Source organism: Haliotis cracherodii, unplaced genomic scaffold (assembly GCF_022045235.1).
Source record: "Haliotis cracherodii isolate W230 unplaced genomic scaffold, xgHalCrac1.p SCAF_13, whole genome shotgun sequence".
NCBI lineage: Eukaryota > Metazoa > Mollusca > Gastropoda > Lepetellida > Haliotidae > Haliotis > Haliotis cracherodii.
In genome coordinates, this window is record NW_027266268.1 from 24,498,271 (window position 1) to 24,786,628 (window position 288,358).

Sequence of the window (288,358 nt, forward strand, 5' to 3'; positions counted from 1 at the left end):
GAATAGAACTGGGACAATTAGATCAGGTATTCTTATGGGTACTCATGATACAATCTGGTTGTTTATCATTGTTGAGTCCCTTTCCTAATGGACAATATTAACATACCATCCGGGTAACCATTATACAACCCTTATACTTAAGTCAGTGTCGAGATAGTGTTTCATTTGACAATATTAACATACCATCCGGGTATGCATTATACAACCCTTATACTTAGGTCAATGTCAAAGTAGTTTTTCATTTGACAATATTAACATACCATCCGGGTAACCATTATACAACCTGGATGCTTAGGTCAATGTCAAAATAGTTTTTCATTTGACAATATTAACATACCATCCAGGTATGCATTATACAACCCTTATACTTAGGTCAATGTCAAAGTAGTTTTTCATTTGACAATATTAACATACCATCCGGGTACCCATTATACAACCTGGATGCTTAGGTCAATGTCAAAATAGTTTTTCATTTGACAATATTAACATACCATCTGGGTACCCATTAAACAACCCTTATACTTAAGTCAGTGTCGAGATAGTGTTTCATTTGACAATATTAACAATCTTGCAGATATTCATAAGATTAGAGTGGGTTTTGATAGTAAAAAATATGGTTGGTAGGTGTAAAAATGATAATTCATAAAATGAACTGTACAGGATTTTAACAATAATATAAAACTTGGATCGGTAGGTGAAAAATTAAACATCTTGGCCTGGTTTGGGTCCTCAATAATTTTACAAATCTAGAATGCGACAGCAGTATAATTCATTGTCATTTTGAATGTAAAAAAAATCTTTACTATTTGCAGTACACAAAAAAGCCTTGTCAATCTAATTATATCTTTTTTTCTGAATTTGTAATATGTAATGTTGGCAGAATCGTATATCTGTAAGGCATTATACAACTTGATGTTTACGATGTTAAAACAGAGAGATACCACTGGGACTGTATAGTTGATATTTATTGACATATTTCCCCATAAAACTGGAGGCAAAATGTATCGATTCCAGAACATTTCTCAAGAAACAGAATAAATTGTTCTCTAAAAATCAATAGATTGCATAAATACAACCGTCATGTTTCCAAACATATATTACATGCATAAATATGTATATCTCATTTTGTTCAAATCATGAGCATTCAATTATGTCAGATCTCAATCTATTTGTCCAAAATTTAATAATTATCACTTTGTATCCCCATAAAATTATCATTAAACCATACAACAGAGCAATTTTCAATTCCTCAAAGTAAATTAGTTTATTTTGAAGTTTCAAAATCTGTGAATACAGAATACTTGGATTCTTTTTGTTAAAAATCATCAAATTTCAGAATCAAGGTTGTAACCAATTGAAATTGAATCATATCCGGAAGCTGGTATCTGATTTGCTAAAAAAACCAAGGCTTCTGTAAATTAGTCAAAGTTTGCGGAGTGTTCGTCTGACACGGTGAGGTCATGCATGTGTCAAGACCTATCTTAATGAGATGAGGTTATTCCTCCAGGGGAAACGGGCGAATGTTTTATAGATGTCAGAATTCTCATTCAAAGGCTCGAGAAACAAGAACCAAAGCAAAATACTTTCCGCTCTTTTTTTGAGACGAAGAATATTTCTCTCGGTCTCATGTCCAGTAGGGTGGCAGTCGGATGGGTCAAGAATTTGCCTGTCACACCAGAGACTTGGTTTGGTCCCCTCATGGGTAAAATGACCATTGGTATCCATGTTCTGATGCTGCTGGAAAAGTGCTAAAAATGACTTACCGTAAATCCATCAAGAAATGCCTGGCCATCTTTTATATCAGAGACATCTTACACCTGGTGTCTATTCAAGGGAGGTGTCTGTTTTTGTATTACGATAAAAACTTAATATCTCCATGAACAAGGGACAAGCAATTTAAAATAAATGTTTGGTTTGCATTGTAATATCACTTTATTGAGTACCTAAAGGACAATCAATATTTATAGCTTTTGACCCTGCATCTATTCAAAACCAACACTTAATCATTTTGCGAGTCAGTCATACCCTGCATGTATTCAAGGTAGGCTTCTATTCAAGGATTTACGGTATAAACCTATACTCACACTGATACTGGCCAGTGACGTTTTTGAAACATTTTGAACACTGAGGCTGAATCTAAAACATCATTAGGATACATGGGCGGATACAGCTTTATTTAAAAAGGGGAGAGGGGGGTGTGCACAATTTAGATCTATTTATTGTCTTTGGTGGTAATTTATACAGAAATAAAGATTTTTTTCGAAATAAAAAGGGTAGGTGCGCAACCCCGCACCCCCCCTCTGTATCCACCCATGGGATATGGCCCACTTGTATACATAGCAACAAAGCTCATCAGCTATGTACAAGAGAAACAGATGCGTCAAAATATATTTACAAGTGTGTACACAGAGTATGAACAGCAAAATTGCAATGGCGGAAACCTGTTGACACAGGAGCAGTATAAACCAAAGGCAGACATGTTTTGTTTTGAGAAATGGTCCAAGCATACCATGGTTGATGGAAATGTTTACAGCATCTATACTCATATAGTCCTTCAAAAACAATACAATTAAAACATCAACAAATCTGGCCACAATTTCCCATATTTGGAAACTGGAATCTGATAATATATATACAAACGCATTCACATTTTCCATATTTCTTTTCACTTTGACAGTGAAATGGTACAACATCTTAATCGTCAGTCCTTGACTTGATAACAGCATCATACAGAATCCGACCAACACATTCTGCTCAACAGCAGTTAAAGAACACCTGATTCTTTCATATTAACAAGAAAGAATTGGGGGTTCTTTGGAGGGAGTATATTATTTTCTTTTAACTCATCACTTAAAATCTAAAAGTGTGCGAAACAAATAGAAAAATTTTTATTTGAAATTGTGAGGTGAAAATTGTTTTGTTTGTTCAAACCTTAATTAAGGATTTTTTGGATTTTTAACACCAGCCAACTCTGAAGAAGCTAAACTTATGTCAATCTCATTAAAATCAGATCTTAGTTCTCGCTATCGTTAAACAAAGATCTGAGGACATCCCATTACGGGTCACGTCAGTCCGACCTTGCGCAAACTTTGACTGACCAATGGAATGACCAATCAGAAGGCAGCTTTCTCGTCCTTTACGGCACAAATTTCAAATTGGCGACTACGCTTCGAAACATATTTTGACAAATTCTCGATTACAAATTTGAAACCTGAACAAAAAACATTCTGGAATGGCAAATCGATGGTCTAGATTGTAAGGATTCAGTCGTTAAACCCGTAACTATCATTCGGAATACCCCATGTTAAGGTTTTTGAGATTGCATGATTAGAAATCACATTCCGACTGTCACTTTCATAATCTGGTAAGCGACACACTGATTGGTCGGATGAAAGGTTGTTCTGACCTGACCCTTAATGGGATGTCTTCAGATCTTTGTTTAGCGGTAGCGAGAACTAAGGTCTGATTTTAATGAGATTGAACTTATGTAGTCTGTTTCATGCTTACTGACCAAGAATAAAATACGAAATTAGTCTGGTATGCTGTATGAAAACATGTTCTGTATTGTTTGTATTCCAGTCAAGACACTGTGGACATTCCAAAAATTATAACAGTTCCAAATATGAAGAAATTGTGCCCAACAGGATGAAGGGCTTGATATCAGATGACAGCAGCCTGTAGCCCTTGCAGCATCATTTGGCTATAAAGTTCTTGAGCAGATCCATCGGCAGGGGGAAAATGATGGTCGAGTTCTTCTCTGCCGAGATGGAGCTGAGGGTTTGGAGGTACCGGAGCTGGAGAGCTGCTGGCGAGTCCACCATGATGTCTGCCGCTTCCTTCAGAGCCCGGGATGCCTTATGTTCTCCCTCGGCTGCAATCACCTGACAACAGCGAGAACAAACATCAGTGTCAGGCTACCATCAACTCAAGGTCAAGGCTAGCATAAGTATCACCAATATCAATGGCAGTAAGGTCAATAACACAGTCAAGTAAGGGTTTGCGGTACTATCCGTATATCGGTAAATTGAGGTTCATTCTTTCATTTCTATCACAATATACTTTTTTCATTCTCGATATATCGGGTGATTTCAAATCATGATTTCAAGTGTAATGTTATTCACTTTCCAAATGCCTTCGCTGCCCTGGACAGCTTACTTATAATATTAAGGTCAAGGTCAGCAAAAATATCAAATTCATTTTAGGGATGATTCTTCAGTTACATACATGTTTATGTTAAAAGGCAGTAGAGACAGAATTTATTTTACTTTTACTTTTTACTTTTTGAAAATTTGCATTTTTTTTTCATAAATGGAGCACACACAATGATGAGCATGAAAGACAACTTCATCTCCCACTCTGAAGTATCAAACCTTGGCACGAGCATCTCGAGCAGCTTCGGCTTCGGCTGCCATGGCTCTCTGGAGCTGGACTGGCAGTCTGACGTCCTTACTGGAAAGTCAAGAACTATGGTGAATCAAACATACCTATTGTTTCATCATCATAAAAATATATTTTCATACAACACATCAACTCTAAAAGATAACTGCCCGAGGCTCAGTGGTTGGGAAGGCTGGTATTTCCAATGCTGCAATAGCCATGTGTAACCAAGGTGATATTGCCAGTAGTCATGTGGTACTATGATGATATTGGTCATAGCCATGTGTAACCAAGGTGATATTGCCAGTAGTCATGTGGTACTAAGGTGATATTGATCACAGCAATGTGTAACCAAGGTGATATTGCCAGTAGTCATGTGGTACTAAGATGATATTGGTCACAGCCATGTGTAACCAAGGTGATATTGCCAGTAGTCATGTGGTACTAAGATGATATTGGTCACAGCAATGTGTAACCAAGGTGATATTGCCAGTAGTCATGTGGTACTAAGATGATATTGGTCACAGCAATGTGTAACCAAGGTGATATTGCCAGTAGTCATGTGGTACTAAGATGATATTGGTCACAGCAATGTGTAACCAAGGTGATATTGCCAGTAGTCATGTGGTACTAAGATGATATTGGTCACAGCAATGTGTAACCAAGGTGATATTGCCAGTAGTCATGTGTAACTAAGATGATATTGGTCACAGCCATGTGTAACCAAGGTGATATTGCCAGTAGTCATGTGGTACTAAGGTGATATTGGTCATAGCAATGTGTAACCAAGGTGATATTGCCAGTAGTCATGTGTAACTAAGATGATATTGGTCACAGCCATGTGTAACCAAGGTGATATTGCCAGTAGTCATGTGGTACTAAGGTGATATTGGTCATAGCAATGTGTAACCAAGGTGATATTGCCAGTAGTCATGTGTAACTAAGATGATATTGGTCACAGCCATGTGTAACCAAGGTGATATTGCCAGTAGTCATGTGGTACTAAGGTGATATTAGTCATAGCAATGTGTAACCAAGGTGATATTGCCAGTAGTCATGTGTAACTAAGATGATATTGGTCACAGCCATGTGTAACCAAGGTGATATTGCCAGTAGTCATGTGGTACTAAGGTGATATTGGTCATAGCAATGTGTAACCAAGGTGATATTGCCAGTAGTCATGTGGTACTAAGATGATATTGGTCACAGCAATGTGTAACCAAGGTGATATTGCCAGTAGTCATGTGTAACTAAGATGATATTGGTCACAGCAATGTGTAACCAAGGTGATATTGCCAGTAATCATGTGGTACTAAGATGATATTGGTCATAGCCATGTGTAACCAAGGAGATATTGCCAGTAGTCATGTGTAACTGTCATGTTATACCAAGTTGTTTTGAAATTAATGACACCTAATTATAACATGACATTGATAAATATATAGCTATGATATTTTCAGCTCACAACATGTAACAAGCAATCCGAGATAAACCGAATCTACTAGGTAACCATGGTAACTCACATTTCCACTCTCTCCACCTTGATCCCCCATTTGTCAGTGGCCTCATCCAACATGGACTGTCAGAAGAAACAACATGTCACTAATAATGAACATGTGAACAGTACACAATTAGAAATCAAGAAAACAATTCAGTATTTTTATTGGTAGGATTACAGATTAATTCTCAAAACCTGAAGCCGGTGGTCAAAATTAAACAAGACTCATCAGAAGATGACAAATTCCCCCGGCCCCCACAAATTCAAAAGAACAAATCATCTGACTGTTACTTTAAGTCCTACTTGATGAAAGAATTTCTATCTTATCTGTCTGTCCACATACAAGAGTAGTTACTGAGCTATCAAATCAATACTATGAATTGGGATTCGGAACTTTGTATTTCTATGTCAGGTACACACCACTATGAACAGAGTCAAAATCAAACTTGTTGCCATGGAAACAGAACAAATATAAATTCTTAAGATCCCTAAATAAGAAAAGGCACCAGTTGACAACCAGGTCTTTGTGTGTGCAAAGTGTCATGAAAGAATACCTATTACTTTTGGAAATATGGTCCTGACAAACACACCACTATGAACAGAATCAAAATCAAATTTATAATACATGAATCAAGTTTGGATGAAAAATGTTGAATACTTTTTTAGTTCTGCTCCAGAAAGGACACCTACCTCCGCTTCAGCTAGATCTAACCTGTTTCCATGGAAACAGGGAAATATGAAATTTTGAAAAGTTCCTAAATAGCAAAAGGCACCACTTCAGCCATTAATTAATACATGTACTAGGTTTGGATGAAATTGTTTTCATAGTTTTCAAGTTGTGCTCAGGAAATAACACCTTTGAGACTAAGTCCAAATTGTTTCCATGGAAATCGAGAAAAAAAAAATGCAAAAGATCTTTAAATAGCAAAAGGCACCACTTCAGGACATGTTTGATATATCTGCCAATTTTTGTTAAAAAATATTGAACAGTTTTCGAGTTACGGTTTTCTGCAAACGAAATGGTTGTGGACGGACAGTCAGATGAGGCGTCGACTATATATATATAAGGGATAAAAGAAACCTTGTGGCTGGTTGGTATTGAAAAAATATCTTTTGTACCAAAGCTATGACAAAAAATACTCCTTATAGTTTTGCCTATACTGCTGAGTGTATGGTATGTCAGTGCAGCTATTAATAGAATTTGCCATGGCTACATTGGTCCACCACCTGTCGTAAAACATGTGTCAGTTTTGTGGGTCGTGGAGAGTTTATCAAAGGGATGTCATTATGTGCACCAGATTGCGGCAACATAGACGACTGGGCCACCATTCTCCCCCAAAATACCAAAAAATCTGATGATTGATACTGTGAACAATGATCCACGCCGATGATGAAATCAACTAAGTCACCAATCCTGACCCCCTGATCCATTTGTTGGCTCCTATAACCAATTACTTAATGATATACCAAGATCAAGGGGTTTGAGTCATGGTTTCAGTCTTTGTTTTTTTAGGTGCGGTCGGGTAGCCTCGGGGTCAAAGAGTTCGCTCGTCACACTGAAGATCCGGGTTTGATTCTTGACATGGGTACAATGTGTGAAGCCCATTTCTGGTGTACCCGGCTGTGATATTGCTGGAACATTGCTAAAAGCGGTGTAAAATCAAACTCACTCACTCACTTACTCTGGTTTTTTTTGTCTTGTTTCAGAACCTACCTGCATACTGTGGCTGATGAGTTCACGCTCAGCTAGAATCTCAGACAAGTTTTTCGTGCCGAGAACATTACGAAGGGTTGTCTGAGCCAGGAGCTGTGTGGAGTTTGGTGCATTCTCCACATTGGCTACTGACACGGTTGGGTTGTAGATTCTGTAGTACACAACAGCATCCACTGACACCGTCACGCTGTCTCGCGTCAGCACCTGAAACAACCACACACATTAGATACTGGCACGGTTGGGTTGTAGATTCTGTAGTACACAACAGCATCCACTGACACCGTCACGCTGTCTCGTGTCAGCACCTGAAACAACCACACACGTTAGATACTGACACGGTTGGGTTGTAGATTCTGTAGTACACAACAGCATCCACTGACACTGTCACGCTGTCTCGTGTCAGCACCTGAAACAACCACACATGTTAGATACCGGCACAGTTGGGTTGCAGATTCTGTAGTACACAACAGCATTCACTGACACTGTCACGCTGTCTCGCGTCAGCACCTGAAACAACCACATACACATTAGATACTGGCACGGTTGGGTTGTAGATTCTGTAGTAGACATCAGTGTCTACTAAACACAAGCACACACACAAACCCCACACAAAGTTATAAATAAAATGTTTTTCTATGTACTACAAATACCTAAAATTACCTGACAGTATTTAATATTCAACCCAGGCGCATTGTGTAGGAGAATCCTGCAATTTGACGAAATCTCCCACTCTCCCTCATGAGAGACTGTTTCTCCCGCAAAAGTGTGTTTTTCATCATTTCAAAATTCGCCTCCCTTGTCCCGCAAAAAATAACAATGAACAGGAAGTTTACAATTACGAAAATCTACTAGTAAGTTTTAGGATTAAATCTGTATACCTCCCGATCTGTCTGGTAGGCTCCTGATTTAGCAACCCAGACGGGGGCCTGTTTGCTCAAGATGGGTCTAATCCATATGGTGAATGATTTAACAATTTAAACTGTAAAAAACCTTGGATAGTCCTAACAATCATCTGAGTACTTATCACAAACAAAAATGAACTGTTCTCTTCATGTTTTTAGCGTTTTTATTCCTCCATAATTTAATAAAGTAGATATGTGCGGCCCAATTATACATGACTTTTTTTGGTTATCAGATTTATCAGAAACTATGTCAAAACGTAATATACCTCAAACTTACACTATTAAACTCTTGGATCTGAAAACAAAATATGACCAGCAAGTGTTATCTCCGGAAACAATACTAAATAACAAGTTACACAATCAGGGTTCGTCATGTCAAAGTTTAAGTGAAACTTAATGTTAATCAGCCTTTTTTGCTGATATCGTGACTTCTCCACAGAAATATCAATACACTGAACCTTATCAAATTCACGAGAAAGTCTCATGTGATTATTTTACCCAAATTGGTTGGCTAATAATTTACTAGCGTCCCAGATGCTAGTGTTCTAATGGATATGAAGCTAGTTTTATGCATAAAACCATTATTATTTTTTGTGTTAAAATATATTGTTTTCTCAAAAAATGAAAAAAATAACAGTTGTAAATTGTCTCCTTATCTTAAATATCTCCCCTTTGGAGGCAAATCTCCCCCATTGGAGGCAAATCTCCCCCATTTTAAAGTCAAACCTCCCCCACTATCATGCTGTGGGGTTGACAGGTCTGTTATATATCCCCCCACTGATGACTTCCCAACATTAACACACTTAAACTGTTTTAGCAAACAGAGTATTTGAGTAAAACAGGACTTGCCCTGAGGTAATTTCTAATCCCTGGATATTTATATGTGATCGCAAACTGGAGATATGGGCCTTTTTCTTCCAGGTGGGATTATATAGGTGCTGTTTCACTTATGATAAGAAATTCCTTGATGGACTTCAAACTCAAGTTATTAACATGTCCTGGTATTATGAACAATATTCTGAAAAACCCTGGATCAAAACAATGATATAAAAGATCCAATTCTCCATGGTTGAGACAATAAAAATATACACATGCAGTTTCCACAACCATAATTATCCTCAAAAGAGGAACAGGTGCTTTTTATGCCCCCAGTAACATAATTACATATACACTTACCGTATTTTCTAGAGTATAGTGCACACCCAAGTATAATACGCAACCCCCTCTAGCGGATTCAGTATTTTGGAAAGCTTTTTTTCGAGTATCATGCGCAGAAAAAAATGACTGCATATCCCTTCAGCGAATTCCAGTAAATGAATGGGTGATAAGAAACACGGTCAGTAATTGAAATTTGCCATGAAAAAATCACCAGTTGATTTACCTTTTAAATTGTATTTTTTGTTCTGATAGGCATTGTTTTTTGTCCAGGGATTAAGATTACCTTGTGTATTATGCTCAAGAAAATACGGTACTAGGAAGCAAAGCAAGACATAAAATGGCTTGTAGCCATTAAATGAGCCATCACAGACTAATCCCGACTGCCTGGCTTGGTTTTACTGCTGTTTCATGGCTGTGGTGCTTGCCTGTGTTCTGTAATTACTTACAGTTGTACAGGAAATAGTCTATTGCTCCTGGAGATTGCTTAAAGAATGGTTTTAGTGCATTTTGACAAACTCAAACATTCATCAACTGAAGTGTAAAACTCCATTTCATTTACAGCAAACATAAAGAGTATGTATATATACATGTACATATATATATAATTATTAGTAGTGGGACAATACGGCGATGCATCGGTGGATCGCGATTTTTTACTTCTCGAAACAAGTATCGATCACAATCGCACACTAGTGAAAAGTTTTGATTCTTACCTTAAATGTATTCTTTAATAAATGTTACACCAAACACTAATTACTCGAGAAAATGAGCAGTGAAAACAGAAAATATTTTCCTCCATCGTGCGATACTTGACGCTGCCAACTGTAAAACGTTAGTGTGCCACGTATTTGGCCATCGTGTCTTTGAAAAAAGATGCCTAACACACCAAAGATAAAAGCACATGCAAGTATCGTGATACATATCGGATCATGAGCAAGGTATCGTGATATGTATCTGATTGCAAAGTTGGTGTATCGTCCCAGCCCTAATATATAAATAAGCACCTCTGATCTCATCCCTCAACCTTGAACAACCAACACCTTTAAGTCCAGCAAGTGCATGAATGTTATAGTTACAGCGAAAATGTCATGGTGTTTCTGTCTCGGAAGCCTCATGACCAAAACTGTCGGAATATTGACAGATACACTGAGGAATTGTGGGTATAACTGCATTACACCACAATTTCGGTTGAGTTAATCACAATGAATTGATTTGGGTCACTACATGTTCAGACCATGTGAGACTTGCGTCTTTGTTTTCAATGTTCCATTATGCAGCGTGTAACCTTGCCATGTTGCACATGCTCTACACATTGCACATGCTCGTTTATCAGTGACTCACCTACACTTTTTACCCGACGACAGGTGTATCAGTCTAAACACCTACAATTTTTACAAAGGAAACCATGGCAACGATATTGGAAGCGAGGTATAAGGACGTAAACACCACTAATATAGACTCAGACTCGTAATCGTGAAAGGAAAAGCAGAAACATGATTCAGTTGAAGAAGACATCCAGATGTCCAGTCCTTTACTGTCAGCCATTACAGCTTATCCACAGTACAGGTGAGGTGAAATTGGGTTTCATGTCGCGTCCAAGATTGTTGCACTTATATAGCGACGTGCATGCACGTGTGTGTGTGTGGCTGCTTGTACTAGTCTGGACTGATGCCAATTAATAGTGCTAGCACACTGAGATACCATGCCGCAGTTTAACATGAATACCCCACTCAGACTCAGTATACTGACTCCGAGCTGACCAGTCCTTGTTTTAGCCCCTTAATGCCGAGCGCCAGACAGGCTAACAACAAATACCATCTTTTAACATTTTTTGGTATGACGCGGCCGGGGATCGAACCCCGGACCTTCCGCTCTCTGGGCGGACGCTCTACCACTAGACCACAGAGGTGGTTCCACAGTACAGTCTTCATGATATATACTTTCAGTCAAGAGATGCTGGTATTCTGCCTCAAGGGCAAAGCAAATCTCCCAAAATGGAATTAAGAATTTCTGAATTCAGATTATAATTAATAGTAGCCCCTGGGTATTTGGTTTCCGAAGCTGACTTGTATTTCACTGATAACAGTAGCAAGAGGTAAAGGCTTGAAATACATAGTTCACATAATTGTACCAAATACAGTGATAAATATTTCTAAATTTCAGAAAAAATGTATTTATATAAACAAAAGAGTTTTGTATGAATTAAACTTTTCAACTAATACGCCTGACACACTTTTAGCTGGAAATACCAAGTGAATCCCTTTATACTCACTGCTTAAATCTTAAAGGGGAGGTAAAGTCTATATAGCAACTTTGCAGATTTTAATACTTTTGGGGATACAAAAATCACAAAAGATTTTCAGAATTTAAATTTGAAAAAGGGAAATACTGTAAAATTTACAAAAAATGACAGGCAAAAATTGACCCCCCTCCCACTTCGAAAAACTCGGAAATTCTGCCAGGACGGGGAATCCCCTTACTGGGGTTAAAACCAGTGTTTGAAGTGCTGTACAATTTCACTGATCTGCCCAGTCTGCCTGGTGGTTTAATGAGGGTCTTCCTACTTGTCCAGCACCTATTGGTATAAATACAAATACACCCATGCTTGGTGATTTGTAAGGCATTAGGGTATTCAAAGGGGGGCACATGATACAACTAATTGGTGAATCATATTCACATACACTGTACTGAGTAAAATATTTAAATATATATCAATGAGTGAGCAAACATTGGTACACATAATATTCATGGGGCACCGAATACATTGAACACGGCAATATGTTGAACATGGTACATGTAATATTCACAGGGTCACCCAGTATGTTGAACATGGTACATGTAATATTCACAGGGTCACCCAATATGTTGAACATGGTACATGCAATATTCACAGGGTCACCCAATATGTTGAACATGGTACATGTAATATTCACAGGGTCACCCAATATGTTGAACATGGTACATGTAATATTCACAGGGTCACCCAATATGTTGAACATGGTACATGTAATATTCACAGGGTCACCCAATATGTTGAACATGGTACATGTAATATTCACAGGGTCACCCAGTATGTTGAACATGGTACATGTAATATTCACAGGGTCACCCAATATGTTGAACATGGTACATGTAATATTCACAGGGTCACCCAGTATGTTGAACATGGTACATGAAATATTCACAGGGTCACCGAATATGTTGAACATGGTACATGTAATATTCACAGGGTCACCCAGTATGTTGAACATGGTACATGTAATATTCACAGGGTCACCCAATATGTTGAACATGGTACATGTAATATTCACAGGGTCACCTAATATGTTGAACATGGTACATGTAATATTCACAGCGTCACCTAATATGTTGAACATGGTACATGTAATATTCACAGGGTCACCCAGTATGTTGAACATGGTACATGTAATATTCACAGGGTCATCCAATATGTTGAACATGGTACATGTAATATTCAGTGGACACTGGATATGTTGCATATGGTACATGTAATATTCATGGGGCACCAAATATGTTGAATATGGTACAATATGGAATATTCACAGTCAAAGTCAAATATATCAATTGCATTTAAGGCCTCCGGCCCATATTGAAAGGAGTTACATATAAGTAGTTTTACATATTCGGATATATACAAATGTTTAACAATTCATGTCTAAGAGAAATAGGATTTTTAACATTTATAGCCAGTTTTGACATAACAGCATCATCTTTTGAAGAAGGAAGAGAAATAAAAGCAGGTACATTATTATTTGACAGATAGTGTTCAGGTATAATCTCGTTTCTTAGATCATAATAACAATGACATACAAAAGTAAAATGAATTTGATTTTCTGTAGCTGAATGATATAATGGGCATAACCTCTTCGATTTTTCAGTGAACATTTATCTTCTTTCATTTATCATGAGATCTAACAATCCAAGCCTAAATTGAATGAATGGACGTCGAAGGGTTCTTGATGTTAATATAGATAAGAATTTCTCTGGTTGAATAAGACTCTTAAAAGTTCTATAAAAGTAATACAATGAACTGTTTTCTAGAGTGGAATGCCATTCTTGGTAAAATATATTTATAGATTGTTCAAAAAATTGTTTTGAAAAGAGTTTAAAACCACCAACTGTTTGGTTTCACCATACAAAACCACAGCCATGAGAAAACAAAACGTATCTAATATGAGATGTCCAAAGAGGCACCAAACATGTTGAGTATGGTACATGTAATATTCACTGGGGCACCATACATGTTAAATATGGTACATGTAATATTCACTGGGGCACCAAACATGTTGAGTATGGTACATGTAATATTCACTGGGGCACCAAACATGTTGAGTATGGTACATGTAATATTCACTGGGGCACCATACATGTTGAATATGGTACATGTAATATTCACTGGGGCACCATACATGTTGAATATGGTACATGTAATATTCACTGGGGCACCATACATGTTAAATATGGTACATGTAATATTCACTGGGGCACCAAACATGTTGAGCATGGTACATGTAATATTCACTGGGGCACCATACATGTTGAATATGGTACATGTAATATTCACTGGGGCACCATACATGTTAAATATGGTACATGTAATATTCACTGGGGCACCAAACATGTTGAGTATGGTACATGTAATATTCACAGGGGCACCAAACATGTTGAATATGCAATGTGTAATATTCACAGGGGCACCAAACATGTTAAATATGGTACATGTAATATTCACTGGGGCACCAAACATGTTGAGTATGGTACATGTAATATTCACAGGGGCACCAAACATGTTGAATATGCAATGTGATATATTCACTGGAGCACCAACCATGTTGAGTATGGCACATGTAAATATGTTGTATATCAACCCTGATCTTTTTCTTCAGGAACATTCAGGCCACTGTGCTTCTTCATATTCCACTGATTACATGATTACAATGCTATAGAGTGTAGACACATAGGCTTTATAAGTGGTCCACTATTATGTCATGATAATTATGTAATAAGATAACTTGTGACAATACTTTAAAAGGACATAAATTATACAATAGAGAACCAAGTTCTGCGCGAAGCCAAGTTCTGTGTTCTCGCAACTGTTCTTTCATGTCTTGATAAGTAATGTCACTAGTCCCGTATCAGTCCTAGAGAACATCCAAATACTCGAGTCCCTTAATGACACGTGCAGTTCTTGCAAACACCACTTTTCACTTCCACAACATAGATCAATGTGTAAATGTCCAACTTTGTGGAGGCACATGACCTCAACCAACGCTGTTGATCAGGGTATATTATCAGAAATGATTGTAAGTGTGACCCAAATGACAAGTATCCAAATACTTCTAATGACGACCAATCTTAATTTGCATTATACACACCATCTATCCCATTGATAATGGAGTTTGTTTGTCTATTTGTTGCTTAATGCTGCACTCAGCAATATTCTAGCTATATGATGGCAGTCAGTCAATAATTGAGTAATTGACATCATGACCATCAACCTATGCTATTAGGACACAATGACATGTATCAACTTACTCAGCAGCCTGACCAACCAATCCTGTTAGTCACCTTTAATGATGAGCATGGGTTGCCGAAGACCAGTTCTAACTCAAATCTTCACGGGGGAGACAAGCATGGTTGCTAAAGACCAATTCTAACTCAGATCTTCATGGGGGATCGACATGAAACCAATTCTAACCCAAACCTCTCTATGGGGAGAAAATCATGGGTTGCTGACAAGCAATTCTAACGCAGACCTCTATGGGGGAGACAAGCATGGGTTGCTGACAAGCAATTCTAACCCAGACCTCTATGGGGGAGACAATCATGGGTTTCTGACAACCAATTCTAACGCAGACCTCTATGAGGGAGACAAGCATGGGTTGCTGACAACCAGTTCTAACGCAGACCTCTATGGGGGAGACAAGCATGGGTTGCTGAAAACCAGTTCTTTTTTTTTATTTTAAACATTTTATTTCACCTTTTCCCCGTTACATGAGGAGGATGGCCATCCAGGGCAATGGTCACCTCACGTTCTAAAGACAATGTATGTATACATTTGGGGAAATTAAATACAAGTATTGGAAATGGTGCCAAGGTGATTTTTAAGAAATATAACAAAACATACACACAGTCAAGCATTCAAAATATTATTCAAACACTCATCCTGGCAAGAAACAAATGTGAAAACCAGTTCTAACGCAGACCTCTATGGGGGAGACAAGCATGGGTTGCTGACAAGCAATTCTAAGGCAGACCTCTATGGGGGAGACAAGCATGGGTCGCTGACAACCAATTCTAACGAAGACCTCTATGGGGGAGACAAGCATGGGTTGCTGACAAGCAATTCTAAAGCAGACCTCTATGGGGGAGACAAGCATGGGTTGCTGACAAGCAATTCTAACAAAGACCTCTATGGGGGAGACAAGCATGGGTTGCTGACAACCAGTTCTAACGCAGACCTCTATGGGGGAGACAAGCATGGGTTGCTGACAAGCAATTCTAACGAAGACCTCTATGGGGGAGACAAGCATGGGTTGCTGAAGACCAATTCTAACCCACACCCCTATGGGGTAGACAAGCATAGGTTGCTGACAACCAGTTCTAACGCAAACCCCTATGGGGGAGACAAGCATAGGTTGCTGACAACCAGTTCTAACAAAGACCTCTATGGGGGAGACAAGCATGGGTTGCTGACAAGCAATTCTAAAGCAGACCTCTATGGGGGAGACAAGCATGGGTTGCTGACAAGCAATTCTAACAAAGACCTCTATGGGGGAGACAAGCATGGGTTGCTGACAACCAGTTCTAAAGCAGACCTCTATGAGGAAGACAAGCATGGGTTGCTGAAGACCAATTCTAACCCACACCTCTATGGGGGAGACAAGCATGGGTTGCTGAAGACCAGTTCTAACGCAAACCCCTATGGGGGAGACAAGCATAGGTTGCTGACGACCAGTTCTAACGCAAACCCCTATGGGGGAGACAAGCATTGGTTGCTGACAACCAGTTCTAATGCAGACCTCTACGGGGGAGACAAGCATGGGTTGCTGACAAGCAATTCTAAAGCAGACCTCTATGGGGGAGACAAGCATGGGTTGCTGACAACCAATTCTAACGAAGACCTCTATGGGGGAGACAAGCATGGGTTGCTGACAACCAGTTCTAAAGCAGACCTCTATGAGGAAGACAAGCATGGGTTGCTGAAGACCGATTCTAACCCAAACCTCTATGGGGGAGACAAGCATGGGTTGCTGAAGACCAATTCTAACCCACACCTCTATGGGGGAGACAAGCATGGGTTGCTGAAAACCAGTTCTAACGCAGGCCTCAATGGGGTAGACAAGCATGGGTTGCTGACGACCAGTTCTAATGCAGACCTCTATGGGGGAGACAAGCATGGGTTGCTGACGACCAGTTCTAACGCAAACCCCTATGGGGGAGACAAGCATGGGTTGCTGAAAACCAGTTCTAACGCAGACCCCTATGGGGGAGACAAGCATGGGTTGCTGACAACAAATTCTAACGCAGACCTCTATGGGGGAGACAAGCATGGGTTGCTGACAACCAATTCTAACGCAGACCTCTATGGGGGAGACAAGCATGGGTTGCTGACAACCAATTCTAACGCAGACCTCTATGGGGGAGACAATCATGGGTTGCTGAAGACCAATTCTAACCCAGACCTCTATGGGGGAGACAAGCATGGGTTGCTGAAGACCAATTCTAATGCATATCTCTATTGGGGAGACAAGCATGGGTTGCTGAAGACCAATACTAACTTGGATCAATAATGGAGAACAGCTTGACAGTTACTACTTTGGTGAAACCAACGAGAATGTTGATGTCAGACCAGTTATAATCATTGGGGAAAGTAACTTGCCATTCATAAATAATACTGACATTACGACAGATAACTTTGAACAGTCTCAGCCTGCAGATAGGACAGCAGACCACTTACAGTTGGGTTTATTCTGCAATTATTGTTACACATGTCCCACAATGCAACGTTCTTGGATGCTGCATCCTGTCTCAGGGGAGCCTTCAACAAAATATACTCTCAAGGGGAGACAATTATTGACCAAATTCTAGGATTCTTGGTTTCATTTTTTCCCCAGGTAAATTATAAACAGTTAAATATGGTTAATTTTTTTAGTAATTTCCATTAACAAAAAATCTTGAATCAATAACACAATAATACAAACTTGACTATTTTCAAACTAAGCACTGTTCCAAAACACATGTAAGTTTTTCTTTCATTTTTTGTGCGCAGCCTAATAACAAAATAGGGCTGGGGCCTGACCCCCCTACTACCCGACCCTTCCCAGGTACCCGCTGTAGGTCTCGAAGTTTCGTACAAAATTTCTGCCTGGGGATAGTTTTACCGGAGCCCTGGGTAAAAATTATTCAGATACATGTATAAAATGATCTGGTCATGCATACAATGAAGTTGACTGAAGCTTTATCTTTATTCAAACATATAGAAATCAGAAGGAATGCAAGCATAGTAAAAAAAATGCTAACATTAGTGAATTTTTGTCATTAAACAATATATCACGTGACAAACCACAGGTCCAGGTAGTCTTGTGGGTACCCAGGTCATAATCAGTACCCACCCAACCCAAGTACATGAGTTACCTGTCCCAGCCCTATAAAAAATGACATCAAAAATATTTATTCCATTTGCCTTTCAAGTTTGACTGTTCATTAAAAATCATCCCTCCAGACACCATATCCCAAGTTCAATGCAAGTCACTGTAACTGATTATTCTTAATTTATTTATTCGGTTGAAATGGACACAATTTCCAAACGTCACTGTCCCGGAGTTCTGATAAATGATGAATCGGGAACTAATACATCGGAAGCTCATCTTCTTGATGAAGAGGAAGATGTCAGGCATGATGCATGGGGTTGGTTTACATGCTGACAAGGGGTCTCCTGCATCAGAACCATCAACTAGCTAAGGTCAGGAGCCATCTAGGGAGAGGATGACACAATACCCAAAACTAGAAACTGCTCAGGGAATATTTATTACACATTGTTGTGTAGTATCATAGTTATACCCTGCTTTGAGTCTTGTTGCCATGGTTTCCTTTGTTATCGAAAATAGGCGTATTGACCGATACATATTTCATTTTCACTAAAATGTTAGAAGTGTATGGTTCATGATGGAGCAGCTATTTTGCATAACCCCTTTCTCACAATTTGAGATGTGAATAAAAATCAGAGTCAGGAAAATGCAAATATTTTCCCACCAGGGACATGAACTTGGGGCCTTCTGACAGTCAAGTCACAACCATTGCTGCTCCTCCTCTAGGGAACAACTCAAAGGTTTAATGTCGGATAATGTCCTTACTCATTTCGTTTGGAGGTAGTGGGTGTCACCAGGCATGTCTGTTTTCCATGCAACAAAATCAACTTTTCAGGGCATTTACAATAAACAACAGCTCTTAATTGTTCTTATGTTTTATCCTAACAATAAACAGCTCAACTGTAAGAAAATAATAAACTGCATGCAATTGAATTAAACTTGACATGTTATTAATAAAAAGCATTGCCACACCAAAAGTCTATTAAATTTGCCGTGGTTGATAATACTTTCTATATTTTTTAAGCAGGGCCACATCGCAATTATTTAGTTTTTTAACATGATCTGTGCATGTTGCACTGATGCCAAAACAGCCGCCATTTTCAATGAGCCATACTTTCAAATGTAGATAATTCGGTATCATTGTAATGCATGTGATTCTGTCAATCGGAATATTACATTTGTTTTGACTTCTGATCCCAAAGTAATTGACATGTCCCTGACAAAAAGGTACATGCAATTTTCCAGTCTCCTGCATGAAAATTGACCCAACATGCACTGCTGTACTCCATAGATCTGCCCCAACTATTGTCGCGACACACAGTCTAACTCAACTCATCAATCTGCAAGTCAATTTTGTTTAGACTACCATGGACAATGAGAGTGTCTCTAGAAGTCTGAACTGTGAAGCCAGGGGAAATCTTTCAAACTTTATTACTTCGCTTTCCTTGAGTTTGTATCTACAAACAATTCAACTTATTTTTTCCCATGGAAATTGTCTGTAAAAATATCTTGTCTGTGGATTGAAAATTTAACATCTACAGGAGCAATGACTTTGGCAACATTGGATTTCAGATTTCACAGCTTCTGACTTTTCCAACACTGACTGCCAACGAGAGAGACAGAGGGGGAGAGAGGGAGAGAGAGAGAGGGTGGGTCAATGAGAGAGAAAGAGAGAGAGAGAGAGAGAGAAAGAGAGGAGAGAGAGAAAGAGCTGGTCAATGAGAGAGAGAGAGGGAGAGAGAGAGAGAGAGGGCTGGTCAATGAGAGGGAGAAAGAGAGAGAGAAAAAGAGATAGAGAGGGAGAGAGAGAGAGGTGGAGAGGGAGAGAGAGGGTGGGTCAATGAGAGGGAGAAAGAGAGAGAGAGGGAGAGAGAGAGAGGGTGGGTCAATGAGAGAGAAAGAGAGAAAGAGAGAGAGGAGAGAGAGAGAGAAGGAGAGGCAAAGGCAAAGGTGGCGCAGAGCTTGCCACATCATTGTTTAACCCTGATGCCATTGATTACAAACCTCATCGTGTGATGCCACAGCACTTATAAATATACATGTCCAAGTTTGTGTCCATCTTCTCCATTTCACATTACATGTGGAAGTTATTTTACTATAGAGGAACATTCTATCCATATGTGATTAGATAAGTTAAATATCTTCTAATTATATTTTTCATGCAAAACTGGTGACATGATAAATTTTCCACTATCCCTCCACGGCAAAATATGGACTTAGCGCTGTAGTCAATGAGTATGTCAAGTGCAATAAATGATCCCTTCTGATCTCATCAGTGGAGATAAAATCATCTAGATTCAAAGACTTCTGAACCAGATACCCTTAATGGAAACAACTGGATATTCTTTTCGAAAGTCAAACCAAGAATTAAGTGTTGTTCCTTAAACTGACCACTTGCTCTTGCACAGCAATGAATGTGATGAACATTTTAATTTTATGAGGTAATTAATTGAATTAAAACAGAACTCATTACATCTTCAGTCATCTCCATGGACTTGTTTGAACCTGAAAGCTGAAAAAGACACGCAAAAATGATATGCCCCAAAACCCTTGTCAGAACCTGGGGCAAGGACAAATTTATTCAACTCTTTTGGCACAATATTTTCTAACGGAACTGAACTTACTGGTAATCAATTTTTGCCGATATGTGTCAAAAATGCCCTGATCCCTTAAAAATAGAGCTGAATAATCCATCGAAGTATCCATTTCAATGTAAAGTAGCATATACGGCTAATTTCCGAACTGGTTGATGTAGCAATTTCTGCCTCTCAGACGTGATATACGTGATATACGCCCCTTCTGCCCTGTTTCTCTTGCATCTATAGACTGCACCATTATCTCCAGACATGTGTATGATATCGAGTGATATCGGGTGATATGGCCACTTCCTGGACCATTTCCTTCCCTAAATGTACTATTTCCCTTCAGTTGTGATGTCAACCTCAATATCAACACAAATTTCAATCAAGACTTTCTCAATCCTTTTCCATTTTACCAAAAACAAGCGTCTGTTAACTTACACATTATTATAACTATATTATGGGATGTGAGAGCAAACTGAATTTACAACTGCCTTGTAACTAAATTCACTTGCCCATTCACAGCCTATATTCAGTGGGCAGCAGGTAGGATAGTGGGAAAAGTGTTGGCTAATTATTTTAGGAACTTGGGTTTGATTCCCAGTAATTCCCATAATAACAAAAAAAGTAACTGTTGTTCAGTATGAAGTGGTGTAAACTTCATGTCATTGAAACTACAACATTATATTTGGTTATTCTGATCAAAGTTTTGTCATAACAGATTCACTGCCAAAAAACCTACTGGTAACTGGCAGAGTGACACACCCTGAAAACGGTAATGTAATCGATATATGCCACACTATGCAATATTCACTGGAGGTCTTGAAATAATCGAGTCTGGACCAGACAATCCAGTGATTGGCATCATGAGCATTGATCCACGCAATTGGGATACAATGACATGCATCAAACAAGTTAACGAGCCTGACCACCCAATCCCGTTAGTCGCCTCTTACGACAAGCAAGGGTTGCTCAGAAGATCAATTCCAACACGGATCTTCACGGGTCCATTTCTTAACTGAACTGTTAAGAAATAACTGATGCCTCAACACTATACAACTAATTCACTTGAAAAACATCAATTCCTGCAAACTGAACAAGTATTTCAGTGTTATATTTCACTGATTGCTCTGCCTAGCTCCGACATTATATCCCTCACTTTCATAATCAATATGTCTCTGCAAGTTCCCCCAGCTTCTCTGGGTTCAAGTTCCGCACACAGAAGATCACTCCTGGCACGGCATCAGTTCCATGCAGGCTGATCCATCAACGGTAATTCAGTCTTCGTCTGTCTGTGTCTTCATCACACCGTGATTATCAACCAGTCAGTTACAATTGTGTTTAGCCAGGCATGGTAGTGTAACTGATCATAGCTTAAACACTGGGAATTATCTACCTGGCAGCTAGTGTGAGCTTAGTGTAAGTTGCCAGAAGCATAGTAGGCTGGTTGATGGAAGAATTGGTTGGTTGGTTGGTTGGTTGGTTGTTTAACGCCGCACTCAGCAATATTCCAGCTATATGATGGCGGTCCATAAATAATCGAGTCTGGACCAGACAATCCAGTGATTACTATCATGAGCATCGATCCACACAATTGGGATCGATGACATGCATCAACCAAGTCAGCGAGCCTGACCACCCAATCCCGTTAGACTTTTACGACAAGTATAGTCACCTTTTACGGCAAGCATGGGTTGCTGAAGAGCTATTCTACCCCGGAATCTTCACGGGTCTGATGGAAGAAACCAATTCTGCTGTTTAGCACAAATCAACTTTAAAAAGTCAAATTTTTATTATAAAAGATTAACATTAAATGTCATAAAAAATTGCTTAGCTTTAATTAAAACTTTACTGTTTATAATTGTGCCAAAAATCATATTTAACTAGATCTAAAGACACAAAAACCAGTCATTGTTTGGTATTTGCAAAACATGAATTGCAGTAATGCAATGAAAGCAGAATCAACTGTCCCCATGTTTCCCTACAGACTGATTATCCGCATTTATGCCAAGACAATTTTGCATTTGACAGCTTGTCCGCTAATCGTGTGAATTTTCTACTAAGCCAAAAACATAATGATTCCTACTAAAGGCCCCAAATTTTACTGACTAATGACTTGTGATCTCAACCATCAGGACCCTTATTACTGACAAATTACTTGTGACCTCCCCCTTCTGGACCCTCATTACTGACTAATGATGTGTGACCTCCCCATTCTGGACCCTCATTACTGACAAATGACTTGTGATCTACTCCTTTCGGACCCTCATTACTGACGAATGACTTGTGACCTCCCCCTTCTGGACCCTCATTACTGATGAATGACTTGTGACCTCCCCCTTCTGGACCCTCATTACTGATGAATGACTTGTGACCTCCCCCTTCTGCATCCTCATTACTGATGAATGACTTGTGACCTCCCCCTTCTGGACCCTCATTACTGATGAATGACTTGTGACCTCCCCCTTCTGGACCCTCATTACTGACTAATGACTTGTGACCTCCCCCTTCTGGACCCTCATTACTGATGAATGACTTGTGACCTCCCCCTTCTGCATCCTCATTACTGATGAATGACTTGTGACCTCCCCCTTCTGGACCCTCATTACTGATGAATGACTTGTGACCTCCCCCTTCTGCATCCTCATTACTGATGAATGATGTGTGACCTCCCCCTTCTGGACCCTCATTACTGATGAATGACGTGTGACCTCCCCCTTCTGGACCCTCATTACTGACTAATGACTTCTGACCTCCCCTTCTGGACCCTCATTACTGATGAATGATTTGTGACCTCCCCCTTCTGCATCCTCATTACTGATGAATGACTTGTGACCTCCCCCTTCTGGACCCTCATTACTGATGAATGACGTGTGACCTCCTCCTTCTGGACCCTCATTACTGATGAATGACTTGTGACCTCCCCCTTCTGCATCCTCATTACTGACTAATGACGTGTGACCTCCCCATTCTGGACCCTCATTACTGACGAATGATGTGTTACCTCCCCCTTCTGGACCCTCATTACTGATGAATGACTTGTGACCTCTCCCTTCTGGACCCTCATTACTGATGAATGACTTGTGACCTCTCCCTTCAGGACCCTCTTGATAACAGACCCTGCCCATGCTGCTGGCATGTTTCCTTGAGGTTCAAGCCTTTCACCCATAGCTTAACTGTCAAATTTAATTTTGTTTTCTATTATTCAAGAGATAAAATCCAAAGGAATGTTGTTCACAGATAATTAAAGCACTTATCCCACTCAGCCCCTTCCTATAACCCATTCCTGAACCAACATTTGGATATATTTCTCTTGTTGATCAGCCGAACCAACGTTCAGCAACAGACAAAACAAAAAGCTGTCTCTGACATACTTTTTCAAACCAGGTATCGATTAAATTTTAAAACACTATTTCGGAGGAAATTAAATTTTTGATTAAGGCTAGACCAAGTTTTGGTTATTATATTATGGACCCGCCAAAAGAATTAAAAAAAATGATGATAATGTTTAATAATTCACCAACAACACTAAAATATTGATTCATTTCTCAATGAAAGGGAAGCAACTCTTCCACAATTGGCACTTGGCATCAGCAGAAGTGTAAATAATTTCATACTGGATGAGTGCTGCATTTCTTAAATCAAATCACTGTTTGCTTACTTCTGTCGTATGACCATTTTTCATAAATGAAAATGGCGCCAACCGTGGCCAGTGGTAGTTTGTGAAGTAGAAATTGTTGGCATTTCTCCTACAATTTAGGACAATGTCAACAAAGAGTTTACTTTGCTCACAAAACAAAACAGCTTTCTAATTATGAAAAATATTGCACTGAAGACCATGTGTGCCCCCCTTTTTAAAAATCTTGGACTTCTGAGCTGAAACTTAATTGTGCATATTTATAACACAAAACTACATTTTCACCCCCGGTCAATGGATCAGTGTGCATCTGAATTTCTTTCTCAGCTCCCTGGGGAGAATACAACCCAAGGTGCCTGTGAGGCACTAGAAGGTTAACAGTCACATTACCATCTCATCCTACCAGGTACCCATTCACTGCTGGGTGAACAGAGGCACATTTCAAACAAAGTGACTTGCCTAAGGATAGACCAGATGTGCTACATGACCCTCATTTATGAGCTTCAGTCCGGGGCAGGACTTAAGCCCAAGAATGAATGATGCAGCTTCCACAAGCCCTGCCAAGTCTGACTTACGGCTTCAAGATTTTTGTTTGTTTGTTTGTTTGTTGTTTAACGCCACACTCAGCAATATTCCAGCTATATGACGGTGGTCTGTAAATAATCGAGTCTGGACCAGACAATCCAGTGATTGACATCATAAGCATCGATAAGGGATATGATGACATGCATCAACTAAGTCAGCGAGCCTGACCACCTGATCCTGTTAGTCGCCTCTTATGACCACCATCGTCGCCTTTTAAGGAAAGCATGGGTTGCTGAAACCCGGGTCTTTAAGGGTAGTATATGATTGGGACCCTAATGCAACTAACCAGATTGATAGTGAAAGAACCAATTCATTCATTCACTATAGGGTCCATATAACTGACAGGATGATACCAGACAGAGCGACAAGTCATCATTCAGAGACATCGTATTCCTTGTCAAGCCCTGTCCACACTTTCTATAAACTAAGAGAGGATCTAGAGGCTGTTTGGAAATGAGAACAGAACAATTGACGTTATTGTTTGACTAAAGAAACACATCTTAAGATAAACTAATAATCTTCTTCATAATCAAAAGAGAATGAGTTTTGATCCCAGCTTATAAAATAAGTTTATACCCCTGACACAAACCACACCAAGTGTTTGCCAGCTTCCCTACTGAAGCAGTTGCCAGTGGATGACGTGACTGACTGACTGACTGACTAGGTTCCCCACAAGTCTCTTCGTATTGATTGCTGGATGGCCTTCACAAAATAGTATAACCCTTGTATCCCATGCAGTACTTGTCACACCATTGAGTTCCTCACACTGCCGTGCAACAAGTTCTATGTTCACTCTTCCTCGAAATATCTTTTCAAACAGGTAGTAACATTCATATAAAACTCCTTCTGTAAGTATCTTCCCAAACATGTTATAACATTCATACTTTACCCCTTCTGGAAATATCTGCTCAAACATGTTATAACATTCATATGTAAGCCACTCGGGAAATATCTTCCTAAACATGTTATAACATTCACATTCAACCCCTTCTGGAAATATCTTCCCAAACATGTTATAACATTCATACTTAACCCCTTTTGTAAATATCTTCCAAAACATGTTATGACACTCATATTTAACCCCTTTTGGAAATATCTTCCCAAACATGTTATAACATTCATATTTAACCCCTTCTGGAAGTATCTTTCCAAACACAGGTAATACCCCTCATAAACCATAGCTACAGAATTGTGTTGATCACATGGTGCCATGGTATAAGTTATATTTAACCCCTTCCCCAGAGACTACACTCTCCAATGTTTCTGCAAAGCGTGTAATTGGTTTGAGCTATGCCCTCCCGAAATACAACTTTGTAATCTTTTTTTTCTGTCAAGAAGTATCCTTCAATTCATATCAGGCAGGTGAAGGTCACGTGAGAGAGATATTGAAGTAGTCATTGCCAGATGATGAGAAGAAAGGTTAATACTTTGTTTTTTAATGCAGCTGCAAACAATATGATGGCGTACTTACATGACAATCACTGTATACACTGTTTGTTTATTTTCTAAATAGGTCTTATTCATGTTTCAAGAATTAGTTATTTCCATAACTTTATGATCACAACCTGTGCAAAAAATAAGCCCAAACTTGTCTTTTGACACCAATTTCAGTTGATTTTTATGTTAACAAAGACTTGTGGGCTGTGTTTTACATGTTCAGCACAAATTACCCTGGGTAGGAGTGAGTGAGTGAGTGAGTGTGTTGGGTTGTACACAGATTTTAGTATTATTGCAGTGATATCGATATGGGCTTCACTCATTGTACCCGTGTGGGGAATCAAACCCAAGCCTTTGTCCTGATGAGCAAATGCTTCAACCACTAGTCTATCCCACCTCCCCTGCACAAACAAGGAAAATGGCGCCTTCTGTGACATCACTAGGAACCAGAGTTGATCAAGCATAATACTAAAAGTAGCAAACAGCGCCACAGGGAACTCACTGGAACAAGACGATTCTCCAGACAGCAATGAAAGTCAACAATTTTTTTACACTTCTAATCTCACATATTTTACCTTTTTCTGCTGATGTAACTAACATAATTAAATATTTCATATTTTCCAAAAGCTTATCAACATTCCTAATGGAAGTTGTGAAGAATGGTAGATAAGAATTCTTTATCATGCAACTGAAGAATGGTAGATAAAAATTACACTACCGGAAGATTGTACACATGAATTCTTTATTGCGCTACATAAGGATAATAGATATGAATTCTATGTTACCGAAACACGGTAGATATGCATTCTATATTACACAGCCAAAGAATGGTAGATGTGAATTCTATGTTACCGAAACATGGTAGATATGCATTCTATATTACACAGCCAAAGAATGGTAGATGTGAATTCTATGTTACCGAAACAAGGTAGATATGCATTCTATATTACACAGCCAAAGAATGGTAGATATGAATTCTATGTTACCGAAACATGGTAGATATGCATTCTATATTACACAGCCAAAGAATGGTAGATATGAATTCTATGTTACCGAAACATAGTAGATATGCATTCTATATTACACATCCAAAGAATGGTAGATATGAATTCTATGTTACCGAAACATGGTAGATATGCATTCTATATTACACAGCCAAAGAATGGTAGATATGAATTCTCTATTATGCATTTGAAGAAAGGTACATATGAATTCTATAAAATGCTTCTGAAGAATGATAGATATGAATTTTATATTATGTTACCAAAAAATGGTAGATATGAATTCTATAAACTGCTACTGAAGAACATCTCAGCTGTGAATTCTATATTATGCTACAGTAAAGTGGTAGATATGAATTCAATATTCTGCTGCTGTGGTCTTCCGGAGAATGACCTGGAGGAAGCAGGTGCCCCTTGAGGACAACATCAGGTGGCTGACCACAGGTCACTCAAGGCACTGAACTAACACAATTAAGGCCCAGACCTACTTTCAAGGCCCTCCTTTATCATTATCAGAATTGTTGTAAGAACTATCCTGTTTGAAGCTACCAAGCGCAAAAGAATAGTTTAAATGCGATATAAATGCAGAAACTTAAATTATCATCACAGCAGCGGTTTGCATTGGAATCACTGCACATTCGGCCATATCTGTTAAAACATGGCTGACAGTGCGGGAAGTGTTTTAATCAATGCTTGTTTTCAGTGAATGTAATTCTTATTAAGAAGTTTATGCGCATTGAACATATTCCCCTTTGATACAGATTATTCAATTTATTTTATTTTGCATGCATTATTGATGTATTTTGATGGGAGTCAAATGGAAACATATACCATTACCAGATCCTGATGTGTCTGTTTTGGCTGCAACACAGTTGCCAAGATGGCTGGGATCTGGTGGACATCTTCAGCGTGTTCGGACACTATACCTGACTACTGTCCATTTATTTGCAATAACTGATACAAGACACGTCTCCCACATCAGATAACAAATTCGGATGCATATGAATACTGGTTGCTCCATGCCATGCATTTTATGCTTTATAAGAAAAGATTTCGAGTCAGACTAAACAAAGGAAAATTTTTTTGCTTGTCACTTATTTATTTATCGCTGTCATTTCTTGTACAGTTTTCCCAGAAAAGGTGTTGTCAATTAGCTACAATCGGCTTTTGACAGACACAGCCAAACCTATTCCACTCCGTTTGACCAAGTTTCCCATAGTTGCAGTACACGAATACCTTTACCAACCGCTGTCAAAACCGATAGTGTTTCCTTTTGTTCGCATATTAAATGCATTTGGTTCCAGAAGCTATGCTACCAATACACTTCCATTATAAACCTATTCAACACTTCTTATTCAAATAGATAGGAGGGCCTGACCTTAGTCCAACCCATAATGGTCAGTACCTTTCTGAATAAAGTAAAGAGTGAGTGAGTGAGTTGGGTTTAACGCCGCTTTTAACAGTTATATTAATAAGTTATATCATGGCTTGTCAGCTAAATGTACATGTAGGAGGAAAGCCCGAAGTGATGCAAGTCTCAGACGTTTACCACTTCGGTGAAACCCACGAGCACAGGTATGGTGCTGACAAACCTAGAAACATAATCAGGGTGAACCAGAATTCGAACCCACAATCATAGGTTTCTGGCGTGCCCAAGGGATGCATCTCTGCACAGCGAATCGCGGAGCCTTAGATGACTGGGCCACCCGTGCCCCCAATACAGTAATGAAGCCATGCATGGTCTCATGTTTGATGAAACACTTCTGTGTTGACGAACAAATATATAGATGAGTCCTTTAAATTATATGTACAAATAAGTAAGTTTCCGAGTAAAATACACAAAATGCATTATGGAAATCAGTATATTCAAAGCAGAATCATGAATATAATGTAACTGTAATTTCATAAATTTGTTTCACTAGCATGAAACTTTACAGCATGAAATCCCCTGTACCACTTGACCCAAGACACAAATCTTGTTTATCACTGGGTATTTAAGTCTTTTATATATATAGATGATTTATGTTCCAATTCAGTTTTGTAACCCAAGCCTATGTAAATATAAAACATCGTAGCTACAGAATAACCAGTCTTGATTTCCCAAGAAACAGATTCCAGTGAAAAATATACGAATGGATCACTGAAAATCAGAGATGACACCAGGCATTTACACAAACCTAAAAACCATTGCACTAATGTACAAATGACTATGAACAAGCAGCAGCCATTGTGTTGGCGCTGCTCTTCTGCAGTTTCTGTGATTTAACACCCATCGAACAGTCAGCGATGCAGATGGCAGCAGATTGATGGTATTGACCAATGTGCTCATCTGAACACAAGATCAGACAAACCACATGATTCCAGACATGTACAAGATCAGTTACAAGAATCTCAGAGTCAATATCTTCAGACTAAGACTACAAGAAAAGATGTCATTATTTACTGCTCAAAACAAGTACTGGAATAAGCCTTGCATCAACCATGTAATACAAGACTGCATAATTCTTGTTTGAAGTGCCAAGTCATTGATTGGCTAATGAACCAATAGAGTATAAAAGGCCAGGTCAGGGAGAAGCACTTCCAGGAACTAAACCATTATGGCACCAATGTCCTGCCGAGTGATGTGGTAACAGGAATCTTTGGCCTGATAATGTTGGAAGATGATGGGTAACTGGTGATAACGATGAATCAATGAGTAAAGAAGTCATCCCCTGTCAGCACTGATGCTTTATCATTGCCAAATCATTGATGTTTCGCTTTATCATTCCCTACCATCAACTACAATTACCAAGCCAATACACAACAAGAGCAAGACAACTGAACATGATGAGGAAGGCTTACTGGTAAAGGGGCCACCTGGTCGGTATTGACTTAAGAGTGGTAACATAATAGAAATTATAGCGGGATCACGAGGGGTATAAGACCTAACGCGGGATGCATAAAACCCCATGTAGCCCTCATGATCCTGTTACAATGAATTTATCTTACCGACATGTTTTAATGTCACATTGTAAATAAATTAACACAAATTCAGAATTGATAGAGAACAGCTGTTCGATATAGCCGAGGAAAAGCGTGCAGCTTTTCACATTGAAGCAGGGTATAAGGGATTTATTCTGCCTCTCAGAAATCCACGTGCAGACTGCATTGCTCGTGGTGGGGTGTAAGAGATTTATTGCCCCGCTGAGAAATTTATTACCTTCCGAGGCAGGTTACACAGTATTTTATCAAGATCACCTGGACCAATCAGATCTCATCTCAGACATGGAGGTATGATAATCTACAATGTCATCCCTCCAATATAACAAAAAAAATGAACGGAATCAAGCTTTAAAATAGACAATGTCAAGAAATTGTTTTCCCTCATGTAGTACACAAAAATTAATCATTCAATTAAAGAATCTCCAAAACGGTGTTCGACCATGTGGTCCCTTTGCTGGTAGCCTTCGCTGTATTATCGTCATGTTGCGACATACATGTTTCTACTCTATCTTGAAGCTGAAAACATGGAGCAGTGAAAATGGTTTGAAAGTCTTGTCGAGCCTCCTGCCACTGTAGTGTCAGCAAGCTCTCTCCAACAAACCACCAAGGGTTTTTACTGTGCCATATATTCCAAAAACAAACATGCAATGTCAAATGTGCAAACTGTGAAGGCTCAAAGAAACTACAAAAAGTTAGGCAATGATTTCCCAGAAGAAAACATATGACATGTATGCAAACAAGGGTCAATGGTCAATGGTTGAGTGAGTGAGTGAGTGAGAAGGTGGGTGGACATTTGAGTGAGTGAGTGAGTGAGTGAGTGAGTGAGTGAGTGAGAAGGTGGGTGGGCATTTCAGTGAATGATTGAGTGTGTGGTCGTTTGAGTGAGTGGTGAGTGAGTGAGTGAGGTCAGGTCACTACACTGAGCACTGTAATGGGTGAGTGAGTGAATGGGTGTTTGAGTGAGTGAGTGAGCGAGTGAGTGAGTGAGGTCTGGTCACTACAATGAGCACTGAAATGGACAATTTATCGGCATAATCCTAAATTTCATTCCATCAACATTTGACATTTTTCTATCGGGCTCCTCTCATCTAACTATAATATTTCCCCTCTCACCTCTCAATACCTTACAACAACAAGGTTCAGCATCTTCAGTACTTGCAACCTTCAACATTGACACAAATCCCTGACAACTGGAATCTGTCAGTTTATTGTTTAAAGGACACTCTAGAGATTCCACAGATTCACAAATTTGTTAAATGTCACCTCTAAGTGGAACTGAATATTTTCTCCTTCAAAATGCCAAAAGTAAAACAGTTCTCAAAGACATATCAACCAACATGATTCATGCAGGCAACTGGTATTATTTGATAAGTAAAATATCCCTTGAGAAATAAAACATGAACAGAAGGCATGAATTTTTGCTTACCTCTTGAGGGGGGACGTCAAATGATATTGTTCTTAAATCCACTTTGGTGTACTGTTCTATGCATGGCAGTACAAAAAATATTCCTGCAAGCGAAAAATAAACATATTGTTAAATATAATTATGTCTGATTTTTTAACTTAAAAAGCTGATTTTCATTTTAGCTGACATTGAGTGCCATAACAGTGTGTTTGCAAATGACACTTTCAGTGGTATTTCATTTCTATCAGGTGTAAGCTTCAGTTAGACAAGCCAAAAGTGAAGTACCGGGTAGGTAATTTGTACACATCTAACACTAAGGTGAAACCGACATTATTGGTAAGACCTTGATAGACGGAGAATTAGAGTGAGTGAGTATGGTTTTATGCTGTATTTGCAATATTCAAGTAATATCACGGTGGGGGACACCAGAAATGGGCTTTACACATTGTACCCATGTGGGCAAATCGAACCCAGGCCTCTGGCGTGACGCGTAAGCACCTTAACCACTGTGCTACCTTACAGCCCCTGAAGAATTAGAAGCAAGGCAAATCTTTGATTTCAACCTATGACCAGAGCATCCTTGCACTGAAAAGGCATATAACTCTGCATAGCCAATCAAGCAATTAATGAATGTTCTAATAGTTTCATGATTAATATTGTCAATGTTATTTGCAGTAATTATGATTTTAAAAAAATCCAAAATCAAAAGAAAGAAATGAATTTAACTCACAAGATTACTATTTTCACAGGTTTGTTTTTTCCCATTTTCACACTTAATGGCCTTCTAACATGTCAAGTGTTGTGTTTTGTATTCCATCCCACTTATGACCCAAGGAAATTCAAGCATATTTGTTTTTCAATGATTTGTTTTAAACCTTTGATACAAGTCCCTTAACCCGAGGGCTAAATGAAACATAAAATAATTTTCCCTAATAATAAAAACAAACATTGTCCTATCATCCAAAACCTGTCCTGCAGGAACACACTTGAAAACATTTCATTCTGATTGAAGGCAAAATGAGTGTCTGATCCTGATCCTGGGATGATGCCACTTGACCCTAAATAACTGTCCATTGCCAGCAGCAATTACTCAAAACATTTTCGCTCCAACTAATATTTGTAATTTTTTCACGAAGGAGGGTGTTTTCTCAAGATCAATTTAACACATCATTTTGATACATTTTAAATATTGTATATTTTTACCATTCCAAAAACAATCAATTTCAATTTGACACAGATGTCAGTCAGGCTTGACAGTTCCCATCCACATACCAAAGTTTCTTCTAATAATGTCCAATTCTAAAGTCAAGACATTTATTTTTATAAAAGATCACTCACTCATTAACTACACACTCAGGTATATAGCCACTCACCCACCCAACCAAACTCATCCATCCATCCATCCACTCACTCACTCACTAACTACACACACGCGTATACAGCCACCCCACCCACCCAACCAAACTCATCCACTCATCTGCTCACTCACTCACTCACTCACTCACTAACTACACACTCAGGTATACAGCCACTCACCCATCCAACCAAACTCATCCACTCATCTGCTCACTCACTCACTCACTCACTAACTACACACTCAGGTATACAGCCACTCACCCACCCAACTTAACTCATCCATCCATCCACTCACTCACTCACTAACTACACATCACGTATACAGCCAGCCACCCACCCACCCACCCAACCAAACTCATCCACACATCCACTCACTCACTAACTACACACTCAGGTATACAGCCACACACCCACCCACCCACCCACCCACCCAACCAAACTCATCCACCCATCTGCTCACTCACTCACTAACTAGGGGACTGCCTCTGTGGTCTAGTGGTAGAGCATCTACCTGGAGAGAGAGAGCGGAAGGTCGGTGGTTTAAACCCTGGCCGCAGCTTACCCAAAGACGCTAAAAGATGGTACTTGTTGCTACCCTGTCTGGCGCTTGGCATAAAGGGGATGAAACAAGGACTGGGTCTTCCATGTAACAAGCGAATGTTTAAGCCACAAGGCCATGCCACCACCACCGCCCATCAGTTCATAGGGAGAAGCGTCAAGCAAGGACAAATGATAATTTTCATCCACTTTTGATAAAATGGAGGCAGGGATTCTAACTGTGATTTGGATACTTCTGTTATTCTTGTTGACCCCTGGCCGAGGCAAATAACTGTATGTCTTGAAATAATTACAAAAAAAGATCTGGCTTAAAGATATTGTCATTTACCTGGCCCCTTTGCCCCTCCAGACAACAGACGACCCAGTCGGAAAATCACAGCTCTTTCATACTCTTGGACAACCTGAAAGACATAAACCGATTATCAAAAACATATCAGGGACCTGGTACATTGTGAGAGAATACCTACATGTATACATATATTGGTTGATGTCCTGTCATCGTACCTAAACAGTGGGGATCAGAGCTCATTTCATAGCTGAATGGATAGAATTATCATTAAACCTCCTGCATGTTATCAGAAATGAGCGGGCCACTGTGATTTGATACTGCCCTCATATTGCTTGATGATATTGCCAATATCACACCCGTTGTTAGGTGACGTCATATTGATGTACAATGGCATTTCTATATTTGCAAACGTGGGTCAGTGACATTTGTTATGTATTGATTGCCGTTAATGTTTAAAAACCTATATTGTTGTTTATTTTTATTTGATAACTAATTCTATCCATTTTTATAAGCTATAATAACAGCAATGCTGCTTTTCGGGGCATTATCATTTGCAGAAGCCCTCAGTCTTTTCAACTTCGACGGGCAGTTAATGGAAGACCTCAGGCTTCTGTAAATGATAATGCTCTTAAAAGTAACTTTACCCTTATAAAATCAATCACTGGATTGTCTTGTCCAGACTCATGTAGCTGGAATATTGCACATATAACTGTTCAAGTGACATGTTCAAATCAGGATATGGCCAAAATAATGAAATAGTGAGTCCTGATTTTAACTTTTTACCTAACTCATGAATTGCAGAGAAATTTTTACAGGCTGCTATGATATATCTGGAATAGTGCTGCATAAAACAATATTCACTCATTCATGTAATATCAATAACGTTAGATCGAACACTATTTCATTCCACTTTATCTCCGTATCTCTGCGTCAGTTTATTTGTCAAGGTCATTGAGTTCGGTATCTGTAGCCCACACTGACATTCAAGCATTGTAAATACCACGACGCAATGGTCTATAATAGGATTACACTTGCATCAATGTCATACTAAAATGGATTTGATTCATATTGTGGAAGTAATATGTCTTGGTAATATTACTGGCGTCACATTTGCTGACATTTATGGAATTGAAGTCCCAGTATGTATACACGACATAAATGCACTGGAAATGTGATTGAAAGAGAAACTACACTAGTATCACACCAATCTCATTTAGATGATCTTTTACACCGATACACTATATATAATGCCTCTGAAGAACATTCTAAAATCAGCCAATCTGCAGCAAGGCTTCCAAATTCTTGATACAAGAGGGCGAAGCATTTAGACAAGCGTGGTGTTTTTTGTACCTTGAAAACAAATTGTTTGATAGGCATTCCTTAGAAGTTGGCAGATGACAAAGAAGACACAATTCATGGACAACAACTTCTTTATTTTACTGTAATGGAAAGTTCCATGCTATCATATTGGTTTGGGTATTTTATACATCTTGTCATTTCTGAGTGCCATGGTATCTACACCCATGTGTGTACTGTCAAGGGCATATTTGTTTTCTGTGTGGAATTTCTTTGCCAAGATCATCATTTCCGAATCGGTGTGGTAAAGATATGAAACTGTAGGTTTTAGAAAGCTGACATCTGATTGGCCCAAGAACCCACACATCCTTTATTTAGAATGGGCGGTTACATTCATTCAGGATTCATCTGAAGCAACCTACTGTGGAGGTGTCCTTCATGCAGACTGGTACCAGAGTATATGATCTGATTTAAATGAGATTGAAACACAAGCACGGTGAAAGTCAGTGTCAGTCAGATGATTTGAAAAAGAGGTTGTGCACTCTTGCCAAGTCACGATTGAACAAAAGCCACATTGTACTGACAGTTTGACAAGTGCGTCTAGAAAACCTCTGGATCCAATGTCAGTCAATTATCATACACACCTTTATTTATTTCTTGCTGGGATTAATCTGTTATTTGACTGTTACCTAAGGCATAGTAGACTACTGAAGCAATAAAATGGTGTGACGTCCATAATGGACTTCTCACACTGACCCATGTCATCAGCTCACACACGAATAAAAGCAACAAATATTCCATAATCATGAGTGAGTGAGTTGGGTTTAACGCCGCTTTTAACAGTATTCCAGTCATATCGCGGCGTGTCAGCTTAATGTGGGAGGAAAGCCCAAAGTGATGCAGGTCTCAGACGTTTACCACTTCGATGAAACCCACGAGCACAGGTATGGTGCTGACAAACCTAGAAACATAATCGGGGCGAACCGGGATTCGAACCCACAATCATAGGTTTCTGGCATGCCCAAGGGATGCAACTCTGCACAGCGAATCGCAGCACCTTAGACTGGGCCACCCGTGCCCCCTCCATAATTATGAGAAGTCTCAACTAAAAGCAGAGTCGAATGTACAATTCTGACTACATCACGAGCATGTGTTTATGAATTGTTGTCAAATAGTGATGATACCAGGTGTTTGTCGAAAAGATAAGCGTATCCTGCCCCACCATTTTCCCCCATCACAAACACATGCAACAGCAAGTCTGAACCACGGTGCTCCTATGATGCAATACAATAAACGATATAGATCCTTTCTCTATTATCAGTGCCAAAATAAATGTTTCTTAAAAAACGCACAAAAGCAAAAATGAGTATTGCCAGTTTTTATTGCAAAAAAATATCCTGTGACATGAAGCAGCTGTATTTGTAGAATGTAATGGTACCATGTGTTAGTTGGCCACAAGCGGAAAAGAGGCGTAGTTTAGATTTTCGTTCCCACATTTTCCTGTATACCGTAAACCTTTTCTATTGCCTAAAGGAGGTATCTGTACACAATTTTCATTGGGTAGTAAGCTTGCAAGTGTGTGCGTGAATTTTCAGGGGGTCAAAATTGCATAATTTGAAGGAAAAATGCATAATTTGACAAAATTGGCTGTAACATTTTTATTAAGTCATTAAACTATCCAAATTATGTCTTTGATTACAGGTAATGTGTTTGGTTATCTGAATTTGGCAAACATTTCGTTTCATTTAACTGTTATTCTAATTATCAGTGGAAACATTGGTAAAAATCATGTTTTCTTACTTCATTTTCAAATCCTGTGATGTGGGTCACGTTTGTCCCTAATGTTGAAGTCTGTAGGCTATATGTATTTCTACATTCAACTGGAGTGATTGTGCAAGTGTGTTCGTTGTTTAACTCAGCAATATTCCATTCACAATGAAACCCTTTTGATCCAGACCATTATGTTCCCAGTGTAATTGTCCAGATAATAAAATTTCCAGATTAACAAATCTTGATATGGAGAAATATCACAATGTATACATATAAGCGTTCTCAGCATAGACTTTTACAAGTCTCTAAGGCAATAGTTCTTAGTTTAAATCATAATTTCTAGATTACCTAAATAATAATATAGTTGTCCCTATAAGAGACTGGCGACTGTCCGCTTATCTAGACTTGCCCATTATAGGGAGAGAATTACTATACACCAATGGACTGATCATTCAGTACAGCCTTGAAGCAAGGCTGCTTTTAGCAGTACTTGTCCGTAACGTTGGGTTTTCAGAAGAACAGAGTCCGGACTAACAAGGTTTCACTGTACATGACAGCAGCCTGTAAATAATCTAGTCTGGGCCAAATAATTCAGCGATTTATATTCTGAGCTGATGGGTTGCAAAGACAGGCAATCAAACAAGTTGGTTTGTTTGTTGTTTAACCCCGCACTCAGCAATATTCCAGCTATATGAAGGCGGTCTGTAAATAATCGAGTCTGGACCAGACAATTCAGTGATTGACATCATGAGCATTGATCCACGCAATTGAGATCGATGACATGTATCAACCAAGTCAGCGAGTCTGACCCCGTGATCCCGTTAGTCGCCTTTTACGACAAGCATAGTCGCCTTTTACGGCAAGTATGGGTTGCTGAAGACCTATTCTACCCAAGAATCTTCAAGGGTCCAATCAAACAAGTAACTGAGCCCAAATATTCGATGAGAAACCGGGTTGGTGTGATGGGAAAACTTTACATTATAACTGTTGCTCCTCACTGTGTTCCCTTCAATATTGCAAAGGTATCTAACAAAACAAAACGTAAAAGCTATTAACAATAAGGGTGTTTTATTTAATTAGGACTTATTTTTAGTTCATATTTTTGTGAAACAAATACTTCCAGAGTGTAAATTTTAGGAAATATCATTTTTCATTTTTTATATTTTTGCTCTTCCTCTTGGCATTATGATAAATGAAATTTGTAACACGAGAAATTCAATTGGTCTGGTCTTAAAAATTATGTAAAATTTACCCCAAATAGAGTAACCTTATGTACATTGTTTAGTGAACAACTTTGAGTTAGAAACATTCAGTACCCAGCACAGCTGAACAGTGAGTGAGTATGGTTTTTATGCCGCTTTTAGCAATATTCCAGCAATATCACAGCGGGGTACACCAGAAATGGTCTTCACACACAGCTGAACAAAGTGGTCATACATTTACAACTGGTGGAACTCACACAGGAGATCATGTTCAGGTCCTTCTTAACTCATAGAGTGAATGATACCCGATACCGGACTTTCTGTACTCAGAAGTCTTGGTGTTACGGGACAATTACCACGACACGTGAGTGCTTAATATCTGATTTCATTGCATGTTTATGTCTCCGGGCAAGATAATTGACCTTGAACTGAGCGTGTTCGTTCATGATATCATGGCTGGAAAAACCGATAGCCATTACTAATCTGAACCTTGATTGTTGCAAAATGGCAGATCTGGTTCTAAAAATTATTTAAAATGATAATCATACCGGGTGTAAAATAGTGATAAAGTTTAATGATATAATACACAGTGATAATATTGAGGATTGGTTTGTTTTGTTTGTTGTTTAATGCTGCACTCAGCAATATTCCAGCTATATGGCTGCAGTCTGTAAGTAACCGATCTGAGCCAGACAATCCAGTGATTGATATCATGAGCACCAATCCACACAGGTGCTTTTTACAGCAAGCATGGGTAGCTGAGGACCAGGGTGCGTTGTACAAAGCGACCTTAGCGCTAAGGTGATAATAACTCCCATACCTTTACATAGACTTACGACAGTCGTAGCACTAAGGATGTTTTGTTCAACGGCACCTAGATCTTCATGGGTCGATAATATTTAGGAAGTGAGTGTGTGGGTTGGGTTTTACAGGCTTTTAGCAATACTCAAGCAATATCCTGGTGGGGGGGACACCAGGAACCCAGGCCTTTATCATGATGAGCAAACACTTCTACTACTTGGTTCCCCTAAACAACTTTTAAAAAAATTGAAGCTAAAAATATTTCACTGTACACACCAAATGTTTGTTTGTTGTTTAACACCACACTCAGCAATATTCCAGCCATGTGACACTGGCATGTAGATAAGTGACTCAGGTCCAGACAATCCAGTGACACTGGAAACAATGAAATGCATCAACCAAGTCAGCGAGCCTGACCACCCGATCATGTTATTTGCCTCTTATGACAATCATGGGTTGCTGAAGACCAATTCTTACCTGGAGTGAGTGAGTGAGTATGGTTTTACGCCGCTTTTAGCAATATTCCAGCAATATCATGGCAGGGGACACCAGAAATGGGCTTCACACATTGTACCCATGTCAGGAATCGAACCCGGGTCCTCGCTTTAACCACACCAGAAATGGGCTTCACACATTGTACCCATGTCAGGATTCGAACCTGGGTCGTCAGCGTGACGAGCGAACGCTTTAACCACTAGGCCACCCAAACACCCCTTCTTACCTGGATCTTCACAGGGGTAACATATGGTTTTTGCACCTACCACACATCACATTTGACACGCCTGACTGGGGAGACCAACTCACGTTCGATGACCCAGATCTTCATGGGGCCCAACAAATGTAACATATGGTTTTGCACCTACTGCACATCACATTTCGATACCCCTGACTTGGTGTTGCCAACTCATGTTTCATGACTACAAACATGGTGAGGCTCTGAGTGAACAAGGTGTGGTCACAGACTCCACAACAAGACCTTAGCAGCACTGCACATTCAAGTACACAACATACATCATGGTCTTCATGTGGCTCACTCTATGTTTTTCAGCATTGAGTGAGTGAGTGAGTGAGTGAGTGAGTGAGTGAGTGAGTGAGTGAGTGAGTGAGTTGGGTTTAACGCCGCTTTTAACAGTATTCCAGTTATATCATGGCGTGTCAAATTAATGTGGGAGGAAAGCCCGAGTGAGTGAGTGAGTATGGTTTTACTCCGCTTTTAGCAATGTTCCAGCAATATCATGGCAGGGGACACCAGAAATGGGCTTCACACATTGTACCCATGTCAGGAATCGAACCCGGGTCCTCGCTTGAACCACTAGGCTACCCGACTGCCCCTTTTTCGGCATGGAGAAAGTGACCAAATATAGCATACAACTGTCAAATCAAAATGAATTGAACTGCTGCATCCTCACATGGCCAATTGTGTCACCTTAGATGACCAATGCACTGTACCATGCCTAGTGCCTACAGTATGCTCTTGTTTACGGCACATTCATGATTCAACACGTGCATTGCAAGAGAATATATATGCTTTGTCTGAAAAGGGATTATGAAAAATACATATAATTTTTAGAATATCTTACATCAATATACTTCATCTGCAAAAGTTATACTAAAATTAGCTCTATAAGTGGTAAGGTACCCTTCAGAAGTGAGTGAGTGAGTTGGGTTTTACTCCGCTATTAGAAATATTCCAGTAATATCACAGGGGGAACACCAGAAATACCTTCATGCCCAACTGGGGCGGTCGGGTAGCCTAGTGATTAAAGCATTTGCTCGTCATGCCGAAATCCCGGGTTCGATTCCCGACATGGGTACAATGTGTGAAGCCCATTTCTGGTGTCCCCCGCCGTGATATTGCTGTAATAGTGCTAAAAGCGGCGTAAAACCATACTCACTCACTCACTCAAGCCCAACTCTTCAGAAGATACAAATGCACTTGCCCCTTGTTACAGAAAGAATGGGCTAATACCATCGCTCAGAACATACCTTGGGTATCCACATACTCAAGGAAAATGTACAACCCAGTGACCCTACGAAGGGGAACACACATTCTCTCATCAGATTACACATCGTCCAAACATGAGGAGAGCTTACTACAAATCCCATTTTCTCCACACCTTGAGCAAAACTCCAATTATCTTTGGCCTCATAATGAGATTTTTTTCTCAATAGATTTTCAAACACTAAACGGATCATGCGTGCACGTCAGTGTCGCAACCTTGATTAGTAGGGTAACAGATTCTCTAGGGTTGCCGTTATTTATGGGAGTTGCCATGATGTTAGCAGAATGGTAATTAGTTGAGCTTCTTGTAATTTATTAACATGTGTTCCTAGAAGTCACAGGGGGTTAAAGAAACTTATAGCGCCACAACACAGTCACTAAGTGCCAAAAGAAAATCATACCACCACAAGACAATCATTACGCCACAAGACAATCATTATGCCACAAGACAAAAGTTGCACTACAAGACATTAATTGCTCCACAAAACAATCACAGCGCCAAGTGGCAATCATTGCACCGCTGGTCAATCATTGTACAAGACAATCATTTTTCCACATGACAATCATTGTGTAACAAGTCAATCATTATGTGATCAGTGATGACACTGGGTTTTCGCAAAATGAGTAAGCACCTCAAAGGTCACTTTAGATTTTTTGAAAACTGGTACCTAATGCTTTTATGATGACTTTTATTCTCAAAGTCTGTCCTATGACTTTAGCCAGTCTGGCACAACAGCACAACCACATAAGCTGCAGTGCTTCACAAAGACAGCTGTACTTCATTGTCCAGTGCCAATTTCCAGTCTCGATCTGGATGTTTTTATTAGTTATTAGTTATGATACCCGTTAACTCCAATACAGATGTACCTCTTAGATTTGAGGTAGATGACGATCAAATTGGTGATACACAACTTGATGTGCCAAATGACTTTCCCCAGCGGGAAGAAACTTATACACTTGATGGTCTGATGATAGAGTTCCTTACATGGATGCACAACCTTGATGGTGACCTTGACCTTGGTTTTTGACAAGAATTTAAAGAGGGCTGGACTCAAACCAACAGTGCAGTTCTTGCAACTTCAACAGGTTTGCGACTCAAACCAACAGTGCAGTTCTTGCAACTTCAGCAGGTTTGCGACTCAAACCAACAGTGCAGTTCTTGCAACTTCAACAGGTTTGCAACTCAAACCAACAGTGCAGTTCTTGCAACTTCAACAGGTTTGCGACTCAAACCAACAGTGCAGTTCTTGCAACTTCAACAGGTTTGCGACTCAAACCAACAGTGCAGTTCTTGCGCGACTCAAACCAACAGTGCAGTTCTTGCAACTTCAACAGGTTTGCAACTCAAACCAACAGTGCAGTTCTTGCAACTTCAACAGGTTTGCGACTCAAACCAACAGTGCAGTTCTTGCAACTTCAGCAGGTTTGCGACTCAAACCAACAGTGCAGTTCTTGCAACTTCAGCAGGTTTGCAACATGAACCAAATCTTGTAGACCTACAGTAAATGGTTTGGGAGTTTTGGGGTTAACAAGCATTATGTAAGGGTATATAACCTTGAGGATAATCTTAATAATTGAAAAGTAAGTAAAAATATTATTCCCAGGTCTTAAGTGGTAAAATACTAATCATGAAATGCCTCAACATCAAATGATTTAAAAAACAAACCACAGTTTGGCTGACTAATTGTAAAATACAGTTTTAATACAAAAATAATTATACTTCAATTTCAACAAACCCATGTTCAATGAAATTTTGGTCAACCACAGCTCCAAAGCAGTCTGACCTTGATGTTATTGTATTTTCCATCAGGAGTATATAACAGAAGCATAACTGCATAAATTTCATCATACTGAACATCCTAACTATGTCAAGCTGCATTTAACTGCTCGCCCAAATCACTATAAAAATACTTTATCAAACATATTTTTTACTTATTATATAAAATCGTTTTCAATATTCTCTGAAATGAAATCCTATTCATTTCTGCTGTTGATTAATCATTTCATAACAATATACATAGATTGAAGCTTCATACATTAACTAATTACTATCCAGCGATTCCATTAAACATGATGAAATGGAATTGATTTGAGATTTCCACTTGAATCGGTCACTAAAGTCAATATGTTCATTCTCTCATACACTAATGGCCGTTTTTACTCCCTCTCCTCAATAAGCCTTTGAAGGTGATGTAGCTGCACATACAAATTTAAAAACATCAGACATCTTGTCACTATGACCACATCGGACATCTTGTCACTATGACCTGATCTGTGTCTCACACTCTCCGGGATGTAGCTACACATCTGACATCTTGTCACTGTGACCAGATCTGTGTCTCACACTGTCAGGGATGTAGCTACACATCAGACATCTTGTCACTGTGACCAGATCTGTGTCTCACACTGTCAGGGATGTAGCTACACATCAGACATCTTGTCACTGTGACCAGATCTGTGTCTCACACTGTCAGGGATGTAGCTACACATCAGACATCTTGTCACTGTGACCAGATCTGTGTCTCACACTGTCAGGGATGTAGCTACACATCAGACATCTTGTCACTGTGACCAGATCTGTGTCTCACACTGTCAGGGATGTAGCTACACATCGGACATCTTGTCACTGTGACCAGATCTGTGTCTCACACTGTCAGGGATGTAGCTACACATCAGACATCTTGTCACTGTGACCAGATCTGTGTCTCACACTGTCAGGGATGTAGCTACACATCAGACATCTTGTCACTATGACCAGATCTGTGTCTCACACTGTCAGGGATGTAGCTACACATCAGACATCTTGTCACTGTGGCCAGATCTGTGTCTCACACTGTCAGGGATGTAGCTACACATCAGACATCTTGTCACTGTGACCAGATCTGTGTCTCACACTGTCAGGGATGTAGCTACACATCAGACATCTTGTCACTGTGACCAGATCTGTGTCTCACACTGTCAGGGATGTAGCTACACATCAGACATCTTGTCACTGTGACCAGATCTGTGTCTCACACTGTCAGGGATGTAGCTACACATCAGACATCTTGTCACTGTGACCAGATCTGTGTCTCACACTGTCAGGGATGTAGCTACACATCGGACATCTTGTCACTGTGACCACATCAGACATCCTGTCACTGTGACCAGATCTGTGTCTCACACTGTCAGGGATGTAGCTACACATCAGACATCTTGTCACTGTGACCACATCGGACATCTTGTCACTGTGACCAGATCCGTGTCTCACACTGTCAGGGATGTAGCTGCACATCGGACATCTTGTCACTGTGACCAGATCTGTGTCTCACACTGTCAGGGATGTAGCTGCACATCGGACATCTTGTCACTGTGACCAGATCTGTGTCTCACACTGTCAGGGATGTAGCTACACATCAGACATCTTGTCACTGTCACCAGATCTGTGTCTCACACTGTCAGGGATGTAGCTACACATCAGACATCTTGTCACTGTGACCAGATCTGTGTCTCACACTGTCAGAGATGTAGCTACACATCAGACATCTTGTCACTGTGACCACATCAGACATCTTGTCACTGTGACCAGATCTGTGTCTCACACTGTCAGGGATGTAGCTACACATCGGACATCTTGTCACTGTGACCACATCGGACATCTTGTCACTGTGACCACATCGGACATCTTGTCACTGTGACCACATCGGACATCTTGTCACTGTGACCACATCGGACATCTTGTCACTGTGACCACATCGGACATCTTGTCACTGTGACCAGATCTGTGTCTCACACTGTCAGGGATGTAGCTACACATCAGACATCTCGTCACTGTGACCTGATCTGTGTCTCACACTGACAGGGGTGTAGCTACACATCAGACATCTTGTCACTGTGACCTGATCTGTGTCTCACACTGACAGGGGTGTATCTGCACATCAGACATCTTGTCACTGTGACCAGATCTGTGTCTCACACTGTCAGGGGTGTAGCTACACATCAGACATCTTGTCACTGTGACCAGATCTGTGTCTCACACTGTCAGGAATGTATCTGCACATCGGACATCTTGTCACTGTGACCAGATCTGTGTCTCACACTGTCAGGGATGTAGCTACACATCAGACATCTTGTCACTGTGACCAGATCTGTGTCTCACACTGTCAGGGATGTAGCTACACATCAGACATCTTGTCACTATGACCAGATCTGTGTCTCACACTGTCAGGGATGTAGCTGCACATCGGACATCTTGTCACTGTGACCAGATCTGTGTCTCACACTGTCAGGGATGTAGCTGCACATCGGACATCTTGTCACTATGACCAGATCTGTGTCTCACACTGTCAGGGATGTAGCTGCACATCAGACATCTTGTCACTGTGACCAGATCTGTGTCTCACACTGTCAGGGATGTAGCTACACATCAGACATCTTGTCACTATGACCAGATCTGTGTCTCACACTGTCAGGGATGTAGCTGCACATCAGACATCTTGTCACTGTGACTAGATCTGTGTCTCACACTGTCAGGGATGTAGCTACACATCAGACATCTTGTCACTGTGACCACATCAGACATCTTGTCACTGTGACCAGACCAGTGTCTCACACTGTCAGAGATGTAGCTACACATAAGACATCTTGTCACTGTGACCACATCGGACATCTTGTCACTGTGACCAGATCTGTGTCTCACACTGTCAGGAATGTAGCTGCACATCGGACATCTTGTCACTGTGACCACATCAGACATCTTGTCACTGTGACCAGATCTGTGTCTCACACTGTCAGGGATGTAGCTACACATCGGACATCTTGTCACTGTGACCAGATCTGTGTCTCACACTGTCAGGGATGTAGCTGCACATCAGACATCTTGTCACTGTGACCACATCAGACATCTTGTCACTGTGACCAGATCTGTGTCTCACACTGTCAGGAATGTAGCTACACATCAGACATCTTGTCACTGTGACCAGATCTGTGTCTCACACTGTCAGGGATGTAGCTACACATCAGACATCTTGTCACTGTGACCAGATCTGTGTCTCACACTGTCAGGAATGTAGCTACACATCAGACATCTTGTTACTGTGACCAGATCTGTGTCTCACACTGTCAGGGATGTAGCTACACACTGGACATCTTGTCACTGTGACCACATCGGACATCTTGTTACTGTGACCAGATCTGTGTCTCACACTGTCAGGAATGAAGCTACACACTGGACATCTTGTCACTGTGACCACATCGGACATCTTGTTACTGTGACCAGATCTGTGTCTCACACTGTCAGGGATGTAGCTGCACATCAGACATCTTGTCACTGTGACCAGATCTGTGTCTCACACTGTCAGGGATGTAGCTGCACATCGGACATCTTGTCACTGTGACCACATTGGACATCTTGTTACTGTGACCAGATCTGTGTCCTACACTGTCATGGACGCACAGTTTGGACCACACCGGACATCTTGTCACTGAAATATTCGGGCTCAGTATGGTAACTCAAAATGTGAACAAGGTCAAATAATGACATGACAAGCAGTGTATATCATACAAAGCACCATGTCATGATGTCCATACAGACCGGCCAACAGACTTTCTTAACAATTGCTACCAGCCAATGAGATAGTATCCTGTTTATACTACACGTCATGAGTATCCTGTTTATACTACACGTCATGATAATATTAGTTATCACTATCACTAGCAGGAGGTATGGGGTTTTATGAGCAGAATTGGCTGGTACCCCACATGACCAAAGGTCCACATATTACAAGTCTTATTTACATTGACATTTTGTGTGTGACAAACAGATCTATCTTGTTTTTGATTAACATTACAAGATGGCAACTGGCAATCAAACAGCTTGAATCTTTAACTAATACGTTTTCATCAGATCGGTCAACTCGTCACCACGACCAGGTTCAGGTCCAACAATGTCAAGGATGATGGACCTTCTAAATCATCTGAGACAGAATACAGAATACACTCACTGAAATCAATGTTCCGCAATTATTTTGATAAGAACAATTTCCTAAGCTGTTAGCTTTGCAGTGTAGATTCTGTGTCTGGTTCTGATAAAACAATCCAACTGGTCTCCTACCCACAGTTGGGGTAAAACTGGGATAATATTAGTAGCTATTGATTTGGTGAGGGCAACTTTGCAGTCCCAGCAAGGTTCATTCAAGACATCAACACCTTGTTTGTACTGTAGCTAAGATCTTGTAATTTCATATCCATCTAGCAGTGAATGTTATTATGCAATGACAATATATCAGTGTCAAGCTGGACCGTTGTTTCAAGACCTTGGATAGGATACCTTCTGCTTAAGACCATGCTGCATTACTAAGTCGCTTGAGTGTGAGTGAGTGAGTGAGTGAGTGAGTGAGTGAGAGTGAATGAGTATGGTTTTACAACGCTTTCAACAATTATCACAGTTTGGGACATCAGAAATGAGCTTCACACATTGTGCCCATGTGGGGAGTCGAACCCAGGTCTTCGGCATGACAGGCAAACGCCTTAACCACAAGGCTCTCCCACCGCCCCCCACTTTGTAAAGACTCTGCTAAAGACCAGTACTACTTGTAACAGTCAGGTCAAATCTATAAATGCCAGTGGAGAGAACGTAATTTCAATGAACAGTTGCTTATCACATCATGACTCCAGTCTGATAGTTCCATGTGTATAGCCTACGGGCACTCAGAGAGTAGTATATCTCTTTGGTGGGTGAGTGAGTGGGTAAGTGAGTTTTGTTTGTGTCTTCTTTAATGCCACACTTAGCAATATTCCAGCTAAATGAGGTCTGTAAATAAGTCTGGACCAGACAATCCTGTGATTGACATCATGGGCATCGATCCACGCAATTGGGAAACAATGAAATGCATCAACCAAGTCAGTGAGTCTGACCACCCGATCCTGTTAGTCGGCTCTTACAACAAGCGTAGTCGCCGTTTATAGCAAGCATTGGTTGCTGAACATCTATTCTGACCCAGATCTTCACGAATGCAGGTAAGTGAGTAAGTGAGTGAGTGACTGAGTGAGTGAGTGACAGAGTGAGTGAGTGAGTGAGTGAGTGAGTGAGTGAGTGAGTGAGTGGGTGGGTTTGGGTGGGTGAGTGAGTGAGTGACTGAGTGAGTGAGTGACAGAGTGAGTGACTGTAACGTTGTGGACACAGGCTCTAGAAACTGCACCAAACATTGCATCATTAGAATAAATGAAGTTGAAATCCCTACCAGACCAGCTGTCTTTATTGATACTACAGTTTCTAAATGCCACTGAAAGATATGACCTATGTACCATCTGTAATATCCTATCTATTGAATAAAAGATAACAGTTGCTACTTTTCTACGTGTTTATAGATTTCATTTGCATATTGAAATGCACGGTGCCACTTGGCTAAATCCATGTTCAAATACTTTTTCAAAGTTTTGCTATAAAAACATCAATATTACTATTTTGGTTTGTATAATTTGTCCAGTAAATGCTTACTCAAGAAAATAATTAAAATAATGTTCCAAAGGGTTAAAAATCATTATTTACATTATTATACATGAATTAAATCATTATATATTTTGTAATAACGTATTACAAATTACTAGGATAAAAACATCATCCATGATATAAAGTTCATCATTGCAGAAACATCATGACATAACTGAAATACTGTTCAAAGGTTAACTATCCCTCACTCACTGACAGGGCAAAAGAATATTATAGTGATACTGGTGTTGGTATTCTGTAACACAGCCTTGTCCATCACACAGAAATAGACTGATAAAAAATATATAATTTATACTAATGAACAAGACCGAACGTTAGCGCCAATTTAAGTCAACCAATGATACACTAATAGTAGTTCCCCTGGCACCAGTAAGTGAGTTACATTCAGCGTATTTTACAGAACATGAAACCTCAGAGAAGCTAGAATGGTTTCTTGTCATTTTTCTGTTATTCATAGTTTATTGTTCATTAAATTTTATTAATGTTATTCATGTTTTACATTTTAAGTTAGTAAATAAAATCCACATTTTGGTTTTGGCAACTATGCCTCAACTGACAAATATAAAACACTCCACATAAACAACTCGCACACTAAAATACATATTTATCTTGTTATGAAGCTATCACCTAATGTTATAGGAACTTAATGGAGCTTTGCTCCATGGTGCCCATTTCCAGTTGCAGACATTGTAACTATTTCCATGTGTGAAATGGCAACTTTGTGTCTGTAGTGATTAGGCTTATCATTAACTGTGGGATTGATAACATCGTAAAATTGGAGTTCACAAATTGAACGACTTGAATCAATCTGTCAGCTCTGCCAAGTGTCTCCTGAGCTAGATTCCTTGCTGTAACAGTTTAGATTTGCAGTGTCCCATGGAAGAGTGATATAGACAGTGTGATATAAGTTTATTATATCAGGGATACCATTAAGCGATTGGTCTATACTCTGAGTGATATAGGCAGTGTGATATAAGTTTATTATATCAGGGCTGCCATCAAGTGATTGCTCCATAATCGCACACTACACATGGCAGAGTGATATAGACAGTGTGATATAAGTTTATTATATCAGGGCTGCCATCAAGTGATTGCTCCATACTTACACTCTACACATGGCAGAGTGATGTAGGCAGTGTGATATAAGTTTATTATATCAGGGCTGCCATCAAGTGATTGCTCCATACTCGCACTCTACACATGGCAGAGTGATATAGGCAGTGTGATATAAGTTTTTTATATCAGGGCTGCCATCAAGTGATTGCTCCATAATCGCACTCTACACATGGCAGAGTGATATAGACAGTGTGATATAGGTTTATCATATCAGGGCTGCCATCAAGTGATTGCTCCATACTCGCACTCTACACATGGCAGAGTGATATAGGCAGTGTGATATAAGTTTATTATATCAGGGCTGCCATCAAGTGATTGCTCCATACTCGCACTCTACACATGGCAGAGTGATATAGACAGTGTGATATAGGTTTATTATATCAGGGCTGCCATCAAGTGATTGCTCCATACTCGCACTCTACACATGGCAGAGTGATATAGGCAGTGTGATATAAGTTTATTATATCAGGGCTGCCATCAAGTGATTGCTCCATACTCGCACTCTACACATGGCAGAGTGATATAGGCAGTGTGATATAAGTTTATTATATCAGGGCTGCCATCAAGTGATTGCTCCATACTCGCACTCTACACATGGCAGAGTGATATAGGCAGTGTGATATAGGTTTATCATATCAGGGCTGCCATCAAGTGATTGCTCCATACTCGCACTCTACACATGGCAGAGTGATATAGGCAGTGTGATATAAGTTTATTATATCAGGGCTGCCATCAAGTGATTTCTCCATACTCGCACTCTACACATGGCAGAGTGATATAGGCAGTGTGATATAAGTTTATTATATCAGGGCTACCATCAAGTGATTGCTCCATACTCGCACTCTACACATGCTGCGACGATATTGATTTGAAAGCCATTTGTATAAATATGATATCCTCAAGTGCTCCTCCTGTACATATGATACCCCAGTCAAGCCTGGCTAATTTGTGTGGCTGTTTACCTGGTGCATCTGCAAAAATCTGGCAGAAGAACAATATCCAGTGACAGTGTTCTATTGAAAGCATGTTGGTATTCATTTATTTCCTTGCTTGTGGCAGGATCGGGGAGCCTAGTGCTGGTCATGCCTAAGACCCAGGTTTTACCATGCGGTATAATATGTGAAGCACATTCTGGTTGACTCCTACAGTTAGTGAAGTGAAATGTTTTGTTTGTTTTTGTTGTTTAACGCCGCACTGAGCAATATTCCAGCTATAAGACAGCGGTCTGTAAATAATTGAGTCGGGACCAGACAATCCAGTGATTGACATCATGAGCATCGATTCACACAATTGGGATACGTTGACATGCATCAAACAAGTCAGCGAGCCTGACCACCCAATCCCATTAGTTGCCTCACACGACAAAATAGTCGGCTTTTAGTCGCACACAGCTCACAAATCAGGCGAAGCTGAGCAACATCGGTGTTGGAGGGAAGATGGATGGGCATCTTCCCGAAGCAAGAGAGTTAACTATAAAAGTCCAGTTTCCACCCTTGCCAAACTAGGCTGGTATTATGGAGTTACATTTGGGCTGGACTAACGAGTCTATGCATAGTCCAATATAAATCTCACAACAAAATCGAAATCCGGTTCGTAAACTGGCGTGCTGATTTCGGTCCATTGCTGGATTTGCAGATATTTTCCAAACCATTTCATGTTTTTAATCAAGGTGCTCACTTGATTTGATGCACTCCGCAATGTAAGACCCGTTTAATCACAATATAGATCTTGATTATCGATCAGATCGTCTTGACTGTATGCCACCATTTGTTTGAAACAAATGCAAGTGATGGAATCGGATTGGTCAATAGGAGGGGAGAAGGGACATAACTCATAATAACCACTGATGGCGCTTTGATCGAGCCCAGGAATTCCAGCCTAGTTTGGCAAGGGTGGAAACTGGACTTGTAAAGTCAGTTAACTCTCTTGCCTCCGGAAGATGATGGATGGGTGACTGTGGTCCAGGGTTTCGGTCCTGCCACACACTTCAGCCCATGGTACACATGGTGTCTCCTTTACGGCATGTGACTTTATTTGAAACAGGCATCTGCTCACCCAGTAGTAAATGGGTACCAGGTAGGATTAAATGTTAATGTCACTGTAAAACCAGATCCACAGGCACCTTGGGTAGCAGCATACTCCCCAGGGAGCTGAGAATGAAATTAGGTGAACACTAATTGGGGTAATAGTGCATCATAAATATGCACAGTAGTAGTAGTAGTAGTAGTAGTAGTAGTAGTAGTAGTAGTAGTAGTTGTAGCAGCAGCAGTAGTGAAGAACCGGGGTAGAATATGTCTTCAGCAACGCATGCTTGCCATTAAAGGCTACAATGCTTGTCGTAACTGGCGACTAACGGGATCAGGTGGTCGGGCTCACTTGCATGTTATCGTATTATCCCAGTTGCATCTAGATTGATGCTCATGGTATCAATCATTGGATTGTCTGGTCCACACTCAATTATTTACAGACATCCCTCATATAGCTGGAATATTGCTGGAGTGCGGAATTTAACAACAAACAGACAAAGTAGTAGTGAGTATTTGCAGTAGAAGTATCACAAAAGCCCAAAAGCAACACAAACCCATGTTATAGGGTAATTAAATGCAGCCTTACAAGCAAAGGTGAATTTTCAAAACAGTACCCTTAGCCTTATTAATTCTTAATTTTACAATCAACCTTTTTCTTTCTTCTGACATTAATCAAAACCAAGAAAAAGAATTTCTGAATATTTTCCAAGAATCATATTGCATCATAATGTTAAGGTCTCAACACAAGAAGAAAACGTCTCCCTAAAAACTAGCACACAAAGTAATTATTTTGATAGAGTCTTGATCCATACAAACGCCACCCAATTAACACCTTGGCTAACGCCTTTGTAGCTTCTTGCTGTGTGTACATCACTTCCTGTCGACTGCTGATGAGATGGCTGTCACTTTGTGTTGGAAACTAGCAATTAATTACAAGGATGTATGGACATGAGACCCAACAAACAGCCTTCAGTGGGACATTCTTTGATCCTGTGGCTGTTGATACACAAATATTTTCAACCTTGGAACACTTGAATGAAAGCACAGTTAGACAGGATACATTTCAGACTGATAACAATGATAACGTGAAAAAGATGGATGATGTCTGTGAAAATACAGAATCATTGCAAGCATGGCGCTTACATGAAACATGAAAAGGGATGCATATTTGTGAAGTTGTTTTTATCCTATAATTATCTCCTACAGATGAAAAGAATACACTGTGGTGTGATGACCCAACTATCCCATCTCCCATGATTTCCCTCGATAAATATTGTTGGTACCTCATCTGTAATACAATTATCCTGCATTCATCATGCTATCTGACTGACAACTATTTCTAACAACTTTAGATATTTTAGATAGTTTTAGATATTTATATCAATCATGACAGAGGATTGAAGTAATTTGTTGAGAATTTTAACTGAATATTTTGTTGAAGATAAATGCATTCTTTTAGGGAATCACAAATAATTTGTCTTAAATAAACTGTCAAGAAATATACACATAGCAGCCATTGTATTTCTGACCGGGATCTGAACGATGGTCTTGCTACTCCTAACATGGGTATCTTGTCCACATGCTGTACACGCTGTGACACATAAATCCAGATGATCACACCCCCATTAGGAAAGGCAATTTATGGTTGGACTCCCACTAAAATGATGAACATTTTGTCTTTGTGTGTGCATGCATGCATGTTGCTTAATGTCACACTCAGCAATAGTCTAGCTATAAAACAGCGGTCTGTTAATAATCCAGTGATTGACGTAATAAGCATCGGTCCATGAAATTGGGAATGATGAGGTGCAACACATCAAGTCAATAAGCCTGACCACCCGTTTTAGTCGCCTATTTATTACAAGAAGCATATCGTGCTGGGGAACTAAATTTTTACCCAGAATCCTCCCAGGGTGTTTGGTTACTGATGCACATAGGAACACGATATCTCTGCACACAGAGAGTCAGTCATCCATTATGTGTCATTAACATTGAAAATGTGCCTCATCTGCCACACCAAGGCATGCTTATCTCCGGATTGAACCTGTGAAGATCCAGGTCAGAATAGGCCTTCAGCAACCCATGATTGTCTCCCCTAGTGAATATCCAGGTTAGAATAGGCCTTCAGCAACCCATGATTGTCTCCCCTAGTGAAGATCCAGGTTAGAATAGGTCTTCAGCAACCCATGATTGTCTCCCCTAGTGAAGATCCAGGTCAGAATAGGCCTTCAGCAACCCATGATTGTCTCCCCTAGTGAATATCCAAGTTAGAATAGGCCTTCAGCAACCCATGATTGTCTCCCCTAGTGAAGATCCAGGTTAGAATAGGTCTTCAGCAACCCATGATTGTCTCCCCTAGTGAAGATCCAGGTTAGAATAGGTCTTCAGCAACCCATGATTGTCTCCCCTAGTGAAGATCCAGGTTAGAATAGGTCTTCAGCAACCCATGATTGTCTCCCCTAGTGAAGATCCAGGTTAGAATAGGTCTTCAGCAACCCATGATTGTCTCCCCTAGTGAATATCCAGGTTAGAATAGGTCTTCAGCAACCCATGATTGTCTCCCCTAGTGAAGATCCAGGTTAGAATAGGCCTTCAGCAACCCATGATTGTCTCCCCTAGTGAAGATCCAGGTTAGAATTGGCCTTCAGCAACCCATGCTTGTCTCCCCTAGTGAAGATCCAGGTTAGAATAGGCCTTCAGCAAACCCATGCTTGTCTCCCCTAGTGAAGATCCAGGTTAGAATATGCCTTCAGCAACCCATGATTGTCTCCCTTAGTGAAGATCCAGGTTAGAATAGGCCTTCAGCAACCCATGATTGTCTCGCCTAGTGAAGATCCAGGTTAGAATAGGCCTTCAGCAACCCATGATTGTCTCCCCTAGTGAAGATCCAGGTTAGAATAGGCCTTCAGCAACCAATGCTTGTCTCCCCTAGTGAAGATCCAGGTTAGAATTGGTCTTCAGCAACCCATGATTGTCTCCCCTAGTGAAGATCCAGGTTAGAATAGGCCTTCAGCAACCCATGATTGTCTCCCCAAGTGAAGATCCAGGTCAGAATAGGCCTTCAGCAACCCATGATTGTCTCCCCTAGTGAAGATCCAGGTCAGAATAGGCCTTCAGCAACCCATGATTGTCTCCCCTAGTGAAAATCCAGGTCAGAATAGGCCTTCAGCAATCCATGATTGTCTCCCCTAGTGAAGATCCAGGTCAGAATAGGTCTTCATTCAGCAACCCATGATTGTCTCCCTAGTGAAGATCCAGGTCAGAATAGGTCTTCAGCAACCAATGCTTGTCTCCCCTAGTGAAGAGTCAAGGCCAGAATACGTCTTAAGCAACCCATGATTGTCTCCCCTAGTGAAGATCCAGGTTAGAATAGGCCTTCAGCAACCCACGATTGTCTAGAGATACCACTGTGGCACCCTCTTTGCTTACGTAAGCATCAAAATGCATTTCTGACTTTATCCATGATTTTTCTCCAGATTTCCAGGAATAAGTGCACCTATCACTAGATACTGAACTTGCCAAAACATTTCCACATCACCTACTCACACTTTATTGAATATTTCAGCAGACAGTGTGGCTGTGCCCAGCCTGGGTGATCAGTTATGTTGTGTTAAATTTGATACATGGGTGAATATTACTGACAAGCTTTTCACCTGAGGTCCACCTTTGCTGGTACCTTACTCTCCAACCCCTCCCCCTTTGTCTACCTTCCCCTCCCCTTCCTCCATCTCCCCTTCTCTCTCCCCTCCCCACACATTTTCCTCAATCTCTTATCCTTTCCTTCATTATCTACCCTCCCTCCATTTCCCCTCCCCCTTCCTCAATTTTCCCGTTCCCATATTTCTATCTTCCCCTTCCCCAATCTCCCTTCCCTTTCTTCAAATCTCCCTTCCCTTTCCTCCATCTTCCCTCCCTTTCCACCACCTTCATTTCCTCAAAGTTTCCTCAATCTCCCCTTCCTTTTCTTCCTCAATCTCCATCACCTTCCTCAATCTCCCCTTCCCTTCCTTCATCTTTCTCTTCCCCTTTTCCTCAATCTCTTCTTCCCTTCCTCCATCTCCACTCCCCTTCCTTCATCTCCCCTCCCCTTCCTTCATCTCCCCTCCCCTTCCTCAATCTCCCCTCCCCTTATCTCCCCTCCCCTTCCCCAATCTCTCCTTCCCTTCTTTAACCTCCCTTCCTCATCTCTCCTTTCTTGCCTTAACATCCCTTCCTCAATCTCCCCTCCCCTTCCTCAATCTCCCCTCCCCTTTCCCAATCTTCCCTTCCTCAACCTCCCCTCCCCTTCCCCAATCTTCCCTTCCTCAATCTCTTCTTCCCTTCCTTCATCTCCCCTTCCCTTCCTCAGTCTCCCCTCCCCTTCCCCAATCTCTCCTTCCCTTCCCCAATCTCCCCTTCCCTTCCTTCATCTCCCCTCCCCTTCCCCAATCTCCCCTTCCCTTCCTCAACCTCCCCTCCCCTTCCCCAATCTCTCCTTCCCTTCCTTAACCTCCCTTCCTCATCTCTCCTTTCCTTCCTTAACTTCCCTTCCTCAATCTCCCCTCCGCTTCCTCAATCTCCCCTCCCCTTCCCCAATATCCCCTTCCCTTCCTCAATCTCCCCTTCCTTTCCTCAATCTCCCCTCCCCTTCCCCAATCTCCCCTTCCTTTCCTCAGTGTTCATCTCTTCCCCATCTTCTCCCCCCATCTCCAATGTCATAATAACAAGTTCAAGGCAAAGACATTAAATCACAAAATATCCCAAATATCAGGACCCCAGAACTATTTTAACTGCAACTTGCTTCCAGAATGTCCAATAACAGAGATTGCCATCTATATAGGCTCTCTCTTCCTTGGCTGTGCCTGCTTATAGAACTATAGAATAGATTGCAGGGGATAAACCAAACACATTACAAAGTTTGCCAAGATCAATTTGGCAATGGAAGAAAGCTTTATTACCCATGAATAGGAATTTACAGTTATTTATAATAACTACCTCCAGAAGTCACCGCTCATTATTTGACATTTGCTTATCAATCTTACGCAATCTTATTTACTCCTGAATGACCAACTTTTGGTCTTTTTAAACAACACAAATATGCAAATTTGAAAAACAGCAATCAATTTTTCTGTACTGATCTCCAGTTCAATAAAAGTGGTTGAGTATGTTCTTTAACGGAACATGGATGTTTGTGTTGCTAGGCAAAATATATCAAATCAAAATTCATACATGCCATAGCACTGAAGCTCACATTGATATTTAGTCAAATGTCAACAAAGACAGCCACATAACAAACAATGATGTCAGCACTGACATTTCAATGGTATGTACATGAATGCTGAGCACTCGCGGTGTCATCATTGGTGGGAACAGTCTGTGAAAAATGTGTTTACAGAGCCTAGGCTGAATTTGTGAGAATTAAGAGCATGGTCCAAAGTTCAAAAGTCAAATCGGTATTGGTATGAAAAAAATTGAAAAACGGACCACATATGTTGAGTCTCACTACTAACTACACCAATACCAAATTCTATTTCATTATGAACAAGAATGGCTAAGAATTGGCCATGGCTTCTATATGATGCACATGACTTGATAATTTACAAACCCCATCATTGTTTTTTTGTTTGTTGATTAACTCTGCACTCAGCAATATTCAAGCTATATGACAGCGGTCTGTAAATAATCAAGTCTGGACCAGACAATTCAGTGACTGACATCATGAACATCAATCTACGCAATTGGGATACGATGACATGCATCAACCAAGTCAGAGAGCTTGGCCACCCGATCACATTTGTTGCCTCCTACGGCAAGCACAGTCCCCTTTTACGGCAAACATGGGTTGCTGAAGATGTAATTCCTCCCCACATCTTTATGGGTCGCATCTAGCAGGTATTAAACTGTAATAATATAAAACCATCCAGTGGTTGATAGCATGAGCACCCATCCACACAGTCAGGGTACAATGACAGCAATTCACCCTGTCTCATGTCGTAATCACCTGGGCCCTGTGTCACCAAGCAATCGTGGGCTAAGATGATCAAAACTCCCATACTGTAACATAGACTTACAAAGTCATAGCATTAAAATCGCTTGGAATGGGGTACAGGGGCCCGTTCCATAAAGCAATCTTAGCGCTACGACTATCGTTAGCCGATGTTTAAGTATGCGAGTTAAAAGTGTCTTAACACTACTAATGAACTACAAACACTACTTTGAACGGGGCCCAGTTCCAAGTTGTAACCGATATAGAGAACTTAGGCCTGCTTTACCGTCCCAGAATCTCCAGGTTGGAACTCAAAGAAGTGCAACAATGTTAAGACATGGCCTACCTTGATACAGACACACAGTGAGAGAGGCAACGTGATGAAGACGACAAAATATGATAACGCTGTCAGGAGGATTCCACACGGTCCTTGGCTTTCTTCACTGTCTTCCGCTGAAACAACAGACACAGAAATATTGCACCTCAAATATTTTATATTTGTGATAACACTTTCTTTGTAACATAGAAACACTAGTAGTCAAGTAGTATGGATAGTACAGGATTCAAACCCATACTCTCAGAGTAAGGCACCTTATCACCAGCACACACTGACCTAACCCACTCAGCCACCCAGATTTGACCACTTAGTACAAGGCATTGTCTATCACCCTAAATATGATTTACTTTAACACCTTGTTGGGCGGTGGGGAAGCCTAGTTAAAACGGTTAAAACGTTCGCTCGTCACGCCGAAGACCACTTAGTACAAGGCATTGTCTATCACCCTAAATGTGATCTACTTTAACACCTTGTTGGGCGGTCGGGTAGCCTAGTGGTTAAAACGTTCGCTGGTCACGCCGAAGACCACTTAGTACAAGGCATTGTCTATCACCCTAAATATGATTTACTTTAACACCTTGTTGGGCGGTGGGGAAGCCTAGTGGTTAAAACGTTCGCTGGTCACGCCGAAGACCACTTAGTACAAGGCATTGTCTATCACCCTAAATATGATCTACTTTAACACCTTGTTGGGCAGTGGGGAAGCCTAGTGGTTAAAACGTTCGCTCGTCACGCCGAAAGACCCGGGTTGGATTCCACACATGGGTACAATGTGTGAAGCCCATTTCTGGTGTCTCCTGGTTTGATGTTGCTGGAATATTGCTAAAAGTGGCGTAAAACCATACTCACTTACTATAACACCTTGTTAATGGATATTCATTTCGAAAAACAACACAGATGGTCAAATAGAAACCATCTTATAATGATAAAAGTTTTATAAAGGTGATGTCCTCAAGGGCTGGGACGGCTAACTCGGGTACTCGGGTCAGGTGGTTCCTCAGTAGGACCCGGGTAACCACAGTACTACCTGGCCCCGTGGTTAGTCACGTGATATATAGTTTAATAGCTAAGACTGCATTTCACAAACTGTAAGACGTAATATAACAAACTGTAACACTGCATTTGACAAACAGTAACCATAGTAACCCAGCATTTGACAAACTGTAACAGTGCTTTGGACAAACTGTAACACTGTATTTGACAAAATGTAACCAGATTGATACTGCATTGGACAAACTGTAACAATGTATTGGGCAAACTGTAACCATGGTGACACTGCATTTGACAAAGTGTAACACTGTATTTGACAAACTGTAACCATTGTGACACTGCATTGGACAAACTGTTACACTGTATTTGACAAACTGTAACCATGGTGACACTGCATTGGACAAACTGTAACACTATTAAAAAAAACTGTAATAATGTAACCATGTAACTCAACAAACTGTAATGCTACATGTGACATTGTAATACTGTATTGCACAAATTGTAACACCACATGTGACGACCACCAATACTGCATTTGACAAGCTATGTAACTGAATCTTCAGCTCTAGTCCATCTGTTGAACAGTGTGACAATGCATAGATTCATATCTACCGGGATGTAACTGCCATATACACAACCCCCGCCCAGCACTCCACTGCCACATGGCCCATAGCCCTACAGAAACACATCGCTCACCTCATGAATAGAAATTGGATTGGGGACATATATCACCTAAATCTGATCGCAGGAAATACACGAGGCAGATCATTAATCAAAACTAATACTGATGAGACTCAGGATGGGAGAAACTGCTAGATTTGAATAAATATTTGGTTTAAGGAGGTACAAATTGCAGTGAACTTTTCAAGTATGCTCATTGCATGAAATTGAACTTGGTATTAGAGTGCGCTCAACCACCACTCTGCCCTACGACAAGATGAGGTATCTCAGAAGTCCCTTCTATTACCTTGGAAGGGACCCGTGAAGATTCCGGGGTAGAATAGGTCTTCAGCAACCCATGCTTGCCGTAAAAGGCGACTATGATTGTCGTAAAAGGCGACTAATGGAATCGGGTGGTCAGGCTCGCTGACTTGGTTGAAGCATGTCATCGGTCCCAATTGCGTGGATCGATGTTCATGATGTCAATCACTGGATTGTCTGGTTCAGACTCGATTATTTACAGACCGCCGTCATATAGCTGTAATATTGCTGAGTGCGGCGTTAAACAACAAACAAACAAAAACTTTGGAAGGCAAAGTATCCAAAAACTAAGGGAGTGAATCTTGTTTAAAACCAATATTCCTGCTATATTTCAATGGCCTGTAAACATGGTAAATCGAGAAATGAGCAAAACTTCCAGAAAGTTCATGAGACAGAGGATATGAATTGCCACTGTTTTCTCACAGGTGACTTCAATTAGTGAACTAAAAATAAACGCCTGTTGCTTTACCCTTAAAACATGTTGAATGAATCTTGGACAATTATTTAATTCTCACAATCAATCATACTGATTAACACAAAATACACACTTTTGTATAAAATGGAAATGCTTGCATACTATATCTGCCATCGATGCCATTAAGCTGTGGCATGAGATTTCCATACTGACACCGAATCAGAGTACAATGTATCCATGATGGTATGTCAAGGGATGCACATTCAGGGTGGCATATATAGCTTCTCTACTCAGGAGATACCTAGGCACTGTTTTCTGCTAATGTGTTGCACAAGTTTCTTAATGCATATTTGCCTTACCCTGTCTGGGTTAACCATGTTAACCATATAACTGTCAAACCTTTTGGCACGAAAGTCCTAATTTTTCGATTGATGAGCCACAAATTTGAAATGAATTACATGCAAACTGGTTTTGCTTTCCTAGATGGACCAACAACTTACAGAACATTATTCAGTCCCCATCACAGTTAGCAGTAGCAAAATTTTAAAAAATATTTTTTTGTAATTAACTTAAGTTTTATCAATAAAATATTAAACACTGTTCTATTATGTATTCCTCTGTATACGTCTAAGGCAGATTTTCACAGTGCATGTGATATTTCCATCTAAAGTCTGAATTCCGTTTCTTTCCCAACTACAATAATTCCTGGTGAAAACTATCAGAAGTTTTAAAGCTTTTAGGGGGGCACGGGTGGCCCAGTCATCTAAGGCCCCGCGATTCGCTGTGCAGAGTTGCGTCCCTTGGGCACGCCAGAAACCTATGATTGTGGGTTCGAATCATGGTTCGCCCTGATTATGTTTCTAGGTTTGTCAGCACCATACCCGTGCTCATGGGTTTCACCAAAGTGGTAAACGTCTGAGACCTGCATCACTTCAGGCTTTCCTCCCACATTAAGCTGACACGCCGCGACATAACTAGAATACTGTTAAAAGCGGCGTTAAACCCAACTCACTCACTTTACAGCTTTTTGTCATCTTTCAACCACATGCCATTTTCAACATGCATAAAATAAACCATCCATTTCAACAGCCTTTTCTGTATTGCTAACAACAGCTTCATTGTGATGACTCAGCGCTCAACATCAGCTATGTATTTCCATAAAATACACAAAATGAATCACTATTACTCAATTAAATTTGAGTTGCATCCGTATACATAACACTCAAACTCATGAACTCTAATCTACTGCTGTGAATAAAGCACAAGCAAGGTGGTACACATATTACTAATCACGCTGTTGTGAGATGATGTGATGCTGTTTGACGCTTAGGCTGCACATGACCATGCAGATACAAATTAGAAGTCACCAAAAACAGCATTAAAGCAGAAATATTTTTAAAAAGTCAGCTCATTGGCGTAAAAATACCCAATATGGCTATGGGCCATGTGACTATCCAAGGGAATGAAGGTATATTGAATAAACAAAACCACATCAATACCCAATATGAGTCATCACTTGTGAGTAAGTATTCAATGGCTGAAATAGTTATCTGAGCCCTCATGACTGTAACCAATATGAACAAGACCATCCTTGGTCCAGGAACTGTGAATTTTAAGGCACAAAGAACCAGTTAATACAATATCCCCCTCGGAGATTCAAAGACCGAGACCATATTTCCCTCAGGTTTAGTTTCAGTTGTATCAAGATATATTATAGCTAAAATGGATAGAATTATCATTAAACCGCGCGCATGTTATCAGAAATGAGCGGGCCACTGTAACTTGATAATGCCCCATATTGCTTGACGACGGGCCATTATAAGGCCCGTTGTTAGGTGACGTATGGGGATAGGGAAAGGTGACGTAAGTTGAATAGTGACGTCATCAGGTTTGTTCTATGACGTTTCGATATTTGTAAAAGTAGGTCAGTGACATTCGTGTTGATTGCAGAAAATGTTTCAGAACCGAAATTGTTGTTTCTTTTTATTTGATAACAAATTCCATTCATTTTAGCTATAATAACGGTAACGCTATTTTTCAGGGCATTATCATTTGCAGAAGCCCTCGGTCTTTTCAACTGCCCTCCTTCATCGGGCAGTTAATGGAACACCTCGGGCTTCTGCAAATGATAATGCCCTGAAAAATAGCGTTACCCTTATAGTGACAGACCCATTAGCAGCATGTGAAAACAAGGATCAATCAGCCCAAATGGTTTCAAAAGCCATTACAAACTATCAAAGCAAAAACTAAAAAAATATGTTTTTGGACACTCAGATACAGATCAAATCCTACTTCCTGTGACTAGCATGTCCAAAGCCATGTTCCATGGCCTACAGACTTCTCTAACATTGTTTCAGCATAACCATGGCAACAAATGTATCCACGATGATCCATTATTTACAAATATGATGAAACAATCACTTATTCCCCACAACCCACGTATCATGCCTTGTGATAACTTAACATACAAAAACAAGGGTAGATTTTTTAGATTTATTTACCGGTACAGTAGAACATGGATATAATGAACTGGTGGGACGGGAGAAATCAATCCGTTTGTTCACTCTATCCGTGTTTGTTATAACCGTGTTCTACTGGATATGAAAATTCATGGTCGGAAGGTGGGAAAGATTTAAACACACACAAGAATATTTAATATTTAAATGTTGTCATGTGTGCAAGTTTCAGTCAAGGTTGCAGTCAAGAATATGTAAAATGTGTTCGTAGTGAAGACTTAAGTTTGCATTCCAGCATTTTTGTCAGAATAAAACAACACTATTTACTTTTTACTTCCTACTGTCTTAAGGGTCAGCAGTCCACAAACCAATTCTTAGAGTGAGTGAGTGAGTATGATTTTACGCCGCTTTTAGCAATATTTCAGCAAAAACACGGCCGGGGACACGAGAAATGGGCTTCACACATTTTACCAATATGGGGAATCGAACCCAGGTCTTCAGCGTGACGAGTGAACACTTTAACCACTAGGCTACCCCACCGCCCCCCAAATTCTTAAAATATGTCTGACCAAGTAGGTCAAGGTCCAGATACAACTACTTATACTTGTCCCTTAAACTGCACATATCTTAACATCTCGCCAATGGCTGTAACCTGCTGGCTAGATGTCCAACATCGAGTGAGATCAGCAGTATCTCGCTGAGATAGACATTACAATGTATTGTTGTATTTCAAAATGATGTCATTATGTCAAAGCTTGTCATCAAAGCGGCTTTAGAAAAAAAATAAATTCAAGACTTGTCGAGAGGCAGGGGTTTCAAACTTAGTTCCATTGGCAGGCAAATTGGGGAAGAAACGTTATTTTGTTCAAAAGTGGGAGTTTTTTTAAAGTTCTTTATTGTTCTGAGATTGTCAGAGATATGTTACCATTGAATTTTAACATTGCGTTCAATGCAGTAATGTTAAACTAATCAGTAAAGCATCTTCTTCCATATTGGTATGTTTATTATTGATATACAGTCACCTAAAAAAGGCGTAACATTATTATAACCATGAAAGCATGAATCAGGAAATATTTAATTCCATATTTGGGCGTTCTTACTGGCATTTGATGCAGACTTGGTGCAGAAACTGGCCTCTAAGCAGATCTAGATTAATCTAGATAAATCTAGATAAAGCATGATTTAGTAGTCTCAGGTTATCAGTATAGCAGATTAACAGGAATTTCGAAGGCTGTCAAGTGTAGATGCTAGCAATCTCCTTAAAATAACATCTCAGTTCTTGCTACCGCTAAACTAAGATCTGAGGACATCCCATTATGGGTCACGTCAGACTGACCTTGCGCAAACTTTGACGCAAACTAATGGAATGACTGACAAGAAGTCGAGATTAGCCAATCAGAAGGCAGCTTTCTTGTGCTTTACGGCATTAATTTCCAATTGGCGACTACGCTTCGAAACATATTTTGACAAATTCTCGATTAAAAATTTGAAACCTGAACAAAAGAACATTCTGGAATGGCTAATAGATGTTCTAGACTGTATGGATTCAGTCGTTAAGCCCGTAATTATCGTTCGGAATACCCCATGTTAAAGTTTTCGAGGTTGCATGATTAGAAATCCCACTGCGACTGTCACTTTCATGATCTGGTAAGCCATACTCTGATTGGTTGGATAAAAGGTCTTTCTGACATGACCAGTAATGGGATGTCCAGTGGTAAGTGTGGTAGTTCAACAAGAGGCACGTCTAAGTTTGATCCCACATTTAGATACAATCACTACCAATTATTGCTAAAAAACATGAAAAATCTTCATCTTTAAGACTTCTGTTAGTCTAATGAAGAAAACTTTGATGCTAAAAGGGAAATCTATCAAATCAAATTTAAGTATATTCCCCTTAATGTAAACCATACTGCCAATAGCTGATTATAGTAGATTGGGTGAGTGAGTGAGTTTTGTTTGACATCACTTTGGACAGTATTCCAGTTATATCACCGTTTGTCAGCTTGATGTGATGGAGAGCCTCAGATGTTTACCATTGGTGAAACCTATGAGCCCAGGCATAGTGAGCATGAGTGAGTTGGGTTTAAAGTTTCCTTAAACTCTGTTCCAGTTATATAATGATTGAGCCAGGAAAGCTCGAAGTGATGCAGGTCTCCGACGTTTACAAATTCAGTGAAACCCACAATCATAGGGTTCTGGCATGCCCAAGGGATGCAAATCTGCACAGCAAAATGTGGCACCATAGACAACTGGTCAACCCATTTCTCCAACAGGTATGGTGCTGACAAACCTAGAAACATAATGGGGGGCGAACCAGGATTTGAACCCACAATCACAGGTTTCTGGCCTGCCCAAGGAACGCAACTCTGCACAGAGGACTGGGCCTCCCATGTCCCCTACAGGTGTGGTGCTGACAGTGTAGAAGAGACACAGATGGAGCTGGACACACAATGTAGTGAGTCACTATTACTATTACAGTATTACTGTATTACATCCAACACACGCCAAACAGGCATCTGCCACCTGGTGGTGCTTAAGTCCACGGGTTTACTCCAGCGATCGGGCAACAGGTGGCACTTGTCACAAACACCGATCAATCAACCAGGAAATATATTTTTGCTGAATGCATGAAACAAACAGTTTCCGTCAGATTCTGCTATTCCTTTCAATATGCAACATGCTTCTCTCACAAATGATTCAGATATCTATGTTGGCTTGAAATGATGATATGAATTCATGATACAATATAGAATCAATAATTTTGTTCAGAATTAAGTACAGTCGAACCTTGTTGTGTCAAACTCGTGGGGACCTGCAACAAAGTTAGAGCTATCCGGGATTTGAGACAATCAACAAAGCGAATTTCTGGAAAAGAAACATCATTTTATGAGAGATTATTATATGTATCTAGTCTTTGGTTTCTTACTCCATTTCAGGGTGAAAAATTCTGACAATTTTGTGAAGTGGGTTGAAAGTTAGGCGAGTGTGGGTCTGTGAACATTATTTCTTATGTTGAACTGTTTAAGCATGTTAAGTCGTCAGGGGATTTTATTCATTTGGATACTTGGGACTCCCAAATAGTTTGCGACAACCTGAGGATTTTACCTTTTCCGAGGCAAGGGACTATAAAAAGCCCAGTTTCCACACTTGCCGAATTAGGCTGGAATTTGGAGACTCAATCGTAGTGCCAACAGTGGCTATTACAAGTTATGTCCCTTCCATGAACCTCCTACTGACCAATCAGATTCAATCATTCATATCACAAGCATTTGCATCAAACAAAATAGTGGCACCCAGTCAAAACGACCTGATCGATAATCAAGATCTATATTGTAACAAAACAGGTCTGACCCCGTGAAGTGCATCAAATCACTTGAGCACCCTTATAAAAGCATAAAAAGAAAAAGCATGTCGATGATCAGTTGGCGGTACACTTGCTTTGCAAATCCGTCAACCGAAATCTGCCCATTGAAATCCATGTTGTTTAGGAACCGGACGTCTAGTTTGTTACACGATTATGATTGGAATATGCATAGACTCGTTAGTCCAGCCAAAATGTAACTCCAGAATTCCAGCCTTGTTCAGCAAGAGAGGGAATTGGACTTTTCACAGTCAGTTAACGCCCTTGCCTCAGGAAGATGAGTGTTCCAAAACATCCAGTTCAAGAGATCCGAGTATAAACAATGATAAATATAGAAGTAAGTTGCAAGGACCGGAAGGAGAATTTGAGACAACCGGGAATTCAACACAATCAAGTTCGACACAAAGAGGTTTGACTGTATATGACAGCAGTAAACGAATGCTTCAGTAACCAAAAGTCAGTGTTTGATAACAAATCAGGAAGACCATGTCATGTTGGGAGATAACTTGAACATTCTCTAAACGTACAGAACCAGTACAATCCTTCTGTATAATAAGTTGTTCTTACATCAGGGGTTTATCTGGACCTGCTCAGAGGCCGAAACTTGGCGCCATGTTTGCAGTAAAACAGCAAACATTTCCAATTTGAATCTTGAAAACTTCTCAATTCTTCATCATTAAAAAAAATATGAACATTAAAAAAATCCCTTTCTTTACAATATCACAATTTTGTCAAAGTTTGCTTGTCAAAGGCACTTCATTTGAAATCCTAGATAAATCCTGTATATATGCATGGTTTTCACCAAAGTGGTAAACGTCTGACACCTGCATCACTTCGGGCTTTCCTCCCACATTAAGCTGACACGCCGCGATATAACTGGAATATTGTTAAAAGCGGCGTTAAACCCAACTCACTCACTCACTCACTCACCTGTATATATAATGTAAGTTTAATGCTTTCGAAACCAAAACTTAATGCCCCGATACACTTGAAACTTTGCATCTGCACCATGCAATTCCTCTGTGCATGTGGAGGTCCTTCTTGATTTTGACGCTTCAGTGAAAGGTCATAAAATTGCTCTGAGCCATTTGTAGTGTTGATTTTCATTATCTGCAGCAACACTTAAACTCTCTACACTTGCCTTAATATCGTATTTGTGATTAGATTAGGAATGCATCATCTACAACATGATGAATGCCTAAGGTCTTTTGGCATGCATCAAACTGGTCGAACAGTGCGAGTAGCTAGTATGTTCAATGTGTCTCAATCTATGATCTGCAGCCATCTGGAACAGATTTCTGTAGACACAAAATGTTAATGAACGGTTCCACACAGGGTGTAATAGGTCAACAACACAAGCCAAGTGTCAATTAATCAGAAACCATTAATCAGAAAATGAGCCCAAACAGCCAATCAAATGGCTGTTCACTTGCACCACACAACCAGAGATTAAGTTATTGACCATTTGATTAGAAACCTTCTGATTAGAGACCACGTGTTGAACCACTAACAAATAGACACATACCAGCCAGACACCAGTGTTGTTCAGAGTAGAGAAACTGGGGGAATCTCATGTAATGTTTCCAGAAGACTCCAGATTCAGTTTGGACTTTCAGGATAGGCATAGACTTGTCTGGTAGTGAGTGAGTGAGTATGGTTTTACGCCGCTTTTAGCAATATTGCAGCAATATCATGGCGGGGGACACCAGAAATGGGCTTCACACATTGTTCCCATGTTGAGAATCGAACCCGGGTCTTCGGCGTGACGAGCAAACTAAAACCACTGGACTACCCGACCGCTCCACTTGTCTGATAGGTCCTAACTAATGTCATGCCAACATCAAGGCAACATGACAGATCTGTCATGGGTTGTTTTGGGCCATATTCACTATGACTGCCACTGCATATTGTCCGTGGACAGTACTACCAAGACAAGACACTGGCGCCAATGGTTGTGCCGTTTGCGCTATGCTGGTCTACGTTTGTCTTTTAAGACGATAACACTCGTGCCCACTGTGATCGTATCACAACTGACAACCTCCAGCAGGAAACATCGCCATAATGTAATGGCCAGCCATGAGTCTTTACCTCCCCATTAGAGCACATCTGTGACATGAATCGGAAGACCTGTACACCAATGTCAAAGGCCACCTGACAGTTTACCCGAACTGGGCCAGGTGTTGCAAGAGGAGTGGACAAGTCTCCCTCATATTGTTATTGGGATATTGATCCCCATCATGACATGCATTATAATAAAATATGTGTCCAATTGTGGGGACATGACCTATTATTGATCACATCCTGTCAAAAGTTTAACTTTTTTACTACCCACCTGTCGTTTTTCATGGCTGCTTGCACGCTTACAATATACAGCCAACATGTTCTGTTGATTGTCATGTTGCACCAAGTCCTTCCTTTTTCTCATCAATCCATTACCATCATTCAATACCTTTTAGTTTTTTCTGTAATCATCTGTCATCTGAATATCCCTACTTTTTTTTTAGAAACACACACAAACACAGAACCGAAAATGTGACAAATACAAAACTGAATATTGATTTGATATGTAGCACACATAGAGGTTCATTTGTATTCTAGCTCATGTTTAGCTGATTTGTATTCTCGCTCATGTTTAGCTGATTTGTATTCTCGCTCATGTTTAGCTGATTTGTATTCTCTCTCATGTTTAGCTGATTTGAATTCTAGCCCATGTTCAGCTGATTTGTATTCTAGCTCATGTTTAGCTGCTTTGAATTCTAGCCCATGTTCAGATAACACAACGCATCATGGTTATACTTTGTTTATAAGGTATGGCCTCTATTCATAATTATTTGGTTTACAGATTCTTTTGCTAAAAAAATCATTAGGTCCATGGCCAAAACATAAAAGAAAGAGGAATTTCAAAGACATACTTCTTAAACATTTAACAAGTTCTGTTGCCCGGAAAAACATAAAACATGAAAAAAGTGTTTCTTCAGAATGACGCATCAAAGGGTCACTTTGCATCTTATTTGATCCTACTGATTTTTTTTAGAGAGACTAAAATTTGGTAACAATTACAACAGGAGAAAAGAATACTGTTTAATTTTTTTTCCACATTTGTAAAAATTCAGGTCATTATATATGTAAACCAAGCATATAAAAATCCTGGCCCAAATTGTGGAATTGTATCTTGTGTAATGTTGCACGCAGCCAGAATATCTTTACAGAATGTTCCGGGACTGATGAAGTTCTTTAGGAAACATCTGCTGCATCAATGTAGATTCTGAACATGATAGCATGATGGAGCAAACATTATGTCAAATAATTTGCGTGTTTCATTAATATGTAGTTTTCCTGATATGGACACAGCATGAAACTTCAAACCTTCCCAGTTCTAATTTGGCCCAGACACACTCAAAAATAATTGTCCAATTTTGGGGGTTCATTTTGTTCAATTAAGCGTGAAACAAAAAATATGAAAATTACCAAGACAATTGAAGGTTTGATGCAGATATCCAGATTCAATTTTTCTCCATTTTCTGTTTCTGTAAACTGTATATAACACATATCTGTAGTAATTTTCTGTGTATTTTTAGTCTTCAATGTCCTATATATTTTTGGGAGAGTAAACCACACTTGCATCAATAGCAGTTCAATGTTAAATTCATATTATCGCAAAAATAAGTATATTTTTTGTCATATATCAGTTTTTCATTTCTATGATAAATGAAAATTTTTATTTAACAAAAAGCAGTATTTCATAGTCATTTAACGTTAAATGTTAAAAATAAAATGGAGAGAAATGTTATGATTAAAAATTGATATTGTCAGGACTCTTGTTCAATTGAGCAACTGAAGCTAATCAGGGCTCCTATCCAAGTGATCATGGTTCTACAACTGTTGTATGTCTGTGTCCAAACACTACAATCAACACATTTACATTCACAAGACAGGGATTTTTCCAGGATTGCAAACCCCGGTACTATTTGCATGCATTGAATTGGGGGACAAATTAATTTTGTTGAAAATTGGGATTTTGTTAAGAATTATTTTCTTAATTTCAGAGAAATATTTTATATTTTACCAGTGTAATTTAACATTGAATTCAATACAAGAACGTGAACTTGCTTACTCTTCCTCTTCTTTAGGTCCTGCTATCAGTGGCATATACGTCATCTCGACCAAACCATAATATTAGTTATAACAATATTAACAGGAATTGGAAATTCTTAATTCTCATTTAGGCACTTTTTACTGACATTTGATGCAGAAATGAGGCTAAAAAGACTGCAGCTGGTAAAGTCCATTCTCTGTGCATGTGTAGATAAATCACTGGAAGTTCATTTTCTGTCAAAATTAAGGAGTATTAAGAGCGACAGAAAACAACTCATTCACTTACATCATAGAGACCAACAGTTCAACAGCCAGCCAGTTGTGAGTGGGTATGGTTTTACTTTGCTTTTAGCAATATTCCAGCAGGGCGGTCGGGTAGCCTAGTGGTTAAAGCGTTTACTCGTCACGCCGAAGACCCGGGTTCGATTCCCGACATGGGTACAATGTATGAAGCCCATTTCTGGTGTCCCCCGTCGTGATATTGCTGGAATATTGCTAAAAGCGGTGTAAAACCATACCATACAGCAATATCACAGAAGGGGACACCTGAAAGGGGTGACCCTTAAGGGCATCACACCTGTACCATCACCATGACAAGTGAATGCTTTAACAAATAGGCTACCCACCAAACCACCCCATTTGGCCTCTTTTTCGTGGATGTTTTTTTTTAGATATCTTTCTCAAAACACTGGTTGGTGGTTGAAATTGAAAGGAAAATATAATTAGATTCTTAATTTTTATATTATTGTTTTGGTTAGAATATAAGATTGGAAGAAGAAAAAAGGGAAAACTTCAAATTGTCTATTTTTTTAGGGGTTAGGAAAGTTGAATATTTTACAGCATTTTCATTGGAACAAGTCACACACTAGAATATTAGTATTTGAGCAAACAATTGAATCATCAAATGTGCATCACTTGTCTAAGTCAGGCAGGGAAAAGGTTAGTGATCTTATTCATTCATAAGTGTTATTATCAGGCTTGGCTTTTAATAAAATAAAATGCTTTTAAACTGGAATTATATTTTTCCTCATTTTAAGGGTTGACAAATCTGTAAGCCAAGTAAAAATAAAATGCCTTGTGATATTTGTCTTTGTTGTCTGGTCTTGCTTGCAGCAAAGCAGATAGAAGACTGCACCATTTAGTAACAAGTTTAAATATCAATGGGCTGTCCCTGTGCCTTGGAGCCTTCAAGGGTCATTGGATGCCTCGTTAACGTCTTCAAGACCAGCGCCAACTGACTCACTTCACTCAGAGCATAAATCCTAGCACATCAGCACAATTGGATTGTTTATCACTTGATCACTGTATGGTTATTCCAGCCACATTTTCATGGCGATAGATTCAATAGAATCAGTGATGTTAATGCACAGTGAGTGAGTGAGTGAGTGAGTGAGTGAGTGAGTGAGTGAGCGAACGAGCGAGGTTTAATACAGTATTAAATACTCCAGAGTTATATCACAGCAGGTCAGCTTAATGTGTCTCAAACCCAAAGCATAGGTATGGAGCTGATAAACCTAGAAACACAATCACTGTGAACCAGGATTGGAACCCACGATCATAGGTTCCTGAAGTGCCCATGGGACGCAACACTGCTCAGCGAATTGTGGCGCCTTAGACTGGGCCACTCATACCTCCTATAAAACAGATCGAGGGAGGGAGTGTCTAACATTACACTCAGCAATATTGCAGCTAAATCTCATCTTCCTGAAAACAATCATGTCTTGATAAGGCCAACCATTGGTTGACAGCATGAGCAATGCTTGAAAGTGTTGACATTGTCAGGGTACAATGACACAATAAACTTGCTCAGACATTCAGAGCTCCAGATAAGCTGCGTATCTGAGTAAAATACACATCAGAAATGCAGAAATACGCAGTAAAATAAAATCCAAGTGTATCAAATACGCAACGAACATTAAAGATACGCTACAACAATAAAACTTGTGCGTATCATCAAAATATTGTGAAGAAACCCTGCGTATTCGATTAGCAAATCAGCAACTTATTTTGAAATTATAAACGGGCATTCCGTCAACCTTGCCAAACTCCACGATGACAGTTACATCATGACCATTTGCCATCACACTTTCTTGTGGAAGTATTGTGGTATTTTTTAGTCCTATAAAGCTCTTGAACCCACACGACACCAGTTTGCAGGGACTAGATGAATAGTGTTTTTAAATATTTAACTTAAATACCCACATGTGTAAAAACTAGTGCGTAACAGAAATTTGAATACCAAGGTAGAATTACTGATACCCAATGATTTTAAAATGCATGGCTAAAATACCCACAACACCAAAAGCTTATCTGGAGCTCTGGACATTGTAACCCCATTGCATTGCACTTGGTTCAGTCTACAGGCCCAAGGTACTGGGCTCTTCTGCCAACTGCTTTGTTTGTTTGTTTGTTTGTTTGTTTGTTGTTTTTTTTGCCGCACTCAGCAATATTATATGACTGCGATCTGTAAATAACTGAGTCTGGGCCCGACAATCCAGTGATTGACATCATGAGCATCGATCTACGCAATTGGGATACGATGACATGCATCAACCAAGTCAGCAAGCCCGACAACCGTTAGTCGCCTCTTACAACAAGCATAGTCGCCTGGGCTGCTGAAGACCCAGATCTTCCTGGGTCTCTGCCATCTGCAATAATCTTGAACAAAATTTAGAGAGTAACCAATGAGCTACAAGGAGTGACAGATTATTATGAATGATGTATGGTGGAAGCCCAAGCCTTTAGTGAAGGACGTACAGCCTTCATTCACAGGTACAGATGATCTATGATCAGTTGCCTACTGATGTAACAAGAGATTCAAAACGTCACTCTCAGGGAATAATCAGTCTTGATTATCTGCCGAAACTGATTCCATTCAACATAAAAAGCAAAATAGTGATGTAAATTATATACCGTATTCGACGTAATAAGCGCCCAGGGCGCACTCAAAAGTAGTAATAGGGGGCTCTTATTATAATATTACTTTGGTGAAAAAAACAGAGTTGAAAGATAAATTTTGCGGTTTATGCTGACAGCCTGAAATGTTTATGTACGACAAATATATTTTTCCAGAATGTAATTGCCCATAATTAAGGGTGCATGTAACACATGAGTGTGTAGTTTATGCGAATTAATAAGTCTTATGTACATTGATCAATCGGAAGGGGTGCTAATTGGGATTGTTCACTAGCCAATATATAAGCAAATATCGCTGTGGGCGCTTAAAGATGGGCACTTATTACGTCGAATACGGTAAATGGAACACTGAAAATCTGTAATGACTCCAGGTAGTCATGTGTTACGCTCTACAAATAGCACACCTAGAACGAATTTCACACAATCACGAACGAACCCATGTGGAGAACCAAACCAGGTGTTTAGTGTGACGAGTGAACGCTTTACCCTCTAGGCTATCCCTGACCTTGGTCTGTTTCTTACACACACAGGGTTTGAAACATTGCTTTTCCGGCTAGAAACTCCAAAGATATACCAAGACAACTTTTAAGATGGATCGATTTCTTCAGCAAATACCTCTTGTCTAACGAATCTCATGTTCTCATGACCTACCTGATGTCTCTTATCACCCTGCCCTTACAGTTATCCAACTTTTGAAACAACTTAAAAGAACAGACAGAATCGATGTCTTAACATGGCAAAACTCAACACTCTTTGTCAAAATGGAGCTAAACATGCTTAAGTGAGGGCATGCCGTGTGTCTTTTGTTACAGCCAATCCATTGCCAACAAAGAATGAGAAACCTAAGTGATTTCAAATCTTATTTTTTCATGTGACTTATAATAAAAATGCCTTGGGCAGCTATTGAGCAACTATAGGAACAACAAGAAGAAAAAACCACATTCAAGTCAGGATTGAGTTGGTGAGTTGAAATTTAAGCTGTTTTTTAGCAATATTCCAGATAGGGAAACCAAGAGTGGGTGAACTTTTATGGGGCATCAAGGTTGAGCAACCATCATGACAAATAAATGATTTAATAGTTAGGCTACAACACTACCCACTGGGCCTCTCTTTAATTAAATGAATTTTAGGTATTGGTGCTTGAAATTTAAAGGAAAATAAGATTTAACTTTGTTGTTGTTGTTGTTTTTATTGTTCCCAGAGTTGTAGATTAATACAGTATTCCATCAAAGACATATTTTGGATTGCATAGAATGGCACAATACACTCTTCAAAAAATTAAAGGGTTGGAAACAAACATTGTTCTATTTCAAATCAAAACGGTTGCAACACACAATCAGACTCAAACATATCGTGTATCAACAGCGAGCTATGAATCAAATGCTGAGAATAAAGGTGACCATTTTTTGTTAAAGTTATTTTTGGCATCCTTTTTTTATAGCAATATATTTCTCGATTGAATATATGTTTTTAAATAGTTTCAAAAGTATATCTTTGTTGTTGTTGTTGTTGTTGTAGTTGTTGTTGTTGTTGTTGTTGTTGTAGTAGTTGTTGTTGTTGTTGTTGTTGTTGTTGTTGTTGTTGTTAGAATATAGGATTGATAAGATGAGAAAAAAAGAAAATTTCAACTTCAATATTACGACGGGACACAAGAATAAACCATTGAGGAGGCATTGAACATGATTAATGCTGGCATATCAAACATAGCAACATGTTTAATATGTTTAAGCCAGCCAGGTCAATTATATTTTCATTTTATGGATTTTCTCCATCAAACTGCCACGATGCAGTGGATAAAATGTGAATAGGGTTGAAAGAAGGTCAATAATTAAGTCTTGTCTGAAGCGTGCATACATCTTTTAGGAAAAAGAGCGGTAGTGAATTATGTAATTGTGTTGATAAGGCCTTGTAGTTTTTATTACTTGGTTTCCACAAATTTTGACCTTAACTTCAATGTAAGTGGTTGAATAAATAACAACAAAGAATAGCCAACTTCCAGATTAGTACTGATAATAAGGAAAAAAAAACAAACAAGTTTTAACATTGCAAGATAATAAACACGTTTTGTCAGTCAGTCTCGTAAACCAACTTAACCTATCAGGCCTCAGTTAGTTACAGTGTTGAAACATGTCTAATCTACCCAATCACCCACGAAGCCTTCTACAACTGGTGGGATGTTTCAGACAGAAGTTTATTCAATCAGCATCATACCCCAAAAAAATCTCAGAAAGGAGAAACCAATTATCTTGGGATCTCACATCACATGGAAAAAAGAATCCCTATGTTTCGGGAAAAAATACATATTCTATGGTTATATTTCTGAAACCTGACTAACCACCTGTGAAATGACTCAAAGTCACCTGACTCAATAGCATTCACTTTAGTCAGGTGATCTTGTATGTCCCAGCATGCATTGCAACACCGTCGGGTCAAAGGGGATTCCTTTTCAAGATCTGGATCTAATAATGAACAAAACTACCAACCCGTCAGGGATGGAAATTAACCTACCCTCATTTGAACATTTTGTAAAAATTTTCAATCTGCAAAATTAAGAGCCGACTCATTTGTAAAACACTGGTCTGCTTTCATTACTGAAATTCATTAATGGAACTGGGGGCACGGGTGGCCCAGTCGTCTAAGGTGCCACGATTCGCTGTGCAGAGTTGCGTCCCTTGGGCATGCCAGAAACCTATGATTGTGGCTTCGAATCATGGTTCGCCCCGATTATGTTTCTAGGTTTGTCAGCACCATACCCATGCTCGTGGGTTTCACCTAAGTGGTAAACGTCTGAGACCTGCATCACTTCAGGCTTTCCTCCCACATTAAGCTGACACGCCGCGATATAGCTGGAATACTGTTAAAAGCGGCGTTAAACCCAACTGTCACACACACACACATTAATGGAACTGGAAGAATTGTTTTAGCTTCTTTTACAGTTGGGAAACGTTTGCTCATACATCCATAATCTAAGTGATCAACAATGAAACTCCTTAATCATTCTTACTTGACTTGACTTTGCATGTGCTTATGATGAGTGACTTTGCATGTGTTTGTGATGGGTGCCACTGGTGTGTGTGTGAGGCTGCTTGTACTAACCATAGAGATACCTTGCCACAGCTTAACATCAATACCCTACTCAGACACATTATACTGACTCTGAGCAGACCAGTCCTTTTGTTAGCCTGGCAGGGTAACAACAACTACCATCTTTTAACGTCTTTTGGTGTGACACGGACAGGGATCAAACCCTCGACCTTCCGCTTTCTGGCAGGATGCTCTACCAATAGACCATGGAGGCAGTCATACCGTTGTTTGATAGTGATTCATTTTAACATGCTTATGATACAGTCAGTGTTGTACAGTCAACTCTGTTTTTGGCCAATTTGGAATTAATTTGGTCTCTTTTATTCTGTCAGAACTTTCCTTACAACCTACCAAGAAAATGCTGTTGGAATTGTTTAGAAAAAGGATATCAGTTTTTTGGAAGGTAAAAATACTCCACATACTACCAGCTACCGCCTGTGTTGCACGAGAGACAGTAAACTACAGTAGTAGTTACAATTCCAATCCCCACCCCAATAATCAGCCCCAGGAATGAGGGCTACAGAACTTGTGTCTACTGATAAGAATTGCCACAACTGTGCTTTAAATAGCCTATTTTCAAGCAATTTTCCTCTTTCATAGTCCACTTGAAGGAAATTGTATAAAGATGTTAAATTTCTTCATTTACTCATCTGAAGTTTTTTTTCCACTGGGTCATATTTCTTGAAAGAATAAAAAACAATTCAAACATCTCAGACTCTTGATTTCGGCAGAACAATCAAAGAAACTTATTCTGCTGATACTAAAATTTCATATTTGGGGATTATTGGACTTGTTGGATATTAAGGGTGAAATGCTGAAACAGTTCTGAGAAAGTGTGTCATTCTGCCAGAGTACTTACGAAAACCTTACCATCATGTCCACAAAACTAGATCCAGATTACATAAACAAGACATTGCAAGTCAATACTGCTTCAAAGAATACTACCCTTACCGGGCCTCCACTCTCTGGAACTACCGCGGCATGTGCACCAGGTTGTTTACCAAAGTCTCAACACTGGCACCAATGGTGCACCTTGTCTGAGCATCGCTTCCTGGACATGTCATGTCCTGATAGCAACGCGACCAGGTACTGTCAACTGCAAATACAGATCCTATCACGTAGATTGAATCATTAATTAGAGCCAGTCACGATCACGTAAGATTTTCTGATGAGAAAATATTACTTTACCTCCAAACACAACCTGCCTATCTTCGGATGGCCCGTGACTTGAATTAGGCTTGTTATCCGCCATTGGTTTGGGAACGGGAGAACCCCCAGCGTGTTACACCGCAAACTCGCAACACCTGCTATGTGGTGTCTGGCCAGTGTTTCGCAGGCAATATTTAGACTCTTTGAATATAATTTTTGTTATTCCCTTCGTGACATTATGAACTCTGGAACTGACCAATCAAGGTGCTCGGAGTTGAAGAGATGATGCTTTATCAACAACTACTGATAGCGCATTACGAAATGGAACAGGACCTGAGTTGAATACAAATAGACCTCGCTCTCAGTGGCCGCGGCGTTGGGAGGGATCGATATGTAAAACGGAACACTTGTAGATCGCGGTGAACGCCGGATTGATGCAAACCAACATGCGGTGATATGGCAATACAGCTAACAATGAGGCTTTAATAGTTGTACACAGGAAACGTTATCTAACATATTGCAGGCACATTATCCAAAGTTTGGAAGGGTTAATTCAATAAGTGAATCATATTTAAAAATGTCTTTCGGGATTATGCAATAGCTATTTGTCATTGCGACATTGTACTGATTTTACACGTATAACGGTTCGCTGAATCGGCGGAAACAACATAATGGTCCCGTCATGAGGAAGTGGAATACAAAGAATAATCCTTTCTAACGAAATTAACTGTTGTACAACATCCGAGAAACACAGAAGTTTTTGCTATTCATCAGTCATTAACGTATCAGGTTGATTTCTCTATAATCGTGTGTTTTGTTTGTTGTTTAACGCCGCACTCAGCAATATTCCAGCTATATGACGGCGGGCTGTAAATGATCGCGTATGGACCTGACAATACAGGGGTTGACATTACGAGAATCGATCCACGCAACTGGGATACGATGAGATACATCAACCAAAGTCAGCCAGCCTGACCACCCGATCCCGTTAGTCGCCCATTACGACAAGCATATGGGTTGCTGAAGACCATTTCTAACCCGGATCTTCGTGGTTGAATTCTTTATAAATAAGCTTGGCACGGATATGCGATGATATCCAAGACTGTGGTAAGTCAGTGTTGAAAAAGTAGCGCTAAGTTCGTTTTGCGCAAGAGGCCAATTACCAAGAATCTGAGAGATAATAGATTTAAAATATTCTCAAATCTACATGGTATCAATCATAACCCACGCCCACCCCAACCCAGTCCATGCCCATCCCAACCCAATCCATGCCCACTTCGATTCAACCAAACCCACCCCAACCCATACCTACCTCACCCCATGCAACCCAACCCAATCCATACCCACCACACCCCATACAACCCAACCCAATCCATGCCCACCCGCTTAGCGCTGAAAAAAAGGTCACCTGGAAATGTATTTATGTTTGGTGACATTCACCTGACAATTCTACTGTGCTAATAAAGTCAGTAAGCAAACACGGTGATGTGACGGAAATAGACAAATATACAACGCTAAGCGCTCAAAAAGGTCACCTGAAAAAAAGATTTCAATATTCAACGGATGTGCAAAGAACTCCACGATGGAATGGTAAACAATGGCTTGGCAACCGAGAAGATTGAAGGTGACTACATTTCAATATTTAAGTATTTCCATGGCAATGTCACAAACACAACAGTATTATATCCATGGCTACTGATGTATTGTGATTGCACAACATAAGCAGCGCATTGATCGTGTCAACTCGTGATATTACGGGTGGACGGTTGGGTGGATGGGTGGAAGGGTGGATGGATGAGTGATTAGGAAGGGGTGGCGGGTGGAAAATGGATAGAGGGGAGGACGTGTTGGACATTAGATGGATGGGTGGGTGGTCTAGTAGAGGGTGGACAAACGGTTGGATGTATTGGTCAGAGGACGGGTGGTCGGATGGTTTGGAGGATGGATGGACGGTCGGGTTGGTGAGGGGATACGTGAATCGTGGATCCGGGTGGATGAGAGAATCGATGGACGGTTTGTCGGGTGGGTGAGTGGATGGAAAGGCGGGTAGATAGGTTGTCAGGATGGATGGACGGGTGGTCGATTTTTTTCAGGGGATGGATTAACGAGCGGTCGTACCAAAGTTCACTGAGAGCACATAGGCGAGTTCGCAGAGTCGTTAATGATGATGTAAATATCTTGCTATAATTTCCAGTAATTTATCAAATGTTGAGGATGATATTATAGACATATTTTTCCACATTTTCGAATGATTGCTGCTGGCTACAATCTACGAAGTGATTTTTTCATGTTGCGTTCTGTTAAAGTTTTCAGTTAACGGACGTGGTACAGAGTTTGTTGTTAGGAATACGCCCGTAAGCATAGGCACAACCGGGAAATGAGAACACAATTACGAGTGCTTCGATTAGTTCTAACATGCGCACTCGAAGCATGTTGAGAGAGTGGATGTATCTTACTTCAGTCTGCTGGTTAGTTAACTTGTACGTTTGGAATCTGGGCGGGATGTCTCCTGTTACGATTGTCTACAGATAAATCACGTATTTAACGATCGTGGGCGGTCGGTAGCTGAATGGTTAAGCGTTCGCTTGTCACGCTGAAGACCCGGGTTTGATTCCCCACATCGATACAATGTGTGAAGTCCATTTCTGCAATCCCCAGCCGCTATATTTCTTCAAGTTCTTTAACATCTTTAATGATCGCGATGTATGTACACATAAGTAACTAATTGCACACAAATTATTCTAATAATAACAAAGTATAATTTTAACTTTACCAACTTGCAAAATGACAAATTGGGAACTAATTAACCTCAGCATCGATCATGAGTGAGGAAATACATTTTGTTTAAATCTGCATTATCAAGTTGGAATCTATGTTCCGCGGAATTGATCGCAAGACACATACAGAATACAGGCGGTAAGGTGATATCGCTACTACCAAGTCATTTAACAATATTCCATCAGTTGTATCTGTGGTTGCTACGGCTATAATCTGAACACATTAACAAGACAAACAAAGACTTGTCTGGCGCCTCTACCTGAACGTGGGTTTAAGTAAACAACTGTTGACGTGATATTTGTCACAAATATCAAGATTTAAGGTGTAATTGCATTATAAAGAATGCTATTCGCTTATTGGTTTATTTTTAGGTAGTTATCACGTGTGATTGTCTGGCACCAAGCGCGCATACCCCCGCGCTGCTTGAAAACCCATTACGTGGCCCACATTATCCGTTGTCTTCTGTGATGGGACGTGTCGATTATGTCCAGGATGTAGTCATACAAGTGCACCGTGTTTGAAGAGCAGACTCGAATATTAATGTGTTGATCACATGGCACGTTCACAAAAGGCGGTAGTTATGTACTTTGAACAGTTGTTCAGTTGTAAACAGCACAGAACTGCACACCAACTGCACACATATAAATATATAGAATACTAAACGAGCTCCGTGTAATACCAATTATTATATTATATATTTATTATTTGCCCGTGAAGGGATCACCCGTTTAATAAAAATACAGCTGTATTACACATTGTGTAATACCAAAACGCGTGCAACAAAATTCCAAAATATGACAAGTGCTACAATTCAAATAAAATCACATTTGGTTGGGTATACAGACACCATAGATTCGTTTGATCCCAATTCCAATGACACGACGATAAAAATAGCTGTCCAATCACATTTCACACATGAGCGAGAAAACATCGGTGCAAAATTTGTGATAGGAGAGATAGAGATGGAGGAGACTGGGTTCGGGGCACCTGAGAATACTACACTCATTCTCGTTAGATACCATTTTTACGAAACGAGTGAACTTTCAATGGTATCTGACCGAGCGAAATAAATATTACACCGCTCGTTAACATACCACCTGAAACCGGTTGCAAATCTGGTTACGTATGAATATTGATATAAGCCCAAATATGGGCATTGTCAACATTTTTATGAATACGCGTTAACGTGTTCCTGCTGGCAGCACCAACGCTCAAGCTCCCTTTTTTAGAATTTCTTCTCCTTATGGTAATTCAAGTTCATTATACACAGGACAACTGTAAGAAAACATAAAAAAGTCAATTAATGCCTTTGAATCTCGGACCAACAGTCACCCGCACCGACGGGATCCTGGCTGTGCAATCAAAATGGTTCGGTATTCTTGATCTATCAGCTCAATTTATATCCTGTCCGTACCATTTTGGAAGAGGGAAACCAGAGTGCTCACCAAAGACGTTTGTGTTTTCTGTACGACCCTATACTGAAGACGTGGAAATCAACAACCTCAATTCGAACTGGCTATTCATCAATATATACTACTCAAAAGAAGTTAAAGAACACCCGATTCTTTCATATTACTATAGTTAATATGTCTTGGCAGTGAGATTAACTATAGTAATATGAAAGAATTGGGTGTTCTTTAACTTCTTTTGAGTAGTATATAAATATGTGGTGATATTTAACATGCTGATCTTAAACACGAACTATTCAAACAATCTGGCAATCTTTGCGAACTGAAAGCCAGTTTAAAATAGAAATAATCGAATATGATATACCCTGTTTGTTTTACCCTGGTCGGGGGTTCGATCCCAGTCCGCGTCATACCAAAAGACGTTAAAATATTGTACTTGTTGTTACCCTGTCTGGCTTTCGGCATTAAAGGGCTAAGACAAGGACTGGTTGGCTCGGAGTAAGTATACTGTGTCTGAGTGGGGTATTGATGTTAAACTGCGGCATGGTATCTCCGTGAGTCACTATACAATCGTCATTAGTACAAGCACACCCACGTGCTACACGTCGCTATATAAGTGCAACAATTTTGAGCGGGACGTTCACGCCCATTTCACATCACCTCACTATGGCCTGACCTAAGTCACTTAACAATATTCCATCAGTAGGTGTATCTGTGGTTGCTACGGCTATTATCTAAACGCATTATCAAGACAAACACACTTGTCCAAAGCCTCTGTACCTGAACGTGCTACTGTTTAGGTAGTCATCACGTGTGGATGAGACAGTATGACCTTTCTAAATGTAGGCCAATATATACGACGGATGGCTGAAAAGATCTGAGCCTAACTACGACGGATGTAGAGTGAGTGAGTGAGTTGGGTTAAACGCCGCTTTGAACAGTATTCCAGTTATGTCAGCTTAATGTTGGAGGAAAGCCTGAATCGATGCAGGTCACAGACGTTTACCACGTTAGTTAAACCCACGAGCACGGGTATGGTGCTGACAAACCTTGAAACATAACTGCGGACTGGCGTGCCTTAGGAGCGCAGGTCTGCACAGCGAATTGCGGCGCCTCGAAGACTGGGTCATCCCATTCGTGACCAACTCGTGTTATTCCGGGACAAGCCGAATAGGTAACGGAAAGGGGCGAGTGGTGACAAATGTGGGTCATCCCTGCCCCCGAAGGATGTAGATTACTGCCTTAACACTTTGCGTGCATTACCTACAATACATTCCATGCTTACAGACTGCACTGGAACTGAATACACAACCAGGCAGCATTTTTCTGAAGGCCTCAAAGTGACTAGGTACCAATGCGCTCTCGTAAGAGTGAGTGAGTATAGGTTTACGCCGCTTTTAGCAATATTCCAGCAATATCACGGCAGGGGACACCACAAATAGGCTTCACACATTGTACCCATGTCAGGAATTGAACCCGGGTCTTTCGGCGTGACGAGCGAACGTTTCAACCACTAGGCTTCCCCACCGCCCAACAAGGTGTTAAAGTAGATCATATTTAGGGTGATAGACAATGCCTTGTACTAAGTGGTCACCAGCGAACGCTTTAAGCACTAGGCTTCCCCACCGCCCAACAAGGTGTTAAAGTAAATCATATTTAGGGTGATAGACAATGCCTTGTACTAAGTGGTCTCCAGCGAACGCTTTAACCACTAGGCTTCCCCACCGCCCAACAAGGTGTTAAAGTAAATCATATTTAGGGTGATAGACAATGCCTTGTACTAAGTGGTCTCCAGCGAACGCTTTAACCACTAGGCTTCCCCACCGCCCAACAAGGTGTTAAAGTAAATCATATTTAGGGTGATAGACAATGCCTTGTACTAAGTGGTCTCCAGCGAACGCTTTAACCACTAGGCTTCCCCACCGCCCAACAAGGTGTTAAAGTAGATCATATTTAGGGTGATAGACAATGCCTTGTACTAAGTGGTCTCCAGCGAACGCTTTAACCACTAGGCTTCCCCACCGCCCAACAAGGTGTTAAAGTAAATCATATTTAGGGTGATAGACAATGCCTTGTACTAAGTGGTCTCCAGCGAACGCTTTAACCACTAGGCTTCCCCACCGCCCAACAAGGTGTTAAAGTAAATCATATTTAGGGTGATAGACAATGCCTTGTACTAAGTGGTCTCCAGCGAACGCTTTAACCACTAGGCTTCCCCACCGCCCAACAAGGTGTTAAAGTAGATCATATTTAGGGTGATAGACAATGCCTTGTACTAAGTGGTCTCCAGCGAACGCTTTAACCACTAGGCTTCCCCACCGCCCAACAAGGTGTTAAAGTAAATCATATTTAGGGTGATAGACAATGCCTTGTACTAAGTGGTCTCCAGCGAACGCTTTAACCACTAGGCTTCCCCACCGCCCAACAAGGTGTTAAAGTAGATCATATTTAGGGTGATAGACAATGCCTTGTACTAAGTGGTCTCCAGCGAACGCTTTAACCACTAGGCTTCCCCACCGCCCAACAAGGTGTTAAAGTAAATCATATTTAGGGTGATAGACAATGCCTTGTACTAAGTGGTCTCCAGCGAACGCTTTAACCACTAGGCTTCCCCACCGCCCAACAAGGTGTTAAAGTAAATCATATTTAGGGTGATAGACAATGCCTTGTACTAAGTGGTCTCCAGCGAACGCTTTAACCACTAGGCTTCCCCACCGCCCAACAAGGTGTTAAAGTAAATCATATTTAGGGTGATAGACAATGCCTTGTTCTAAGTGGTCACCAGCGAACGTTTCAACCACTAGGCTTCCCCACCGCCCTCTCTCGTAGGAATTAAGGTCGGTTTGAGGCAGACCCAGCTGACTTTGTGGAACAATTTGTAACCATGGATGTGTCTTGGGTTCACCACTATCAGCCAGAGACTAAAAGCAGTAGAAATATCAAACGTCTCAATCAGCTGAAAAAGGCAACGTCTGTTCCATCAGCTGGAAAAGTGATGGCTTCAGCTTTCTGAAATTCCAAAGCAATCCCACTGGTGGAGAGACAAAATTATGCTGATATGCTTATAGGCAACCTCGTGAGAATATCATGGCTAAACGTCGTGGAGTGGTCACAAAAAGCGAGTTGTTCCACCGGGACAACCCCCCTGTGTACAAGTCTGTTGTCGCCATGGCTACAATGCAAGACTGTAGCTTTGAACTTATTGAACATCCTCCATATTTGGCACTGTCAGATTTTCACCTCTTCCCAGATTTGAAGAATGAACTATCCGGCAAGCATTCTATGCCAATGGGACCCGTCACATTTGCACTTCTTTTAAAAATTGAAGGTGAAGTGAAGATTATTGCACTTATATAGCGACGTGCATGCACGTGTGTGCGTGTGTGTGCATGCACGTGTGTGTGTGTGTGTGTGTGTGTGTGTGTGTGTGTGTGTGTGTGTGGCTGCTTGTACTAGTCCTAACCGATGCCGATTTATAGTGCTAGCTCACTGAGGTACCATGCCGCAGTTTAACATGAATACTCCACTCAGACACAGTATACTGACTCCGAGCCGACCAATCCTTGTTTTAGCCCCTTAATGCCGAGCGCCAGACAAGAACCATCTTTTGGTATGACGCGGCCGGGGATCAAACCCCGGACCTTCCGCTCTCCGGGCGGACACTTTTCCACAAGACCACGGAGGCGTTCTAAAAATTGAAGAATGAACTATATGGCAAACATCTGGCAAATGGTGATGGCGTCATGCAGGAAGAGGCCTTCACCAATGGGATTCAGGCACTATATCATTGTTGGCAAAAGTGTGTGAGCCTCAGAGGGGACTAAGATGTTGAAAATAATTCCATAAAACAGTCCATTATAGTTAGGCTCAGAACTTTTCAGCCACTCATCATAATACAACGGCCACATTAGTTGATGCAAAAAACATGTGTACCTAGTTCACCCAAACATAAATATTCTTCTCCCGACGCAAAGGTTATTTAAACATAAACTCTATTCAATGTTTTCTTCTCGAAACATAAATCCCAACATTTCAGATCTATAGAGCAGGTTTGGTTCAATAGTCGTGTAGCTGATATTCCAATCTTATTAACATCAGAGGTTAGAATAGGTCTTTAGCAGCCCTTGCTTGTCGTAACAGGCTACTATGCTTGTCGAAAGAGGCGACTAACGGGATCGGGTGGTTAGGCTCGCTGACTTGGCTGATGCATGTCATCGTATCCTAATTGCTTGGATGACAATAGCTGGATTGTCTGGTCCAGACTCGATTATTTACAGACCGCCTTCATAAAGCTGGATTATTGCTGAGTGCGTCGTTAAACAACAAGCAAACAAACATTAACATCAGATTTTAGTACCCGCTACCGGTTAACAAAGGTCTTTCCTGTCTGTCTGTCTGTCTGTGTGTATTCATGCGCCGTTTTTCTTGAATATAGGTATGTAAACATACGGACATAACCCCGTACCCATGATTGGTTAATCCATCTGTACCACTGTGAATTACACTGTATATACCATTCAGTAGGCCTATTGTTCTCTGATGCACCGAACTGATCGATGACAGTTTGGAAGTTGTTGGTCCAAAAGAACTTGTGGTCGTCACTAAAATAGATCTTGTGTTTTACATAGTACCCACAAGAGGAATCAAACCGGGTTTCGAATGTAACGAGAGCACGATGGGAACTGAACCGGGTATCGAATGTGACGAGCATGCGATGGAATTGAACCGGATCTTTGATGTGACGAGAGCATGCTGGGAATTGAACCGGATGTCGAATGTGACGAGAGCACGATGGGAATGAACCGGGTCTCGAATGTGACAAGAGTATAATCGGAATTGAACCAGTGTGATAAGTGCGCGATGGCATTGAACCGGGTCTTTGATGTGACGTGCGTACGATGGCATTGCACCGGGTCTCCGATGTGACGAGACCACAATGAGAATTGAACCGGGTCTCTGATGATACAAGAGAATGATGGGAATTGAACTGGGTCACAAACTTGACGAGATCACAATGCGAATTGAACCGGATCTCTGATTTGACGAGAGTCCGAGGGGAATTGAACCGTGTCTTGAAAGTGACGAACGTACGATGGAATTGAACCAGGTCTTTGATGAGACGAACGCACGACAGGCATTGAACCAGGTTTTTGAGGTAACGAGAGCATGCTGGGACTTGAACTGGGTCACTCACTTGACGAGACCACAATAAGAATTGATCTGGGTCTAGAATATGACGAGAGCATGTTGGGAATTGAACTGGGTCACTAACTTGACGAGACCACAATAAGAATTGATCTGGGTCTAGAATGTGACGAGAGCACGTTGGGAATTGAACTGGGTCACTAACTTGACGAGACCACAATAAGAATTGATCTGGGTCTAGAATGTGACAAATGCACGGTGGGAATTGAATCAGGTCTTTGATGTGACGAACGCACGGCAGGCATTGAACCGGGTTTTTGAGGTAACGAGAACACGTTGGGAATTGAACTGGGTCACTCACTTGACGAGACAACAATAAGAATTGATCTGGGTCTAGAATGTGACGAGAACATTCTGGGACTTGAACTGGGTCACTAACTTGACGAGACCACAATAAGAATTGATCTGGGTCTAGAATGTGACAAGTGCACGGTGGGAATTCAACCAGGTCTTTGATGTGACGGCAGCACGATGGTAATTGAACCGTGTCTCTGACATGACGTGAGAACAATGGCAATTGAACCGGTTCTGGAATGTGACGAACGAACGATGGGAATTAAACGTTCCTTGAATGTGACGAGCGGGCGACTGTAATTGAACCGTGTCTCTGATGTGATATGAAAACAATGGTTATTAAACTGGGTCTAGAATGTGACAACAACATGATGGGAATTTAACCATGTCTCAGATGTGACGGAAGAACAATGGTAATTGAACCGTGTTTCTGATGTGACAAGAGAAAAATGGCAATTGAACTGGGTTTCTGATGTGACGAGAGAACAATGGCAATTGAACTGGGTTTCTGATGTGACAAGAGAACAATGGTAATTGAACTGGGTTTCTGATGAGAGCATGATGGGAATTGAACCGGTTCTTGAATATGACGAGCGGACGATGAAATTTAACGGTCCTTGAATGTGACGAGCGCATGATGGGAATTGAACCTTGTCTCTGATGTTACGTGAAAACAATGGCTATTGAACTTGGTCTTTGATGTGACAACAGCACGATGGGAATTGAACCGGGTCTCTGACATGATGTGAGAACAATGGGAATTGAACCGGGTCTCTGACATGATGTGAGAACAATGGGAATTGAACCGGTTCTTGAATGTGACGAGCGGACGATGGGAATTGAACCGTGTCTAGAATGTGACAACATGATGGGAATTGAAACGGTCTCTGATGTGATGAGAGTACGATGAGAATTAAACTGGGTCTCTGATGTGACAAGAGCATGAAGGGAATTGAACTCGGTCTCTGGTGTGATGAGAGTACGATGAGAATTAAACTGGGTCTCTGATGTGACAAGAGCATGAAGGTAATTGAACCGGGTCTCTGATGTGATGAGAGTACGATGAGAATTAAACTGGGTCTCTGATGTGACAAGAGCATGAAGGGAATTGAACCGGGTCTCTGATGTGATGAGAGTACGATGAGAATTAAACTGGGTCTCTGATGTGACAAGAGCATAAAGAGAATTAAACTGGGTCTCTGATGTGACAAGAGCATGATGGGAGTTGAACCGGGTCCCTGATGTGACAAGAGCATGATGAGAATTAAACTGGGTCTCTGATGTGACAAGAGCATGATGGGAATTGAACTCGGTCTCTGATGTGACGAGAGCAAGATGGGAGTTGAACTGGGTCGCGATGTGACGAGAGCATGATGGGAGTTGAACTGGGTCGCGATGTGACGAGAGCATGATGGGAATTGAACTCGGTCTCTGATGTGACAACAGCATGAAGGGAATTGAACCGGGTCGCGATGTTACGAGAGCATGATGGGAATTGAACTCGGTCCCTGATGTGACGAGAGCATGATGGGAATTGAACCGGGTCTCGAATGTGACGAGAGCATGAAGGGAATTGAACCGGGTCTCTGATGTGACAAGAGCATAATGGGAATTGAACTCGGTCCCTGATGTGACGAGGGCATGAAGGGAATTAAACTGGGTCTCTGATGTGACAAGAGCCGACGATGGGATTTGAACTGGGTCTCTGATGTGACGAGAGCAAGATGAGAATTGAACCGGGTCTCTGATTTGACGAGAGCAAGATGAGAATTGAACCGGGTCTCTGATGTGACGACAGCACGATGGGAATTGAACCGGGTTTCTGATGTGACGACAGCGTGTTACGTTAGTTGGGGCTTCTATAGGAAACAGAATTTTTTCGCAAACAATATGTAAACCCTTTCTCTGCAAACAATTATTCTAATATCTTTAACCATGTGTTACGGTGTTTCCAAGATTTACGAACCCCCAGATAACGCTGGTGTACATGGATTATTGTAAAAACGAAAGGAACTGAACCCGACAGCTGTTTCGTTTGAAGCCAAACAGAAAGTTTATCGGTAGCTAAAGTTGTGGAAATGTCAAACTGTATAAAAAATTGTCGCCACGTCCCAACGGAGCATTTAAACAGAGGCTTCATTAGGCGATATTTGCAGAGCGTTCATGACGAAGCGGACAAGCACTATTCTATAACTTGTGACTAACGCATTCAGCCATGACAATAAATCGCTTCCATTGTCTGTAAAATGTAATTTGCCAAAACAAATACAAGGATTCTGAGATAAAATGGAGCCAAATTTATATAGCTTGGATTTGTAACATGCCATTAGTGTGATCAATAGTAATTTGTCAGTCTCCATAACACTCATTTCGTAAACACCGAGATCGATCTAAGTAGATGCGCATAGTATAAGGGACATAACTCTGAAATAGTGTACTGCAGGGGACGTCTCAAAATACCTTGCAATGAATATAACGGGGTTAGATATTTAACGGCACATCATTCGGTTATTAATCGTGTAAATGCGATTTATTTTTCGTCTTAATTAAGTGATTCAAACATACTTATATCAAAAATAATTATGAATCAGTATAACAAGCGAATACTGCTACATTAAGAAAATGTAATTAAGAGAAACATAAAATATCCAAAAAAAGACAGTGGGAAAACACCTGTAGATTATTGGGCAAGAAATTTGAAAGCTGCACAATAGATACATTTTACTTATTAAGCATTATACAATAATGTGTAGAATGGCGTAATTTTATTTGATTTCAAAATGAGTTTTAGAATTATTTTATTTTTGGCTTTCATTTTCACTTCGTGCTGTTATAAATCTATCTGCAAGTATAAAAGAACATTTCACTTCTGAGAAATAAAGGTATTACAGCTTGAACTCAGGAAGAAGTAGTGAAGCGGATGTATTTCCCCACAAGGAACAACTAGCGTTATCTGAAGTGTTTAGCGATCTGAATTCCCATACAAACTGAACCACCTATTCCTCAAGTTAAGTATAGAGATTGAACGGCTATTGTCTTAGGGCTTGCATACCACGTGGTAGTGTCATAAACTACCGGACAAACAAACTTATACACTTGGAAAACTGGATTATAAACGTTTTCAAAAAGTTACTAAGCTAAAAACAGTCGGCGAAACACGATGGACCGATGCTCATGATGTCAATAACAAGGTTGTCTGGTCCAGACTCGATTATTTACATCATATAGTTAGAGTCATATAGTCGTTTAAGCAACAAACAAACAAAACTATTGTTTACGGATCGGATCTGAAAACTATTTAATTTTTCAGTAAAATAAAAAATAATGTGAGATTAATAAATTCATAAATTCTAAAGGATATTTGAATCAGAAAAGGATAGATATAACTTACGTTATGTAATAGTTCTTATAATGAAGACGCATCGTAAAGATGATCGTAAGACAAAAGAAAACAGAATTCATGGCGATTTTTGCCGGATCAAGAATACATTTGTTGTAGTTATGAATATCAGGTTGGGGGGGGGGGGGGGGGGGGGGGGGGGTAGGTGCTTGTACTAGTCCTATAATGCCTATTTAATAGTGCTAGCCTCCTCAGATACCATGAGAACATCAATACCGCACATTGACACAGAATATTGACTCCGAGCCAACCAGTCCTTATTCTAGCCCCTTAACACAAGTACCATCTTTTAACGTATTTTGGTATGAGGCGGCCGGGGATCGAAACCCCGACCTTCCGCTCTACCACTAGGCCACGGAGACGGTCCTGTCGACAGATCGGGTATATAGTGAGGTTTAGGTGACGACGTATCCGGTATAGTAAGTTTTTAGATGTCGACGGATCGAGTATAGTACGTTTTAGGTGACGTAAACTTTAGTGTCAGGTTCATGAAATGGCAAATTTGCAAATGGAGTCCCTGCTGTCACTGAAATTAGAGTAGACTTGTGATAAACGCGGTCACCGCCACCTCAAGGTTACTGGACGTCAAGCTCGTGATTTAAGTGCCAGGGTGCCGTTGTACGAAACAACCTTAGCGCTACGACTGTCGTAAGTAAAGGAGTAACGATCACCATAGCGCTAAGATCGCTTTGTACAACGGCACCCAGGTCGGGGCACAATTACCAGAAACACAGGATCGTGTGTTCCAATTCCAATTCGCCACGATTATGTTTCTAGGTTTGTGAGCACAATACCCCTGTGCGTGTTTCACCAAAGTGGTGAATGTCAACGACCTACAACTGCAACACTTCGGGCTGTTCTCCAACGCCGTGATATAACTGAAATATTGTTCAATCAGTCCCCAGTTTTGACTAGAGGCGGCATGAATCCGTACGAGCTCACTTAACAATCCTTCTATCCCAATCGCTCACTGTTGATTCGTTTTACCAGACAACTCCCTCGTCAGAAAAGCTGTTCCATTCTGACAAATACATGCTAGGGTGATTCTGGATTTTTCAATCAACATTTTACGACCGTTTTTTTAACTGGACAAACATGTTCCTGAAGTGACATCAGCAAATTATTTTACTTTTGCGCTATACGAAAATCCGTTCTTGCATTACAAACACCTGAATTTCATATTTGGCAACCAGGTCTTGAATGGGACGAGTGCAAATCTGGTGCCGTTCCCGTCAGGCAAATTTTTGATGCGGTGCCGTTTTAGCGCGATCCCAAAAATAATTTGAAGGCTGTGTTCCTGGTATTGACCTGCCTGGGGCACGAGACGACGACATCGAGAAGTATTCCTTAGAGGTCCTGGGTTTAATTGTAATCGATCCTCCTGATTAGAGCTGTCAAAAACAATCGCCTGCAGGCGGCAACCCACTAAATGGAGGTCGATTCGAACTGTAGAAAACAGGCAAAACAGACACCACGGGGAGATTTGTTTTATTTTGTTCAACGCCAAATGCACATATATCTGATATAAATCACTTGACAGCTCAAGGTCACGGGTGCCAGGGACATATCACGTGACAGCAAGTTGCCGTTAATATGACCCCCTTCCTGGCACTAGATACTGTCCCTAAAGGGAGAAACCCATTTTTCATAAATAATTTATTTTAATGCATTCAATTTGTTGCTAGATTTTAAAATAGTTTGTAAATCGTTATATTCCTATATTTCTGTTTGAATGGAAAATAATGTTCTGCGTGTTGCACTGCATTGTGCATAAAATGTGCGGACAAGAAAATCTTGACAAATGAGAAGGGACTTCTCCTGATCGTTCATGCAAATGTTTTATGGGCATATAGAGGCTTTATCACGAGTGTCTATTAACATGGGAAATATCAACCAAGTCTTAGTTAATCGGTATATGCCGAGCCTTTGATGATATATGTGACATCAAAAGACGCGAGGGTGAGATTCTATTTATCATTCATAATATGTATTCTAGCTTTCGTCATTTTGTAAATAGAGAATCTCACCCGTGTGTCTATTGATATCAAATATATCAACACGAGTTGATAAAGCAATAACTCCTAGGATAAAGAGGATATTTACCCCGTCACTCAATTAGAGAATAGTGATATTTTACTCGACACATGGAATATCATATGTATTATATACTTTTGGTGTAGTTGTCTACCGGAAAATTAAATTATTTCATTTCAAATATATAACCTTGAAACATAAATTCTCCCTACTCATCTCACAGGGATGGTTCACCACCCCTTGAAATTGCGACTTAAAAAGTAGTTTCGTGTTTGCAAAATCTTAAAAAATATAAACAAAAGTATGGAAAAATTCTTTATCATACATTTAGATATGACAATATACAAAATCAACTTGAACAAAAAATATTCTTGAAAACTTGGAGACCGCTCTTGGAAGCGAAAGAATACTCGCTGGTCAAGTAACAAAAATGGAGCTTTGCGAAACGAACGGTCTCGATTGTCGAGTTAATTTACAAAACATTTTCGAGAGAATAACAAAAGCCAAGAAGCGATATTAACTCCGTAAATAGCCATCTGTCATTATAGTGTCAATGTGGATCTAACGAAAGGAGGACGTCAACAGGTGTGAACTGGCTAGACACTCACGATAAAGGGAGACATTATAAGGGCAGGTAACACTTGTATGACAATAGTTCCGTCCAAGTGTTATGTTCACTGCAATAAAAATGTCACTTTTCTCAACTTCAAAAAAAAATTCACACTGAAACATAAAATAAATCGAGGATATTTCAAGTGTCGAGTGAAATATCATGTTTCTCTCATCGAGTGACGGGGGTAATTTGTATTTGCGACTTAAAAAGTAGTTCTTTGTTTGCACAATCTTAAAAAGTGGTTACGTGTTTGCACAATCTTAAACAATATGATAAAAATTATCACAAGAAATTAGGCTCACGAAATTTAGATGAATTTAGATATAGTTATATACAAAATCAACTTTAACAAAAAAATATTCTTGAAAAATAGAAGACCGCTGTTGGAAGCGAAATAAAACACAATGGTCAAGGTACAAAAATGGAGCTATGGAAACAGTCTCGTTTGACGAGTTAAAAAAAGAAATTTACAGTTAATAACGAAGCATTTTCGAGAGAATAAAAAACGACAAGAAGTGATATTAACTCCATAAATAACCATCTGTCATTATTTTGCCTTGTCAATGTGGAACTAATGTGAAAAAAACGTCAACAGTTTGTGTACGGGTTTGACACTTACGATAAAGGGAGACATTTTAAGGGGAGGTAATTCTTGCATGGCAATAGTTCTGTCAGTGTCATGTTGACTGCAGTGACATATCAAGTGATAATTTTTTAATTTGACGTTTACACGATATACGGTTTTTCCATTGGACGAGAGGTCGGTCATGACTGCATGATTGTTCACGAATTTGCTCGCTACGGCCCATCCTAAAGAACAAACGAAAAAATGCACATCCAAACTATCGTCAGTATCGACTCGATCTGTGTCTAGGCTGACAGTGACCGTCTCCAGCAATCTACGAATTTACCTTGGTGTCTGTTTGGCGCATCTTTAATCACCTTTCAATGATCAATGATGACTAACACATGTAACCGCCACAGGTTCATTAACAACTTCGGAAATCCTCCCGTCACGTTTATCGTGTCGGTCATTGATGTAAATGTTTTACGACGCGCTATCATTGTGACTGTCTAAATGAGGTAGTTCTTTACAGAGCCTTCCCATCTAATGGTGATATTATTTGAACACATGTGTTGCGTACGATGTATCTGAAGATCAAGTTGTGCATCCATACGCTCATGTCACCACTATTTTATTCCGCGATACAGCTGGTTGATGTTTGGCTGTCAGTGTAAACATGAAGTCACACGTACTAAATAGAATTGTGTTTAGATCTTGGCCTACATCCTTAGAGGTAAGAAATTGTGATAAAAATTATAAGAATTAACTTTCACTTTGTGTGAGTTCATTGGAGTATGAACCTTCATAGAGTGAGGGCCAAACATTGCATGAACGTCGTCGCAAGCTCCGACGGTCATACAGTTTGGCCCTGACTCTATGAAGGTTCATACTGAAATGAACTCACACAAAGTGAAGGTCAATTCTTAGGTATCTATAAATAACTATCACTACAATGAAATTGCCTCTCAATGCTTTGCAGGCCACTGTGACGTAATCGGTTACCATGACGTCACAATCAAATGACATCACCAATCTATCTGTCATCAAAGCTGGTTGGGTGTACTTTTTACACTCAAGTCACTGATTATATTGTTGTTTACAAACTGAAAAAGTTGGAAGAATACGTTTGGATAATAATTAGAATCTCACCTCGTGTTTTTTAAAAAATATCAAATGTGTTAATATATCAAGACACGTCATTAAAAGTTTAAAACTCCTCGCCAAACCTTGGACTTTTAAACTTTAATTTGTTGTGTCTGCATCCAGGACATCATGTGGTCGATCCATAACAGACGGCAATACACACGGACACAATCACAGTATACAACAGACGACAGTTACCTCGGCGTTCTCGTGGCAAGTGTTAAGGGACCTATTCTGTGCCGGAATCTGCAAGGAAGATCGAACAAGCACCACGAGACAGTTGGTTCTGGAGACACCGCAAAGCGTCATTTCGATCAATTTTGAAAATCATTTCGTACGTATGTGGGCCATCCTTGAAGCGCTGAAGAATATTTCCCAATTTGAAAATTTTTTTATATTAGTCAAATTTTGCCTTGAGCTATCACATACTTTTTCAAACAATTTTCTGTGAAAAATTTCTGCACGATCATTTTATATGCGTCGATAACTACTGCCGTGTTCTACATTAGCAAGAGTACAATATACACCAGATCAGCGAGAACAGTGCTCATGATTGTATGTGACATGGCGAGAGTAACACCCTTTTGTCAACCATTCCTCCTGTGTTTGCTTTACACCCGTTCAATAACCGGCAGCACAGAGAACGCTCCCAAATGGTTCATGAAGCTTACAGTAACCATGGCAGCGACATCATCGACTACGCCCGTCGTGTACTGTATACACACCGTCAATGTGATTCGCACTAGTGAGAGCCATTAGATGTCCGCGCATGTTCCATCTAATGAATATTTATCAGTACTGTTGATTTCCGCAGTAATTATTGCATTATTGTGCAAATATATCCTTGTGGGAATCTGGGAAATCCAGGACGAATCCATTCTTAAAGGGGCGTGGAAAAAGGATAAAATGCTGAAAGTATCTGGTATAAGTATTGTAAATATAAAACGTCAACGCCAGAGAACAACCAGTCTCGATTATCCCATGAAACGGCTTCCATTACGCATAAGGCAAAATAGCGGTGAAAATTATGTGAATGAACGACGGAAAATCAATGAAGACACCAGGTGTTCACAAAAAGGGTAAGCACGTCCCGTCCTTCAGGTAGCACCGCCACTAAAAAGCGTTAAAAAGCGCGTGTTTGTTGCCCGACGCCACACAGCAGTACTCGGCGACCTGTAAAGTGTTTCGGACAACAACTGTGTGTGTGTGTAGCTGCTTGTACTAGTCCTGACTAATGCCGATTTAATTGTGATAGCCCACTGAGATACCTGCCGCATCAATACCCTACTCAGACACAGTATACTGACTCCGAGCCGAAACGCTCTACCATTAGACCACGGATGCGATAAGTGTGTGTGTGTGTGTGTGTGTGTGTGTGTGTGTGTGTGTGTGTGTGTGTGTGTGCGTGTGTGCGTAGGTGTATGCGTGGATGGGTGTCCCCCTGTGGTGTGTATGTGTCTGTGTGTATGCGGCTCTCTCTCTCTCTCTCTCTCTCTCTCTCTCTCTCTCTCTCTCTCTCTCTCTCTCTCTCTCTCTCTCTCTCTATGTGGTGCGTGCGTGATAATATTCATTGAAGACACTTCTTAGGATTATTGAAATGGTTTTCTCGCTTTTATTAATATTATACGTCCAGCGATATATATATATATATACATCACTCTTGAGTTTCTGAAATACAAATGGTGATGAAGGCTACAGCTATTCACAACATTATTAATTAGGTGAGTAAGTGAGTAAGGTTTAACGCCACTTTTAGCACTATTCCAGCAATATCACGGCGGGGGACACCAGAAGAAAGTGATTTTTGCGTGTACACTTCCCCTTTAAACGATCTGAATATATCGAATCAGCAACCTTTATTAAAAATAGTTCTATTCGTTTTTTATTTAAATAAGTAAAATGACAAGATGACTGCTATAGTGACAAAAAAATAAGTGAAAGTAGAAAGTGGCAGAATTTTCTGGTGTTGCTTAACTTTAACCGTCAGCATACATATATGGTACAGAGATGTATTCGTAAAGATTGTACCTCACACCCAAGTCTCTCCCAGGTCTCTGGCGATAACTGATAACGACTTATTCTAAGTTCAGTACACAATTAATAGCAAAGCGTCGACTGGAGTCCAGCGACAATGTTAATAGCCCATTGTGGACAATTTGTACTGAATATGGCGTTATTTCAATCCCGCGAGTGGGTGAGTGGAATTAATTAGTTCTAACGATTCTTAGGCTACCTGGAGGTTTATCTTGTGTTCCAGCATTAGAATCCACACAAAGTGTCTGACATGTGAAAACGGGGGTTGTGAAACACCATAGACAAACTTACCATCCACTTGGGGATGATGAATACAGCGCTTGGTTTTGAGAAACACCTACGGTTATCCAGGGTATCACATCTCCATTCCATTATTATGCAATCTCATTAAAAATCAGACCTTAGCTCTCGCTACCGCTAAACAAAGATCTGAAGCGATCCCATTAAGGGTTGGTTAGTTGGTTGGTTTAACGCCGCACTCAGCAATATTACAGCTATGTGACGGCGGTATGTAAATAATCGAGTCTGGACCAGACAATCCAGTGATTGACATCATGAGCATCGATCCACGCAATTGGGATCGATGACATGCATCAACCAAGTCAGCGAGCCTGACCACCCGATCCCGTTAGTCGCCTCTTACGACAAGCATAGTCGCCTTTTATGGCAAGCATGGGTTGCTGAAGATTTATTCTACCCCGGATCTTCACGGGTCTCCCATTAAGGGTCACGTCAGAACGACCTTTCATCCGACCAATCAAAGCGTCGCTTACCAGATTATGAAAGTGACAGTCGGAATGTGATTTCTAATCATGTAATCTCGAAAACTTTAACATGGGGTTTTCCGAACGATAGTTACGGGTTTAACGACTGAATCCTTACAATCTAGACCATCGATTAGCCATTCCGGAATGTTTTTTTTTGTTCAGGATTCAAATTTGTATTCGAGAATTTGTCAAAATATGTTTCGAAGCGTAGTCGCCAATTTGAAATTTCTGCCGTAATGCACGAGAAAGCTGCCTTCTGATTGGTCATTCCATTGGTCGATCAAAGTTCGCGCAAGGTCGGTCTGACGTGACCCGTAATGGGATGTCCTCAGATCTTTGTTTAGCGATAGCGAGAACTAAGATCTGATTTTAATGAGATTGATATCATGTGTACCCCGGCCATTTCACCTTTCGACACTTTCGTTTTCGGCCGGTTTGAATGACACGACGCTAAACATTACATATGACACTGTTCTTCTGTGATCTTAACAACCAGTGACATCACCAATATTCTTCTCAGTATTTGCGTGCCGTCACAAATACATCCGGAACGTCTCGCAGCATAAGGATTTACTGAGTACTCAAGCTAGCATCACTTCCAGTCAAAACATACCGTATTCGACGTAATAAGCGCCCCGCTCTAATAAGCGCCCAAGGCGATTTTTGCTAATATATTGGCTGGTGAACAATCCCAATTTGCACCCCTTCCGATTGATCAATGTACACAAGACTTTTTTATTCGTGTATATGCACCCTTAATTACTGGCAAATAAATTCTAGAAAAACATATCTGTCCAATCTCATTAAAATCAGATCTTAGTTCTCTCTACCGCAAAACAAAGATCGGAGGACATCCCATTACGGGTCACGTCAGAACGACCTTTCATCCAACCAATCAGAGCGTCGCTTACCAAATCATGAAAGTGAGAGTAGGAATGTGTTTTCTAATCATGCAACAGCGAAATATTTAACACGGGGTATTCCGAACGACAGTTACGGGTTTTATGATTATATCCATACAATCTAGGCCATCTATAAGCCATTCCAGAATGTTCTCCTTATCAGTTTTAATGTTTTTAATCGAGAATACGTCAAAAAATGTTTCGAATCGTCGTCGCCAGTTTGAAACTTGTGTCGTAAAGCTCGAGAAAGCTGCCTTCTGATTGGCTAATGTCGATTTCTTGTCAGTCATTTCATTGGTCGGTCAAAATTCGCGAAAGGTCCTTCTGACGTGACCCGTAATGGGATGTCCTCAGATCTTTGTTTAGCGGTAGCGAAAACTAAGATCTGATTTTAATGAGATTGATATCTGTCGTGTATAATACGCACAGACTTTTATTTTGTATCATTTCAGGCTGTCAGCATAAAACACGAAATTTACGATCTTTCAACTTTTTTTCTTACCAAAATTATATGCTAATAAGAGTCCCCTATTTCTAATTTTAAGAGAGCACCGGGCGTTTATTACGTCGAATACGGTAATTGTTTTTTCAGTCATGTGATTGGTTTAAACACATCGAGGGCGAGGCCGGTTGAGGTAGTGATTTTGAATTGTGATCTAAGCTGAACTCGCGTTTAGAAGAGGCATTTTGATTGGCTGTTCATTTCAAGTTCATGTGCGAGAGAAATTCTGGGAAAGGTTTGTGGCATTTGTGGTTATAAGGTAACGGACAAGTAGATGAGACTGGCTTGTGAGCTGTCGCGTGACGTCACTTTCAAACCGCTGCTAAGCTGTCACATGGACCCAGGGTATTGATGGTTATAGATTGAAGATATAATACACTCGATAACTAAGGATGCTGGTTGGTTTGTTGTTTTACGCCGCACTCAGCAATACTCCAGCTACATGACGGCGGCCTGTAAATAATCGAGTTTGGACCAGACAGTCCACTGATTGATATCATGAGCATCGATCCACGCAATCGGGATAGATGACATGCTTCAACCATAACTAAGGATGACACAAACATATTGTCTATGAAATATTTCATTACACCATAATTTTCTCGATTTAATTGTTTTCTAATGCTGATTTATATAGCTAGCTAGACTGGGTTTTCTGCACCATCTAGACCTCCGTGGTCAAATGGTAGAGCGTCCGCCCGGAGAGCGAGGGTGCGGGGTTCGATTCCCAGTCGCGTCATACCAAAAGACGTTAAAAGATGGTACTTGTTGTTACCCTGTCTGGCGCTCGGCATTAAGGGGCTAAAACAAGGACTGGTCGGCTCGGAGTCTGAGTGGGGTATTCATGTTAAACTGCGGCATGGTATCTCAGTGTGCTATCACTATAAATCGGCATCAGCCCTGACTAGTACAAGCAGCCACACACACACACACACACACACACACACACACACACACACACACACACACACACACATACCGCTATATAAGTGCAATAATCTTGGACGCGACGTTAAACCCCATTTCACCTCACCTTACCTCACCAGACTGGTTTGATTAAATATAATGCAGATATTCTGAAGTCATTGTGCATTTCGAGGTTACACGCAAGCGGGAACACCATACGATAGTTTAACATAGTTGACTCTAGGTATTTGTATGGTCTCTGATGTAACAGACAGAGTTCTTTACAAACATTGGAATAATCAATGGATGCAGCTTGTCAATAATGGAGCGATAACGAATTGTGATTGTAAAATATGAAGTTAAGCAAAGGTGGTACAGTGATGAGGTTTGACTGCGCACGCACTACATTGTTGGGACATAATGATGTGGGACTGCCATTAAACAGAATGTCAAACATTCGTCCAACAATGCCTGTGAGACTATTTAAACATTGTGTGATTGTGTTATAAGCTTAGATCAGCTAGGGCGTTATACTGGATTTAAAAATCTGTTATCTGCTAAATGTCTAGATCTACACTACATCTACATTTGTTTTCCATAACCCGTATATATACAAAATCAGGTTCCCGGGTGGCGGCCATCTTGTTTTCCTGTTCTGACACTGAAAGTCTTCTGACGCATATTATATATACGGGGATGCATCGTCATGCTCGACTACAGTACCAGAGAAATTATTTATCAGGGCAGTGGATTAGATCGATACAATACCACTGGGGATAAGCGCAGGTCATGAATATAAAATGGTGGAAACGGTCCCTTTTAATATTCATGTGTGTGTGTGTGTGTGTGTGTGTGTGTGTGTGTGTGTGTGTGTGTGTGTGTGTGTGTGTGTGTGTGTGTGTGTGTGTGTGTGTGTGTGATTCGCCGATAAAACTTTCATCGACTCGTGCTGATAGAATTGGTATCAAAAGACATTAGGGTGAGATTCTATTTTATGAAACGAGTGAATAGTCCTGGTATCTTTCGAGCGCACTATTCACGAGATCAATACAATGGGTCTTAAACGGGAGCGAGATTAGTATTTTATTTATTACTTGCCGTTTATAACTTTTTAAAACCTTATTTCATCGAACAATGGGAATTCCCATCCTAAACTAGGTCAAGCGTATGGATACAATATTTCGTTGTCGCGTGTACATAGGCAGACATATACGTGATTCACAACACAATCCATTCAACAGAAAAAAATACAAATTTAAACACATTTAAAGTTGACATGTATTAATTTAATACCATACTTGATGTCAACAATGGCCTGCAAAGTATTGGGGGTACGTGTATTGGAGGGAACCGCAGTTGTGCGCCCAAAATAGCTAACGTAGTTCGCCCGGTTACGATCCATGAGTTTTCAGCACCCGTTACCATGCATGGATTAAACCCAAGTACACAAACATCTACCACATTAAGCTGACACGCCGTAAATACCTGAAAACTGTTAACACCTGTATTACTCTCACTCACTCACTCACTCACTCACGTTCCCTTCCCGCCTGCGAAGGGTCTAAATATTTTCGACAGGTACGAACGAGGCAATCTCACCCTTATCACACTTCACAAACACAGACTGTTTGAGTGCAAGGCATGCAGTATCTATAACTCGTACTTTGGCACTGGATCAACATTGGTGGAAAGGAAAAAATAAAATTCCTTCAAAATTTTTAAATACAACCTGAAACCAAGCTATGACCTAGTTAAGGAGGGTTTCTTGTAAACCAGGTGAGAAATCTAGTGGTAGGTCTTTGCTCCCCATTAACCGACCTAAATGGATATCTGGGGGTGCGAGTTACGGACAAATCACCAAGACATGCATATATTGTATTTTGGGGTGTTTTGATCTTCTTGTTTGAAATTCATAGGCGCCAAACAATTCTATTTGAACCCACAACATAGTATTTCACAACATGCAGTATACGTTTGTGGCGGGGATTTCGAGAATGAACCAAGTCTAACCGAGCCTGTGGTGCAGAGCTTGTCAAAGGTCGGTTACAAATTAACAACTGAAGCTGTCTCAAAGGACGAGTACATCCCCTTACATGACTTCTTTATCAAATAAGACTTGGCATTTACGACCGGCTTCATGCACACCGACCACAGATCGAAGTAGGCGATGGTGGTAGCCCTCGTTCCCGCAGCGTGCATGGGAGATACGGCGTTCTTTCAAAGAAAGAGGATACGAAACGAACTTGGCGTTACTACTGAAGGCTAACATTAAGTCTGAAAAAATGTTATCTTATTTAAACATATATATCTACCAAATAATATGTAAAATCCAAATGCACCAAAACAGTGCTTAATTTCTGGTCTGAAGACGAGGCAATCAAGTCTTGAGTTGGATTTTTAAAAATAAATTCTCCCGGGTCCGGGAGACAGACTAAGATTGATGTTGTTTGTGATCTGGGTTTACGATAGGCCTCGAAATGTTGATGGACCTGATCTGGACTGTAATGAAAGTCTTACAAGGTAGACTGTTTCGTTGGCGCGAAACGAGTGTCCATTACGACAAACAAAGTACAATAGCGGGGTTTATGACAGTCTGAGCACTCGTGCTCCTCATTAAGCGCTGCGATTTGCGTCCCTAAAGGTGGTTTTGAATCCCAGATTGGCCCTGATTAGTTTCTAGTTTACAGGGGGCCACGGGTGGCCCAGTCGTCTAAGGCACCGCGATTCGCTGTGCAGAGTTGCGTCCCTTGGGCACGTCAGTAACCTATGATTGTGGGTTCGAATCCCGGTTCGCCCCGATTATGTTTCTAGGTTTGTCAGCACCATACCCGTGCTTGGTTTCACCAAGTGGTAAACGTCTGAGACCTGCATCACTTCGGGCCTTCCTCCCACATTAAGCTGACACGCCGTGATATAACTGGAATACCGTTTAAAGCGGCGTTAAACCCAAATCACTAACTCACTCACTCTAGTTTACAGCACAATACCATTGTCAGTCATACTGACCCTGAAAAAATATGTTCAAAATCATCCCATGTAAGTCTATAAAAGTTGGCAAGTACAGTAGTAGATAAAGGGAAGAATCTTCTACCTAACTTGTGAGGCATTTGGTCGGGTACCTTCGATGCCATCTGGTTTCGGGAACACATGTTCAGGGCAGGGCTATACTCTTTTACCTATTTGCTGCTGGGATCAGAATAGGTCCCCAGTACCCCATGCTTGTCGTAAGAACACCGTGTTGAGCCGCCCGGGTTAGAATTGGTCCCGTGCACTCGTACCCTGACGACGTAACGAACGTTGCGCATTATGTCACCAGTTGCTTTACCTGCCTGGTCTATCACGTCCGTGGTCTAATGGAAAGAGCGTCTGCCCGAACAGCGCAAGGTACGGGGTTCGATCCCCGGCCGTGACATTCTAAAAGACGTTAAAGATGGTTACCCTGCCTGGCGCTTGGCACTACGGGGATAAATGAAGGACAGGTTTGCTCGGAGTCAATATACTGTGTACACGCACGCACGCAAGCACACACGCATACATATATATTTTACCTACAGTCGATTATTACAGGTCGCGGTAATATATAGCTCGAGTATTGCAGACTGAAAGTTACAAATGTTAATAATTATGAGGGGTACATTTCACTTCTCGTCGCTTGTGTGTTCCGCTTGTATTAAAAACTTTTGGAAAATTAACTTTCGAGAGTGTGTTTCATAAAATGCTTTGTTGGTGCATACTGTTTGAGTCAGACATTAATTCATTTGAATAAAATAGAAACTGTTAGCGTCTCGTACACCCCGCGTGTATACGCCATCTGCGGCCAATTAATCTCTGGTTAGTTTCAATGAGTTGTTTATCAGATAACGCCTCAGTATTTAACGGAGCTTTTCTCAAATTAAGGCTCCCCAGAAGCTTATACGAACGTTCCAGGCCAAATTTGTGATTGTATCTTGGCTAAATTTCAACATAGTCAAGGCTTACACACATCATCTTCCCGAGGCAAGGGAGTAAACTGACTATAAAAGTCCAGTTTCCACCCTTGCCGAACTAGACTGGTATAACAGAGTTACATTTTGGCTGGACTAACGAGTCTATGCATAGTCCAATCAAAATCGCGCAACGAAATCGAAATCCGGATCGTAAACTGTCGTGCAGATTTCGGTCGATTGCAGGATTTGCAAATCATGTGCACCGAGAACTCGTTGTCAGCAGATATTTCCCAAATCTTTTCATGTTTTTAACCAAGGTGCTCACTTTCGCGATGGAAGACCCGTTTTATCACAATATAGATCTTGATTATTTATCAGATCGTCATGACTGGGCGCCGCCATTTTGTTTGAAGCAAATGCAAGTGATACGAGAGGTGGAATCTGATTGGTCAATAGGAGAGGCTTAGAAGGGACATAACTGGTACAAGCATGGGTCGCTGAAAACCAATTCTAACGCGAATTTCACGGGGGACTATGCAGTGATGACTCAAGTCTGCCGACTCAGACTTAAAGGTGTCTGTCGCCATGGTGACGTATGTGTGACTTTATTGGGCACAGTAATTCTATCATTGGATGGCAATGTAGAAATTGATTCCTGCAACCATAGTAATTGAGTTGGAGCTTAACGCTGCAAATAAAAGTAAACTGTTCAGTATATATTGCAGATATAAAAGTATCCAATATGGAGGAAAACCCAGGAGCACGGGTATGATGCTATTAAGGGTCATTATCGGGTGAATCTGGGATTGATCAAACCCGCGACTAGCGGATCCTGTTACACCTGGAACAAGTAAACCATATTGACCCATCGATTTACAATCGTATTAACGGAACAAGTAAACCATATTGACCCATCGATTTACATTCGTATTAACGGAGTTGAAACTTTTTAAAACTAATATTTATGAGTTGCATGTGTCAGTGACGGGGTATACGGGATTGTACGAGCTGAATAGTTTGTACACAACCAGCTCGTAATATCCCGTACATCCCGCATGAGTTAAAACGAGGCCGAATCAATCCACCTTGAAGTTATGTAATCAAACATTGATGTTCGTTAGATCAACATTCGTCATTACTCGCGATTTTCCGTAGCCTGCAAGAAGTTCCAGAATAACACGAGTTTGGTACGAATGGTTAAATCCAGCTTGGCTTCTTATCGGGGATTTACGGTATTTCGTGGCGCTGTGGTTGGGCGAAAGTAAAACAACTCATACAAACCCTAACCTTGACAAGCAGCAGATAGTTGTGATTCTTACACGTGATATAGTATCAGCAGTGTATTCCACTACCCGTTGCCATTAGCAACAGTAATGCAGAACTCGCGTGTCGGTGTTTACTGATCGTATCTAGGAAACACATTAGTATTATCATTAGTAGTAGAAGTAGTAGTAGTAGAAGTAGTAGTAGTAGTAGAAGTAGTAGTAGTAGTAGTAGTAGTAGTAGTAGTAGTAGTAGTAGTAGTAGTAGTAGTAGTATCAATATGTGTCGCGTTTTAGCTGTACCTGTTCTCTCAAGTGTGTATGTGTAATAAAATTATGTTATCTCGTCTCATCATATGGCTATGCATCAATATTATCTGACAGTCACACTGGCTACTTGTAAGACAACGACAACACGTATGCATGAAAGGAGAGTATCACAACGTGCGTTCGTTTATTAATATTCGAGTTACCTGAGTCAACCAATGCTCCATTGCACTGTTTGCGTTCGATTTCAAACTATGAACGACCCAGGTGAACCCGTGTTGAACAAGAAGCTAAGTTCAGAGCAAAACAACTACTCGTAGTGCCACGTAGAACAAACACACAAGTTGAAACAGCATTTTCAGTCAATGCTCCAACTTTGGAACGATCTCCCTGAAAACCTAAAACTTGCAAAAACTGTGTCTTCTTTTCCGGCCCAGATGAAAACCTCCCTCTTCTCCATAGCCTACCCGGAATAATCACCTCGTCCTTTTTCAGCAAGACGCTGTACAAATCCATATTGTTGTTGTTGTTGTTATCATTATTATTATTATAATAACCCAAGTTAACCTTGATCAATGCGAGCGCGTGTAACTAACTGGTTGACGTCGTGTTTCTATTGACCTAAGTAACTCAAACCTACCGAACCGGCATCGTTAAAGCTAATTCGTTTCATTTATTGATAATCATGATCAAAAGCATTATAATGAATATAATTAATTGATATTATATATGTATTCTGATATGCGTCAGGGAAATGTAACTTTCAATTATTGACATTAGTACTTTAGAAGCTATAATGAGACGTCCGTGATATTTTTGCATCTTTAATATACTACGCACGCGTTATTTGCAAATTTCGTGTCGTTGTACATGCATAAAAAAGAAAGTGTACAGTGGAAGCTTTGTCAAAAAATTTAATACTTGAATGTGAGTCATCGAAAAGGCAGCGCATGCGCAGGTTCACGTTAAGCCCTGGACGAGGCTAGATTCATTGCATGATATAAAGGTGAGTGAGTGAGTGAGTATGGTTTTACGCTGCTTTTAGCAATATTCAAGCAATATTACGGCGGGGGACACCAGAAATGGGCTTCACACATTGTAACCATGTCGGGAATCGAAGCTGGGTCTTCGGCGTGACGAGCGAACGCTTTAACCACAAGGCTACCCGGACATAAGAGGGGGTGGGGGATTTTACGACCCGAACGGGCTCCTTCACCACGCTACCGATGGTGGAGGGTTTAGGTGAGGCCACCCTTTCTTTCCTAGCTTTGCGGATTTTTTTTACAGGAAAATACCTGTCGGTAATTTTCTGGTCCACTACATGTCGGCTGGAACCAAAAATATAAATGGTTTAATGTGGGAGGAGAACCTTCAATACAGCTGTTGCTTTTAGCAGTGGAAACCTGTAGAATCAAGCAGGAAAACTGTTGTGCATATATTTACCACTTACAGTCGGCGGATCTGTATTGCAAGTAAAAATTTAGTGTGACCTGGGGTGAAATGGGGTTAATGGTGTGTGTGTGTGTGTGTGTGTGTGTGTGTGTGTGCCAGTTTTATTTATAGTGCTTACCCACTGAGATACCATGAGGCAGTTTAATATGGATACCCTACCCAGACTCAGTGTACTGACTCCGAGCCGACCAGTCCTTGTTTTATCTCATCTCCGCAATGCACAGTGGTACCGACCTTCCACTCCCGGGCACACGGTAGACCACGAGTCGATCGTTCAGCTCGTAAACACGCGTACACCCGGCTATTGATAATGTAACGAATTCATCATTACTCGTTCACAAGTTTTAAAGCAATATTTTCGGTTACATATACTAGTGCGACAATAGGATCCATCCCACTTAGTAATTAGGTAACTCGAAATGCGAACAGGCTCAATTCGTAACAACGCGTAATGACGTCACATTAAACAGTATGACGTCATGTCCGTACTGACCGACAAGCTGACTTCATTCGTCACCACTCGTCCCTTTCTGTAATCTGCTTGTCCCGGAATAACACGAGTTGGTCACGAATGCAGCCGACTTGAGCCTTAGTTTTTTCGGGGTTTTCACAAGTAAGCGACTGGCCAATCAGATAGAGTGAGTGAGTGAGTGAGTGAGTTTGGTTTAACGCCGCTTTTAACATTATTCCAGTTATATCGCGGCGTGTCAGCTTAATGTGGGAGGAAAGCCCGAAGTGATGCTGGTCTCAGACATTTACCACTTCGGTGAAACCCACGAGCACGGGTATGGTGCTGACAAACCTAGAAACATAATCGGGGCGAACCGGGATTCGAACCCACAATCATAGGTTTCTGGCGTGCCCAAGGGACGCAACTCTGCACAGCGAATCGCGGCGCCTTAGACGACTGGGCCACCCGTGCCCCCCAATCAGATAGAGAGATTCTTTAACGATTTATGATAATATAGCATACCGCTATATCACTCCTGACGTTTAGTTAAGAGATGATGAGAGCGTTTATGTGGAACCGACGAAATTGTTCGACAAACATTGATATGCCTGTTGAAATACCAAGATCGCAAAGTAGGAAAATGTTGTCAACGCACGCTGTCTGTTGACGGCGTCAAGAATGCCGCGCAGGGCGGTGTTGCCAGGACATGTCCCGCCTCCCCGTGGACAAGAGTCGTGGTATTTGTGATCGTGTTTAATCATATGGAAGCTGCCCTCTCTCACTACCCGCACCACGCTTCTCGGCAGTTTGCACTACAGAGTCTTAATGGCACTGGTTTTCAATTTAGTTGAGAGAAAATATTTTCCGATATCAAAGTTAATATGGTGGAGTTGACACAGAGCGGAGCCTAAACCCGTAACTGGACTCTGGGGGCCAATAGATCGACTAACATTTAGTCTCTAAAATAAAAATATTTTTCGAAGATATTTTTGGTTAAATCGTCTCTTAATATATAATAGAGTGAGTGATTCGGTTACGCCGCTTTTAGCAATATTCCAACAATATCACGGCGGGGACATCAGAAATGGGCTTCACATATTGTACCCATGTGGGAATCGAACCCGGGCCTTCGACGTGGAGAACAAACGCTTTAACCACTAGGCTGGCCCACCGCCCCAATATATCACAGGAGCACAGGGAGTCTCAAGATTTTCAGAAACTGCAGAAATAGAGTGAGTGAGTTAAAATTTCAAGTCACATGGGCAATATTTCAGCCATATCGTGACTATCAAGGGTAAACATAATAAATACATTGGGGCTTACATAAAACACCTGCCAATGAAGGACAGTAAAATAACTAGATTTGTCACAGAAACATATCGAAAACTAGTATGTAATCATAAAATGGACAGCACTATACATAACAATAACATGAAAAAAACCGGGCTATAGGTCTCCCGCCACTGAAGCAGATCACCATAATGGAACCATGGGGACTTACAGTACCTTTGCTACCTCGCAGAAGTAGAGACATGTATTGTAGACTTGCTTGAACGTTTTCGGATATTTTTGTTTCAGGTCCATATGAAAGTCTAATCAGTTTGGAAATGGGGGTTATAGAAAACAACTACATATATCTACAAGTGTTGATATATTTCATATCAAAAGACACTCGAGTGACATTCTATTTATCATCCCAAATCATTCGTCCAAATAGTTACGTTTGCAGTGTATTGAGTGCAAAAAGTACCGGTTTAGCGGCAGGGATGTAATTTGACTGTGATGTCATGGTAACCGATGACGCCACAATGGTAAGCAAAGCATTGTGACGCAATTTCACTGAAGCCATATCTCCTAAGAGGTCGCTGAACGTCACCCAAGCGATGTCTCCTGTGGGGTGAGTTTTGGATGATAAATACTCGCAACTATTTATCGACCTACAGTCGCCCACGTTGAAAGGCAATGCCACAGTCACAACCACTAATGTGTTACTTAGAGATCCATTGTCTGTATGCACAATATACACCATTAATCGCCAATACTTCTGACAAACCTGTCATTCTCACGCATTAATGGAATAAATATATCACATATGTTCCATGGACTGTGGCGTTGGGAGTATCGTATTTTGTCGTCATTCGTTCAACACAATCAGTATGTGTGTTACCGACCATCTCATTTCACTCACCTCGCTCTTAACACTCGTACGAATGAGAAGGTGTAAAAAGGGTCTTCCATCAGACGCATGAAACGCTATCCTATATGGCGAAAAGTTAAGTCAGGCGTTCGTGTTCGCGTATTTTCTAAGCATATAAACTATGTTTGGGTTATTGACGATGTTTCAGAATGATCATAAGTGATTTCTTAAATCACGAAACCCTTGATCACTAATGTGGTATTTTTGTAATTGCATTCGAGAAAATATAGCATATTTAGATTTAAACATATAACACATGAAATTACTCTCTGAATGGTTGGTTGATTGGTTTGTTGTTTCCAGCTCTATGACGGCGGTCTGTAAATAATCGAGTCTGGACTAGACAATCCAGTGATTGATATGAGCATGAGTAGCCTGACCATCCGATCCCGTTAGTCTTACGACAAGCATAGTTGCCTTTTACGGCAAGGTGAATTAGTAAAATGATACATTACAGAGGGCTTCAAGCAGATGCGACATATATGTGCATCCGGGATCTAGGGGGTTAAGGGGGTTAAAACTATGTATTTTAATATATACAGTAATCAGTACAAATTCTATTTTTCAGTGGTGTACAGTTTCTGAAGGAATTTACCTGTTCTCGCAGCTGACTACGCGAAAGGTTATTATTAATATTTACAGAGACGTCCAAGCATATGACAAGAGCATGTATAATAAAATCGGTAAAGAAACTAATGGGAAATCTAATTCAATACAATATAGTAATCGAAGGTCAAATATAAGAAGTATTATTGCTCTCTTTGTATTTATTTACTAATCAACCTATATAGCGTCGCGCGCCACCTGGTGTGTTCCCACTACCAGCCATTAAGATCCGCCCCATAGACAGTGGTCGCCCCGAGTGGCAACGTCTGTGTCTGTGTGAGGGTGCCACCCCCTCCCCTGAATCCCGAATACCACTTCAAACAAATCTCAAAAGCACATGTCTGAATTCATCCATCAAAGGCAGAATGGCACTTACAGATTGCAAACCTATATAACACGTCCCTACATCATAAATAAGTGCGATTTGAAGTAAAATTATTGAAAATACAGAAAAATATAATATATAAAGGAATTGTATACGTACACCATTTATTTTATTATTTATCTAGGAACCAGATACCCAGATAGCCTATTAATAGATCCCTGAATCCTGACTACCAAAAGAGGGTAGGTCGGGTAGCCTAGTGGTTAAAGCGTTCGCTCGTCACGCCGAAAACCCGGGTTCGATTCCCGACATGGGTACAATGTGTGAAGCCCATTTCCGGTGTCCCCCGCCGTGATATTGCTGGAATATTGCTAAAAGCGGCGTAAAATCAAACTCACTCACTCACTACCAATAGAGGGTTGGCAGCCGAAGTGTTCAAGTGGTTGATATTATGAGCAAGGCTGCCCATCCGATCCATTTAGTCGCTGGGGACCAGTTCTAACCCAGAACCCCCTTTTTTTCTTTCTTTTTTTAGTGTAGTAGTAGTAGTAGTAGTAGTAGGGGACCAGTTCTAACCCCAAACCCCCTTTTGTAGTAGTAGTAGTAGTAGTAGTAGTAGTAGTAGGGGATCAGTTCTAACCCCAAAACCCCTTTTGTAGTAGTAGTAGTAGTAGTAGTAGTAGTAGTAGTAGTAGAAGTAGTAGCGGTAGTCGTTAGATTTTGGGCGAATCGCGGCCATCATGAGGCATATTTGAGTCCAACACATCACATAAATTTACATTGCTTAACAAATATGTACTGATGTATATTACATAAAAATCGTTTGAAGTCCAGTAAATTTCAACACAACAACAGTAAACACCACCCACAAGAAAACCAAAACAACCACAGGAGAGCGGCCACACATTTAGGTGAACTTTCCTCCGATCAATATGATAGCAGATGATCCGATTAAAGAACATTAAAAACATCTAAAATCCTAGCATGTTCAGATAACAACATGTGTACTAGCTTTTTGAACAGAATCTGGCATTTTGTATCGACCAGTATAGGTTGGTTTGGTTGATTTGTTGTTTAACGCCACACTCGGCAATATTCTAGCTATATGACGGCGGTCTATAAATAACCGAGTCCGGACCAGACAATCCAGTGATTGATACCATGAACATCGATCCACGCAGTCAGCGAGCCTGACCACCCGATCCCGTTAGTCATCTCTTAAGACAAGCATAGTCGCCTTTTACGGCAAGAATGGGTTGCTGAAGACCTATTCTACCCGGGATCTTCACGGGTCACCAGTAAAAGAGATTGAGGCCCGCTCTGGGGTTGATTTTGGGAATGAATAATCTCATTCTTAACCACGTTAAGTATATTTCTGAGGTCTAATATTGCGGTGACATTCTAAAATATCAGTGGTAAGGAATATTCCCCTTTTGTGTGTATATTTCTGATATTGTATTAATATTACATGTGAGTGAGTGAGTGAGTGAGTTGGATTTAACACCGCCTTAAACAATATTCCAGTTATATCACGGCGTGTAAGCTTAATGTGAGAGGAAAGCCCGAAGTTATGCAGCTCTCAGACGTTTACAACTCTGGTGAAACCCAAGAGTACGCATATGGTGCTGACAAACCTGGAAACATAATCGGGGCGAACCGAGATTCGAACCGACGGTCAAAGGTTTCAGGCGTGCCCAGGGGACGCAACTCTGCACAGCATATTGTGGCGCCTAAGACGACATTCGTGACCAACTCGTGTTATTCCGGGACAAGCTAAGTTACGGAAAGGGGCGAGTGGTGACGAATGCTTAGACGACTGTCCCATAACATTTTATGTAAAGGCTTTGTTTCCGAGTTTAACTCACTGTTATATAGCCAGACAATAGGGTTTTATTTCCCGCTGAGACGCATGATGTGTTTATAAATACATCACCATCCTATATGTTTTTTTGGCGTGGTAATAATTTACAGGTCAAGCCAGTAGCATGACATCTGAAGAATGAAAGCATGCATGATCAGTCACATTTTAGCACTCTGTAGCGTATATTGCGAAATGACCCACTGTCAAATCTATCAAATAGTCATTTACATTCATGGCACAATAAGCATCATAGTTATTTGCGTTGTTGGGTGTGTGGAACCACACCTTATATACCAACAGGTGGACACGTCCAGAGCCGTGGGCATACAATGCCGGGCAAAAGAAAGTATACACCCATGTCTGATGGTGGCTAGACTAACATCTAGTCTCTGAAATGAACATATCGTACAGGAAAAAACAGTTGTTCAATTATCTTAATAAAAATATAATAAAAAGGAGCCCAGAGTCACTCTTCATTTCCTGATACTGCAATCATCTAGACTTGTCAAACATTATAGACTTGCATGGACAGTATGTGGCATATTTGTATCAGGGTCTGTAAGACAGACTAGATGGTGGCTAAAGATGAAAAAAGTTGTCATTCGATGGCGATGTCTTTGAAGTGGGTATCATAGTTGTGTTTTGGACCGTAAGTTTGCAGTGCTTCGCGACTGTGAGCCTTGTAACGTTTTAATCACGTGTGTAATTGTTTGGTCATAAAGTTTTGTTCTTGGTTCGTCTGTATATATTACCATTGCTACACCAAGATACTCTCCAAGACTTCGTTTTCATACAGACCATGAAACAGAAATATACGAAAACCATTTTCTGAAATGTTTTCCGAAAATAAAGAGATTCTTCTATGTTACCTTATGTTATACATAATAAAAGATAATTGAAAAAAGAAGAAGAAAATTCTTCAAATATATTTATTTAGAGACTAAATGTTAGTCATTCTGGCAAGTAATGCCTTCTTCCTACTTTTCTTATTAACAGTCAGATGTTTGCGCAACATTAGCTGTGTCCTTGGACCTGCGTTGATAAACGTGTTGACGTGGTGCCCTAATTATTTTGTCCACAGCGCACCATACTGCGCAGTCCGTCCAGATAAAAAAAGTCGCTCAGTATTGCAACATCGACAAACGCATTGCACCAACATCGCGTAGACATACACATGTTGCTGGCCGTCCTGGCATACCAGAAAAAGATCAATAAGTAGAATTGAAAGTTTAACAAATAAAAACTGTTATACCTTCAATTCTTTTGAAAGATTCTAAACCGCTGTTGTGATGCGCTGCTTAAATGCCCGTTGAAAACAACAGCTCTGACGTGATGCGCTAACTTTATAGTGTGCGGCTCTCAATGGCAGAGTAAGTGAGTTAAAATTTAACGTCGCATCGGCATTATTCCAGCCATATAGCGACCTCAATGACAAAAGGCTTGGGCAGAAACAAGTGGTGATGGAAATCCTAATTCTATTAAACGAATTCTTATGTTAAACTCCCTAGTACTTAATCCTGCACCATAATTGGAATATCTGCATAGATTTTAATATAAACAAATCCACATTATTGAAATAGTGCCACAGTGCTGTAGCTCACCTGGATATTAGTCAACAGTTGCTTTGAGATTTATATATATTTATATACTGTGAAAATAACTAACATTAAAATCTAATGATTTGAACAAAATACGTCACTATGAGAAGAAACATACATGTCAAAGTTCAGCTCCAACAATCTGAAATTTCAGAGGGAAGAAATTTACAGAATCAAATATGCCTCTTGAGACAAAACAAGGTCAAAACCTTATACCAAATGTCATACCACGTTTTACGCAAAGGACCGAGTAATGGCCATACAAAGTTTCATCAATATGGCGGCCATATTGTAACTAGAATTCCAGCCTCTTTTACAAACTGGGTTGCCATCATTCTGGGGAACCAGTATGTGAGGTTTCAGTTGGATTGGTCAAGTGGTTTCTGAGGTTAACGACGCGCGATGGACAAACATGCTGTGACTGAAGTTGACTTGACTTTCAGTCAGGTGAGCTAAACATTCATAAGACTACATGTTGAGAAGCTGATCTCGTAAGTTGGTTGGTTGGTGTGTTGTTTAACGCCGCACTCAGCAATATTACAGCTATATGACGGCGGTATATAAATAATCGAGTCTCGACCAGGCAAACCAGTGATTAATATCATGAGCATTGATCCACGCAGTTGGGATCGATGACATGCATCAACCAAGTCAGCGAGCCTGACCACCCGATCCCGTTAGTTGCCTCTTACGACAAGCATAGTCGCCTTTTACGGGAAGCATGGGCTGCTAAAGACCTATTCTACCCCGGATCTTCACGGGTCCAGGGTGATGGTCAGATAGCCTGGTTGTCAGGGTGTTAGGTCACGTCAGCCTGGGTTCGATACTCCGCCTGGTGATGTATGTGTGATGTGATTCAGGGTGTCTCCCGTCGTGATAATTCTGCGATACAGCACCACCCAATCAGTCACAATTACATGGCGTTTTGCCATTCAATTCAACTGTCAATAAAATAAACTGTAGAATTATAAACCGAACCATGTGCATTCGCTTAAATTCTTATAACAAGACGCATGGATATATTATGTTTACATTTGTTTAAAATGTTTTGTATCTGTCAGGTTTGGACGGCGATATGCAGCACGCAACAACCCTATAAACAATTTACGTACACTGCGCCGGTAGCGTAAACCAAATATCCCAACTGCGGGCAAGACGCTCGTCAGGTTATACAGGGCGGCGGCAAGTCGAAGGCTGGCAGTTTCTTGAAGCTGATTACAGCAGCAACAATTCACCATCTTCCCGAGGCAAGAGAGTTAACTGGCTTTAAAAGTCCAGTTTCCACCCTTGTCGAACTAGGCTGGAATTCCTGGGCTCGATCGTAGCGCGACCAATGGCTATTGCGAGTTATGTCCCTTCTATACCACTCCTATGGTCCAATCAGATTCCACCTCTCGTATCACTTGCTTCAAACAAATCGATAATCAAGATCTATTTTGTGTTAAAGACGTGTTTTACATCGCCAAGTGCATCAAATCACCTGAGCACCTTGATTAAAAAATCATGAATAGTTTGGGAAAATATATGTTGACAACGAGTAGGCGGTGCACATGTTTTGCAAATCCTGCAATCGACCGAAATCTGATTGACAGTTTACGAACCGGATTTCGATCTCGTTGCGCGATTGTGATTGGACTATGCACAGACTCGTTAGTCCAGCAAAAATGTAACTCCATAATACCAGCCTAGTTCGGCATCGGTGGAAACTGGACTTTTTATAGTCAGTTAACTCATTTGCCTCGGGAAGATGACCATTCACAGACTTTTAAATGTAAAAAAACGTATACACACGCCTCCATATATAAAATCACGTGTTTGTTCATATGAGGGCGTGTGTACACGTTTATAGAGAGGGTTCTACATTGTAGATAGAGATTCATAAACACACGTTCATGATATAGTCGGAATCGTACAATTACGGAAGGGTTTTTTCCGCTTTTATTCGCAGTTACATTATGTTAATCAGAACTTTAGATTCCTCACCGACAACAACCAACATGTAGAGACTCTATCTGATGAGGATACTCCGTGCGGTTTGTGAAAAACTATCAAATAACTTTCACACTTTTTTTTTTGGAAAGGGTATTTGTGAATGTTGATTTATAGATGCTAAATGTGTCATTGACTCATTGCTAGCTAGCCACCTCAGTGATATACGGTATATCTACACATGTGTAATGTCACAGAGTACACCCTAGCCAGTGTACCTCAGTGATATACGGTATATCTTCACATGTGTAATGTCACAGAGTAAACATTAGCTAGTGTACCTCAGTGATATACGGTATATCTACACATGTATAATGTCACAGAGTATACACTAGACAATATACCTCAGTGATATACGGTATATCTTCACATGTGTAATGTCACAGAGTAAACATTAGCTAGTGTACCTCAGTGATATACGGTATATCTACACATGTATAATGTCAAAGAGTAAACATTAGCTAGTGTACCTCAGTGATATACGGTATATCTACACATGTATAATGTCACAGAGTGAACATTAGCTAGTGTACCTCAGTGATATACGGTATTTATCATCGAAAACTGGCTCCCACAGGAGATATCGCTTGGATTAGATCAAGCGATATCTACACTGTAGATATCGCTGCAATGAAATTACATCACAATGCTTTGCAGACCATTGTAACATCACTGGTTACCATGACGTCACAATCAAATGACATCACTAATGGATCTGCTACTGATGCTGTTAGCAATACTTTTTACACTGAAGACACTGCTAATTACTGTCTACAAATTGAAAAAGTTGGAAAAATGATGTTGGGTGATAAATAAAATCTCACCCTCGTGTCTTTTGATATCAAATATATCAGCACTCGTTGATAAAAGTGGAAAAAATCCTCGGCAAGCCTCGGAATATTTCCACTTTTATCAACTCGTGTTGATATATTTGATATCAAAAGACACTTGGGTGAGATTCTCTATATCTACACATGCATAATGTCACAGAGTACACACTAGTCAATATACCTCAGTGATATACGGTATATCTACACATGTATAATGTCACAGAGTACACACTAGTCAATATACCTCAGTGATATACGGTATATCTACACATGTATAATGTCACAGAGTACACACTAGTCAATATACCTCAGTGATATACGGTATATCTACACATGTATAATGTCACAGAGTACACACTAGTCAATATACCTCAGTGATATACGGTATATCTACACATGTATAATGTCACAGAGTACACACTAGACAATATACCTCAGTGATATACGGTATATCTACACATGTATAATGTCACAGAGTAAACATTAGCTGGTGTACCTCAGTGATATACGGTATATCTACACATGCATAATGTCAAAGAGGACACACTAGTCAATATACCTCAGTGATATACGGTATATCTACACATGTATAATGTTAAAGGGTCAAGGTTCGACACTTAATACACTATCCCAGCTATATATGCATAATTGGGTCAATACAACAGTGTGCACCATGACTTTGCACACTGGCTATGAATTCGGCCACTACCTTTTCACGGTACTTGCCAAATTCTGTTCGTTTTCAGGCCTATATATTGGCCCATTCCGAATGGACTCGAAATTCTGAAAAGCAAGATTCATGTAAAAAACAATGCGCATAAGCCAATGAATATTTCACTCATGTATTAAAGCCTATATTGATGGAATTATAAACTGTCAAGTGACAGTATCTTATTTAGCATGTGAAATGCTGGAAAATATTACTAATATGTTTATATGCTGCATATTATCTTTCAAAGTATCATCATTTAACGGACGAACTATAGTTGATCAATAATATTCATATTCTTGAATGCTGCATTTTAGGTTGAACTTAACATTATCAAGAATTCATTCAACATTTAAATGAAAAACATATTTTCTCTACGGGCCCAATGCTGGCCCGGTAAATGAGCCAATATTTGGCCTGCATCAACAAACCAACGATGGCCCACTTGAAGAGAGCCGACTCAGTGAAGTAACTGTTGTAAAGGTTAACCCTTACCGGGCCAGTTTGAGCAAACCGGTGTTTGCCCACTAGTGCCAAGCCAGAATTCAGCTGGTAATGGTTAAATATCATGCTTTACACGTAACTTCGCAAATCCTGGGCCTCTACAAGAAAACCAGAAACGGCTGATTACCAGGTATGCTGCATTGGGCTGGTATTGGTTCTGAGCTGTTTATCATGCCGTTACTGTCGTAGTAGGCCACGTGGGCAATTTTATTTTGTGTTTGTTGATTTACAAAAGATTTGGCCTAAAGTTGAGTGTAGGTAGTCGAAATAATAATGCTAATTTTCAGCTTCCAGATTGGTCCTGGTACTGCTGATAACGACTGAAAAAACAACAACTTGAAAGTCGTTGAGGTGAGGTGAGGTGCCGCAGTTTAACATGACTATACCCTCAGACACAGTGTACTGACTCCGAGCTGACCAGTCCTTGTTTTAGACCCTTAATGCCGAGCCGCAGGCAGGGCAACTACAAGTACCATCTTTTAACGTCTTTTGGTCACACCATGATGCAAGTACAATTGCGAAACCACACCGAAAGATAATGGATTGTCGTTTTTGGTGAAAAGATTTTCATCGGTATTATTCACCATTTATGACGAATAGTGGTGACACAATTTGGTAGTGGGGCACGGGTGGCCCAGTCGTCTAAGGCACCGCGATTCGCTGAACAGAGTTGCGTCCCTTGACTACACCAGAAACCTATTACTTTGGGTTCGAATCCCGGTTCGCCCCGATTATGTTTCTAGTTTTGTCAGCACCATACCCGTGCTCGTGGGTTTCACCGAAGTGGTAAACGTCTGAGACCTGCATCACTTCGGGCTTTTTTCCGACATTAAGCTGACTCGGCGCGATATAACTCAGTCTGTAATACTGTTAAAAGCGGCGTTAACCCAACTCACTCACTCAATGTGGTAGTGATTTTTTTCATTTCACCGCTCTAATTGTAAAATAAAGTCGGATAAAATATGCTTTGTCAAATGTATTTTTTTTTTTTTAAATTTCAGATTTTTTGGTGCCCAGCCCAAGAGGCAACAGAACTCGGTATTGGATGAACAAAATAGCTGTTGATATTTATGTGTTGTATAGTCAATGTAACTTAGGCATCGGGGGTAGTAATATGAATCAAGGCTCTAGGTCGATGAAGTTCTAATGACAATCTGAATACGCCCCAGGTTCCGGGAAATATTGTTTTGCAGGATTTACTAAACACCATGGATCTACCTAAAATAAAGAGTTTTTGGTTGTTGTTTTTTCCCCCCTGAATAAACGCCGAGGCGTAGGTATGTGTTCCTAGACAGAATCTGTACAAAAAGAACAGAAAGGATTTCAGATCTGTTCAAAGGAATGAACGACACTCATTTAGCTTATTTTAGAACCTAATAAGCAATAACAGACGTTTCTTTAAGGGAGATAACTCTCATCAGTATAAAGTAACGTCAGAGGGCGCTGTATCTTATTAAAAATGACATCCGTACAACCTGCTGGATATGGTAAGGTAGATCTAATGCACGGAAGCATAAATTGTGAAAGAGCATTTTTTAAGTTTTCATCCTTGATGATTTCTTGAAAATTTAATAATTGGTGCGAGTTGTCTCATTGGATGGAACGGCGTTGTTGACATAACGAGTCGTAACGGACGCTATTCTAAGCCATGAACGCCAAAGATCTAGGTCCCTAGACTCTACTTTCTAGGCCTAGTTTTGAATTCAATTATCTTGCCTAATGTTGTCACAGTTGAAATGTGAATATCTTTAAGTTTCAATGGTTTCAAAACACTTTCAAACAGTGAGTGGTCGCCACTTAATTATAGTCTATAGTTAAAAACGTAGTCTGTCGTCCGTTTGCACTATATGCCATCATCCCAAAGAGGAAACAAAATCATTCCAGGTAGCGATTTTCTTGTTGCTTATGGTTGTTAGTTCTTTTCGACATAGACATATAGGTGAAGTTTCCATACTCTCGGGGAGCCGCTACAGAATACTTTCGCCAGTAAACGGGTATCTAACCCTAGTGATCGGAAAGAGGGTGATTGATCGGAAAGGGGATCCAAGGGCTAATGATAGAGCTATTACCTTAATAATTGTCGAAAGGCGGGGCTTCACCCCCTTATCCCCCAGTGTTTATTCTGAAACTAAAGATTCCAAAGATTTTGTTCTGAAGAAAGCGTACTGAAAACAATGACTGACGACAAATCCTGACGCTGTACGCTTATCGGAGGGTCTGACGGTGCACAGTGATCCCGGGTCAATACCGATATGTGTGGATACCCAACCTGTGCAATGGCTTCTATTAGTTCCGTTGTATTTTCAACAGTTAAAAATGATCCGATAGGTGACTTTCCGGACCGACTTCCCATTGTATTAACACTTACCCAACCCTCCTGTTGAAGAAAGGTTACCATTGCTGTAACTTAAAGGACTCTGGTCGGTCGTTGCCTAGCAGTCTCAGTGTGTCACTGTATGTGTTTACAATTTACCCTTTGTCTTGGATATTTTTCACGTAAATTACAAGGTCAAGCATGATGACCACGTACACAAACTCTTCAATATCACTTCGTGCATATATACAGACATCTTCCCGAGGCAAGGGAGTTAACTACATTCAGTTTCAACCCTTGCCGAACTAGGCTGGAATTAAGGAGTTACATTTTGGCTGGACTAACGAGTCTATGCATAGTCCAATCAAAATTTCATAACAAAATCGATATCCGGTTCGTAAACTTCCGTGCAGATTGCAGGATTTGCAAGCATGTGTACCAACAACTTAGCGTCAACAGATATTTTCCAAATCTTTTCATGTTTTAATCAAGGTGCTCACGTGATTTGATGCACTTCGCGAAGTAAGACCCGTTTTATTACAATATAGAACTTGATTATCGATCATATCGTCTGCACTGCCATTTGATTTGAAACAAATGCAAGTGATATGTGAGTCGGAATCTGATTGGTCAATAGGAGGGACATAGAAAGGACTTTACTCGTAATAGCCACTGGTGGCGCTACGATCGAACCACGAAATTCCAGCTTAGTTCGGCAAGGGTGGAAACTGGACTTCTGTAGTCAGTTAAGGCCATTGCCCCGGAAGAGTGATGTACAGACAGAATGGATCCATATAAATGACACAGAAAACGTTGCATTGTCCAATCCTTCTTTAAATCGTTCTTCATTATTTCCAAAATGTTTAAAAGTCGCATAAATCTTCCCATATTTTTATCAAGATGAAACTAAGTTAAACCTTCTTTAATCCTGAACTTAACTTGTTATTCCACGATTAAGGATGTTCTATAATATGGATTCTTATGGGTAAGGTATAAATCCAGTATGCATATCTGGAGGTAAAATAGCATGACTAAATCACTAACGGAATCTAACTCTAAATAGCCTTCTCAATGATCCAATAAATAATGTGTAGGTCATAATTCAACGTTGAAAAGTAACATATCTTTGGGGGACATTTTAGAAGCTGTTGTTACCTGTTGTATAGACTGTATCAATTCTGTCTTCTTTGAAAAGCAACCAAAATGACCCTTAAAACAGAACAGGTGTCAAGGGAACCAATTTGTAGTGTAAGATTAAGTAGTCAATAAGTCATTATTCAACCTTTAAGGTAAGCCCATGTACTCTTTTCTACAGGTAGGATGAGGAAAAACACTTTTCAACAGCCAGGGTCACTCTTCAATTATGAATAATGACTAAGGATCACTTTTCAGTTGGTCTCGAGTTTCAAAGAATATATACACAGCTCAGTACGTGTATTTGATAATGGTGGGAAATTGGTGGAAAGGGGACAGGTGATCCAATCTTAGGGGCGGTTGTTTCTCAAGGGAATACTAGCTATATAGTGACGGGAAGATTGCACCTATCTTCACTTTGCTTGTACCCACACCACCCCTGTATAAAAACAGTCCAAGGTGAGGGAAGCTGGAGCATTGCCAGGAGAGCAGAAGTGAATATATATAATCCCTTTATTTATCATTTCTTCTTTACTGTAGCAGCATCGAAGAACTTCTATCTATATTAATTTAGGGCAACTTCTTTAAGGTAGCTGTGTCAATTTCGTTTGATTAACACTTACAACCTTACATTAACCTGACATACAATAAGTTATAACATACTTGTTAATATATACTAAGTAATCAAAATAATTTCATGAAGAAATCACCGTTTCAGATTGATTTTGTAAATTATATTCTTAGTATGAGCATTTCCTTGCCATTTTAGTCTAGAATGGCTAATTGCGAGGTCAATTTACGCTGTTATATTTATATAAACAAGTGTTCAATTATCCAATTATATTCGGTAACATATTTTTCAAGGGTTCGAACGCTGTTGAAATGTCAATACATACAACAATGCTTAGCCTTTCAAAGACTCTAGGGAACATTAGTGTAAACAATCGTAGTTGACAATCCATTATTCTTGTCATTTAGTGTATTGACTTTATCTTCAGTTAACTTTACTATTTACTATCCATCAATACCAACCAACCAATTATTTATTGTAAGCAAGCTTTCTTTTGTTTGAACATGGGTATTCCAAGCGTAGGTAACAGAGGAATTGACCATCACTCTGAAACTGAAATATTTGTAAACTGGGTAAGTATTCAATGCATAAAACCGAAAGGCGGCTATATGAAGCTACTCTCCGTTGAGACTAATCATTTTGATCGCATGTAATTCTCGTTTTTCAGCCCTTTTCGCTGTCAATGCACGAAGGAGCCATGCATAGCGCCTGGTCTGGTAATTTATTCATTTTCAACAAAGTTATACCAAACAGGGTTTTTTATGGCCGCTTATTGCTTTCAAAGAAATCCCATGTCTCCCCTACTCTCCCCCCACGCCACACCCTTACATTTGTGAAAAAGACACAGTCTTGAAGATAGGCGACTCCATGGTACATGCTGCATTCAGGAAAATGCGAAGTCATTAGTCGGTATTGTGGAACAAGGCACAACTGGCAAAGTTTGAACAAAATCCACCCGTTCAGTCACCCGGTGTAAGTCATATGGAGTTGAATTAGGGTATTAAGTAAAGTTCATTACGAATTTGGTGTGACAGTGTCGCCTATTGGTGTCTGAGTAAATTGTTAACTGTATTCCATATTTGGGCTTAGGAGTGCATATAATTAACATGCAATTCTTAAATCAATGATTATACCTGGTTAAATGACCCGCCAATAAAGCATTGAAAGTACACGAGAAATGAGAAGCTTGAGAGTCTTCAAAATATGTGTATGCTGCAATGATGAAATAAGTTGCTTGACAATTGTATAGAAATACGTAATAATATCGTGAAACAGGTGCGTTCATGATCTGTTAAAAAAAGAATACAAAATAATTGATCCTCAAAATGATTGATTAATATAAGTAAACTGTCATATGGGATTCACAAGAGATTAACCGAAACAAGCCCCTATTCAACCCCCTTTCTGACATCTGTCCACTATCGTGATAAATTATCGGATCTAATATGAGCACATAGCCCCCTCCCCCCCTAAGGTCAGATAATTCCGCGGCCATCCCCAGTTCCCCTGTCACTCGCACCCAGCTCTGCTTCCAAGGTAGCGACCATGCTTACAACTGTAGTTAAGGCAGCTCGTAAATGATTATACAGTCTCTTACCTCCAATAACAAAGTCATCGCTCTTTGCAGTCTTTGGTCTGGAACTCATTTCAATAGCATGGACCTGTGCCGACGATGACATAAGTTTAGCTGTATCACTCTCGATGACGGTATTCTTGTTCGGCGGGGATGTTGTGTCGCTCACGTCGCTAATGTCCTCGAGTTCAGGACTAACGCGGTTCGACATGAATGAAGTTTACTAAATGTGTGATGTACACACACCGGTCGATACAAAGCCAAGATGGTCTGCAGCCATACACTCCTATCTAGAATGGATTCGACCATTAATGTCAACCCAATAATCAGGAATCACCGGGCTGCTTCTGCAAATAACCTGAGTGAATCGCTGTGCACAGTCGTTGTCAGCGTCGTATTTACTTTGCATATTGTGCCTTGTTAAACTAAACATTGTGATTGCGAAACATCGCCATATATCTGTCATTGCACTCAGATAATCAAAACAGTATATCAAATATTTGTAGTTGTTTATTTACACTTACTTCTCGGCCAATATGAGGTCATGTGACGTCATGTGGAAATATCCCATGCTAACTATATCTCAGGGTCACGTGCTTGTTATCGCTTCGTGACGTCAAAACGGGGGTCGTATCAACAGTTTTTGGTGCGTTTGTCTTGTTGATCAAACACAATTATCTCCAATTTGCGTCCATGTTTTGACTGCTATTGCTATTCCTGGCCCTGCGTTTGTAAGCTGGACCGCGTGTCAGTAATCTTATGTCAGTGAGTCGCTAAGTTATCGAAATCGACACGGGTCTCTCCCAGACTATTGAGCAACAACTCGGGGGCTCACACACTCGTGACACAGTCGACTGTTCCATAAATTGTAAGCGACTCGTTTGAGAGCGGACATAGTATCTCTACAGTCTGTACAACCAAGAAGAAAATAATGGCTTCAAATAAAGGAGATGGAGGCTTTCAACGCGTCGGCCCAGAAGGTAAGTCTACTGACGAAACAGTCTCAAATCTGTAGCATAGTTTGATAGGCTGGGTTAGCAATGGATGCGTTTTCAACCTGTAGCCAGCAGATCAACATAGCACAAGTTGGGCGTGACAAGCGAACGCACCAGGTGAACAGAAACGAAGTGTTAGTGTTATTTAGGGTATACACCCCTGGCTGATGATAATTAACAAAGCAAAAACATCTTGAGATGTAGTGCATGTTGTCAATGTTGTTGTAGAGGAGTGAATCCCGAAAGGCTTGAAATGACACACAGTACAAGCAACTAGTATTAATAGTAACACCAGAACTGGGTGACACGGGTGTCGCCATATTTCAGCCGTGCCATCAGTACCCGTGTGGTTATGGCATTTATCATCACCATAGAACTATGTAGTCAGTAATGAAGACGGGAAAGTAAACATGACTTGCATATTGTGTCAATAACCCGCATAGGTTGTGTTTGAAGTATCTCAACAGGGCAGATGCAGTTAATGATGATGAAACACGCCTTTTCAATCACTGAAACCAGTTTCTTTTCCAGGATACCGTTGTGTGTTCTCATTGTTCAGGTTGAAGGGAGCTCTTATATTTTGATCAATCAGTACAGTTAATGGTTAAAGTCAGTGAAGCATGAATAAATATGGCATAGGTCTAAACAAGTTTAATTATTTATGTACATCATCCTTCTTTAACAAGTGTCACTGTGGAATCATAGTCTGTACAATACGATTCTAGTTGGCCAGAAAACTACTTGTACCTGTCCCTTCACTGACCTCACTGCTGGACGGTAACCTTAAACATGCGAATATTAGCACTTCCCCAAAGTTTTGTTTTGGTGGTTTCTCCCTCTCAAGTGGAAAATTCCAGGGTGTTTTATGATAGGTGTGTAAATATTCAGGGGAATGGCAGGAAAATCCCTGCCAATTAAATCTTTTTGTTAGGTAACGTGATGAGTCAAGTAAGTTTCTGTAAGTTGAAACTTAGTCTGTGTGAATTCTTATTCCTTATTAGGTTCTTCTTCTCAAATTATGATTGTAATGTAAGAGTACACACATAACTATTTTGTGATATGCCTCTGTGGCTTGACTTAGCACTCATCAATATTCCAGCTACCGTATTCGATGTAATAAGCGCCCAGGGTGCTCTCAAAATTAGAAATAGGGGGCTCTTATTAGAATAATATTTTGGTGAAAAAAACAGAGTTGAAAGATAAATTTTGTGGTTTATGCTGACAGCCTGAAGTGTTTATGTACGACAGATATAGTTTGCCAGAATTCAATTGCCCATAATAAAGGGTGCATATATCACACAATTGCGTATTATATGCGAATAAATAAATCTTGTGTACATTGATCAATCGGAAGGGATGCTAATTGGGATTGTTCACTAGTCAATATATTAGCAAATAGCACCATATGCACCCGCCACTATGTGGGATGGGTGATGTAGAATTGGGCTTCATCAGCCTGACATCAATAATGTTTTTCAAAACTGTGATTGATACCAGGAGGATGCAAAGATGATTAAGGTATATGACATGGATCTAGATGAAAACATTGCCACCAAGGACAAGTTTTCTCAGAAACCTCTATAGATGACATTTCAAACACATCATTAAGTGAAGACAATGTTATCAAGTTTGAAAACTTCCATAGAGAATTCATATTTTACAGGGTTGTGTCCCCTGTTTGATCTTTTGTCTTTGATGCACATTACTGCCAATAGGGACAAGTTTTCTTGAAAGCACCCCATTTCTAATCCATCATTATGTGATGACTAGGTTGTCAAGTTGTCAAGTTACCAAAAGACGTTAAAAGATGGTACTTGTTGTTAACCTGTCTGGCGCTCGGCATGAAGGGGCTAAAACAAGGACTGGTCGGCTCGGAGTCAGTATACTGTGTCTGAGTGAGGTATTCATGTTAAACTGCGGCATGGTATCTCAGTGAGCTAGCAATATAAATCGGCATCAGTCCGGACTAGTACAAGCAGCCACACAAACACACACACGTACATGCTCGCGCTATGTAAGTGCAATAATCTTGGACGCGACGTTAAACCCCATTTCACCTCACCTCATTACCCTCTTGGTAACATCGCTGCTGTCAGTGTGGAAGTGGCCATTACAAGAATTTCAAATTTTTCATTTTTGTGTTTGTCTTTGGGAATGCCTTCATATTGAATTTTTAAAAATGTTTACAAGTGACAAGATTTCGAAAATGAATTTACCTTTTTGTTTGTTTAATCAGATTGATTCGAGATTGCAGACTAATGGAAAATCACCCAACTTTCCTCTTATATCCTTACTAGATCTACCAATTACAGGATAGTTAAAATGAAATAGAAATTCAAATTAACAAACAAAGAAAATAATTTAGCTGGGGTAAGAGTATTCGGCGTCACCGCAGTCATCATTTGTTTGCAAACATAAGGGTCAACTGGTTGCGAGCTCAACCCCAAGCATTGTTGTGGCATTGATAATATGGAGAGCTCAAACCCTAGGGACTCTCGATGTGAGGAGCTTGATAATTTGTATATACATATGGTGCACATTACTGCCAATAGGGACATGTTTCCTTAAAAAACACACATTTTGAATGCATCAAGTGATGAAAGGGATGGCGGGGTAGTCTAGTGGTTATAGCGGTTGCCCGTCACACCGAAGGCCCGGGTTCAATTCCCCATATCAGTACAATGTGTGAAGCCCATTTCTGGTGTTCCAGTTGTGATATTGCTGGAATATTGATAAAAACTGCGTAAAACCATACTCAATCAATCATTCAATCATTCATTCAATCATTCAATCATTCAATCAAGTGATGAAAATGTTTCAAGTTTGAACACCACCTTCAAGAATTGGTATTTTACAGAAGCATTTCCCTCAGAAGCTACTACAGATGACATATTGAATACATGCTAACGTTAAGTGATGACTGTTATCAAGTTTGAAAACCACCATTGAGAATTGCTATTGTATAGTGTCAAGGCCCTTGTTTCATTTGTATATATAAATATTTATTTTCCCTTTCCCAAACGATCAATACTTCTTTGTGAAACATTGTGAACACATTATTTACATATTGAACTGGTGCATATTGAATGCAAGTTAGGAATTTTTAATATGTGTTGTGTTTCCAAGGAAACTAGAGACTTCTATTCAGATGACATATAGTTCGTTTCCAGAGCACAGTGGGTTCAATGTGTGGAGTCCATTGTAACGTCCAATGCCATGATGTTGCAAAAAGCGGCATAAAACCATACTCTCTGATTTCCACAGAATAACCCATAAACCTTTCAGTATTTCTTTGGGTGACTTTGTATACAAAAGTGTCTTTTCCTTATTTTCTGTGATTCCAAGACAGCAGTTTCATGTGAGTGTAGGGTTTGTTTCCTGTGTCAAATTGGTTAAACCTTTGAATATTTCTCAATAAATTTACTCAAATTTCGGCAATTTAGGACTGGTGTCTATAATCACATAAGTTAAAAATACTGTATTCGACGTAATAAGCGCCCCGCTGTAATAAGCGCCCATAGCGATATTTGCTATATATTGGCTAGTGAACAATCCCAATTAGCACACCTTGCGATTGATTAATGTACACAAGACTTATTTATTCGCGTATATTACGCACTCGTGTGTTATATGCACCTTTAATTATGGGCAATTAAATTCTTGAAACATATATCCGTCGTACATAATCATTTCAGGCTGTCAGCATAAACCACGAAATTTATCTTTCACCAAAATAATATTCTAATAAGAGCCCCCTATTTCTAATTTTGAGAGCGCCCTGGGCGCTTATTACGTCGAATATAGTATGTGTTTTCCATTGTAAACAAGGTAAGTAGCAGATATGGATGACTTTGTATTTTTGTTCTTGAATGAGATATACACCTGATTATTATAGGATACTCTATAAGTTCCAAAACAAAAACAATTACTAGGAAAAGCAGGTTTTCATGAGTTGTTCATATTGATGTGTTAAGTGGAGTTCTCCCATGATTAACTTAGCCTTTCGTCTATTACCTGATGATATCTCTATGATCGTATATATGATGGGCTATTATTAATTAAGAAGTGGGCTGGGTGCACTGTTTGCCCAGAGGCACTGAGGTAGTGCAGAGTTGCATACCTTTGCTCTTTCAGGATCCAGACAGGTTTACCCCCTAGTATGGCCCATGGTCTATCAGCACCATACCAATGATCGAAGTCTCAAGGTGTACCAAAGTTGAATGCATCTGTAATCTACATTCAGTCTGTGACTTTGGCCTCTAGTCTGAAGCCCCAAACTAGTAAAATTTTGCTATTAATTGTCCATTCCAACACTAAGATCTGGGGCAAGTTCAGGGTATTGAACTGAAATGTGTCTGGCACAGGCTGTACAATATTTTGGGCTTTCCTACTAAGTTGACAGGCTGTTATTAAACTGGAATGATATTCCACGCTGTGTCCACCCCAACTCATTCGCTATGATTATTGGTAGAAATATCTTGCTTTGCATTAAAATTTACTTTCGGCCCTAGTTGCTTCAAGTAAGACCAGGTGAAAGGTTATATCTGTTTTATCTAATCAGGCTAGGGCAAAGGTGTCTCTAGAATGTGTCTTGGTCATTATGAGATAAAGGTCCTGAGCAACCAACGCATGAGGGGGTACGAGTGGACTAGTCATCGACTAGTAATTCGCTGCGCAGAGTTGCATCCCTTAGGCATAAGGGGGTTATGAGTGGACTAGTCATCGACTAGTAATTCGCTGCGCAGAGTTGCATCCCTTAGGCAAGAGGGGGTACAAGTGGGCTAGTCATCAACTAGTAATTCGCTGCGCAGAGTTGCATCCCTTAGGCATGAGGGGGTTACAAGTGGACTAGCCATCGACTGGTAATTCGCTGCACAGAGTTGCATCCCTAAGGCATGAGGGGGTTACGTTTTGTGTACATTGAGTGGATAAATACTGTAGTAAATGAGTGAGTGAGTGAGTTTGGTTTTACGCCGCTTTTAGCAATATTCCAGCAATATTCCAGCAATATCACAGCGGGGGACACCAGAAATGGGCTTCAAACATTGTGATTATGTCAGGAATCAAAACCCGGGCCATCGGCGTGACCAAGGAACACTGTAACCACTAGGCTACCCGACCGCCCCTGAAGTGAATGAAGACTTGAGAAACACCTGCACTAAAGGCTGATGTTCTCAGTACGCGTTTCATCTCTGAATAGTTAATGAAACAAAAGCATTCTTATCTCCAGTAGGATCATTTTCTACCTTGCCTGTACACAACTATCTTATTTGGATATTTGATGTCTGTTGGAAAACAGCATCTGGAACAGTTTAACTAAAATCAGCGAAAATGAATCGATGGTTTTTTTAAGCACGTTGAGTGACATTATTTTTATTTTTTGTGTGTATTATTGAATCACCATCACAGTATGAGGCATGTGACATCATTTGGCCATCATGGTGAAAAATGAAAAAAATCAAAGTCTGGCAGATTAAAATCTCGTGATTATTTTACCATGGCATGTTCATGCTTATTTGCAGTTTGTCTGCTCGATATTTTCTGCTCTAATTAACTTGTTGTGAGGCCAGTCATGGCTCCTGTGTTTGTTTTGTAAAGTCATAACAAACTGATTATATATATTTTTAATGGCCCCTCATTGTTCCTAAAAAATGCCCTCAGCTTATTTGTTAAATGGTGTCATAGATAATAATTATTAAGTTTGTAAAAAACATTAATGAAGATGAATTTAGACTTTCAGATTGCAAGAAGAATTTGTTATGTGAAAAGAAGATGAAATGTTGCCCAGTTCCATACTTAAATAAATAACCATTTGATATCTAGGGGTGTGCAATATAACTGGTATTCCAGTATGTTGCAATATGGCCGTCAGCAATACACTATCACATGACAATCCTTGCATACTGATATTTTCCAATACAGTCACACAAGAATTAATGTATAGTTATAAAAATTATATCTATCATGCTGAGTTATTTGGATGGAGTTCCTATTTGAACCACGTAAACAGTGCACCCTTCAGGCTGTTTACGTAAACATACCATATTGATGACAAAATAGGTAGTCTTGTTTATCAATACTACCCATTTCACATTCTGAAGTCTGGATTATTGAATATAGAAGCACCACTGGAACTACATTATATAATTTGGACCCTGATATTGTAATATGCACTGCAGTACAGCTCTCCATATAATTTTTTAATTTGACGTTTACACGATATACGGCTCGGTCACATGACCGCGAAATTGACGTTCATAAGTGTATGAACGACACAATTTGACGTTCATACGTTTTTCACGAGACCGTGTTCTTGAAATGACGTAAACACTGACGGACTTCTTCCACATTCCTGGGGAAACCCCTGGGCATTACCTAGCACAAAAACATACATAAGCATTATTTCTGATCATTTAGAACCTTTAATCTTGGTCTCAGCTATTCAGTATACATTGAAAAACGTAAGAGAGCTTGACTGCATGATTGTTTACGAATTTCCTTGCTACGGCCCATCCTAATGAACAAACGAAAAAATGCACATCCAAACTATCATCAGTATCGACTCGATCTGTGTCTAGGCTGACAGTGACCGTCTCCAGCAATCTACGAATTTACCTTGGTGTCTGTTTGACGCATCTTTAATCACCTTTTAATAATCAGTTAGTTGATCAGTGATGACTAACACATGTAACCGCCACAGGTTCATTAACAACTTCGGAAATCCTCCCGTCACGTTTATCGTGTCGGCCATTTTGACGTCTTGTACTTGATGTAAATGTATTACGACGCGCTGTCATTGTGACTGACTTACTGAGGTAGTTCATTACAGACCTTTCTCATCTAATGGGGATATTATATGAACACATGTGATGTGTTGCGTTAGATGTTTCTGAAGAGCAAGTTCTGCATCCATTCGCTCATGTCACCTCTCTTTTTGGGGAACTATTTTATTCCGCGATATAGCTGGTTGCTGTTTGGCTGTCAGTGTAAACATGAAGTCACACGTACTAAATAAAATTGTGTTTAGATCTTGGCCTACATCCTTTGAGGTAAGAAATTGTGATAAAAAATTATAAGAATTGACTTTCACTTTGTGTGAGTTCATTGGAGTATGAACCTTCATAGAGTGAGGGCCAAACATTATATGAACGTCGTCGCAAGCTCTGACGTTCATACAGTTTGGCCCTCACTCTATGAAGGTTCATAATCCAATGAACTCACACAAAGTGAAGGTCAATTCTTAAATGGTTTATGTGCCAATATGCCAACCCTATTGATATCCATGCTGTTACCTCTCCTGTATCGGGCACTTTCCCCCCTTTCTTTTTCATTTTCACGATTTTTTATTTTCCATTTCTGTATATACCATGTAAATTAATCATGTATATAAGCAGTTCAAGTTATAATGCAAGGCAAGGTTCTGGATAGGGGTTCTGCCCAGATAGCAGAACGTCTGTGTTTCAACCCAAGGGTGCATCATTCCGAAAGAATTTGAAAAAAGGATACTTGTTGTGGCCCTGCCTGGCGCTTGGCATTAAGGGCATAAGACCAGGACTGGTTGGTATACTTGATCGCCTTGAATGTTAGAACTCATTTCAACTCCTGGGCCCTGTTCCACAAAGCGATCGTAGCTCTAAGGTGATCGTAACTTCAATGGTATTACTTTAATGTAGACTTACGACAGTTGTAGCACTACAATCACTTTGTGGAACTAGCAGCTGGGCTACTAGGGGCACTCATAATAAGCCCCTCGGTCCCATACCACAAAACGATCTTACCGCTATGATTGCAGTAAATCTATGTCAATGTATGGGAGTTACAATCATCTTAGTGCTACAGTCGCTTAGTGGAATGGGACCTTGGTTCTTAATTCTTGTCAATATGTCAGGGATAACTGGGGATTGGATGTTCTGAATGGCCAAAGTATATGATACTTTAATTGTTGACCGCCAAGGTGTCCCCTTTGAGGACATGCGTTAGAATAGGTCCCCAGCACTAAATTTCTTGTCCTAAGAGAAGACTAAATTGGATCAGGTTGTCACATTCTGTTACTTGATTGATTGCATGTCATCGTTCCCAGACAACAGGGGACATTGGTGCTCATCATATTAACAACAGACTGAATTATTTACAGGTTGCTGTGGTGCAACTGGACTATTCACTGTTCCAGTTTACTGCTAATTACCAGTTTTTTACCTATAAAATTAGGCCTGGACTAGTAATTCATGTGACTACTAGTCCCAGTGTGCCAGCAAATAAAGTATTTTCTTGTTTGGAAGAGAATTTATGGATGTCAACTTGTTTATTATGAGGAACACAACGTCTCAGGGTATATGCTTACTCCTTCATCAGGTCTAGTGGTAGAGCGTCCGCCCGGGGGGGCAGAAGGTCCGGGCTTCGATGGTACTTGTTGTTACCCTGTCTGGCGCTCGGCATTTAGGGGCTATCACAAGGACTGGTCGGCTCGGAGTCAGTATACTGTGTCTGAGTGGGGAATTCATGTTCAACTGCAGCATGGTATCTCAGTGAGCTAGCACTATAAATCGGCATCAGACCGTACAAGTACAAGCAGCCACATAAACACACACACACGTGCATGCACGTCGCTATATAAGTGCAATAACCTTGGACGCGACGTTAAACCCCATTTCGACTCACCTCATCTTCATCAGGTGAGTAAGCATATACTCCGAAACGTTGTGTTCCTCATAATAAGCAAGTTGACATCCATAAATTCTCTTCCTCATATGTATCACTTCTAAATGCCTTTCAAAGACTTATTTTCTTGTTGAACAAAACATTAGCTATATTCAAATAAGTACATTTTTAGAACGAACTCAGGTAGTCTGTTACCATCAGGGTTTCCCATTGTCTATTTGTAGTGCAAGGAAATAACATTTTGCTTTGCTTTGAGGTTAAATATATATTTGTAGCAATTTAGACTTGAACTATTCACAAAAAAAAGGAAAAAATTGAGACTGACCCCTGTGTGAATGATGTGAAAATCGTTACTTCAGAGATGACGTCATTGCAATTGAACATGATGTTGAAAGAGTGAGGTGAGGTGAAATTGGGTTTAACGTCGCGTCCAAGATTATTGCACTTATATAGCGACGTGCATGCACGTGTATGTGTGTGTGTGGCTGCTTGTACTAGTCCGGACTGATGCCGATTTATAGTGCTAGCTCACTGAGATACCATGCCGCAGTTTTAACATTAATACCCCACTCAGACACAGTATACTGACTCCGAGCCGACCAGTCCTTGTTTTAGCCCCTTAATGCCGAGCGCCAGACAGGGTAACAACAAGTACAATCTTTTAACGTCTTTTTGTATGACGCGTCCCGGGATCAAACCCTGGACCTTCCGCTCTCCGGGCGGACGCTCTACCACAAGACCACGGAGGCAGTCTGATGTTGAAAGAATTAAAACCATGTAATTTTCATGTGGTTTTTTTTTGTGTTTTTTTTATTTGTTGAAAGGTGGGTTTTACCAAAAATTGGGAGGGGACTAATAATTTGTAGAGTTTCAAAAGCCAGTTAGAACACTGCTACTGCTGACTGGGGTAACATCACAATTAAGCAAATGCATTACCTTTGTTCTTTGTAAATTGCAATATATTGACCTGTATGATGTTGGGATGTTTCCATTAATTCTTCTTATCACACACAATCACAATAGAATGATAACTGAATAAACACATTATAAGAGTGGTTGGCTTCATATCTAGCTAATGTAACTAGTTCTCCACATTTTAGATGCAAATGTGATGACAGCCATTGCACAGCTGTGTTCCGTGTCAGAGGTAGCTAAATTCAATGCCACAAACATCTGCCCTGCTGCAAGCTCTGCTGCAGATCATCAGCTTCACTAGACATTTTATGAGCAATCATATTTACATTTTGCCATGATAAACATTTTTGAATATATGTGTAAAAGTTTGGTATGTTGCAGTGGTTATTTTTTAAATCGATTGTGAACAGGAAGGTGGATTGTAAGGTACCTATCTTTAATCTCATACAGAGTAACAAGTATAGAAAGAAATCCATTAAATTTAGCAGCATGGAAAGATGTATTTGCTGCTCAGTGATAGTAACCATGGTAACAAGCCACAGTGGCAGATCAAGAGGGAATGCCCCTCCCCTTCTTCTTACGCCTTACCAACTGCGCCATAGGCCAACTCAATTCGGGACTGGACCCTTGAAGATACAAGATAGAATAGGTCTTCAGTAACCAAAGCTTGCTGTAAAAGGCGACTATGCTTGTCGTAAGAGGCGACCTACGGGATAGGATGGTCAGGCTCGCTGACTTTGTTGAAGCATGTCATTGTGTCCCAATTGCATGGATCAATGCTCATGTCAATCGCTGGATTGTCAGGTCCAGACTCGATTATTTACAGACCTCCGTCATATAGCTGGAATATTGCTAAGTGTGGCGTTAAACAACAAACAAACAAAATCCTAGATCCTGGAGCCAGTAATTTGTCTGTAACTTTAAGATAATCAAGCCCCAGCATTTATATGATTACATTAACGGTTCAAAGTGTTCAAACTCCCAACACAATATGAAAATTATTTCTTAAATAATATCTCGACTGAACACAATGATTCTTTTCAGGGGTATTAATCACATGAACCACAAATGGGACATTTAATATAATGATTGTATATAACATACCAGTAGTTATGGCTGTTGTTTGTTAAAAATGTGGAAATGAAACTAGTCATTTGATCAATTTATTGTCAAGTGGAAACGTGGACTTGGACAAAGATTTACTGCCAGCCATGTTTATGATGCACAGTACCCATTGCTATTGGTGACAGGCCACTTCATTTATTGTCTTTATGCTGTAGCAGGGATGGAATACAGATAAAATAAAGCGATACCCCCAACCCCCAAATGTTTGAAGTTCTACTAGGCTTAGGATTCCTTTAAGATTAACCAAACTGATCAGGGCTAGTGCAGATTTCCATACCTGAATAGTAAGCTGGCAGAGGATAGTAGTATATCATGATTGTGTGACCGTAAACTGCACCTGCATTTTACAAGAGGCTACTAAATTGGAACAGATGGTCAACTCAGTTTAAAATGTTTGATTGCATGTCATCTTACCACGACACTGTGAGACATTGCTCATAATATCAACCACTAGTTTGACTCTACTATGTGATGTGGCTGCCAAAACTGCTGATAGCTGCGTTAAAAACAATCATCCACTCACACACTTTCATGAGTAATTGGTGTTGACTTTCCTGAATGTTCCACCTCTGAACCGTCTTTAAAGATTTAACCAACACCAGAGTGTATACATAATCCCAAGCTTTCGGCCTTGACCCGGCCTTCATCTGAGTGAGGCATACTCTTATGGTTTAGCACAACATTACATTACTCGTTTAGCACTACATTACATCACGTAGTAAGTAGAATTTGATCTTTGTATCAGACCCATGAAGATCCGGGGTAGAATAGGTCTTCAGCAACCCATGCTTGCTGTAAAAGGTGACTATGCTTGTCGTAAGAGGTGACTAAAGGGATCGGGTGGTCAGGCTCACTGATTTGCTTGATGAATGTCATCATATCCCAATTGCTTGGGTCGATGCTGCTGATCTCAATCTCTAGATTGTCTGGTCCAGGCTTGTTACTACATTACATAACTTGTTTTGCACGATGTTATGTTACTCATTTAGCACTACATTTCATAACCTGTTTAGCACACCTTTACATAACCCGTTTAGCACTACATTACATTACCCATTCAGCACTACATTACATTACTTGTTTAGCACTACATTACATTACTCGTTTAGCACTACATTACATTACTCGTTTAGCACTTTGTTACATTACCCATTTAGCACTACATTGCATTATTCATTTAGCATTACATTACATTATTCGTTTAGCACTACATTACATTTTTCATTTAGCACTACATTGCATTACCCGTTCAGCACTACATTACATTATTCGTTTAGCACTACATTACATTATTCATTTAGCACTACATTGCATTACCCGTTCAGCACTACATTACATTATTCGTTTAGCACTACATTACATTACTTGTTTAGCACTGCATTACATTACCTGTTTAGCACTACATTACATTACTCGTTTAGCACTACATTACATTACTCATTTAGCACTACATTACATTACTCGTTTAGCACTACGTTACATTACTCGAGAGATGTAGTGCTAAACCAAAAGAGTATGCCTGATGAAGCCAGGCTTAGACTGAAAGCTTGAGAGTATGAAGAAGTTTGTGAATGTGTGCTGTATGAGATGTAGACAAAACTGCAACGTGGCCTCATGGTTAGTTGTATGTATTTATAAGGGAGATAATTATATGTGAATAATTAACATGCAACTCAGAGATATGGCAAATCATGCCCGGCGTCATGCTTCAACTACTGGCATGGCTGCCATGCTCCCATGCATAAATAATCTGTCGCTTTTAGCTGGGACAAGGCATATTTTTGTATGACATATGACCTGATTGTTTCCCACAGATGAACGCTATTTTATGTACATACAACAGGACGATAACTAACTGATATTATGCAAGTTGCTACATATAAGAAATAGGCCTACACTCTATAGAGATTATTAACCGAGTTTTGCTGTATCCACATATCTTATTTTGGGAATACAAATTGTATAATGTGAGTTTATTTATCAAGTAGGCATTACGTGCTGTATGGAAAGTTGTTCTTAAAAGAAGTTCCTTCCAGATGACCTCATTTTCATATTTATCACCTCGTATTCCAAGTTTATCATATTGGTTTATCACATTGATAATACTATCTATTGTTTGATAATAGTTTGTATCACAAATAGACTATATTAACTATGCAAGTAAGATTATTGGAACTACAGTTACTTCTAATCGTCAGTCCAGTTGTCGAAGGAGTTGTGTCCCTTGGTCACGCCATAAACGTGGGCTCGCCCCCTGTTGATTGGTTCGTCAGCACAATACCCTTGCTCATGGGTTTCACCAAGGTGGTAAATGTCTGAGACCTGCATCACTTCGGGCTTTCATCCAACATTTTGCTGACACGCCATGATATAACTGTAATACTGTTAAAAGCAGCGATAAATCCAACTCACTCTCAGATAAAGCGACTAAGCCACATATATTTCAATGTTCCATGTACCATCAAACCCAGTCAGGGGTGTACTCAAGCTATTGACAAATCAAATGGTATTCAATCCTTCCTTCATCTAATAAGGTTTTCTGCCATCACTGATTTTTATAAACATCACTGATTATCTTAGACGTGAAGATCCGGGGTAGAATAGGTCTTCAGCAACCCATGCTTGCCATGAAAGGCGACTATGCTTGACGTAAAAGGCGACTAACGGGATCAGGTGGTCAGGCTCGCTGACTTGGTTGATGCCTGTCATCGTATCCCAATTGTGTGGATTGATGCTGATGATGTCAATCACTGGATTGTTTGGTACAGACTTGATTATTTACAGACCGCCGTCATATAGCTGGAATATTGCTGAGTGCGGCGTTAAACAACAAACAAAATTAGACTTCTTCATCATGAGATATTGATCTGAAAGTAATGAGTACATATTATTCAGGACAAGTTCATCCTGGAACTTTATCTAGTTGTGCCTACAGCCTGTAACGATGATACACTTTCAGTATGTTCAAATATTATTTAGACATGTAACTGGAATATTGCTGAGAGCGTTAAACAAACTAGTTAGTGGCTAACATGTTTCTATACAGGAAAAAGCATACACGATGCCATAGGTCACATGACAGACATATATTGTGTCTTGTAACCTTCCACCCTTGCACCTTGCCTGTGCTGTTCTGTGCCAAGTTTGTATAGTGATGCTCTGGCCAGTTCCCCTCCGGCATGTTAATGGCATGAAATTCTACACTGACGTGGAAAGCTCTTGTTATTAATCAGTGTGTTTGTGAGTGTTGCAGTCAATGCAAATGTATCAACTAGCATACATGGAGTCATTATTGTCTTGTCAAATATGACAATTGATGACAGGGATATATCTTGTGAGTTATGTCAATAATAGGCTCCAGTGTCGGAGAGTGGCCGGTGGGGGATTCACCTCCCACACATGGCTGCCATGTTCGCAGTCACACACTTGAAGTTTAAACCAGTTTCTGTGTGCCATGCTAGTCTGACTCGCAGTCCCTGAACAATTTTCCCCCCTTCTGCTCAGCCCTTACTGTAATGCTAAAGCTATAAATGAACAAGTCTAGATTTCAGCAGGTTCACATCTGGGTCCCCTTTTAGTATAAATGGAATTGTTTGTTTGTAGCAAAAATTCTATATTTTCACAGTCTAAACGTTAGTCTGTGAACCATGCATGCTCTGGTTGTAAAATTGAAACATTGTGGAACTATCGTATGATGTTGAGTGTAAAATGACAAATCTATGATGACGAGTGTAGAATGACAAGTCTATGATGACGTGTGTAGAATGATGACAATCTATGATGACGAATGTGGAATGACAAATTTATGATGATGAGTGTAGAATGATGACAAATCTATGATGAGGAGTGTAGAATGACAAGTCTATGATGACGTGTGAAGAATGATGACAAATCTATGATGACGAGTGTGGAATGACAAATCTATGATGACGAGTGTAGAATGATGACAAATCTTTGATGACAAGTGTAGAATGATGACAAGTCTATCATTACAAGTGTAGAATGACAAGTCTATCATGACGTGTGTAGACACCAGCAATGGGCTTCACACATTGTACACTTGTCGGGAATCGAACCCGGGTCTTCGGCGTGACGAGCGAACGCTTTAACCACTAGGCTACCCGACCGCCCCAATTATGGAGGTACTTCCACTGAAACTTGAGTCAAATAATCATATTGTTTCGCTGTGACAAGTCAGTATACTATAATAAGCTTGTCTGTAATGTGGTTATCCATAATCCTTGACTGGAATCTTGTTTTGAAGCATTGCATCTCATTGTAGCCTACTTATCTTTTTCGGTCATCATAAATATGCAAATAATCTGCAGTGCTCACTCGGATGTGGGCTTAATTTCACAACTCAGGCTATTTGATATGGAGACCTGGTGATATTTTCATTACCACACTGAATGACATGCTACTAGGAAACTGACATGTCTAGCATGTCTAGGTGGTTCACAGTGTTCAAAATTGAAAATTGATGATTTAGGGGTGAGTAGATTTAAATACTGTAGTGGATGAACTCAGGGACTCCAGGATACTCTTTACTTCTTACTGTGCTTCTAACCTGGAGACTTTTTAACAATTTGTACACCCAATAGTAAAGGGACCTAAGGTTTTTTTTCAAGTTTGGTGAGGATACAGAAGAATGTCCTTTGCAAAAGGCTATATCATGTGAATGCAGTGTTCCAAGTAAACGCCTGCCTGTAGGCCTGTGTCAGGTAGATCTAGTGTCGGGCCGTAGTTTCGTGTTTGTATGTTCCTTAGGGCCTGTAGTAATTTTATGTGTCAATTTATTGTCAAAATAAGCTGCCGTTTTTTAAATGAGGGCCTGAAGAGTTTAGTCAGGGCCTCCAGCTTCTAAAGTATGTGTGTCCTGATGGCAGCCTGGCAATTTTTTTAATTTCAAACACTGTGTGAATGTCCTGATAAAATCACTGATCCATAACTAAGGGGGAATGTTTAATTCTTAGAAGACATAGCATCCTGTAGACTTTGACCAACAGTTTGTTTGTTTGTTGTCGTTGCACTCAGCAATATTCCAGCTATATGACCATGATGACGGGGGTCTGTAAATAATCGAGTCTCAACCAGACAATCCAGTGATTGACATCATGAGCATCGATCCACACGCAATTGGGATCGATGACATGCATCAACCAAGTCAGCTAGCCTGAACACCCGATCCTGTCAGTTGCCTTTTACGGCAAGTATGGGTTGCTGAAGACCTATTCTACTCCGGATCTTCACGGGTCTTTGATCAACAGTCTGGCTCCATATTTATAACACTATGTTGAACACTCAACTTTCTGTACAAAAAGGTAATGGGAAAACCATGAGAATCTGTTGATTCCCTAAGGGGATCAGTTGATTCCACTTTCGTAATCAACAGATTCGAGTGATTTCCTCGACTTAAACCATGTTATGGTTGATGTATAATTTATCTATAATTCTGCATAATGACCTATGGTTGCCGCAGTTTTACTTGTTAAATTCAAGTTAGAAAGGCAAGTGAATCCTGGATCAGAATCAACTAAAACAACAATAGCGTGACGTCATCAACCTGGTTGAATGTTGCTGATACACCTTCATCATGAGGCACTAGGGCTGGGATGAGTCTAAATTTACTTACCGGGTACCCTACCTACCAGACCCTACCCGGGTACCCATTGTAGAGATACGTTGTAGGTATAGACTGTCCAATTTGGAAAGGTTTTACCCGAGGCCTGGCAAAATGTATTTAGAACTATGTGTAAAATGGTCTGGTCATGCATACACTTTAGTTTACCTCATGGAGTTTTATCTTTATTGAAACATATAAAAGTCAGAAGGAATGGGTGCATTGTCAGAAAGAAATGGGAACATTAGTGACTTGTTGTGTAACCATAGAATTTTAGATAATTTTTGTAAACAATATATCACGGTACTAACCAGGGGATTCCTGTGGGTACCCGAGTCCTACTCAGGACCAACCCGACCCGGGTACCCGATTTACCTGTCCCTGCCCTATAATGAGGCACCGCCCCCATACTTGGGATGTACGTAGTGTTTTGTGTTCATGTAAGTCCTAACAGTTAAGGATACTATCATAGTGGGACATGACTTTGATAAACTAACGTGTTCCAGTGAGAGAATGACGTCATTCGGCTGTCAGAGAGGAGACAGTTTACATGGTCCACAAACTGGGCTGTGAACTGGTGATATCCTAGCCCTACTTTCAGACCAGTGCCGTCTCAGAAGTGCCAGTGTTTGCACTGAGCAGCCTAGTGTTGGAAATTGGTTGTAAAATCATGATTGATGATTGGGTCATCCCAACCGATCGATCATCGAAATTAATCGGTTAGCGTCTTTTTGCTGTATTTTTAATGTTAAGTTTATTAAACTAGATGACACCATACAAAACCAAACAGAAATACTTACTTCAGCACTTTTGTTTGTTTGAAAGACACTGGATTCCTTCCTTATCACTTGGTTTGTCCCAGTACTAGGTCGTAAGCCGTGAATATGGAAACAAGGGTTTAAAATACCAACACAATATGGTGAATGTGTAATCTATTTTATTCAAGATTAAAACAGTTGAGAACTTGAGATAGGGGCCAAAATCATTTTTGTTTCATTATATAACTCGTTCGATTGCTTGATCATTTGGACCTGCCAATCAATCATTGATTATTCAGTTTAATCGGAATGCCATTAGAACAGCCACTCAGTATTAAACTATCAGTATCAGTATCAGAAAAATAGGCCTCAATTGTGTCAAAAGAGTGGACATTCTTAAAACTCTCCCATTGTATTTTCTTCCGTCTTTTTTTTTCTGTAGATTTTGAAGGTTAAACTATCTGCAGGCTAAAAACGTCAAGGGTGTTTGTGTGTCGTGAGTTGGGGTCATAGCTGACTAGGTACAGAATAACCAATTGCTAGGTTAATGCAATATTGTGAGATAACTGTCCATAGCATTAAACATCATATCCCTTCCCTATTACAATGAAAAGGACTTGTGAAGATCCAGGGCAGAATACGTCTTCAGCAACCCATGCTTGCAGTAAGAGGTGACTATTTTGTCTGTCGTAAGATCCGCGTAACAGGATCAGGTTGTCAGGCTTGCTGACTTGGGTTGATGCATATGATCGTATCCCAATTGCATGGATCGATGCTCATGATGTCAATCACTGGATTATCTGGTCCAGATGCAATTATTTACAGACTGCCGTCTTATAGCTGCAATATTGCTGAGTGCGGTGGTTAACAACAAGCAAACAACAATGAAAAGCCTTGTGCTATGCTGTTTGTAGTATTGTCTGCTGCAAGTGATATCAAAGGTGTGGTGGTTTTACAGAAACTATTAATTTCATCCGCAAACTTAGTTCACTATTACTGTTTTAAGCAGACAACATTAATTAACATTGTCGTGCAGCCATGTTGAAATCTGACAACACTACTCATCTACACTGATAACCAACAAGCAATAATTAATTCACAGGTTGTACTTGTTCTAATCAGTTGTCATGGAAATATGTGTCAGGTGTCAGGTGTCATGAAACACTGATATGTGCAGGAAGTTACAACACTGTTCACATAATGCAGTTCAGTTGACAGTCCTCATCCCATCCCCTGAATACTAAGTCATCATTCGTGGAGGCAGTGTATACCACCTCATATTGCCCTAATGCTTGTCATCTCATATCACTCCAGGGGATGTATTTCATGTTATATCACCCCAAGCGATGTATATCATCTCATATCTCCCTGATTCCAGTAGCCAATCCTTTTCATTAATGCTGCCTTAGTTTCCAGGACAACACATCAGGGTTGACTGTGTGTTAACTTGACAAGCAATGACAGGAACTATTTTGGTTATGGGATCTGTTTGGGTGTTGGGTCAGAACCATCATGATAATCTAGTCACCAAAATGTCTGCCAAGCCTAAGCAGTTGATACATTCAGTCAGATAAGGTGTTCAACTACCTTGAATAAACATGGCCACTTGTCCAAAACAAGTGAAAATCTTGAGGAACTTATAAGTTGATTTCTCCTAAAATCTATCTGTTTTACATGAACTACTAGTCTGAAATGTGTTGTGGACTAGGTGATTTGACCAATCTACCCCTGGCTAATGTGCATTACTTCCGAGTCAGTCTTTGGTTTGCCTGATCCTGGAAATCTTCAATTTGCTGTGATTTTCAAATGATATATTTCATACAATGATGTGGCGTTGTGATCAGCATCTTGCACAGTAAAAGTCGGTTGAAGCCCAATTATTCCAATGAATTGTTAATTGCTCATTCAGGACATTAATGATTGTACACTACTTAACACTTCTCATTATTTGATCAAATTAACAAGTTCCTTCCTCCTGTGTGTAAACATGGCCATATATTCCAGTTCCCCAGAATATTATTTTCTTCTTCAGTGTGGCAAGTGTCGATGAGAAATCAATGCCTTGGACAGCTTGTTATTGATTGGTTGAAAGAGTTCTCTCCTAGGAATGCAACCAATCATCTCCCAACGATTCTACACTTATTACATTGTGTGTTTTGCTGTTCTTTGTGAGCATTGTATTTCAACGGATCAATCGACGAATATATCTTGTTCGACCATTTTACTGTTTGACGCTGCCGATGGACGTTGGTGCTTGTTGACTTAGAGGTGGAAGTAAATGTCCTTAATTGTAAAGCTTTCACATCAAGAGGTTTATACAGCATTGTCGATAGCACTGAAAACATTGTTAGTGGCAGAACTGGAAGCACAGCGCACAGGAACACTATGTATTGTAATATATTGACTGAGGCAGCCTGCAGTGCATAATGCATAATAGAGCTTTTGAGATGTCCCATGAGACTCCATGTTATCATCACTACTTCACATTGGATAGTGAAACACATTTTCAATACATCTGATACAGATTGAGGGATATTGTTTGGCACCCCATTGTGACCGATATTACATAACGTTATGGGGTTGGGGGAGTTTCATAAGGGGGAGGTTGGAATGAAAAGGTGATTTTTAATAAAACATATGAAACCATTAAAGTTTCAGTTGAGGATAAGGTGGTCAAGGAATCTACCCTTTCATTTTTAGTGCAGACTCAATGATTATTATTCTAGACATTAATATTTACCAACGAAAAATGACAAAGCTTCTTTGGCATCAGGCGGTGGTTGGGTAGTCTAGTGGTTAAGGCGTTCACTCGTCACGCTGAAGACCCGGGTTTGAATCCTGACATGGGTACAATGTGTGAAGCCCATTTCTGGTGTCCCCTGCCGTGATATTGCTGGAATATTGCTAAAAGCTGCGTAAAACCATACTCACTCACTCTTTGGCATCAGTAGTGCAGCAGGAATCCTTGGTTTCATATGGCAACTTATTTATGGAATGGAACAGAATTCGTAAATCGTTAAGTAGTGAATATCCTCAAAACTTTCCATTCTTTAAATATAATGGGATAATATTTAAGGGACGGAGAGTTACTCAGACATTCCCCTCAATGTAAAGCACTGGTTTGTCTTGATTATTTACAAGTACCTGTGATAAAACAAACAAAAACACAAAGAAACAAACAAACAAAACCTGTATGATCTCTTTTCCAATAACCTTTTCTGGATTCTGGTGGAGGAAAGGTACCCAGTATCACATGCTTGTCATATTATAACTGACTGAGGTGGGAATGGTTGGTCCTGCTCAGTGATGGCTGATTGTGTGTCATTGTACCCTGATGGCATGCATTGTTGTTCATGAATTCAGTCACTGGTTTGTCTGGTCCAAACTCAATTATTTACAGGCTGTCAGCATTAGAAATTGGCACTAGTCCTATAGTCCTTGCTAAACTGCCCAATAGTTAAGGTATCATAAGGACTAGTAGAAATTTGCTCTTTTTAAGGGTTTTGCTCTATATTATTATCATAAGGACTACTGGACTAAAACTGTTAGTTTCTATCGCTGGTCATGATATAGCTGACCCGTGGAGATCCGGGGTAGAAAGGGCTTCAGCAACCCATGCTTACCGTAAAAGGCGACTATCGTAAGAGGTGACTTACATGATCGGGTGGTCAGGCTCCCTGACTTGGTTGATGCATGTCATCATATCTCAATTGCGTGGGTCGATGCTCATGATATCAATCACTGGATTGTCTGGTCCAGAATCGATTATTACAGACCACCGTCATATAGCTGGAATATTGCTGAGAGCAGCATTAGCTGAGGGAGTATGGGTTTACTCTGCATTTAATACTATTCCAGCTTTAGATTTTAGCCTCATCCCACCCTCTTTATCAGGTTTCACTCTACGGATTTTTGGGCCCTTTATGTGAACATTTCAAATATTCCACAGGTACACCCACACTTGCCCATACAGCTAAATGTTAAAATGCCTCATTGTATTTCAAAATGTGGGCATTTTTTCAAATAAGGGGCCTAAAAGCACAAGGCCCCACCCTAGAATTATCCCTGCTATATACAGGGTTACAAAGCCACATGACAGGCAGGGAACTTGACTTTTACTGAGGGAAAATTGATATTCAGAAAAAAAGTTTGGGAAAATTACCCTTTAAGGTAAAACTGGATTTTTTAAATTGACTATTTTAAAAAAAGAACTGCCTTGTGTTTGCAGTGATCTTTATGTATTTACTTATTAAGCATGTAGATCTTTGAAGTTAAGAAATTGCCCTTTTTTTATTTTATCACTTAATATAGTAATCTTTCTGTTAATCATTGACAATCAGTTATTCCCATGTTAACGGTTAACTTGTGTGTGTGTGTTTCTGTTGAGTAAACATCACTAGAGGGTGGAGACCGGTGATCACTTAATGTGTTGTGTTTTTGTATTAAGGTTGATAAGTGAAAATGGAAATCTGTCCGCGAATTATTAGCTGAGTTGCTGAGGTTACCCTGTAAATATCTCCTGAGTTCTTTGGGAGTGATGAATTCAGTGTTTGCCTTCTAATCAAGTAGTAATGGTAATCTTTTTCAAGTAACTGTTACTTCTAAGATTGTCTTTTGCAATTTTTTTTTTCCAAGTGAGTGTTCGTACTCAGATAATGTCTCCAATACCATGAAGTGAATGCATCACAGCTATCATACAGTAACACTACGTAATGGTGTTTTGTATTCAGGTCATCCTCCAGTGAGGTTTTGACAAGGAATGATGTAGTGATGCTGAACACAATAAGGTCTGAGATGGTGCCATTTTGCAAAACAGCTAACATTATTTGGTAATGCCTCTGTTCTATAAATAGCCGTGTTCAAAGCCGTATTTATTAGATCGCAGCAGGATCCGTCAGACTCCTTGTGATAAATCCTTATCATTGCGAGATTACCCCTGGTGGTTTTTCACTGTGCCGAGATGGAAACAGAATAGATGGACACCAAACTTTTTGATCAGAAAATGTGATTCATGCCTCCACCACAGGTTGTGTTGAAATGGAGTGTTAATTGATGCTGAATCCTGCTATGAATACTGCCAGGGAATGTCCCCTCTTGACCAAAGGCTACTTACTCTTGGGAGGAGGACAGGATGTAGCGGGGGTTGTGATGCTTTGACTGGACACTGTGGAGGTTACTGGGTGTGGTGCTCCTGACTATATGACATAGTCTGTGAATCCCCCCAATAAACCTTGGAGAGAATCGAGAGTGGATTGACGTATGAAAGCTCTTGTATCACAAAATAGTCTTTATTTTTTAGATAATAGGAATGCTTTAAGCGTGACAATACATGAATAATTAATACACATGTAAAGCCATACTGAAAGTAGGTTAGGTGAGGTGAAATGGGGTTTACATCACGTACCATGCCACAGTTTAATATGGATAGCCCAATCATACACAGAGCCGACCAGTCCTTGCCTTATTCCTACTAATGCCATGCAGGATCACAACAAGTACTATCTTGCACATCTTTTGGTATGATTCGGTCAGAGATCAAACCACCGACCTGCTGCTCTCCAGGAAGATGATCTACCCACTACACCACGGAAGCAGTCCCATACTGAAAGTTTGTTTATAACACGGCCCTCAGCAATATTCCAGCCATATGACGGCGATCTGTAAATAATCGACTCTGGAACAGACAATCCAGGGATTGATATCATGAGCAACTATATATGCAATTTGGATATGATGACATGCATCAACTATGTCAGCAAGTCTGACCACCAGATCACGTTAGTCACCGCTTTAAACATGCATGGTCGCCAGTCACGGCAAGCATGGGTTGCTGAAGACCTATTTTAATCCAGATCTTGCCCGTCTTCAAAGTTACCTGCCCTCATTCAGATATTTTAAATATTGGAAAATCGTGAAAAATTAGAACCAATTTGAGTCTTGATTCAGTTGAAATAATGCTATCAATTGCTTGAGAATCTACGAGAAGTTATAATAAAGCTGAATACGTAAGTTGGCTTAAAATCATCTGCCAGACAGTCAGGTAGGTAGAGGAAAATGACAGAGAAGTCAATTATTTCGGATACTGATGCCCACGTATCCTGTTTTTTTGTTGTTTAATGCTGCACTCAGCAATATTCCAGCTATATGACGGCGGTCTGTAAATAATCGACTCTGGAACAGACAATCCAGGGATTGATACCATGAGCATCTTTCTATGCAATTGGGATACGATGACGCATGCATCAACCAATTCAGCAAGTCTGACCGCCTGATCCTGTTAGTTGCCTCTTATGACACGCATTTTCGTCTTTTACTTCAAGCATGGGTTGCTGAAGACCTATTCTACCCCGGATCTTCACATATCCTGAGGAAGACTAGATCCCTAGAGCTTCAGCAGTAGTCAAGCCATCACAGCAGTGTGTCATTTAGTAAATTATCAAGTCTGAACCAGTCAGATCTGTATTCTGTATCATCAGCAATGTTCCATGTCATTGGAGTACAATGCTATTCAGTCAACCAAGTCTGAAAAACCAATCTGACTATGTCACCTGTCATGACGACAATATATTAATGGGGTTCTCATTTGGGTAAACTTACCTTGTCTTCATGCCTACAAGCAGTAATAAGCAGTGTCTTAAGTGTAAAAAGTACTGCTAACAGCTTCAGTAGCAGAGCCATTAGTGAAGTCATTTGATTGTGACGTCATGGTAACCATTTTCATTGCAGCGATATCTACAATGTAAATTGCGCTTGTGTGGGGCTGCTTGTACTAGTCTGAACTGATGCCAGTTTTATTGCTAACCCACTACCATATGCTGCAGTTTAACATGGACACACCACTCAGACACAGTATACTGACAGAGCACCTGGCAGGGTAACAAGAAGTACCATCTTTTGACGTCCTTTGGCATGACGTGCCCACAAACTTTCCGCTCCCCACGCAGACAGGATACGAGTCATGATAATATCCCCATTAGGATTGTGCAAAAGATTGCCCACAGTTGCTGTGTGAAGCTCAATATGGTTATGTTTTTTCTGTTGCACTGTTTACTGAGGGTAAATGTGGTAAATGAAGACGCCCATGGTTTTTGGTGCTGTGTATATACCATGGGTTGTTATAGCTATTTATTCCCTGATTCATCGTTTACTTCTACTCAGCATGCGATGTACAGCTCTGAAGAGGAGATTGATCTGATCACAATCTGCACTCAAGAAAGTTAGGGATGATTCATGACAAAATTATGATTCCAAGATGTAGTATATTTCTCTTTTGAGAGTTGATGTGTTTTCTATTGAGAATACTTTATTATGAGCTGTTTTCAAGGTGCTGATCTGTGTCATGTCGCCTAGAGGTGTGTGTGTTTTCTTGTTACACGGAGTACCTGGGTTCAAACTGTGGACTGATCGTCCCTACAGTATTAAAATTATGGGCAAGGGTTAAGGGAGATATACATATATATGTTTCATGTTTCAGCTTTATCTTCAGGGAGAAGTGATTATAGTTACAGAAAACTATTACTATGTCATGACATCACAATGACAATCACATTGACGTCAAAATCTGTGTAATGATTTTGCAAATTACTTTACACACACACACACACACACACACACACACACACACACACACACACACACACACACACACACACACACACACACACACACACACACACACACACACACACACACACACACACACACACACACACTACTCAAAAGAAATTGAAGAACGCCCTGAAAAGACTTGGGTGTTCTTTGCCTTCTTTTGAGTAGTATTCAAGGCCCCTCTTGATGTTTGCTACTAAAAATGGTCTTATCACTTGTACTCTTGTTTACCAGTGTCATGTGAAGTGAAAAGATGTATGATTGTAGCTGATAGTAAATATTTTCAACCTTCCTCAAACTATGACTTGTGCTTATTAGCCATGTTAGGACTCAACAATTTTCGAGAGTTGTCAGTGGCCCAGTCAGGTCTTGGACATCTGACCTGTCATGCACTGTAACTGCCTGTATAAAGGCTTTGGTGAAAAAATGTTTTATATTTACTAACACATTCATGGTTATGTTATCACCCACCACAAAGAGGAAGGGGGATATAGGAATAGGTGCTGTCAGGCCGTCCTTCCTTCCATCCTGCCATCATGTTCCGTTTCAGGAGCGTGACTCGGAAACCGTTTAATATTTTATTACAAATCTTTGCATATGTATTAAACACATGCTGAACTGGTGCCTTTTGATGTTTTGGTATTGTTAAAAAAACTTCATTGTGTGTTTCCATGGCAACAAACTGGACCTAGAATCAAATACATGTAGCATTCGTTTCTGGAGCATAACTCTGGAACTGTTTAATATTTTATTATGAAACTTTATGTATGTATCAAACCTATTCTGAACTGGTGCCATTTGCTGTTTCCATGGCAACAAGGTGGACTTAGCCCAAATTCAGGTTGCTTTCATTTCCAGAGCGTAACTTAAAAACCAGATGGATTGTTGTGTTCATTTCTAGATCATATGTCCATAATTATTTTATTTTACTTAGAGCAAAGAGGCTGCAGTGAGGACAAGTTTTCTCAGGAACTGCTGAAGTTACCCTGAATGAAACTTTGCATGCTCTTCTGAGTTAGAAAATTTTATGCTGTAATCATGGTAATTATTTTTTCCGGAATTGCCCTACCTTCTCCATGCTTCAGATTTTGTGCATCCAGTTTGCAGTGCATGCTTTAAGAAAATCGGCAGTGAGGTAAACACCTCAAATTCGTCTGATTGATGATTAAGAGTAGGCAAGATTAGGCTGTCTGATGATTTAGAGTAGGCATGCAATTCTTTGGTACTGGTATAAACTGATAACAGTTGTGCAAAGAGGTGACAATATCCATAATAATTCCACAGACCATAGGACCAGAGGTGCTGATTTTCCCATTAATTCTTCTTGCTCAAGGTAATCCTGTATAGAATTTAGGGTACGGTAATGTAGGTCCTTTGCCCGTCTGCAGGTATATAGGCTACACACAGATGACATTTTCTGGATGTCTGGTGCATTCGGGAAAGTGGGACAGTCCTTTTGAAACATGGAAAGACTCCATCAACAGAAGTGTCCTCTGTCTGCTCACGCCATTTTATAAATAAAGGACTCCGTAAACAGGAGCATCTGCTGTTTACTCAAGCCTTTTTAAAAAATGAAATGACTCCATCAAGAGCAGCGTCTGCTGTGTAATGACGAGGTTTTGAACAATGAAACGTCTCCAAAAACAGGATTGCCATGTAATAATGACACCTTTTTGAAAAATGAAATGAATCCAAGAAACTAACTGATGTACAGGCCTTATTATTTGTAGTATGCTGATCTTAGATAAATTACGGAGGCACAATCGCAGCATAGGCCTCGCTGTGGACAGTTTCAGGTAAGGCTGCCATCTTGATACAGCTTTCCTGCAACTTCATAAACGCTTAAGCTTGTGCAGTTCTTTGAATATTTTCAATTTGTAATCCTCAGTGGCTCTGTACTGTCACCTAATTTCAATGTGCCATTATGGGTAGTTCCTCTGTAGTTTCTCAGCAGTGTTGGTGAGTTATATTGGCATTCTCAAAGCCGATATTTGGACCCGAATCTGCAGCAACTGTTGGTGAAAATTCCCTAACTGGAATGTTTCAATTAGCAATTCCAAGTTACGGCTCTCATGATTTTTAGTTTCAAATTTAGAAACTTTGTAATAATCGTCTTGTTTGACTTACCTCTGAATATGTTAGAATACCTCTACCTCTTCAAAATCTATATGTGAATTTTTTTCCAAAATTTGGACAAACAAATGTTGTTTTTTACCATGTTTGTCCAGGCACTGACATTTAGTGGTTGACTAAGTAACTTGCTGTGCAGTGTGGTGTAACCCATATTCAACCTGATTGTGACCACTGTTTTAACCTGTCATACCTATGTTCATGATTTTCACCAAAGTTATTTGTTAGTTTGTTGTTTAACACCAATATTCCAGCTATATGACGACAATCTGTAAATAATCGGATCTGGACCAGACAATCTAGTGATTGACATCATGAGCATCGATCCATGCAATATGGAATTGCTGGAGACCAATTCTAACCTGGATCTTTACGGGAATTCACTAAAGTTGTAAACAACTATGACCTGCAGTGCTTAGGGATTTTTTTCTACACTGTGTTGTTATGCTGTGATATAACTAGAAAACTGTTCATCACTAGTGATATATTTTCTTGCTCTGACGCATGCTTTGTGGACTGTTCATGCCCATGTGTTGTGAGGAGTTAGTCTCATGATTGCAGTGTTATTCTCTGTTACAGGTCCAACAGGCTACAGTATGAGTAAGTATTCTCACTTCCTGATATACCTGTTCATACACTTCATGCACTATTAACAGGTATGCAAAAGCATATAGATACATGTATGTATACACTGCTAATGGATGCTATCTGGGCAATATATATATATCATATGTATCAACTGACACACTATTACTTTGTTGATATCATATGTATGTCGTGATGACTTTCATTGAACAATACATGCCTTGTCAACTTTGTTCCTGTCAATACTTATGGCAGTGTGTGGCTAGGCCTTGACAGTCAAATTAAGTTTATGAGAACAAACAGTTTGATGTCACAAAAAATTCTTATGTCTTCTTGTCCAGCATGGAATTTTATTAAAACATGTAATGTAGTAATAGACAGCCTTACTTAATGTCATCCCAATTTTTGTGTAAACCCTCTACCACCCTGATTTCTCCAATGCAGTCTCCAAATGCCCTCCCACACTACTTTCCTAAAATGCATCCTCCAAATACCTTCCCTCCCCGATGTCCCCAATGCTTCTTCCAAATACCCTCCCTCCCCGATGTCCCCCAATGCATCCTCCAAATACCTTCCCTCCCTGATGTCCCCCAATGCATCCTCCAAATACCCTCCCTCCCTGATGTCCCCCAATGCATCCTCCAAATACCTTCCCTCCCTGATGTCCCCCAATGCATCCTCCAAATACCCTCCCTCCCTGATGTCCCCCAATGCATCCTCCAAATACCTTCCCTCCCCGATGTCCCCAATGCATCCTCCAAATACCTTCCCTCCCTGATGTCCCGTAATGCATCCTCCAAATACCTTCCCTCCCTGATGTCTCCCAATGCATCCTCCAAATACCCTCCCTCCCTGATGTCTCCCAATGCATCCTCCAAATACCCTCCCTCCCCGATGTCCCCCAATGCATCCTCCAAATACCCTCCCTCCCTGATGTCTCCCAATGCATCCTCCAAATACCCTCCCTCCCCGATGTCCCCCAATGCATCCTCCAAATACCCTCCCTCCCCGATGTCCCCCAATGCATCCTCCAAATACCTTCCCTCCCTGATGTCCCCCAATGCATCCTCCAAATACCCTCCCTCCCCGATGTCCCCCATGCATCCTCCAAATACCTTCCCTCCCCGATGTCCCCCAATGCATCCTCCAAATACCCTCCCTCCCTGATGTCCCCCAATGCATCCTCCAAATACCTTCCCTCCCTGATGTCCCCCAATGCATCCCCCAAATACCCTCCCTCCCTGATGTCCCCCAATGCATCCTCCAAATACCCTCCCTCCCTGATGTCCCCCAATGCATCCTCCAAATACTTTCCTTCCCTGATGTCCCCAATGCATCCTCCAAATACCCTCCCTCCCTGATGTCCCCCAATGCATCCTCCAAATACCTCCCCTCCCTGTTGTCCCCCAATGCATCCTCCAAATACCCTCCCTCCCTGATGTCCCCAATGCATCCTCCAAATACCTTCCCTCCCTGATGTCCCCCAATGCATCCTCCAAATACCCTCCCTCCCCGATGTCCCCAATGCATCCTCCAAATACCCTCCCTCCCCGATGTCCCCAATGCATCCTCCAAATACCTTCCCTCCCTGATGTCCTCCAATGCATCCTCCAAATACCCTCCCTCCCCGATGTCCCCAATGCATCCTCCAAATACCCTCCCTCCCTGATGTCCCCCAATGCATCCTCCAAATACCCTCCCTCCCCGATGTCCCCCAATGCATCCTCCAAATACCCTCCCTCCCTGATGTCCCCCAATGCATCCTCCAAATACCCTCCCTCCCCGATGTCCCCCAATGCATCCTCCAAATACCCTCCCTCCCCGATGTCCCCCAATGCATCCTCCAAATACCCTCCCTCCCCGATGTCCCCAATGCATCCTCCAAATACCCTCCCTCCCTGATGTCCCCCAATGCATCCTCCAAATACCCTCCCTCCCTGATGTCCCCCAATGCATCCTCCAAATACCCTCCCTCCCCGATGTCCCCAATGCATCCTCCAAATACCTTCCCTCCCCGATGTCCCCCAATGCATCCTCCAAATACCTTCCCTCCCCGATGTCCCCAATGCATCCTCCAAATACCCTCCCTCCCTGATGTCCCCAATGCATCCTCCAAATACCCTCCCTCCCTGATGTCCCCAATGCATCCTCCAAATACCTTCCCTCCCCGATGTCCCCCAATGCATCCTCCAAATACCTTCCCTCCCTGATGTCCCCAATGCATCCTCCAAATACCCTCCCTCCCTGATGTCCCCAATGCATCCTCCAAATACCTTCCCTCCCTGATGTCCCCCAATGCATCCTCCAAATACCCTCCCTCCCTGATGTCCCCAATGCATCCTCCAAATACCTTCCCTCCCCGATGTCCCCAATGCATCCTCCAAATACCCTCCCTCCCCGATGTCCCCAATGCATCCTCCAAATACCCTCCCTCCCTGATGTCCCCCAATGCATCCTCCAAATACCCTCCCTCCCTGATGTCCCCAATGCATCCTCCAAATACCTTCCCTCCCCGATATCCCCAATGCATCCTCCAAATACCTTCCCTCCCTGATGTCCCCCAATGCATCCTCCAAATACCCTCCCTCCCCTATGTCCCCAATGCATCCTCCAAATACCTTCCCTCCCCGATGTCCCCCAATGCATCCTCCAAATACCCTCCCTCCCCTATGTCCCCAATGCATCCTCCAAATACCTTCCCTCTCTGATGTCCCCCAATGCATCCTCCAAATACCTTCCCTCCCCGATGTCCCCAATGCATCCTCCAAATACCCTCCCTCCCCGATGTCCCCCAATGCATCCTCCAAATACCCTCCCTCCCTAAAGTCCCAAAATGCATCCCCCAAATACCCTCCCTCTCAAAAGTCCCCCAGTGCATCCTCCAAATACCCTCAGCCTCCCTCCCCAAAGTCCCAAAATGCATACATATTTTTCTGTGTATGGATTTCTACAGTAACGGTGGCTAAAGGTTAGTTCATCTCCCTGAATGGGTACAATATGTAAGCTCATTCCTTCTGACAGCCATGACAGGTTGCTGTACTAGTACTGTTGTTGAGAATGTGAAGGTGTCTCTAAATGGGAACTTGAGAGGCTGCATCATTCTCAATGCCTTTTTGATGATTGTGATTCTGAAAGTTGGCTCATTTTGCTGCTTAGTTTGTAACCATACACAAAAATCCATGTAGGTCAGATTTTACATCCCAGGAGTGTAAAAGGCAGCAGGACTATCACCGATACTGGTGGTTGTTACATTTCATGTTTCAGATTATATTTATTTTTTCTGATACAAATAAATTTGAGTTGGTCCCATGACAACTTCATTATAGCTTGTGGGACTTATGCATGTGGTGAAAGGATTCTTCAGTTATATTTGACATTTGCATGGAACTTTTACATTACTCTCTTTTAATGTCATTGTTGAGATCATTTCAGAAATGTAAAGTGTATTTGAAATCATAATTTAGAAGACCATGTCTGTCATTTGTACCCGTGTAAAGTTTGCAGCCATTGCTTGTCCTTGTCACGTACTATGTTGTATTCCGGGGTAGAAAAGGTCTTCAGCAACCCATACTTGCCGTAAAAGGAGACTATGCTTGTCGTAAGAGGCGACTAACAGGATCGGGCGGTCAGGCTCGCTGACTTGGTTGATACACGTCATCGATCCCAATTGTGTGGATCGATGCTCATGATGTCAATCACTGGATTGTCTGGTCCAGACTCGATTATTTTACAGACGGCCATCATATAGCTGGAATATTGCTGAGTGGGCGTTAAACAAAAAAAAAAAAAAACTAATGTTGTGGTCATCATGCTGCCCAGTAAGTGGTTATTGACTTGGCTCGTCATCCATGTTTAGGGGGTCACGGATGTCCCTTCATCTAAGATCCTCTGTGCAGAATTGCATCCCGTGGACCCACCAGATACCTGTGATTGTGGGTTCAAATCCCCGTTCACCCTGATTATGTTTCTAGGTTTGTCAGCACCATACCCGTGCTCGTGGGTTTCACCGAAGTGGTAAAAGTCTGAGACCTGCATCACTTCAGGCATTCCCATCACATTTAGCTGACGCACCATGGTATAACTCAAATACTGTTGAAAGTGGCGTTAAGCCTAACTCACTCACTCACTCACTTGCCCCTTATTCATGTTCAGTATGGGTGAAAAGGGAGATTTATAATCCAAATGTAGAATAACCAAGTGTATATAAAATTATAACATTTCTAAGGTGTGCATTGTTATCCTCTCAAAGATGGGGGCACTAGTGGCCATGTGGTCTATAGTGCCACAATTCACTATACAGTTATTTCCATTTGTCATGCAAGGATCTACTGTTTTCCGCAAAATGGTAAACGCCTAACAACCTGGACACTTCGGGCTCTCTTGTAATGTGAACCTGATACACTGATATAACGGAAATATAAACGGAGTATAAACACCCAGCTCGCTCAATGATTTTGGAGATAAACATGATGTGTTTATCTCCATATTACTATGAATAAAATTTGTTTTGAAGGTACTTTATTTGCCGGTCCAAAGGGACTGGCAGTAACATGAGTTACCAGTCTAAGCCTAATTTTACCGGTAAAAACTGGTAATTGCCGGTAAACAGGAACACTGAAAATGTGGTGCTCTAAAAGCTCAAGCAGTTTGTTTACACCGTAATACTCTAATAGAACTTATGCAGCACAGCAACTTGGTAAGCTATCATGAGGTGGACACCCCAAAAGAAACCTAAGCAAGCTTTTCAAAGGTTTCGCTTTACACCACACGTCACATGGTGATTATGACATCATATCACTTGTGGTGCAAAAGATATGACGTCACAGTGGTATATACAAAATCGCCAAATAGTAAGCTCTCTGTTGTCCTCAAAGCTTGAAATACATTCTCTTTGTAAATGTCTTTTGTGTTTTCTGCATGATATGTTTTACCACACATCCTTTAAATATTGTAGTAACCCTAACTTTGCATTTTGTAGCCTTTAATTGTACATATAATTATTTAAATATGCCTACCAACAATAACTGTTAAATGAAGCGCTATAATTCTAAAAATCTTAGCTTCTGCAGTGATGCAGCTGTCAAACAGAGGGTTTTATTGAGATTTGACACTTCCCAATCAGAATCAAGAATTTTCCGAATTCATGTTAGAATTGACAGTTAAAGCTGGAGTGTGCTTGATTCAGTTCCTCAGTTTGAACACTGAAACAATAAAAGCCAGTGAAATACAGGTATCAGGTAACTCTGTTTAAAATTAATTTTAGATTATTCCCGATTTTCCACCATAACTGGCTACCAAACGGAGGGTGAGTACTGTTGCACACTATATTTCCCTAGCTTGTTGAGCTTGGAGTATGTTGAAATTTCACTGTGCACCCTTCCTGCATCTGCATGGCTTTATTTCATTTTTTAAGGGACATTTGGATAAAAATATAGATATAATGTGATAAATTTGATTTCTTTGGTGTTAAGAATTGGAATATTATTTCATTAAAATAAATATGTTGTTATTGTCCGAGAAATGTAACAAATAATTCACGTTGCTGGTATGTGTGGTATTTTGTGTAGCAAGTAAGTGAGTGAGTGAGTGAGTTTGATTTTACACCGCTTTTAGCAATATTCCAGCAATATCATGGCGGGGGGACACCAGAAATGGGCTTCACATATTGTACCCATGTCGGGAATCGAACCTCGGTCCTCGGCGTGTCGAGCAAACGCTTTAACCACTAGGCTACCAGACCGCCCTGTAGCAAGTAAGAAGTCAGAACATGTAGGAGAGTTCTGATTCAAGGACTTCCATTGCAACCCTCCTGCCTGACCTTCCCACACTCCACATCATCATCATGTGACTGTCAGGATCACTACTGCATGTTACATATACACATGATCATTGCTCTTTCCATGCATCATAAGACCACTCTAGTCCTCTCCACTTGAAATAGAATCACGAAATATCCGATCGCAATGATTAATTAACAAAATGACAAAAATTCCAACGTGTGCTTTACAAGAAACGTCCATTTTATTAGTGATAAACATTATCATTGAGTTTTGATCATCATGGTGACAATCCAGATGGAATCAACAGTCAGGCGACAGCGAGTGGTTATGTTTAGCAGCGACCTTGGTCAATAGCACTTTAAATACTACATCTACACATACTTTTCGTTAAGTTCGTGCTGAGAATGTACGTACTCAGCACATGTTGCTCAACATAGTTGCTCACAGTTAGCTGACTTCCCATCAGTCGTCCGAATTGTAACCACGTGATCAAAACTCAGTGATGATGTTTATCGCGAAGCAAATGGACATTTCTTGAAAAGCGTACTTTGTCATTACTGTAAGTAATATTCCTTATCGGCGGAATGGCTGGTTTTCACTTCATAAGTATCAGCAGACATGCAGCTATCTTCGTTAATTATTCATCACGATATTCCATAAGTCTATTTCAAGTGGAGACAATTATAAGTTTGAGGTTAATCCTTCACTATGAACTTTGATAATCCTTGCAGAAGTGTAGTTTCCAACTGTAAATGGTATTTATGGCTTGTTCATAATTATGATAACTGTGAACTGAGTTCAGTTGAGATGTGATTTTGTGATGTAAACATTAACAATACTGGTAACCATCGCAGACTTTGTAACACTTTTTCTCCAAAATTAAGTCTTGTTGCAACAACAACAAGATTGCTTGTTTATCACAAAAACAAACCATGGTGATGTTGATTATTATCAAAATATTTGCCAATGTGTAATTCTATTCAGATAACCTTTGCAGGCTCCATGATGTCAGATTTTGGTTGAGTATATATATTCTCTCAAATATAAAGCCTCGGCCCGCCTATTACAAAATCCAGATTTCTATACTATTTTTGTTCAGGTATAAACACACTGGTGTTTATTTATGCCATAAAATGAGAGCCCAGGCTTGCTTGTCTAGAAATACATCTACCAGAAAGTAATGGCTTTGCCTGGCTTCCATGAACAGAAAGAAAGCAGTTGTCTCCCTTTCATCTATCGAGAAAGGTGCCTGTGATGTTTAGCTGCCTAATTGCCTAATTTACCCACGTACTTACGGCACTGTTAGCTTTAGTCTGGAATGTTATCATTTAATACAGGATGGGATTAAGTTTCCTGTTGACGTGGGTTCAATAATATTTTGAGAAAACTTGAGTTTGAAATGGATCTTTCACGGTTTGCTCTACATGTATTTGTGAAACAGCTTGACAGAGATATTCTGACATGGCATGTTTCTCGTCATATAGCAAAATTTAATCAGATTTGTCAGCAGGTAGCCATCTGGTTGATAGAGTCGAATTAGGCGGATTAGAATATCAAGGTTAAATAGGTTTGCCTTGTTATCAGAGGTGAGATGTACATGTCTAATGATTGATGATGACTTCAAAAACTAAATGTAACATTTTTAAACTTTCTATTGGCTATTAAAAGAAACAACTAGTTGCCTTTTTGTAAATGAAAAGAATGAGTAAGTTGTTGAACTTATGGGGAGTTAAACCTTCAGACTTTTCCATGCTTTGCTATTATTAATATTTAGGAGTGTAACGATAAATAGAACTATCGATGTATTGCTATTGTTGGCCCTGCAGATGTACTATACTACTAGGTTTGTCAGCACCATACCCGTGCTCGTGGATTTCACCGAAGTGGTAAACGTCTAAGTCCTGCATCACTTCGGGCTTTCCTCCCACATTAAGCTGACACGCTGTGATATAACTGGAATACTGTTAAAAGCGGCGTTAAACCCAACTCACTCACTCACTACTATACTACTGACAAAAAATAAGGGAACTGATGAAACGATAGTTAAGGTGTATTGACGATAAATGTCTGTAAAATAATTACAGGCGTGTTGATCACCATGTTGGGTGTTACATGCAGGACACCTTGATGGCATACTGTTGAATTAACTTACCCTTGCTTATGGTTGCCTTAAGTCAGGGATTGAACTACTGACCTTCCACTCTCTGGGCAGACACTCTATCTACTGGACGACAGAGATTATAATGGGAGTATTCAGAATGAGAAATACATCTGGTTCTACCTTTATTTACTCCACAAGAATTAATTTGAAAATTTGATAATAAATGTTAATTACTTTTGACAAATGACTAATTTCGATTCCACCTATTTGTTTTTAAAAATGAATTGTGTTAAGGATCAAAAGTATGTTTGGTTTGGGACAAAAAATAATTAGTCAGTTGATGAATCAGAGCTGGTATTGGTTTCTTTGATGACCAACATAAATAGGGTTAAAAATATTCTTTAGAATCTTGCTCAGATCATTTCTCATCTGTCACAGTAGGCATAGGAAAGAATGAAAAGAGAATAAGCTGTACAATGAAGGTGTGTCACTGTATGATTATGTAACCATGGAAACCAAATCCTGATGAGCAAAACAATATGTAGTTTTGGAATGATTTGTTTTTGATGTCTGCAATGGTTTGTGCAGGTGGGAGTCATGTAGATTTGATGTTGGGTGGATGAAGGTGGTAGAAACAGTGTGGGGCCGACTCACCAGGGATTGGGTGAGTCTTATGTTGGGTGGACAGGGGAAGGGGTGATGTGTAAGCTCACTTTAACAGAAGACCAGGGAAAGGAATTCTCTCCAAATTCTTCCCTCATATATTTATATAACACAAATCACAAATATCGATAATTCTTGTGAATCCTCTACCTCGAAAAACATCTTTCCCATAAATCCTGTATTTTGGATTTAATCACACTAATTTAAAACTTTCAGATTTTCAACAGACGTCCTCTTCACTGTCAATTACACTATAAGTTGTTCCCAATATAGCACTATAGCTACCCAAGCTATGACGTGCGTAATGGCGGGAACCTCACTTCTTTCCTCTGTGTGCTAGAGTCAACACCTATTGTTAGAGTTGTAGCTATCTAGCACTTGGATTAGTCACATTAATCTAAGATTATTCTATAAGTTTTCTTAAAACAGACATATTAAGTCTTTATTAATAGCTGCTAATTGTAGTGACAATTGTACTCACATAAGTTTAAGGCTGGCGTGAGGTGTTTGTGAGGTCGCAATGGAGTCTCCCACTTCTATTTGCTTGTTAGAAGTGTGGCCATTTTATGGTCACGGAAGCTCCTCATAACTACTGCTGGAAATGCAGAGACCCTAATTGAATGGATGAGGCTAGAAGCAACCAATGCTCCTCTCTATCTAAGAAGCTACTCGAAGCTTTGAAAAGAGCTAGAAGACAAGGAGCAGCCAAGAAGAAAGTCGATGTCATCTCGGCTATCGACGCCAACTTAGCTCTGGCTTTATCCCAGTGCTACCATCTACTTCGCCGAATGTATCTTCTCCCCAGTTCTCTATGAACTTGATTGAACAACTCTTCAAACAATAGTAGGAGATGATGGAGGCTATGTTTGAGTCACGCTTCTCAACTGTAACCCAAGAAATGGAGAAGCTTAAGAAGAAGCAGAAAGTATTGGCAAAGAAGAGTCCTCCAGCCATTAGGCTGCTTGGGGCACAGCCATCTGTTTCTGCCACAGCCACGGCCGTACAGCCTACCCCAGCCGACCATACCGACCAGCCGGGTACAAGCTTTCAAGCTTTACCCTCCCATGATACACAGGCATCTAAATCTCCGCTTTGGTCCCGCCATACTCCCCAGCTAAGACACCGTAGAGTCACCGCACAGACTCCATGGTAACCCAGCAGACCGTTACGGCAGCTTCACTTCAACCGTATGGTAGCCATCAACCGACGGTACCCAACTGACTGCTTGGACTGCTGGGGACCGTCCAACCGACTGAAACGAAGATGACATCATGGGACAGTCCAGCGGTTTGATAGAAGACCATGATTCCTGTACGGGCTCCGTTATAACACGGGCAGTCATCACAAGCCGCACGGACCTTACTCTTAGTGGAATCCTGGACACCAGCGGATGATGAACTGCATGGGGAACACATTGAGTGTATGGTTTATGACGAACATCCATCCCTCACGGGAGTTACCCACGATCATTCTGAGGCAGATCGGACCTATATGGAGAGGTTAATCAGGCTGATGATTCACTCCAGCGGGATTATACAAAGGGATACAGCTTTGTTGAACTCATTGAAGAAATGCCTGTACACCAACCTCCAATGGCCAAAAATTCACCACTAAGATTTTGGAATAAGGAGGATGTCATACTCCTACATCATCTCAACACATCCACCAGACATTGCCATGGCAGAGTTATGCAGGCAGGGTGGTAGATCAGGCGTCTGAAAATCTACTCAAGCTAAGACGTGATGACCGGCTACCCTTACCTCCATTGAAGCGGTAGTTGTATAAAACAAATGATTCTCTACTTCCGGATCATCAAGTTTTGGACGAAGACTTTACGAAGCTAGTACGACATCCTAATACTAATGTCACGCTACCAGCTTCACGGATCAAGGACCTGTCTATGGCGTCCATGGAGTTCATATCAACTGGTTTGTCGCAGGAATCAGGCACATTATTCCACCGTTGCAGACATCATATGAAGGCATATTCGGAGAAACTCCTATGAATCTTAGAACAGATCAAGTCGGACTCATTCACAGCCTGCTAGACACCATAGTCAGAATGCAGGAAGACTTAATCTCCACCCAAGTCTGGATGTCTTCACAGCTTCTCTGGGTTCAGCTTCAACAACTACTAGCACAGATTTGTTCAAGAGCTCTTTCCAACCAAACAAAGAGATTGATAATGTCACAATCAATATCTGCTCCCAAGACATTCAACGGCAAATTGGGACATGTCACAGGACAGGTCAGACAGGATACAACTGAATGATTTCAAGCATCAACTATCAACCTAGCTGCCAAGGAACATGGATTTTCCTATCCCCAGAGGCATTCCTGGGATCAGACGGACTCGTCATATATACAACCAACTAAGAAGAAGTTTGTCCCCATGGGAAGGGTTCGTTCCAACTGAGTCGGGGGTATGACAAGCGTCAGCCTTCTCGGGAGTCTTTTCGTCAGTCCAACTAGAAGAAAAGAGGATCCTATTGCGGGGGCAGATCCGGACTGTGATTTACACCTACCGTCTTTCAACATAATGCTGACTCATGGCCAGTGGGAGGGGTCTTCTGTCATACATCGAAAGTTGGAAGCAGATTACGCCCGACCACTGGGCCCTAGATGTTGTGGCTCATGGATACAAATTGCATTTCAAGAAGCATCACTTCCTGAAATTTCAAGCCATCAGATGCAGATTTCGTCTAGTCGGAGCCAAGCTAGCGGCAGCAGATAAGGCCGTCAGGAAGCTACTAAAGAAGCGAGCCATTCGGAAACTATCAGAAGCCAACTAGACCAAAGGCTTTTATTCTCCAGTATTCTTAGGTCCGAAAAAGGATTGGCCCGACATGAGGATGATCATTGAATTAAAGATCCTCAACAAGAAAATCATGGTACCTCTGGTATATTCTAGCAAAGATGTAATAGAGGTAGAGGATTCACAAGAATTATTAAACAATTGTTATCATTGTTAATAATTCTAAGAATATTACCTTTATTACATCAGAAGTACTCCCACCCACCTCCCTAATTATCCCCTGCCCCAACAAAGTTGGCGGGGGATATAGAAAAGGGTTCCGTGTGTGCGTGTGTGTGTGTGTGCGTGCGTGCGTGCGTGCGTGCGTGTATGTGTGCGTGCGTGCGTGTGTGTGTGCGTCCCGAAATCATTTCCGGAGCATTCAGAAACTCTATGAAACTTTGCATGTCTATCAGACTCATGCTGAACTGGTGCCTTTTGCTATTTAGGAGTTTTAGAAATTTTTATGTTTTACGTTTCCGTTGCAACAAGTTGGACTTAAATTCTATAAGGGTGCTGTTCATTTCCGGAGCGTAACTCAAAAACCGTTAAATACTTTCTTACAAAACTTTGCATGTCTACCAGACACATACTGAACTGGTGCTTTTTGCTATTTAGGAGTTTTAGAAATTTTTATTGTTTATGTTTCCATGACAACAAGTTGGACTTAGGTTCTATTATAGGGTGGGTTCACTTATGGAGTATATCAAATAAACTGTTAAATATTTCCTTGCCAAACATTGCATGTCTATATATAAAGCACATACTGAACTGGTGCCATTTGATATTAAGGAGTTTTAGAAATGTATATTTTAGAATTTCCATTACAGCTATTTTGACATGGGCTAAGAGAAATGTTGGGTCAGTTACCTGGTTTAGGACCATAACGTGTTAAAATAGGCGGGGGATGTAGATGACTTCTTCGACTATACGCGTGTTCACCTACCCCTAGTGGTTAGATGTTGAAAGAAGTGAGGTTCCCGCCATTACACACATCATAGCTTGAGTTGCTATAGTGCTCTATTTGGAACAACAAATTGTGTATGATTGACCGTGAAGAGGACGTCTGTTGAAAATCTGAAAATTTTAGTTAGTGTGATTAAAGCCAAAATACAGGATTTATGGCAAAGATGTGATAGAGGTAGTATTCTTAGAATTATTAACAATGATAACTATTCTTCAATTTCCATTTATTATCTACATCCATAACAGGCATTGTGGAAATGACAAAGATAATTGCCATATCTTACCCTGTATTATGCTTTTATTGATTGCATTAACACCAAAAACACTAGCATCTGATGACACCCTAAAGATTTATTTGTTTTGTCCTAATAAGCTTCTTTTACGTCAATAGGAGCTTTAATTGCCAGTTTCCTCACGATGGGAGACCTCTAAAAAACATGAGTGAATATGTAACCCCATGTTAGGATCAATAGCATCCTTCACACTTCGCATTCATCATCTCTTGTCAAGCTCTGTGCTTAATGACGTGATATACCTAGGTTGATCCTTAGTACCTGGCTCCATGGGTAGACAGCTGTGGAGGGATGATTGAAATAATGCCATCAAGGAAGTCATTAAAAAAAATCAATGTTTTCAGTTGTTTGATATTAAGAAAAGACGATGTTAGGATGAGTTAGGAATGACTTTGATTAAGTAATTTGATAGATGCACATATCAAGATTTGAAAGATGAATTGTCTTGTATGATATTCACCAGCTGGGAGATATCATACCATACAACTCCAATTGGTATCAATTACAGTCCTGCTTTGAAAATTACTTTCAAGGCAGTCGTCTATTTAGCTATAACAATTGTATACATCCACCTGCAACATGAAAAGAGCAATCTGACAAGATTTATCGTATGATTTTTATTCCTCATAAAAAAAATTCTCAAAGGAATTAGTCTTTTACATCTCTTTTTCATTTGGAGCTGGTTAGTTTGTTCCTTTCATACAGAATCATTCTCATAACCAATATCAGTGCCTGAGGGTGTGCAGTGAATTATCAGAGTTCCCTCCCCTGTTGGAAAAGGGTATAGCTCGTCAGTGCGGTGTCTGGTGTGTAGCCAGCTGCTGCTGCTGCTAAAAGTGGCTGCTTGGTCCCCCAGCCTGCTGGTGTAGTAGTTTGTGGCATTGATTTTGTACATCACAATATGGAGATGGAGGCTACGAACCACAAGAGCCAGGGAGCTACAGGTACTGTTTGACTGTTTGACAAACAATAACACTTTCTGTGGTAGATGAGGAGCAGGGTTAGTGGTATCGGGGCTCGGCATGGTACACTGGTGCTGTGGAATTGTTGTATGTTTCTTACAACCATCGGTGTTGTTTCCAGTCACTCACACCCTTGTCTATGCTTGTGTGATAATATATCCTGGTGCAGCTGTTGTACAGATAGGTCTTGGACAACTGTGATATGATATACACTTTATGAACGACTTGCTGTGGTATAGTGCCTTGTAATGTAGCCAGGATTTAGGACAAGTTACACTCAGTGGGGATATGGGTTTAGCTGAATGGTTAATCAACAAGCTGTCAGGGTTCAATCAGATTGTGTAATTCATGCCTTGTTTGTCTTGCTGTCATGGTCAGTGAGTGAGTGAGTGAGTGATCTGTTAGTGGTAGTGGATCATGACAAAAAAGTCAGTTCATATTTATTGATTTCCTTATTATTTTCCACTTGGTGTTTATCTTACTATTTCTAGCTGTGCTTTTTGTCAGTGTAGTCCTGTTCAAATGTCAAAAGGCTATATAAATGTTTCTTAATAGGATCTGATACATTTCGGTAGCAAGAAGTATGATCATCTGCTTTTTGGTGTTTGAAATGATGTAGTAATCATGGTAAAAAAGTCAAATGTAAATGTCTATAGTCACCTTATTGAAATTACTGTGTTGCAAAAAGATACGGGGGCACGGGTGGCCCAGTCGTCTAAGGCGCCGCGATTCGCTGTGCAGAGTTGCGTCCCTTGGGCACGCCAGAAACCTATGATTGTGGGTTCGAATCCCAGTTCGCCCCAATTATGTTTCTAGGTTTGTCAGCACCATACCCGTGCTCGTGGGTTTCACCGAAGTGGTAAAAGTCTGACAACTGGAATACTGTTAAAAGAGGCGTTAAACCCAACTCACTCACTGCAAAAAGTTACAAATATTTTAGGCATATGGTCATTGATACAGATTATAAGACTTGTCATTTTCAAGAACAATGCATTGATTTAAAATTAAGTATAATTCTAATACATGTATGACTTTCCAATATTTTGTCCAAATATTTCTTGTCATTACCATGGGTATGTTACATATATTTCTTTGATAATTAATTCCATGCTTTCATAATTGGCTTGATTCATCTGCTAGGTATGATTCCTGTCATCTTCCCCAAACTCTTTGTCAATATAATGTTATTGTGCTGTCATGGCTATGCTTGGATAAGCCTTAATCATTCATATGGTGTCTGTTACACAAAGCATGTGTTCCCACAAAAGAGCAGTCCTTTTACGAACTGAAATGTTCATATGCCGTAGTGACCACAGGTGACTTGTCTTCAACAGGTATTGTTAATCACAGGACTTCTTGATGCAGGTGCCCTAGAGAATTCTTTGTTTTGGGGATCCAAGGCAAATATAAGGCTCTCATGCTTCTTGATCGGGACAGGGTTGGTCTCTTGAAGTAAAAATCTAACAGATTTGTGTAGCTTAGGCATTTAGAATCTGCTGATTTGCTGTTAAGATTTCATCCCTGATTATGATAATTTCAGCACCATACTTGTAGATTTCCGCAAATTTAAGCGATGAACCTCTGGGTGTATTGTCTGTGTCAGCAGCTGCTTGAAAAAAACATTGTTATGCTTACCTTGTTTTCCGTTTCACTTAGTAAGTGGAGTTTGGTCTATGTATCAGACCCATGGAGATCCGGAGTAGAATAGGTCTTCAGCAACCCATGCTTGCCGTGAAAGGTGACTATGCTTGTCATAAGAGGTGACTAACGGGATCGGGTGGTCAAGCTCGCTGACTTGGTTGATGCATGTCATTGTATCCCAAATGCACAGATGGGTGCTCATGATGTCAATCACTGGATTGTCTTGTCCAGGCTTGATTTACCAACTGCTGTCATATACCTGGAATATTGCTTAGTGTGACATTAAACAACAAACAAATCTTTTCCAGAATAACAGTTTGTTGGAAAGCAGTTCAGCAATAGCTGGAGCATAAGACAACATTCACTTCTCCTTCATGTTTTATTGCTGCATCATATCTGACCTTAAGCCTGTTTCACAAAGTGATTTGGGAGCTGTCCTTCCGCTCACACTTTAATATTGGCGTACGACAATATTAGCGCTAAGATTGTTTTGTGAAATGGGGCTCCCAGCTGCAGAGGAATAAATGAAACTGTCATTTCCATGTTCAGTACAAACTTAAGGTGACTAGTCAGGCTGGTTGAATGCAAAATGAAACGGAATGGGTAGTTTGGAGGGTTAGACAATGCAGATAGCCTGCATGTCCAAGACTTGGGGGAAAATGTAAGGCATTTAGATTTTATTCCTGAACTGGCACAGAAAAACAATCTGCCTCTATTGAAAGTAGTATACCTTTCCAGTGATAAAACAGTCGAAATGTTCAGGTTCAGATCTACTGAAAAGGATGTCCTGGACAGAAGACTCATTTCTATTTGCACAGACTGGTTCAAATATGAATTGGTACCAAGTGGGGTTTTTTTTCTAACTATCTTTGTTGGATTTAATGAGCTAGACAAAGTACATATTTTAGGTAAGCTGAGCTTAAATAGGTAGTTTCAAATCAAGAGTTAGAAAGAGAGCTTTCACATATTCATCCCTATGAATCCATTTTAGCGTCTGTAATGGATGAATTGGTGATTTTTTCCAGGCCCAATTCAGAAGCTGATCAAGTGCATAGCTCTTCACTGATAAGTAGGCTGCAAGACAGTCGCCTTTGATGGTTGAAATGGACTTTCGCCCACATCAGTGTTTACGTCTTTGCTGCAGACATTTGGCGATGCAGTAGCTACTGATAGCAGTTCAGTTCAACTGCTGAAATTGTTTTTTACATCTCTAAAATTACAGAAGACATGGGGGTTAATGAAAAAGGGAGGTTTAACAGCTGTGACAGTGATGTACAGACCAGGAGGGGCTACCAGCCTGTTGGTTCTGTCCCTCAGGGTCCAATGACACTCAGGATCCGATGTGTGATGACTGATTGTTTCCAAGGTCATTATTACCTATTCCACAGGCTTGAAAAGGCCTTGAATTTTTAGTTCTTACTTGAAAAGGCCATGAATTTAGATTCTATGTTCAAAATAGATAAATTGCCTTGAAAAAGCAAGATTATTTTGTCTCATATTATCTCAAGTTCGCCTTATGTGTTTGACAAAATTCCATCCTCCCTCTCAAAACCAGAGATGAAATGATCAGTTCCTCAGTATTGTTCCACATTCTAAGGCAATGTCATCTCAATTTTAGTAACAAGGCAGGTAAAGAAACTGGTACTGGCCCCCTCCCCTGCTTGCCAAGACAAGCTGTCCTACACTAAATGTCTTATTTCTTTATAAACAGTGTGCATGTGTGTTACCATTAATAAAATGCTGCGAAAATGTGTCATTTTCCATGTGTGACACTTGGTACATTTGTATTCTCTTCTGTCCAAGTATATCAGTACTGAGAAGTAGGATATATTATACTGAGTGTAGTGTCTGTGTCAGCAGCTGTTGTACACTTTTCTTGAAAAAAACATTGTTATGCTTACCTTGTTTTCAGTTTCACTTAGTAAGCAGAGTTTGGTCTTTGAATCAGACCCATGAAGATCTGGGGTGGAATAGGTCTTCAGCAACCCATGCTTGCCGTAAGAGGCGACTATGCTTGTCGTAAGAGGTGACTAACGGGATCGGGTGATCAGGCTCGCTGACTTGGTTGATGCATGTCATCGTATCCCAATTGCGTGGATCGATGCTCATGATGTCAATCACTGGATTGTCTGGTCCAGACTCAATTATTTACAGACCACCGTCATATAGCTGGAATATTGCTGAGTGCGATGTTAAACAACAAACAAACAAACAAAATTTGTATCACAGACAAACACATATGAAAAAGTTTCTTCTATCCACAAAAACAATTTGATAGTATTTCAGTTATCAATTCTTTACCCTTGTCTACCCTTACCCTTTTTTAGGGGCGGTCGGGTTGCCTAGTGGTTAAAGCGTTCGCTCGTCAGGCCGAAGACCCGGGTTCGATTCCCGACATGGGTACAATGTGTGAAGCCCATTTCTGGTGTCCCCCACTGTGATATTGCTGGAATATTGCTAAAAGCGGCATAAAACCATACTCACTCACTCACTCACCTTACCCTTTTTTGTGAACACCTGGTGTCATCACTGATTTTGAGTGGTTCGTTCATATAATTTTCTTCACTATTTCACCTTTTACGTCAACTGGAATATAATCACCACTGGTTGTTCTCTGGTGTTGACATTTTCTCTTTACAGTAAACATCAACATTTGTGATAGTGCTGGAATATGGCTAAAAGCGGCATAAAACCATACTCACTCACTCACTCACCTTACCCTTTTTTGTGAACACCTGGTGTCATCACTGATTTTCAGTGGTTCGTTCATATAATTTTCTTCACTATTTCACCTTCAATATAATCACCACTGGTTGTTCTCTGGTGTTGACATTTTCTCTTTACAGTAAACATCAACATTTGTTACTTAAGGGCTCAGGCTAGATGGTATTAAAATGGCAACAATGATTAGTTGAAAGCTATCAACTGAAACTGTAATTGTGTTCATGCCGTGAGCAAAATTGCATCTCAGGTAATTGCTTGTTTTCACCAGGTTGTTATGGTAACATATTATTAGTTGATGTATATGTGACAGTAAGTATGATGTCTGTTGTTAAACAGGTAAAACTACTTAGTGTTTCCTTGTCACCTGAGATTGCTGCTGTGTATTGGAGAGAACTAATGGCATCTGTGCTGGCAAGGGGTAAACTGACCAGAAATTCGACGAAATGCCGAGAGCAAAATGACTCCCCAAACAAACGGCTGAAAGAGATTATGTGTTGATGAATGGGAATCTTGAATCAGTGAATTTGTAGATGAATGGAAAGGTGTTGTTTACAAGTTATCCCCAAACTATCAATCTTCATCTCTCATCAGACCGTTTCTGTTTTCACATGGCAGTGTCGGAGGTATTTTATTTAAAATGAGAGTTCAGTGGTATTTCTTTGGAGACCAAATCAGTTCTGTTAATGATGTTTGACTGCTAAATCCCCCAGGCCGGGTCAAGATAGTGAGGTTTGATTATTTTTTGCATAGTGGGAGTCTCCCAGCTGTAGTAGCCATTGATGTATGGAAAGCCGAATAATCACATCAGAAAGTCAAAAGTGTCTGTACTTGAAAAACAGTTTGATATTTGCACTCTATATGGCATAATAATGGCTTTTAAATTCTTTCCCAAAAAAACCTAGACAACCAATCAAAAGCAATTTCAATTCAGCAAATCAAAAGTGATAGAAAATGGTGATAATTTATGGATTGAAACGTACTAAGATCTACATTTCTAGGGTCATAAATTAAAAGAATACACATTAAAAAGTCTTTAACTAATAAAAGCAATATGAAGAATGAAAAGTGTTGTTGAGGTTACAGGTAGTAGCTGCAATCATGGCAGCATTCACATGTTGATGGAGAAGCCATGTATTCAGTGTATAAGCTTCTTCCCTTTAATAGGTTAGTGTGATCAGCTCTGTGGCAGATACACCCCTGTCTCTTCACATCTAACCATCAATCTGTAGTTGGAGTAATCTATAGCCCCACATTACCAGGGGTGTTTAATCAGGTCATAAGTTATACAAGAAAAATACCTCAACAGTTCCTTTTCTTTCATCTCATCTTTATCATGAGTATTGTGGAAGTTTCAAATTTGTTTGTGCATCCTTAAAGACCAGGGAGAGGCCAGACTCTCATTTTCTATCAGTTCCAGAGTTGGTTCTAGTACTAGAACTTGCACACCTCGGAAATGTCTTGATGTTATGGCGGTGTGTAGAGACTTTGTAACAGGTGAGGTGTTCGTGCAATAAAATGTCTTCCTCTGGTACAAATAAAATGTATAGGGTTATGATTTCATGCTGGTCTGTTTATAAAGTGATTCCCTGTGCACAGAGCTTCATATAAATATCTGTGTTCAAAGTAATCTTCAAGGTTATTTCTGCCAAGGGTGGTTTGGTTTTCATCAGTGGTATTAGATATACCGTTTATCTCATCTTTCAATATGTTCTCAACTGTGTGTTTACGTAGCTGTATGTTTACATGGACTGTTGATTGGTTTAGAGGCTGCACCTGTTGATGGCTGAGAGGGAGCTTGCTATATGTTACGAGGTCATTTCCACTGCAGTAGTAGTCCTTGTGGTATCTGATTTGGACGCCTCCCAGATATACCGATCTTTACTGTCTCAACAATCTGAATGTCTTTTGAGACCCTTGCTTGATGTATCTAATTTCCGAATATATGAGAATAGTTTTTCAGTGGTTAGAATCTGTGTAATCATACATATTAACTCTGAGGGACAAGGACTGTTACAGACATGGCATGGATTCCTGAGAGCTCTACCATCAGTGTCTCATTACAATAAGTGAGGTTTATCTCTTCCAGAGGTATCATTTACACAGGCAATTTGCCCGACACAGAACACTTTGCATGTCCAACTATCATTTCAAGCAGCTGAAATGTAAACATTTACCGTGGCTCTATGAGATACGATGCTTCAGTTTCCTTGACCGTTTGTCATTTAGGGGGCCATCATCTTAGGAGTTTAACCATGAAGATACGGGGTAGAAGGGTCTTCAGCAACCTATGCTTGCTGTAAAAGACTACTATGCTTGTCATGAGCGGTGACTAATGGGATCGGATGGTCAGGTTTACTGACTTGGTTGATGTATGTCGTTGTATACCAATTGCGTGGCTCGATGCTCACGATGTCAATTACTGGATTGTCTGGTCCGGACTCAATTATTTACAGACTGCCGTCATATAGCTGGAACAACGAACAAACAGACATCTTAGGAGAGTCAATGTTGCAGTGCCAGAGTTGCGACCTTTTGACTTGCCAGGTTTAAATCCCAGATTAGCCGATTGTTTCCATGGTTTGTCAGCACCATCCCTTTCTTGTCAGTTTCCCCAAAGTTGTCAGTGTCTACAACTTGGCATACTTCCCACATTACTCAGAAAGAAATAACAGAACGATTTTTTCAAATATGACTATCGTTATCTGTCGGTGCCATTCCTATCAGGAAGTCTTCTGCATCTAGACCTGTACCATTCCACACTGCAAACTTAGCGCTATGGTGATTGTAACTGACAGCACGTTGTCCTATATACAGCACATAGGTCACAAATCCAAGAAATGAAGCAATGTTGGTGCAGAGGATAACTGGATGTATGACTGAGAGTTTCTGCCCTGCACTGAAACACATGTAGTACACGAATCACATGTGGTATCTCCTTTGCAAGTTGCTTTCTTTGAAATATGCCTCTGTTCACCCAGCAGTGAATGGGTACCTGGTGGGATGTGTCGGTAATTTAACTGTTAACCTTCTAGCGCCTCACAGGCAGTTTGGATTGTATATTCCCTAGGGTGCTGGGAATGAACTTAGGGGCGGTCGGGCAGCCTAATGGTTAAAGCGTTCGCTCGTCACGCCGAAGACTCGGGTTCAATTCCCGACATGGGTACAATGTGTGAAGCCCATTTCTGGTGTCCCCTGTGAGTGATATTGTAATATTGTTAACAGTGGCGTAACAGTACTCACTCACTGAGAATGAAATTGAGTGCACACTGACCCTTTGACAGGGTAATAATGGTGTAATTCTTTGAGCATGAATATAAATGGCATTATTATTTTCATTATTGTTATTAATATTCTCATATTTTATCATTGACTGAGATGGATTTTAGACCAGATCGTGTGGTTCATAATAATTTGAGTTAAATTGAAATGAATTTGTAGATAGGTAATTTGAATTGATAGAAAAATGTCATAATATATCCAAATTGAACAAAATATTTGTGTGGGTCCAACAATATATCCTTCATTTACACATTTCATAAACACAGTTTAGTTTTTTGTGCCTCATTGAGTAGATTGGAAATGGTTTTAATAGGACACTGCTGCAACAGTGGAAGGTCATGACATCAGATCAGGTAGTACTGAAAGTGCTGTGATTGGGACAAGTTGATGATGGAATAGAAATGGTTTAGATAGGCCAAGAGCTACAACAGTGGAAGGTCATGACATGAAATCAGGTAGAACTGAAAGTGCTGTGATTGGGACAAGTTGATGATGGAATAGAAATGGTTTAGATAGGCCATGTGCTAGGACAGTGGAAGGTCATGACATGAAATCAGGTAGTACTGAAAGTGCTGTGATTGGGACAAGTTGATGATGGAATAGAAATGGTTTAGATAGGCCATGTGCTATGACAGTGGAAGGTCATGACATGAAATCAGGTAGTACTGAAAGTGCTGTGATTGGGACAAGTTGATGATGGAATAGAAATGGTTTAGATAGGCCATGTGCTAGGACAGTGGAAGGTCATGACATGAAATCAGGTAGTACTGAAAGTGCTGTGATTGGGACAAGTTGATGATGGAATAGAAATGGTTTAGATAGGCCATGTGCTAGGACAGTGGAAGGTCATGACATGAAATCAGGTAGTACTGAAAGTGCTGTGATTGGGACAAGTTGATGATGGAATAGAAATGGTTTAGATAGGCCATGTGCTATGACAGTGGAAGGTCATGACATGAAATCAGGTAGTACTGAAAGTGCTGTGATTGGGACAAGTTGATGATGGAATAGAAATGGTTTAGATAGGCCATGTGCTATGACAGTGGAAGGCCATGACATGTAATCAGGTAGTACTGAAAGTGCTGTGATTGGGACGAGTTGATGATGGAATAGAAATGGTTTAGATAGGCCATGTGCTATGACAGTGGAAGGTCATGACATGAAATCAGGTAGTACTGAAAGTGCTGTGATTGGGACGAGTTGATGATGGAATAGAAATGGTTTAGATAGGCCATGTGCTAGGACAGTGGAAGGTCATGACATGAAATCAGGTAGAACTGAAAGTGCTGTGATTGGGACGAGTTGATGATGGAATAGAAATGGTTTAGATAGGCCATGTGCTAGGACAGTGGAAGGTCATGACATGAAATCAGGTAGTACTGAAAGTGCTGTGATTGGGACAAGTTGATGATTGAATAGAAATGGTTTAGATAGGCCAAGTGCTACGATAGAGGAAGGTCATGACATGAAATCAGGTAGTACTGAAAGTGCTGTGATTGGGACAAGTTGATGGATGATAGTGTACTGGGTACATCGGCAGAAGACTACTATGGTCATAATGGCTACAATCTTGTCTGACTTTGAAGTTCTCAGACACACACATGTACATGTGGTATAAATCTGAGAAATACAACAGATTCCAGATGGATCCATTTTTCAGTGACAAGCAATTGCAAATGGAAAATTTGTTTGCCATCACATCATTACGAGGTTTTTTTTTATAAACTTGTAAGTCTGAGCACAAGCTATAAATATCAAGTTTGAAGTTGAAGTAGTATAGTAATGTATAATGATAGTCTGTTGAGAAATTACCCACAGAATCAGTATTGGAAAGAATTGTGGCTTCTTAGGCGCCAAGATTCACTTTGCTGTTCACTGGCTGTGAAAAAACATCTCAGCTAAGTCTATGCTCGAAGCTGTCTTCGAGCTAAGTTTATGACAAAAATTAAGACAGAAACAGACCTGTCTCCAGGGCTTAAGACAGGTAAATTGGGCAACCAAAAGACAGCATGTTGAAGTAAACAACTCGCCAATATGGGTCTACTGTATTATTTCTGACTACAAAACCAAGTGGTTTCTGCTTGCACACATGCCACAAACATCGTATTTACTGATTATGACTTATGCCTAACAGCGAGTTGATAACAGATGATAGCATAACAATCATTCCTCACTAAATCTTATGCGAATCAACATACCTTTTTTCTTTATTTCACATGCAAAAATAGAAGCCCGTTTGTAATATATTATCGTCTTCCTTCCGTCATATTCTGGAATATTGCTGAGTGTTCCATTAAACAACAAACTGTCTTCATATCTCAAGATGCTTAGCCTTCAAATATTTTATATCCATGTTGTTTGTAAATACCTAATCCATCTTACTTGCTTTGATAATATTTGAGTAATTAATGCTTCAGTTAAATGATAATAGTTTGTCTGTAATTAACTATAGCTAGTGCTGAAACAAAGACGCAACTTATCTGTACAATTTTCCCATTATTCCAGAATCCATTCAGTAACAAATCAACAATGATAAGAATATTAAAAGAGAAATCGATTTAAAATACAGGGTATACCCTTTGTTGACGTGACTGTGCACCTTGACCCTGGGTTTAACTTAATCACACCAAGGTGGTACAGTTGTGGGACAAGGTTGCAGAGTACAGTAGAACAAACTACAAGGGACCGGAAAAATCAGTTCGTTATATCCGTTGTTCGTTATACATGTTTTCCCTTACAAACATCCGCCATCTTGGATAAAATAAAACACAATACACGTAATTGCAGCATTGGCTTGTATTAGCAGTGATCACTTCATAGCATTCAATTGATAACATTTTATAACATTCATTTAACAACATTAAATTCATAACATTTTTCAAACATTGTTATCAAATACATGTAAACATATTTATCATTTTGCTATGGCCTCGTTTTGCTGACTGCATTTGTGAAACTGACTCGTTGAGATCAGCCACAATGTCAAATGATGTCATGTCTGTTGATTTTAGAGGCTTGTTGGTGATCAGATATCATTTTGCTGTATCGGTTAGTTCGCTGTTTAGAGTTCATTATATATGTAAATTTTATATGATATTATATAGGAGATAAATCGGGGATATTTTAACTGTTCGTTGTATCCGTTTGTTCGCTGTAGAGACTTCATTATGTATGTTAATTTTATATAATATTATATAGGAGATAAATCGGGGATATTTTAACAGTTCGTTGTATCCGTTTGTTCGCTGTATCCGCGTTCTACTGTATTTAACTTTGTGCAAGAGCAACAGTTATGCACCAGCTATATTTTGTAATGGTTATCATAATTACGTAAACATCTTAGTCTAAAGGACACATGCATTTTTTTACGGGCGACATAATTTCTTCAAAATTTGGTAGATTATAACGATAGTATGCATCATTTTTTAAAAATCGACTTAGGCATAATCATATCGTCAACATTTTATTGCCAATTGGGGTTTAACCTTTTATACTTAAAATATCTGTCATTATCTTTTATTTATGAATATAAATGCATACATGAATTTCAATCAAGGGATTTCCCTGTGTAATCAATGACATCATTGTGAAACCCCTAATGTATTCTACCTCCATCACGAAAGAGCTCACTGTCGTAGCTAAGATTTGTGTCGTAAGTAAGATCACCTTGCGATAGGTTTAAGACAGCTTTAATAATAACTCTAATGGCAGTTGTATTTTTTGTCGTAAGTCGTTTATAGGCCGTCTGCATACCTTTGGACTTGTGATTTAACTGAAATAGTTGAATTTGACGTTAAACTGTTCAACTCACTCACTCCAAGCAGAATGGCAGCCAAGTCTAATTGCTTGTTCTGTCCTCGATCACACATTTCATTGGCTGCTCTGTGGTGTTGTGGAGTAGGTAATACAGCAGGGAGTAGTTATTGCCACTCAACCATACATCAAACAGTTTGAAACTGTTCGGAGCTTCAACATGGCCAAACAGTTTTCATGGAGCTTGGCTCTCTTGAAAAGTAAATTAAGATTGGAATATGCTTGTGTTTGTGTTTCTCTTGTGCTATCTGACGAACCTAATGAAACTGGTACTTCTTTTCTGCTTCGTTAACTGTCTAATCAAATTTGCCACAGTATTTCCTCCTTTCAAGAAACTTTGATTTACAGACTGGTTCCACATAATGGCGTCTGTCGTAACATCTGTATGTAACACAGTGCAAACTTGGATTGATAACTAGTTTATTATCATTTTTAAAAGAATTGATTAGTGTTTTCAAAGAATGAGATATTAAGTTTATGGCTATCATTTTGTTGATGTGGTTTGATTCATATTAGAAGAATATTCTGATCACAATGACGAATCACAATTGACAGTACGTCAATCAAAATAGTGAGGAAGACAATGTCATGTAACATATAACATATACTATTCAAGAGAAGTTAAAGACCACATTTTTTTTGACAGATTAACTGTTGTCATGTGAAAATAATTGGATGTTCTTTAACATATTTTTAGTAATATACATTAAAGCTCTGCACGCTAACGTCGAACCCATTCGACAGAGGTGTCCATCCCCGTGCATCTGATGTCGAACCCATTCGACAGGCGAATAGCATAACAACACCCCAAAATAAAACTCGCCATATCTATTTACCAAGAAGGCTTTGCGTAACATTTAAATTACGAATGACATGCATAAATGCTCAGCTTGCTCAATATCAAAACGTTCAGTCATTTATTTACCTCAAAAAGAAAATATCGCGAGTTAAAAAAGTTTCGGCCAAACTTCTCGGCACACATCTACCAGGAACGGCCATTGTTGACTTTTGGCACTTCACGTTGAGCGGCATGCAGTCCGATATTTTCTTTATAATTTCATCATTTTTCCTATTCGATCATCATTTTTTGTTTGCTGACGAAAGGAAAACACTCATGTCCCTTTATTTCTAAAAATTAGCAACTTTCGGTGTAATTAATTGTAAACAAAAACAATCTGAATCGTAACATCATCGATTGGATGGAACTTGTACGATCATGGCAACGGCGGTAAACAAACAACTCCACATGCATAGTTATCCCGTTAGACTATTACAATCATTTTGTTACATCTAACTTAATTTTCTAGAATTATTGACACGCATGTATAAATCTTTGTAAAAAGAATTTCATTTTTAAAGAGTTTGCAAATGATTTTGTTTGATAAACTTTCCGACACATTGCCAAGCCGACAAACGTCAGTGATACGTTTGGGCGTGGCCTAACTCGCGATTTGTTGAGTCGAACAAAGTCAACAAACACTGCGAAAAATGACAAATATTGGATGATACGCAAAATCTGAACTGATATACATTCTAGGTAAACCATTCAATAGCAAAATAATGCATTTTTATGAGAAATAATCAAAATACTTGCAATTTTAGCTATCATTTCTGAAACCGGAAGCACGTACCGCATGTGACACATGGAAGCAAAATATGCAAAAGTTGGTAAGCTATCATAAAAAAATTCCGAAATAGATTCAAATTCAAAAGAAAATACATCATTTACTATTTTTCGTCAACTATTTACTATTTATTGATCTGGAGAGCAGTCTTCACTCTTATTTGTTTCATATTTCTTCGTGATTGTCGCCATAAAATGTGTAAGTCTAAATCCGAAACCGTAATGGATTTCACGCTCGATGATTTTAATTTTAAAATATTTTCTATAAACGAGCGCAACGGAGAGCGATCCAACGTATTGATATGCCATAATAATAACATAATATTGTTATTGGTCTAACATTACAAAAAGAACAATTTAAATATTAAAGATGTTGTTGAAAACTTTCTGAGAACCTCCCGTCCTCTGAACCGATAACATTTTGGTACACAACGAGGTAGTGTAAATATATATAGATTCTAGGCTCCTATTTATATATATGTGTGATTTTGTACCCAAAACAAATTAAATTGTACCCAAAATACTTTGTGAATTTGTACCTAAGAAAATAAGACAATAGATCTATAATTATATTTATGTTTTAATGTAGATGAACAGAACACATAATAAAATATTTCATCAAGTTCCAAATATGATTATGACTGTGATCCTTAAAATTGATTGTTTAGTTTTGAGAGAAAATTGACGTCTTGTCACTGAAGGAGAGGCCAGTTAAGTTGGTTAAACCTAAGTTAGAATGAATTGTTTTGATAGGAAAGTGATATTATGTTAAGTTTAAGACACCAAATTAATGTATATCTTTGAAATAATTCTAGGTAGATCTACAAAATCACATACCCATTTGGGTAACAAATTACTAGAAATTTTGGGTACAAAAGTCACCACTGTACATTTCAACTGATTTTCGTGAATCAATGGGATAAAAAAAATTTGTCTGAATGATTCCTTTTCTCAATTTTTAAGACAAGAATTTGTTTTACATAACAAAACAGGCAGATCTACACGGATCACATTTAGTCCTAAAAATGTGAAAAATATGGACACCTCAGAAATGAGGGCTTATAAGGTTATAATTCTACCTAACTAGTCACATGGTTTGACTTAGATCTAGGTCTATCTAAGAAAAGTCCTTATGAAAATCTTTTTTTAATTTTTTTATGACACTTACATTTCTGGCACTTAGACAGAGTATTCAAGGAAAGACAGATATGTTTCTGAATGAAAATATGACTTTCCTTTATAATTCTTTTTTCATGATGACAGGGGAACTTTTATACACACCAGCTGAGGAAGTTGTGATACTGTGATTGCATACAAAGAAAAAACAGTTTGGAAGCAGTACCTGTATGTATAAAATAGACCACATAAGGTGAACAAAAGTAATGGGTTGGCTGACTGGAAAAAATACATCTGGCAAGGGTAAACATGTACACAGGCATGTTTCTTTTCATTCCAACCAGAAGACTGAGATAGCATTTTCTAAGAAACCTATGGCAAACTAACCAGCTTATGTGCCACCATGGTTCTTGTGATTAAACAAACAAAAATGTCATGTACTGTAACAAGTACTGTTACTGTAATTAAATTAAATTAATTCCTATTAAATTATATTTCAGAATTGTTTTATTTGGAAACAAACCACATAATGCACAAGATTAATGTCCATATGAGTTTAGTATGTATATGTTAAGGATCTGATTTATTCATTATTGATGGAATACTAAAATTAAAATAATGACATCAGAGAGTTACTTATTCACATAGTTGATTTTCAGAGTGCAAGATAATAATTGTTGAATAAATATGTTTAAACTAAAGATAATAATTGAAGTTTGATCAGTTACACTGTGCTGATGCAAAGACTAATATTTACTGTCCCCACACACCATCATTGTGGGAAAAATAACTATTAAATATAACTTAACATTTTAAAACCTGTAAACAGCTGTAAATAATTAAACAATTACAAATCTATCATCAATGCGCAATCATGGTGGTCTTCATATTTTTGGAATAAATTTAGAAATCCTTCGTGAAACTGTTCTAAAATCATGCTAGAATCTATGAATGTATTCCCGAAAGGAAAACTCTCCTAAATGTAATGTGGAACTAACACAGAAAATATGTACGTAGAATTTTATTGCTTATATATACCCTATCATATTCAGCAACGCGGGGATGTTATTTTGAAACACGTTTTGTCAAGCCCATTTTCGCGCACCTGTTGTTGAGGGTGATCTTGCTAATCGACGATATCCATAGACGTATTACGTGGGATACACTTGTTGTAGTGAAACTTATCAGCATGTACATCGCAGAAATATGAATTATGTCCCATTTATATTCACAACATTGAATGGTGATTCTTAAATATCAACAGAAGTTCAAATAAAAGATACCGAGAAACTTGCATGTGGCATGTTGATTTATCGTCTACCGTTTCCGGGTCACGGGAGCATGCAAGGTCAAACGGATTAACTAATACGCGAATTATATCGTCAAAGTCACATGTTTATGTCATGTTAGTGGTGATTACTGATACTGTGTATCGACTTATATTTTTGCTGTATGTGATAGGCGAACTATTTCAAAATTTACTGTAATTGTTTTGTTTCGAAAGCTTATCAGCAGACTACCCCTGTCTGTGACATCACATCCGGTGACCTTTGCACTTACTGAAATAGTGCTGTCAGAATTCACGATCTTTATTTTCATTTTTCTCTCGTCATATTTATTGGAATATGACGAATAAAACATTCTTCTATTGAGAAGATCGTCAACTTTCGCCAAGTTATATTTATAAAGGCAATGTAATCTTTGTTGATATTAAAATAACAATAACTTATGCGGAGGTCGGGCGAAGCGCGCCATGTTTGATTTTAGGACGGCTGCTAGCATCATGACACTGGTTGTTTATTTTTGTATATCGTAAATATTCAACCAAAACGCTTGAAATTAGGATTAGTGAATATTTATAAGTCATTAATTGTCTCCTGCAAATTTTATAACATGACACGTCAGATTAAACCGAATATTCGTATTTCTGCAACCGACATGATGACCTCGAAAATTAAGTTATTTTTCTGTTTAACGTTTAGATAATAAATTCACTGAAATGGTTCATAATTTACCATCGCGCTGATATATGCCGATTATAAAACCCGAATTTTTACTCAAGTAAAATTAAGATATCGGAGATATGATTATTGAAATCAATATTTGCAAAAATGTTACGATATTAGAGGGTTCCTAGCATGAAATGCAAACCACCTTCAATAACGCAATTCAGGTAAGTTCAAGAAAATTTACAAATTTTGTGTTCGCTTTGGTCTTAACCTTGGTATGATTGAAAACACCAGGATATTTTTATATAGAATTGTGTAGTTTTCTATCAGGAATAAATGTGCAAAATATTTCTTCAATTGGCCCTTGTTTAATGAGGCACCGACTGTTTGAAATCACCCACCCTCTTTAGAGCGCCTTATGCTAAAATTAATCCAGCAGGCAGGGGTAAGAAGTGTGAAAATAATTCAGCAGGCTAAAGGTTAATGACATGCTTTATGGATGGTTTCCCCAAACAAGCATTTAAGAAGTAAAGTACTTATTTATTTCTTCCTGTCTTTTTTTTTAAACAGGCCAGTGGGAAAAAATATCACAAGAACAAAGGATAAGTATCTTGTGTGACTGAAAAAAAATAATTTGTAATTATGACAATTAATATCATCATATTTAACATGATAACCTATCCTTCGTTTATAACATATTTCCTCAATTGTACAATGGGCCTCGATTAAACACCGAAGTACGGAAAATCTGAAAACAATGGGTTTGAGATGGTTCTGAGCGAATCATTAGTCTGATCTTGAAATTATAAACGCTGGTTGTTTAATCAAATAAGGGTTACAAGACTCACAATTGGTCTGATAAACATTGAAGCATCTTCTAGGTCTGGCTATGCTAAGAATGCCCAGGACACACTCTGTGGCTTGCAGGGAACTGTTGCTTGTAATCAGGTGGGAAGTCATCAACTGAGTGGGAGAAGAAGCATCATGACATTCCAACATTCCAAGTTTAGATTTACAAGCACTGTTTATTTGCAAATTCCAGTCTTTGCCAGAACATTTCAAATCTACCAGCCTGATCTTGTCTCTTGGCATCACTTTCAGTTGATTTCAGCATTGCCTGAGCTTATGAAACTGAAAAGAATTGCACTGGACTTTGGGTTATGACTTGTGAGTTTAGTCACAAAGTAGCTTCAACTTTGCAAACAAAATAAGATGTCAACAAGCAAAAAAGATTTAATAGAATTTCTTTTTTTGTTATTTTTGTTAGGTACAAGATTATTTATCATACCTCCATGTCAGAATGATGACATCTGATTGGTCCACATGATCTTGATAAATACTATGTATTCCGCCTTGGAGGGAAATAAATTTCTGAGCTAGGAAATAAAACTGTTATACCCCGCCATGAGCAAGTCAGGCAGCAAGTGGATTTCAGAATAAGTCCCTTATTCCCCACTTCAGCGCAAAGTGCGGCACGCTTTTTTCGAGTCAATGGAAGTCACGTGACAAGTTAACCCCTTCTGAATCCAACAGCTGTTTAGCCATCAATTTTGAATTTGTTTGAATTCTTTTACAATGTCATATCAAAAAATGTTGGTAAGTTAAAATTGTTGTAGCAGAATCACAAGCGATACATGGGGTTTTATTCGTCCCTGCGGGTCTCGTGGTATAAAACCTAACGCGGGACACATTAAACCCTATGTACCCCTCCTGATCCTGCTACAACTTACAATGCAGTATTCAGTAATCTCCATGATTAAATCATTCTTTATAATCATGAATACCAGTCAACTTGGCCACTCGTGTTTCTTGCGATTGTGGTAGAGGTCCGTCGCTTTCAATAGTTCATGGGCTACATTTCTGAGACGTAAAAATAATTAGACACAGACACCATCACCATAGATATGATATCTGAAGACAAAATTGAAATGCCACAACCATGCTAGTGTCAGTGTCCATTTGATAAGAAACTTGCTTCCTTATCTTTCCCTAAGTCAGGCTCTGGGATAGTGACTGAAGTCGCAGATTGGTATCCATTTCAGTAATTACAAGGTCAAAACAAGGAAATGAAATTGTCCATCAAGAGGTTGGTGGTAGATCAAGGTATTGATCACCAAGCATGTTGACAGAAATATGTCGCCTGTTTCAGTTAAAAAAATCAAGTCAAAATCTGAATTGTTTTTAAGAAGATTGCCTAAATATCATTGGTTGTGCGATGTAGGTTGTATTAGTATGTCATGACCTAAAATCTAATCCATTAATGACAGAATCTGTAAGAAACATTGTTAGTGTTGTGTGTCTATCTGACTCGGATACCAATTCAAGTCATTAAAATAGTTTACTTTTTCCCCTATACAAATGGTAGGGGCTCTTGGCCCTTTGAATGCAAGACCCTGTTGCAACACTGGATCCAACTATTAAACTGGTGACCCGTGAAGATCAGGGGGGTGGGTGGGAGAATAGGTCTTCATGCTTGCCTTAAGAGGCGACTATGCTTGTCGTAAAAGGCAACAAACAGGATTGGGTGGTCAGGCTCACTGACTTGGTTGATGCATGTCATCGATCACAATTGCGTGGATCGATGCTCATAATATCAATCACTGGATTGTCTGTTCAGACTCGATTATTTACAGACCGCCGTCATATAGCTGGAATATTGCTGAGTGCAGCGTTAAACAACAAAGAAATATTTAACTGGTCCCCTATGGACAGTTTGCAAGAACCACTGGAGTTTTGAAATCCACTAAATATAGACATCTGAGAAATATGTATAGACCCAAATGAGTAAGCGCTGGTGTTGGAGGTAAATTGGTCTGGCTGTATTTGAGTTGGAAAGACTTATTCTGATTCTTTTATGTGCAGATATACCCATTATCATATAGCGTGTAAGAAAAGCCAAGATTCGTCCCTAATGTAAATATCTGAGATGACACAGAGTAAATATTGATGGAAGTGTGAGCTGGAATCTGATTAAGATTATTTTCTCATCTGTTCTGACAAAGTGTTATTTTTATGCCCTCCCTGTTGGATCCTAGCCTTCTTCTTGACCTAATCGTACCAACAGGGAACCGTGTTATAATGCTAGTCAGAGACTTCAACTTAAGCGCAAAACACAGTTGATTGTCTAAACTCTGACATTTAAGGCGATATCTCTAAGAACCCTCGCACTTCAGATCAAAATACGTCCTCGTTTCAAGTTTTTGGCTCTGCTAGTATTGATCAGGTTTAAACATAGAAGCTAGGATCCTTGTATGGGCAGCCTGTACCCAGAACAGCAACAGTGCTGATGCTGGAGCTGACATCATTGGGGGACATATTGTTACAACACGTAAATGGTAATAAATAGCCTTTGAATAGATACCTCGGGGATTTGTAGGCTTTACATTGGACCCCAGTAGATCGTGCTTATTACAAAAGGCCTAAAGGATCAGTGGCTGTTCCACAGAGCAATCTTGGTGTTACAACAATTGTAAGTCTGTTCCACAGAGCAATCTTAGCGTTATGACAATCGTAAGTCTGTTCCACAGTGCAATCTTGGTGTTACGACAATCATAAGTCTGTTCCACAGAGCAATCTTGGTGTTACAACAACCATAAGTCTGTTCCACAAAGCAATCTTGGTGTGACGACAATCATAAGTCTGTTCCACAGAGCAATCTTGGTGTTACGACAATCGTAAGTCTGTTCCACAGAGCAATCTTGGTGTTACGACAATCGTAAGTCTGTTCCACAGAGAAGCCTTGGTGTTACAACAATCGTAAGTCTGTTCCAGACTTCAGTATTTGAAATAATTTTGAAACCCAACAAGACAGTTGGACAGTACTTGACTGTCAAATATGCATATATTGAACAAAAAAAAGTAAGGGATTATGAAATATCTTTATATACCGTACACATTTAAAGAAACTCAGTCTAAAACTAGTCATGATCCCTAACTTTTTTTGTTCAGTATAGTTACTGGTACTGTGAGCTTTTTGTCTGTTCGAAGACACAGGTTCGATTCCCGACATGGGTACAATATGTGAAGCCCATTTCTGGTGTCCCCTGCCGTGATATTGCTGGAATATTGCTAAAAGCGGCGTAAAACCATTCTCACTCACTCACTCACTCACTCACTCACTCACTCACTCACTCATCTTTAGCTTACATTAATCAAACATACTTCAGCATAAGAGTGAATGGTCTCATGGCAGACATAATGTTGTCTTGCTTAATAAATATCTTCATTTGTCTTTGTTATTTTAAAAAATTTAGGAAAGTCATTTTTTGCACCAAAGTTTTAAACATTATTCCGCCTACAAAATTCACACTAGTCCTCTAGACAAGACTACTAAATTGTGCTCAGTACATGTAAACTCCCAATAATGGCTGTCCTCGTTGAGTTAGCAGCATTTTAGGACTATAATTCTGAACCAGTTCTCCATATTTCAGGGGGCAGAAAAACAGATTGTCATCAAAGAACTTCCAATATAAGATGCTGTTTGCAAAATAGCTTCATTTGTGAAACCTTAGACAAATCTGTTTTTCGATACAAGTTCACCTTGGGATTTAAGTAGTTTTAATATGATACATCAATGCCAGGAAATAATCAGCCTCAGTTATCTGCAGTCATTGCACGAGGCATAAAAGGCAAAATAGAAAATGGTGGTGAAAATTATTGGAATAGGTTGGAGAAAATTAGTGATGGCAGCAGGTGCTCTATCATTGTTATATCAATTTTTAGCCTCCTTTAACCCCATTTTTTGTTATAATCATTGCTAAGTTGATCTTAGCTTAGAAATAACTAGTTCTATTCCTTAACATTGCTATTCCATGTCACATGTAACTCATGGAGTTGCCTCCCTTGGGCACGCCAGAAACCTATGATTGTGGGTTCGAATCCCAGTTCGCCCTGATTATGTTTCCATGTTTGTCAGCACCATACCCGTGCTCGTGGGTTTCACCGAAGTGGTAAACGCCTGAGACCTGCATCACTTCGGGCCTTCCTCCCGCATTAAGCTGACACGCAGCGATATAACTGGAATACTGTTAAAGGCGGCGTTAAACCCAACTCACTCATACTCATGCTTATATCTGCTTTTGAGAAGGCTTTCAGAATTAAGAAAGGTTTATTCACTGGCCATTTATGCTATGAAACCTACATTCCTATTGGTCTACATTCTTATTGGTTTGTATCTGCATTAGTAACACAGGTCTAGAAAGAGATTAAGGGCCATTGGCTGTTTCTTTACAGGGCTCAGCTTATGGAACTTGATATGACTTGCACCAGGTGCATGTTGACATGTAAACCTAGTGCACCAGACTAAACCAGGATGTACCCTCAGGTCCCATAATTCTTTCAAAGTTGAAACAGAGATGCATAAACTTGTCTAAATGTATGCTATCTGGAACTCGGATGACTGTCATGATCTTACATAAATTAATTAAATATTGCTGTAAAACGTAACAGGATCAGGTGTCCATAATCTAAATGTATCCACAGTTTGATGATATCACGCCCAAGAAAGCGTGACAAAGTACAGGTAATGCAGGGATGAGGGATGTAGTATGGTAACAATAGCTTAGGCGACATTTTTTTAATGACTTGGTTTACGGATGCGCCACTCTTTCAAAGGCCAAATGTTGAAAATTTTTTTTAGAAATTACTCCTTTTTTAGTTACTTGTTACTTTAAAAAATGCATAAAAAGTTCAAAAAAAGAAGAAAAGATTTCATTGCTCCACGTGTGTGAAGCAAGGGAAGTTCAAAGATCGCAGCTCTGGCTGCAGACGACTGGCCCAACCATTGCCCCCAATTGTAGTAAATGGAACCAAAAGATTGAAGCTTTTTCTTCCAGTCACATGCCCCTGAAGTCAACCATGTTCATGTATACTACTCCAGTTTTGATAGGGATATTTTAACTTTCTGTGGGGGTCCCAGTCGTCTAAGGGCACGCCAGAAACCTATGATTGAGGGTTTGAATCCCGGTTCACCCCGATTATGTTTCTAGGTTTGTCAGCACCATACCCGTGCTCGTGTGTTTCATCGAACTGGTAAACGTCTGAGGCCTGCATCACTTCATGCTTTCCTCCCACATTAAGCTGACACACGTGATAAAACTGGAATATTGTTAAAAGCGGCGTTAAACCCAACTCACTTACTCACTTTAACTTTCTGGATACTTGGAACTGATTGTCATGTCAATAATATATTTAATTAGAATGACGTATCTGATTATCCCACTCAAAAGTTGAGCAGTATATTACAATCATACTTTATGTATTGTGTAGAATATATTGTAACGTTCTTTGTTTCATAACTGGTTTAGCATCAAAAGATTCTAATGTCAGCATTCTGTCACCCCAAGTCAGTAGTTCTGGTTTGATTTTGAGCACATGAAATAATGGTATGATTAATGTTAGCTGAAGCCCAGCTTTCAAGTACATGTCAGTGATGAACACAGACTTAATCATGGTCATGATGAGAAACTTGAGTGCTTCAAGTCACAATGCACAGCAGAAGATGTGCCTTTGTCTTATTGAAATGCATTGAGACAAGTTGAAGCATCGATTGGTTCGCATGTATATTCATAAGCAGAGGAACAGCCGGTTTTGAAACTGAAACATTTCGAAGAAGAGAATTTGTTTTTTAATGCCAAGATTTCTCAAGTCAGATATAGGATTGTACACAGATATTGCCTTGTTTGGAAATATAGTACTCAATATTTGATAAGGATAGTGAGATACTTCATGCCACTACATCTACATGTTGTGAGTAATGATAGAAGCGGGTTGAATCAAGAAACAATAAAAATATCCCTTTGAATTGCAGAGGCTATAATGCTTAGTGTAACACTGCATTGATGCAATGTGAAAATACCTGTGAATTTATGAAAAAAGGTGTCTCAAATAAAAAAAGTCTCATTTTTATCCCCCCTGGCATATAATGTGAGGGGATATCGTCATCATTTGGTCTGTCTGTTGGTATTTGTGCAACCAGGGGCTGAGGCTGAAGTGTTGCCTTTTGCTATTGTGGGGGCCGGGGAAGATTTTTCACCTCCTGATGACTCTTGTTTAACAAAGTAACGATATCTTTCCCGATTTGCCTGCCAAGGGTACTTTAGTTTGGAATCCTAGACAAATCCCTAGAGTGACCATTGTTCAGACAAGTACTGGGCTGAATTTGAAACATCATTTTTCCATTTATTGGACTTGGCTAGTCTCATTGCATATAATCCTATATATAATGATTGGGAGAGACAGTTTTGACATGTGCATTATTGTAGAACTACCCGACATGTAACTACTGACGGAACTAATATTGCTGATGGTCTGATGCCAGACGTAGAAACAAGCTGAAAATATTGATAGTTGACATCAGTACTATAAAATGCATTGTTGGGAGGTAAAAACAACAACAATTGCAATAGTACCGCAATAGAGTTTGTAGTTATAATGATGATATTGCAATAGTATCACAATAGTGTTTGTAACTATCCTGATAGTATATCCTGATAGGTACAAATTTCTGCTATTTTACCCATCAGTCATGACCACTGTCCACATGATCATTGATTCATTCCAGGCTCTAAAGTAATGATCAACATGTACAGTACACTACACCATATCATAACATTACAGGACCCTCATATTGTCTGCAAGGACCATTAAAATTAATTATTGGGGTCCCCTGGACCCCTACTTTCGTAGTCAAAGTAAAACCATGAAACACTATTGTGATAGTTACAAACTTTATAATGATAGTTACAAACACTATTATGATAGTAACAAACACTATTATGATAGTTACAAACACCATTACGATAGTTACACAGACTATGAAGATAGTTACAAACACTATTACGATAGTAACAAACGCTATTACGATAGTTACAAACACTATTACGATAGTAACAAACGCTATTACTATAGTTACAAACACTATTACGATAGTAACAAACGCTATTACGATAGTTACAAAGGCTCTTGTGACAGTTACAAATTCTATTACGATAGTTAAGTCTAATATCTATGATATTGCAATAGTTTTACAAAAGTAACAAACATGTTTTGATAGTTTATATTGCCTCCAATAGAGACGCCTAAACACTACCAGACATGGTATGTGAAATGTCGAGAAATCATAACATTGAATCCGAAGGGAGGATCTCAATTTTGAACTTGAATGTTCAAGACTGAAAGTATTTTATCACTATCAGGTTTAAGGTATATGTTCAATGATAATCAATCTGCCTGCTGTTTGTTCTACTTGCCAACAGCTGTGTAATATGAGATACAGCCTCTTGTTTGTTTGTACCCAAGGCTTGATGGTATTTCACTTTGATTTACAAACAAAAAATATTGGATCCTTTTCTTTTGTTGAAATTGACGATACTTTTCTGATTCAACATTTGCACTCAAATGGCGCTAAGTGGTAGGATGCGCACATTCGACATGTAAATTGGAAGAGTACTTGAGATTTGTAGGAAATATCTATTTTGTTAACAGTAGGAAGTAATGGCTGAATGAAGAACAAACATTGAATGCAGGCATTTTGTGAGAGTTTGTTTTGCCTCTACTGTGTAACCTTGTAATCTTGATGGGTTCCCAGTGAAGTTGTAATAATGTGCTTAATAAAACCGTACACAATAAGTTACATTGGGTTTCAGTGATCAAGCAAAAGAGAAGACTCTTTGTTCAAACATTGATAAAACTAAACGATTTTCAATGATAGTTACTGGCCATTCTGCACTGCTGTTTCCTGTTTAAAAAATGTGTAATATCCACAACAAAGTATGGACTGTTATGTAAATTTTCAGCCTTAGCAGGAGATGGTTCTGAAGATTACTTTTGGTTGGTTTGTTTGTTATTTAGACACTGCTCTCAGCAATATTCCAACTATATAACGGCCGTCTGTTAATAATAGAGTCTGGACCAGACAATCCAGTGATGGATATCAAGAGCATTGATCCACGGGATCAATGACATGCATCAACCAAGTCAGCAAGCCTGACCAGCCGATCCCGTTAGTCGCCTCTTAAGACAAGCATAGTCACCTCTTACGACAAGCATGGGTTGCTGAAGACCTATTCTTCACCGGATCTTCACGGGTCTGAATTAGCAGAGGTGCTGTTAACATCTATACTGACATCCCCTTCAGCCAACACCTGGTACAATATATTGTCAATATACCAAATAATAATTAGCAGAGGTGCTGTTAACATCTTTACCGGCATCCCCTTCAGCCAACACCTGGTACAGTATATTGTCAATGTACCCCATAATATCCAGCAGAGGTGCTAATAAACCTGTACTGATATCACCTTTACCAACTGAGGTGCTGGTATTGATTGAGAGTACTGCTTCCCTCAGCACTCATTACACTCATTTACGCTCATTAGTGCTGTGTACTCAACACTCCTCCTGCTAGTGTGTGCTGCCTGAGTATGTAGCTTGTATATATAATAGCTGAATGTATCAGATGTCTGCTGTCCTTGATATTAGATTATTGAAGTGGCAGTGATGCTGATAAGGCCTCTCTGTCCACAAGAAGATATTAGATCTGGTCAATATGAGGAGTAGTGACCACACAAGGTTTCACAGAATGGAGAGAAATACATAGTTTATTTTGAACAAAATCTAGCTTGATTGTGTTGCTGTTATATCAATGGAGAATATGCACTCTACCAATGTGTTTCCTTAGATGGTAATTATTTAAACTTAAGAGACCAGAATTAATGTTACACCTACGACAATGTATTGTAGTTGTGGCTGTGATCAATTTTCTCTCTTGCATGATATTTTTGACCACCCTTTAACATTTCATTTCTTGCTAAAAAGACATGAATTATTTAGTAACAGTAACACCTACGATAATGAGAAGGCGTCTTTTTTCCTTTCCTTGAAAAGTGGGGCCTATCATGGAAAAAGGCCATATGATATATTTGCAAATAGTAGTCAAGTTGTATTCATGGCAACAACTTCCCATTTTAGATCAGCCCAGATCACCCTGTGCTTCAAAGAACCAACTGAAGTGAGGATAGGGTAGTGTCAGTGTGCGACCTTGCCTAATTGTGTGTCACTGGTTCCTGGACTCCCCAGAAATTGGTCTTCAGCGACCCCTACTTGTCGTGAGAGGTGACTAATAGAATCGGGTGGTCTGATTTGCTCGGTTGCTGGCTTGGTTGATACAATTGTCATCGTATCCCAATTGCATAGATTGATGCTCATGATGTGTAGCACTGGATTGTCTGGTCTAGATTGGTTCTTGCCCCCCCCCCCCACTACCACCACCCCACCACCACCCAACACCACCATCACCAGAAATTGGTCTTCAGCAACCCCTACTTGTCGCGAGAGGTGACTAATAGAATCGGGTGGTCTGATTTGCTCGGTTGCTGACTTGGTTGATACAATTGTCATCGTATCCCAATTGCGTAGATTGATGCTCATAATGTGTAGCACTGGATTGTCTGGTCTAGATTGGTTCTTGCCCCCCCCCCCACTACCACCACCCCACCACCACCCAACACCACCATCACCAGAAATTGGTCTTCAGCAACCCCTACTTGTCGCGAGAGGTGACTAATAGAATCGGGTGGTCTGATTTGCTCGGTTGCTGACTTGGTTGATACAATTGTCATCGTATCCCAATTGCGTAGATTGATGCTCATAATGTGTAGCACTGGATTGTCTGGTCTAGATTGGTTCTTGCCCCCCCCCACTACCACCACCCCACCACCACCCAACACCACCATCACCAGAAATTGGTCTTCAGCAACCCCTACTTGTCGCGAGAGGTGACTAATAGAATCGGGTTGTCTGATTTGCTCGGTTGCTGGCTTGGTTGATACAATTGTCATCGTATCCCAATTGCGTAGATTGATGCTCATGATGTGTAGCACTGGATTGTCTGGTCTAGATTGGTTCTTGCCCCCCCACTACCACCACCCCACCACCACCCAACACCACCATCACCAGAAATCGGTCTTCAGCAACCCATACTTGTCGCGAGAGGTGACTAATAGAATCGGGTGGTCTGACTTCCTGACTTGGTTGATGCAGTTGTCATCGTATCCCAATTGGGTAGATTGATGCTCATCCTGCGTGCGTAGCACTGGATTGTCTGGTCCTGTCTTGATTATTTACAGAATATTGCAAAGTGCAGCGTTGAACAACACACAAACAAACATTGATTCCTTGGGTGTGGTCATTACTCATGTTATTGACAACTGATACGTGGCCCAGACAGTGTTTAAAATAATAAATAAAAGCCAGGCTGCGATCAGGACTCTAAAACTTTAAAAGCTGCAGGCCCTCATTAAAAAAACTGCAGCTAATTGTGACAAATAAATAGACATGTAAGCTTACGGCAGGCCAAAAGCACCTATACAACTCTGAAACTTCAGGCCCGACAAGAGATCTACATGCCGTGGGCCTGCTGGCAGGCGCTTATTTCGAACACTGAAATGCCCAGACAATATGGAACTATATCGGTTTGTTTGTAGAAGTTAAAAAATGAAAAATTGGGATCATTTGGTGCCAGGGGGCATGACATCTATTGTTCTTTCACCATTCGAGATTTACTCAGGTTCTCTCTTGGGGCATTTTGGTTGTCATAGTTTGATGCTAGTGATGAGATATTGGTCTGTTTGGCGCCGTTGTCCAGCCTGAGGGATTTAATCTGTTCTTCTCACGACAAGCCAGTCCTGTCTCTTTGACTTGATGGAATTGTAATATTTACAAAGTTAGAACAATTTGAAACTGATTGTACCATTTAATCAGTAATTGTCTTATGATTGTCTCATTCCATCAAGTAATGGTTGTACACTATTTACAATTTGGGCAACCACACAACTGCTAGAGTGTCGGTAGAAAGTGCGCATCCACTCAGCCAAATATTGATATGGATGCAGTCTTGATGAGAAAGTTTCAACAGAATCAAGTTAATAAAAATCAATTCTTGATTCAGATATAAAATTGGAATAGTGAAAGTCTTTTAGGATTCTTGGAATAGAAAACTGCTCGAACGCAAAAGATTGACTGAGATTTTGACAAGTGAGATATTAATCTTGTGTTAAAAAAGAAACCTGCAAATTACATATCACCATTCTAAGTTCAGAAGCAGTGGTCTATTTATTAGCATCGGATAAATCTCCTCTTCCATTTTGGGACTTGACCTTGATGGGACAACTGAACACAAATTGCAAATCGATACGGTTTTATGGGAGGTACGAGGTTTTTCTCTTTCTGAATATGTCATTGAACCTAAAAGATTGCTGGCTTATCTAATTTGTATGTTTAGAATTTCACCCAGGAGTTTGAGATACTGTTGACATTTAAGAATAAAAAAGTTGTGAGATTGTTTGTGGGGTGTCAATTGGCTTATTAAAGACATCTAATGCGGATCTGGAGATGAGTTTTTCAGTTGGACTGCCTACTTCAGTGAAAGGTCGTAATGACCTTACCATTTAGGTATAGATTTTCTTCCAACCTGACATTTCTGAAATTCTTTCAATTAAGAAACTTTTCCTGTTGCGATTCACGCACATGGGCAATGTTCGTCTATAATGTGCTGTTTCCCAACATCTGAGTATTGAATATTTCAGATGGCAGCGTTTTTAAAAAATAGCAGAACTAAAAAGCTCTTTAAGTGCCTGTATGGAGACTAAAGCATTGCTCACTGACAGCTTAGTCGTCTTGTCCTGTCTAGTTTTGGAATTTTAATATATTTTTTTACAAAATTTTAAAACTCTGTTACTCTAATTTTCCTTCCATTTTAAGAATGTTGAAAGATAATGTGTAGAACCCTGCATGAAAAGTCCGCAATAAAACATCTGTTATGAACATTTTTATAATGGTTGTAAAAAATTAATCACACTGTAGGCTTTTGTACGTTAGCATCCATTTGAAGAGGAAAGGACGAAAGTATGTTATGGAATAGATTATGCATGTATGTGTCATTCCAATAAATGTTACCATGGCAACAGATGGATTTATTGGATTTATCAGCATGATGTTATGACTTGTATCTGTAAAGCTTATGAAAAATATGAAAATTGCATAAGGCCAGATCGAAAATGTCTTGTTTCTCATGACTGCAGTGGTAGGGAGGGAGGATATGATTGTTTTGTTTTGTTTCATTCTTAGGCCATAAATCTTTAAACTTCTCATGTAAGATGTGATCTCCCTGGCCGCACTCCTTGTGGCTTGGTGGCGTGGGTGGCCTAGTCATCTAAGGCGCTTCAATTTGTTGAGTTGCGTCCCTCGGGCATCCCAGGAAACCTAATGTTGTGGGTTCGAATCCCGGTTTGCCCCAGGTTTGTTTCTAGGTTTGTTAGCACCATACCCATTGCAGGTGTTCTATCATTGTTATATCAATTTTAAGCCTCCTTTAACAACATTTTTTGTTATAATTATTGCTAAGTTGATCTTAGCTTAGAAATAATAACTAGTTCCCCTTCTATTCCTTTACATTGCTGTTCCAAGTCATATGGAACTCATGCTTGTGTCGGGGGCGCAGGTGGCCGAGTCGTCTAAGGCGCTGCGATTCACACTGCAGAGTTGCGTCCCTTGGGCACCCCAGGAAACCTAAGGTTGTGGGTTCAAATCCCGGTTTGCCCCAGGTTTGTTTCTAGTTTTGTCAGCACCATACCCATACTGGTGTGTTTCACCAAAGTGGTAAATATCTGAGACCTGCATTAAATCCGGCTTTTCTACCACATTAAGATAACACACTGTAATATAACTGGAATACTGTATAAAGCTGTATAAAAATCCAACTCACTCACTCGCTTCTTGTGCCTTGAGGTAAGAGTTGGTCCTGACGCCACGGTGACCATGGCTACATTCACCTGTAGACCCTTATACACTGTGAATGGCATGGTGTGTGAAAAAATTTAACATCCATTGCCAGTTCGAAACTTGTGATTTAAATTTAAATAATGGGTAATTTGAAAAAGAAATTGTTTATTTTTTATAACGGGTAATAGGGAAAAGTATTTGTATTGCAACAAACCTAATACCATTCAAACTGTTTTGTGAATAGTCTTTCCAAATGAATCAAGTACTCTTCATAAGAGAAATTTACCATGAGTTTCTGAAGTCCTGTATGAAAGTGTTTTGTATAGTCAGTCAGCTCAACTACTTGGTGTGCCAGTGTGGCAGCATGGTCCAGTGTTACCATGGTACACAGCTGTCTGTATCATCCGTCAACTGTACTGGGAACAAAGCCAGGCACATGTCTATTGTATTGAATTGAGCTAGATACTGATCTTGCTTCGCATTGTGTAAATCTAACAAATGCAATTTAAGACATAAACTGTGTCATGGCATTGTGATTTATTATAAAATCATTGTGACTTAATTGTTAGTAAGTTGTGATTTGCAAATATTCGCCCGGTGAAGATCCGGGGTAGACTAGGTCTTCAGCAACCCATGCTTGCCGTAAAAGGCAACTATGCTTGTCGTAAGAGGAGACTAACAGGATCAATCACTGGATTGTCTGGTCCAGACTCGATTATTTACAGACTGCCGTCATATAGGTGGAATATTGCTGAGCATGGCGTTAAACAACAAAACAACAACAGCAAATATTCACTCATAAATTTTGAAAGTTAAGATCTTCAGTTGCTAAAGTATATGGATATTAGACACTATTTCAATTGCTGAGGATGTGACGAACAAACTGAAATAGGTCTGACAAATAATAATTTGAGCTGTTTCTTTAATGATTTAAGTTTGATAACATGTCAGTCCACCTGACAACCTAAACATGAGGCAGCTTCATTCTTCGCTCTCTGTTGATACATGCTATGTTTGAGTCTGATTGTGTGTTGCAACAGTTTTGGTTTGAAATAGGACCATGTTTGTTTCCAACCCTTTAAATTTTTTAGGTGTGTATTGTGCCATTCTATGCTATCTGAAATATGTTTTTGACGGAGTACTGTATTTATCTTCAACTCTGGGAACAATAAAAAATAAATAATTTTTTTTTTTTATAATATGAGACAGTTGGGGTAATTCCAAGAAAACAATGTGTCAAGATTTATCGACTGAAAGATGCCACTTAGCCCATTAGTTGCGGGAACTAATACTGGAGAAGGATGGTGCTTCTAGAAATATGAATGCTGAAATCTTACAGACGAGTCATCTGATGTGTCTCAGCATACAGGATTATGACTATTACTACAGTTTGTGGTATTTGATGGTAGTCCCCTGTGTGCTATTACCGACAGCATGGGAGAGTGCTCCTGCTTTCCATCACTGGAATGTCTGGTCAAGACTCCGTTATTTACATGTTGCCATCATGTAACTAGAATGATACTGACAGGGACATTAAATAATGAGTCATTATTATTTTTTAGTTGGTATACAAGACCGACCTGCAAAAAAATGAAATTATAAAAAAAATACGTCTTTAGGCAGAAACAGTTAGGTGAAATGAAAAGTCAACAAGTTTTTATCAATGGTGCAATGGTGAATAATCAGATATCTGTTAGTATCTAACCATGGGAAAACTTGTTTTCCGTTCATTCATACAAGAATGGATCTGGAATTCTTTTTCTTAATTTTTTTCTTAATTGTTTTCAACCACCTACACTGAATTTAAGGTCAAACATTTTGTAAACCAACTGATAAAAAATAAAAGCTCTGATGAAGCAAAGATTTCTGTTGTGCATGGAATACAGTTTTTAACATACTTACATTTCGTTGACAAGAAGACCAATAACATCTGCATATGGAAAAGTAGCACAAGGTAACACATCACTCAATAGCTGTTGATAAACGTGGTACGTAGGTTGTACTTATAGGCTGAATAATGGCAGGAATGTTTCAGTTTCGTTATTATCACAAGCCTGATTGGTTACATGTACTTTGCGCAAAGTAGAGATATGATGCAAACAAAGTGCAAACTACAAACTGTTATTCCAGAAAAAGTCTCCCATTCTTCACCAGAACTGTTTTTTAGCTGTCATCCCCAAGTTTGAGTAACAATAAAACCTATGTTGACATGTAAAAAAACCGTTTCAGTCCAAAGAAGCTAAACTATTTCAAGCCTGTTTTCCATGAAGCAATCCATAGCTGTGTTTTCTGAGCGGAACAAAGGAAAGAACACTACATGAATGAATGAATGAATGAATGAGAACTCCTTAAGGGTGCTCGCTTCATGTAAATGTGTTATCATTCTATTTTAAGATTAGCTGTAATGCCAGTCTGACATTGATAAAGTTGTCTTCAATGGGTGAGGTCGTGTGTTTCGCAAGGATCTGTTTGGGGCCTGGTGTTTATCCATAGGAGGTTTTTCCAACCTGCTATCTCTTGACAACGTTTTCTTATATCAGTCACTGCCTAGTTTTTGTCAGAAAGGTCAGGATTGTTTACGTGGACTCGTCTTAATGCAAGATTAACCTGCTTTGTACAAACTGTATTATGTGTCATGCTAGTGACAATGGTAGATTCTATTCTTAGCTTTCTTTTTACCTGTGTATCTGAATTGCGAAATCTTTATTGCGCACACACATACCTGGGCTTGACATAGATGTGCATAACTTCATAACTTGATAAGTTAGTAGTGTTTGTCCAAGATATTTCGTAATCATGACAGTTACGAATTACTTGAATGGAAATTACCCTATGTAAATGTGTAGTATATATATAGGCAGTACCACCACAGATCAACATACTGCCTGAATGAACAGAGTGTCTACCTGAATAATACATTGAAGAGGCTGCAGTGTTGTGGTACAATTACGCACTGAATATATACAGGTGTTGGTGACCCTATTCTATGAGCCATGGAAACTAACAACAGAGGTAACAACGATGTAGAGTTAGACGTCCCCGGCCCACGCCACAAGCTTCCAAGTTTTCAAGGTGACTGCAATGTATCAGGGAGAGGAAGGGCAGGTGGATAAACAGGTGGATGAACAGGGTAGTGACCAGCTTATAGACGCAAATTATAAAGAGCTTGATAACAAACCTCAGTCGCCAAAATCCAGCGTCCACCAAGTCGCATACCCAAGCACAAGCAACATGAGTGGACATGGGAGCACAAGCAAAATTGAACCCTTCTCTGGTGATATGGGTAGTTATCTCACAGCAATCTGTAGATAGTGTCACAATGTTTTCAGTAAGTGGTAACATAGCTGGCACAGCCTTGTATTTACCTAGCTCCAGAGTCAAATGATGCCATGCTGGTAGGTTATTGAATACTGTCATTTCCACTTATTGTGTTGTTCAATCTGTTTTGATTCCTTGTTGTAAAATGGTTTTGCAGAAAGTAATTTCTAATTCTTTAGATCTAAACAACTGTTTTCCTCGAGTAGATTGGATTGTCAGTACAAACAAAAATGTACCTTTGTTGACTATTTCAATCCACGACAGTTCACCTGCTTGATATAAACATGAATATCTACCTGTCAAGCACCTGGTGTTTGGGAATATTGGTTCATATGGGTGCTCTGAAACACTGACTATTTCTGTTCATGACGTCTACCTGCTTGATATAAACATGAATATCTACCTGTCAAGCACCTGGTGTTTGGGAATATTGGTTCTTATGGGTGTTCTGAAACACTGACTATTTCTGTTCATGACGTCTACCTGCTTGATATAAACATGGATATCTACCTGTCAAGCACCTGGTGTTTGGGAATATTGGTTCATATGGGTGCTCTGAAACACTGACTATTTCTGTTCATGACTTCTACCTGCTTGATATAAACATGGATATCTACCTGTCAAGCACCTGGTGTTTGGGAATATTGGTTCAAATGAGTGCTCTGAAACACTTACTATTTCTGTTCATGACATCTACCTGCTTGATACAAACATGGATATCTACCGGTCTAGCACCTGATTTCGGGGGATATTAGTATATAAGGGTGCTCTGAAACGTAGACTATTTCTGTTCACAAGTCACTGGTGTATTTCAATCCACTGTAAACAGACAATAGTTGACATGGTGCAACTTGTACAATGTGTCAACCATTTATATTATCTTTCACCTTAGTAGGAGGTGTCAGGTATTTTACATGTTTGTAATTATTTGTATGCTGATTGTAATTGTAGATAGTCAGTATTTGTTGCATAACTGACGGGTTTTGGAGCACATGAGGATTTCTTCGGTTTGGAAAAAGCGGATTCTTTGTCAAGATTTGAAATCAACTTCCACTGTGAACATCACTGTTTCAGCACTATAACAGATTGAGTGTTGTGATTTGAGGACATGCTTTCAACTCTGTCGCCGAGCCTGATCACCTGATACATTTAATTGCCTCTTACAACGGGCATAGGTTGCAGGGGACCTGTTCTAACCCAGAATCTTCTTGGAGTTCTCCTCATGCAGACAAGCAGGACTTCTTCAGCAGTATATCAGAAACTGATACAGTTTACTATTCATTCTCCTCAGGTTGTGAGCTCCTCAAACAAATTACCATTTTGTGTTTTCAAAATTGTATACCGCAGCGTGCGAGTGTTTAACTCTATCTGCTCGCTGCACTAACAGACATGGTTTGTAAATTTGTTGTAAATATTTGACAGTTGTTAATGTTAACTTCCTTTGTTTCAGGTCACCAGGCAGCTGAGGATGGCGGAAGTATTGGTTGCTGCGGTTACGTCTTGTATTTCCTGTCCCTCATCGCTATCGTGTGCACCTTCCCTTTCTCTCTGTGTCTCTGTATGAAGGTAAGCTATTGTATATTTGCAAATCACCATCTTGCCACAATGGTTGCAAGAGTTCGGCCTGGAGCCACACCAGGAACAGTAGTCGAACCCCAGATTTATCACAGTCCTGATTTACTCTGTGGGGAGTCCAGGATAGAATAGGTCCTCAGAAACCTTTGCTGGTTGTAAGAGGACACTCCATGGGGATTCAAGGCTAGAATAGGGTCTCAGGAACCTATCCTGGTCGTAAGAGGACACTCCGTGGGGATTCCAGGATAGAATAGGGTATCAGGAACCTATCCTGGTCGTAAGAGGACATTCCGTGGAGATTCCAGGCTAGAATAGGGTCTCCTGGTCGTAAGACGACACTCAATGGGGATTCCAGGCTAGAATAGGGTCTCAGGAACCTATCCTGGTCGTAAGAGGACACTCAATGGGGATTCCAGGCTAGAATAGGGTCTCAGGTACCTATTCTGGTCATATGAAGAGACTCAATGGGGAGTCCGGGATAGAATAGGGTATCAGGAACCTATCATGGTCATAGGAGGAGATTCTGTAGGGACTCCCGGATAGAATAGGGTCTCAGGAACCTATCCTGGTCATAGGAGGAGATTCTTCAGGGACTCCGGGATAGAATAGGGTCTCCGGAATAGAATAGGGTCTCATAAATGTATGTTGATTGTAAGAGGACACTCAATGGGGATTCTGGGATAGAATAGGTCCTCAGGAACCTTTGCTGGTCGTAAGAGGAGCCCAAATGGACTAGGTGGTAAGGCCTCAGTGACTTGGTTGATTGCACGTCATGGATCCCAGATGGTTTAGATAATTGCTCACAACATCAATAACTGGATTATCTGGTCCAGACTTGATTATTTACAAGCTGACATGATATAGCTAGATTATTCCTTAGTGGAGCATTAAACAGCAAGCAAACACTATATATATTCCTGATTCATCAGCACCATAAGTGTGCTTGTTGGTTTCACTGCAAACGGCTGACAAGCAAAGTATTTCGAAATACAGTTATAACGAAACTCATTCAATTGTGTTTCAAGGGCGGTCGGGTAGCCTTGTGGTCAAAGCGTTCACTCGTAACGCTGAAGACCTGGGTTCGATTCCCCACATCGGTACAATGTGTGAAGCCCATGTCTGGTGTCCCCTGTCCTGATACTGCTGAATATTGCTAAAAGTGGCGTGAAACTGACTGACTGACTCACTCACTCACTCCCATTGTGTTTCAGTTTCAGATCTTTGCTGAGATGTATTCAAATACTGTGTAATCAGATTTACCATACAGCCTGGAAGTTAAAATAAATCAATAAATAAATGAAAATAAATACAACACAAATTTGGTGCACAGAAATTTAATGCACAACATTCATTATACGTGAGGATCTTTAAAAGGGTACTGAACTCTGACAATTCACCAGGACCAGTTGTTGCCTTTGTTATTGTGTTTTTCTCGTGTATACCCAGATGATATCCCAGCTATCTTGACTAGTTCGCGACCTTTGCTGCTTTTATTGATAGTATATGGGCGTATCGTCCCATTGATCAACAAAATTAAATACAGTTTTGTCTTGGAAATAATAAGGAAATGTATGGATAAGTCACTTACTTGGTATTTTGACTTGTAACTCAAACTAAATAATCACTTTGGCAATTTATTAAGCACCTAAATATTCAGTGATTTTACAACTTGACTGAAAATCTGTCCATTTATTTTATTATGATAATGTATTCCAAACATTTTGATGTTTAATTTCATCACCCAGTGACTGTAAAAGATAGGATTGAAAGAAAACAAAAAAAGTACATTTCTATAATATTTTGGCTTCTAATCCTTGCATAATTAGTTTATTGTGATGTTTTTTAGCCCCTTTTTTCAGTCCATCTGTTAAATAAATGGACAGATTTTTCAGTCAATTTGTAAAATATCGAAATCTTCATAGATCACGGGTACCCAATCTGTGTTCAGATATGCGTATAGATATTGCCTCAAAGTTTATTTATGCTGTCCTTACAGATGGTAGCCCAGTCTCTTGTCACACTCAGTTGCGTTAGTGAGCAAATCGTCTCAAAGAAGCTTAGTGACCCCTAGTGGGCAGTGTTAGAAAGCAAGGCAGGAGCCAGGGATTAGTGTCCCTTTAACGTCATGCTTTGATATCTGTGCTGCATTTGAACTAGGCCGTATATTCATACTGCATGTGCTCAGAATAATGCATAAGCTAAATATTTGCTTTGCAGAAAGTAGGTTAGTAAACTGTCAATTCGTTGCAGATAATTTACAGTTGAAACAGTCTAGCTGTGTTTTAACCATAACAACTGTCTTAGTGGTCTAGTGGACAAAGCATCTGTCCGGGCTCGAACACTGTTAAAAGATGGTACTTGTTGTTACCCTGCACTATAGAAATGCAATAATCTTGAATGCAGTATCGAAACCCATTTCTCCACACCTCTCTAGATAGACATATTTGAGAAATAAACAACTCCTGGTGATTTTTTATCTTACAATAAAACACTGCAGGGAGAATAACTACTCGGGGATTATTCTCCCTGCAGTGTTTTATTGTAAGATAAAAAATCACCACAAGTTGTTTATTTCTTATATGAGATATCAACATTATGTACAGCCTCTTTAAGGATGTTTATAAAATGTACAAGCTTTCAAAATATATACTCAAATTTTAATAATGATGACTTCCTGGATAGAATCCGACCTCGGAAATGTCGGACAAGTCCATTTTACGAAAGGTGGGTTAAGTTTAGTATCTCCCGCATATTCTCACAATCCTCACGTCGATTACCTGTACCTTTTCTCCTAATGACGATTGTCATATCTCTCCCACTTTTGGATGGGATCATTCGGCCACTGTTTATCTGCGTAGCCCAGCTACATCTCTGGGAAACAACTAACTGGACACTTCTCTCTAAGAAATAACGTCATCCAACATATGACGTCATCAAGTTGCGAGCGAATATTCAAATCTCTAGAAATGACGCCATGATAGAATAAAGTTTTATCGTGAAATAAACCATGCTTCGTTCTTCATTGTTCTATGCGAATTATTGCGTAGCTATCTTATCTATGTATGTAGCAGGGGTCCGGAAAATTTAAAATCCCAATCGGACATTTACATTTATGCCACGCCCCCTTCAAACAGCGTGTTTTAGTACGACTTTTTACACACAAATTACAAGTTGTTACGTATTCATAATATGAAGAATTATGAATTGTTTCAATTTAAATTGTTTTATTCACCGGACAATTAATAACAAATAATATCATTTTAGATATATATGGAAAACATACGTTTGTTTCTGTTATAATAACGATCTGTTAACGTTGTGAACGGTCTAATTAATATTCATGAGTCTGCTCAAGTGTACGCGTTGTAACATTTGGATCGAGACTATTATCCCATATTTGGTTATCACGTGACCTCACGGGAAAAGTTGTTTTTTTTAAACTAAAGATTATTTAAAAACAAGACAGATAATATAATCATAAATCCTAAACTATTGTTGATAGCAGTAGTTATTTGAATACTTTTTCATCTGTACTTAATTATTGACCATAAAAAAATTTGATATCGATCGTCACAGAAAGCAAAATGGCGGTCAATCAAGATTCAATATACGACTAGCTACTGAAAACAATAAAATCTGCAAATCCTCGTTGTATGTCAACCAAGTGAAAGTCGTTAGCCACGACTTACAAAATGATCATTCAGACTTTGAGGGTTTGGCAGATCCACTCGACTGATCTGCATCGGTCGACTGGCTGTCGTCACACTTTCGCTTCTTGACTGAGGTTACGTATCGTAGCATTGTGAGGATAATGAGGTACATCGATGATGCAAGGTATTTATGTACAGTTGTAAACACATTTTACTCAAATTAACAAGATGTTCTCAGTAATAAATCCTCGATTAATCAGTGTCAATTCAGTTTATTGCCTATTACAGTGATTGACCGATTGGACTATCATTCTAGGTACTATGTATTTACAGCAATCAAAACAAACAAAGCTTGTCAGTGTAGATAATCTTCATTGTGATACAACTGCAGACAGAAATTGCTCAGTCCTAACTGTTGATCATGTCCGGTCAAAATTTAAGAATGTCCGGACAATACTTTTTAAAATGTCCGGACAGAAAAAATTAGATGTCCAGTAAGCAATATTTTAGACCGGACATTTGAGATTCCCAATCGGACATGTCCGGCGCATATGACGGTTTCCGGACCCCTGGTATGTAGATACAAGTTTCAGATGGTAGGTCCAGTACCAGGTGCAGTCTCGTCTCCGTGAAAGAAAAACAAGGCTTGGGGCAATTGGCAGTCCTGTCAAGTTTAATTGAAGTTGTTCAGACACTTCCTTGTTTGTCAACTAAATCAAATTAAATTATGGACAGTAATCAAGGAGGGAATGATTACCCTAGTTACATGCTGTGGAATTGTACTGCTAGGGAGCTACAAATCGGCCTGGCATATTTTGAGGTGCTGATTACATGGGTACATTTATCAGCTTCCTTTCTTCAAAGACCTTCTCCATTCCCATTTCCAGGGCAGAATTGGTCCTCACGACCCAATTATTGTCATGAAGGCTTAATAAGATGGAGATTTAGTGGGTGGCCACAGTGGATGAAGCACTTGGAGGTGGAACACCATGAAAATTGAACTGTCAAATTAAGCATGAACGACGGCGTCCTAGTCATGACCCTAATGTTAAAATGTAAAGATTTCGGGGGTCCTTAGATTCGAATACCAGGGCCAAACTCAACGGACCCTCCTGAAATTTAAATTCTGGCTAACCATGACATGGAAGGTTGTGTGTCATTGTACCCAACTGGTCCAGGTCATTGCTGGGGCTATTGATAAATGTTTTGTCTAGCCTGCATAACTAAACAGGCAGCAGAGATGTTCCTGGAATACTGCTGACCTTTGCTTACAACCCATTGCATCACACTTCCACAGTTGTTGTCACTAAGAAAATCTTTTAGTTCAATTTTAGCCTTCTAAATAATGTTTCTTTTCTCTTTTATTTATCATCTGAGCAGCCACTGACTATTTGTAAGGATGGTATCCTTTGGCAGCTTCTGAGACACATTGCTTGGAGGGGTCAACCCCCAAATAAAAAATCCATATTTGCTATTCAAGGCAGTTTCGCTATGATTAGCCGAGCTTCGATCTGGCTGGTGTGTTTTCTTGAACATGGCATTGATCGAATGGTTGCAATAAAAGTGGGAACCCTTGCTTGAGAGACACGTTTATTGGGCTTGTGGAATCAGAACAGCTAAAAATAGCTGCCAGGATTTGATACTCAAATGATCTTCTCCCCGTGCTCAGAATGGAATTATTCTCAAAGAAAAAATCCTGTTATCATCGTGAAATGCCATGAGCCGGTGGTACGAGACAGGATGTTTATGATATAGTAATTAAGCAGTGGAAAGGACTGGTGTTATGATTTTGTTACTGCATTGAAAGCCATACGTTGTAATTTCCCCTCAGGCAGGGTGTATTTTAGAAAACACTTCTTCTGCATGAAGTAAGTGAATTTAGCACATCCAGTGAAGGTCGGTGGTGTTCCCCATGTAAAGAGATAGATGAAACAGAGCACTCACACACACACGCACAACAAAAACGCCACGTAAGTGCAATAATGTTCAATGCGGCATTAATCCACATTTAATTGTCGCCTGACAATTTGTGACGTATGTCACAACATGTAGTAAGACTTATGGAGGATTAACATGATTAAGCAGCGTAAGATTTATGTCATCAGCTGGGTTTGGGCTCTTTCTTTTTTTCTTTTTTTTCTTTTTTTTGTAAAGATGATGTGGTGTAGTCTATTACCTGCTTCACATCTGTCTTGTGACTATAGTGTACCCTGACATTCACGTATTAATCTTTTCATTGCTTGTTGCATTCACGTTGCATTCATGTTGCATTATGCACAATGCTTGTCGTAAGAGACGACCCACGGGATCGGGTAGTCAGGCTTGCTGACTTGGTTGATGCATGTCATCATATGTCAATTGCGTGGGGGGCGGTCGGGTAGCCTAGTGGTTAAAGCGTTCGCTCGTCACGCCGAGGACCCGGGTTCGATTCCCGACATGGGTACAATGTGTGAAGCCCATTTCTGGTTCCCCCGCCGTGATATTGCTGGAATATTTCTAAAAGCGGTGTAAAACCATACTCATTCACTCACTCACTCACTTACGTGGATGGATGCTCATGATGTCAATCACTCTATTGTCTGGCCCAGACTCAATTATTTATAGACCACCATCATATAGCTGGAAAAGTGTGAAATTAATTCATTAGTTCAGTTTTATTCTTTATTTTTTGCATTAGCCTCCAGATTGTCCTTGACATTTTTTATACTGCTCAGGCAAAGAAAATTGAAATGCACGATGAAACAAGATGGGAATTCTGGATCCCCAGAAACTTGCACTTTTACGACACAAGTTAATGAATTAGGGTGTCAGGTTCGGTGACTTGGTTCATTCCGATTCATCAACAAACAACGTGAACAAACAGCACTCTCAGAGTGAGTAGTGACGTAGCAACAGTGACAATGCATCACAACTTAAAGGAAGTCATCAAGCGATACTCTATTGGCTGGAAGATCTGAAGTAACATGTGACCTAAAATGCCATAATGGATCCCTTTCTGCACACGACACAAGTGTTATTCATAACTTCCAGATCGGACATTTTATGTTGAAAACCCCATTGAAACCAGAATAACACAATAATGTAAGCCTCCTTTTGAGATTTAGAAGCACTTTGAATGGTTACCTTAAATGGCATTAAGTAATGTTCATGCCAAACATTATTTGTTTATTTGCAGTTTAATGCTACACTCAGCAATATTCCAGTTATGTGTTTGAGATATGTAAATAATTGAGTCTTGGGACAGACAATCCATTGATTGACATCTTGAGCATGATGTATATGTCCACTGTAAAAGAATTCACAAGAAATTCTGTAATTCTCAACTGTGAGTGTATTAATTTATATATTACCAATAGTTTTTTTGTATGGAATGTGAGTTTGCCGAGTGAGTACATGAACATGAAGCAAAAATATCTTCCTCGGCAAGACGAGAAATAATTTCCCCTTTATCTTCATTCCTATGGTTGATTTATTGTTCCAGTGCACAGACAAACTGAATCTTCAACAAACTCTCTTCAATCAGATGCATCAGCAGGCAAATTGCTATAGTTTGGACATCAAGTTCTATTTATAGTTGACTCTGGTGTAGTGATGACTGAATTCCGTAATTCTCAGGAATATTCCGCTTCAGTAGGTCTGATAAGGTGTATTGGCAAAGGTCAACGGAATAATTGATCTGTATTAGGCGAGCAGTCTGTAGGACGCTAGTGTATACAGTATGCATCCTAGTTTGGTGGTTTGTGAGGAGCATCGAGCTGATAGTGCTGGCATTTGTTGGATGACAGAGTTCTTGGCCATTGATTCCATATACAGTCTGCCATGTCTCTTTGTGCAGTAATGGGATGAGCAGTCTTGATATCGTCATGTTTCCCGAGCTTGGTTTTTGTCATTTTATAGAATTTAATGTATATTATTGTTTCCATGGTTTAATGTAGCAAATTTTGTCAGTGTTTTCGAGTTCATGCATTGAGAAAAGACATTAGTTTAGTTATCTAATAGCATGGTAAATGTTTCTGCTACAGAGTTTCACATCTGATATAATAAGTATTTCCGTCCTGCCTGCTTGTGTGTTTAACATATCCTGTTTTATGTGCTTACTTCTACTTCATTATTTGACATATATTTTCTAAGTGTAAGTCACCCTGTGTCAGCTTCTAAGTGCGTGGAAGGCAGAGCAATCACTTCAAGTTATTCAACATTTATACTGAAAGCAAAACCTACAATACGAAGATGGACAAAATGTTCCGCCACCTATTTCAACACTATTATCTCTTAATGGGAATGGCATTTTTGAAGTAATTATCAACCACAATAATTAGGATAACATCCATCATTTTTAGTGTGAAACCATGGCTTAAGAACGCCTCCATATTGTATTTGGATTTGTCTCCCATTTATTGAAGCGAACCAAAGGGCTTACAGTTTTGCCATACCTTCCCTGGGATGGGATCCTTCTTTGAAAAGGTTTTGTCAAGATTAGTCCCCAAGGTCATAGTTCAGGATGTTGTAAGATGTGGTTATGTTCTCTATTTCTGGTGCATGGTTAACTCCAGAGGCGTGGAATGTGACATCTGCCTGTTCCTGAACAAATCCTACTAAATCAAATGTCAATGATGTTTCTGTCAGAGGTCAAGGTCACTTATGAGGTGATTTTGAAAAGTGGTTCTGTAGTGGGAAGGTTGTTCTCCAAACTGGACGTAATGTTTTTGGACTGGTTGTACATGTTGGTATCTTATTACTTTGGTGGCTTTGAGGAAATGTCAAAAGGACTGCTTCTGTTATTGGTTGAAGAAAAGTTAGCCAGCACCTCAAGCTGACCATGTAGAATAGGTTCCCAACACCCCAAGCTGATCATGTTTAGAACAGGTCCCCAGCACCCCAAGCTGATCATGTGTAGAACAGGTCCCCAACACCCCAAGCTGATCATGTGTAGAAAAGGGTCCCCAGTACCCCAAGCTGATCATGTGTAGAACAGGTCCCCAGCATCCCAAGCTGATCATGTGTAGAATAGGTCCCCAACACCCCAAGCTGATCATGTGTAGAACAGGTCCCCAACACCCCAAGCTGATCATGTGTAGAAAAGGGTCCCCAACACCCCAAGCTGATCATGTGTAGAACAGGTCCCCAGCATCCCAAGCTGATCATGTGTAGAATAGGTCCCCAACACCCCAAGCTGATCATGTGTAGAACAGGTCCCCAACACTCCAAGCTGATCATGTGTAGAAAAGGGTCCCCAGCACCCCAAGTTGATTATGTGTAGAATAGGTCCCCAACACCCCAAGCTGATCATGTGTAGAACAGGTCCCCAACACCCCAAGCTGATCATGTGTAGAAAAGGGTCCCCAACACCCCAAGCTGATCATGTGTAGAACAGCTCCCCAGCATCCCAAGCTGATCATGTGTAGAATAGGTCCCCAACACCCCAAGCTGATCATGTGTAGAATAGGCCCCCAACACCCCAAGCTGATCATGTGTAGAACAGGTCCCCAACACCCCAAGCTGATCATGTGTAGAAAAAGGTCCCCAGCACCCCAAGCTGATCATGTGTAGAATAGGTCCCCAGCTTTGTTTCCCTGTGCGAAATGTGGTCAAGCTATTGAACTCTTCCTGATTCTCAATGAGACACTTGTGTATCTTACTTATACTTATAATTACCATGACAACTGTACTATCATATACAGTGATCGTCTATAACGCTCATCAATTATTTGGACCCCCAAAGGTACCGTTGTAGCGAGTGATTATACAGTGGTTTAACTGAAGTGGAGTCGTAGGGGGTAGATGACTCACAAAACAGTACATGCTCTGCCTACCTAACACGGTCTCCGCTGCATGAGTTTAAAAAAGACAAGAATAGTAGTTGTTTATGATTCATAGTGTGAAAAAAAAAAAAATTATCGAGTGTTATGTGCTTTAAAAAACCACATTGTATCCCTTCAGCGAATTCAGGTTAACGCAACTCGTGCTCACATCCAACCCAATCTGGTATTTTATCAGTTCAAATAAACACATGGAATCAATTTTGAAAATGACAGGAAAGTGTGACACAAACACAGCTTTGTTTCCCTGTAAAACAAATGGGCATGTATGTGAACTTCCTGAAGACGTCATTGGTAGGGATGGATTACTTGTTATGCTGTGTATTTGTTTTGTGGTCTATACACGCCATTATACGGAGTACTGATGATAATCAGGCATCATGTACCTCCAGTGTAAATTTACCTGGGAGATCACATCAGTGGCTGGCCTTACCAATTAGTGTTAATTAGCTGGATGATCAATCAACTCTTCTCCTGTGTCCACATCCTCTGTAATAGACTCTGGCCCAACATACACAATGGCAATTTACCCACAATTGATATTACTTATTTTCGTTAGTTGTAACCTGTAGAGAACAATGATCATCATTTGGTATTAGCCTATTCTTTAAGAAAAGATTTGTTCATGACATAACACTACTTATGGATGACAAATTTATTGATCCAATTAAACTTAGTGAGTGAGTGAGTATGGTTTTACGCCGCTTTTAGCAATATTCCAGCAATATCACGGCGGGGGACACCAGAAATGGGCTTCACACATTGTACCCATGTCGGGAATCGAACCCAGGTCTCCGGCATGACGAGCTAACGCTTTAACCACTAGGCTACCCGGCCGCCCCTTCAATTGAACTTAACAAACAAGTTAACTAAGGATGTCACGCAACCGTGTGACATCATTAGATTAGCTGAATGAATCAGTATAAACCAGTGTACAAATACATGTTGATAAAAGTCTTGTGTATCAATTATTTGTTTATTACTGTTTTTCAGGGCATTAACAAAGGATGCATTAGCGAAAATCAAATGTTCTGTGTTACAGGTGGTGCAAGAATATGAGAGGGCCGTTATATTCCGACTGGGTCGTCTGGTGTCTGGAGGTGCAAAGGGACCAGGTAGGCAGCTCCATTTGTGTGATAGGAATTTGAACCAGTCACCTTGAAATCAAACATTCGGTCACCCTAGAACCAACCATTTGACCACCCCAGAACCAGCCATTTGATCACCTTGATAAGGATTATTTGAGCACCCTAGAACCAATCATTTGATCACTCTAGAACCAACCATTTAGTTTCTGTACTAGCAGACCACCTTTGTGGTTTATTGGATAGAATGATGATGATGATGATGATGATGATGATGATGACGACGACATCTTCTGTTGGGCAGGTTTGTTCTTCATCATCCCATGCATGGACTCCTACACCAAGGTTGATCTGAGAACAGTGTCCTTCGATGTGCCGCCCCAGGAGGTGAGTGTGATGATATTGTTGGTGTGAAACTCGCATTTTCATGGATTAGTATTATCATTGACTGATTTATCATCCACTGGTGTTATAAAAGCTGGTATTTTGGGCTTAAAAAAATAGAATAATTGGTTATCAGGTAATGGAGGTAATGGCTTTCGAAGATATAGTGCGGGCGTCGAGATGATGTCACACTAGAAACAACATCATAGCTGAAGATTCGACAAATTGTGGTTCCGCTGCTGTTGCGACTTGCTGTCCTTATCTTGTTCTATAATGAATAGAACATTAAATTTGTGTTCATGCAGGGATAGAAATTGGCACTAGTCCAGTAGTCCTTGCCAAACTGCCCAATAGTTAAGGTATCATAAGGACTAGTAGAAATTTGCCATTTTTAAGGGATTTTCTATATGTTATCATTATAAAGACTAGGGAACTGAAACTGTTAGTTTCTACCGCTGTCATGTCATACTATGTTAACAACACTTGTGCCTAAATTCGGGTATTTAGACAGTCGTGTCGTAGATATGGTATGACATGAACACTCATATTATATCCTCTATTTATCATCAACTGGTATTATCATTAACCAGCATGATGAAAGCTGGTGCTGTGAGCCACTGGTGTCAGTGTGTCTTTGCTCCTCTGCAACGTGTACTGGTCCCTTGATGTAACCGTCCAATGAAACGTGATAAAGGTTACAACAGACCACATTCATCCTGAACCATGGAATAAGTTGTCTCCCAGAGGACCTTCTTCAGTGTCCAATATCGGAAACATTTTTCAAAGCGTCATCCCTGCCTTGTGGGTATGGCATTTGTATGAATAATTGACTCTGGACATGATGAAATGGGTTCGAAGTCATAATGCACTCATTCATTGATAGTCAGGGATCATTGATATGACGAGCAAGACTGGTTTGGTTAAATCAACATATTGTACAATCTCACGTACAGTGTAGTTCTGTTTTCACTTTGCAGACCTGCAATACATTTGATATTGACTAATCGCTCTCGATCCCCTCCTAGGTGTTGACACGCGACTCTGTGACGGTAGCAGTGGATGCTGTGGTCTACTACCGTGTCCAGAACGCCACCATGTCCATCACCAACGTGGAGGACTCAAACCGCTCCACCAGACTGTTGGCGGCAACCACGCTTAGGAACGTCTTGGGAACCAAGAATCTGAGCGAGATTTTGTCAGAGAGAGAATCAATCAGTCACCTCATGCAGGTATGTATATATAACAACTGTTTCCATGGCAATCAAAATGATATGCCAGAAACACTGTCAGTAAGTTTTGGTGTTATTTTCAAGTTCAAACTTGAGTGAAATAAGTTTTACAAGCTACTGAGCAGTGTGGAAAAGTTAGAAAACGTGTCATTGCAATCCCAAATAAGCTACCCTGTATGTCTTTGTTGTTTAAAGAAATTAAAAATGGGATATCTTGGTGATATTTGAACTTGTTCATTTCATATGGTACCTATTGTATTATATGTCATATTGTATGGACGGTCATGGAGTAAATGAACTGTATCAGTGTGATGTGCATGACACCAGTTCCTGTCAGTTGTTTGATAACTTACTGTTGTTCAACATTTCCATACACACCTCTATAGATTCAACACATGACTACCCCTAGTCTCCCAGACCCTAGAGAATAAATTCAAGAATGAATCCAATTCAAGTGTGGAAAGATTTGGCAAGTCTAGATTGCCTCAGCTCTCTCCCAGACGCTAGAGATTAAACTAAAACATTAATATCTAATTCAAGTGTGGAAAGATTTTGCAAGTCTAGTTTGCCTTAGCTCTCTCCCAGACACAAAAGATTAAATTCAAAAATGAATATCCAATTCAAGTCTAGAATTATATGGCAAGTCTAGATTGCCTCAGCTCTTTCCCTGACCCTAAAAATATATTAAAAAATGAATCCAAATCAAATCTAGAATGATTGGGCAAGTCTATAATGACTCTGCTCTAGGCCAGAAATTAAGCATTGTTCCGGGCTCCATTTTGATTTTACCTTTTATTATTGTAGATATATATTTTATTTCTTTATTTCTGGGACTAGATGTTAGCCTAGACTTACCCTCGGATTCCTTTATGACTGGAGAGTAGTTGAATTTGCTTGTTTAACTAAACATTGGATTTAGTCTGATAATTCATACCCCTTAGTATCGTAGTTTTATTGATTTTATTAAGTAACCAGACTTGTTTTGGAAAGGCCACCTATGTGTACAGTTTTACGTGCTAACTATGACAAAGTCAAAAGTAAAGTTAGATATCATTGGGAGTATCTAAAAAATCATGTCCACAAATGAAATATTTCTTTTGTAAGTACATCTGGTTTTGCCCCTCTTGAATATGAACACTGTGTATTTATTGATGAGATATGATGTTTATTTCATCAAATGTAAAGCAGGGTTTAAAATTAAGAGCCGTCAGTATTTATAATCCTTTCAGAACGAGTCCACTGAGCATGCATATATATATATATATATACTACTCAAAACAAGTTAAAGAACACTATTTTGTATATGACTATGGTTAATATTTCATGGCTAGCAGTTTTGCCTTAATCTTGAGCCCTGCTGAGGTTTGGATGCTTCTGCGAATGTTTTAAGCATTATACCAAGAGTGCCCACTCTTGCAGAGTTGTCTAGATGAGTGTACGGACCCATGGGGTATCCGTGTGGAGAGAGTGGAGATGTAAGTAGGGGAACTGCATGGTATTCACTGCTTGTCGTCATCCAGCTCCACCCCCAACATGCACTGTTTTCTCCTCCTGTAGATCTAGCTCTATCATTAGTCTATCACGTGGTGGAAATGTTGATATGCCATTTTGTTATGTGTGTTTTGTAACCAGGAAATACTCATCTCAATCTTGACACAGTATGTGGTAATTCTTCAATTTATTTGTACATCCTGTATGCAAGGATGCAACAAAACTTATCACTGATTCTGATAAATTTCTGTCACTTAAAGTTAAGAAGTTACCAAATAAATCTGTTCACAATGTATGCTTATTACAGAAAAGATCATGGTCCAGTACAGTAAAATACTGTTAAAACGAACTCAAAGGGACCACTATTTTTAGTTTGTTATGACCGTAGTTTGTTACGAGCATATATACAGCATGTATAATGGTCAAGACCAAACGATACGGTGGTTATACTTGTCAGTTCTTTATAAGCGTAGTTATAAACATAGTTTACTGTAAATCAGTCAGTGCTTTGGTAAAATTTACAACACACTGTTTGTAATAAAAGCAAACAATTATCCATTACTTTGTAACTGTAGGAGATACAAATTGTGAATTACAATACATCTTATTTTTGTAATTGGGGGAGGCAGCCATTGTTACTGAGTGTGTCAGATGAGTAGTTCCTGTGTGTGTAACTGTTGGTGTTAGCTGTGACAGCATGTTGTATGCTTTCATCAAGTTTTAACATCTTATCGTCCCCTAGAGTTCCCTAGATGAAGCCACAGACCCATGGGGTGTGAAGGTGGAGCGAGTAGAAGTGTAAGTAACATTGTCGACCACGACAAGGTGCAGACACCTCGCGCAGCGCAGCGCACCCAATCTTGTTTCCAAACACACGCTGATTGCATACAAGTGCCTAACTCCGTACCACCTCTTTCTGAGGTGTATTAACTTGACCTCATGATCTCGTGTGATGATACTTCATCACCATGGGGTCCTTGGGTGGAAAGTGTAAATGTAGGGTTCTTCTCAACTACAATACATGACCATTTGACTAATCTACTAAAGAAGCCTGTCGTACATGCTACTCAACGTTTGAGAGGGATACTGGGCTATTTCATGTTGTTACGTAACTAGGGGAGAGTAGCTATGAACTTGAATTGTGTGCTCACTTTTTTAACTTTTAATGAAGCTGTACATTCTCCAGTTGCCTGGCAACGTGGGATACTATTTGTATGACACCATCTTATTGCAGCCTCCAGCAGCCTATCACACAGTCAGGTCCCACACTCAGAATATCCCTATTAACTTTTTAAGCTGTCTTAAAGGGAGGCTAAATTCTGCAGTTTGTCAGCAATTTTAAGTGTAGTTCTGGATGTTTAATTATTTGATGGTGAACCTGAAGCTATGTGCCATCAGGGTAATCATTTACTGCTGAAGCTTTGAGTGACCAATCAGAAAAAGCAGTCTGTTCCAAAATGTATTGAGTCTACAACATGGCTCTTAACTTCATTGTCATTATATTTTAGCGTTGCCATAAGGCCTTTTATTAGCTGAGCTCTGTAGACCGAACAGAATGTTACTAGACTCGGGCTTCGGAATAGTAGTTAAAGTCGCAGACTGTAGAACTGACACATTTTCACTTTCATATATGGTATTATATTATCTGACTTACTGGACCGAACTGACTGTTACTTGACTCAGACTTTGGACTTGTGGCTAAAGTACAGACTATGAAGTGGTGTTTGAACAACATGAATCCAACAAGTTGAGACTGACAATTTGCCCTAGCCTTGTCCTTCAGAACCAGCTTCTGGCTGTCAAAGAAATCCTGATGCTTGATGTTTGTTGTAGTTTGTGGAAAACAGGAGTTGTCATCATAACTGAGAATCATGGTTGGATTAAGATGGTTTTAACGGTATTGCCATCTGTGGCTTTTATACTGTGTGGATTGAAAGGCAAAGTGTTCCTGGAAACAAGATTCTGTGCGTTTTATCCAGAGCAGATCTCTTTGATTTGTTTTTGTTTTGCAGTTGTAATTTTTTACCCACTGCTGACATTGTTGAGTGATGTAGACTAGCAGTCATCATGCTGTCATTTCATCAACGCAGCCATTCTCTCATACTGTATAGAATCTTTCACCAGACTAAAGTAATGTTAGCAGTGCTCTCATTATCAGACAAATTTGTTGATGAAGATGATTTAAGCTTTGTAAAACTCTATGAAGTTATAGTCTTTCAAACTTACATTAGGCTTAAGTTACATTTTGTTATTTAAAAACAAAAATATTTAAACGTTTTAAGATATTTTAAATATTTTTCACATGCAAGTGTTATGTTTCTCTTCGGTGTTGTCAATTAAGGCTATGCTATGGTTATGAATATCAACTCTGAAATAATTAAGATACATGTCTTTAAATGAAGGAAAATGTGAAATGTACGTAATCATATTTTGAAATAATCTGTGTTGAATGATAAGACTTTAAGTTCATTTGTTGTATGAAAATGTAGTTTCAGTGTCCTGATGATGAAATAATGTTTGATTTACCGTGGTTCTCGCCTTTCCAGTAAGGACGTCAGACTGCCAGTCCAGCTCCAGAGAGCCATGGCAGCCGAGGCCGAAGCTGCACGTGAGGCTCGGGCCAAGGTAGATAACTCTTTTATCTCCTTTCTTCTCAACTCTCAACTGTTGTAGCCCTAAAGAATATCAATTCCCCCTATGGATACTAGTAGTGGGACAATACACCAATGCATCGGTGGATCGTGAATTTTACATCTCAATGCCAATTGGTCACAGTCACACAAGTATAGAGTATCAATTTTTACCTTAAATGTATTCTTTATTGAAAGTTCCACCAAACACCAATTACTAGTGATAATGCGTAGTGAAAACGTAAATATTTTTATCCGTATAAAACGTATTTGGCCATACTGTCTAAGAAATAGATGGCTTCCACACCACAGATGCAAGATCCAGAGCACATGCAAGTATCGTGATACGTATTGGATCGTGAGCAAGGTATTGGGATACGTATCGGATGGCACAGTTGGTGTATCATCCCAGCCCTAATGGATACTTGTGTATCAGTGTGTGAACATGTTATTATCTCAAGTCTAAACGACTTAAATGAAGATAAGTTATATTAGTGTATTTTACAGTCATGACCTTTATCATTTGACCTTGATGTTATGAAATCAAACAACCTTGAACTGACAATTTGACCTTTACCTTATGATCAAACTAAATCTTCCGTCTTTCAGGTCATTGCCGCTGAAGGAGAACAGAAGGCTTCCCGAGCTCTGAAGGAAGCTGCTGATGTCATCACTGAATCTCCTGCTGCTCTGCAGTTGCGTTATCTGCAGACGCTGAACACCATCTCGGCTGAGAAGAATTCCACCATCATTTTCCCCCTGCCCATTGACCTGCTGCAGTCGTTCCTTCCAAAAGGAAATCAGAAAACCTCAATGTAGGCCAAGGTCATTGGAAATAACGTGACCGCAACAAACTTGCCTTATTCTGGTTGGTCAGTGAAATAGTACATAATTTCATTTGAGATGAAGAGGGAACAACTCTGTGTTCAGGCAATTTGTCTATATGCATAGGTTGCATGCTGTTAATCTAATAGTATCTAAAACATGGAAAGGTTTTGACCGTTTTCTTTTGAATATAACCCATGATTTCTATTGATGGTTGTTTGACATGATCATATTAACAGCATTCAACTTCAGGAGTCAATATGGGTAGATTTTGTGGCATTTTATTGCGTATATATTTATGTTCTCCAGGTAAAAAAAAATTGTGATGCTATTGTGCCAAAACTAAGACATAAGCATCTCTTATTTGCTCCATGAACACAATACATGCTGTAACACTTGAAAAATGACTAGTTGCTTCATGTTACGTTTGAGGTTTTAATGCATTCCAGTAAGACCGGCTCTAAGAGAACGGCAAAATTGATCCCACAAATAAAATTGAGAAAAAAAGAGGAAAACAATTGAGAAAATAAATTTGAAAATGAAATTGTGTAGACAAATTTGACTGACTAATACACAGTCCTACTTGTTTGTAAGAGATAGGTAATACAAATGAACACCTGCATATTTCAAACATTGGAGGAGGTTCAAGCGAGACCACCCTTCTCAGCTCTTTTATAACAATACTGTAAATAATTGTACAAGTTTGTTGTCAGTTAAGCTTGTAAATTTTCTGTCATTGTTTTTTGATTGTCAGTTTTATATTGAATGTACAGAATGTGAAACTTTCTTCGAGATTACGCTTCTTTCAGCGTGAACTGTAGAGGTGGGTAGTTTCCACTTTCAAATATTAACAAGGAATGTTCGATAGGAATGTAGTCAATAAAATAACTTACATCTTGGCTGCTGAAGGACGTGCTTCAAGAATCAAGCATAATAATAATAATCCAGTCACATTAATTATTATCAAGCTAATGTAGACTGCATCGGCCCCATTGGTTTCCTAACAAGCTTGTACCTTGCACTGTCGTGATCTATTAGCCATACCTAATGTAGATGTAGCCTCCTCCTAATGGTTTCAGTCATACCTGTATACAGTCTACAATAACCGTTTTATGTTAGCCAGTGTATGTATTACCCAGCAACTGTTATCCAAGATGTGTTAACCTGTAGGCGAAACTTTCAAATCCTAAGGTGTTATGCTTGAACCAATGTAAGTGTTGATTGATACAGTCACTGTTTGTTGAAGAACTAGGGTTGTTATCTTTTGTTGAGGTGATAGTGAGGACAACATTTCTCATCCTGCAGTTTCTCGCTGCTTCAGAGTCACAGCAATGTCTACACACAAAGGAAAACTCTCGCTTCTGTTTCTCTGTCTCCAGAGGGAAGGTGGCCCTATCGTCTGAAGCACAACAACTCAGCGGTTTCATTCTTTAAGTGTGCCAGACGCCTGTGATCATGCTTCCAAATCCAAGAGTCACTCTGATTTCTAGGTTTTTCAGCACCATACCCATGCTTGTGAGTTTCACCAAAGGGGTGAACTTCTGCATCACAACGGACTTTCCTCCTCCATCAAACTGACAGGCCGTGATATGACTGAAATAAAGTTCAAAGCGGCATTAACCTCACTCATTCTGTGTGTCGGACTCAACATGATGTCATACCCATAGAACAGTTGTTGCTATCTTTATATTTCTGAACTAGAAGTTAGAAAAGCAATGGAAATATCTTTGCCTGTTTTTAATTTAGACTGTAAATTACAAAGTGAAGATTTGTTGCCTTAATCACTCTTCAGAGACTGAACTTCCTCTGGTAAACGATGGAGAATTACTCCACAGTAGTTAGAGGATTGGGACCATTGATTCGCTGGCATTGTTGCTGTTCTGAATAGTTGTAGCAAGACTTCTTGAGGGACCAACACAAGCAATAGATATGGATTTAATTAGAAGGGTATGTTCAATGAGCTGATATCAAAGAAACAATAGCAGCTAATGTATTGATTCTGACTGTGCTGTATTTGTGTCATGATTAATAAAGTCATTGTGTGTCGAGATTTATATTCTATCTTATCCCAGGCAGTGTGGTCTGGCAGATCAGGTCTTGCCTTGACAAGCAACTGGTCTGTGTTCGATTCCCTGCATTTGTACCCTGTGAAGACCATGTGGAGTTTGCTGTTGTGACGGCTGCCAAAGCCTCAAGTCCCTCGTGCATGCAACATCTATCTTTTGTTGGAGGAAGCCCAGTTTTACAATATTGTGATTGTATTCTGTACAACCAGTTCTAGCACCATTACTTTACATAATGTGTTGTGCATAATTTAACCAACTTGTGATGCACTGTTCAGTTGGCCACCTTTTAATCTTACAATATACATCTTTGTTTTCTGTATCTATCCACTTGTTTCTTTTGTATTTATTGTTTGATTGTCATGGTTCCCTCTCCAATAAATTAATAACATTGCTCAAAATATTTTTGCATTGTAACTTGCACTCATCTACACCAGTTTAACAATTTTTGAAAAAAGGATATTTTGCGTACCAGACTTTTTCAGAAATTCCAACAACTTAACACTTTCTGTTTGGTTAGAGTCTTTGTATTGTGTACTTCCAATTAAGAACATATTTATTCCTTTTCTTTGATGAAATCATCAGCAAAGAAGCATACAAGTTTTATAATTTGAAAGAAATTGGAAATCAACTTTTATTGAGGTAATCTTAAACTACTCTATTGATTATTTTTCCGTTTCGGATGTTGATTTTAGTCTGTATTGCATTTATCTGTGATGTTTTCAGATTGCTTCAAACTTCATTCGCTGATATGCAAAAATGAAATCACTCTATAAAAGCAATAATATTTAAGTGAGAAACCGCCTACAATTCGAGCTATGGTGTGTACTTTTTTCGTACTATTTTATAACATTTTTGTACAAAAAAGTCTATGGGAAATGCACAAGTGGATGCTCTGAAAACTGTTATTGTAACACTTACTTCCAACAGTGGATCACCAAAGTGAATCTCTTCAACTTCATTTGGAACTACCAGTTTTATAGTGTTTCCTGGCCATTTTATACTGAATTAGTGGTAGTGTGTTAAAAACCTGCCCACCATGAAACGTTACGTCTCCACTGTGTGCAACCCCTCCCTTCTGTTGTTCATGGTTCTTGGTGGTTTGCGAGGTCACTGTGTTCAGACTTTTCTACATTTTAAATGATGATCAAATTCTATGCTCAAGGATTATTTGTTAACCATCCATCATAATATGTATTCTATCGTTCAGTTTGATATTTGAATAAAATTTAAAGGAAAACCATTCAAGTGTCCTTGTCTGTTAACTGGTTGATGCATCTGTTGCCATGTGTGGATGAAGTCCGAGAGTTTGGGTGTCAGAGAATTCAAGTGAGCTACAGTGCTCCATCCACATGATCAACATATGGCCTGGCACATGCATGGATGGAGTGTTTTTAAATTGCAGTGAATTGGCTACTGGTTTAACATTGATGTTAACAACAGCAGTCACAGCCTGTAATACATCTTCCCGAGGCAAGCATGTCCACCAGGCTATATCAAAGCCTAGTTTCTACCCTCGCCACATCAAGGCCACTTTTCTGGCTCAACCCTGGCGCCACCTCGCATAGATCATGAGTTGTAACACATTATGTCATCCCTGTCCCAATAACAAAGGTAGTCGTTGCGAGAATTAAAAGATGAAAAAGACAACAAAGACAGGCAGCGGAAATCACTTTCATATGAAGGTGTACCAGTCGTGGATGTTGATTTTGTGAAATGTTCTGTGATTGGACTGCGATACTACAAATATATTTAGCAAAGGAAAGTGGGCTTGATGTGGCAAGGATGGGAAACAAGACTTTGATAAAAAGGCTAGTGGACGCTCTAGCCTCAGGAAGATGGTAATAGTAATAATTAAAATAATAATAAGTCAGATTTCATCTACTAACGAATGCTCATGGTGCTATTTAATTATCATCACTCCAGTCCCTGGGTCAGTGTGAACTCATATTTCATTCTCAGCCCCTGGGGGAGGATACAAACCGAGCTGCCTATTAGGTGTGATCTCATCCTGCTGGGGCCCCATTCACAAAAATGTTACATGTATTTGGAGGAGCATTTTATGTCCATTGCTATGTATGGCAACACAATGGGATTCACATTTGTTCAAGACTGTAAAATTATTAACTTTCCTTTTAAATGAAAAACACTGTCGGTAATGTCTTCACAGAAATCACAAGGCCCAAATATCTGGATCTTTATAAAATTGTGTAGGACCATTATGTGATATGGGTTTATTGTATTTGACATGGAATTGACAAATATAGTTATTGGGTTGGATTTAAATACTCTTCTTCAATTGTTGAAAACGTTCAAGCATTTGCTGTGTGACAACGCTCTGTAAATAATCGAGTCTGACCAGACAATCCAGTGATTGACATCATTAACATCAATCTACTGTTGGGATACGATGACATGCACCAACCAAGTCAACCTACTCTACCCCGGATCTTCAGGGGTCCTTCTATGAAACAAAGGGTGACAGAGCTGATATTTTGTCAGGATATGCAGAACAGCAATGGGGGTTCAGATTTAATCATTTCATTTAGATTATGAAGTAAGCGTTTTCTCTTTGCATTAAGCGTTTTGTTGGGTTTTTTTGCTGCTGAATGCCGCACACATGAGCATTGATCTTTGCTTGTCGAAAGAGGCGACTAACGGGATCAGGTAGTCAGGCTAGCTGACTTGGTTGAAGCATGTCATCGATACCAATTGCATGGATCGTTGCTCATGATGTTAATCACTGGATTGTCCGGTCCAGACTCGATTATTTACAGACAGCCGTCATATAGCTGTAATATTGCTGAGTGCGGTGTAAAAAAAACAACCAACCAACGTTTTCTTACTTAATCACCAACTTCTAGAATGCCAATCAAACAGCTAGCATTCGGACCAGCTGATAATATTTTGTTTGTTTGGTGTTTAACGTCGCACTCAGCAATATTCCCACTATATAACGGCGGTCTGTTAATAATCGAATCTTGACCGGAAAAAACAGTGATTGACATCATGAGCATCGATCCACGCAATTGGGATACGATGGCATGCATCAACCAAGTCTGACCACCCGATCCGTTAGTCTACAAGCATAGTCGCTATTTATGGCAAGCATTGGTTGCTTAAGAGTTATTCTACACCGGATCTTAACGGTCAGCTGATAATATCAAATACGGTGTCTGACATTGATTGTCCCACGTGGTTAGATAATTATTTGTTTGCACTGATTTTCTTATTTGTAAACCATAAAACATCTGTTGAGTTCCATTGAAAAAAGAATACGAGTTTACTTTCACCAAATGGTGACCTATTGTTCTCAATAGGTTACAACTATAGGAATAAGTATTATTGTGTATTTTGTGACCAGAGTCTACACAAGACGTGGACACTTGAGAAGAGTTGATTGATCATCCAGCTAATTAACACTAATTGGTAAGGCCAGCCACTGATGTGATCTCCCAGGTAAATTTACACTGGAGTTAGATGACACCTGATGTTGGTCAGTACTCCGTATATAGACAACAAAACAAATACATAATATAACAAGTAATCAATCCCAACCGGTGACGTCATCAGGAAGTTCAATAACTTGCCCACCTTTCTCACAGGGAAACGGAGATGTCTTTGTCAGGCTGTGTGTTATCTTTTTATGTGATATTGCTGGAATATTGCTAAAAGCGGCGATAACAACATACTCACCCACTCTGTGAATAAACTGTCTGTCTGCTTCTACGCATCACATGGGGGCGGTCGGGTAGCCTAGTGGTTAAAGCGTTCGCTCGTCACGCCGAAGACCCGGGTTCGATTCCCGACATGGGTACAATGTGTGAAGCCCATTTCTGGTGTCCCCCGCCGTGATATTGCTGGAATATTGCTTAAAGCGGCGTAAAACCATACTCACTCACTCTACGCATCACATGACCTTCACCTTATAACAATCTGCAGGAAGGTACAGGGTTCTCACGACAACGTTTCATAAAGTATCGGTGGTTTATGAGACATTTATGAGGCTATTGTCATATGTACATATTTCCCAAAGATACATTTAGTATACTAAACGAGCTCCCGTGTAATACCATTTTTTATGAAATGTGTGAATAGTTCTGGTATTTGACGACCGATTATAAATAATAAATAATAAGTATTTATTACTTTCCATTTATAACTTTTTCAGAATTTCACTGTCGTGTATGAATAGGCTGACACATACACGATCCACAACGTAATCCAATTAAGTTTAACAAAATAGTACTTCAAAGACGTCAAACGTTGACACATATAAATCTTATATCATACAACGGCCCAGTTTTAGAATTCAGGCGTCCCTTTCACAAAGTTATCGTAGCACTACGATTATCGCAACTCACATACTTTAACATAAACTTCCGCCTGTCGTTGCGCTACAATAAGATCGCCTTGTGGAACGGAGCTGGGTGCCGTTGTACAAAACAACCATAGCACTACGACTGTCGTAAGTCTATGTTAAGGTATGGCAGTTACGATCACCTTGGCGCTAACATCGCTTTGTGGAACGGGGCCCTACACCACAAAGTTTACAATCACGTCACAATACTCAATGACGTTATTTGTGGAATTGTTTTGCAAGATCCACCTGCGAAACAATACCATGTGACGTCATCCTAGCAACGGGGTTGCTGGGGTCATTGAGTGTGCATAAGCTCCTCTCAGTGATCTATCATCTCCTCACGTTGAATAAGCCAAGTGATGTTGAGATCTTTCAATGTTTGTTAGTGTAACCTGTTCCCGCAATACACAAGCACGCGCTTTGGTATTACACAATGTGTAATACAGCTGTATGTTTATTAAACAGGTGATCTCTTCACGGGCAAGTAATAAATAGAAATATCAAACGTCAATGTTAGAGATTAACCAGTCTCGATTTTTCAACGAAACAGACTCCAACGAGCAAATAACGGTGACGAATTATCCGAATGGATCACTGAAAATCAGTGATGAAACCAGGTGTTCGCGAAAAGGGTAATAATTGCACCCGCCACACACACAATTAGCATATTAGGTATCTGTTTGTTGTACGTGTTTGAAGTCCAGAGCATATAAAACTATTGAAGGTGCTTCACGTTGTCCCAGCGTGTATAACATTCTACATGTTTAGTTCTGCAGTCTGACGCGGGGGCAAATCAATACATTGAATCTAATTTCAACACAAGATCATGTCTTGACCCTTGCTGTCACGTGAACGGCGACAATGACCGACACGGACAACGACTGATGGTATATTCACCCTAAAGACGTACAGATTTAGCTCAACATATTGATCTATATCTATCACACCAGCTATCTCTAAGTGGTCGTCATATTTAGTTTGCTGAAAGGCCCTTGTTAATTATCAAGAACCTATAAGGATGTCCTCACACATTAGCTGTATTTGTAACGTGAGCTGTGAAAAACCCCAAGTGCAATTCACAATCCTTTGCTTAACGTTTCAAACAAGTCCACAGACCCTTTCGCTATTGATTCAAACAAATCCACACATCCTTTCTCCAATGATTCAAATAGATCTACAGACCCTTTCCCTAACGATTCAAATAAATCCACACATCCTTTCCCTTATGATTCAAACAAATCCACACATCCTTTCCCTAATGATTCAAACAAATCCATACATCCTTTCCCTAATGATTCAAACACATCCACACATCCTTTCCCTAATGATTCACACACATCCACACACCCTTTCCCTAATGATATAAACAAATCCACAGACCCTTTCCCTAATGATTCAAGCAAATCCACACATCCTTTCCCTAATGATTCAAACAATTCCACACATCCTTTCCCTAATGATTAAAACAAATCCACACACCCTTTTCCTAATGATTCAAACAAATCCACACATTCTTTCCCTAATGATTCAAACAAATCCACACATCCTTTCCCTAACGATTCAAATAAATCCACACATCCTTTCCCTAATGATTCAAACAAATCCACAGACCCTTTCCCTAATGATTCAAACAAATCCACACATCATTTCCCTAATGATTCAAACAAGTCCATAGACCCTTTCCCTAATGATTCAAACAATTCCACACACCCTTTCCCTAATGATTCAAACAAATCCATACATCCTTTCCCTAATGATTCAAACAAATCCACACATCCTTTCCCTAATGATTCACACACATCCACACACCCTTTCCCTAATGATATAAACAAATCCACAGACCCTTTCCCTAATGATTCAAGCAAATCCACACATCCTTTCCCTAATGATTCAAACAATTTCACACATCCTTTCCCTAATGATTAAAACAAATCCACAGACCCTTTCCCTAATGATTCAAACAAATCCACACATTCTTTCCCTAATGATTCAAACAAATTCACACATCCTTTCCCTAACGATTCAAATAAATCCACACATCCTTTCCCTAACGATTCAAATAAATCCACACATCCTTTCCCTAATGATTCAAACAAATCCACACATCCTTTCCCTAATGATTCAAACAAATCCACACACCCTTTCCCTAATGATTCAAACAAATCCACACATCCTTTCCCTAATGATTCACACACATCCACAGACCCTTTCCCTAATGATATAAACAAATCCACAGACCCTTTCCCTAATGATTCAAGCAAATCCACACATCCTTTCCCTAATGATTCAAACAATTCCACACATCCTTTCCCTAATGATTAAAACAAATCCACACACCCTTTTCCTAATGATTCAAACAAATCCACACATCCTTTCCCTAACGATTCAAATAAATCCACACATCCTTTCCCTTATGATTCAAACAAATCCACAGACCCTTTCCCTAATGATTCAAACACATCCACACATCATTTCCCTAATGATTCAAACAAATCCATACATCCTTTCCCTAATGATTCAAACAATTCCACACACCCTTTCCCTAATGATTCAAACAAATCCATACATCCTTTCCCTAATGATTCAAACAAATCCACACATCCTTTCCCTAATGATTCACACACATCCACACACCCTTTCCCTAATGATATAAACAAATCCACAGACCCTTTCCCTTATGATTCAAGCAAATCCACACATCCTTTCCCTAATGATTCAAACAATTTCACACATCCTTTCCCTAATGATTAAAACAAATCCACAGACCCTTTCCCTAATGATTCAAACAAATCCACACATTCTTTCCCTAATGATTCAAACAAATCCACACATCCTTTCCCTAATGATTCAAACAAATCCACACACCCTTTCCCTAATGATTCAAACAAATCCATACATCCTTTCCCTAATGATTCAAACAAATCCACAGACCCTTTCCCTAATGATTCAAACAAATCCATACATCCTTTCCCTTATGATTCAAGCAAATCCATACATCCTTTCCCTAATGATTCAAACAAATCCACAGACCCTTTCCCTAATGATTCAAACACATCCACACATCCTTTCCCTAATGATTCAAACAAATCCACACATCCTTTCCCTAATGATTCAAACAAATCCACACATCCTTTCCCTTATGATTCAAACAAATCCACACATCCTTTCCCTTATGATTCACACACATCCACACACCCTTTCCCTAATGATTCAAACAAATCCATACATCCTTTCCCTAATGATTCAAGCAAATCCACACATCCTTTCCCTAATGATTCAAACAATTCCACACATCATTTCCCTAATGATTAAAACAAATCCACAGACCCTTTCCCTAATGATTCAAACAAATCCACACATTCTTTCCCTAATGATTCAAACAAATCCACACATGCTTTCCCTAACGATTCAAATAAATCCACACATCCTTTCCCTTATGATTCAAACAAATCCACACATCCTTTCCCTAATGATTCAAACAAATCCACACACCCTTTCCCTAATGATTCAAACAAATCCATACATCCTTTCCCTTATGATTCAAACAAATCACACATCCTTTCCTTAATGATTCAAATAGATCCACAGACCCTTTCCCTAATGATTCAAACAAATCCACAGACCCTTTCCCTAAAGATTCAAACACGAGTCAACAGAAAATTGGCGCTGATTGATGATAAGGAATGTACAAATTGAAGCCAACCCTTAACTTAGCACTGATTGGTAATAGGCAATGGACACTGGGCACACGGGATGCCGGGGGTAATTAACCCTGATAGGTGAAAGAATGGAATTGACAATGGACAATGGAACCCGGCTTGATAAGCACTGACAAAGATCAAAGCAATAAATCCCAAGCACTGGGCAGATAGGTTGGTCACGGTTCATGGCTGGCTAGTGTCTCCTGATGTCAATGGCTTCTTGTAGTTTTCTTTGTCGCCTGTTGTTGTTGTTGGAAGACAGGGCTTTGGTGGCTTCCCACATGATGTTATGGTCTTGGTTCTTGAGGATGTGTTCGGAAATGGCGGATTTTAGGTCTAGTTTGTTGACAGAGGTCTGATATTCTTTGAATCTTGTGTTGACAGAGGTCTTATATTCTTTGAATCTTGTGTTGAAGGGTCTGAGGGTTTCTCCGATGTACTGGTGGCCACAGTGGCAGGGGATCTGGTATATACATCCTCCGGGGTTGAATCTTTATTTGAATAGTTTGAGACAAATCCTGCATGTTTCAGTGGGATAACGGCCCACATTGATGGTATGCTGCATATAGCTTTCTTGCCATTCTTAACTATGGCATAGAGTAAACATACTGCAATTCCCTGTTCATTTTGCACTCCAATCAAACTCCTGCGCATTGACTTGGTAAATATTAGTATTTTTCACTACCAACTGGTTTACGAACGGTAACTAATGTACGTTTATAAACAGTATTTTATTAAATGAACACATTGTTGACATCACGAAAGATTTATATAAACCAAGACCGAGAAACCATGCAATACGTAGATGTCTGTTCTCTCTGTCCTTATATTTGCAGGTATGGTACCTCACGTCACCAAAGATCATCCTCCAGTGTTTGACATTAATCGGTAAGAGGGTGACTGTAATCTTTGATCACCCCCCAAATCCACCAGAGCCCTGAACTATCTGCTTTAATGAAAGCTTTCCTTAACAACCGCAGGGAAAAGTTTGGCCAACGTCTTGAGTTTTGGAAAAACAGACTTTATTGGTACACCCAGGTTCTTTACTCTCCTCTGAGATATTTATGAGAAAAAACAATTTATTCTGCGTCAAGATATCCGGGGTAGAATAGGTCTTCATCAGCCAATGCTTGCCGCCACAGGCGACTATGCTTGTCGTAAGAGGCGACTAACGACGAGATCGGGTGGTCAGTCTCGCTGACTAGGTCGATGCATGTCATCCATGGGCGGATACAGCTTTTTTTAAAAGGGGGAGGGGGGGTGGGGGTGGGGGTGGGGGGGGGGTGCATAATTAAGATCTATTTATTGTCTTTGGTGGTAATTTATACAGAAATAAAGATTTTTTTCGAAATAAAAAGGGTGGTGCGTAGATCGATGCTCCTGAAGTCAATCACTGGATTGTCTGGCCCAGACTCGATTATTTACATACCGCCGTCATATAGCTGGAATATTGCTGAGTGCGGAGTTAAACAACAAACAAACAAAATTACTGTGCATGAAGTCCGCAGCCTGAAGCAGCAGTAAAATGCCCCAATACTTTTCACTCATGACAGGCCGAAGCAGCCGTAAAATGCCCAGTTAATAAAATTACATTTACCACGTTTCGTAACATTCGTACGTTCGTAACATATTAGTTTTGATTGTCTGGTCCAGACTCGAATGTTTACGGGCCGCCACTCATAGAGCTTGGATATTCCTTAGTGTGGCGTGAAACAACAGACACACTGTCACCAAATATATTTCTGACATGATATGTTTGTAGACTGTGACAACTAATAGCGGTTTTGGCCTTCTATGGTTGACAGCATGAACAACGATCGATGCCGTTAGGTCGTGATGACACAATTAGCAGATTAACAGCCGGCAGAAAAACATAAAATACATCCCCATGTAATATGACAGTGATAATTTTAACTAAGTCAAACTAGATTTCAATCACTCTGATTGTAAGCTCCATTCGTCACCACTCGCCCCTTTCCGTAACCTGAAGAAGTCCCGGAATAACACGAGTTGTTCACGAATGAGCTCAACCTATCTTGTTTTCATAATTTTCATAATACATTCCCAAAATCTTAATGGCCGCTAACAGTTTATCAGTTGTATAAAGGTCGATGAAAACGCTTATATTTTGAAATAGTTTCTACAAATGTTTCTAATGGTACACCAAGAAAATGCCAAAACGACTATAAGATTATTGCACTTATATAGCGACGTGCATGCACGCGTGTGTGTGTTTGGCTAGCTGCTTGTACTAGTCCGGACTGATGCTGATTTATAGTGCTAGCACACTGAGATACCATGCCGCAGTTTAACATGAATACCCCACTCAGACACAGTATACTGACTACGAGCCGACCAGTCCTTGTTTTAGCCCCTCAATGCCGAGCGCCAGACAGGGTAACAACAAGTACCATCTTTTAACGTCTTTTGGTATGATGCGACCGGGGATCAAACCCAGGACCTTCCGCTCTCCGGGCGGACGCTCTACCACTAGACCACGAATGCAGGTCTTTAGTATTGAGGGGACACCAATATTTCGCGATGGTAGTTAAGGCCTACCCTGTTTGTTTAGTTGTTTTTTTACCCCACGAAGACGGCACGTGGTCAACGCAGTGTCAAATCCAGCTCCTTTAGCTGATGCTTGTCAATTAACATGGCCAACAGCTAGTCATTGCGGAGTTATGCCCCTTTTACTTCGCGCGCCTAAGTCCCCCTCCGACGTGTTTAAGTCGAGTATCAGTTAATTATGATCATTTCGAGAATAGCTAGCGTTCTACAGGGACAGACGAATTTTCTGCATAGAGCGAATGAATGGTGTCAGTACCGCGCCTTTTGCGAGTGGCTGATTTCGAGTTTCGAGAAGGGCGCGATTTGTATCGCTCATTGTCATAAGGACACACGTGTGTACGGTGGCTGATTTCTGCCATTCATAATCTGAGGACGTAGATGTGATGCGGTGACGTGAAGGTGCCACGCTGTGACAGTGGGGATGCCGGATCAGACTAATTCCCCACCGACCTGTGCTGATGGCAAGAGGCGACCGGTGTATTGGGTGGTCAGGCCCGGTGACTTGGTTTATGGCACCCTCATCCGACGGCGAGGGTCGTTGCTCTGAATATCGATCATTGGTTTTTCAATTGTCAGTTTGTTCCAAGTAAATTATCATCATCATCATCATCATCATCATCATCATCATATTAACAATGTGTCTACCTTATATTGCTTTTGTTTTAACGTGAAATGTGTACACGGTTGGTATTTATGACAAATATGAAGTATGGCGTACCGAATTCCTGCATTTTGCTACATTCATTATAAGGGGAGACATTTTTGCCTTACGGATATTTGCAGAAAACGCATGACAATATTTTACGTGTGCTTCAGTCACTACCAGGTTTCCATACATCCTCACGTTAGAATCGTGGTTGTATTTATTTCGGAATGTATTTGACCCGATGTTAATTCAAGGCAAACGTATTATTTTCAAAATTGTTTCAAATGTCTGTCCCTAATGTCTCTTCATTGCGTCGGTTGACCCTATTCTAAGATAGCTGGTTAAAATAAACGGGGTTTTCTCCGGGATATAACGTGACACGTTATATGTACACTAGTAAGGCGCTGAACGTGCCTTTCACTATTCAGGAGTTTTCATGTGTTTTCATCGGACTCACCAGACTGTAGAAATGACAGCTGGATTTATTTCCGGAGACTAACTCATGAGCTGTCATTTTTTTATTTTGCGTTTCCAAGGCAACGTGAGAATTTTTTTCAAATAAGTGTAGGGTTTACTTCATGAGCTTAGTTCATAAGCTTTTATGTAAATAATTTGCATAAATATGGAACAAATGCTGAACTGGTGCCATTTCCTATTCAATATATGTTTAATTTTGAGATTTTGCATTTCCAAAACAGAAATTACAAATGTAGTTTAAGGGCACGGCTGCGTTTGTGAATTTTGCCCTTCTGGAATGTATATTAAAACTGCGTTTCTATCGGAGAAACTGCCTTGATATAGCAGTTTACCCTTTATTACTTGGATTGCCGATGTTATTTTCAAAACATAGTTGTGGTCTAAATGAAACATGGACGAGGTAGGATAAGGACCACTTTTGACCAACATGATCTGCTTAATTCAAGAAATGAGCAAACTTTAGAAATTGTTATGAAAGTTATGAGATGTGATCATAGAATGAGAACTATGTCGATGACGGTATGTTTGGGACGTGCCATGACACTAGATACATAGGTCAGGACACAATGTGTCACAGCGGATGATTGCAGGGTTTCAGGGGCGTTTTTCTAATATTTGAACATTTGAAGTCAGCTGATTTTCCTGGGTCACGGACTTGCTTATGCTTAGATTTTCATTTGAAGCTAATAAAGCCAGGCTTTTTCATTCATTTTAGCCCCTCCAATGTGTGTGATCATGTTAGTCCAAAACTTACACATGTAAAAAATTAACAACACAGGCTTGCTGTCAGCCACTTGAGTGTGTCTCATAGCTTTCATACCAAGATCCGGGGAAGAATAGACCCATGCTTGTCGCAAGAGGCCACTAACGGGATCGGGTGGTCAGGCTCGCTGACTTGGTTGATGCATGCCATCGTATCCTAATTGCGTGTGGATCGATGCTCATGATGCCAATCACTGGATTGTCTGGTCCAGACTCAATTATTTACAGACCGACGTCATATAGCTGGAATATTGCTTAGTGTGTCATTAAACATCTCACAAACAAACAAAATCATACTAATATTTCAAGGGTTTCCGCAGCTTTAAAATTGGACATTTCCCGTCGGCCCAATAGAACCCTCACATTACGTTCTCCTTTGCAAAACAGTATGATTTTAAAGTGGTCACTGCATAGTAACCAGTACACAGTCTTTGGGTTAAAAACAACAACTTCAAGCCCAATTTTACAACTATAACGTCAGCAACGATATTAATAGTATAACATACATACTCTCCTTTATACAATATAAGTTACCGGCCTCAAAGATGGGCATGTGCCCGCCATTCGGTGGGACTAAAAACATAATGATTGTCTTCATTATTTTACTACAGATCGGCGGATCCGCAAACAAAGAAATACAGACAAGTGACTTTGTTAGAAATTTGCCTGTTCAACCTACAGTGAGTGGGTACCCGGTAGGATGAGATGGTAACGTGGCATTTTTCTTCTAGTGCCTCACGGGGGCACGGGTGGCCAAGTCGTCTAAGGCGTGCACAGTTGCGTCCCTTGGGCACGCCAGAAACCTATGATTGTGGGTTCGAATCCCGGTTCGCCCCGATTATGTTTCAAGGTTTGTCAGCACCATACCGGTGCTCGTGGGTTTCACCGAAGTGGTAAACGTCTGAGACCTGCATCACTTGGGGCTTTCCTCCCACATTAAGCTGACACGCCGCGATATAATGTTAAAAACGGTGTTAAACCCAACTCACTCACTCTAGTGCCTCACGGGCAACTTGGTTGGTACACTCCCCAGGGAGCTGAGAATGAAACTCGAGTGTACACTGATCCATTGACCGGGGTAGTGATAATGTAGCCATGAGCTACCACTTAGTGAATGACATTTGCGCATGGACTTAATATTAAATATAAACATAAAACAATATGAGGTGCTGCGTCCCTTTAATCTTTATTCTGTTTATAACGGAAAACTGTTACACTGCTTATTTCACTGTTACCCTTTGGGGGGTAAAACTGTGAAATATTAATTTCAAAATAAAAGAACCATATGCAGCGTTTTTAAATCATTTCATTTTCCAACAGAACTGTGAAAAGTAAACGCACGGAATGTAGTCGTCCTGGCATCGTGGACAACACTAGAATGTGTGCAACATCGGCTGTGCCGGCCGACGTCACCTAGAGTGTTGAATGTCCTGACTAGCGGCTTTCAGAAAGTCACCCCTTGTCAACTCTATAAGCACATTATTATCCGCTGTTTTCACTGTACAAATTATATGTCAGAGCCTTCACTACACATAAGGGCACCATGCATGTACACTACTCAAAAGTAGTAAGGCCCGCTACTGTAGTTAAGCTGACATGCCCTGACAGATTAACTATAGCAATATGAAAGAGTCGGTGGTCTTCTATTGAGTAGTGTAGGCTCTCTTCATGATTCATGAGCCGTAACATTCATTCCGAGTTACAAATGCAGACTTTCATCTTTGTGTCTATAAGCACCCCGCGGTCAATGGTTCGTCTCTCTCTCTCTCTCTCTCTCTCTCTCTCTCTCTCTCTCTCTCTCTCTCTCTCTCTCTCTCTCTCTCTCTCTCTCTCTCTCTCTCTCTCAAACACTGAGTCCCCCGTGACTCGACCCCCATAATGTGTCAAGATACACCAGCTATCGTACACACATGAAGCGTGTCTTACTGCTTGATGGTTGGCCGTGAAGATTCCAGGGTAAAACTGGTTACTAACGGGATCGGGTGGTCAGGCTCGCTGACTTGGTTGATGCATGTCATCGCATCCCAATTACGTGGATCGATGCTCATGATGTCTGGTTCAGACTTGATTATTTACAGACCGCCGTCACATAGCTTGAATATTGCTGAGTGCGGAGTTAAACACAAAACCAACAAACAAAACTGCTTGATGGCCATACCAGGAGCAACGTCACGGTGTCACGTCCACACACCGAGAACTATGGGTTCATGTTCCTTTCCCTGCCAAAAGTCAAAAGACGGAGTCCAACAAAACTGAAGAGACCTAATGACTGTAAATATATGAACTGTTTCGACACAAATGTTAGAATTGATATTATATACTTATGGGTCACTTATCACAAATCATGAAAAACGATTACATCTTGCCGGAAAAGTTGTGTGAGGGGTTCTAACCTACGTATTTAGTCCAACAGGAATTTGGTACTGGAGCCGTAAACATCTGAATAGTGAGTGATTGGATGTTGTTTGACACGCACTCACTCCCTTACCCACCACTTACTCACCAGTCTGGGCGTGGGATGTTAGTATGCATGTAGACATTTGATCAATCAAAGGACTAGCAGTTGCTTTTATGAGCGCTTCTATTAACTAATGTCACCAGCCCGGTGCTCCGAAGTTTCCTGTCTGGATTTCTTTTTATAGAAAACAGATTTATTTGAATCAAGTTGGGGACAAGCAGAAAGGTCCAGCATTTCACTTCCCCGATTATCCACTTCTATTCAGTAATGGGGGGCACGGGTGGCCAAGTCGTCTAAGGCGCCGCGATTCGCTGTGTAGAGTTGCGTCCCTTGGGCACGCCAGCAACCTAAGAATGTGGGTTCGAATCCCGGTTCGCCCCAATTATGTTTCTAGGTTTGTCAGCACCATAGCCGTGCTCGTGGGTTTCACCGAAGTGGTAAACGTCTAAGACCTACATCACTTCGGGCTTTCCTCCCATATTAAGCTGTCACGCCGTGATATAACTGGAATACTGTTAAAAGCGGCGTTAAACCCAACTCACTCATGCACAGGTACCATCGAACGTAATTCAGTAATGATGTAAACTCATTTGCCTCCGTAGATTCTTTATGAGGCCAGGTCGAATGACACGACACTGCAACAAATGGCGGTACCTCTGTAGTACTCAAGGCGTCTGGTTGCGTGTCGTCTCAGATGTAAGTGGAAGCGCCTGGCCGCATACGGACTTCATTTTTCATATGAAATACATCTTAATCATCCAATATTTTAAGAATGACATTATATGATAAGGAGCTTATTATTCCCAAGCAGAGAAACGCCATTTTCCAGCCGTAGACGCAGGTCTCCCCCCAACTCGACCAGCTCCAAATATTTTAACCGTACGTGTAGCAGCCTTCCCACATAATGCTCCATAACACTTCAGGTAATCCTGCGTTGTCCATGTGTTCCTGTCAAGTAGGTTTGCCTTTTCCGCGTGGATATCCTCGTCTGCTTCTCAACGAATCTCTGTAGGCAAAACAAAATAGCTATTATACCACTGCATCGCTAGCCATTGCGCCTCTTACATCACGCACTCAACGTCTACCCAACGTTTATCCATTCCACCGCCTTCGCCATCCACTCCACCCCGGAAGATCCAGTTTGAGAAATTGTCCTAGGCAACCAATGCTTGTCGGAAGAGGCGATTACGGGATCGGGTGGTCAGGCTCGCTGACTTGGTTGATGAATTTCATCGTTTCCCAATTGCGTAGATCAATGCTCATGATATCAATCACTGGATTTTCAGATTCGATTATTTACAGACCGCTGTCATGTAGCTTGAATATTGCTGACAAACACGAATATAACAGTCTGTCCTATTTAGCCATTGTAAACAGTCCAAGGTTTATCCGTACCACCCACCCGAGTCTACCCCAGTCCGACCACGGCAGGTAAACACATAGTAAAAAACAACATTTATCCATTGCGCCACTCACTTCTCCCGGGGCGGTCGGGTAGCCTAGTGGTTACAGCGTTCGCCCGTCACGCCGGAGACCCGGGTTCGATGCTCGACATAGGTACAATGTTTGAAGCCCATTTCTGGTGTCCCCCGCAGTGATATTGCTTGAATAAAAGCGGCGTAAAACCATACTCACTCACTTACTCCACCCACTCGAGGCCTACCAAAGTCCGACCACGGCCATGCTAAACACAGAGTCAAGAATAACATTTATCCATTCCGCCAATGACTCCACCCACTCGAGTCTACCCCAGTCCGACCACGGCCATTCCAAACACACAGTCAAGAATAACATTTATCCATCCCGCCACTCACTCCACCCACTCGAGTCTACCCCAGTCCGACCAACGGCCATGCTAAACACAGAGACAAGAATAACATTTATCCATTCCGCCACTGACTTCACCCACTCGAGTCTACCCCAGTCCGAACAACGGCCATGCCAAACACACAGTCAAGAATAACATTTATCCATCCCGCCACTCACTCCACCCACTCGAGTCTACCCCAGTCCGACATGCCCGTCAGCAGTACAATGTCAATACAATACACCGTCTGTTGAGTTCTGTCAGAGAGGCGACTTCTTTCAGCGTTGGGAGTCCAGGAACGTGTGTCGCGGCGGCGATAACACAACACCACGGCGACGGTGCGACTTTGACATGGTGTTTTTGGAAAACAGTAAACATGTGAGTAAATATGGTTTATTTCGCTGAAACAGATCCCCGAATTCTGTTCCCGTATATATGCAGTTATTGTGCGGAATATCTCGAGGCTATTATATACAACTGTGTAAAGCATGCAAAGCGTGTTGTAGGGTTCTGTATACACGGGAACAGTGAAAGTGTCCTAGACTCGCCATTGACAACCGAGGTATGTCAGATGATTTATACTGTTACAGTCAAATAGCCTGCTACTCTACAACAAGCTGGCCATTGTCGTGCCGTGCCGTGTAATCTACGACAATGTTCAGTGTTATCGAGTAAAGGTTATGTATATATAGAAAGCAATTAGTCATTACAATCATTTAACAGTTGATTGCCTGCAAACGTACCGTAAATGGTGTAATTACCACGGGGTAACATGTGACGATATTGTGATGCAGCAAGATGTCGACCAGATTGGCAATGTCATGAAACGACGTGTCAGAACATTCTCACAACCCTAGCTTACTCATCCTTCTTCCCCTCCCTTACCATTTTCTTCCCCCGCCACCCCCCCCCCCCCCCCCCCCCCCCCCTTTCTCTCTTGAAAGGTGTTTTGTTGTTTTGTTTGTTTGTTGTTTAACGTCGCACTCAGCAATATTACAGCTATATGACGGCGGTCTGTAAAATAATCGACTCTGGACCAGACAATCCAGTGATTAATATCATGAGCATCGATCCACGCAATTGGGATCGATGACATGCAACAACCAAGTCAGCGAGCCTGACCACCCGATCCCGTTAGTCGCCTTTTACGACAAGCAGAATCACCTTTTACGGCAAGCATGGGTTGCTGAAGACCTATTCTACCCCGGAAACTTCACGGGCCTCTGTGCACGATGGAGTGGGTCGTCCCCCTGGTTAGCATGACCCAGGCTCGATTATTATAGACAGCTGTGATGCGCCTTGAAACTGGAATATCAGGTACTGCGGCGTCAAACAACATTAAATTACTCTTTTCCCGATACACGACCAATAATCATAGGTTCCTGGCACGCCCAAGGGATGCAACTCTGCACAGTTAATTAGACAAGTAGGCCATCCAGGCCGCCTATTCCTCCTCTTATAATCAGTATCATCATTAAATGTATAACTGATGACTATTCCTTGACGTCTCCTGTTTGAAGGAGTGAGCGTAGTTTTTTCACTCTGCGTTAGGGTGGGTAGGGGTTGTGTGGGGTGGGGCTTCTGGGATTATGTATGGTGACTGGATATTTTTTAACATACAGATGCAAAATCAAATACACTCTTCAAAAAAAGAAACGCATAGGTGTTTTGAGAATTCCAATTAGATTTTTTCCCCCAGCAATCGTCATAAGGACAATTCTTATGTTTGATTCCCGTTAACCATGTCATGTTTGTTGTGCATTGCGCGCAAACACATCTCAAAATAATTCTTTTGTATACGTTTATCAGCAAAAATGCAAAGGATGCACGGAAATTGCTTTCAGAAAAAGTTTACAGCACAATGCACGTGCAAAGTGTTGGAAACCAGAGTAGAGACACTGACTATAAAAGACCGTACAAAATTCATCAGTTAATTACGAATTTTCTGAGGTGAACGGAGATCGAAAAATGCCAAGATTAACTGCAGGTGACCGAAATATCGCCATTGGATATTTGGAAGCAGGGAAGTCCCAGTCTGCCGTTGCAAGACACTTCAACGTTCACCAAAGTACCACATCTCGACTATGGGCTCGATATACCCGCACTAATTCGACTCAAGATCCTCCCAGAAGTGGAAGACCAAGAGTGACCACCCCTGCTCAGGATCGGTACCTCCGGTTGCATCACCTTCGGAATCGATTTGCTACAGCAACCGACACTGCAGGACAAGTGCCCAGTATGCGAAGAATTTCCGACCAAACCGTCAGAAGTCGTCTAAGGGAAGTTCGAAATTCGGTCGAGACGACCAAAAGTTGGACCTGTCTTGCGACGTCTACACCGTCAACGACGTGTCCGGTGGTGCAACAGAGAACAGACATGGGATCTCAGGAACTGGCGACGCGTTTGGTTCAGCGATGAGTCACGTTTTCTTCTTCAACGACGGGATGGAAGACAACGTGTATACCGACGTCGACATGAACGTTTTGCGCCGAACCGCGTTCGACACGTTGACCGATTTGGTGGAGGGAGTGTCATGGTGTGGGGAGCCATATCCTACACGGGTAGATCACAGCTAGTGGTTGTCCAGGGCAATCTTACAGCAAACCGATGCATAGACCAAATTCTGCGTCCTCACCTCCTCCCAACTTTGGACCGCCAGAGGGAGCTGTTCCAACATGACAACGCTCGGCCCCACACAGCACGTGCAACAGTTAATTTACTTGTTAATCAGAACATCAATGTCCTTCCATGGCCGTCCAAATCGCCTGATCTCAACCCGATTGAACATTTGTTGGACGAACTTGATCGACACGTCCGTCAACGTCACCAGCGTCCCCACACACTGGCACAACTCGCCAACGCCTTACACGAAATAATCCGCCGACTTGTGCAATCTGTGCCAAGGAGGTGTCGAGCAGTGACGGCTGCAAGATGTGGTGTGACCAGGTACTGACCATGACGCCCCCATGTGGCTACACATGTGCAATGACTGAACTGAATTAATGCTGATAATGACGACAATGCTGTTGTCGATCACTGTGTCTAATAATTTCATTTGATTGTGTTCACGCATATTGTTACATCCGCTTAATAAATATCCTTATTTTTTGATATGCGTTTCTTTTTTTGAAGAGTGTATTATTGGTATTAAAACTACATTATTGACCTTAATGAAAAACAAAACATGTTGCAGCAGTGTATTTTTGTGGCAGAATTATTATTTTCAACAGTCTAAAGCATAGTTATGTTTGCAAGCCGTTGTTGAACATTTGTCTGGACCGAAGCCCTGTTTCCTTAAGCCGCACCTGGCCAAGTTCAGCCAACGTTGTCGGCGGCCTATGACGTTGACGCACATGCTCCCTATCATATCCCAGACGTGTTCAATGGGGAAACGGTCAGGGCTCATTGCTGGGAATGGCATTCTATGGATGTTGTGCTGCTGGAGGTGAGCATTGACGATTCGTGCACGGTGACCACGGGTGCTGTCGCCCTGAAAGTCAAAACGCCGACCCACACGCCATGCAAACGGGACATCAAAGGGTGTCAATATTTTGTCTCGAAAAACTGTCCAGTGACTCTTCCTACGCACGCTGACTTCTGCCAGTTTCCAGCATGCCAATAGCCCGCAGACTCTCCGCGCGTTGCAGACGCCGCTTCGCTAGTTCATACACAAACAATGAATGAAATCAAGAAAATCACAACTGTATCTGATAAGCAGAATCAATAAGATTGACAGAAATAATGGTCCATAAAGATTAATCGACCTCTGTCAGGTGTCAAAAAAAGGAAAGACACCCTGCGCACGTGTGTGGCGCTACTGTTCCAAGGTTAAAATGCGTCTAAAAAAAAATGGTAACGTTATGTTAACAAACCGAACCCTTGATAGCTGCAATGATGTAGTTGAATCATGCATGAAGTTTGGAGACAGAATTATTAGCTGGAGGAATTAATAGAGAAATGACATTTCACATTTATCACCGAAATGTTCCCGGACATTTCATAGGTATCAGTGGACTATTTCAATTTTGTTACCATTTTCTAATGTTTTTGAGACGCATAACCTTATAACACTACTAGGTTTTTAAGACATAAACGTTCGTCAACATTGTCTTTGTTCTAATACTTCGTAAAACATTTCTATTTCATGACGCCCTTCTTTTTTAAGAGTATATAACAATACATCTACCAAAATGTAATTTGGCTAAATGTATTCCCAGTGCAAAAACTTTTGCTTACTTTAGCGGGAGTGCTCTCTGTGTTAACAATCAGCAGTGTTCACCATCTGCCTCTATCAACTGATTGACTAATGTGACATGTGAAGTGTTTGCCGAGATACGTCCCTCCGTATTCTTCCTACAGTTCTCATATAAAGTACTATTCATAGCATATTAATATCTCACCAACGCGACGTCGTTATGTAAACTTACTGAACATTGAAATTTCTTTTTTTAATGACTTAATACACTGCCGACGTATATACCATCTGTTTTAACACACAAGTGCATAATGCTTGAACGTGCTTAGTTAGATCATTTATTTTATTCATATTGAAATAAACGTCATATGCGGCTCGAATTGATGGATTTCCTGTTTGATATATGAACAAAAGTCAAACAACTGTCAAGGGGGAAGTTCTATTACGAACCCCTTAACACTGTGCTGAATGAGAGATAGGGTGAAATGAGGTTTAACGTCGCATTCAGGATGAATGCATTGTGTGTGGGTGCGTGGCTGCTTGTACTGGTCTGGACTTATACCGGAGTTATAGGTGAGGTGAAAATGGGTTTAACGTCGCGTCTAAGACTATTGCACTTATATAGCGACGTGCATGCACGTGTGTGTGTGTGGCTGCTTGTAGTAGTACGGACTGATGCCGATTTATAGTGCTAGCTCACTGAGATACCATGCAGCAGTTTAACATGAATACCCCACTCAGACACAGTATAGTGACTCCGAGCCGACCAGTCCTTGTTTGAGCCCATTAATGCCGAGCGCCAGACAGGGTAACAACAAGTACCATCTTTTATCGTCTTTTGGTATGACGCGGCCGGGGATCGACCCCCGGACCTTCCGCTCTCCGGGCGGACGCTCTACCACTAGACCACGGAGTCGGTCTATACCGGAGTTATAACTTGGTAGCAGTATATATTGTATTGTCAATGATTGCAGTAATGTCTCATGTTCAAGTACACTGGTTGGTTTCAGCCAGCATTTATGAGGGGTTTTGTCAAATGTCGTGTCACGCAGAGCGCAGTCTTACATCATTCGCACATCGATCGACTCAAACAAGTCATCGTCAACCATTTGTGCACCGTTTTAATTTTTGGTCCTTATGCAAACCAATGGTATAAACACTGCGAAAACAACTTAATCTGCCTGTACGCTGTGACTGTGGGAACAGTAGAAAGTGAATGCCGTGAAACATTACATGTTATAGCATCTCTATATTTCCTGTAAGATATGTACCGTATAGTGGATTATTGATGGCGAGGATTGTTCTCCGATACATACCGCGTCCACTCAGCACCAAGGACTCCTTCTACGGGCAACTAGGGCGGTCGGGTAGCTTAGTGGTTAAAGCGTTAGCTCGTCACGCCGAAGACCCGGGTTCGATTCCCGACATTGGTACAATGTGTGAAGCCCATTTCTGGTGTCCCCCGCCGTGATATTGCTGGAATATTGCTAAAAGCGGCGTAAAAGCTCACTCACTCACTCACTCACTCACTCACTCACTCACTCACTCACTCTTCGGGCACTACAGCACGATGGTGCTCTCTCCCTCTCTCTCTACCTATATCTCTGTCTCTCTTACCCGTGAAGATCCGGGGTAGAATAGGTCTTCAGCAACCCATGCTTGCCCTAAAGGCGACTTTGCTTGTCGTAAGAGGTGACTAACGGGATTGGGTGGTCAGGCTCGCTGACTTTGTTGATGCATGTCATTTTATCCAATTGCGTAGCTTTTAAATAGATCGATGCTCATGATGTCAATCACTGGATTGTCTGGTTCAAACTCGATTATTTACAGACCGCCGTCGAGTGCACAAAACAGATCTTTCTCTTTCTTTCTCATTGTCTCTGTGTGTCTCTCGCTCTTTCTCATTCTCTGTATCTGCTCTCTCCCTCTGTCTCTCTCTCTTTCTATTTCTTTCTTTCTCTCTGTCTGTATGTCTCATTCTCCCCACTCTCTCTTTGTCTCCCCCCCCCCCCCCCGTCTTTCTCTATATATATATACGACTGTGTAGTTCATTATGCACAGGTCTCTACACTATTGACATTGTCTTGTAAAGCCATTTGAATATTTTGGAACTCGTATGTCTGTATGCCCTGACATAACTTGAATTGAATTTATTTTAGTGTTTACTATTAATTCACTTAGCTAATAATAGCTGCAAGCAGGCTTTTGTATAGTGTGTGTTGAGACACTTGGTGCCAAGTCCTAAACCCTCCGTATTTTATTTACAGTGGTTGATTGTCCTCATTAAAATACACTTACGCTGACTAACGCGACGATTAAATTCGGATTAGGTCTAAATTCATAAGGCAATAATTTATTCCTTTGAAAAGCAACGTCGATAGAATCCTCATTGGGCTTTGAAGTGGTTTGAGAAAATCAAAACATTAACATGTTTATGAAACAGATTGATCCATAAAATTGTATCCGCTGTGTATACAGAGTGGGCAAGTGAGTGAGGGAGTGGGTAGATGGTGTGTGGGGGTGGGGCAAGTGAGTGAGGGAGTGGGGGGTGGATGAGTGGCTGACAGAGTTGAAATAGTTTGTTTGTTTGTTTGTTTTGCCGAGGACAACGTAATGTAAGGGTCCTTTTTGGCCCACGGGAAATGTCCAATCTTAAAGCTGCGGAAACCCTAGAAATATTGGAATGATTTTGTTTGTTTCTTAGTTCCTTTGTCGTTTAACGCCGCACTCAGCAATATGCCAGCTTTATGACGGCTGTCTGTAAAATATTCGAGTTTGGACCAGACAACCCAGTGGTTGACAGCATGAGCATCGATCTACGCATTTGAGATACGATAACATGCATCAACAAAGTCAGCGAGCCTGACCACCCGATCCCGTTAGTCGCCTCTTACGACAAGCATAGTCGCCTTTTGAGAACACCTTATTGAAATCCGATTGGACCCAAGAAATTGTATCCTTTATATATCATAGTGAGTGGGTCAGTCAGTGGTTGGTTTGGTGGGTGTATAGTGAATGAGTGAGTAAGCGGGTGGGCGGTTCTGTGGGTGGGTGGGTGGGTGGTTCTGTACGTGAGTGTTTAGTTAGTTAGCAAGCGGGTGGGCGGATGGTCAGCCAGGTCCTATATATCAAGCTACAACACTCCCGGTCGTATCGAGAGTTAAAAGTGAAAATCAATGAGTACTAATCTCAATGAGGATAAGATCGAATCCTTTAGGAAATAAACGCCGTTTATGTCAAAATAAATCATCGCAATGCACACGATCAATGCAACTTGTCGATATAACTGCAGATGACGTACATACGTTACTCTCCCTTTGTTTCCAGAACGAAGGATTTAGTTTGTTTTGTGGAATATAAAGCCGAAAGTGGCACGTTCCCTTACAGTAGAAAATTGTAGCGACAAACGTGTAGAAGTCGAATGTACGACGTAAAGTCCGGTTATAGTCGAGTCATTGTTCTAATATTAATCAATTTGTTTGTTTGTTGATTAACGCCACACTCAGCAATATTCCAGTCATGATGACGGCGGTCTGTAAATAATCGAGTCTGGACCAGACAATCCAGTGATTAACATCAGCGAGTCTGACCACCCAATCCCGTTAGTCGCCTCTTACGACACGCATAGTCGCATTTTACGGCAAGCATGGGTTGCTGAAGACTTATATATTCTACCCCGGATCTTAACGGGTCGAACGAATTGGGAACACGTTACAACCGGTAGTGAAGTATGACGATAGGGGGAAGATTGGAAATTGTAAAGTGGACGTTTTTTGGATCAGCAGTGCATAATACCGCCGCGATTTGTCAAACATTCATTCACCTGACGAGGCATACTGCGTATGAGTCTCGCAAAAGCAATTTGAAGGAGTCCCACTCCTCTTGCAGCGCCTATCCAAGTTCAGCCAACGTGGTCGGCGGCCTATGATATTGACGCACACGTCTCCCTATCATATCACAGACGTGTCCAATGGGGGAAGGTCTGAGCTTATTACTGGTCATGGCATTCTATGGATGCTGTGCTGCTGGAGGTGAGCATATAACAGTTGGACTCACTCTACGAAGTTTAACTACCGTTATTCTACTTGTACAATCGGATTAACCATTCTGTAGAATGTGGAAAATATGTGGATTTGTGTATATCTTTTCAATAAGTTAGTGAGTGAGTGTTTGGTTAAAGGACCCTCAAACAGTATTTCAGTTCTGTCAATGCGTGTAAGCTTGATGTGGGAGGAAATTCAGAAGTGATGCAGGTCTTCACCACTTGGTGAAACCAAAGTGTATGGTGCTGACAAACCTACAATCAGAACCAAAGGGAATCTGGGATTAGAACCCATCATCATAGGCGTCTGGCGCGCCTAAGGGACGCAACTCTGTGGCCCTAGTATTGAAATGATGGTCAAATGTGTGTGTGAACGAATAATTAAACTTTGTTTTTACACCACATTCGAGCACTGTCATGGCAGAGAACGAACAGGACTTCGGCGCAGCCTGGTTCCCTGGGTATGCTGCGCTGGCGCTACACTCAATGTAGCGCCAGCGCAGCATACCCAGGGAACCAGTCTGGGCTTCGGCGTGGCTACGACGTGTTCTTCACCAATCCTAGCATCACGTGATCATTAACAGACATCCCGAGGACCTGGGCCATGATCTACAGAACGAACCCAGGGTTTACTTCAACAACAAAGGCTTACGACAGTCGTAGTGCCAAGGTCACTTTGTGAACGTGGTCCTAGACCGACATCCGTTCACAATCTCCGTACCTGTTTTCGGATCAGATATGGAATAAAACCCCTTAAAAGAGGGTCTTCCCCAGTCTCATGGGGATACCTAATGGTGACACCGATATACTATTGACTAGTCTATCTCAACTGTCAGTGCTCCGAACACTGCAGAGGAATTTATAGCAGACTTAGGACAGCGATCAAAGGCTTCCTGCAGATTATCCAGGCTACCCTGAAGATCTTCACGTGATTTATGGCGCGAGGTATTTGCTGGTTTGGTTGTGGACAATGCTGTAACCAGGCAGAGCTGTGGAGCTCCGAGACAAGACGTCACATAATCACTCGCCTCACACCCGCGTCTCGTTTGTCACAGGCTCCACGACAAACTTTGGCTCATCTGTTGTTTATTATGTTTCGAATACACAAGTGTAGATTTACAGAGGATTCAAAACTTAATCCGCTTCACACTTTTGTTGGTAAGGTCAATCATTTACAGATAGCCATTCATAGTGTTGGGACACTAGCTTCGACCTTGTAGCAAATGTCGGGCGTTTTCTTCCCATTTGTCACAAGTTCCTCTGTCAGATTAATCTTTGAGAAACATTTCCTTCAATCTGTGCGAAATACCACACTCTCGGTCGCAAATATATCGAGCAGTACTTCTTTGTAAACCCTAGCATGTATAAATTTTAAAACACCAGTTTGGTTTGTTTGTTGTTCAACGCCGCACTCTGCATTATTCCAACTTTGTGACAGAGGTATGTATAGAATTAAGTGTGAACCAGACAATCTAGTGATTGACAACATAAAGACAGATGCCCACGAAACATTCAGAATGAAACTAACTAAACTAAAAGAACTATACCAACGTAACATAAAGACATATACCCACGAAAAAGCCAAGACCGATACCAACGTAACTAAAAGACCGACACAAACGTAACTAAAAGACCGACACAAACGTAACTAAAAGACCGACACAAACGTAACTTAAAGACTGATACCAACGTAACTAAAAGACTGATACCAACGTAACTAAAAGACTGATACCAACGTAACTAAAAGACTGATACCAACGTAACTAAAAGACTGATACCAACGTAACTAAAAGACCTATACCAACGTAACTAAAAGACCTATACCAACGTAACTAAAAGACTGATACCAAGTGAACGTAACTAAAAGACTGATACCAACGTAACTAAAAGACTGATACCAACGTAACTAAAAGACAGATACCAACGTAACTTAAAGACCTATACCAACGTAACTAAAAGACCGACACAAACGTAACTAAAAGACCGACACAAACGTAACTTAAAGACTGATACCAACGTCACTAAAAGACCTATACCAACGTCACTAAAAGACTGATACCAACGTAACTAAAAGACTGATACCAACGTAACTAAAAGACCGACACAAACGTAACTAAAAGACCGACACAAACGTAACTAAAAGACCTATACCAACGTCACTAAAAGACTGATACCAAGTGAACGTAACTAAAAGACCGATACCAACGTAACTAAAAGACTGATACCAACGTAACTAAAAGACCTATACCAACGTAACTAAAAGACCGACACAAACGTAACTTAAAGACCGATACCAACTTAACTTAAAGGTCGAAACGTGTCAACTGGCCAGATGCTAAAATGGACATTTTGTTATTTGTAGTACGTATAATATTTACAAAGGGTTGTTTGGGAATTTTGCTTACGTATTTTAAATATAAATTTACATACAAAAATGGAAACAATTACAGGAAAGAACTATAGCATAAAATGAATAAAATGCTGGATGAGACCAAGGTTTATTGAGGAATTGCGGATGCCATGCATATTGTCTGGCGCAGCAGATCATCATCAAATTACACTGAACGAAGATATCAGTTACACTAAAACTTGAAAAATTTGTCTCACACATCAACCCGAGCACTCTCTCACTGAAACTAAGATAATCGGTCCTTATATAATCCACACCTGTTCCGACTGATCATGAATCCCCCCGCCTAGTTTAGTCCCTTGGTCTGAGCGGTAAGGTGAACGCGGTAATGTACTGGAATAATGCTCTCAGCGTAAGGCGACTTTCTTTATTCAGCCCATAAGCCCTAAGTAAAGCAATAAAATTCTTAAGTAAATATGTACTTAAACACACTATCATTGGGAGTTTTACACAAGTTGTTTACATATTGTCCCCGGTATGTGTGAGTCGGGGTGTCAATGCAAAGCCGGGCCACTGATCAGAGGTACAAATAGTAATGACCTTGGATCGATATCAATCAACTCCACCACCACAACAGGCGAGGTGGACAACAACAGGCGAGGTGGACAACAACAGGCGAGGTGGACAACAACGGGCGAGGTGGACTACAACAGGCGAGGTGGACAACAACAGGCGAGGTGGACAACAACAGGCGAGGTGGACAACAACGGGCGAGGTGGACTACAACAGGCGAGGTGGGCAACAACAGGCGAGGTGGACTACAACAGGCCTATCCCTCAACACGGGTCTATGTTTAAGCCCAGTATCACGTGACAAGATCTTTGAAATGCGTCGGTCTGTTTGTCTTGCAAGACATGAAGAATTAAAGCTTATAATATTGTTTTTCAAAGACCAATTCGAACTCATTTTCTGGAATGTTCGATGATAATATCTAAAATGTTTTTAAGTGCGATGTATGTCTTTTTTGTAAAGGCGAAAAAGGTATCTTCAGTGTGTGGGTTGGCGATGTCTGCACTGCTTCCGAGATATTACATCAAAGAGGCCAACATGATAAAGAAATTGGGAATCAAACCCATGACCACCAAACCATCCAACTCTCCACCCCACCCCTCAATGATCGCATCATCAGTAAGATAGCTAAGCTGTGACTAGTTTCGTGTTTCTATAACCGAAATGCGATACTTGTACAGACAACGGTCATCATAATATTACAATTTTCATACACTCCCATCTGTTTCTTTGGTATTTTTCGATGTTTGGTAATCAGTGAATGAACGTTGTTTTATCCCGCAGTCATTACTGTTTCACCACTGTAACAACCATGTGTAATGAATGCAGCTTAACCCACGCCGTCAGTGTATGGTGACCTACAACGTACATGGCATCACGGTGACCTACCCACATCATCGTGCACGGTCACCTGCGTGTCATCGTGGTGAAATGCCCACGTCATCGTGTACGTTGATCTACAACCTACATGCCATCACGGTGAACTACCCACGTCATCGTGTACGGTGACCTACAACCTACACGCCATCACGATGAACTACCCACATCATCGTCTACGGTGAACTACACGCCATCACGATGAACTACCCACGTCATCGTCTACGGTGACCTACACGCCATCACGGTGAACTGCCCACGTCATCGCTGTACGGTGACCTACAACCTACACGCCATCACGATGAACTGTCCACGTCGTCGTGTACGGTGACCTACAACCTACACGCGATCACGATGAACTACCCACGCCATCGTGTACGGTGACCTACAACCTACACGCCATCACGGTGATCTACCCACGTCAACCTGTACGGTGACCTACAACCTACACGCCATCACGGTGATCTACCAACGTCATAGTGTACGGTGACCTACCCACGTCATCGCTGTACGGTGACCTACAACCTACACGCCATCACGGTGACCTACCCACGTCATCAGGTTTCAGTGACATTCTATGCCTATCTCCCCTGAGCTTCCCCACAGAGACACATCATGTGGAGCTTCATGCATCATATATTAGGTCTGACTCCCTGGCGTTTCCCGCATCCCTGAATCCCTGCATGCAAACAAGAGACTTTAAAATAAGGAAAGATCTTTCACACATAAACATTTAATCCATATCGCCCGGGAACCAGTTGTGTTGTTTGGTTTCTGTAGCCTTGTCGTAACGTGTGTTACCTGTTAGTGCGTTAAAATAGATAGAAATGCAAAAATATGCATACGACTGTTTTGGATATTGGCTTTTCACTGATTCGGCCTAAGGCAAATCTAATATCTAACATGTTGCTGCCAACTCCCTTTTTGTTTACGGGATTCAGAGGTCCATTCAGAAGATATTCGGGACTCCACAGTGTGGTATGAGGGACGCAAATAAAATTGTATTTGTTACGCAGATTAAAAAAGAATATGGTGCACACCCACTCTTTTGCGAATACAACCTCTTTCCGTTGACTGGTTAGTATTTATTATGGCAACTGGGACCGCCTCCGTGGTCTAATGGTAGAGCGTCCGCCCGGAGATCGGAAGGTCCGGGGTTCGATCCCCGGCCGCGTCAAACCAAAAGACATTAAAGATGGTACTTGTTGTTACCCTGTCTGGCGCTCGGCATTAAGGGGCTAAAACAAAGACTGGTCGTCTCGGAGTCAGTATACTGTGTCTGAGTTGGGTATTCATGTTAAACTGCGGCATGGTATCTCAGTGTGCTAGCACTATAAATCGGCATCAGTCACACACACACCTACACGTACATGTACGTCGCTATATAAGTGCAATAATCTTGGACGCGACGTTAAACCCCATTTCACCTCACCTATTATGGCAACTAGTGTTGTACATGCAAGTGTATAGAGTCAGTATTTAGACACAACCCAGGGTCATTGTACCCGTGTCAGTGTTCGGCCCAGGAAGTGTGGAAAGCGTGCTTTATGACGCTTTTACCACCCTCGGTGGCGACACACGGACTAATGTGTTTACATAGGGGCTATAAAGGGGGACGCGCCAGCCTCGTCCAAACATGGCTCCCATGCAATGTACTCACCAGGCCAAGTGTAAATATATAGAATATTGTTTACAACCTCTGGTAGCTGGCGATCTGATGGCAATATTTGAATCACAACCCGTGGGACAATTAGCCCCCGTTCTGGTTGGACAATATACTCGTTGTCGATACTACAAGGGCATATCTCTCAGTCAAGTTTACTCCCAACAACAAAGTGCACCCCTACCCCGGATCCGCCTATGTACTATACCTGTTTTTGTAAAGATTCTATACTTGTTTGTTGAAACAAACATGAGTCAAAATGGCATGACACAAGGCGTTACAATGCTAAAAGAAATCCAATGAGACTACTTTGCCGCTTTGGGACCGCCTACGTGGTCTAATGGTAGAGCGTCCGCCCAGAGAGCGGAAGGTCCAGGGTTCGATCCCCGGCCGCGTCATACCAAAAGACGTTAAAAGATGGTACTTGTTGTTACTCTGTATGGCGCTCGGCATTAAGGGGCTAAAACAAGGACTGGCCGTCTCGGAGTCGGTATACTGTGTCTGAGTGGGGTATTCATGTTACACTGCGGCATGGTATCTCAGTGTGCTAGCACTATAAATCGGCATCAGTCCGGACTAGTACAAGCAGCCACACACACACACACACATGCATGCACGTCGCTATATAAGTGCAATAATCTTGGATGCGACGTTAAACCCAATTTCACCTCACCTCACCACTTTGCCGCTTTGGGGCTGTCGGGTAGCCTAGTGGTTAAAGCGGTCGCTAGTCACGCCGAAGACCCAAGTCTGACCATCTCACGAGGTTAGTGATCTTATCATACGGTATATACAAGACAAATAATATAAGTTGATATCATCTTGCTTTTCTTGAAGGGTATCAGAGAACAAGGATATCCAATCTTGAACGTCCAGGGATTCAGATCAAAGATGGTACGGAGGACTTACGGTATCGGGTGGTCAGGCTCGCTGACTTGGTTGATGCATGTCATCGTATCCCAGTTGCGTGGATCGATGCTCATGATATCAATCACTGACCCTAAAAGACTCATGACAATAAGCACATGTTGTGCACAATAAATGGACCCAGGGAGGCATAGTTTTACTGTTGGTGACAGAAGTGAAGGAGTGAGTTTATGCTTTACGTTACATAGGCAATATTTCAGCCATATTTTGGTACCAGTATGTGTCTCTTGTTATTGTTCCTACCCCACAGCTAACGCCAAGTGACAGTCCCTCCTTTTAAGAAGGGAAAGATAACAAAGCTGTAAACAAATTCGTGGACATGCCATATGACGTTTCGTCTTTTTTTTATGTAAGGACCCCTAATGCACATTTTGTGTGTATATATATATATATATATATATATATATATATATATATTAAATAAACATGTCATCATTTGATAAGCTGGTATCTGTACAGTTTTGTAAAAATTCTCTAATCTTGTTTACTGAAATGTTACATAAAACGTTCATTCAAATGTAAAAGGTTTTTATATGACTGTATACATCTTCCCGAGGCAAGGGAGTTACTAGTAACTGACTGTTAAAGTCCAGTTTCCACTTGAATTTTCGGTCGGTTAACTCCCTTGCCTCGGGAAAATGAACTGTCTATAAATAGGAAGCTAATTGATTTGTTTCTTCTTGGTAATTCGTAAACCAAGGAACGTGTTGCACGTGGTGTGATTTTATCTGGATAAATGATAGGATTCTAAAACAATTTTGGAACCATCTAAACTAGCAGTGCGATTTTTGACTACCACAGCTACCACCACCCACCCCTTACCACCACATACCTCTTTTTTCAGGGGGCGGTCGGGTAGCCTGGTGGTTAAAGCGTTCGCTCGTCACGCCGAAGACCTGGGTTCGATTCCCGACATGGGTACAATGTGTGAAGCCCATTTCTGGTGTCCCCCGCCGTGATATTGCTGGAATATTGCTGGAAAAGATTTTTTTCAGACATCTTTCATGTTAACTGTCACTTCGGGGCTTGGGTATTATGTGCACCCATCTGTTTCAAAATACTCCCGCCTCTGAAAATCATAGTGTAGGTATTGCAAGCAATTTTATCTTTCCGTATGATTAATGACACCACCACATTCCATGGTGGATACCCACTGTAAATCAGCCAGTGCCTCCAGACGTCTCAATATGGCAGGGTGAGGAAATAAATGATCTTGATTGGTCATTGGAATCGTATCAACTACGACTTATCGCTTTCAATATCGCAGCTAAACTCCCTCTAGACAGAGGTTGGGCCGAGATTATACTCCCCAAGTCATGTTCTAGTACAAAGACTGGGTATATACACAAGTATACGCAATACAATAATTACTATTAGTTTCTAGTTAGAGTATTCAGGATCTTTTGACTTGTGGCTTTTAAATGGTAACTTTTGACTCCTAAAGAAAGTGTAAGTATGTTTTGATTGGTTGAGAGCGTTCTGTTGGTGCACGCACCTGCTTTGTTCTCAACGTCATGAGTGCATGCAGTGGGTGCACCGACAGAGACGGGATTATACAGCAGACGGACTGAATATCCGTTGCCGTGATGGCTGAATATATTACACCGAAATGACTAAATGGCTTTCTGAAAGAATGTAATTTTGCATTTGTTTAAACCTAAGATTCTGTGAAACTGAACGAACTGGCTGACAGCAGAGTTGGGGTATTTAAATTGTGTACTTGGAGGTAGCAGAAGTGTACTTAACAACTCCGCACGTGATTTACAAAGAATCACGTGCATAGCTAATGCACATGCACCTGCACCAGCAATGCATATACTGAAGACGATTTTGCACAATCTGGTTGTCATTCTTTGTCATGCTTATTTTGTGTGTTTTTATTTTCAGACACCAAACAAAAGTGCCCGGGTATTTCCATCTGCAGTTAATTAGAACACGTGCCCAGTGGCATACTGGCATACCTCGTTTGCCATGGAGCAAGGCTGATGAGCACCGTTCCCCACTGACGTCGTTTTGTTCCCATTAACGTATTGTTCCCAAACGGCGTAGTTTGGATCCACATCGATGTTGTGTTGGTTGCCACAAACGTCGTGTTTGGATAAAGCATAGATGGGTCATTCAAGCTATAAGACAGCGGGATGACGATACTAAACACATAGCACTGACCGCAGCAACGCACAATAACACTATTGAGGCAATGGCCAAATTCGTGGTCAGCAATGCCTCTCCTCTCGACGACGTCTCCAGCACCGGCTCCTCCTACGAAGACGGTCCGGTGGAGAATGGGGGGTGGGGAGGGGAGAGAGGCAGTGAGGCGCGTCTGTATGTCCTGAACCGCGGGGGGACGGGGGAGGCGCACTACCTGCTGCTCACCCCCGACAGGAGCGACATCCATATGTATAGGACCCACATTGAAGTATGGAAGCCTCTTGTGGACATTATGAACTTTGGCGTGGTGGTCGTGGACAACTTCCTGTACATCGTCGGGGGTTTCGACAGGAGTAGGGCTCAGCATCTCAACAGGGTTCTCAGGTAAGTGTATACATTGAACGCCCCCAGAAAAAAACAGAAATAGCGAAATATTAAGATTCCGCAAGATAAAATATGCGAAAAACTAACAAAACTTTAAATAAATATGTTGGTCAAATACTTACTGAAAATAAGAATGACGCCCCCAAAACCTTCATAATCGGTCATTTTGATATACTTTAACCTATATCAGCTGTATCTGATGTTGTTAATCGTCCCAAACCCAAATCGTAGAATAAAACAAAATGTTATTTATCAGTCATAATGTTTAGTGTCCGACTTGTGTGACAAATGCCGATTCCATAGTGCTAGCCAACCATGAGATACATGCCATTACCCTCTCAAGCGTAAACAGCTGGTATTCTGACGCCGAGCCGACCACTTGTTTCATCTCCTTGATGCCGAGCGACGGGCAGGGTAACAACAAGTACCATCTTTTAACGTACATCTTTTGGTATGACATGACCAGGGATCGAACCACCGACCTTCCACTCTCCGAGCAAACGTTCTATCCACTCGACCACCGAGGCGGTCGCAAGAGGTTTCAAAATCACTCGAGTACTACACAGAAAGATACGATGTCTGATCTCTGTCAAGGAAGAATATACAATAACCCTGTGTGACACCGGTCGATGTGAGCATGCGTGCTGTTGTCCTATCTGGAGTAAAACAGCTGGCAATGGATCCGTCACTATAATTAACGCACACACAAAGACGAAATTGTACCAGACTTAACTATTCACGAATTAATTGCAAAAAATCATGCCAAGATTCTATTAATTATATTATTGTAAGACCTCACATTCATCAGTGAAAGGTGGTATACAATGCATAGCCGGACTGTTTGATGAAGTCGATCGGTAATAACGACCCACACTGCAAAGGTTGGTTGGTTTGTTGTTTAACGCCGCACTCAGCAATATTCCATCTATATGACGGCGGTCTGTAAATAATCGAGTCTGGATCAGACAATCCAGTGATTGACATCATGAGTATCGATCCACGCAATTGGGATACGATGACATGCATCAACCAAGTCAGCGAGCCTGACCACCCGATCACGTTAGTCGCCTCTTACGACAAGCATATTCGCCTTTTAAGGCAAGCATGGGTTGCTGAAGACCTATTCTAACCCGGATCTTCCCGGGTCACATTGCAAAGGGGACATTGAGATAATTTATACTTATATACAAGAATAGTGACGAATCGGTATTCGGACGGGGGTAATAATAACAGTAAAGTACCATACAACCCAAGCTGCCAGTGAGGCGCTAAAAGGTTGTCATATTTCCATCTCATTCTACCGGGTACCCTTTCACTGCTGGGTGAACAGAGGCATATTTCGAACAAAGCCACACGCCTAAAGGGACACCACATGTTGTACATGTGCTTTAGTGTGGGACAGGACAGGAGCCCTAAAAAACTCTCAGGAGTCAGTTTGTGGTACATGGTCACCCGTCCAAGGACTCCATTACGCCAAAAAGGGGCGGTCGGGTAGCCTAGTGGTTAAAGCGTTCGCTCGTCACGCCGAAGACCCGGGTTCGATTCCCGACATGGGTACAATGTGAGAAGCCCATTTCTGGTGTCCCCCGCCTTGATATTGCTGGAATATTGCTAAAAGCGGCGTAAAACTATACTCACTCACCCACTCACTCATTACGCCAAAAACCTATGATTGTTGGTTCGAATCCCGGTTCGCCCCGATTATGTTACTAGGTTTGTCAGCACCATACCCGTGCTCGTGGGTTTCACGAAAATGGTAAACGTCTGATACCTGCATCACTTCGGGCTTTCCTCCCACATCAAGCTGACACGCCATAATATAACTGGAATACTGTTAAAAGCGGCGTTAAACCCAACTCACTCACACACTCACTCTAACATTTTCATGCCATGTTGTGAATACTTTCCGTTTCCTCCTATTCATAACTGATAATGCATTAAATCTCTTTTATCTGCCTTTAATTAGAGGGTTTCGGGTCGGCTTTCGTCCAAAATGTCTTTGACTTTTTTGTTTCCGATTTGGTACTGATATAGACAAATGACCTATCAAAAATCTGTTAGATCATGAAAATATCCTTGTGCAGTTTGTTTCTAGAACAATCACTGAATAACATAATAAACTATTTCATTGACCTGATATCTTGTAAACAGCTTTAAATACTGGAATAATATTATCATTGGTGATCTCTCTTCCTCAGATACGACCCTGCGGAGGGATTGTGGGTGGAGTGCGCCCCCATGTTGATTGCACGTGCAAAATGTGGTGTCTGTGCACAAGGCGGAAGGATATATGTCTCAGGTAGATACATGAACAGTGAAACCTTGTTAATTCAGATAGTGCCGTTCTCAGTGAAGTCGTTCTGTTCAATACGACACGTAGAATACACGGTAATGGTCTGTGTAGATGGGTCGTTCCCTACAGTATAATTGCAAGAAACACCATCCCCTATATCTCATGGGCTGGCATTGGTTAACCCAAACTAACCCCTGGATACACTTTACCGACCAATCAAACGTTGGGGTAAGGAACAAGGAAATGGGACTTTCACCGCCAGTTTTAATGGAAATGAAGATATCTCTTCTATTAAATAGATTTTTGAGGGCTTTCTTTTGAGTGTCAGTCAATGTTGAATTTCTCGCAAACTCTATCGTAATCAGTGGGACTGACCTCCATGATGTTGATATCGCCTACCCAACATTAAGGCAGGTTTGTAACTCGCAATGTGATTGGTCCGTTAGACTGAGTAGCGTGGCAAATCAAATTGCCTAACGACAATCAAGGGCGGATAATTTGAGATCGCGAGAACCACAGGAATTGATCAGGTGTTAGTGTAGGTTTACCGAAATGCGAGCACTGCAGATATAAAAACGCGGGGTTTCTGGTTTCTTGTCTCACCGTAATAAAGTGTTGTTTGATAATAAACAGTAGTTTGTAGTTTCCCAATCGGATTGACTTGGCTACCTCGTTATAACGCAGTTTTACATTACAGGGGGAGAGAAGAGTGACAGTCGCGTGACCGGAAGTTGTGAGGTGTACGACATAGAGACAGACACGTGGTGTAAGGCCGGGATGCTGGTCGCTGCACGTGCTAATCACGTATGTGCAGTGTACAATAATGAGATTTACTGCGCAGGTGGTTACCATGGCAACAAAACTCATGATAATTTATGGTAAGTAAGTATTCACAAAGCGTGATAGAACATAGAACACCATGTCGGAGGGTGTTGCGTTCCCGGGATGCAATACAGGGGCGGATCCATACTTTTGAAAAAGGACGGGGTGGGATTGTTGTTGTTGTTGTTGTTGTTGTTGTTGTTGTTGTTGTTAATTTAATACCCGAGGACGTTGTTGATATGTAAGGTGTCTGAAAAACAAAACAATCTGCACCATACAGAAAGTCGCCTTGCTGACCATTATTTGTTCATGTCTATATCATAAACTGCCGAGCAAAAGAAAGTATACACCCATGTTTGATGTTGTCTTGAAATTAAACAAACAAAAAGTGGCTATCGATGGTGACGTATTTGATACGGGTATCAGACATGTGGTTGTATTTTGGACTTAATGTTTGCAGTATTTCGGCGACTGTTTGAGCCTAGTAACGTTTTGACAACGTATGCAAGTCTTTGGTCGAATCAAACTTTCAAATGTATACTTTCTTTTGTAATTCAGTTTACTTACCATTACTACTACAGTAAACTACGGTTATAACGAACTCAAAGGGACCACTAACTTTAGTTTGTTATAACCGTAGTTCCTTATAAGCATATATACAGCATAACTATTATCAAATAGTCGGGACAAATATATCAGTTCGTTATATCCGTCAGTTCGTTATAAGCGTGTTCGTTATAAACGTACTTTACTGTGCTTAGGGTGTACGAGGAACACACATGGCGGGAGCTGGACGAACACTACCCCCACACACTGCCCTGTCCGCTGGACAGATTCACCATAGCCACTCTAGACAACACATTCTACTTCATTGGAGGTCAGTATCTAGTCGACCCGTGGAGATTCCAGGTACAAATACAGGTCCCCAGAAACCCTAGCCTGTTGAAATAGGCAGATAAAATGGATCCGGTGTCCAGGCTCGGAGACTTGGTTGATTGCATGCCATCGTGGATTGAGGGGGCGGTCGGGTAGCCTAGTGGTTAAAGCGTTCGCTCGTCACGCCGAAGACCCGGGCTCGATTCCCGACATGGGTACAATGTGTGAAGCCCATTTCTGGTGTCCCCCGCCGTGATATTGCTGGAATATTGCTAAAAGCGGCGTAAATTCATACTCACTCACTCACTCGTGGTTTGATGCTAAGGATGCAAATCACTGGAGTGCCTGGTCCAGATTTGATGAGTTACGGGTCGCCGTCACATAGCTTAAACAGTGCTGGATGTGGCGATAAACAACAAAGAATATCTCGTGAGTCCATGGCGCTATATTTTTCGCGCCGTATCCAGCCATTGTGGTTCTAATACGGCTTCTTGTAAGTACGCGAATCTTGACCTGGGACTTACGACTGTCGTAGCGCTAATATCGCTTTGCAGACAAACCAGTGGTTCGAGGAAAGGTCTCTGACATCTGGGAACGGTAACACATGGCTAGCCCGTGCATCTTACAGTCAGTACCGATCCGTTCTGTAGGACGCATCTGAATAGACTGCCTAGCTCATGCATAGTTATTGCGACCTAAGTCGACGTGGAGAGATACCATAGTCATAGCCTAAAAAGCATGCTTTCTACAATAAAAAGAGACTGTTGTAAGTCTATTACAAAATTACCCTGAAATTCCACCCGACAAAGGAATTCCGCTTAGTTGAACAACTGAAACGCTTGGTTTCTCACATCAAAATTACTTTACTATTAAGCTAAAAACAACATGGTTACAGAATGGAAACGGCTAATCTGTCTGTACGTACTAATTACATGGTTTAAATTGTTTTTTTTCAATATTTCATTAATACAAATCTTCTATTTGCAAATGTTATCTTACACAATACATGGACTGTTTTAGGCGTGACGTCACGAGCGGACCGCAAGTGCCCGGACAAACCAGATTATTCCACCCAGCGTCGCATCTTCTCCTTCACGACAAACATCTCCCTCAGCGACGGCTCGACTAGGAACGACGTGATCAGCCCCTGGGAATTTCACCTGCCCAACATGAACCACGCCCGCCACAGCCACGGCACAGCAACAATAGGTACACTGTCCTGTCCGTTCCCCTCACTCCTTCCCGGGGGTACGGGTGGCCCAGTCGTCAAAGGCGCCGCGATTCGCTGTACAGAGTTGCGTCCTTTGGGCGCGCCAAAAACCTATGATTGTGGGTTCGAATCCCGGTTCGCCCGATTATATTTCTAGGTTTGTCAGCACCAAACCCGTGCTCGTGGTTTTCACCGAAGTGGTAAACGTCTGAGGCCTGCATCACTTCGGGCTTTCCTCCCACATTAAGCTGACACGCCATGATATAACTGGAATACTGTTAAAAGCGGCGTTAAACCCAACTCACTCACTCACTCACTCCTTCCTGCTAACATCTCTGCCTGGAGAACTAAAGATCGGCGTTTCGATCCTCGTCCGCGTCAAACGAAATGACGTTAAAATATTGTACTTGCTGTTACCATGACTGGTCGGCTCGGAGTTGCTATTCTGTGGTGAAGCCCATTACTGGGGTCCCTGCCGTGATATTGCTGGAATATTGGTAAAAGCGGCGTAATCCCATACTCACTCAATCACTATACTGTGAGTGGGGTATCCATGTCAAACTCCGGCATTGTATATCAGTGGGCTTATCACTATAAAACCTGCATTAGTCCGGACTAGAACAAGCAGCCTTCCGCACGCACATACGCACACCTCGCTATTGAAGGGCAATAATCTTAAACGCGACATTTTACCTCATTCACTTCACCTGCTATAATCAGCTTCTCTACATGCCACTTTGTGGACTTCACCCATTTTATTTTGTTCTATACAGGAAGGAAGTTATATGTGGTAGGAGGAAGTTGTCTAGAGACGGGACAGCCAATCAATGTATGTGAGTTTTACAACACGGAAACAGGAGAATGGGAGGAAGACTTCCGCTTCCGGAAAGGTACTTTTCCATTAAATAGATACTACTCGCCTGGAAACAAACTTACACTGTCCGGAATATTAGCTATATAAACCTCAAACATGTTTTCAGAAATGTTGTATTTTAATAAACTAATTGTAATCTTATGGGATTGCATTTTCCATGATTCAGCTCTAACTAACAGAATTATTTATATATCAGAAAATTAGTATTGTATGATCCCATGTATTCAGAAGCTCAAGTACAATGCTTACAATTGCATTCCGGGATGTCGATAGAAACTGCCTTCTGGCTGTATAATCGATATATGTGTCGGATATAATACAGTTCAATATCCTACCATTGGTCCAATAAGTGTCTTGAGACAGTCTCTGGCAATAATGGAAATGATTGGCTCGTATGAATGTTGAACAAATTTTTTCTGCTTTCAGGGGACATGTCAAATGTTGTTTGTGCTATTTTGGAAGTGCCAAGGATCCCAGTCAACGAGCGGAAGATGACCAGTAAACTCAAGTGGGTGTTGTGGTAGCACTGGATATCTGCTGGGATGTGGTCCAACAATCCACACAGATTCGACCTATGGTACTTTAAAGGGTGCAGACAGTTAGACTCTGTATACTGATCAGTCCCAACAGACAGCCGGTACTCACCATGGTTAAGAGACCTTACCTCGCCATTCCCAGTACAAACAGTTCTCAACCACTGGATACAGTGTATATATTGGGAGTGGACGGGTTCCGAGAAGACATATAAGGGACACAACTCTGCACAGCCATTCCCCAGAAGAACAGGATCAGCTGTGCTTGAAGTCACAATAAATTCTGAACTTTATTCTACTTATTCGTATTCAAAATTGAAAGCATGCATTTCTTCCACTCGTCATGGGGCTGATGCACTTACTTAGAGCAATCGAGTTATTCACCAATGGATAGATGAACTGCGGAGACAAACTTAATTTATGATCAGAGACATCGTTGATAAGCATTATACATGGATACCGATTCGTGAGATGGTTGTCTTGAGCGCAATCTGATCTCAAAATGTACTTTGTTGTAATAATTATTGACATAATGCACCTGAATATGTTTTCATTTACATTTGTGTTTGTATTGGTTTGCTTGTTTGTTTGTTTAGTGTTTAACCCCCTACTAAACTGTATGACGGCGGTCTGTAAATAATCGAGTCCGGACCAGACAATCCAGTGACCGCAATTGGGATACGATGACATGCATCAACCAAGTCAGCGAGCCTGACCACCAGATCCCGTTAGGCGCCTCTTACGACGAAGCATAGTCTCCTTTTACAAGAAGTATGAGTGAGTGAGTGAGTGAGTATGTTTTACGCCGCTTTTATCAATATTCCAGCAATATCACGGCGGGGGACACCAGAAATGGGCTACACACATTGTACCCATGTCGGGAATCGAACCCGGGTCTTCGGCGTGACGAGCGAACGCTTTAACCACTAGGCTACCCGACCGCCCCTACAAGAAGTATGGATTGGTGAAGACCAATTCGAACCCGGATCTTCACGGGTCGTTTCTACTGGTATTAGATTTTCTTAGTACAGTGTTCTGTTTTGTATTTCACGTGTTTCTTGGGTTATATGGGTGAAGCTTAAAAAGTAGACAAAAGAGTACGGATAACAACTTCTTAATTACACTGTAACAGCGACATTTCGGTATAGATCATTATACCGCTGTCAAGCAAGACTGAATCATGACTGACTGAGGTTGGGGATTTAACGTGCGCTTTCTGACTAACAGCCTATGTCGCACACGGTACAGAATTATATATGGTAGGTGAAGGATTAACAGTAACAGTGATAATACATGAGAGGGATTAACATGAGGAGGTTAACTGATAACAACAGAAGGATAATATTGTAACATGATGGACAGGGAACACACGATGAGGAAGCCATTTAAACAGAAAGTTAATTAAACCTGATTAAATTACAAGGTGGGATAATTGGGGAAAACACTACTTGATGAGTTCATAGTAGGAGTTGAAAGAGTCTTGATCTCTGTTGATTGGAGGCTTGTTATGGCAAGTCTGGACTGCTTCTGGTAGTTTCTTTTAGTGTCATGGAGGTTGTTGGAGAGGATTTTGATCTTTTCCTAATTGATGTTGTGATATGGTGCGAGATATCTGACTAACTGTTCATACGAAGTTTTTTTAGTTAATTTATTTGTTTTTAACGCCGCACTCAGCAATAATCTAGCTACATGTTTGTAAATATTTGAGTCTGGACCAGACATCATGAGCACTGAACCACGCAATTGGCATACGATGACACGCATCAGCGAGCCTGACAACCCGATCCAATTAGTCGCCTTTAACGACAAACATGGGCTGCTGAAGACCAATTCTAACCGGGATCTTCACGGGTCAGTTTATTTAGTTAGTCAGCTGTATGACGGCGACCTGAAAGTAGTCGAGTCTGGACCAGACAGTCGAGTTACTGGCATGAGAATCAATCCAGCAATTGTGAAATGATGACATGCATCCACCAAGTCAGCGAGCCTGACCACCTGGTCCCGTTTGTCGCCTCATGACAGGCGTAGTCGCCTCTTACGGCAAGCATGGGTTACTGAAGACCCATTCTCTACCCGGATCTTCACGGGGCAGGTTTTTAGGGCAGGAAGACGTGCTTGATGGTGGTTTCCTGTCAAAATGGGACGTCTGGCGGGTCTTCTGGCGACAATCCCTGGACATCTGAGGCGACGACGTACGGTTTGTGAAGATATTCGTCGAAGGCCAGGGATGCTTCTTGCAGTCACTGTTGCTGGCTGGAATCGATTTCGTAGGTGTGTTGTTCGAATCCAGTCCAGTTACGCGTGGCCTGCCATCTAGTGAGTGAGTGAGTGACTGAGTATGGTTTTTACGCCTCTTTTAGCAATATTCCAGGAATATCACAGCGAGGGACACCAGAAATGGGCTTCACACATTGTACCCATGTCGGGAATCGAACCCGGGTCTTCGACGTGACGAGCGAACGCCTTAACCACTAGGCTAGCCGACCTCCCCCGATCTTGCGATACGGTCACTTTGATGTATAAACATATATTGCCATGCACCTCACTGTCGCAGTTATAGTAGCGTATCTATTATGCAAAACAAGATGTTAAATGCAACCAAAAGGCTTGCAATAGGCCAGCCTGTTCTGATTTCAGAATAAGCGCGTTTGTTTACAAACAAATCAAAAGTCTGGCCACGTCATCACTGCGCTGGAGTGTGAATAAAAGATTTTATTAAATGTTTTTCGACGTCGGTTACCATGACGTCACAATAAAATGATATCACTAACCGCTCTGCCACTTTTACACTCAAACTCAAGACACTGTTTATAACTGTTCAAAAACTGAAAAAAATAATCGAGTTTGGATGATAAATAGAATATCACCTGAGTGTCTTTTGGTGGATTCTCCGTATCTCCGTGTGTTGCAGCTTGTTTGTAGTTGACCGCCTCCGTGGTCTAGTGGTAGAGCGTCCGCCCGGAAAAGGTCCGTGGTTCGATCCCCGGCCGCGTCATTCCAAATGACATTAAAAGATGGTATTTGTTGTCACCCTGTCTGGCGCTAAGCAGAAAGGGGCTTAAATACGGACTGGTCGGCTCGGAGTCAGTACACCGTGTCTGAGTGGGGTATTCCTGTTAAAACTCCGGCATGATTTTATCAATGGGGTAGAACTATAAAATCGGCATAAGTCCGGACCAGTACAAGCAGCCAGCCACACACATGCACGTCGCTATATAAGTGCAATAATCTTGGACGCGACGTTCAACCCCATTTTACCTCACCTCGTTTGTTTTGAGTATTCTGGCTGAATCAAACTTGGAGTGCATGGGCGATGTAAGAGATTTTACGTGCGCCTCATTAGGTATGAAACAATTTCTCTTCATTCCTGGGATATACAAATTTGTTGTCATCTATTAGCAGTATCACTTGCCTACACAAGTTGACAGGCAAGATGTCGATTGCAATAATAATGTGATGATCAGAATATTCAAGCTATATGACAGCGGTCTGTAAATAATCGAAGTCCAGTGATTGACATCATGAGCGACGATCTACGCAATTGGGATACGATGACATGCATCAAACCAAGTCAGCAAGCCTGACCATCCGATAAGTTAGTCGCCTCTTACGACAAGCATAGTCACATTTTACGACGGCGGTTTGGAATTAATCGTGTCTGGACCAGACAATCCAGTGATTGACATCATGAACATCCGTTTGGTCGTCCCGTGCGATGTATACTGGGTATATGAATAAATACCAAAAACAGATTAATGTATGTGAAAATGACAGTCAAAATGATAAAATACAACAACTAATGAATGTAAGACTACGATACTTGTCTTTGTTTTCAATCTGATATTTCAATAGTCCGTTCGGACAAGAAAATGGGGCGTTGTTACGTAACTGACTGGTCCGTTGTCATTGCATGGCAGTTAGAATAATGTACACATACATTTTAAACGAAATGTTTTTAAAGGAATAGTTTGTAATTTCTCAATTCAGATACACGCTACTAATTTGTTTTGAGGTAAGGGTTTTTTTTGCATAGGTCACAGGAATGTTTACATGTGTATACAGAGCTCCAGATAAACTTTTGGTGTTGTGGGTATTTTACCCATGTATTTTAAAATCATTGGGTATCAGTAATTCTATTTGGGTATTCAAATTTCTGTTACCCACTAGTTTTTACACATGTGGGTCTTAAAGTAAAATATTTAAAACACTATTCATCTAGCCCCTGCAAACTGGTGTCGTGTGGGTTCGAGAGCTTTATAGAACGATACCACGATACTTCCATAAGAAAGTGTGATGGCAAATGATCATGATGTAACTGTCATCGTGGAGTTTGACAAGGTTGACGGAATGCCCGTTTATAATTTCAAAATAAGTTGCTGATTTGCTAATTGAATACGCAGGGTTACTTCACAATATTTTGATGATACGCACAAGTTTTATTTTTGTAGCGTATCTGTAATGTTCTTTGCTTATTTGATACGCTGGGATTTTATTTTACAGCGTATTTCTGCATTTCTGATGCCTATTTTACGCAGATACGCAGCTTATCTGGAGCTTTGTGTATAAAACACACGCTCACGAACGCCTCTTTCCCTCCTCCCGGTAAGTTATATACTGTCCCCATCTAAAGAGATCGCGTTTATTCATTCTCTGGTTTGCCTGCTCCAGACTCGATTATTTTGCAGACATGGCTTTCAACCATATTCAACAACATGGGGGACATTACTGAAATGTAGAAGTTATGTCTGGCCATCTAAAAATATACGGTTCAATACAACGCACCCCTTCTCGTGCAGATTTGCTGTTAACGCTAAAGCAATGATTTGTGATCTCGCGTCTCTCGAAAAGAATCGCTTTCTCGTGAAGATTGAGAAATGATGTATTCGAGAGCACAACTCTCGCATTCAGAAACATTCTAAATTCGTCATTTCGAAATTACTACAAATCCCCAAAACGAAATCATTGCAGATTTAAATACCTTTATGTGATTAATATATACCATCTTGTATATGTAGAATGTTTTGTAACAGTTTAAGCATTATTTGTAAATGTAATGAACTATTGAAATGTCAGAAACTGTTTCTGTTGCTCTATCGTTTCACCTACATACATCCAAAGAGTTGTCCCAGACCAAAGAGAACGGTTGACTCACAACAAGCAGAACGGTCGCGAAGGTATACTGCACATTTTCAGTGTGGTTTTCTCCCAGAGAGGGCCAATCCAACACAAAACACGTCACATAGATTCAAGGTAAGATTTATTTTTTATGTTGGATACATCGACATGTGCGAAGGCCAACTTTAGCACGTCTTTGGCTACGGACGACATCAGAAATTGTGGTTTGGTACGGAGGCCCACAAGGGACATGGAGTCTGTTTTTCAATATTTTGATATTTCACTTACTTTTATCGTAACCTTTTGCAAATTAACACAATTTGTCATACCAATATGTGATAAATCATGTGTAAAAACAACCACCTTTGTGGAAATAGTTTTCACCGCGGTGGGAATAGTTTTCTGTATTTTCATTTTAGTTTTTGTTTTTGACATTTTCATTTTTGACATTTTCCCTTCACTTTTCAGCGATTCAGTATCTTCTTTATACATGATTTATCACATATTTGTATGACAAATGGTGTTAATTTGCAAAATGCTACGATAACAGTAAGTGAAATATCAAAATATTGAAAAAAAGACTCCATGTCCCTTATGGGCAACCGTAGTTTGGTCATACATCTTTGAAACTTTCAGATTTGTTCTGAATGTTAATTCAAAACCACTGGATTTGAATACTTTTGCATGTTTAAGGCAAGAAAGCATAGAGCAAACATTCACACCATGATTACAGACCAGTCCTCAATGTCTTGTCAATGTGGACTATATTCCACACAACTAATAAACTTGTTTGACCACACAAATAAAACAAAAGTTGAGTTTTAGCAATCTTGCATTAATCTGTTTAAACAGTTACTTTTACAAGTTTTAAGTTATAACAGCCTTTTTGTTGAGAATGTAGCATTACTGTTTGATGTATTATCTCATAAATATTGTGTGCATTATTAAACTGTGTAAACTTGAGGTGTTATTCTTGTGGGAGAGCAGCCTTATTAGGCCTATGAAACACATTAAAATAAACATTGTGAATAAATACAAATACAATACCAATAAAAAAATATTTTTTTTACTTTTTAATAATAATAATGATGATAAACTTTATATTTTGTCTTTTAAACATAATATAGACATGTACTAAAATATGTTGCAGTGATTCCTGTTGCATAATAAAAATCAATTTATCTAAGCTACCTTAATTTAAAAAATCTCTAATAGTAAAAACTTCTTGTAAAAGTTCAAAGCGTGAATCATCATTAAAGTGTTATTCATGTCTGCAGATTTGGACAGCTCACTATGAGCTCAACAACAGAACCTTTCTGCTGGATCACTCAATTCACAAGCAATGGATGAGGGGATACCACAGCTAACTCATCACACATTCTGTAAGTAACTTGGTGCTTACTTTGGCAACAATGCAGTTTACCGAGCCTACCATCCGTTCCATTGCTACCTTGGCTCACACTCCAGTGACTTTTGCTTTGACACGCCTTTACATGCAACACCCATTTTCGGTTCTTAGGGTTAGCCTACTTAGTGCTAGGGTTAGCCGCAAATTCTTAACTTTTCAAAGTGTTAATTCGATTAAAGTAATCGTTTAAACACATTTCATCCCACCAGAACTCATCAGTGCAGCTTGGTTTCCAAGGGGGATACTGCAGACGTGTCTGGGCTGGCTGTTTTGGAAATGTCACTTCCATCCGAAACACATGAAGGCAGGGCTTATGCATTGGCGTTTTTGTTTGTCTCAACTAGCTCATTCTTAACTGAGGGTAGGGTTTGGTGAGACGGGCTGTAACTTTCTCCAGAGATGGCATGTACACATGCTTGACCACGTTCGAGAAAGCCAGGAGGGGTATCACTCAGATATTTCTTACGAAAGATATTCCAGGAAGTACAAGTCATATAGAGCTTTCTGTGTCGCAGAACTGGGAATGGCACAAATTTTTAATGCACGCCAGGTCGACTCTATGGTATTCGTGTGTGCTCTGGTCTCTGGGTCCTTAAAGTTCACTGAGTGGTTGACTGTCAGACAGGTTGACAGGACCCGTTGGTCTCCCATGCACAGCGGGAGCAGCAGCAGCAGCAGCAGCGATGCCAACACCACAACCTCGACGGACAGCAGCGACAGGGCCGACTATACCGACAACACCGTGTCTCTCACCAAGGGTTTGACGTACCTCCGGACAGGTCCTCAGATAGTGTCCCCTTCTGTTTCGCCGGGTACAGGGCATGTGACACTGTTTCTCCCCCCCCCCCCCCTCAATGTCAGGAGTTACCACACCTATTCCCACATGCTGCCTTTGGACACGTGGTCCACGAATCCTGGACATTTCCAGCAAAACAGGTCTTTAGGTCTATGGCTGTCTTGGATCTCGGCAGCGACGGCAGGAGCCTTGTTGTTACCAATGGAGCCATGGTAGGCAGGCAGGCAGGCAGGCAATGGTGAGAGGAGACAGAAAGTTAGTAGTCCTGCTGGGTAGTGAGGTCAAAGGTGTCTTGAAGGCATTCCTGCAAATCCTGCAATCGACCGAAATCTGCACTGCAGTTTTACGAACCGGATGTAGATTTAGTGACCCGATTTTGATTGGACTAAATGTAGACTTGTTAGTCCAGGCAAAGTATAACTCCATAATCCTAGCCCAGTTCAGCAAGGGTGGAAGCTGGACTTTTATAGTCACTTAACTCCTTTGCCTCAGGAAGATGGATTTTCGCAGTGAAAAGCCTCTTGGATGCAGTATGGAGGATTGCTTGGGAATCTGCTAAGTTGACTGGAGAGTTGATTCTCAGGCCTTTTGGAATGATCTGGTTGTCTTTGCATTGCATGCATCTTCCCGAGGCTTTAAAAGTCCAGTTTCCACCCTTGCCGAACTAGGCTGGAATTCCTGGGCTCGATCAAAGCACTGCCTGTGGCTATTAAGAGTTATGTCCCTTCTATGCCTCTCCTTTGGATCAATCAGATTCCACCTCTCGTATCACTTGCATTTGCTTCAAAAAAACAAAATGGCGGCGCCTGGTCAAGACGATCTGATCGATAATCAAAATCTATATTGTAATAAAACGAGTCTTACACCGCGAAGTGCATCAAATCAGGTGAGCAACGTGATTAAAAACATGAAAAGATTTAGAAAACATCTGTTGATGAGTTGGCGGTGCAAATGCTTTGCAAATCCTGCAATCGACCGAAATCTGCATGACAGTTTACGAACCGGATTTTGATTGGACTATGCATAGACTCGTTAGTCCAGCCAAAATGTAACTCCATAATACCAGCCTAGTTCGGCAAGGGTGGAAACGGGACTTATATAGTCAGTTTACTCTGACGGGAACTCTTCCCCTGGAAGATTCATCGCATGAGGAAGGTGAGGTCTCCATGTAGACATCTTACTGTTTGATTGGCATTCTAGAAGTTATTCTTCCTGTACATCTGGCTTCATCCAATTATCTGTATGCAACTTATCTATTACCCATTGTCAATGTTAATCTGCTGCTTAAAACAACATGCATATAATATACCTCCCATCACTTGGGGTAAAATAGGTCTTCAGCAACCCATGCTTGCCGTTAAAGGTGACTATGCTTGTCGTAAAAGGCGACTAACGGGATCGGGTGGTCAGGTGACTTGGTTAATGCACGTCATCGATCCAAATTGTGTGGATCGATGTTCATGATGTTAATCACTGGATTGTCCGGTCCAGACTCGATTATTTGCAGACTGCCGTCCTATAGCTGTAATATTGCTCGTGCGGCATAAAACAACAAACCAAACCAAAGCCATCACTTGGTGGTTGTGTTCAAAATACGTACGTAGGAAAGTGCATGTTAAGTCCCCAATTACTTACTTGGTTGTCACACCTGCTTGATAACAGTGTAAGAATCTAAATCGAAACATAGCTATATGCAAGAAACTGGGAGTTGTTCATTAAGTTGTACGTGTTTTTTTATATCAATGATAAGTTATTTTCAATGGTTCTAAGAATACTACATCTATTACGTCACTGCCAAAATCCTGTATTTTGGCTGTCATGACACTCTAACCAAATCTCCAGATTTTCAACAGAAGTCCTTTTCACTGTTACCTATCCATAATCAGTTGTGCCAGGAATACCATTTGCTATGGGAAACCTCACTACTTGCCAATATCTGCTGACTAGATGCACATGATTGGGGAGGTGGGAGGGATTTCTTCTGATGTAATAGAGGTAGTATTCTTAGAATTATTATGGTTTGGTAAATCTTGTGAATAAAAAAACCTCTATAACATCATTGACAGAATATACCAGAGGGACTGGTGGGTTCTGATATCAAGTAAATCGTGGATCCAGTCGGATGGGTCGTGAGTAGGACCCGTGGTTTGTCACGTGATATATATTGTTTAATGACAAAAATTATCTAAAACTCTATGGTTACACTATAAGACACTAATGTTCCCATTTCTTTCTGACAATGCACCCATTCCTTCTGACTTTTATGCTTGAATAAAGATGAAACTTCATGCATTTAACTTCAGTGTATGTATGAGCGGATCGTTTTACATGTGTATCTAAAAACATTTTGCCAGGGCTACGGTCAAACTTTTCCAAATCGGACAGTTTGTACCTATCTCTAAATATCTAAAGTGGGTACCCGGAGAGTCGGGTAATAGGGTGGTGGGTACCCGGGTAGTAAATATGGACCCGTTCCAGCCCTAGAACAGTTGTCTGTAGCTGTTTGATTTTTTCAAAAACTAATAACGAAGACATTAAACTAAAGGACAAAGGTCTGAATGATAAATATGAAGACATATGATAAACTTCAGTGATCTATGGCTGTGTTTGCTTTGATTTCTCTTGTGACCTCGCCTGCTTTAAAATCCATGTATCCCACCGGATTACAATGTTTTGTTGTCGCTTATGGTTGTTTTGACATCCATGTCTGGCCTTCAAGCGTGATTCAAGCCATTGACCTCTGACCTGTCACACACCCAGTAGATAATGATGAAAAAATTCACTTTGCTTTTGAAACTGCTGGTTGCAGACACTCAATTCTACGTTGTATGTTATATGCTTATTCTTTTCATCAGTGAACATTTATAGTCTGGTGCAAGCACACATTTCTCTTTAACTGTTTTAGAAAGCAAACATGCTGTCAATACTTGTTTTAGGACCATCTGATCTAGACGGTGTGTACAAGTGATTGTGGAATAAACACGCTGAATGTGAAGCAAACATAAGCCTAGTTAGTTACAACATAGTTAATTGGCGATTAAATTACTCACCATTGTCTCTTGTATGTTATTACTTCATAAATGAATTTTATTTTACGGGCAACAATTTGGTGTCGTACCGTGTAAACACAAAATGGCGACATGTGCTGGAGTTACACACGCGACCTACCATTGTAGAAAAAAAACAACGCAAGATAAACATATTTTTATTGCATATATAAGGTTTTTGTGCGCACTTGTGATGTCCGTGTGCGAAATACGCTACAGTCGGCAAGCGCACGTTAAATCTTCTACCGGTATATCAGTCAGACTTGTGATGTGTTTCATTCCAGGTCGCCTTATACACGGAGTATAGGATTTTGGGTTGATTTTTAAGGCGTGTACAGGGGGATCGTCTTATACGTGGGGTCGCCTTATACACAGCGATATACGGTAAATGTGTGTATGGAAAAACACTTCTTCCAAAACATAACTATCCAGATTATACCTGTTCAAGTAAATATAAAGTAACTATGTATAGATCTTTATGTATGAAATAACATTTGCATCTTAGGTGAGGCAATCCCATATTAAAATGTGTAAAAAATTTGCTATGAGTCAAGGGACGCAACTCATGTGCATTTTACATCACATCAGTCAAATTTAATTGGTGTTTTTTCACTTATCCTTTACAAGTAGAATATATATATGATTCATAAACTAAAAAATAACATAAGTGTAGCTAAATGAGCATTATCCATGTCAGTCATTCAAATACATTGAGAAGGCTTGTGGTATGCTGTGTTTTGACAGTTACCCGTTTCATCCAGTTGGCGGCCATTACATACTCTCAGACACTTTCAACAAAGCACTTTGTTTATGCCTTTGTTTTGTGTCCCTTGAACTCTAAATAATTCCTCACTGACTTTGTTGATATCAAAGGGAGAAATAGCTACATTTTCTATTTCATCCGTGATGGCCCTGCATTTTGATTTTCTGACTGCAGACAAATCATCTTCCTGAAATTGCAGCGTATGCTTTGTGTAAGTCCTATTGTCTGACATTGTACGGATTCCCTTACAAAGGTTTACGTATCTTAAGGGTAAGAGGCGACTAACGGGATCGGGTGGTCAGGCTCGCTGACATGTCATCGTATCCCAATTGCGTGGATCGATGGTCTTGTCAGTTACTGGATTGTCTGGTCCAGACTTGATTTACAAACCACCGTCATATTGCTGAGGTGTGGCGTCTAGTGTCACTGCTGCCCAAATGGTCAGTTCAAGGAATCTGTTCTGATGTCTACTGTTAATCTGGTCCTGCACTGTTAATGTATATGCCACATCTCACATGGCCTAACACAGTGTACACTGGAAGATTCCGGGGTAGAATAGGTCTTCAGCAACCCTTGCTTGCAGTAAAAGGTGACTATGCTTGTCGCAAGAGGCGACTAACGGAATCGGGTGGTCAGGCTCGCTGACTTGGTTGATGCATGTCATCGTATCCCAATTGCATGGATTGATGCTCATGATGTCAATCGCAGGATTGTCTGGTCCAGACTCAATTATTTACAGACTGCCATCAAATAGCTGGAATATTGCTGAGTGTGGCGTTAAACAACAAACCAACCAACCACCCACAGTGCACACTGCATGCCCTGCCATAGTGTCCTCTGGCCAAACTGTTCTTGCATAGTGATTCATGTCTGCTCTGACCCTCTTACGTGTAAAATTAGGGCAGTCGGGTAGCCTAGTGGTTAAAGCATTCACTCGTCACGCCAAAGACCCGGGTTCGATTCCCGACATTGGTACAATGTGTGAAGCCCATTTCTGGTGTCCCCCGCTGTGATATTGCTGGAATATTGTTAAAAGCAGCGTAAAACCAGACTCGCACACTCACTAGACCTCCGTTGGGCTTCGATGACAGCGCGTGGAGCCATACAACCAATGTAAATGAAGGCTAAATACGTATATGGAATTAGTAGTTCACGTTTTAGGGTATTTTCTCAATGGAAGTTAACCATTCTATGAAATATGTTTGTCCAAATATGTAATCTCAAACACAGGTAGACTAGCCCTGGTGCAAGTGCAAGCGTAAGCATAACGGCTATTTTTATTTATTCCTACAGCCATAAGCTCATGTCACTCACTCTCACTCACTCACTCCGTATAAAATTGATCAAAATGAATCTACTTTGAAACTTTCCATGGAATGCTCCTTGGAAACATCTTCAGTGTTTGGGCATAGTCAGGCATTGGTATTCTGTCAGTAGTATATGAAAGCATGTCTAAATGCCTTGTTTCAATGTGTTCAGTTGACATTCGTAGGAGAAAAACTGTTCCATCCTGAAAATGGTGTGCAAAGCTTAGTTCTAAATAATAAATGGTTGCCAAATTCATTTGTCAGTATAAATCAACATGAATCAACATTTGGGCTTCAAACCAGGCTATAAGAATGAGCATGTATCATATCGGAAGGAAAGTTAGCGGCACCCTTGCAGTCTTTATAACCAAAGAAGTTAGGGTCTACAGGTTCTACTACACCAAATCAGAACCAGTTTGGACAGTGCGGTTTTCGTAGGGAGCCTTCAGTGTAGATCGGGAGATATCTGCAGGCTGTGATTGGAGGATATTCTGTAAGATTTTTATGTCTTTCAAATGTACATCCATCCAGTTATTAAAACTGACCATGTTTTTCTATATTTAGTACTGTTTTTTTCAACATGATGACTTATGCTGAATGTGACCACAGCTATTTTCAAGTAGGTGACATTTGGTGCGAAACTGGTTGTGGTGTGTTTAGCTTCCGGTACTCGGAAAAGGAGCTGACTAAGCTAGTCATTTTTATTTTTTTTATTGCTGCTCTAAGGCCAAACTGTGCACACACATACAGGTAATAGCCGTTGAATGCTTAGTTATTTAAAAAAAAATCATAACGTTACTATAGAAGTCTATGGGAAAACATTTGGTTGTGTGTAACCTGTAGGCCTGTTGCAGTACTGTATTGAAGGGTTACAAGAAACTGAAGCGCCCATAAAATCACTCTAGGTGAGCCTCAAAGTGTAGCAGTCTTCAGCTGTGCTCCCTGTTCCCTTCCTGTGAACAGGATATTTGTGTACTGTCAAACTGAAACAGCTGAAAAGATCTGACCTTGTGGTTAATGGATGTATTCTGCAAAGTCTTAACATGCTCCCCCTAGTGGCCATGTTACGAAGACTTCAAGAGAACAATTTACATACAGGGGATGCATGATGTCACCACTGAAGAGTCATGTTCAGTTGATTGGATAAGATCAGATGCCAAAGAATAATCGATGCGGGCCACGAAAGATGTTGAATCGTTGCGGGCCACGAAAGATGTTGAATTGGTGCGGGCCACGACGGATGTTGAATTAATGCGGGCCACGACAGATGTTGAATCGATGCCGGCCACGACAGATGTTGAATCGATGCCGGCCATGAGAGTTTCATTGTAACGTGTGCAGGAACAACACAGATGGACATATCGCATTGTCTCTGGGATCAGTCCTCGAGTGCATGAATATGGGGCAGAATCTGGACCTTACAAACAGGAAGCAGCCATAGATATTGCCCAAGAACATGATTACCAGCATCTACGATTACTGTTTGGCACATTCCGAGTATGAACACTAAAAGTAGACTGATAAAATGAACTCGACTGTGTGATAGAAGTGTAAAGGATTTGAAGAATATACGCTGGCATTCATACATCTACTTCTCCAAATCCAATCAGACAGAACGTTACTTCAGAACTGTTTTCCAGCAAGATGGTGCCAACAATTTTGACAACAGCACCAAGAAGGGAATTCTAGGAGGAAAACAAGGATTGGCCCTCGGAACAGTGCCAAGACGTTGTATGGTTTATGAAGAGGCAAGTACATCGTGTTACACATGGGAAGAACCTTGTCAGTTTGATCTATATAACACGGGCAAGCTACAGCCAAGAACTTGGACTTCTCAAGTTTGGCCAAGAAGTTGCTGTATGGGAAATATCCACATCACGTCAAATGTCTGAATGATCATCTACTTCAGCCTTGATTATTGATTAGAATGTGCCTCCACCATCCAGATTTCCTTCTATGCTGCGCAGGGCTGCATTTCCATGAAGCATATTTTACGAACAATTGCAAGTATGTTCAAGTGAGCCAAGACATGGCCATGAGTTAGCAAGGATCTGGAGACAGTGTTGGAAGTGATGAGTATTTACCAACGTACTTTGCACCATGTTAAATGAAAGGGAGCAATCGTTGCTTCCAGGAGGGAGCATTAATTAACACTGATTACATTATAGAAGTATGGACAATGAATTTTATTGGACAGTGGAAAATGACACCACTGCAATTAAAGTTGCTCACAGGAGACTTGTGGATTCTGGCATGGATTCAGGATACATCAGATTTCAATCTTACCACCACGGCAATAAGGGACACACATCCTATTATCATCCCTCCTTTTAAGATTGAGATCTGATTGGTCCACATGATCTTGATAAAATACTGTGTAACCTGCTTTGGAGGGTAATAAATTTCTCAACAGGTGAATAAATCCCTTATACCCCGCCACAAGCAATACAGGCTGCACATGGGTTCTAAGAGCCAGAATAAGTTCCTTGTACCCCGCCTCAAAGCACAAGCCGGACGCTTCTTCCAGCGCAGGACACATAAAACCCCTTGTACCCCTCGTGATCCTGCTACAACTTGTATTGTACATCCCCTGGATAAGCATGAGTTAACCTTCCTGAAAACAGTCTCAGTTCTTTCGAATTTCATAGGAGCTGAATGCAGGGGGAATATCAAATTGCAGATCTTCAGCTGTCTTGTTAACCGGACAACCATTTGGCAAAAAGGGGATACCGGTAATTTCTGCCAGTTTATAAATGACTTGGTGGAGAAAATGTCAAACTACTTCAAGCATGTGTCAATGGATTTAGTGCTTAATCATATCCACAATTTATTTGAAAATAAGAACTGCTGCCTTGGTGCCAGAATTATTGGAATTGCTGTGCTCTTCTAAATGAGTTTCATGTGGGGGAGGGCGGGGGCAACAAGAAAAAGTTCCTGTGCACATGAGATGAATGCTAATATAGGCAACAATTTCAGAAATTTCATCATTTGACATGTCTTTGTCATTGTTCAGACAACCATTTTGACATATTTTGGATTTATCATGGGCTAAGGATCCGAATTGAATTTGTCAGCATTATCGTATTGAATTCATCAATGAATTTAAAGTTAAACATTTATTGAATCAACCTAGTGTTGGGCATCCAATCCTTCTGTTGTCTTCTGAACCCATGACAGCCATCTTAAATTTCAGGCTGAAAAATACACACTACACGATATCAGGCTGGAACAAACATTTATGTAACTATTGTCTCTTGAACACATTAAAATATGTGGCTATTTTGGGATAGGTGCCAACTAATAGGCACCCAGTGACAGCACAACAATATGAATTAATGGCAAAGGTCTGATGTTTACTGCAGTGTTTTGCTTTGTTCTCTTCTCTGTGCAGTATTCTTTGCCTACATGTTCCTTAAGGCTCCTGGCCCGGTCATCAATTCTAATTATAAAAAAAAGAAAAACAAAGGTATGAAGTTTAATTTAAAGTTTATTTCATAACAAACATAGGGGCAAAACCTTCATGTGCTTAGTCAAAACCTAAACCATGTGACTTGGAAAACCGACACAGCCAATGGCCATGCTCCTAACATCTCGGCCATCTCCTGGCTTCCTCCGAGTCGAGCGTGTAAGGGGCCCAACATCTTCCCAGTTGCTTCGTCCGCATGGGCAAAGGTTCCACAATGACTAGAAAGATGGGTACGTCAGTCAATTTCCCTTACTCTAACCCACCCACTTTCCTTCATAATTATATCAATTTATCCAATAAATCACAACTCCACCACACTTTTATGATAAAAACTTGATAGGTTTCAGATATCTAACCAGTGGGTGTTTCTTTCATGTTTACTGAAATATGTACTACCCATAAGAAGTTAAATAACACCTGATTTTCGAATAACCATAGTTAATCTATTAGGGCTGGGATGGGTAACTCGGGTACCTGAGTAGGACCCCGGTACCCACAGCACTACCCGGACCCGTGGGTAGTCATATGACATTGTTTAATGACAAACTAGAACTAGAACTCTATTTTTACACTACAAGTCACAAATCTTCACATTCCTTCTGACTTTTCATATCTTTGAATAAAGATATAACTTCAACTTCACTGAGTCAACTTCAGTGTATGCATGACCAGATTGTTAAATACATGTATCTAAATACGTTTTGCCAGGGCTATGGGAACAAAATGCCTAATCGGCCATTTTGTACCTATCTCATGAGACCTACAGTGGGTACCCGGGTTGGGTCGGGTAATAAGGGGGGTGGATGGGTACACGGGTAGTAAATTCGGACTCGTCCCAGCCCTATAATCTATCATGGCACGTCAGGATTTGTTTGTTGTTTAAAGCCGCACTCGGCAATATTCCGGCTCGATGACGTAGGTCTATACCTGACAATCCACTGATTTATATCGTGAGCATCGATCCACGCAATTGGGATACGATGTCAACCAAGTCATCGAGTCTGACCACCCGATCCAATTAGTCGCCTCTTACAACAAGCATAGTTGACTTTTTACAGCAAGTATGGGTTGCTGAAGACCTAGTCTACCCAGGATCTTCACGGGTTCTGTACTTTACTGAGAAAGTGTTATCCCAAATATAACATTTGTTATATTTAATTTATAGTTACATTGGAATGCTGTGTGGTGATATTTAAGGCATTTTGTGCATTATTTTACTTGTTTGATGTAGATTTCCATATAAGTAAATAATTCGGAGTTTAACGTGTGCTTTCCGACATTATGCATATTTTGCACACAGGCCAGCCAGGCCATATAGTGAGATGGTCTGAAGGGGTATATTCGAAACGAGGGCAACTAGTATAGGCGGTAGGGTTGCTTAATTACTTTCATAGGAAATTTGGAATTTTATAACATGTCGTACCAAAAGGTGTGGTGAGTTTGTGTCATATTGTTTTTATACATTTTTTAATTTTTTGTAGATTGTTTATTTTAGATGCGGCCGAATATACCTGTTTTGATTAGGTAGGTGCTAGTGCTTGTAAGTAATTTAAGGGGTTTATTCGAGTTTGTAGTGTCATCTGATTGTTGTGGTTTAGTGTAGTTTTGAGTATTGTTCTATGTTGTTGGTAGTTTGTGCAAGGTATGCTGGTAGTAATGCGTGTTTGAGGGTTTGTTTGGTTACAATGTGGGCATTTACTAGTTGTTTTTTATATTGTGAAGGCATGAGTTCAATTTAGTGTGGTCTGTTTGAAGTTTAGTTATTGCCTTATCAATTCTTTTGGTTGTATTGTAAGCGATTTACTTTTAAAGACTCATTCCCCCCTCAAGAGTTTGCATAAACTCTAGTTACGCTTACAAAAATTCAAACGAGGTTCTCACAGTTTGGGTGGCACTCTGAGTGATAGAGTAAGGCTTAAATCCTAAACAAAGGGACAAACTACAAAATTATTCCACATACTGATTTATTACCATTTTCAAGTATTTGCAAATGATATACATTAATTTCTAGTTCAGACTCCACTAAATATAAACCAATGGAAGTATTACTGACCAGTATACATGTTACATATTCCTACACAAACTGGTTGCAAACTAATGGAAGTATTACCAACCAGTACACATGTGTTACATGTTCAGACAACGGTTTACAAACCAATGGAAGTATTACCGACCAGTATACATGTGTTACACATTCTTACACAAACTGGTTGCAAACCAATGGAAGTATTACCGACCAGTACACATGTGTTACATGTTCAGACAACGGTTTACAAAACAATGGAAGTATTACCGACCAGTATACATGTGTTACATGTTCCTACACAAACTGGTTACAAACCAATGGAAGTATTATCGACCAGTATACATGTGTTACAAATTCCTACACAAACCGGTTACAAAACAATGGAAGTATTACCAATATCGGACGATAGACACGGAGGCGTCAAACGCTTTCACTATTTAGTCCTCGAACATATCCAACACACTCGGTTGACACACCGGGTCCAAAGTTTTGAAACTTCTTTAGCCTACCCAACACTGGCACACAATTTCCAGCAGAAAATATTACTAAGCTACGTGCTAAATCTATCCCATTATAACAAACATGATAACCTACACAGAATAAAAAAAAATGGTGTGACTTGGGCAAATATAAAGAAAAAACTACTACTAATATAATTATCTTACCATACCGAACGCACGTGTGCACAGATTCCGGCAAGCCTGTCCCCGGAGCCAGACGCTGACTGCTGCTCGTGCGGCACGCACGAGCTTAAATATCCCTTTCCCAAAACCCGGATGTTCGAAACACCCGTATGAACCAAGGTAACTTCATGTTCCGGTTGTGCCGAGTGTAGCGTGTAAACTTCTGTTACTGTATGATGGATTTTTGTTTATTTGAGTGGCTTTTCTAGAAGTGTTTTAATTTGCAGTTTGATTTCTGATAGTTGTTTTGCCACTTTGGGAAGATTTTTTTTCCCTTTTGGTAGGTTAATGCTCACTTCTTCTAATGTTAGTGCTGATTTGACTGCTTTGTTGGTGTGTTTGACTTTGGTGTCTTTCCACATGTTATGGTCTTGGTTCTTGAGGATTTGTTCTGAAAGAGCGGATTTCAGGTCTAGTTTGACAAAAGTCTGATATTCTTGGAGTCTGGTGTTGAGGGTTTCTCCAACGTACTGTTTCACAGTTTCAGGGGATCTGGTTTATACATCCTTGGGGGTTGGCGCTTACACTGCTAGTTCCTCTGCCATTGGCTTGTTAGATGGATCTAGAGGGACATCTATGTTGGCTTTGGTCTTGATGAGGAGGCAGGAAATGGGAGTGGCAGGGCCTTGGTAGGGTATGGTGATTCTGATGGGCGATGGGGCAGGTTTGGGTCTGGGGATCGCAGTTCTTGAGGGTCTTGCATATGGTTTTGGAGACTAGGTGGGCAGGGTAACTGTTCAGGGACAGGAAGGTTTTTCTTGAGGTGGTCCAGTTCACTGATGAGGGGTAATACTAAAAATGGATTGCAGAATAATAAAACGAAACGTGCATATCTAGGCAGATCTAAATTTTCCAGAAATGTATAGTTTTGCTCATTTAATTGAGTTTGAATCAAAGTATCTTCAGCAATGTAATAAACTGATAATTATAGCTACACACCAAGAGTCCATACTGAAAAGTCAGTGTCTTGACTGTGTCTTTTCTTTGATGAGGTTTCTCACCAACCTCAGCATGTAGGGGTGTGATGTCCTGGGCAGGATATGAGTGTTTTGACTACTCTTCTTTCATTAACATGTTTGGCATCCCTAATTAACCTTTACTAATTCATGTTAACCCAACACATGTTTTCTGCAAGTGGATATTTAGGAATGTCAGTGCTTACACGACACATGTTAATAACTGTGAAAGCGCTTCTAAAATTACAACACATACTTTACATCTAGACTAGTATTATATCTACCTATAACACTTTAGTGTCTCATATTGCGGTAGCAAACACGGTGCTCAAAGTGAAGCCCTTTTCCCTCGACATTCTCTCTATCAGAAGTGTTTGGCTTGTGTTGGGTCCGACTTGGCCGGGGCTGTCAAAATCAACTTTAAACACATAGATGTATCATCAAATGTGTTTACATCTATAGATTAGTGTTATATCTACCTAAATACCACTTTGTAATGTCACAGTAATATTGCATTTACATAAAACTCTGTTAAAGTCAATCACGTTTCTTAAGAAAATCTCTGTCAGAAGTGTTGGGTCCGACATGGCCTGGGCTGTCAGAAAGAGCACGGATCAGGTCTGATGCCAGGTGTTTTTTACCTGCTGGTCGTAGATGTAGCCGATTATGCGTGATAAAATCCTTTCTCACTGTTCAGGTTGACATGAATTCAGGGTGTCCCACTACGTTAGTCGATCCGCTTCAGAAAGGTGTTTTAGACCTTCGTTTAGGGCGTAGGCCTTCTTATTCAGGGCGTTGTGGGTTGAAATACCCTGGCTATGGTGCCATCGGTTCTGATCTCTCGGAGTGACTTCGGAAAGGAATACTACAGCTCTGTACAAACATAAATATCTTAGACGTTATTTACACCCCAGACAGTACTTTTGCCGGTCAACTCAAACAAATTGGTCGAACCTACGAACCTATTATGTGTTGTCATCTGACAACGTTATGGATTATGTGTGACGGTGCATTGCGAAGTCACCTTAATAGCCGGTAATTTGCATAGAAATATTGGATTCTGTATGACAGGAGATGAGATACCGTGGGTTCCGTTCCCTTAATGAGCCGAGCAGTTTGGTGGAAGTTGTCCAAGACTTGTCGCGGGGTCCTGGATATGTAAGCCAGGTCATTGATCCCAACATGGACAATGACGAACAGAAAACAATGTTAAAATAACGGTTACTTCAGATGTATCTTTTACTGAAACCCAAACGTAAGGTACATTTTTTAAGATATGTTTTATAACAGTGTCTGTATCTACCATCAAAACCAGTTTCAATTATCATTGTGGTGAGTTATTATGACTGATTATTCATTACTCATAATGTGCAAAATGTTACTTCCTTTAACTGCTAAAAGATATGATATGAAGACGTCTACTACCTTAAACCTCTCAATGTCCCAGGGAAGATCGGGAACGTCAGCCACCTTGCCTCCTGACAGAGATCTCGTCACTATGCCTACTTTCTCCATGTGCCGTCCAAGATATTTGACCAAAGAGTCGCCAACAAGTATTGCAGTCATTGTCAGATCGTGATATTTGGAATAGGATGTCAGTGAACCACCTCGTCACGTATATAGGGTAACACTGAAGGTTAGGTGAGACACTTTGAATTTTGAAAACATCCATGGCAAGTCCCGGAAATACGATTGTTCTGCTAGTTTACTTTTCACACTATACATCCTTTGATCTTAGAAGCGCATGCATGCAATAAAAGAGAACCACAAGCGAAGTTTATATTCTTAATTAGTGGGCAATCCAATTTGAGGCGACACTGTCAACTCACATGTAGTTGCTGTCACAACACGACGGTCATTCCTTTTGATTTGGATCAGGTAACCGTATCAAACCAATTAATCTGGCTTGAATGTGTTTCTATATTTGTATGAATGTGTATGAATGCGCACATGTAATAAATTCTAGTGCTGGTCAAAACTCTCATTTTCCGTATTTTAAGCAACATGACCAATCAATGCCACTGAAACACTCTGTACTTGCGTAAAGAATTGTGATTGGCTCTCCACTCATAGCGTCTGTTACTACCATTATCAATCAATATTTTCATGTAAGTAGGGTACTTTCACATTGAATGTAACAGTTAAGGTTTGTAAATAATAACAAACAGCGAAAACATAATGGATATATTTTTTACACTATGAACCGTAAACAACTTGTATCATTGCAATGTGCGAGACAAGGCGAAGATCGTGAGATTGGCCGATCGCGCTCCCCCGCCTCCGCCTCGGTTAAACGGCTCACCGTCTATAATGCCCACCAATTATTTGGACCTCATTGGTAGCAATGTAGCGAGGGACCACAGTACGAGTAAATATTTTGTTTCAGAACAGATTAATTTATTCAATGAAATGTATCATTAATGTATCGATACATAGAAACCATATCTATATATCGTATAGGATACCTAGAGATCGTGATTCGAATACATATCGATTAATTGTCACAACTCTACAAATTAGCGTATTGTAAGACTATGCCTGAACTGTGAAACCAAGCATTAATGGTATCAACTAAAGTTTAGGTGCAGGAAGGTGTTTTGCTTGCAAAAACATGTACATGTGCATATGTTAAGGTACGAAAACATAAGTGGTACCTCCAATGTAAGTACATGTACTAAATGAGTAACAGTTCTAAGATTGATCTAATGTTTAACAGACAAGGGATCTACATCTGATGTTAGAATAAATATTGTGTAAAATGTCAAAACATAATTGAGAAAGTTAAAAACACATGTTTTAAATTCACATTACAATAAATGTGAACATATATGTGAGTCTTGAAATATGTTTTTTACATTTCTTACAAATTCAAAACACGGTTGACAAGATCATAGCTTATGGCACCATATAAACATGCAAAACTTCAACACATTTGGAATACACAGTTTAAGTTACAATTTATTCAGCAAAATAGCTGCAAAACGTACACTTCAACGAGATCAAACAAGGTATACAAGCTTTTATGAATGGGGAAGTCAAAAGCATTTACTCACTTAATTGGGATTATAAATATAGTAATACTAATAACTGCTGGTTGGGTAAGGGGGTTGCGTTTGTTTGGGGGCTTCCTTGATTGTGTCTATCTGGTGGCAGAGGTAGTCGATGTTGCCATTTGGAGGCAGCTTTCGATGCTGGTGATGAAGGAATCTGTTGATCTTGGGGCTGACTGAGACATACTTTAGGCCTTTGTGTTCTTCATAAGTTGACATCCATAAATTCTCTTCCTTATTTGCTTTTTGTTTAGGGGTTGTTGAATTATTTTTTTAGTATGTTTTATCCCTAGGACTGCATGTATTTTGCGCCATACAGTTCTTGCACCTGGTTGATGGTATATTTCTTCGCAGTCCCTATCATACCAAAAGCGTCTTGTAGGAAAGCTGTCAAAAATCAAAATTTGTAAGTAGTCATTGTTGCAAGATTCTGCAGTAGGTCCTGCCACATCTGAAGGTTTGATAAGCACTTTGGGGAATGATTAAAAGAACAAATAGTGTTCAATGTACTTTCAAAGTAAGATACCTCCTTCACAGATTTCACAACATCAACACAAGCTAAGGACAGTCTATGCGCAACACAATGCATTTCAACAAGATGAAGACCGCCTCTGTGGTCTAATGGTAGAGCATCCGCCCGGAGAGCGGAAGGTCCGGGGTTCTATCCCCAGCCGCGTCATACCAAAAGACGTTAAAAGATGGTACTTGTTGTTATCCTGTCTGGCGCTCGGCATTAAGGGGCTAAAACAAGGACTGGTCGGCTCAGTCGGTATACTGTGTCTGAGTGGGGTATTCATGTTAAACTGCGGCATGGTATCTCAGTGTGCTAGCACTATAAATCGGCATCAGTCCGGACTAGTACAAGCAGCCACACACATACACATGCATGCACGTCGCTAAATAAGTGCAATAATCTTGGACGCCACGTTAAACCCCATTTCACCTCACCTGGACAAAATTTTGTCCCCCCAAAGTACTTAGTAACTTTCTTCGTACAAAACCAAATGTTCACACTTAAACAAATTTACAGAGTTACATCAAAAATAAAAACAAAAACAAAACAAACAACTGTATTATTTTCCCTGGAGAATTTCACAAAAAATGTCACAAATTGTCTGTATTTCATTTTTCAGTTTGAAGTTTGCCATCGCTTCTATTTCATTCCTTTGTTCTTCCTCCCGAGAAAGTCTTTGGCTGATGGCATGACAGCAGACAATAGCCTCTTCTTTAAGCTGCTGACAAGGGGAAAGCGTAGTCATCAATGAAGATCCTTTTATCGAGGTCCCGGATTCTACAGTCGGGCGGTTCGGAAGAACATGGGTTCCTGGTGGCCGGTAGGGCCGGTACACAACAACCTGGCCTGGTGGAACATGCAAACAAACATGTTTCCGGGTATTCGGCAACCGGATTAAGCGCTTCCCGCAGGTAGAGCACAGGTATAAGGTGGAGGTAGCCTTATGCATTGCGATCCAGTGATTCAAGTAGCTACCATACCGGTGATACCACCTCTCAGAACACATAAGTACAGGGCATCTCATTCCCCCCTAGCTATCAATATCGAGGGCTCGTATTTCCTGTTGATCGGCATAAATTTCCATGTTAATACTGTTGTAATAGGCGCCCTCTAAAGCCTGAAAAAGACGCCCAGTGACAGTAGAACTATAAAGATAGTTGACAAAAGGTCAGATGTTATACTGCAGTGTTTTGCGTTGTTCTCTTCTCCCTGTGCAGTATTCTTTTTAGTATTCTTTTTCGTATACGTTCTAGGAGGCTCTTGACCGGGTTACCAATTCTAATTATAAACCAAACACCAAGAATGAATTTGGATTTAAAGTTTAACAGAAGAAAAAAAAACGGGGTCAAAATCCTTCTCTTATCTATAACCTACATAATTTCCCCCCTCCCCTACCTACGTAAACCTAATCAACCTTATTACTTAAACTTGTACTCTTAACCACCCCTCTAACTTAAAGGGGCACTGATCTAAAGCAATTCCCCGGGACTGGTGTAGGGAGGAGTGGTATGGATGCGGGTGATGCAAATTTTCGTGTTTGGATTTTGGCCGTGTCTATGTTTGTGTGTTTGTTGTCCTGCTGGGTGAGTGTGTGTCTGTGTGGGCATTGGTTTGAAAGTGAAGTGTGTTGCATGGATTTGCGCGCAGTGGATGTGTAAGCGATTTACTTTCATAGCATCATTCCCGCCTCAAGAGTTTGTATAACCTCTTGTTACGCTTACAAATCAAAATTTAACAAAAAGGTTCGAGGACTACAAAGATAGGTACTACGTCAGCCGGTCAACTCACCCATAAACTAACCCACCCACTACGTTCTTAAATATATAAATATTTACCCACAATAACCCCCAGTCGTCTACATTCCTATGATTATGGTTAGGGCGGTGTGCCTGGACCCAATGGTCGACCATCTGCCGGTATTTCGTAAAGTGTCTACTAGCACAACCCTCCATGGCACATGTCATGCCTTCATCCGGCCAGATAGGCCGTTCCTATTCCGTAAACTCGGCCATTTCGGCCTCACTGACGTTTATTTGCAGTTCCATCTGAAAGCAGAACTTGAAAAGCAGATCGATTCCCAGTGAAAAAATATAGTGGTCAAGTTTGCCCATCCGGAACCCCCTAAAAAAACACACAAAACAACCCAAAACAACAATAAACACAATCAAACGACAATGGAATTATTTACATATCACTGAACATCACCCCCCTCCCATCTAACTGGGACTAAACCTTATCCGCGGTTTTATAGTCCTCCCTGCACGAGTTCTCACAGCTTCTGGAGATCTTACTCCCCCCTCTGAATAGGATCCCTCCGTGTCCGCAAATGTGAGGTCTTGGACCTCCGCAGCAGCGGGGTCTTCCTCTGGTTGATTCAACCAATTCCTGGGACATGGAGAACCCTGAACTGTTTTTAGTAGATCAACATGAACGCTGATAACTGGCTTCCCCTGACTCCTCTGGATTCGATATGTTGTAGGGGACAATATTATTTCTTTCGTTTGAGGTACGAATAAGAAAGAAATTACTTTCTCCTACCGTAGGAAAATACAACATGGTGTTGTGTAATAGTAGAGGGCGCTTATAAGGGGCTATATAAGGTTAAGCATGTATAGAGTGGTCATTCTCGCTTGCAGTGCGCCACTGAAAACTTTACTTTTGTTATGGAAGCCCAAACACCTATCAACGACAAGTTAGACGCCATTTTGAAACAGTTGAATTCATCTAAAGAAGAGATAGCGAAAAGTATTGATGAACGATTAGAACTGAGAGTTGCTGGTTTAAGAGAAGAATTCTCAAAGACAAACAAGGAGTTGCAGAAACTGAAAGCAGAGAAAGATTACGTATGGTCACGCGAGGGTAATCGCATTCAATATTCTTTTAATGAAGAGACTTTAGAGACATTTAAACAAATTGAATTTGGAATTCAGTACGGTAAGAGTGATTATGTAACTGAGTTAGTCAAGAATGAGATAGCCAGGATCGAGAACAGAAACAAACACATCAAGATTGCAGATTCGTCCGAGGGAGGCTGGGAGACCGTGAGAAACTACGTGTCCCGTGAATTGGCTGATGACTCCGATGATGACCGTCGCATCACGAGGGCCGAGAACAAGGCCATCAAGAAAATCAAGGCCAAAAACGCTCGTAATGCACGTGCGCGCCCATATAGGTATGGACCACGACCCATTCCAGCGTCAACAGCGGTCAGCGACAGCATGCACGGTCAGTCTGCTGTTGGTGGTTCTCAGCTTTTTCGTGCCCGTGGAGGCCAGAGGTCAACAGGGGCCTGCTTTCACTGCGGTGACTTCTCGCATTGGAGACGAAATTGTCCACTCGCCAACGGCCAGACCCAGCCCAAGCTCAACTCAGATAAACAATCAACGAGGTGAAGTCCATCACGAAGAAGCCGGGACAAAAGTTAAGTGTAGTTTTGAATCTTCTTCACTCAATAATGATACATTTAGATTAACAACCGATTATTATGAGTATGAGCAGGGTCAGGCTGAGATCTGCGTGAAGAATAGACTTAAAGAGAATGTTTCTTTTTGGAAGTATATCGGAGCAACAGATTTTGTGTTAGACATTATTGAAAACGGGTACAAGATTCCGTTTTACTCGACTCCTCCAATGATGGATAAGAGAAATAACAGATCTGCTATTAAAAACAGTGAATTTGTTGATTCGGCCATTCAAGATTTAGTACATAAAGGTCTCGTAGATGTTTGTGCCGTAAAACCTCATATCGTGAGCCCTCTATCAGTCGCTACACAATCGTCAGGGAGGAAAAGACTTATTCTAGACTTATCTATTATAAATAAACATATTTGGAAAACGTCAGTGAAGTATGAGGATTGGAGATCAGCTTTGATGTATATTGAACAAGGAGATTGGTTATCAAAATTTGACATTCATTCTGCCTATCATCATATAGACATGTATCCTGCACATACTGACTTTTTAGGATTTGCGTGGGGAGAAGGTGAGAATCGCATATTCTACAAATTTCTAGTTTTGCCTTTTGGCTTAACAACCGCCCCGTATGTTTTCACGAAAGTTACAAGGCAGTTGGTTAAATACTGGCGGTTTCAAGGTCATAAGGTTGTAACATTTTTGGATGATGGAATTGTGTCTGCTAAAACGAAAGATTGTGCAATGTCTACAAGTGGTTCTATAAAGAATGACTTAATCAAATCTGGATTTGTTCCGAAAGTAGAAAAATCTTTGTGGGAACCTCATCAATGCATTGAGTGGTTGGGCCTTATCATTGAAACTAAAAGTATGTCTTTGACAGTTCCAGCCAGAAGATTGGAAAAAGTTCTGAAAATGATAGATCGTTTGTTAGACATAGGCGTTCGAAGCAAGGTTTCTGTGAGAGATATTGCATCAGTGATTGGTCAAATTATTTCTATGAAAATGGTTACAGGCTCAGTGTGTCAATTGATGACTCGGTCTATGAGTTTGCAAACATTAGATGTATCATCATGGAACGAAAGTATCAGATTGAATGAAGTTAGTTTGCGCCAGTTAGAGTTTTGGAAAAGTAACATTCATAAGCATTCACAATGTTTTTTATCAGAAACACAAGGTGTGACTCGTGTTGTATATAGCGATGCAAGTGCTTCGGGATATGGTGGTTACTGTGTTCAATATGGAAACCAGAGGGCTCAAGGTCAATGGTCACGTGACGAGGCAGAACAAAGTTCTACTTGGAGAGAATTAACAGCGGTTAAGTGTGTATTACATGCTTTATCCAGATTTCTAACATCCCAGAGGGTAAAATGGTTTACCGATAACAGCAATGTGGAATCCATAGTGTCTAAAGGAAGTATGAAAGCAGATTTGCAGGAAATTGCTTTACAGATATTTGATTTATGTGTGTCACATGCTATTCATCTGGAGATTCAATGGATACCCAGATTAGAGAATCAGAAGGCAGATTATATCAGTAGGATTGTAGATTATGATGATTGGGGTATAGCTACCCACATTTTCCATGAGCTCCAACGAAAATGGGGTAAATGTGACATCGATAGATTTGCTACGCATTACAACTGTAAAGTTGTCAGATTC

At 40.5% G+C, this 288,358-nt stretch overlaps 4 protein-coding genes across 14 annotated transcripts in view; 3 read left to right on the forward strand and 1 right to left on the reverse strand.

Annotated features, from left to right (window-relative positions):
- Positions 1-3,420: 3,420 nt before the first annotated feature.
- Positions 3,421-123,988, reverse strand: LOC139459797 (band 7 protein AGAP004871-like). 2 transcript variants are annotated; one of them, XM_071241467.1, is made up of 8 exons: positions 123,688-123,988; positions 58,105-58,211; positions 34,130-34,202; positions 31,909-31,991; positions 7,590-7,793; positions 5,901-5,956; positions 4,371-4,449; positions 3,421-3,881 (listed from the first exon to the last, which is right to left on the reverse strand). In XM_071241467.1, exons 1-8 carry the CDS (start codon positions 123,872-123,874, stop codon positions 3,693-3,695), a joined length of 978 nt encoding a protein of 325 aa, XP_071097568.1. In that variant the 5' UTR covers positions 123,875-123,988; the 3' UTR covers positions 3,421-3,692. The 2 variants fall into 2 exon arrangements, with proteins under 2 accessions (XP_071097568.1, XP_071097569.1); XM_071241468.1 differs by lacking the exon at positions 123,688-123,988 and adding an exon at positions 77,582-77,771.
- A 332-nt stretch (positions 123,989-124,320) lies between these two features.
- LOC139459798 (mechanosensory protein 2-like) lies at positions 124,321-220,852 on the forward strand. 8 transcript variants are annotated; one of them, XM_071241470.1, is made up of 10 exons: positions 124,321-124,643; positions 152,052-152,072; positions 157,321-157,362; positions 200,309-200,424; positions 210,945-211,017; positions 211,292-211,374; positions 212,397-212,600; positions 214,834-214,889; positions 216,638-216,716; positions 217,331-220,852. In XM_071241470.1, the coding sequence occupies exons 1-10, from the start codon at positions 124,595-124,597 to the stop codon at positions 217,538-217,540; spliced, it is 933 nt and encodes a 310-aa protein (XP_071097571.1). In that variant the 5' UTR covers positions 124,321-124,594; the 3' UTR covers positions 217,541-220,852. The 8 variants fall into 8 exon arrangements, with proteins under 8 accessions (XP_071097571.1, XP_071097575.1, XP_071097573.1 ...); XM_071241472.1 differs by lacking the exon at positions 157,321-157,362 and having other exon boundaries at positions 124,323-124,643; XM_071241474.1 differs by lacking the exons at positions 152,052-152,072; positions 157,321-157,362 and having other exon boundaries at positions 124,322-124,643.
- Positions 220,853-253,115: 32,263 nt separating this feature from the next.
- LOC139459107 (gigaxonin-like) lies at positions 253,116-260,390 on the forward strand. Its single transcript, XM_071240553.1, has 7 exons — positions 253,116-253,546; positions 255,745-255,845; positions 256,537-256,717; positions 257,423-257,538; positions 258,558-258,746; positions 259,521-259,637; positions 260,048-260,390. The coding sequence occupies exons 1-7, from the start codon at positions 253,212-253,214 to the stop codon at positions 260,143-260,145; spliced, it is 1,137 nt and encodes a 378-aa protein (XP_071096654.1). The 5' UTR covers positions 253,116-253,211; the 3' UTR covers positions 260,146-260,390.
- A 25,718-nt stretch (positions 260,391-286,108) lies between these two features.
- Positions 286,109-288,358, forward strand: part of LOC139459108 (integrase/recombinase xerD homolog) — a 4,290-nt gene continuing 2,040 nt past the window's right edge. Inside the window, exons 1-2 of one of the 3 annotated variants that reach the window (XM_071240555.1) lie at positions 286,109-286,705; position 286,784. In XM_071240555.1, coding sequence (XP_071096656.1) covers positions 286,358-286,705; position 286,784 — 349 coding nt within the window. In that variant the 5' untranslated portion in view covers positions 286,109-286,357. Of the gene's footprint in view, positions 286,706-286,783; positions 286,785-287,155 lie in introns of those variants that run through there. The other 2 variants (XR_011652681.1, XM_071240554.1) reach the window with 2 other exon arrangements.

Excerpts from the sequence above, each read along its gene's own strand:
- LOC139459797 (XM_071241467.1), bottom strand. The coding sequence starts at position 123,874 with ATGTCGAACCGCGTTAGTCCTGAACTCGAGGACATTAGCGACGTGAGC. Across the intron at positions 58,212-123,687 it reads CGATGACTTTGTTATTGGAG|CGGAAGACAGTGAAGAAAGC; the intron begins GTAAGAGACTGT and ends CTGTTGTTTCAG. Across the intron at positions 7,794-31,908 it reads TTGACGTCCCCCCTCAAGAG|GTGCTGACGCGAGACAGCGT; the intron begins GTAAGCAAAAAT and ends TGGTTGTTTCAG.
- LOC139459107 (XM_071240553.1), top strand. The coding sequence starts at position 253,212 with ATGGCCAAATTCGTGGTCAGCAATGCCTCTCCTCTCGACGACGTCTCC. Across the intron at positions 256,718-257,422 it reads AAAACTCATGATAATTTATG|GGTGTACGAGGAACACACAT; the intron begins GTAAGTAAGTAT and ends TACTGTGCTTAG. Across the intron at positions 258,747-259,520 it reads CCACGGCACAGCAACAATAG|GAAGGAAGTTATATGTGGTA; the intron begins GTACACTGTCCT and ends TGTTCTATACAG.
- LOC139459798 (XM_071241470.1), top strand. The coding sequence starts at position 124,595 with ATGGCTTCAAATAAAGGAGATGGAGGCTTTCAACGCGTCGGCCCAGAA. Across the intron at positions 157,363-200,308 it reads AACTGGCTACCAAACGGAGG|GTCACCAGGCAGCTGAGGAT; the intron begins GTGAGTACTGTT and ends CCTTTGTTTCAG. Across the intron at positions 214,890-216,637 it reads AAGGTGGAGCGAGTAGAAGT|TAAGGACGTCAGACTGCCAG; the intron begins GTAAGTAACATT and ends TCGCCTTTCCAG.